The sequence below is a fragment of the Zootoca vivipara genome, chromosome 4, assembly GCF_965207765.1.
Source record: "Zootoca vivipara chromosome 4, rZooViv2.hap1.1, whole genome shotgun sequence".
NCBI classification, from domain to species: Eukaryota; Metazoa; Chordata; class Lepidosauria; order Squamata; family Lacertidae; genus Zootoca; species Zootoca vivipara.
The window spans coordinates 78,829,216-79,089,898 of record NC_142587.1 but is presented as its reverse complement, the minus strand read 5'-3'; the positions used below and the strand labels follow the sequence as shown (position 1 = coordinate 79,089,898).

Sequence of the window (260,683 nt, the reverse complement as noted above, 5' to 3'; positions counted from 1 at the left end):
GGAGAAAGTTAAAGCCTAGGAAATGGGGGCGTTAGGCTAGGAAAGACTCTCTCCATAGGTTCGAAACTACTCCCCCCCCTTTAAGTGTTCCCTTAACATTTTAAAGCCCGTTTACTCATTAATAACCAATTGCCAGGTTAATCCCGGATAAGGAGGCGGCAGGCACAAAACGCCAAAGCTGCGCACGACCCCAAAAGAGAATTCAGAATGTCAAAGGATTATCTTAATTTCTTTAGGGTTTTGTCGTGTGGCAAGAAAGCCCCCGATTCCCTTATCAAGGTGCGGACCTGAACACTTTAAGGAAAATCCCGGGTTACACTCACGGGAGAAAAACACACACATTGAGGCTCCTTAAGGACTATACGTTTTCATTTATTTCATTTTATTTGTTGGTTAAAAGTTACCGAGGGCTGGTCCTATATATTTTTCCTGGTACAAAGCTATTGAGATTATATTTGACCAGTCTGTTCCATAGGCTTCCCGCCTCTCTGAACCTGCCTATTACTGAGGATCATGAAAAGAGTGGCTTTTATTTATATATTTTTAAAGCATTCGATTCCAAGGCAAATTTTTTAAAGAGGATCAATTGAGTCTCGAGCCAGCTAGATCGAATGGGCAAAAGAAAAGAAAGAGGCAGAGAATCAATGTTCTTGGGGCGAAAAGGTAGGAGAGTCCATTGCTAGTCAATTTATTTCTATTTAAAACCCAAAGCTTTTTACTTTTAAACTAGGCTGATCTGACTGTATATGTTTCAGCACTATTCTATGGAGAGATGGATCTGTTGCTTGCTGCTGCTGCTGTTTTACAGAAGTCCCGAAGAATATAATTCTCTATCAAAGGACAGTCTGTCAATATACAGTGAAACCGGAGCAGTAATTGACCTTCTCAAGACACCAGAGAAGGAAAAAGACGAACTTTCAGTCCATCAATTTGCACACACCAAGGGGGGGAGGATTAAGAACGGAGCGTGGTACTTTAAATCTGCCCAATAAGAGAGAGAGAAATGTGGGTCATTGCGACTCCTGATTTATTTTGTTAACCCCATGAACTGATCCGGTTTCGGGCACCTTCTAAGCCCGATCCAGATCGCAAGAGCTTCTGCGGTGTAGATAGGACGAGGCCACTTTGATATGAGCATTCTGCCGCGCGTCGCGGCGCAGACACAAGTTGCCCTTTGAAGATGTGACAGGCGGCCCCCGCTTTCCCCGGCTCCCCCTCTAAATCCCAACAGATTCACTCATTGTTTTTAAGCTTTAACTTTTCACCTTGAGCCGGGGACAATGCGGGGAGGCTCAGGGTATATTTGCATCCCTTTAATACACACAGCAGCCAAATCTTTTGCTCAAACTGCCGGCGGTGGTGGAAACTTTCCTCCGTTCCCATCGCGGGTCGGCGGACTCGAGCGCCAGCCCCTTCGTCTCCTTCTCGACCCCGGCTAGAACAATCGTCTGCGGGGAACCAGCCGCAGCTGAGATCGCGGAGGTGAAGTCGCCTTAGGGGCAGGGAGGCGGCAAAAGCTGTGCAAAGGGCAGAATCCGGCCAAACCAAAGAGGGGGGGGAAAGGAGCTGTGGTATGCATGCTTGCTTAGAAGTGAGCCTCACTGTAACTGCAGGATCGCACTGTTACTGCGCCGCCAGCTTTCGTAGGCTCTCAGCCTCCAAAGCGTATGTCACAAAATAAACCTAATGCAACTCTCGATCCTATATGATGCGTGGGTTTATTGGGAATTCCCACTGTGATAATTGACGCCCCAGATGCATAGGATAGCAGCCTTGCAGCGCAACCTCACGCGTGTTTGCTCGGAAATAAGTTTGCGCACTAAGCTAATTCCCAGGTAGCGAGGTAAAAGATTGCAGCAAATAATCAAGTATCCCCAGTAATAAGTAGACATAGGATCGCGCGGTCAGTCTGGTAAGGTTTTGTATAGATACAGATGCACTCACATATTACACACACAAACACACACAATTACTATTACTATTTATTAAATTTGCATACCACCCTTCATCTGTAGATCTTAGGGCAGCTCACGGGGGGGGGTACAAGATGAAAGCACAAAATACATAATAAAAACAAGAACAAAACAAACCAATAACACCCCCACACACACCATTAAGTATAGTGGGGAAACGGGACTAACTCTGGTGGCACATCCAGGCAAAGTTAATCCAAATTAAAGTCTTGAGCCTCGGTGTATGTTTCGAATCGACATTATTTATTAGCAGCAGTAACGCAGCATCATCGACCCAGCTTCATTCAAGGCGTTGTTGTAACCCGCCTTGAGGTTTTGTGACTAAGGAAATAATTTCAAGTTTCAGAAATGAAATAAAAGAGCCTCGTTGATTTGAACGGGGCTTCCTTGAAAGCCAGCAATGTGCAGGGCCGTGTTTGTACGCTTAAGACCCCCAGCCAAACCATTAAGATTTAAAAGCTATATTTAAAAAACAAACAAACTGTGTATGCGCATATACAGTTACCGATCATTATAGCTGCCTATCTACACGCGCTGCGCTATCAAGCGATCAACTTTACTAACCTCTCAACTGTCTCTCTTTCCTCCCTTTCATCAAATGCAGCTAACCAGCTGAAACAAATGCTCAGTTCAATTTCAAAACAAACAAACACAAACAAACGAATATTGAATGAAGATAATAGAAGGCCACAGACCACCTCCACTGATTTTTTTTACAGAGCTGCTGAGGAATAAATGAATGGAGAGTTGCAAATAGATTTCCTGAATGAAGAGCGCGAACTACATTTAATTCATTGGAGGGATCAAGAGGTGTGAATAAATGGCCCGATATTCTCAAGATGGCAGCTAGAACCTCCGAGGAACTCTGGATTTGAATTTCCACTTGTAAAGTGATTTGTTACTTGACGCTCACTTAGATCTCGGTTCGTGTTTATCTGCCTTAGGTACAGAGGAAAGTCCATCTTGCTTGGCAGAAGGTCCCAGGTTCATTCTCCGATGTCTCCAGGTAAGGCTATACAAAGGATTTCGTGCTGAAACCTTGGAGAGCTGCTGCCAGTTGATGTGGGCACTTCTGGGCTAAATGGAGGGTATAAGGCAGATTCTCTTGTTCATCGAAGTGATTGCAGCAGCTGGGATGAGCTAACAAGATTTCAAGGAAGGAAAGTCCAATCCCCATTTATTTATTGCATTTCACAGAATCACAGAATTGTAGAGTTGGAAGGGACCCCGAGGGGCATCCAGTCCAACCCCCTGCAATGCAGGAATCTCAGCTAAAGCATCCAGGACAGCTGGTCATCCAACTTCTGCTTTAAAACCTCCCAGCAAGGAGAGTTCACAACCTCTGGAGGGAGACCGCTCCACCTTGGAGCAGCTCTTACTGTCAGAAAGTTATTCCTGAGGTCTATATCCCACCTTTCTTTCCAAGGAGCTCAAGGCGGTGTACAGCGTCCTCCCCATTTTATTCTCACAACAACCCTGTGAAGTAGGTTGGGCTGAGAGATGGTGACTGAGTCAAAGTCAATCGCTGCGGATCCTGGCCCAGTGGGGATTTGAATTCTAACCACTGCTCTGCACTGGCTTTCTGCAATCTCCTCTTATTCCCATCAATAAGAGGAGTCGAGTGTTAAGCAGAGATGAGAGACAGGAATTCGGCTTAATAATGGAAATCACGGGGCTGAGACCACCTTGACAGGCACATCTACACGATGCGTGTCTACCAAGTGAAGCTGGTTTAACTTGCATGGCTTCTCTTTAAGAAAATTTTACTGTTTGCAGAGACACGGAAGGCATATCAAACACTGCCTCTGAAAACGGGTTTAATAAGCATTTGCCACTTTTATGGAGAATTCTTGTCCTGTGTGGCCAGGGGACAGAGCATGTTCAGCACAGCTCAGAAAACTACAGTTCCCAGGGTTCGTGGAGGAGAGGAGAGACTACAACAGCTAAAACATGTCTAACAACAGGGATGGGGAACTTGTGAGTCTCCCAAGGTTGTTGGACTGCATTCCCTATGAACTCTGACTATTAGCCACACTGACTAAGGCTGATGGGAGTCGGAGTCCAACAACCTCTGGAGGGCCACAGGTTCTCTAGCCCTGTGGTACAGAATCATAGAATCACAGTTGGAAGGGGCCACAAAGACAATCTAGTCCAACCCCCCTACAATGCAGGAATCTTTTGCCCAATGTGGGTCTCAAACCCATGACCCAGAAATTAATAGACTTGTATTCTTCCGACTGAGCTATCCCAGCATACATATATAAAATGCATATAAGCCAGCAGTGGAAAGATGAGTCCTCCGAGTCCTCAGCTACCATACCTGTTCTTAACCACAGGAACTTGCATGGTGCACTGAAACCACTGCTTGGAGGAGCACGCTGTAACCTTGATGGAAACACACTGAGACTCTGAGTACGGGGGGGGGGGGAGGCAAAGTTCATTACAGGAAACACAAGTTAGTTAGAAAAGACCCTGATTCTAGCCAAGGTGGAGATGCAAAATTAATGCATGTGGAAAGTGGAGGAGGGGAGAAGAGATGGAACTGCCAGTTTCTAAATCTTTTTAATACAGTATTAGTTTGATCTGCAACAATAAGCAGGTGGTAGCTTTAGAATCAAAGAGCTGCAAGGTACCTTCAATGGTCATCCATCTCAACCCCTCCAGCATCCAGCCTCTACTTAAGACCCTTCAGGAGCAGAGCCCACCATCTTCTGAGCTAACTTTTTCTACTGTGGAACAGCTTCAACTGTCTGGAAGTTCTTCCTGAAGTTTAGTCTAAATTGATTCCTATGTAATTTGAACCCATTGGTTTGGGTCCTACCTTCTGGCGCAACAGAAAAACAAATGTGCTCCTTCATCTTTGCACAGCCCTTCAAATATTTGAAGTTGGCTATCGTATCGTCTTTTAATCCTCTCTTCTTCTCCAAGCCAAACATAACCCAGCTTCTTCAACCTTTCATCACAGGACTTGGTCTATGGGACCAGATTATTTGAAAGACGGCCTGCCTCAGCATGAACCTGCCTCAGCCTTGAGATCCATCTCAGGGGCCTGCCATCCTGATTTATTATTGAGAGCCATTGTAGTGTTGTTGGAGTGCTGATCTAGGACCTGGGAGAGAAGTGTTCAAATCCCCACTCAGCGATGAAGTTCACTGGGTGATCTTGGGCCAGTCGCTCTCTCTCTCAGTCTAGTCAACCTCACAGGGTTGTTGTAAGGACAACATGGAGGGTGGGGGGAGAAGTATGAAGCCACATAGAAGGAAATGCGAACTATACATGTAATAAATAAATAAGAAAATAAATATATTAGATTGGCAGGAATCAGAGAGTCAGGGCCTTTTCTATAGTGGCCCCGTGCTGGTGGGATTCCCTCCTGGAAACATTGGCTTCATTTACAAACTGTTTTTATTATTTGGTATTGTTTTAACTGCTAGTGTTTCAGTGTCTTCATCTTCTGGATTGTGGGATCCGATGAATTATGGTTTCCATGCAAACAGCTGTGGCAAGGTTCGATCCTGAAAGGCACCCTCCTTCGCTGTTTTTGCACGGCTGGAAGGTATCCTTGAACTCTGGCTTTGCTTCTTGTTTGCCTGGATGGGAGGACAGAGAGGTGTGTGTGGAAACTAGCCTGCTGTACAAAGGTGAAAAATTTTACAACCATCGTTCTGCCCACTTTCTCCTTCGGCTCCACCCACCCCTGGCATGTGGCTCCTGGAAGGTTACCCAGGAGGGGGTGCAGAAAAAGGTTGCCTGCTCCCCAACTGGGCACTGTGACAACCAGAATGCTGAGCTACCCAACCTTAGATCTCAAACCAGCAAAGCAGTCATACTTCTCTTGCTTAGGAGTGGTGCCCTCAGGCAGGAGTAAAGGGCCCCACTCAAGAGGATGAGCAGCCCCCACAAGAATATTAAGAGGGGTCCCCAAACACAGTAGGATTGAGAGCCTGTGTGGTGCAATGGTTAGCATGTTGGACTAGTACCTGGGAGAGCAGTTCGACTAGGAGCTGGGAGACCAGGGTTAAAATCTCAACTAGGCCATGAAGCTCACTGGGCAACCTTGGGCCAGTCACTTCCCCTCAGCTTAACCTAGCCTCAGGGGTTGTTGGGCCGATTAAATGAAGATCTAGATATAAATGCAATAAGCAATAAGTGTAATGTAAGGTTAACGCCATCCCCGGTTCTTAATATTAGATCCACGCCGGAGTCCTTATCTGCCCTAGCCCAAGTCGTGCCTGCAAAAGGCATGGCGCCACCATAACTCAGTCAGCTTTACTCGCGAGGAATTCCTGTTTATTTCAGCTCAGGGAATTTATAACGTAAATCTTTGGCCCTTGGGAGAAGCAAGAAGTTAGCATGCCTAGGATCTGGCTGTAGCTAAAGTCCGTGGAAGAAATAATCTCACTTTTTTTTAAAAAAAAAAAAAACACCCTGCGATAACAGGACTTGATCCTCTGGAATTAGCCAGCCTAGACAGAAAAAAAAATTACAGGAAGGCCCCCGTTTCTCAACAAAAGCGCCGAGTTGTTTTTCCTTGCTGAAAGTGGGGGGGGCTTTAGAGCTTTCTTTTTAAAGTCCCCCCAATCAACACTTACCCCCCCTCTCCACCTCTCCCAGGACTAAAGGCTTACAGCAGACCCACGAAAGCCGTGTCATGCAATCGGCTCTGCCGATAAGCACGAACAAAGCAGATCTATTGGTATGTGTGCATTGGATGAAGCAGCAATAAACTGGAAAACAAGCCCATTAAACTGACAAGAGATCGGGTCGCAGCGTATTAAAAGGGGACAACTGCATGCAGGCTTTAGAGCAACTGCAGGTGGGGGTCTCCTTTCACTTGTATTTAATAATGCTGCTGCTGATGTCACCATCCTCCTTGTGAATCAAAGATAACTTGGGGGAGAGGAAGAGAGAGGATCCTGCGACTAATGGAGGGGTGAGAAGATTCGCTTTGGACAATCTGGTGTTCAGTCTCTTGCGCGCGTCTACAACAGGGGGATTGTTTTCCGGCTCTGTTTGCACAGGCCTGGTCTGCACGAGGCTGAAACAATGAAACACACACAGTCAAAACCTCTGTCCTAGTATAAAAGCGGAAACGAGGAAACGCACTCTGTTCATGTTCAGTGATAATTTGTTCTTCCTGGAATTCTGGGTTTGCATACAGATTCCGTCTCGCTGAGCTCTGGTCTATCATCTCAGCCTGAATGTGACCCGACGCTCGCCTGCATCCGAGCCGTTTAAACGGAACTAGTAGGATGATCAGAAAGCGAAGTGAAAGGCACTTTTACCTTCAGGTACCGTGTTTCCCCTTTTTTAAGACACCGTCTTATAACTTTTTTCCCTCAAAAAAACACACAGTGGCTTATTTTCAGGGGGTGTCTTTTTTTTTTTAAAAAAGTGCTGGTACAACTGGGACCCACTGGCTCAGGATGCTCGGTGCTCTCTTCTGCACATTGCTGGGCGCGTTGTTGGCGCTGCCAGTTCCGAGCGCCTGCAGGGTGGGGTGGGGGTGGCAGTGCTTTAAACCCCCAACCCTGTAGAAAGCAATGGAAGTTATGGACCGTAACAATCCTTAAGAGGCGCAGGTCTTAAAAAACCCCTGGTATCACCCTTGAAGCACAGCCTTCCAAAGTCAGGGGGGAAGAGGTCTGTTTAGACAAAGGAAAGGATCGGGGTGATTCTGTGCCCTGGGACCCACAGAACTACTTTAAAAATCCCAACCTGGGGTGGGGGGTCAAATAGTGAAGCCCCATAGCCCTGTAGCAACAGAAGGCACATTCTGAAGCACCCGAGCTGTTCGGTTCCATAAAAAATCCAGGAATTGTAAAATTAACAACAATAATGGGGGGGGCACTCTATCCAAAGAGTTAAGAAGGAATGGGAAAGTGTTGAGTTATATATGGAAAAATATGGAAAGGAAAGTTAGTTAAAGATAAAAAATAAATAATTATCGCAAGGGGAAAAATAACATCATAAAGGGTAATAATATTAAATATAAAATAGACAACACAACAGAAAAAGCAAGTATATGACTAAATGAGATCGCACAGGAGTGAGGGAAGTGGGGAGAGAGGGAGGGGGGTAAGGAATGGAAGGAGACAATGGTTGGAGGAGGGTATAGGGGGATGAATTAAAGGAAAATTAAGACTGAGAAGCGCATGGTTTTTGTTTTTTAAAGATGCAAAGGCTTGCAATCAGCCAAAGTATAGAGCCCAACTTCCAAGAGACTGCGATCTACTTGCGGATTTATAAACTGGAGGTGATCTACCCCCGTTTTATTGGTGTTCAGGTCAGAGTTGTTTTTAGAGAGAGGAAATATCCCATTTTTGAGGTTAAAGTAAAAGTTCCTGACCTTTTTTTTATAATGAGGAAATGCTGCTAAAACTCTGTTCTTCATTCCACGAAGGGGAGAGGGGGCGGGGCCGGGTGCTCAAAGACAAAAGAAATGGAAAAGGAGATAGCGATCAACTCCAGCCTCGCATTCATGCAGCCGTCGGGAGAGGCAGGGGCTGCAGCCGAGTGCTGCTTCACAAACAAACGGGGGAAAGTGCTTAGAACCCAGAGAATCCAGCTGAAAAACACGAAGCAGCAACAGCAATTGCACACACACCATCCCAAGCCAGCACAGTAACCAAGTCCCAAAAGCAAGAAAGGACTCAGCAAACACTGCTGCGGCCGGCGTTGCTGCTGCTGACTCGGGGAGCTCAGTGATCTCTTCCGCACAGCGCCTATCACTATGGCTTATTTTCGGGGTACGGTTTATATTTCTCAAATGCTTAGAAATGCTGCTATGGCTTATTTTATGACTACGCCTTAAAAAGGGGGAAACACGGTATGTAACTTCGGGAAATGGGTGTAAGGAGGAGGGTTTGCTTCGCTGAACCTTTGGAGTGTTTTCTCATTGGTTTCTGCAGGAGTTGGTGACTTCACCTTAGGGCTGCAGACCTACCTACTCACACTTACCTCAACGGGGCTTTACCTCTAAGGAGGCGTGTAAAGGAACGCACTCTAAGACTATGTCCTACCAAGCAAATCTTACTCAAATCAAAGTAGTTCCCTTGCCCCAATAAATGTTTAGTTGAGTCTATTAATTCCATCATCAACAGGCGCACACTCTGGAACTCCCTTCCACTGGATACTTGCTCGAGCTCAAGCTTGGTCGTGGAAGCGTTAAAAGCCCAGACAGGCAAATGGCAAAGAAATGGATGTAGTTCATTCTTCGCCAACGTCTTGGTCTAGACGTTTTTTGTTACATGCAGGGAATGTTATCCAAAAACATCCGGAGGGGTGGCGAAGGCTGGTGTGCTTTACAAATTTATATGCGGCTTCTTTACTGCCTTCGGCTGAATCAGGAAAAGAGACGAAGAGGTTTGGTAGAAAACAGTCTGGTTCTGTGCGTGCTTACTCCGGAGCAAAGCCCATTTGAGGGTTAAGTAATGCCAAGTGCGCGCCTGCTGACTTGGGATATACGCTGCCACAAGTATACACATTTATCTGCTGAGAATAAGTTCCACTGAACTCGGTGAGACTGAGTAAAAATGTGCATAGGATTGCTCCGTAAATCTCTCAGAGGAGCTGTCCAGCTCCGGAATAAACAAGCAGAGGATCGAGCTGCGCACTTGTTTAGGATTGGGTGCCAAACCTATGAGGGTTTCGGTTCTGCGCTTCTGTTGACATTCATGGACTGCCTGGCAAACGTTATTTGTGTAGATCGCTGCTGTCCTCGCCAGGACATTTTGTTAACCCTGCTTCTCCACAAAAATTGCGCCCGGTGCGTAGAAATCGAAGGACAACAGCTCCAATGAAAGGCACAACGCAGATCAAGGCGCAAATAAACACCAGCATTTCAATAAACATGTCAACATTGTATACTGTGGCTGCATGAGTTGTGCTGGGGGAGCGAGTAGAAACACACGCAAGTAGGTTTAGGGTCAGGATTAGGTGTGTGTTTGTTGTTGTTTAGTCGTTTAGTCGTGTCCGACTCTTCGTGACCCCATGGACCAGAGCACGCCAGGCACTCCTGTCTTCCACTGCCTCCCGCAGTTTGGTCAGACTCACGTTGGTAGCTTCGAGAACACTGTCCGACCATCTCGTCCTCTGTCGTCCCCTTCTCTTTGTGCCCTCAATCTTTCCCAATATCAGGGTCTTTTCCAGGGAGTCTTCACCTCTCATGAGGTGGCCAAAGTATTGGAGCCTCAGCTTCAGGATCTGTCCTTCCAGTGAGCACACAGGGCTGATTTCCTTCAGAATGGATAGGTTTGATCTTCTTGCAGTCCATGGGACTCTCAAGAGTCTCCTCCAGCACCATAATTCAAAAGCAGGTGTGTGTTTAGGTGTGTTTTATTAGGTGTGGCAACGCACGCCCAGTATATTGGGGTGTGAGATTGCACCATTTTGATATTGTGTCTAGTACCCTAACAGCTATAAACAAGTCTCAGGGGGTTTGGTACATAGGTGCCAACTCCTAGGGACAGAGAGGTCTTCAGTCCCCCAATAAAATATTTGAGGGGTCCGCCCCCTCCCAGTTGATGGGCATTGCCATTCAAATAGTGTCCACGCACCGTGTCATGTGATCGATCATTAGATCATTATATTGTAAAGTTGGAAGGGACCTCGAGGGCATCTAGTCCCTCGAGGGATTTTTTTTTTACCCAACACGGGACTCAAACCCACAACCTGAGATTAAGAGTCTCATGCTATACCAACTCCCCCCCCCTTCCCAATACGTTATTCAAGTTGGCCCCGCTGCTCTGTTGTATACTTTTTGTTGTTCCCGGGGTTGTTGTTGGTGATTGGGTTTCGTTTCGTTTTTAATCCAGGGAGTGCTTTGTTCACACACAGCGCCACACGTATATCTGGGCCCTCCTTGCCTTTACAGATGGCGAGAGGACCTTTGGAGCTGCTCAACGCCTGCCGTTGCCTGGGAGCTAGTTGGAAATAAAGGGATATATTCCTCCAGGTAGAAAGACAGAGATCCAGTGCCGCAGAGAGAATATTGATCCAAAATAACGGTGATTCCCAAGGGGTGTGTGTGTGTGTGTGTGTGTCTGCGCGCGCGCTATATATTAAGACCCCCAAGCCAGGTGCAATTGTTACACACACACACGCGAAATTAGAGTTTCTATAGACACCCAGGGTACCACAGGAAAAGAAGAAGGGACCGTTTGTTTACTACATACAGTATTTATGAAATGCTTTTATCCAGCCTTGTTTTCCAGGGACAGCAGGACAGCAGGCATGGTTTCCACACACACACACATTTAAAGCACATGGCTCCCCTCAAAATATCATGGGAACTGTAGTTTACCCACAGAGCTGCCTCCTCAAATATTTTATGAGGGGGGTGGGTGGGCAAAGACCCCTCGTCCGCTAGGGATTGGCTCCCATGCCCATAATATATCCATCCGCCTTTCATATATTTTGATATATTTCTGCAAGGGAGCTGGAAGAAGAGGAGTCATGATCTGGTGCCTATCCAATGGTACAAAGGGAAGCACTTTTAAATCTCTTCGATCACACGGGAAGGGCTAGGTAGGGGCTTGCCTACTCAGAAGTAAACCACACTGCTTTCAATGGGGCTTATCCCCAAATAAGCAGATAGCGGATTGCAGGCTAATAGCTCAATCCTGAGTCCTGACCATGTATTATGAGAAGTAAATCCTATGATTTACTTGCAGACACCTCGGGCCTGACCATGGCTACTCAGAAATAAATGCTATATAATTCAATGGGGTTTACTCCTGGATAAGTGGAGTTAATATCACAGTGTTGTCTCTCCCGTCAAAAATCAAAGGCGCGTTGTTATTATTATTTATTGAATTTCTATACAGCCCTATACCCGGAGGTCTCAGGGCGGTTCTGTTGTCTAGATCGTGTCTAAGAACTTTTGCATAAACGTCCTTTGACTTTATTCTTCTGTTCTCGGTTCGTAGTAACCAAATCAAATACAACTTAGAACAACCTCCACTGAAGAGGAATACCTAGTCAAGTCGCATTTAACTGAACTGTTTCAGTCTCCAAACAATTGTGGCACTACGATTCAATTATCCTCGTTTTATCTGAGGCTAGCTTCGCTTTCCGGCGAAATGTACAGTAGTAGGGTTTAAGACTAAAGATTACACATTTGTCTCCAAAGGTACCAAAATCGCATTAAGAAGTAGTCAAGCGTCGCTTTAAACCGATTGCGGAAAGTGAGATTTTCTGCGCTGGGAATAAGATTAACACGGTAGGATAAGATTAACACGGTAGAGGTCAAAACACCTTTCAGATCCGTTCCGGAGACTACCGTAAAGTTTGCAAATGCCTTGACCCCGGCCGTAGCTCTCGCAGTTGGTTACTGACTTTCTTGTCTGCTGTGAAGCTGCTGAATGAGGAAAATCTATTCACTGAGAAGACCTTTCAGGCAGACGCGATCCACAAGCCTCAAGTCCAATGTTTTTGAATTTTAAACTGCCTCTCCCTCATCCAGCGCTGGCTGCCAACGGGCCAAAATCGCCTCCTCGAGTCCTGTTGATCTCCGCAGGATTCTCGATCCGGCTCAAAGGCTTAAAACTTGCCATCTGTCGTGGATCCTTTAGCTGAGATTCCTGTATTGCAGGGGGTTGCTCTAGATGACCCTTGGGGTTCCTTCCAACTCTACAAATGGATGATTCTGTGCCACGGAAACTGATCAGGCTTTACGCGTAGACATTTCCTTACTTATTTAAAGCTTTCATAAACCTGCCACCGTTCGGAAACACGGTGACCCTGTGCAAAGGGAAATATAAACAAAATTCGATATGCAAAGTTAAAACAGGCCAAAAAATAAATAAAATAAAAAAACCCTTTAAAGCCCCCCCCCCCGACCAACATAGTCGGAGTCGTCTGTTTCTTTGCCTGGATTTTGCGCTTTTGCTCCAGTTGGTCACGGCGAAGCTAGCATGCAGGCAAGAAACTTATACCAGGAAGGAAGCTAATATCTGGCTCCTTCCAGATGTTGCGCACTGCAATTTCCCAGCCAGTGACACCAATGGTAAAGGTGATGGGAAGTGTAACCCAAAACGTCTGGAGCGCACCCCACATTGGCTACGAAGTTTCTACACATTACTTGGAAGTATGTTGCGTTTATGGCACAGGATCGCCCCTTCCTTTCTGCTGAGCAACGAGGTATTTTTATTGTTGAAATACCAGTTAGCCTTGGGAGAGAAAATATTGCTTATTTATCAAACAGCAGCATAGCGCAACAGCTGAGTACAAGGATAAATCTCTCCCGGAATCAAACCTGCACTTAAAAAAAATATCTAGGCCTAAAATAAAATAAAGCGTTTAACATGAATTTCCCACCATTTCACTTTCGTACATTTCTCTCCGCCCCCACCCTCCAGATAAACTGGGGCATCGTATCTGGCAAGGAAAGGTGATGCTGTTTGGGTTTTTCTTTCCAGCGAAGCTCTGGGCTTGGTGTGGTGGATTGAACAAGTATGATTCATTCCACAAAGGACAGCAAAGCCATTCTGCTGCGAAGTGTCTGTGTTCTGCATCGGGGTTATATTCGATAAGGTTGGGGTATGCGCCTGTTTCACTAGGTTTCCGGTGGGATTTGTGGCGAGTGAGGGGCAGAGCACGACTCTTGTAGTGCCTTGGAGAGATCTAGGATTATTCTGCGACTGGCTGGAGGTCTTTCCTCCGTCCCGAAAGGTTGAGCTTTCAAATGGCACGTGCGCAGGATCCAGCCTCCCGAGGCAAATCTCTCCGTACAGCTTTTTGCGCACCCCGATCCAAGCATGTTTCCTCGGGAGTAAGCGCTACTAAAGACAAATTGTATTCAATAAACCAGCTTGGGTTTACCGGGAGCTTTTGCTGACTGAAATTCTGCTCTCGAAATTCCCTTGAATTTCGAAATTCCAATACTGTATAGCCTTCCTCAAACTTAAATCATCCTCGGTCAGCATTGCTAACACTTCCATTGTGCTTGCTTTGCATTTATATTCCTCTTTCGCCAAGGAATTCAAGGTGGCACACATGGTTCCCCCTCCTCATTTAATCCCCACAAACAGCCCTGTGAGGTAGGCTAGGCTGAGAGGCAGTGATGACTCACTGGTCTAAAGTCACCCCGTGAGCTTCGTGACCCAGTGGGGATTTGAACCCTCACCTCCTAGGTCCTAGTCCTCCACTCTAACCACTGTGCCATACAGGCTGGTTGCAGTCCCTGCAATTAGGACATTTGGGGACAGGAGGCTGGAGAAGGCGCAGTAAGTGGGGTGGGAGGTGTGGAGTAGAGAGGCTCCTTCTTCATTCCAAAGCAGGCAGCTACCTGGATACCAAAGGTCTGGACAAAGCAAGGGTGGCACAGAACTCTTCTTCAGGCTTTGCCGCAAGAACAGCTCTGTGTAACTCCAAGGCTTGCTACTCCCGCAGCACATGAGAAAGTGCTACCCAAGAGTTGTTTTAGGCGTCCTGCAAATAGAAGGTCAATTAAACTGGGGAATCTGAATTTCTAGAGCTATTTACTGGAACTTCATGGCTATTAATATTAGGCAGGTGCCTTTGCCTCATTGTTTTTGGCAACAGCTAAAAACGTTTTTGGTTGGGCAAGCATATTACAAAAATTTTATTACGTTTATCTGTTGTTTATATTTTAATGCTTGCTTACTTACTTATCAAACCTTTATTAGGCATTTTACAAGTAGCAGTCCTTCAAGGAGCAGGTTAACAGGGAAAACTCCAGATTCTATATCTATATCTATATCAGTCTATATAGCCAACTGCTGCCTTTTAAATATATATTTCAAGGCTCTTATATGAGATTTTCTCTTTTATGGTTTTACTTGTAAATATTTTAATGGATTTTAAGTCCATTTGTTTTAACATTTTTCCGTATGTTTGCTAAATATTTTATATTGTCTCATAGAAACTTCCTAGTTTTCCCCCATTGAGCAGGATATAAATCTTGTCAAATAAATATTATTTTTAAAGAAAAAACCCCAAAACTTGCAAATGCCATTGAACTCAGAGAAGTTTACATCTGATGAAACGTGTTTGGGGAACTGTACGAAACCAGTAACTAATTCCCACGTGCAGCCGGATACTATGGAACTTGTAGCCCCAATTGACTTCAGCAATTCAGCAAGTAAGTGTGCTCGGCATGGCGGCTGTGGAGCTAGACAGACCCTACCCGTGTCTGCAGTCTTCCACACATAGGTGCCAACTTCCTGGGGCCCTGGGTGTCCAAGCACCCACAAACACATTCCCCATGAAGGGGCCAGGCACCCACAAACTTCGGCGCCAGGGGCCAGGCACGCTGCATGGCACCCATGGCCCCGGGCACCCACGGTCGCGGGGGCAAGCAGGCGCTCCTGCTTCCACAGATTATAACGAGGCTTGCACACAAGTCTTGCTATGAGCCACAATGGCTACTATGCTTTGCCTGGCAGGTCGGAGAGGCAGCAATGCTTCTGATCACCAGTTTCTGGAAACCGCAGGAGGGAGGAAAGCTCCTGTTCTGGGCCCCTGCTTGCGGGTTTCCCACGGGCTTGACCACTGTGAGAACGGGATATTGGACTAGATGGGCCATTGGCCTGATCCAGCAGGTTCCTGCTGTATAAATCCCTGTGAATAGGGCTTCAGCTGGTAGCTAAGGGTGTGAGCTGCAAGAAGGAGAACCTCCCGTTTCAGCTCTCACCTCCTGCTGCGAATTTGTGGGGCAGGAGGAATAATGCTGGTCGAACTTGCAGGGCTGTTGCAAGAGGCGAGGCATGCGGCATGCTCTGAGCCCTTGAAATGGACTTTGTGACCCACTAAATCCCCCCTCTTCCAAATAAGAGCCTTTTGCACACGCCCTCTTTTGCCACCCTGCCATTCCACCTTCTGCTTATAGGCCTGTTGTCCTCTCACCCAACTCCAGGAGACCAGGGTTCAAATCCCCACTCCGGCAGGAAGCTCACTGGGTGACCTTGGGCCAGTCACTCACTGTCAGCATTACCTACCTCGCAGTGAGACTAGAACGGAGAGGAAGAGGAACCACGTGCGCCACCTGGAGCTCCTTGGAGGAAAGGTGGGCTATAAAGACCATAAATAAAAATAAGCCGAAGATGCCACTTCACTCCTCTGACCTAGTGAATATCGAAGTCTTTATTCTAACCTGGGGCTCTTGCTAAATTTTATTCGGCCTCCCACATTAACACGGCTGTATCTCTGGAATTCAAAGTAAGGTAGTGCTTAGCAGGGAGCGGAAGCTCTTGGGGGGTGGGGAATGCATGAACTGAACGGAGCTGTGGATCTTCGTCCCTCCCCGCTCTAATTGTGTATCTCCGTTGAGGACCAGGCACTTGCGAACAACAGCAGGAATGTTTATGGCCTTTTGGCTTCCGGAGCCCCCTGGGTTATGGTTGTCGGGACAACATGGGCCTCACCATTTAATCTAACATGGGGCCAGCTCGAGCTTTGCAAATGAACCTAGGCCAGTGCAGAGCAGAAACCCAGGAGAGCTGGAGATGATGGGAGTTGCAATGTTAATTACACCTTAACGCACTTTCTGTAACCACCTTTCTCTTTGCAAAAGCTAAATGGGAGAGAAAAGGAGGAATTGCTCCATGGTGGTTAAATCACTAGCAGAGCCACACATTCCTTGGGGGACGGGACGGTAATTTACTCTCTTGCTTGGGCTCTGGTAGGGTTGAGCAATGTGCCAGGGGAGGTTCGCCAGAGTCCTGGCCTGAGCATAAAATGCAATCAGGGTCATCCAGTGAAACTGAATGTCGGGCAGATTCAGAACAGAGAAAAGGAAGGGCTTCTTTGCACACTGCAAAGCTAAGAATTCCAAGCATGTTCATATTCCTGTCTCAGCGACGTCTCTGCCGCCTTGGTCATGGCCACAGAATGGAAGAGATGGCGGGATCCCCAAGGATGTACTCTATGGGGGGCTGGCTTCAGGCACCAGGCCCATTGGCAGACCAGCTCTGCACTACAAAGATGTCTGCAAACAGCTGGAAACTTCTACCCCACTACAGTATGTGGAAATCTCTTACAGATGACCACAGTGCCTGGAGACAGGCAGACAGGTTGAGCATCCACAGCAGCGACCAGAGGAGGAATGACCACTGGGAGGAGCGCAGAGAGAAGAAACGATCATTTATTTCATTTCATTTTATTTTCAATATTCATAGATTATTTATCCATCCATATTGCCTCTGATATAAATTATTTACAAAACATGCTCACCGTTTTAAAATTCAGTAAATAAAATCTCGATAGGAAAAAAAGACAGAGCAGAAAATAAAATCTAAAAGCAGAATAAAGCCAGCAGCAGATAACAGTATCTGTGTAGCAGATCTAAAGAGTACTTTAAAAAAAAAAGGACTGTGAAGCCTGGAGGAACTTTAAAGCATTCCCAGCATTGAAATCACCATTTTGCAGGTGCCAGGTGAGCCAGGGTGGGTGTTGCATAATCAGAGTGCCAGCACTGATTAGACCCTTCGCTCTAGTATATGGTTACCAGATTTTTTTCAATGAATCCAGGGACACTTAAAAAAAAAATTACATGCTTTATAATCCCTAATTATACTGGAGAGCCAGTGTGGTGTGGTGGTTAAGAGTGGTAGACTTGTAATCTGGTGAACCAGGTTCGCGTCTTCGCTCTTCCACATGCAGCTGCTGGGTGACCTTGGGCTAGTCACACTTCTCTGAAGTCTCTCAGCCCCACCCACCTCACAGAGTGTTTGTTGTGGGAGAGGAAGGGAAAGGAGAATGTTAGTGGCTTTGAGACTCCTTCGGGTAGTGATAAAGCGGGATATCAAATCCAAACTCCTCCTCCTCCTCCTCCTCTTCTTACATCTATACATCAGCTGTTTTGTTGTCTTGAGAAGTCCAGAGGAGGAGAGGAAGCTGGGGGTGGAGTTGGAGGCAGAGTTTGAGAATAGGACTGTGGGATGATCACAGAACCACAGATTTGGAAAGGACCTCTGAGGGGCATATAGGCCAACCCCCTGCAATGGATGTATCTCAACTCAAGCAGCCTCAACTTAAAAGAACAGAAGGCTTCCCTGCTCCAATTTGACTTCTGCAGTTCCTGGCCGTCGGGGACACGCTCTCGTTCATGCTTTCTCTCACGCTTAGCTGCCTAGCTCCATGCCAGCTCCACCGCTGTTCCAGTTGGCCGAGGGGATCGAAGTCATCTCACCCCTCCGAGCCTTGCCCAGCAGAGAAACTGCGTACCTTGCGCCCCTCCTGGACAATGGCGCGCTGTCCCCCTGTGGCTCCCGAGCCTCCCCCCGATCTCCTGCCCCCTTCCTTTTGACAGATCGGGGGAGGCTTGGGAGTCACGGGCAGGCGGTGTGCCGTTGCCCAGGAGGGGCGCAAGGTGAGCGGTTTCTCTGCCGGGCAAGGTGCAAAGCCCTTATTTCACACTCTTTGACACCCCCCCCAGCTCTGCCTGCACAAAAACTATCTTCCCACCCCTCCAGCTGCATATCACTCTAGGAGAGCAGGGTGTCACATTTCCCAGGGACATTTAATGAAATCCGGGGACATTCCGGGGATAGAATTTTTCCGGGGACAGATTTGCAAATCCGGGGACTGTCCCTGGGAAATGGGGACGTCTGGTAACCCTACTCTAGTAGCCACTTGCCAAAACAGGCTGGAAGCTGGTGCAGATGACCAAGTATGTCTGGTGTTGTACCATTGCATCAGCCAGTCCCTGCTTGGCTGCCCTATTCTGGGCTAGCTGCAGTTTCCAGATCATCTTCAAATGTATGTACGGCATTTTTCAGGAATCCCACAGAGCGTGGGTAACTGTTGCAAGGCTATCTGTGTTGAGATAGGGTTGTGATTGGCATATCAGCCTAAGCTGATAGAAGGTGCTCTGAGCTATGGAGGCCACCTGCATGCCTCCAGCACACTACTGGATCCAAGAACTTTCTCCCCCCACCCCCATTATGAATGTGATCCTTCAGGGAAGGGGTGGGAAAACCTCTTCAGCCACCTTCCCTTCTGGGTCACCTTCAGGGGGTGGGGGGACAACCGTCAGTAGTGGGTGGGGCCTGAAGCAAAGTGGGTGGAGCAGCAAATGCCATTTTTAACGTTGTACAATAAATTAGTTTCTATCCCTACTCCTCTCTTGGCTCCATCTTGTCAAAGAAGAAGCGTAATGTGAGATCAAGGATGTTTGCCAGGCATACAAAAACCAACCAGCCAACCAACAAAATCCCAAGGAGGCTGCTAAGGGTTGGTGAGGACGTCCTAGCTTGCAGAATGTCCCATGGGCCCAGGAAGGGTACGTTTGAGCCCCACTCCTTTAGGGAAAGGGCACCCCCTCCAAAAAAACCCAGGTTGATTATCACTGAGCGGAGCAGACAAACTGCTCACTCGTAATTCCTTTGGTCAGAAGTCTAGTTCATATACTTATTCAGAACAGCCATTGCCTCACTTGAATTAGAGGGAAAGAAGAGATAGAGCTTTGCATATTGGTGACACCTCACTCCGCACATGCCAGATGTTGCTCTTCTGCGGATGGTAAAGAACATGTGGATAACACAGAGCTCTCTGGTACCCCATTGCATAACAGCCAATGGAAAGAGCAATAATTCCCCAACATCACCTTCTAGAACAATATGATGATGATGATGATGATGATGATGATAATTTATGGCTGGGTTTCCCCAGCCACTCTGGGCACCTCCCAACAGAATATTAGAAACACGAGAAAACATCAAACATTAAAAACTTTCCTAAACAGAGCTGCCTCCGGATGTCTTTCTAAAAGCCAGATAGTTCTTTATTTCCTTGACATCTGGTGGGAGGGCGTTCCACAGGGCGGGTGCCACTACCGAGAAGGCCCTCTGTCTGGTTCCCTGTAACCTCACTTCTTGCAGTGAGGGAACCGCCAGAAGGCCCTTGGCGCTGGACCTCCCTGTTCGGGCTGAATGATGGGGGTGGAGATGCTCCTTCAGGTATACTGGGCCAAAGGACTAGCCACCCTAGCAGCTGCAGCACTGCTGAGATGTAGTACCTCCAAAAGCCAGCCCAAGCAGCCTATCCAGAAAGATACCAAGGTACACTTGGAGGTCTAAGAGAATCAACAGGGCTGTAACTCCCCTGGTTCCTCTCTCAGCAAAGCCCACCCCCAAAGGCCAGCCAAAGCAGTTTCTGCCTGGAAACCAAGCCTGAAACCGGTTTGAAACACACAGTGGCCAACTAAAGGCCTCTGGGAAGCCCCCAAGCAGAAGCGCTTCATCCGAGAGTGTCTGGAGTACAAGGAGGGGCATTTCACCCCAGCAACACTGTGAGGGAGGGGTGGGGTGGGTTTAAGTCTTTCCCTACCAGGATTCTTTGCTGTCAAAATCGACGGCTTCCCCACCCATTGAGGGAGGAAATATGGAGGCCTGCAGAAGATTTGGGGGGGGGGGGCCCGACAACAAAAAAACCACCTTAAATTTTGCACTGGAGATAAACCCAAGGCCCAATACCGTATCTGCAATTAGGCTTGTCTCTGTTGTTTAGCTACTATTTATATACATCTTTGTGAGAGAGGATGCACTTTCTAGGTTAAGAATTGCACAAAAAACACCTCTCCAGGCAAACTGAAGATGGCTTCTCCTTTATCGTAGCAAATATTTTCGCCTTCAGGGAATCTCACTCAGAAGCGTACGGATGAACACGCACACACAAGTGATTGTGAAATCTATGTAGCCTAACCAGGAGAAGAGATAATAAGAGTGACCCATATATGTCTTATTAGAGATGCGCCGGCTAGATCCTTCCTGTTGACAATAGAAATTCTCAATCATACAAGTTCTAATCAAACCAAGAGGAAGTTTGCTAGTTTTTAAAGCCTGGTGAGTAATATCCAACAAAGACTATAGTCCTAATACTTGTTATTTTGGAATAAGTCCCATTGAATTCAATGGAACTAATTTTTGAGTAGAAATATTTCAGGTGGCATACTTACAATGCAAGTCCATTGATTTCAGTGGGTCTACTCTGATCATGGCTAATGTTAGATTTCACCCCATATAGTTTTCAACCTCGTGAGCAAAAAATAAATAAAAATGATTTGAATTAAAAATAGATGCTACTATTGGTGCTCTCAGAGTTTCCTTCTCAAACCCAAGCCTACAGACACCTTCACACATGATATACTCACAATCCAAGCAAATTGAGTTTCTAAACTCCTCAACTGGTGGGTGGGGAGTTTGCATCTGGAATAGCTCCCCCTCTGCACCGTGGCCTCCTGACATGCATACAATTTATGAGTTATGTGCCTTCTTCATCAAATTAGAATCCCTTTTCAATTTCCAGCACACACAACTATAGCAAAATGTGTTTTCAATTTAATGGACTTGAAAACGAAGTTACGTTGTAAAAACTTAACAACCTTGTGTCAAGAACGTAAGTCTGTAGTCCTCAAGTTGTTGAATAAAAGCAAATGAAGTTAGCCTTTGCCTTCTTTTTTTAAAAAATATTTTTTTGTGAAAGATTTTCTTGGTTTACGAAAATACATGCCTTGTCTCTTTTTTTCAGGTTGTACAGTATTTCTTGTAAATCAGTTACATTTGTTGTGAGACATTAGTGTTGAGTGCAGGTTGAGGAAGGTTGAGGAAGAAGATGGGGGAGAGGAGGGGTGGTGTGGTGAGGCTTGTATTCTTCTATATAGTGTATGTGTGGGGGTTTTTCTATTTGTTTATCACATTTCCGTGGTAGTGAGAGGTATTGGGGGCAGGGTGTGGTTGGTTGTCTGTGGTTGTCTGCAGTGGGGTTTGTTTGTATTGGGGGGGGGGATGAAGACGACTTTGTGGGTCAGATAAGCCAGATTGATTTGTATGCTATGGGTGGATTCTTGTTGCTGTCTTGTTGGGCTGTGTATGTCATAAAGGGGAGCCGTAGTGGGGTGAAGGCAGGCATCAGTTAGCCTATGCCTTCTTGCATAAAATGCAAGATTCTCGGCAACACTTCAAGTCCTACTGTTGAATATGAAGATGAAATCGCAAAAAGCACATCAGACCACTGGTGTATTTTAAGAGCATTTTTGGTCTTTTTAAATATCTCAGAATAACTAAGGTTATCCATGCAAGGCAGTTAGACTACCCCTCCTGCTTTTTAAAGGAAAGGCTTTTGTGTTTCTGGCATGCATTTTTTTTTTAAAAAAAGTAATTTATTGGGCACCTTCTGTGCCAACACCTGCTAAAAACGTTCCCATTCTGCCAGGCCAATGCAGGCAATTAAGAGCCCCCCCCCAAAAAAATGGGTTACTGATCTCTGTCTTTAACTTTTTTGTTTTTAACTTTGTTTTCTTTCTATGGTTTTAACATATTTTTTTGCTATTGTAAGCCGCTTTGATATATTTTTGTGCCAAAGCGGTATATAAATATTTTTTATAAGTAAATAAGTAGCAAGACTGAAGAATGACAACAGAACATGGCCTGTCACACAGAGGAGGGAAGCTGCCTTATTCCCATCTTCCCTGTTCTGCACACTCTAGACGTTGGCTTAGAATATCCTAAGAAAAGTTAACTTCAGGAGATACGGAGAGCAACCGTGTCTCATTCTGCCCACCAGTCAATGGGACCTCCCTGTTTGCACAGAATATTGTGAAGGATGCCCTGCTTAGGTATAGGGGTGGGGACATTTATTTAGGGAAGGAGAGTATTTGCATCCCAGGCTCCAAGTTACCCTGGCTATTCCGTTTTACTTTTTCACGTGCTGATGCCCAGCAGTGGCAGCAAGCTCAGGGGAGCTCGCTGGGGCTGTCTTCCCCTCCCTCTCTCTCTTCCTCCCCCCACTTCCCTTGGGGGGGTTTGTTTGCAAGTTCTATGTTTGAACCACTCCCTCAATGCCTTTGGTGGCCTAGGAAGAGGAGAAGAAAAGGAGGGAGCTTGTGGGAAGAGGAGCCTGTGGAATTTATGGCTCCCCCTAAGCACAGGCCAGATAAGAAGTTAAAAAGCATCTTGGGCCTTTTCAAGACGGCTACCCCCAGGGCTTTGATGTAGATTATGTTGCAGAATAAGCCAATACTTTTATCCTGGGGGACGATATTAGGCTTGTTGAAATACACGCCTCTGGGATCGCAGGGCCTGCTCATCCAGGAGGAGAAGCAAATTGGTTATGGAGCTGGCACAGCTGGACATAAATTAGCGAGCTCAACAAACCTACACTAAAAGAGAAGGAGAGAGAGAGCATATTTAATTTATTTGGCCCAGAAGAAGGCATATAAGTCAGAAGACAGTGAAGGTGTCTCTTAGTACCTCACCTCCCCGCAAGTTTTTGGCTTCTGAAGCCGAATTTATTTATTGCCTATATCCCACATTCTTAATCCAAGGAGCTCAAGGCAGTGTACATGGTTATCTCCCTCCTCATTAAATCTGCACAACAACCCTGTGAGATAGGTTAGGCTGAGAGGCAGGGACTGGCCCAAGGTCACTCAGTGAGCTTCATTGTTGAGTGGGGATTGGAACCCTGGTCTCCCAGGTCCTAGTCCAACACTCTGACCACTATGCCAAACTCACCTTCGATACACATATCTGTTTCTTTAACCACAAAAAAATAATCTACTATAAAGTTCATAATGACCCACTCTCCAGGGAGTATTATGTCAGTATGACTTGGGGAAAGGGAACCTTTTTCAAACCAAGGTCCACATTCCCTACTGGACAACTTTCCAGGGGCCACACACTTTTTATGGGCGGGGCTAGGGGCAAAGGTGGGTGGAGCAATGTATATGACTCTTATCTTTCTTTCTTTTTACAACAGGCTATCCTTGCAAAGCATCTTAAAAAGCAGAGACATCACCTTGCCGACAAAGGTCTGTATAGTTAAATATGGTTTTCCCAGTTGTGATGTACGGAAGTGAGAGCTGGACCATAAAGAAGGCTGATCGCCGAAGAATTGATGCTTTTGAATTATGGTGCTGGAGGAGACTCTTGAGAGTCCCATGGACTGCAAGAAGATCAAACCTATCCATTCTGAAGGAAATCAGCCCTGAGTGCTCACTGGAAGGACAGATCCTGAAGCTGAGGCTCCAATACCGTACTTTGGCCACCTCATGAGAAGAGAAGACTCCCTGGAAAAGACCCTGATGTTGGGAAAGATTGAGGGCACTAGGAGAAGGGGACGACAGAGGACAAGATGGTTGGACAGTGTTCTCGGAGCTACGAACATGAGTTTGACCAAACTGCAGGAGGCAGTGCAAGACAGGAGTGGCTGATGTGCTCTGGTCCATGGGGTCACAAAGAGTCGGACACGACTAAACAACTAAACAACAACATCCTTGCAAAAGTCAGAGGTTTCTCCATACAGAGGTTTCCACGTGCTCAGTGCAAATTGCCTTCTCCCAGAAAAACGCAGCTCTCCCCAAACTGAATTTAGCAAGGGAGCAGATGATAAACAAGTTGGATAGCTAACCAACTTGAAGGAGAAACTTTTTGGATGATCATCAGTGTAACAGTTCAACTCCACCCAATCTTCAGTCTTCTGTCAAAGAGCTTTAACCAAAAAGGAAAAGAGAGAGAGAGAGAGAACGAGCAAGCCCCTTCCCCCAGGGTAGATCCCTCCCTCCCAGAAAGAAGTTCCAGGTTGTTTTCTGCAGTTTATGACACCCTCGGCCTAAGCTCATTTCCCAGGAAGTGAAGCCCCCTGGATTTCAATTGAACTTCCTTTGAAGGATGTTCCACACAAAAGGAGAGCTCACAGCTTGACAGCCAAGCCTGATAAACTCCTCAGGCAACAACTGAGGCCTGGTTTCCAGATGCAGCAGAGTGAGGTGGTATTACAGGGCTCCCCAAACTTTTCTTGGGCCCAGAGGCACATCTGGAAATCTAATAAAATACCCATTTCACAGAAGGAAACCTGTTGATGCTCAGAACCAACTCTCCTGCAAGCAACAGGTAAAAAATGCCTGCCACCCCCGAAAAAATAAATAAAACACAGACCAGAAAAACAACCACCACTAGACAACTCTCCCCTCAACATGCAATACCCCACAAACCAACAACAGGAACAACAAACCACTTTATATATATATATATATATATAAAAGGAGACAGTCTTGGAGGGGCGTGAATGAGACTTTCAGGGACATTACAGCTGTGTCTCACTCCCATAATGATAGCTCCCCTGCTCTCAGGGAGAATGAGGGTCTGGGGGAGGAGAGCGTCGCTCTGAGGATGGGCACCACAGTTACTTTGGAAGGGACCTGCTCCTTTGGGGACAAGGAGCTGTATCATTTTGTGCTGAGGATACTTCAAGGGGTGGAAGGATCCTGGTAGTTAATCAGTAAGGACATCGGTAGTTGGGGGTGTGTGGTGGGCATACAGACCACAGGGTGAATTGTCTGCCTGGTACGAAGGTTAAGGATGTTGTGCCTCATCTAGATAGCCTGGTAGATGGTGCTGCTGAGGAGCTGTCAGTGCCCATGGTGTATGCTGGCACCAATGACCTGGAGCAACATAGTCTTGAGGGCCTGGAAACCAAGTTTAGGTTGCTAGATAGGTAGAATGGTGAAAGCCAGGACCTCCAATTAAGGTAGCTTCCCCCCCTGAAATGCTACCAGTTCAGCACTCAGAGACAGCTAGGCAGGAGCAGCTTGGTAGTCTCTATGCATGGACGAGGCAATAATGTCAGGAGGAGGGGGCTGTAAGGCACTGGGGAACAAGATTTCTGCATTCTGCTGGTACGGGCGACTAATAATTGTGGTTCATGCATGGCTATAATCTGGAAAATGGTGTGCTGTTCCAAGTCTCCTATGACTTATTGAACCTAGCAGCAGATAGTTCCTTTTGAACAGCTAAACACAGATCTTGGAAAAGTCACAGTCCCTGTCCAAGACATAGACAGGCTCTCAGTACGTTGGCTCCCAGTACGTTTCCGAGCACAATTCAAAGTGTTGGTGCTGACCTTTAAAGCCCTAAATGGCCTCGGTCCAGTATGCCTGAAGGTGCGTCTCCACCTCCATCATTCTGCCCGGACACTGAGGTCCAGCACCGAGGGCCTTCTGGCGGTTCCCTCGTTGCGAGAAGCCAAGTTGCAGGGAACTAGGCAGAGGGCCTTCTCGGTGGTGGCGCCTGCCCTGTGGAATGCCCTCCCACCAGATGTCAAAGAGATAAACAACTACCTGACATTTAGAAAACATCTGAAGGCAGGTTTTTAATGTGTGACATTTCAATGTATTTTAATCTTTGTTGGAAGCCACCCAGAGTGTCTGGGGAAACCCAGCCGGATGGGCGGGGTACAAACAATAAATTATTATTATTATTATTATTATTATTATTATTATTATTATTATTATTATAGAGGTGTTCATACTGGTTGCAGAGGCATCAACATGTTTATGGGGGTGGTACTTGCAGCCACATTCCCTACACTCTTCTAGACATACTGACTGTATACATCAGGGATGGGGGAACTGCTGCTCATCTCCAGTCTCTATAAACCTCAGTCAGCATCATCAGTGGTCCTTGACTCCCACTGTGTACCATAGGATGTACTTTGCTGCATTGCAGGTGGTGGCTACTGTAAATGGCCCTTAGGGTTCCTTCCAACTCTACAGTTCTATGATTCTTAGAAGACACACATACAATTGTGCTAAAGGAAACAGTACCTTGCCCAGGTGAATCCAATGCTATGCTGGGATTTGAACCCAGGTCATAATCTGCCATGCCGCCCAGCTCAGCACATAACCTCCATTTACTGCTCAGCATTAACTACAGCTTTGTAATTTCACCAATTCATTTCACCATTTCACATTAACTCCAGATAGTCCTCTAGGAGTTGAAATATCCCTTTGTCTCTTTTCTTCATTGGTGTTCCGTTGTTTCCGTTGTTTCCGAAAACATAACCCAGTGTTTTACTACTAAGCACTAGGCAATAAGCAGAATGGTAAATATAGGTGGAGTGACTAAACCTGAGCATTGAAATCTATGGCCAAAAACACAGACACAACTCATTGGGCGAGATCGGACAAGACGTGTCTGCCTGTACTTTAAATGTGCCTTTAGTGTGCTTTAGACGTGTGGTGTAAATGCGACACTTATCATAAGGTGCTCCTCTAGAACCTTCAAGCTGGTCTCTAAACCGAAGATATTTGAGGATTTTTCATTAGAGCTATTCAGAGCGGGAGAGGTGGCAGAGTCTCTATGCACAATTTCACCCTCTGTGTAAACCCCTTTCTCCAAATCTCCAGCAAGCTTTTAGAATTTGGAGGGATTTAAAGAGGAGTTTAGGAGCACCTTTTAAAAATAAAAACTTTAAAGGATGAGGTTTAAAAAAACCCAGTCTTTAGTAAGAACATAACCAGTCTCCCCACCCTGCTTTTCATGTTCCACCTACTTTTATACAAATAAGGCGTTTTATCCCTTACAGTATCTGAGGGATCTGCAAGTAAGAGTAACTTCCCCAGAATATGTGCATGTTATGTGAAGCCAAAGATCTCTCTCTCTCTCTCTCTCTCTCTCTCACACACACACACACACACACTTTTCCTTTAGTACAGCTGCATAATAGCTAATTTTTAAAGTAAATTGCATGGCGCTGTGGTTAAACCACTGAGCCTAGGGCTTGCTGATCAGAAGGTCGGCGGTTCGAATCCCTGTGACGGGGTGAGCTCCCATTGCTTGGTCCCAGCTCCTGCCAACCTAGCAGTTCGAAAGCACGTCAAAATGCAAGTAGATAAATAGGAACCGCTACAGCGGGAAGGTAAACGGCGTTTCCATGTGCTGCTCTGGTTTGCCAGAAGCAGCTTTGTCATGCTGGCCACATGACCTGGAAGCTATACGCCGGCTCCCTCGGCCAATAATGCGAGATGAGCGCGCAACCCCAGAGTCGGTCACGACTGGACCTAATGGTCAGGGGTCCCTTTACCTTTACCTGGCTCTTGTAGACAGGGCTCCACAAGCAGGCTAATAAAGGTTATAGTCTTAGGGTCTTGTATCTTTTAGACCAGCAGTTTCCCAGCTCAACCACAAAGTTCACTGGGTGAACCTTACCTTGTTGTGAGGATAGCATACATGAGGCCTCTTGAGTTCCTTGGAGGAATTATAACATTCATGACTTTGCCGCATCCCAAGCTAGGATTTTTTTTTAAAAAAAACAAATTAGCATAGCACATGATTTATGTTTTCTTTTTTAAAAAATTAAGACCGGAATACATTTGTTAATTTCAGAATTTTTATTTTATTTTATTTAGTTAAACAATTTATATTTAGCTTAACTACAATAGCCTCTAAGTAGTCCCACGGACTGCAAGAAGATCAAACCTCTCCATTCTGAAGGAAATCAGCCCTGAGTGCTCACTGGAAGGACAGATCGTGAAGCTGAGGCTCCAATACTTTGGCCACCTCATGGGAAGAGAAGACTCCCTGGAAAAGACCCTGATGTTGGGAAAGATGGAGGGCACAAGGAGAAGGGGACGACAGAGGACGAGATGGTTGGACAGTGTTCTCGAAGCTACGAACATGAGTCTGACCAAACTGCGGGAGGCAGTGGAAGACAGGAGTGCCTGGCGTGCTATGGTCCATGGGGTCACGAAGAGTCGGACACGGCTAAACGACTAAACAACAACAACAGCAACAAGCTTATAAAGGTACAACAATATGTTTGGGGTTTGTGTGTGTGTGAGACTATATGGTACATACTACTTAGAGGCAGTGTGATGTGGCAGTTAGAGTGCAGGATTAGGACATCTGTGGGATGTCCCTGGGCTGACATTTTCCTTACCACTTGGAATGAGGACTGAAAGAAAATTTCGCACACCAAATGTCAGTTTGGCAAGGTCTCCTGCTGTGTCTCTCTGGTAGCATCCGGAGTTGAAAAGAATGAAAACAATTGAATCAAGAAAATACAAAAATACGCATTTCTGAGAGCAAATTCTACTTAGGAGATTCTGCTTCAGAATATCTCACTTCTACCCAAATTGGTTCTGCTCTCATTGGAAAGCAAACAAGACACGTTTATTTTTCCAGCGTTCTGCAAAAATACCCAGCTACAAAAAAATGAGCTTACAGCTCCACCTCGTGTTTGTAATTGGAAAACCAAACGCAGAGTACCCTAGTGGCAGTGGTTTACTAATTGGATGGCACCTTATCACCAGAGGTGTGATTCAGCCAGCCCTGATGCTTTAGAGGTGAGTTGTGCTTGAGTCTCTGCTGCTGCTGCCCCAACTTGGAGAAGAAGATGGGTTAAAGCAGGGCTGGGGAACCTTAGTGGCTAAAATTGCCACCACCCTTAATCATTGGCCATGCTGGACCAATGGGGGGGAAGTCCTTCTTTGTGCACTGCAGTGTTAAACTATGGAACTCACTCCCACAGGATAAATGGATGGCCACAGAGCTGGATGGCTTTACAAAAGGATTAGACAAATTCAATGAGAGGGCTATCAATAGTTACTAGCCATGTTGGCTGTAGTAACAATTCTGAATACCATTTATTGGAAACCACATGAGTGGAGAGGGCTCTTGTGCTCTGATCTTGCATGCTGGTTTCCCACAGGCCACTGTGAGAACAGGAGGCTGGACTAGATGCACATTGGCCTGATCCAGCATGTTCTTAATGCAGTCGGTCCCCAATCCTTGGGCTAAGGAGACCTTTTGAAATGATGGAGTTTGCCATCTCTAGGACCATCTCTGGACTTAGTACATGCACAGGTAAAGGTAAAGGGACCCCTGACCATTAGGTCCAGTTGCGGATGACTCTGGGGTTGCAACGCTCATCTCAGTTTATTGGCCGAGGGAGCCAGCATACAGCTTCCAGGTCATGTGGCCAGCATGACAAAGCCGCTTCTGGCGAACCAGAGCAGCGCATGAAATGCCGTTTACCTTTCCGCTGGAGCGGTACCTATTTATCTACTTGCACTTTGATGTGCTTTCACGTCAAACTAGGTTGGCAGGAGCTGGGACCGAGCAATGGGAGGTCACCCCGTCGCGGGGATTCGAACTGTCGACCTTCTGATCGGCAAGCCCTAGGCTTTGTGGTTTAACCCACAGCGCCACCCACGTCCCACAGTACATGCACAAGCAAGCCACAAATGTCTCGATCTCTTCCAGTGAGCCCTAGGGTTTTCCATTCCTCCATTTCCCCAAAGAAGTGAATTGCATTGAGAAATAACACAGCACACTGGGAAAAAAACCTGCATCTCTTTTTTTGGAAATTATTTTTATTTGATTTTACAAGTATAAAATAATAATACAACCATCCACATCCACATTTACAGATTCCTCCAAATCTCTGGACTTCCCACCTCCTCTCCATGGGTCCTATTATTAGACCTTTTCAACTGCATCCTTTCCCGCAATCTATATTTCATATTACTCCATTGTCTCCATAGTACTTGGTACATTACAAGTGTTATTGTAATCCTGCTAATGTTTTCATCTGCTTACAGTGGTCTCCAAGATAAATTATATAAAAATTCCCATTCTTTGTTGCTGAAATGGCAAAACTGACAGAAAGCTCAGGAACCAAGAAGACCAAAACAAAACAAAAAGACGACATCTTTATTTCAAATATATATCAAGTATCTATATCAATATTTCAGCAGACATTTCATTCAGTAGCGGCAAGCATGGCTATCTGATGATTAAACAGCACATTTTAAAGGACATTTCTCTATTAAAAACTGGATACTGCCTTTCCAGACAAGGTGTGCAATAAAACAAGACAATGCACAAAATAGAAAAATGAAATAATAATTAATAGTCAGGGCAGTGCTAGCATGAAGCAGCAGGAGCATATCTAGAATCATAGAATCATAGAGTTGGAAGAGACCACAAGGGTCATCCAGTCCAACCCCCTGCCAAGCAGGAAACACCATCAAAGCATTCTTGACATATGCCTGTCAAGCCTCTGCTTAAAGACCTCCAAAGAAGGAGACTCCACCACACTCCTTGGTAGCAAATTCCACTGCCGAACAGCTCTTACTGTCAGGAAGTTCTTCCTAATGTTTAGGTGGAATCTTCTTTCTTGTAGTTTGAATCCATTGCTCCGTGTCCACTTCTCTGGAGCAGCAGAAAATAACCTTTCTCCCTCCTCCATATGACATCCTTTCATATATTTGAACATGGCTATCATATCACCCCTTAACCTTCTCTTCTCCAGGCTAAACATACCCAGCTCCCTAAGCCGTTCCTAATAAGGCATCGTTTCCAGGCCTTTGGCCATTTTGGTTGCCCTCCTCTGGACACGTTCCAGTTTGTCAGTATCCTTCTTGAACTGTGGTGCCCAGAACTGGACACAGTACTCCAGGTGAGGTCTGACCAGAGCAGAATACAGTGGTACTATTACTTCCCTTGATCTAGATGCTATATATCTAAAAACCGAATATTATCTACAAAGCTACAGAATGTCAAAAAATTAAAACACATCAAAATAAAATTACTAAGTCAAAATAAGGATAGAAAAATCCTGAAGAGCTTTTAAAGTCAGATATTGGGAACCAGCAGCCCTCCATATGTTGCTGGACTACAACTCCCATCATCCTAGCTGTGCTTTAAGGTTTGCAGGGGTCAGCAAACTTTTTCAGCAGGGGGCCGGTCCACTGTCCCTCAGACCTTGTGGGGGCCCGGACTATATTTTTTTGGGGGGGGGGAATGAACTAATTCCTATGCCCCACAAATAACCCAGAGGCACTTTAAATAAAAGCACACATTCTACTCATGTAAAAACACCAGGCAGGCCCCACAAATAACTCAGAGGTGCATTTTAAATAAAAGAACACATTCTACTCATGTAAAAACACGCTGATTCCCGGACCATGCGCGGGCCGGATTTAGAAGGCAATTGGGCCAGATCCGGCCCCCAGGCCTTAGTTTGCCTACCCATGATTTTAAATCTCTGAGAGGATATCTCAGAGGGGAAAGAGGCGGGGCTGGCCCAATACATTTTGGCATGTGAGGTGGACCCCAAAATGATGCGTCCTCCCCACCAGGGAAGAAGGAGAAAGGGAAGCTGTACATCAGGAACAAGGGGGGAAGTTCAACAACAGGACCTGCTGTCCCTGTGGATTCTGCCGCCTGAGGCAGTGACCTCAGCTTGCCACGTGGGTGGGCCAGCCCTAGCAATAGGATACAGCTAATCTCCCTCTCCATGGGTAAGAGAGGGAGCCCACCTTCCTCTGCTGGTGCTTTGATGACACAGTTGAGGAAGCATGCTGGGGGCAGAGCTTGGGCAGCTTGGGACCCACTGGATTCAGAGTCCCCTCGTTCTCCTGGCATGGCCTCAGAATGGCAACGAAACCATACCAGTGCTGGCTTGGAGAATTTCCGTCTGATGAGAACCAGAACTACCCAGGGGGAAACTGTCAACCCACCGTCCCAGCTTCCGCCGTGGTTTGCACAATCTTGGCCGGGCTTAGATATGGCAGCTCCTCTGTCCTAGATTTTCCATTTCCTAAGATGGTATCAAGGGCGTACCCACCACGGGGCAAGTTAGGGCAGCTGCCCTACTCTAGAAGCCAGCTGCCCCCCCACAAGGGCGTACCCACCGCGGGGCAAGTGGGGGCCGCAGGCTGCCCCTCCCTAGAAGCAGGGCTGGTGGGCAGAGGCAGAGCACAGCCCGGCGGAGCGCGAGTTCGCCATTCCCGCCGCGCCGCACCCTCCCTCCAGCTCCCCGGCGCGCCCTCAGGCAAGGCCAAGCACGGCAGGGAACCAGGGAGCGTGGCGCGGTGGGCGGGAATGCCGAACTCGCGCTCCGCTGGGCTCCGCCTCCGCCCACCAGCCCTGCTTCTAGGGAGGGGCACAGCCCGGCGGAGCGCGAGTTCGCCGTTCCCGCCACGCTGCGCCCTCCCTCCAGCTCCCCGTCGCGCCCTCAGGCAAGGCCAAGCGCGGCGGGTGGGAACGCCAAACTCGCGCTCCGCTGGGCTGGGCTGGGCTGGGTTCTGTCTCCGCCCACCAGCCCGGCGCCTCTGAGTGCACTTTCCCCGCCCACTTTGTGGCCCCTCCCCTTCCGTGCCTTGGCCCCTCCCCTTGCCCCCCCTAGTTTTGATCCTGGGTACGCCCATGGATGGTATAATTGTTCTGACCTTGTAACCTGGGTGTAAGCAACACTGATGAGAATTGAATTTCATTTTCTCTTTCCTTCATCCTGCCAAGCCACACAAAGTCTATGAAGAAAGCCTTCGCCTCATCTTGATCACATGAAATTCAAAAGCCCCAACGATGGTAATAAGGTGAAGACCTTACAGAGGAAGCCCCTGCTCACAAAAAGGGGGTGGAGAGCCCGTGGCACTCACCCCAAAATCCAAATAACTTCCAACTCTCTACTTCTGCTTTAAGCACAACCAAAAATACAATGGGAATGTTTGACTTCAGTTACATTTGTGAAAGGAAAGAGTTTCATTTCCTAACCACAGCCCCTGGAGGCTGCAGACACACCAGGTTCAAAACAATGCTTGTGAAAAGTGTGCTCTCACTTTTGACCCAGATTCCTGAAAAGGGAGGAAAATTTCATTTCAAAAGGAAAAGTTGGATCATGGAAATGAGCACGAGAAATTCAGGGGCAAGGAGCAGCAAATCTGGCCTCTTTAGCGAAGGCAACAAACAAACAAACCTCTCTTTCAATACATTCAGCTTATATGGCTTTTTATATAAAATAATGCATCAGTCTTATTTCTCCCTTGCAGCATCTGTATCCAGAGTAGGGATGGTGAATTGAAGTGGTTCAGCTTCTCTTTTCCCATGTGAACTGGGATATGTGGCTTTGGACTCGATACGTGTTCAGAAATCTCACTCTTCCCAGTTGGACATGCCTATAATTTAGGACGGGAACATAAGAGGTAGCAAATAATGAATTGCCATTATTATTATTATTAGCAGTAGACAGTAACAGAAATAGTAGCTGTAATTACAAATCCACAATACTTTCTGGTATGCATGGTGGTTTACAAATCCCATTTAGTTTACTGAGATGTAGGTAAAATAGTACAAGCAACAAAGAGGAGTTAATCTCATGCCTGAAGAGAATGCTGGTCTGCTCAGGCTGGCTCCACCCCCAATATCTCTGTCCCTTCCGGGTCCTCCCTTGAACTTCCTGTGTGGGATTCCAGTTGTGTTTGGCTGAAGAGGGCTGGTACAAGGATGGCAAACCCTTTTCAGCCTGAGAGCCACGTTCCCTCCTAGACCGCCTTCTGGGGGGCCACATACCAGTGGTGGTTGGAGCCAGAGGTAAAAAGTGGGCGGAGCAACAAATGTGACTCTTACCATTGTTCTATGTCAGGCACCCCCAAACTAGGCCCTCCAGCTCTTTTGGGACTACAATTCCCATCATCCCTGACCACTGGTCCTGTTAGCTAGGGATGATGGGAGTTGTAGTCCCAAAACAGCTGGAGGGCCGAGTTTGGGGATGCCTGTTCTATAGGCTATGTTCCCATCACAGAAAAGCCAGCAGTTTCTAGACCCTCCATGGTGGAAGCAGATCCGTGCGGGCGTATGTGAAAACCTCATCCTGCCCTCAGCCAAACCCCATCGGCCTTTCTCACCAGTCGGTGGGTGAGACTCCACCACTGGCTCAGACTCCACCTGCTCCTGGTCTCTCTGCTTCCGTACCTCCAGTGCCACTGGATAGCAGCAGTGGAGGACTCTGGACTCCCACATTTCAGTGGCGCCCTGTGAGACACTAAAATTTGCCGCCGCCCCCCTCTCACGCTCCATTCTACAGCAGTGTTGTGGTGCTTTCTGCAGCACAGCACCCAGTGTAGCTGAACTGGTCGCACTACCTTAGAACCACCTCTGACACCAGACACCACAGACCCTCCGTCTCTGTAAGCAGACAAGCGAGAGGCACAACCATAGGCAGAAACACTCAAAAGTAGGGCGTTGAGCAGTTGGGTGAGTGAGGTGGAGGCATGGCCAAAGAGAGGCCTGGAGGCCAAACAAGGATGTGAGGTTTCACTGGAGTCTCACATTTCTGCAGTGCTCTCCTGAAAACACTCAATAATATATTTTCCAAAAATGCTGCACTCTCTCTCTCTCTCTCAACAGCTGAGAAGAACGCCAGAATCATGATGACATTCTGGAGATCTCCCTGGGGGAAAACAAAAGACGGTTCTTTCTGAAGATTAGAGCGAGCAGCTGGGGACATCATTCACAGTCCTTTGCCATGGGTGCTATTAATAGGTTTTAAACCACCACCCCCTTAAAAAAATGCAAAAGGGGAAAAAAAGAGAAGAAAAATGTTCTTGTTTGCAAATCTTACTTACTGCTCCTTCTGCCTCAGCCAGCTGGCAGGCCAGGAGGGAAAGCAGCTGTGAAAAGGATGGTCTTTTTTTGGAGTCCAGAGCCCAGCAGGAACACAGCATTAAATATCTGCAAAGACAACAACAAAACCAGAGGGGGGGTGGTGGTGGTATGAAATGTTTTCCCAAAGCATTTTTTATGGGAAAGCCAGGCAATTGGGATATGAATGTGTCCCATAATACAAGTACGCCTGGGCTTTTAAAAGATCCTAGGATCAAAAGAACTTCACCTGCAGCCCAGACTCAAGGCACTTCGTTAAGACAACACCCCAAAGCATGAAAACTGTTAAGTTAATGTGCCTGCTTTAACATCTCCACCATGTTATCAATTAACTTGTTTGGCCATCTCATATACAGTATTTGAGAATCTCATGGCACCCATCGGAAGCAATGTTCTCAAGTAGATCTTGCAAACATTTATGTGGTTTCAGTCCCACACCCATTATCCAAAACACTCCCAAACTGGATATGTTGGTTTAAGTTCTAAGCAGCTCTCCACCATGGCTGGGGACAGGAGCAAGGGGCAATTCACAAGGGGCAATTCAATAAGGTGAAATGATGTCTGCACAGCATTATCAGTGCATGTATACCAATGGTACAAACAGGGAAAGCAGATTGGTGTGTGTGTGTGTCCCAGAATGTGTAACACAGGTCAGTTTTTATTATTATTCTTCTGTTCCCTTAACTTGCATATCCAGCACTTATGCCTACTTAATAGTTTCTAACAGTAGCCAGTATGTAGAACTAGTGAGATGATCATAGATACTGGTAGTCCTGAAGAACAATAAATTGGAAGCACGGGGAAGGTAGGAAGGGGGAAATGTACCATGGCATCCCTAAATAGTGCCTGGGCAGAATCCTGCCCCTTCCCAGCCCTCATTATTCATACCCCATGCTTACATTTCTTCTGTAGCATAAAACGGACAGTCCATTTTAAATCCACTTTGAATTAGCTTGTAGAAGTTTGCATCCACTTGTATTCCAGGGTAAGGATTGACACCTAAAACAGAAAGATGCGAGAAGTGAAGAGTGATAAAGTGGATGTTGAAAAACAGGCTTGTCACACCCTTCTTCGCACAATTCATGACTGCATATACACAGTACATTTATCATCATCAAACCTTTTATTGGCATTACATACAAACATGCATACAACAGGGGGCGACAGAGGACGAGATGGTTGGACAGTGTTCTCGAAGCTATGAACATGAGTTTGACCAAACTGCGGGAGGCAGTGCAAGACAGGAGTGCCTGGCAGGCTCTGGTCCATGGGGTCACGAAGAGTCGGACACGACTAAACGACTAAACAACAACAACAAACATCCATAACAAATCAATACAGAATTCTGGGGTTTGCCCCTCCTAGAGCTATAATTCCTAATGCCCCAACAAACTATAGTTCCCAGTATTATTTGGAGGAAAGTCATGTGCTTTAAATTATGGTGTAATAATAATAATAATAATAATAATAATAATAATAATCCCCAGCCAGGATGTAACCTAATGCACCCACATCACTGAGTTCATTTCTCCATATTTCCACATCAGTTTTGTTATTTACGTTTCCAGTATGTTTCCGAGCACAATTCAAAGTGTTGGTGCTGACCTTTAAAGCCCTAAACAGCCTCGGTCCAGTATACCTGAAGGAGCGTCTCCACCCCCATTGTTCTGCTCGGACACTGAGGTCCAGCACCGAGGGCCTTCTGGCGGTTCCCTCACTGCGAGAACTGAGGTTACAGGGAACCAGGCAGAGGGCCTTCTCGGTAGTGGCACCCGCCCTGTGGAACGCCCTCCCACCAGATGTTAAAGAGATAAACAACTACCAGACTTTTAGGAGACAAAAAGGGAAGCTTTTAATGTTTAATAGATTATTGTATTTTATTGTCTGTTGGAAACCACCCAGAGTGGCTGGGGAAACCCAGCTAGATGGGCAAGGTATAAATAAAAAAAATATTATTATCATTATCATCATCATCATCATTATTATTTAAAAACAACAACTCAAGAAGATTAATCAACATATTAGTGTCAATTTCTCCCAATGTACACATTTTTGTATCCAATTTCCCCTAACACACACATTTTTGGAAAGCATACTTCCCCTAATATAACGTGTTCTGTAAGTTATTTTCCTCCACACTTTAACCTAGTAGAGTGATTCCCAAACCTCCCCACCCTCCGACGACCACTTGAACACTGCTGAGGCTTGGGGGGGGGGACTTAATGATTTTTCTGCCTATTATAACAATTGTAATGCATGGTGCTGGATGCTATACAATTTTTAATTGGAGTTTTCTTGCTTTTACTTCATATGTTGTATTTTATTGAATTCCAATTCAAATTGTAATACAATAAAATGCAACGTAAGAAATAAGAGAAGCAATAAAAATACAATTAAAATTCCACACGCACCGTTAATACAGTGGATGTTCCATTTCCAGTCTTCAACCCCAAACTCACAGATGTGCTGTGGACGGCTTGAATGAAGCTTGTGGACCACTGTCTGTAAACCCCCACCTTAATATATGCATTTCTGAAAACACTACCTGGCTAGGAAATTTCAGAGAATTTTGAAGGATGGCTGTTTTTGCATATTGTTTTGGAATGCGCCCACGAGGCAAGTCCACATTTATGGTAATGCAAACTGAACCAAATTTTTATGCCACCCCTTGTTTCTGGGCCCTCCTTAATGCTGAAATAGGCAACATAATCCAGAACATACCAAGAGAGAATATTTCCCACAGTAAGATTCCGTAAGACCAGACATCACTCTTAATAGTATAAATCCCTTGAAACAAGCTTTCAGGAGACATCCACTTCACAGGTAAACAAGCCTGTAGGAAGAGGAAAGGGGAAAAATCATTTCTGCACTAAAACTTCCACACATCAGAGGAAAAAGAAGAAGAAATACTGTGCAAAGTGTAGCAATTCGTATGCATGGACTTCATTTTCAGAGGAATATCTGCTTGGGAACAGGGTAGTTGTGGCCTTTGAGGCAGAACATGCAAAGCATAATGGAACTAGAGTAGGAACTAGGATTTTCACATGATGCTGCTGAAGCTGCTCTTGTTTGCGTGTTCAGACCTTTAAACCTCCCCCTTAAATAAATTCAGACAAGACTCAAATTTTGGTTTGGTTTTTGGCAGAATTTAGGCCACAACTTTATTGATTACAGGAAGTGAGTGGTTGCATAGGCTCTGGTTAGAATAGCTCCCTGCACCGTTGCAGGTAGCGCTGACCCAGGGTTCCAGCATAGGTCAGCCTAGGGTGAACACCCAGATAGGCGGAAAGCCAGGAACAGGATATGTCCACCACCCGGATGTCCCCCTGACTCAGGCATGGGCACAACCCCCTCACAAGGTTGACCAAACCATTGAGTCCCTGGATTCCTTTAATGGAATACCCTTCACATAGGGATGACTAGAGCGTTCCCCCATCCCTATCACCTGAACCAGAGCCTATCCGCAACCTTACAAGTTGTGACGATTTGCTACGCGGCAGGCAAAACCCAAATGGCACCAGCCAATCAGCCAAGTGGGGGAAAGTCCTACCGTGCCCCTGTTCCAACGACAGATGACACACGACGGCATAGCAAGGTCAATCACAAAAACCCTCAAAATAGGGAGAGGTGGGCGCACCAAAAGAGGAAGTTCCGGGTCACGTGCATGGGCATATATATGCATGGGCATATATAGGTCCCTTGATACGTTTAGCCTGCGTCCCATTGGCCCGATTAAACCCTGCATCAAGGGACCTACCAACTGGGTGTTGTGGTTATCCAATCTTACCCACCCACAACACAGGGTCTGGTTGCCAGGTCTCACCACAACACGTGCCCTCTATAAGGGAGGACCCGATTTGTAACACCTAAAAAACAGATAACCAGGGCTGCTTCAGACTTGATCAGTTCCCTATATGAAAAGTTTCTCAAGCATGTCTTCCCACTGTGTGTGAACACACAGAGAAATATCTTTGGGGTGTGTGTGTGTGGGTGTGTGACGAGCTACACTGAGGATTTCCTGCAAGGAAGCACTTTCTGTGTGAAGGTGCCCTCAGACAGATGGCTTTATGCAGCCTCCAGGTTCAAAGACATCATGCTACTCTACTGAATATAAGCTGCTGTTGGACAAGGACAGGAGAAGAAGGCAATTGCCTTCCTGTCCTGCTTGCAGGCTTTCTGGAAGCATCTGCAGCAAACAGGAAATGGGATTTATAGGCAATTAGTGTAATCCAGCAGGGGTCCCTTTCATGAGGAAGTTAGGAAGAAAGCAGACATGTGTGTTCTAGCAAACCCAGCAAGGGAATCTGTACCTACAAAGAGGCTTTGGCGCACAGAACACCATTAGCATAAAGCTATGAAAAGAGTCTGCCAAAAGCATCTACTTACGTTCCCTCGGACCACATAGTTTGAATCATTCTCTATGTCCCTCGCAAGTCCAAAGTCGCAGATTTTTGCCACTTTCCCGTGAGTGACTAGAATATTCCTGGCAGCGAGATCCCTGTGAACACACTGTCAAGGGAGAATGGTGTGAGTTTGCTTCACGCCCTGTTTCACAACAGCCGAAGAACAACACTTAAGTCCCTGATTGTTTCCAAGCCAACACCTTTCGCAGCTAAAATAATATGCCAAAAAAGGGACACTTGGAGGGTTTGTAAGCATGTGCTTATTTTGCTTAATGGTTTGTCCAGCCCTGCCCATGGCCTAGGATGATGGGATGTAGAATCAGATAACACCTGGAGGGCCCTATCCCCGGTGTAGACTACATTGAACTAGATAGACCAATGGTCTGGCTTGGTGCAAAGGAGCTTTTTCTGCTCCAATGTTCTCATCTGGAGGGCCCCCATTTCCCTGTTCATGGTCTATGCGGTGCTTCCCCTCTCCAGCACTTGGAGGGCACACATCCTCTTTTTTAAAGCAACAACAACCAAAAGTGGGTGAGCCTACAAGCAATAAATCTTAGAAAGAAGGAACTGAAAGATAATGCCAATCAGTTCACTGAAAGTTTTATGTGCTGGAGGGAAACTGTACGAAATACAGTAATACCAATAGTCACATTTCACTTGATGGAAGTTCACAAGGTTTGCACGAGTATTTTCAAAGGGAGATTGCTGGCTGACCCTCCAAAAAGATGAGCAATGCACCATTTATCTCCCACATGCTCTTTTGAGGGTGACGCTGTCCGGGCAAGCACACCTGCCACACTCTGCTCATCCTGGAGGGCATTATCCCCCTTGTTTTGCATAAGACTTACATATGCAAAAGGAAGAGTACCTTGACCTGATCCCATGTTAAAGGCAGAAATTAATTTTCCATCCCAATGATATATAAACACTGGGCACCAAAATTCAGAACACAGTCCAAATGGTTTCCATATATAGCATTGCATCATTACTGCAGAATCAAAGATAGCCTTTAATGACTGCCAAATAGATACAACTCCAGCAGAATAATTATTTGTTGCTCCCCTGTTGGGGGCTACAGCTACTGAGCTACAGGAAGGGCCACATAGCTCAGTAGCAGAGCACATATTCTGCATCTCTAGCTACTCCCGCCTGAAACCTTGGAGAGCTGCTGCCAGTTAGTGTACAACAGCACTGAGTTAGACGCATTCCAAGCGATTTCAAGTTTGATTAACTCTTGGAAATTCCACCGAAAGACATCCGTCTTTGCACCCCATAATCCCACAGTCCTTGTGGAGCAAAACCTCTGTGATGGCCAGGAAAGGCTTGCTCTTCTTCCCTTCCTTTTGGAATTACTTTGCCCTTGAGGATTTTTGCTCCCCGATTCTTTGACATGTTTTAGGCAGACAATAACAGAAGGACAGGTAAACACCTCCATCTTTCTTCTCTCTCATTCCATCAACATTCCAACTTTCAACGCTTCCCCCCCTTTCCCTACAAACACTGGGGCATCATCACACAGCTGTTCTTAGTTCACTGGCATCTCACCTCTCCATCTAGACTTCCTGTCCTCCTGTCTCCTTCCGAGACAAGCCTTCAGTTTACAATTTGCCTTTTGTTTTACCTCATTTAGAAAGAAGAGCGCTGGCTTTGGCATTCTTAGTCCCTCTTGGGGAGCTTACTGGGGCATTCTGCTACCTAGACCAAATGTTAGTTAGTCACACTGTGTTCTTGTGTATTTGGTCAAATATGCTAGTTTCTGAGCCAGCTCTGCTGAACTGGCAGCAGCGTTCCTCTGGCAGAGAAGAGCCACAGCAGCAGAGAGAAGAGGTTCCTCTCAATTCCCCTCTAGCCATTTTTGTTCCAGAGAGATACATCATAAGCAAGTGTGGTAACAACAAGAACTAACCCAAAACATTCTGATGCCTGAAGCAAAGGGCAAGAAAGCACCCTTATTCCACGTGAAGAAGCTGATTAGACAGGTGATGGGACAGTAACCTCCTGAGGGCACCAGTCTTCCTTAGACGACATAAGGCAGGCTTTGTGAACTACATGGAACTGTCCTCCAACATCTCGCCAGCATTCCCTGCTTCACAGCATCTGCCACCTGAGGCAAACATCTCATTCTGCCTAATGTTGGGGCTAATCCTAGTATTTACACCCACCCACCAGAAAAACATATTTCTCTCATAAAAGTCAATTTCTAATTAAGTATGGTTTGTTTGTTTTTGTAGTTCTGAGCTGGAACCTCCAGCTGGAGAGGAGAAGAGGATTTGGACCCCTGGGTGCATTTTTGTTCTCTTTATCATCTGAACAACTTTTCACACATCATGCTTACTGATTTTGATTCCAGAAACTCCATTCCTTTGGCAACTTGATATGCGAAGGAGAGAAGGTCTTCAAAAGTCAGCACATTGAGGTCCTCTTCATCATCTATTCCCCTGTTCACATATTTCATTCCTTCTACAAGTGAAAAACAATGGCAAGGGCTTTATTTCTCTAGGGCTTGAGTTTCTGTTACTAGCAGTGTTCACCAAATGACTACATTACTTCAGACCATTTTTTTTTAAAGCCCACAATTACAACCCAAAAGGAGACTTTGATTTCTCACCTTCCTCAGCAAGCAGGGCAATTCTGCACAGTTTAGAGGCCAAATCGAAGTCTTTTTTTACAGATGTGTTTCCAAAGTCATCCTTTGGAATATATGATCCATTTCTTAGTATATTTTCATTTCTGAAAAAGATTTTTTTTAAAAGAAAAAGGGATTGCTATAGTAAAAATGACATCCATAAGAATAAACACAAATAAATAAAATGAACACCAAAAAAATAGAAATTAAAATCTGCGTAAACACATTATTATTTTTTACAAATAAACATTTGGATGGTGGTGTACTTAGAATTTTTCACTTGCAGAATTCATCAGTATAGCATGCGTTCAATTTAAACAGCAGAGTCTTTGAAAGAGGATTTGAGACACTTTCAATTTGATCAGGTGCAATACACAGCAGAAATGAAAGCAGCCAATCTCTTTGTGGCTTTTCCATGCAGATGTGGTTCTCAAACTATATCGTATTAAGTCGCGAATGGAGCTGCAGTGGTCGGGATGAGAAAGCTGCCTTGGCAGCTTCCTTGCATGCCACAGCCCCGCCAAGGAGAGCAGGCGGCACTATTCCCTCCCCCTTTGCTTGGCACACAAGGGCCTCTAACGCATCGCTTTGCCCAAGTCACAACTGACTCAGTGCTCCTTACCTTGAGTTTGTGTACTGTGGGAAATTGTGGTAAAAGCTGAAATTGTGCTGTCGGAAGACGTCAGTCAAGGTCTTGTGGAATCTGTCTCGTTTGCTCCGCAAGTAGTTCAAAAGGTCTCCATAGCAACAGTATTCAAAAATCAAGTAAACTGGTCCTGGAAACAGTTTTTAAAAGCAAGCAAGCAAGCAAGCAAGCAAGCAAACAAACAAACAAACAAACAAACAAGCAAACAAACAAACATCTGTTACTCAGATACCAGATAGCAAACAGTGAAAAAGGAAGTGACTGGGAACAGCCTCTGGAACCACATAACACCAGTCCCACAAAAATCTACATTGGCTCCCAGTAGATTTTCGAGCACCATTCATAGTGCTGGTGTTGAGCTTTCAAGCCCTAAACAGCCTTGGCCCAGTATACCCGAAGGTGCGTCTCCACCCCCCATCGTTCTGCCCGGACACTGAGATCCAGCCCCAAGGGCCTTTTGGCAGTTCCCTCATTGCGAGAAGTTAAGTTACAGGGAACCAGGCAGAGGGCCTTCTCAGTAGTGGCACCCACCCTGTGGATTGCGCTCCCATTAGATGTCAAAGAGCTAAACAACTATATCATTTTTCATAGACTTCTGAAGGCCAACCTGTTAGGGAAGCTATTAATGTTTGATGTTGTTGTTGTTGCTGGTGGTGGTGGTGTTTTTTTTCTGCATTTTGTTGGAAGCTGCCCAGAGTGGCTGGGGCAACCCAGTCAGATGGGTGGGGTATAAGAAATTAATAACTACTACTACTACTCCTCTTGGTAGTTACAGCAGAAAGGCCATTTGGGACATAGGAAGCTGCTGTCTACTAGATCAGACTAAAGGTCTATATAGCCATCTAGCCCAGCAGTGTCTACTCTGACTGGCAGTGGCTCTCCAGGGTCTCAGACAGAGAGAAGTTTATCCCAACACCTGTTGCCTGATCCTCTTAACTGGACATGCCAGAAGTGGAACCTGAAACCTTCTGCAAGCAAAGCAGGTGCTCTGCCACTGAGCTATGGTCTCCCGAGTTCCATCAAAGACTCAGCAGATCCCCTAAATGTGAATTTTCATTCCATTGGACAGGAGCTACAAGCACAACAGGCCAATGCTAATTCTACATTTGGGAACTCAACCCAGGCAAAAAGAGGTCACATTGGAGGGTCTAGCATAAGTAGATGGCTTTGACCACTGGCTGTCCAGCTCCTTACCTGATATGGTACAAGCTCCAAGTAGATTCACAATGTTTTCATGACTGCCAATGCGAGTCATCATCTTGAGTTCAGTCATTAGAGCGTCTTTTTCGGAAGAGCTGTATTTGTCTGTAAATGCGACAGCACCAGAAGTGTAGTTATTATTTGCCTATACTGGGAAGGGCGGTTGAGTCCATGCTTTAGGCTTTAGGATCAGCCTCCTCCAACCTTCAGAGATTTGGACTACAACTCTCATCACCCATCACCACTGACCTTGCTGACTTAAGGTCTGATGGGAGCTGTAGTCCAGCAATGCCTGGAAAGCACCAGGTTGAGGGAAACGGCTTTAGATTCTCAATGTACAATGCTAAATCCTAAACTTAAGACCACTGCGTAGGTCGACTTTAGCTGTAGCAGCAGAGGCAGTAATTTTGTGTGGTAGCAGGTGGAGATCGATCCAATGCATGGAAAGCAGAATGGGCTTCCATTTCCTCCAAGAGCTCAGCCCTATGAGTGGTTACTTGAAAGTGAAGTTAGTGGGGCCAGGGGAGGCTGGTGCCCCCTGGGATTGGTGGAGCAGAAGACCAGAGCAGCCAACAGGAAATGAAGCCAGAACCAATGGCTGGTGAAGTCAGAGGCAACAATAGGCAGAGGCAACCGGAATCTCCTCGCTGATGAGTTCTACAAAGGCAACACTGAGGCTAACGAGGAGGAGTTGACAGCCAGCCAGTGACATTCCCTTGAATGAGACTTTCTTGCTGTTCATAGGAATAAATATAAGGAACATTTCCCAGGAAACGTACTTTAACTGTGTGTACTTTAACTGTGATTTAAATGCATGTGTGTGTGTATGCGTGGGTGTGTATGTATGTGTAGGTGTGGCTGTAATTGTGTTTTTGTTTTGTTTTTATAGGATGGCATTCAGTTCCGTTGTACTATGTACAATGACAATAAAGTATCTATCTATCTATCTATCTATCTATCTATCTATCTATCTATCTATCTATCTATCTATCTATATCATCTATCTATGTTGTGTATGCAGCCTTAATGGTCAGCATAGGTCTGAAAAAACATCCCTGGCTTCTGTGGGACGTGAAGTCAGAGATCCAGGGACTTTTGCCTGATGTTCCACAAATCAAAGCAAAAAACATAATTCACATTTTAATGGTTTCTTTGCTTCAGTGCTGATGTCATCCTCAGAATCAACACCATGTTCTGAAAACAACAAGCAATTTAAACTTTGGACTAGGCAACTCTTCAGATAGAGGACTGTTCTCTGACACATGACAACCTACTCACAACTGTGACACAGCTGCATCACATATAATAGTCCTACAGCAAGGAGAGCGCTAACCAGAAGGGAAGACATGCCACCAGAAACCTTGGATTGCGATAGATCTCTCTCTCAAACAACAAAATGAGTGCGTACAAACTCGTAGGAGAAAAATCAGAGTCTGCAGACTCTGCAGACTTAAAATGCTAATCGCTAGCTATGGATCTACCTCCACTGTCAGAGGCATTTTGCCTCTAGAATACCAGTTGCAGGGAATCATAAAAGGGGAGAGCATTGTTGTGCTTGGGTCTTGCTTTTGGTCTTCTCAGATGCATCTGGTTGACCACTATGAGAACAGGATGCTGCCTTTGGCTGGATCCAGTCTGGCTCTTCCTATGTTCTTAAGCACAGTTAAGCACTCATGCAAGGGCTCACTGCAAGGCAACAGGGTTGGGCATCTTTCAGAGTCCGACTCAAGTGCTTTTCTCTCTGTGCCACCACAGCAAGTTGTCAGAAGAGGGAGCTGTTTGCCAGGGATCTGCTCCGCTTGGGTGTCGCCAATGCAGCTGGGTCAGAAGCAGATCCTGCGGCTTGCTGACTCAGCAGTTGCCAGGCAATGCAAGGCAGGGCACCAACAGGATTTTCACTTGACGTTTCTAAATCCCTAGATTCTGTTTCCTCAGCCTGAGCAATTTGTCTCTGCAGAGTAGATGAAGCTGATGTCAGACCATGTGACCTAATGACCCTTGTCACCTTGCCTCACCTCTTCACTGTTGGGTTGGCCTGGTCTGCCTCGATTGTGCTTCCAGACAAGCACCCCAGACACCGAATTGAAGATAGGCTCCCCCCAAAATCAAGAACAGGTTACAGTCTTTATAGCCAGAGCGTGAAACTTGTGGGCCTCCAGATGAGAGCCAGTGTGGTGTAGTGGTTAGAGTGCTAGGCCAGGACCCGGGAGAGCAGAGTTCAAACCCCCACTCAGCCAGAAAACTCACTGGGTAACCTTGGGCCCGTCACAAACTCTGGGTTGTCGTGACATGGAGGAGGGAACAAGCTTGTTTTCTCCTGCTCTGGAGGCTTGAACCAATGGCTTCAAGTTACAAGAAAGGAGATTCCAACTAAACATACAGAAAAACATTCTGACAGTGAAAATTGTTAGAACAAATTCCCTAGCGAGGTTGTGGACTCTCCTTCCTTGGAGGCTTTTAAGCAGAGGTTGGATGGCAATCTGTCCTGAATGCTTTAGTTGAGATTCCTGCATTGCAGGGGGTTGGACAAGAAGACCCTTGGGGTCCCTTCCAACACTAAAATTCTATGATTCTATGACTCCAGCTCCCATCCTCCCCAGCAAACACAGCCAATAGTCAGTTATAAAGGAGTCCACAGATTCCTCATCCCTGTATTACAATATACATGGATAGGCTACCTTTTAGCATCTTGACTGCAACTTGGACAGACACTCCTGTTTCACTAATTCCATATGCCGTGGCATTCACCACTTTCCCAAAAGCACCGGAACCAAGTTCTTGCCCTACAAGAAAAAGGGAAATGAACATGCCCTCCTCATCTTGCAGTTGGGTGATGTGCTTGCTAATCTTACGATGAGTGCCGCCAAGCTCACCAAATTCCAGATTTTCTCTGGGAAACTCCCACTTGAGCTCATACTCGACCTCGCTGAAATCCACGTAGATGTATTCGTTAGAAGAAGGTCCAACCATCTGTATCATCTGCAGCTGGCTTTTGTATCTCGACTGCTACAGGGGAATGGGAAAAGAGGATCAGTGAAAAGGACATTCAAGGTAACAGAGCAAAGTGGAAAAGACAGACGTCGGTGGTCAGCTGTTACCTTTTTGTAGTTTTGGCAAATTAAGACGCACAACACAGCAATGACCGAAAAGCAGAATCCAGCTGTTGCATATAATGCAACGTTATCGGACAGGGGATGTTCTCCTGCAGTTTGAAGAGAGGTGGGTTGTTAAGCACTCCATTGTATTGTTAAAGATAAAATGACTTTGCACATGTGATGAAACATGGTCTTATCTACAAAAGCTCATGCCACAATAGATGTGTTGGTCTTCAGGGTGCCATAGGACTCATTTCTGAAGTTACAAACTTTTAATATATTTTTACATACCATGGAATTTAGCATGGAACCCATGCTTTGCATTATAACGTGGCTCCCACAGAGCAAATAGAAGGATGTTGGAGTCATTCATAGAAACAAGCTAATAACAACATTAAAACAAACCACCACACAATACCCATAAATGAGACAGATTAAAACCTGTTGTGCTTCCTTTTTTTTGGTGAGCACAGTATTATTCTTTAGAGGTCAGTGTGTTTCCAACTGAACAGTCATTTATATTTAAATTTGAGAGATCCAGCTTTAAGTGAGTCCCACCCACTGCTTCCATGGTATCACTGTGAAGCCTTGGTCTAACCACTATCTTCTAGCCTCAGTTTCCCACTTGTAAAATGCAAACTGTGACTTGTCTTAGTGTTTACCATGAAGGCATAGCACAAAAAGAAGATGGTAGGGAGACAAGATACAACTCAGCAACCCAAAGGTGGTGTTCCCATGGTTCCAGCACTTCATGGAATCAGAGGCAAAGGACTGGGCTCTCGAAATTCAAAGTCAGGTTAGGAAAAATGCAGCTTGTTCAAAGTTCCATGTGGGCAGTTCTCTTTGAGACTCTAAAATCCAGCTGGTGCATATAAGCAATTCTTGCCAATTGCCTGAGAAAGTGCAAACCTCTCCCCTTTTCCACAACATGTCACAGATGTTATTAGACTACAGTTCCCATCATCCATTCACCATTCTGGCTGAAGCTAATGGGAGCTGCAATTTAAAAACATCTGGAGGGCACAACATTGGCTATTCCTCCTTACACAGACTGCCAAAACCATCTTTACTGGCACCTCCGTACAATACCTTTTTCAATTAAGCTTGTTTCACAGTCAAAGCCCACTGAATTGTTGGCACAACACTCTACGTAAAATCTGTCTTCTACTTCCGAGAGATCTAAAGTGCTGTTGACAATCTGGAAACCAAAAGTATTTCCATCATACGTGTTGTTTGATATTCCACCTGTGATTTCTGTGCAACTGTGGGAAGAAGAGAGCCATTTACATTTTTCATTGTTTACCCAAACATCTAGAAAGTCAAGGGCATCATCAGAAGTGTGTGCTGCATGTATCTTAATATTCCTTCAGTAGCTGTGTAGGAATGGAGAAGTTGATCACTTAGCTTTTTCAGCTCACAGATCATTTGTATTTAACAGATGTGTTTAGATAAACATACTATGGTCTGGAACAAGAGTGGGAAACCATATACAATGTCAGGTGTAGCACAGGTAAAGGGGGAACTTGGATGAAAGGGATCTTTGCTGGTGCCGCAAACAGAACTTCTTGCAGAATCTTAAACCACACCACAGCATCTCAGCTGCTTTTAAAAATGCAGCCTCTAACATTCATGGAAAGGGCCATCAACATCTTTATTTACTTTGTTTTCTTGTCAGAACACTGTCTCCAGACCCAAGATGCTGCTGGCCTGCTCTCAGCGGCGCACGAAATCTGAGTTGATGTCTTGTACATTTTTAAAACAGGTTTCCCTGCAAAAGATACAGCAAAACAGCACAGAGCACTTTAGAACAAGAATTCCTGAACTTCATCAGAACAAGACTTCCTATACTTTGAGCCTCCCCATAAATACATGACTTGCAGGACACAGGTGGCGCTGTGGTCTAAACCACCAAGCTTCTTGGGCTTGCCGATCGTAAGGTTGGCAGTTTGAATCTGCACGATGGGGTGAGCTCCCGTTGCTCTGACCCAGCTGGGGGAACCCGGCCAGATGGGCGGGGTATAAATAATAAATTATTATTATTATTATTATTATTATTACTTCTGCCAACCTAGCAGTTCAAAAGCATACCAGCGCAAGTAGATAAATAGGTACCACTGCAGCAGGAAGGTAAACAGCATTTCCATGTGCTCTGGCACTCGTCACCGTGTTCTGTGCACCAGAAGCGGTTTAGTCATGCTGACCACATGACCCAGAAAAGCTGTCTGCGGACAAACGCCGGCTCTCAGCCTGAAAGTGGAGATGAACTCCACACCCCATAGTCGCATTTGACTGGACTTAACCGCCCAGGAGTCCGTTACCTCCCCCCCCAAATAGGTAACTAATATTGACTTTAAATGCACACTTCCTCAAGGCGCTTCCAGGTGCCCTGTTGCTCAGCATTCAGCCTGATCTGCTTGCAGGGAGATTAGATGAAACCGGCTATTTAATAAGCATTTATTCTGATTTGTTAGTGGGAAGGTTAGATTACATTGTGCCACAGTAAGTCTCATCCCACATTTTCCAGTGCATTTCCTCCATCATTTTCCTTAGAGCAAAAAGTCTGACTGGGGATGGAAAATGGGAGTGTCGCACAAAACCTCACAAATCCATTTGAACTGTGTGACTTTAATCCGCTGGCATGGGATTGAATCCCACCCAGAAACAGTGGCAGCCTGGATTTGGCCTCAGAAACAAGCTATGTTTGTTAGAAAGGAGCAGGCTTCTAGGTGTTCTATTCTAGGAGAGGAAATACAAACAAGAAATAAAAATCGGGAGATGGTATTTGTTCTTGTCTCAGTCTTGGGTGCAAACACAGGGCAGAATATTAGGACAAGCGGATTATACCTTCAGTATACCTGAAGGAGCGTCTCCACCTCCATCGCTCTGCCCAGACACTGAGGTCCAGTGCTGAGGGCCTTCTGGTGGTTCCCTCACTGCGAGAAGTCAAGTTACAGGGAACCAGGCATAGGGCCTTCTCGGTAGTGGCACCCGCCCTGTGGAACGCCCTCCCACCAGATGTCAAAGAGAAAAACAACTACCAGACTTTTAGAGGACATCTGAAGGCAGCCCTGTTTAGGGAAGCTTTTAATCTTTAAGAAATTAGTGTATTTTAATGTTTCTGTTGGAAACCGCCCAGAGTGGCTGGGGAAACCCAGCCAGATGGGTGGGGTATAAATAATAAATTGTTGTTGTTGTTGTTGTTGTTGTTGTTGTTGTTGTTAAACACAAATTGGTCCATCAAACTCATGATTTGTCAATCTGGATTAGCAGTTGTTTACCCAGGTTCCAAGCATTTGTCTTTCACAACCTAGCAATGTGAGATCCTTTAATTGGACATGGCATATGCTGCAAGTGTCCTGGAAAAACCAGAACATCCTGGTTTTTATCATGAGAGAAAGGCAGATGTTTTAGGTGCTGTGATCTTGTGTGAATTTGTGGTGCAATTCCCCCCCTGAAAAAGGTGCTTTTGGGGACAATGATCTCACATTGTGCCGTAAAAAGCACGTTTTGGGGTGCTGTGCCCCCAAAAGTGTTTTTTTGGGGGGGGGCAGCAGCATGGAATTGCATGAGATCATGGCAACCAAAATGGCCACCATGCTCTCATGATTAAAAAATGGGAAGATTTTGTGTCCCAGATTTTGGCTTCAAAGTGTTGGAGGGTACTCGATGCAAGGCTACGGATGAGGGTATCTCTATCCTTGAGCCAGGCCTCTCTTGGGCTGCATACACAATGTACATTTAAAGCACAAGGCTTCCACTGAAAAATCTTGGGAACTGTAGTTGGTTAAGTATTCACATTTTTGCAGAGCAATTTCCCATAACACAATGCACTCCCCCCCCCTTCTTATTTTCACACTTTAACCTGCATAATGCATTTATGTATGCACTACGTAGTTGGAGAATGGCATTGCAAAATTCAGAGAAAGTGCAAATTTCAGAGGACGGCTGTGTTTTTGCTTTCAGGAAGTGAGAATAAGGTGGGTTTAGCTTTAAATGCAAACTGAATTGCGTTTGTCTCCCAGCCCTTGCATGAAGAACAAACAAGCAACAACAGCATGGAGGCAAGCATTTCCAAACTGTTCTCTCCCTCCCTCTCTCTTTTAAACTCACTTTTCACGTAGAGTTTTAATGTCCTGCTCACAGACAAATCGTCATTTTCTGCGTAGAACACATATTCCCCTGGTCGGTCCTTATGGTCACAGAATTTTGAAGAGATGCTGTTTCACAAAGGAAGGAAGGAAGAGTCACTCAAGAATGTATCCACATGCATTTGCAATTTAAAAGGTGGTTGTTTTTTTAAACCAAACCAGGCAGCTATCAAAGAATAAGAACCCAATATGGCATCATGGCCAAGCTACATAGTTCTTCCATGAATAGGAACGGTGCCCTCATCTTGAAGGCACTAGTTCTGGAAAGAGGTTCATCAACTCAGTAGCAGACAGCATGGTAGGGCAGAGACGTTTACCTGACCTCCAAGCAGGTGAGTCACTGCTGCTTATCGGAAGGAGAAGGAGGGGGCGCAGTGAATATGCACGAGTAGGAGCAATAGATTGGCTCTGTAGTACATTTGCACTATGCTGCACTCCCCACAACATTGTCCTTTCCTCTCTCCTCCCTGTAAGCAGCAACAACTCTTCTGCCAGGAGGTCAGGTAAGTGACTCCACTCCACCAGGGCCACCAGCTGCTGCCTTAACTAACGGAATAAATTCCTTTGGAATCAGTGCCCATTCTACTAAGGTTATGGGTTTTCTAGTCCAGTAAGAACAACCACACAAAGATTGGGGCAAGGATAGGGCAGGGGATCCTGCGATCCTCAATATATTGGTGGAGTCCAGCTCTCACCAGTCCCAGCCATACAAAGAAGGAGGGACAGGTCAATGATGAAACGAAGCTTAAGCTTCAGGGCCCCTAATCCCAGAGAAGCCCCAGAGGTGACTTTAGTCTACATTGCTTAAAAATGTTGGGTCTAGTAGACCCAATTTGCGTTGCCCGACTCAAATTGATTAATTTTTAACAACCCCAAAGTTTGAGAGTCAGTAGCACAGATGTTGTTAAGATGTGGTGATCTGCCATGGAGGAAGATAACAGTGGTTACCCTGACCTTGTTGCTGGCTGTGAAGGGGCCCCCCATGACTGTCCAAGCTTCAGGACCCCAAAAATGTATGTCCGTCACTTCAAGGAGCCCTGTAGGATCAGGCCCAAGGCCCACCTGGTCCAGCCTCTTGTTCTTAGAGGGTGGTCCAATGGTCAGGGTTCCAACAACATATAGGGAGCTCTGTGTTCCTCAGCAACTGCAGCGGCAATGTCACATATTGAAAGCCCTTTGAAAGTGCCCTTACCAGGTGCCTTTCTCTGCCATGGAGCGAGATCTGAAAAGCTGGTTCTGCAACCTTCCAGCATGATTCCATTTGAAGCAAGGGAAAGCTGGGCTATGGAAGGCGCCTGCCATAGATCACTTCCCTATCACAGCCATGATTCCCAGGGAAGAATGGCTGTACACATAATTGTATACCTGCCACTTCAAAAATAGTGTTTAAGCACACAACAGTACCAGAGGAATCTGTTCCTCTCAACTCTGAAGAAGAGATCTGGCTGTGGAAGGGCTGTCTTGGACAGATGGGCAAAAATAAGACTGCAAAGCATCCTTTAGAACAGCAACATTTGAAAAACATCCTGCACAAATAACATTTAGGAGCTCAGTGATGGGGAAACCCCTCCTTTAGCTACTCAGTGTATCCTGCAACAGCAATTTTCAGAGACATTATTCATTTCTGCAATGGACCAGAAATAAATCTAAGTATGTTACAGACATCCTTGAAAACAACAACAAACAGGGAGAAACATCCTTCTGTTGCTGGTGGTGAGTGATGCTCAAGTACCGATGTGCCAGTGTTTATGTTTTCTTATCCGGCAACTTTGGGCACCGCTACAGAATCTCACCCTGCGTCATATTTTATAAATAGCTGTTTTGTACTTTACAGAGGAAGAGAAAGAAGACATATAATACTACTCGGTTTCAATGCAGAACAGACAGAACCCAAATACAAAATACCGCAACATGTTAATTAATTGTATTAAATATTTCAAAAATTGTACTTAACAAATGTTGCCAGTGATTTAGGAACATAGGAAGCTGCCTTGTACCAAGTCAGATCACTGCTCCAATTAGCTCAGTACTGTCTACACGAACTGGCAGCAGCTCTGCAGGGTTTCAAGCAGGGAGTCTTGGGGAAACGGATCTCAGTGACTCATGATTTTCATCTTACATAAGACGCCACTATTGCAACCTCCAAATTCCTCTCCCCTCTCACCCACTCACCCACTGGTCTCAAAACTCTCCCACCCACCCTCTTCCCTTGCAGTTCAAAATAAAAGAGGCCGATTGAAGTAAGCTCCTTTTTAAAAATAGAAAAGTGTGACTGACGGAAGGCAGCCTTACCCACCCCTGTGCCCTGCAGATGTTTCAGACTACAAAACTCCTCATCCCCAGCCAGTATAGGATGGTGGCAGTTGTAGTCCAACATCTGGAGGTTGGGGAAGGCTGATGTGACATATAATCGGGCTCCGATGTAACAAATGGCTAGTATACGTAAAAGGGTAATAAAATGTAGGGACTCAAGTAGCATTTATACATGAATTTCAGTTTCATGAGACCGATTCAGTGCAGGAATTTCAGCCAGCCTGCTTGAAAATAAAGGAAGGCTTGCAATAGACATCGATACGTTTTTGGTTTAATCCTGGGGAAGTGAAAGTGAGCGGAGAGATACCTTCTATTTTACAAAGAGGGAACAGAAAAAACCAAAGGGCACTCAGAACATTCTCTGGAAAAGCTGAGAGGAAGTTGTAGGTGGATTGGAGCCATTGTGGTGTGGCTCGAAATCAAAAGCCCAAACAGAGAGTGTTGTGTGGAAATTTACTTTCCATTTGGCTTCAGGCAGAGCAGAGAACTGGATAGGGAGAGCAACTATTGATCTGCTTGGCGTATCCCCTCCCATCCTAGCCACTTTTCTCCCTTGCAGGGAAAAGATATAGGTCCTCTTTTATCCATTGGGAAGAAATGCAGCTGGGGCAGTGGGCAACTCTGAGCAGGGAAATGGCTTCTCTCCCCCATCCCAGAAGATCTGTGCTCGGAGGGCTCAGAAAATTTGCTTTGCATAGGTTCAATCCTTGGCATCTCCAGGGAGGGCTGGGAGAAGACCCCCTTCCTGAAACCCTATAGGGATTCGGCCAATCAGTGTAGACCAGTGCTCCCCAACCTTTTTATCGTCGTGGACCAGTCAACGTTTGGTAATTTTACTGCGGCCCGCTGAGGGGGGGGGACGTTGATTGTTTATATTTTATTTAGATTGTTTTGATTTAATAATTTTAATTTAATTGTATTTAATGTTCCTTGGGCACCCGGTACCAATTGATCCACGGACCGGTACCGGTCCATGGCCCAGGGGTTGATGACCACTGGTGTAGACCATGGGCTCTCAAACTGTGGTCCGTGAACCACCAGTAGTTTGCGAGCTTCACTCAGGTGGTCTGTGCTGTGCCTATGGATTTATAGTTGAAGATGGGAGACAGCGCAACCATCACAGTGAATATTCATATTGTTCTTTGAATAGTATTTAGGAAGCTGCCCTGTACTGAATCAGACCACTGGTCCACTGAGCTCAGCAATGTCTGCACTGCCTTTCAGCAGCTCTCCAGGGTTTCAGACAGGGCCCTCCAGGAAGCCCTACCTGGAGATGCTGGGGATTGGACCAGGACCTTTCTGCATCCAAAAAAAGATGCTCTACCATGGATTTACGCACGTTAGTCACAGCTTTGGATCCAGTACAGAGCAAGCACAGCCTTTGTTACAAATCTTTAGGTGCCAGGCAAAAGCGTTTCTCTATAACCTTTGGCTGGTTAACATTCTACAGTGTTTGTGGGATGGGTTTTGTGTTTTATTATGTATTTTGTGTTCTCATTTTGAATTTTTATGTTGTGAACTGGCCTGTGATCTTTGGAAGAAGGGTGGTATACATAATAATAATAATAATAATAATAATAATAATAATAATAATTAGTGTCTCCTTGTGGTTGCCTCAAAGTAGCAATCAATGGATGTGTGTTCTTGCAAGTACACAAAATGGGTCAATTGATTTTTGGACGGGTGGGATGCATAGCTGCCAAGTTTTCCCTTTTCTCGCGAGGAAGCCTATTCAGCATAAGGGAAAATCCCTTTAAAAAAGGGATAACTTGGCAGCTATGGTGGGATGGGGGTACTAAAGCAAGATATATACAGCTTCAGACTATAATAATGAAAAGATCCTCTCATCCCTTATACAGTGGTACCTCTACTTACGAATTTAATGTGTTCCGAACGCACATTTGTAAGTCGGGAAAAAAAATGTAAGTCGAATCCCATAGGAATGCATTGGGAGAAAAAATTCGTAAGTCGAAGCAACCCTATCTAAAAATTCGTAAGGAGAAAAAATCCTATCTAAACCGCATCCAAGATGGCGGACGTAGCTCTATTCGTAAGTAGAAACATTTGTAAGTAGAGTTATTCGTAAGTAGAGGTACCACTGTATGGCCAATTGATCACTGCAAGACTGAAGGCCTCCTGCAGACACCATTGATGGTGGTTTATATATGTCCTGAGTTTTCTGCTGCATTGACTCTGAAGAAATACAATGTGCAACATGAGATGGTGAGCAGAGCATGGGGTGATTGCAGTGCATTTTTGTCTAAAATGAGAACCATTAAGGGTCTTTTCAATCGCCTTTTTATCTAATTGGGGCAACCAGAGATTGTGGCAATGCAGGTACAAAACACGGGAAACAAATATGCAGAACGATTCTAAACCTGTTGACTCAGAAGGGTGCAGAAAACAGTGGCTGCAAGTCATTACACACAACAGAAGCACATTCAAAGAAAGTTAATTACCTGTAAGCATCTGTGTAAGTCTGATTACAAGGAAATGACATCTGGGAAAACATCCATATACATCTAATTGATGGATATGCTATTAGTGTGACTTCAAGGCACTTTCCCGCCACATCAACTTCAAAATCTTCCTTTGCATCGGTGAAATTGATAAAACCCTTATCTGTTGAAAGATATATCAAACTGATGTTGTGATATTTTTTTATTTAAAATGAAAATGTTTTCAGAAATAATTTATACCCTGCATTTCCCTTCCACAAAGGGGTTGCTCAAAGCAGCTTACAAATAAAAAAGGAAGCTAAAAGCAACAATAATCCGATCCTCAAAATACAAATTAACAAAGCAAAAAACTCTAGACAAAAAAGCCAAAACCCAAACACTGACAGTAGCAATCAATGCATGCAGCAGGAACGGAATCAGAAGCTTGTTTTAAAAGGATGGTTTTCAATTACCAACAGAAAAGGAGCAAAGAGGAAGATAACCTGAATTATTGGGGCATATGCAGGGCCCCACCACAGAAGCCACATCTACACCATACATTTAAAGCATATTTAAAGCACCTTACTACCACCAAAGAATCCTGGGAACCATAGTTTGTTGTGGGTGCTGGGAATTGTAGCACTGTTGGGGGTAACATACACTTCCCAGGGTTCTTTGGGGCAAGCCATGTGCGTTAAGTGTATGGCATGGATGTGGTCAGAAAAAAGCCCTCTCACGTTTAGCCACCAATCTTGCTTCAAAATGAAAAGGCAATGTCATCAGATGCGCAGATTCACATAAGAGGAGATGGTTCTTCATGCAGCCTGACCCTTGACATTGCTTTAAATGTCAAAATCCACTTTTTTAGGGGGGGAGGGGGGAGGGACCTGTCAATTTCCCTTCCTGACAGTTTCAGTTCTTCACATATCCTTATCTGTTTGTAATTTATTTAATGAATTTCTCCTAACATGTACATTTGAATGCATTTTCGCAAAGCCTATCCCCACCCCCACCCCCAGGATAATGCATTTTGGTCCGTCATTGTCCAGATTACATGCTTTTTAAGGCACACTTTGCCCCAGTGTATGCATTTTTGTACATATTACTTGGCTAGAGAACTGGATCGCAAGATTTGGAGAAGTGTGGTTTTCGAAGGGTGCCTGGGTTTTTGGTTCTCATTTTGTTTCAGAAAGTGAGAATTGGGTAGATTCACTTTTAAATGTGAACTGTATCAAATTCTCCCCCCCCCCCGCATCCTTAGCCTTTATGCACAACAATTTTCACCCTAAACTGAGAAGCAACCAACACTTGATAGGTCGCAAGATAGGTGCTTAATTCCTCAACAGAATATTAATTCAGTGCCAAGCACACTTGCTCTGTCAGAGCAACACAGTTCCTTCTTCGAGGGCTTGAAATCAGACAAGGATTTCTAAGGCAATAAAAGATTCTCAGCCAATCTGAGCCAGCAAATATTTATTCATTGATGCTATTTAACTCTCTGTGGCTGAAATGTTTGTGCTGATTTTTTAATGCTGGGATTTTTATATGATAAAAAAAATTAATATTGTATTATTTGCACGCTAGCCAGAAAACACTCTTATTGGGTGACATATAAATGCCATTAACACATAAAAACAAAAACAAAATATCCTGGACTATACATCATTCTCATGTTGTAAATTCCATCATAGGAAATGCAATGAAACAGGCACACGTGAAACAGGCATGAAGGGTGTGGAAGGTGCTATTTGTGTATCCGTGCATTTATTTTATTAGCCATCTAAGGCTGCAATAGTAACCTCACCCAGGAGTAAGCCCCGTTAAATTCAATGGGATGTAGACATGGTTCAACATGTAGCAGCATTCTATGTTCCTATGCAAACATTTTATATGACAGACTAGTGTCATTCAGCCTGTTTACTAAACGGGCGCTAGAACATTCGGCCTATTTCGGCGGCGGCGCGTGGGGGGGCCAGCTGGCCCCTCCCACGGCCGCCGCTTCATTGGGGCGCTCCGCTGAGCCCAGCTGGCCAGTGGGCACCCAGGAGAAGGCCGCGATTCGGCCTTTTTCTGCAGCGGCAGTGCGTGGGGGGGGCAACTGGCCCCTCTCACAGCTGCCGCTTCGTCGGGGCGCTCCGCTGAACTCAGCTGGCCAGCGGGCGCCCAGGAGAAGGCCGCGATTCGGCCTCTTTGTGCGGCGGCAGCGCGTGGGGGGGGGCCAGTTGGCCCCTCTCACAGCCGCCGCTTCGTCGGGGCGCTCCGCTGAGCTCAGCTGGCCAGCGGGCGCCCAGGAGAAGGCCACGATTCTTCTGAGGACTGTGAGGGAAACGGTAGGCAGAGGGGTGGGGGTGGGGAGAGCGTGTGTGTGTATGCTTCAAGTCTCTGTGTCCAATCCCTGTGTCTGTGGGGCACATGCGCAGTAGTGCAAACCCAGGGACACAGGGAATACTGGATGCAGAGACACTTGCACTTTATTATATAGGATGACTTACCTAAAACTGTAACCAAAGCACTCTTATTTGCAGCAAGTTCTTTGGATGAGCAGTTAAAATGTCTGCGACTCTGTTTTTCCATTGTGGGAACAAATGCATATTGCGTCTTAACCCTCTTGGAGTTCAAATTCTTCCTTCCTTCGAGTGATATGCCCTATTTTTTTTTTGAAAAAAAAAGAACCAAAAACATAAAAGTTAGTATTTAAGAGATGGTGACATTCATTTGTGGTGTGGAGCTGTGCAAAGCTTCAGAACTACTGGAATCCATAGGAATTTAGCGAATCACGGCTAATGGAGGTCTCATCAGCTTTTCAGTGGGTCGAATCAAAAGTCTGGGTCCAACTCAGTATTTTAAAATAATTATTATGACGTTAATATGGTGCTTATTTCAGAACCAGGGTTAGGCAAGAGTCTTGAAAATACCATTAGCAAGCAGGTATTTTGGCAAGCGGCACCGGGAAGTGTTAGAAATGTGGGAATTCTCCCTGACTGTGGTCCTGAAGCTTTGAGACACTAGGAAAGCAGTGAGATTTCTCACCGCTTTCTGAACAGCTGTACAGGTACAAGAGATACACAGGGGTTTTTTTTAAGTTAGTATTTTTAATATAAGGCTACAGTAAGTGCTGACAGGAAAATGGGTTCCTCTTGGTACCTGAGTCAATTGTTTGCTTTCAGAATACCACTTCATTCCAAAGTTATAATCACCAGATATACCAAGACATCTTAAAAGCAATGGCTCTCCTGTTTTAAGAAAGAATTCCTGCATAGGGCTTCCTGGTACACTTAGATCTGAAATATAAAAATAATACCGGCAAATAAAACAACAATACAGTGGAACCTCGGTTTATTAACACCTCGGTTTACGGATTTTCGGTTTACGAACGCCGCGGACTCATCTGGAATGCATTAATTCACTTTCCATTATTTTCAATGGGAAAGTTCGCTTCAGTTTATGAACGCTTCAGTTTATGAACAGACTTCCGGAACCAATTGCACCCATGCTTTGGGTTAAGTACGCTTCAGGTTGAGTACTCCGCGGACCCGTCTGGAACGGAATAATCCACTTTCCACTACTTTCAATGGGAAAGTTCACTTCAGTTTATGAACGCTTCAGTTTATGAACAGACTTCCGGAACCAATTGTGCTCATAAACCGAGGTACCACTGTACCAGCAAATAAAATGTATTTATTTATTTATTTTTAAAAACCAATACCAGCAAATAATAATAATAGTTACTGCTACTACTGCTACTACTACTATCCCTTTCTACTTACCAAACTACTGCTTAGAAGCTAACATAATTCAAAATGCAATAAAATGATCAACAATTAAATGCTAATGTGAAGCAGCAACAGAGCAGATAATTAAAACAGAGTCAGCTTAGAATGCCAAAATCAACAGAAAACGCACCTGAATAAAATGATCTGGCCCTAGTAAAACACCAATAGAATTTTGAATGAACACAAATACAACCTCAGAACTAAACACAGCAGGCCTTAAACACACACCTACATCAACTAGTTTCCAAATCCCAAAGTCATCCTAAGTGGACACTTACACACAGACTTGGACCCAAGCTGAAGGCAAAGCATCAGGCTGCTTTTGCTGAAGGTATAGGCAGTGGAAAGTTGAACAGGTTCTAGTGCTCTGCCTTGGTCTGGTGTACATGCCTAGTTGGTAGAGCCATGAGGCTCTTAAGCTCAGGGTCGTGGGTTAGAGCCCCATGTTGGGCAACAGATTCCAGCATTGCAGGCGGTTGGACTACATGACCCTCAGGGTCCCTTCCAACTCTACAATTCTGTAATTCCATGAAAATAAAATCTGCACTTCCCAGGGAGGGGCAGAAAAAGGTCTTCATGAGAGTAAGGAGGGCTGGTTGATGATGTTTTTTTTAATCAGTCATCATGTAAATAATACATTATAGGAAGGAAGGAAGGAAGGAAGGAAGGAAGGAAGGAAGGAAGGAAGGAAGGAAGGAAAGAAACCAATTCTAGAGTGCTTAGCGTCAATACTTAGACTATAAGTGACTTGGAGCAGGAGGAACCATTTTAAATTGTTGCAAATATCAGGGCTCCTTTCCCCTCCAACTCATAGTGTCATGAAGAAGTGTGCCAAAACATTTAAATAAATAAATTCTTTTTCTTGAACACTTTAAATAAAAGAGATCTTGCACATGTTTTATTGGCACAGAACGTAAACACAAACCATTTCAACAACAAAAAATGACATTGTTTTCACAGTTCACATAGAAATATGGGCTGGATGCCAGGGACTGAACCAGGAACCCTTCCCATGCAAAGAGTCTTCTCTTCTTGCCCTTCCCCAATTGAAGAGAAACAATGCCAGGCAATGCTTTGCACCAGTAAGGCTGCAATTTCACCCTTTCAATTGGAGCTCCATGTTTTATGCCCGTCAAAATCCGTAACTGGAATGGAAGTATAAAAGCTGATTTGGGTGGTGCATTGGCTATGCATCGCAAAACCAAGAACTGAGGATCTTACGGGACATGAGAGATCAAATCGATTTAACAAGAAAGGATCGCAGTTGAACCACAATGATCCTTAGACTGCCCAAACTTGTACTTGATTATATTTCTGCAGGCATTTTTCTTCCACTGACAGATAGCAAAAAGAGAAACCCTGTGGAGCAGGGATGGCAAACCTGTGGCCTTCTAGGTGTTGCTGGTCTGCAGCACCCCAGCATTCTTGATCCCTGATCACACTGAATGGGGTTGAGGGGAGTCAGGGTTCAACAGCAGGTTTCCCATCCCTTCTGTTCATAGGGAAATATTGATGGCAAACGCTCCACAAACCTGTCTAATGAAACATTCCCTGTGCTATGCAAGCGTATGGAAGACCACACTGGGTCTTCTTAAAGCGGTGGTGCTGTTAGCATGAATAAAGGGGCTAAAGAGTCCAAACGGATAAACACATTAGTATCTTTACCTATTGTATAGAGTTTGGTGCAGACTTTTCCAAACTCGTTAACTGCACAACACCACACATGTTGTCGAAAGAGCAATTCGTTGTCTCGTAATTTCAGCTGGACCTGTTGTATCCCATCCCTGTCTTCACTTTGGGCGGCATTAGAACTTCTGCAGCTATAAAACAGAACATCAAAAGGCCACGTGTTCAAAGCCGATAACACTGCTGCCGTTGCGACTCGAGTATGAATCAAGGGGACTCCAAAAACGGGCTCCTGCTGGCCCAAACTGCAAAAGCCCCCTGTGAAATCTGGAGCAGGTCTTTTGGCATTTTGGTGCAGAATGAGATTCTAAGAGAAGGGTGGTTCAAAACAGGATTCTGAATTTTTCTTTGATCTGTATGCTGCTCACATTTTAGAAGTAGCGAGGCACTGGCTAAAACATTGGTTCCTCTCACTACATATACATATTTGATTTCCGAATGGGGGCTTTTGGGGGGAAAGGGGGCAAGAAGCTTGCAACTTCAGTGGCTGGACATGAAATTCTACAAAACAAAAGGAGAATCAGATTACTGTATTTTCCCTTTTATACAGCCTATCAATCTTGCATGTTTGTGGTGCATATGCAGTCTTATCTCAGTAGGAAGATGTCCAATCTGAATGTAAAGTTGAAAGGAAAAGAAAAGAAACCATGACAGGGTTGGTAGCAAAACAGGTGACCTACCTTTCATCAGGGATCTTGCAAGAAAACCATTCAAAATTTAGTTTAGGATATCCTTCTGATAGGCAGCTTACAGTAACTTCTGGCTGCTTATTTAGTATAAAATGTGGCTTTCTTGGGCTTTCTATTGAAAACAATGCAAGAATTCCTTATTATTTATTTATTCATGGAAGTATTTTACTTTTATTATTTATAATCAACCAACCAATCAATCAATCAATCAATCAATTGTTCATTTATCAGAGCACTAGCAGCCTTGTAGCCAGTGTTGGTCAGGAACTCTAAGAAGCCCCCCCCCCCAAAAAAAGAACCCAGTGCAGTTTTTATATCAATGGCTGAAATCAATGCAGTTTTGAACAGTTCAGTCCACCATCTTGTTTCAAAATGGCACCTAGTTATATACAAACTTAGAAGGTGATCTCAAGAACCGTCATGGAAAATTTGGTCTTGATGCCTTAAGATTCATCCAAACGCAAAACAAACAAACACATTTCACAAGAGAGAGAGAGCATTGTTTGTCAATATTTACAAAGCTCTATCAACCAAATTTACACGAATAACGTTTCTGCATCGGCTGAAGTTCTTTAGCTGTTTTCACAAAAAGGCTAGACATTTTGTTCACGTCGAGGGTTCTATTTTGTCTCTCTCTAGTCAGATCCTCCTCTTCCTCCTCCTCCTCTCCACAGCCAGCAAGGCACCCTTTTTCGCAGGGAGGGGCTCGGACTCAGAGGCAGAGAGGCTGTGCCTCCGCATCCAAGCCCCCCCCTCACTCGCTGGCTGCAGAAGGTAGAGCTGAACTGCTTTTCTCTCAGAGGCAGTGCTGCCATACCTGCCAAGTTGCTGTCAGAGAAATAAGGGACCGGGCCGGAAATAGCAGACCGGAAGTAGCGCTGCCGCCATTTTGGAACTGGGCGGAGCATGCTCAGAAGTGACTTTTGATGCTGCTTTGCCCAGTTCCAAAATGGCCACCGCGCCAGAAGTCGCACTGCAGCCATTTTGGAACTGGGCAGAGCAGCATCAAAAGTCGCTTCTGAGCATGCTCCGCCCAGTTCCAAAATGGCCGCTGCGCCAGAATAAACCGGGGGGAAACAAAAAAATCAGTTTTTTCAGCTAGGAACAGCTGGAAAAACGGGGATATCCCGGGGAAAACGGGAGACTTGGCAGCTATGAGTGCTGCTGCCTGCTAGCTTTTCTCACTGACTTTGCGGGTGCCCGGCCCACACAATTTTAATGTTGCGGGTTCTCAAGCACACATGGCCCCCAAGAGTTGGCTCCTATGATTCCCAGCAACCCTTAACAAACTACCATTCCCAGAATTCTTGGGGGGGGGAAGCCATGGCTATTAAAGTGGTATAAGAGTGTTTTAAATGCATGTTGTATATGTGACCCCCCCTCTCATTTTTTACTCCCTTCCCCAACAAAGAGACAAACATCTCTTTATATAAGGAATTATAGAGAGGATTGTAGTAGCTTCACAGTTCCCTATAGTTTTGAACCATTTTCCCTTTAAAAGCTGTTGGAAATTCCGAAGAAAAATTTCACATGAGAGAGAGAGAGAGAGAGAGAGAGAGAGAGAGAGAGAGAGAGAATGGAATCAACATACAAGCAACGATTCCTTACACATAGTTTCAATCCCACTTCAACCCCACCCTCAGCAAAACAGGGAATTGTCTTTCCTGCATTTTTAAAAAATATATAATGTTGATAAATACTCTTAAACTTCCCATCTGCATAGCTGCCAAGTTATCCCTTTTTTAAGGGATTTTCCCTTATGCTGAATAGGCTTCCTCGCGAGAAAAGGGAAAACTTGGCAGCTATGCATCTGGCTCAAAGCAGGAAGCTTAGAGGAGTCACAACAATGACCCATTAGGTTGATACGTAAGGGGGGGGGATATTAATCCAGCCACCATTGAAAAATGCAATTGACCCTGAGTAGCTCAGAGCTTTTTCCTGAGAGGGATGATGTACCCATGCTTGAAATGAAATGAGTGACGTGGGAAAAATAGCACACAATACCAGAACTGAAAGAGGGAGGGGGAAATATTCAAATAAGGAAAGGGAAAAATCCCTGCAGGGGGAAGAATCAAACAGGTTTTGCTGTTTCAGAGTTAGGCATACATCATACATGGACCCGTTTCTGCCCTATCCCCCTTCATCAAGTTGTGATCAAGCCATTCCTTTGTCTCCATGTCATACTTACTTTTTATATAAATTGTAAATGTCACCCTGTAATTATTGGTTTCGGTTTTAATGGACAGCGTGTGATTTCCAGCCTGTGTTTCTCTAATTTTTGGAAACTTCTTTGAAACAACATGCCTACACAATAGGGAAAAAGCATCCATTAAAAAAAACAAAACACCAACTTCGTGTGAAAGTAAAAGGAAGCAGAACAAAATTGACAACTAAGACAACACCAAGTAAGCAGGCAAGCAAAACCTGTGGTTGAGACTACTCATCATACTAATCATTCTGTGGAGAAATTGGAAAAGGGGCATAGCTCAATGGTAGAAAGCCTGCTTTGCATGCAGAAGGTCCCAGGTTCAATGCTTCTTCGGAAGTTTATCAATGTACAGTACTGGGATCCTTTTAAATTCCCCTGCAGCTCAAATATGTGATGGCTGTTGTCTCATCACAAGAGAGACCGTATGTCTAGATTCAGTAACTGTTGTGGAATATTGCAAACTGGACAGGTTGATGTGGCAGCTTCGCTCTGAATGTGTGGTTGCAGGTGCCCGCCCCACCTGTTGTTTCTGACTTCTAGCAAATAAGTGAAGAGTGCTAAACCACCCTTTCCTAAGAAAGAACCTCTGTCCACAATGTTAGAAGTGAACCTCTTTCAGTGGAATCTAAAGTGAGTGGGTGGCATTCAAATAAATTCTACTCAGAATTGAAATTTTTGAACATGGCTAAGCTACATCCATTCAGTTCAATGGGTATGCCCCGAGTAAAGCTTTGTATTTAATTGAGGTGAATTTAATTGGTAGGTTTAAAGATTAAATCTGTGTGTCAAAGTAGGGACATATAAGTATATAAGAAAAATACGCTCCGTGTACTTGTGACTTTTGATCCAGCTATTCCTTCTGCTGAAGAGGCAAGTCACTGTGAATTGCCTCTTCAGTAGTGAGAACAGTTAAGGCAAAAACTACAAGTAAAGCTCCGGCTGCTCGTATAATCTTCCCCTAGGTGTTTAGCACTTTTCTGAACCAGAGCAAATAATAGGAAATTTTATCATAATCATCACCCAATGTATCTCTTTACTTACCTGTTCTCCAAATCCAGAGAGGAATTACAGTCAGTCTGGTTCTCTTTAAAAAACCAAAGACAGGTGATGTTCTCTGAAATATTTACTATTGCTTTAATTTCAACATTTTCAAGCACACCAACTTCGAAATCTGTTGCTGCTTCATAGATATTCCTGCTGCTTTGATAATACAGGGAACACATGCAGTCTTCTTGAGTCTGTATTGCATGAGATGGAAACACATATTTTACCACACTGGTCTTTTTTAACATCTCTGCTTCATTTATTATATTTAAGGATTTATTCACCACTTTCCAACAAATGTTTCTGAAGCAATATACACCATCACACACTCTCTCTCTCTCTCTCTCTCTCTCTCTCTCTCTCTCTCTCTCTCTCTCACACACACACACACACACACTGTATATAATGTATACATAGCAGTATAAAAACTAATCTTAAAAGCATTTAACATAATGTATACATAGCAGTCTAGAAACTGGTCTTAAAAGCATTTAACTATAATATTTCAAATATAGAAGAGCCACTCTTCAGGGAAAGTTACAGGTAGGTAGCCGTGTTGGTCTGACGGAGTTGAAACAAAATATAAAAAATCCTTCCAGCAGCACCTTAGTTTGTCATTGGTATGAGCTTTCGTGTGCATGCACACTTCATCATATAGTATCTGAAGCTTGAAGGAGTTTTTTAAATTTTGTTTCTTCAGGGAAAGTCCTATTAGAAACATACATTAGGAAAAGAGCAAATTGCTAGGCCTTTATCTAAGTTCATTGAGAAGCTGATTCCATAGAGCTGGTTCTTCAGATACTGGTGGGCTCATAGATGCTAAGGATCTCTTGGCTTGCTTATCTATCTATCTATCATCTGTCTATCATCTATCTATCTATCTATCTGACATTTCATTGACATTTCATTCCTAGCTCCTACACAGAATGCCTCCCTGAGTTTCACCTGCCTAAGTGTAAAGAACAAACACAGGTGAACATTCTTCTCTAATAATATCATTAGATATTAAGAGCAACCCACCTAAGTGGGTAAGAGCCAATGAGAGAGTACACACTTTGCATGCAGGTTGCAGGTTCTGTCCTGGCATTTTCAGTTAAAACTGGGATGGGGAACATGTGGCCCTCCAGATGTTGGACGGCAGCTCCCAACATCCTGGACCATTGGGCCATGTTGACTGGGGCTGATGGGACTAGGGAGTCTAGCAACATATATCCAGATATGTAGACATGACTATGTGTTTTATTCTGTTTTTAGGTTACTGCTGGTCTTATGTAGCTTTGAATATTTAAAATGCCTGCTTTGATGTGCCTTTGGTAATTACAATGGTTTTAGTTACAGGTAGGTAGCCGTGTTGGTCTGAGTCGAAGCAAAATAAAAAAAATTCCTTCAGTAGCACCTTAACTTAGTTGGTCTTTAAGGTGCTACTGAAGGAATTTTTTTATTTTACAATGGTTTTGTTTTATTTTTGTAAACCATGATGGTGTGTGTGTGTGTGTGTGTGTGTGTGTAAAATAAAATAATGAAATCTGAAGGGCCAGATTCCTCAATCCTAAACCAGAAGAATCTTGAAGTTGGTGGGACGAAGAGGAAGATCATTGATGCTGGTCTTCACTGACCACACAGGTTCATATCCTTTTTACCTCATGAGAAGGTGAAGATTCCAGCGATCCTGACATTATATTGTTTCGCTTGATTAAAAGGCATGTAATCTCTGGTGCACCCAAGCCAATCACAGCACTGGATACCAGTGTAAGAATCAGAGCTGAAAGTTAAAAAAAAAAAAGGAAAATGGAGGCCATTGTTATGAGCAGGAAATTGAGGATAATAGTACAAGTACAATATGATCAATAAAAGAACATCATAAAATGCAGAACCAGCACAAAGCATTAGCCAAAAGCATAAACACAATCCAGCATAAAATTAATAGAAAAAGCAACCTTAAAATAGCAAAGATACAGCTATTAGCTCTGCTAATCCTGTTGCCCTCCATAAAGCAGGGGTGTCAAACTCAAATTCATCGGGGGCCGCATCAGCAGTTTGGTCACCCTCAAAGGGCCGGTTGTGTCTGTAGGACTATGTGTCCACTCTTTATTATCATAAATTATTGTCACTGCATTCAATTATTACTGTTTTTTGTAATAATGCAAGCTCATTCCCGCCCCCACGCGGATCACATTCCTGCGTCGTGGCGCGTGTGTGGGAGGGGATGTAAACGAGGGAAATTTGAACAAAAGGTGGGGATCAACTAAACCTTCGGCAGGAAGGAGAAAGCCACTGCTGGGATTAAAAACCTGCAGATGGAAAGAGGGCTTCCCTCTCCCGCCCTGCGCACACCCAAACCCCGCTAGGCAGGATGCCACACACTGCAACCCATGCCATGCTTTGGAGAGGGGCAGGAACATGCGGTGCAGCGCCAACTCCCTGCTTTGCTTTTGCATCCTCCCTCCTCAGCGCCAGAGTCCCTTCCCCTCGCGCTGAGGGAGGGCAGCGGATTTCCCGAGGAGGAAGGCGGCGGCAGCCCCAGCGGATGTGCATCTTTGCCTCAGAGCTGCTCTTCCCCCACCCGCGCTGTTGTCGTCTTCGCCGCCGCCTCTCCCTACCCGGACTTCAGGCAGAGGAGGCTTGAAAACCTCCCCCCCCCCCGAAAAAAATTCCCCTCCCACCTACTCAAACCGCTAGGCGACTCCATCTGGAGCCCTACATCACGAGGGGCTGAGAGGAGGCGGCGGCAGAGCGGGAAGAGCAGGAACCCGTGCCGCCGCCTCCCTCCCGGCCGCCCCCCGGGGAGCAGCTCCGCCGGAACTGAGAAGCCAAAGGGCGGCTCGGGGTGGGGGGCAGAGCAAAAGCCAGGCACCCTCCCGAGTGTCTATGAGGAGAAAATGGGGGAAGAGGGAAGAGAAACCCGGCTCCATCAAGAGAGCGGCTGTTGCGCTTCGCCTGCTTCCCCCTCAGGCTCACTCCACGTCCCTTTCGCCCGCTCACTCGCCCACCTCCCGGATGCAGCCGAGGAGAGGAAGGGAAGCGGCGGGCGGCGGCTCCCCAGTGCCGCCTCACTCGCTCTCGGAGACAACAGCAAAGCCCGCCAAAAAAAAATCCAGCGCTGCTCCGTCCTGGCACCAACTTTGCCGGCGGCGCCTGTAGGGCTTCCCTACCTCCTTGGCGGGCTTCCTCCTCCTCCTCCTGCATCTCACTTCCCCGTCTGGCCGCTGTGCCACCGCCTCCCTCAGCCTCATTCGAAATTGAAATTCCCTGGCCAAGGCCGTCAGCACGGCTCCAGCGCCCCGGCCTCCGCCTGCAGCCCCGCCCCCGGTTTTGACCCTCGGCCAATCGCAGGCTCCAGAACTACTGTCGGCGGCTACGCGGGCCACATGACGAGGTCTGGCGGGCCGGATTAGGCCCCCGGGCCTTGTGTTTAACACCCGTGAATTAGAGGGATGGTGAATGCCTGGAACAGGGAGCCTTTCCACTTGTCGAGTTCTCAGTACAATTTGGAACCCTGACCTTTCAGGTATCTAAATTGTCCCCTCTTCTAAGGTGAATTGGAACAGTCACTGCCTTATTCTACTGACTCCCTTGGAAGGTGGTGGGAGGTTTGAAAAGTTGGATGCCCATCTGTCAGGGATTCTTCAGTTGGAATTCCCGCCTTGAAGGGGGTTGAAGCAGATGATCCTTGGAGTCCCTTCCAGCAATTCCACGGTTCTATTATTAATTTAGGTGCCATTAATTAAATGCCAAGGGACGCAGGTGGTGCTGTGGGTTAAACCACAGAGCCTAGGACTTGCTGATTAGAAGGTTGGCGGTTTGAATCCCCGCGACGGGGTGAGCTCCCGTTGCTCGGTCCAAGCTCCTGCCCACCTAGCAGTTCAAAAGCACGTCAAAGTGCAAGTACTGTATATTCCTGCGTATAACACTACTTTTTAACCCAGGAAAATCTTCTCAAAAGTCGGGGGTCGTCTTATACGCCGGGTCGTATTTCTTATATGGCGAGTATATCCCAAACTCTATATTTTAACTGGAAAAGTTGGGGGTCGTCTTATACGCCCAGTTGTCTTATACGCCGGAATATACGGGTAGATAAATAGGTACCGCTACAGCGGGAAGGTAAACGGTGTTTCCATACACTGCTCTGGTTTGCCAGAAGCAGCTTTGTCATGCTGGCCACGTGACCCGGAAGCTGTCTGCGGACAAACGCCGGCTCCCTCGGCCAATAAAGTGAGATGAGCATGCAACCCCAGAGTCGGTCACGACTGGACCTAATGGTCAGGAGTCCCTTTACCTTTACCTAATTAAATGCCATTAATATATCCTGCCATTCTACAATGAGAATCTCTCTCTCTCTGTCTGTCTGTCTCTGTCTCTGTCTCTCTCTCTCACACACACACTTAAATCAACATAAACAATCTTGTTTAAAATGCTTAAAAGAGTAAAAGGTGGGGAAAGCGTAAAACAATTCAAGAGACGGTGTTCTGTAAAGGTTCGCTGCCTGTCCCAATGTAACCTGCAATGGCATTGAGTCGCTGGTACAAGATCAATGCAATATGACCTGATTAGTGTTGTGAACCGCCCTGTGATCTTTGGGTGTATACAAATTTAAATAATAATAATAAGTAGTAGTATAGGCTTGAAGGTGGTGTACTGGTTGGACGAGGACCGGAAATACCAGGATTCAATCTTCCACTCAGTCATGAAACTCATTTAGTGACCTTACGGCAGTCACTACCTCTAACCTACCTCACAGGGTTGGTTTGAGTTAAAAGGGGGGGGAAGCATGTACACCACATTGAACTCCTGAGACTGAAAGGGGGGTATAGATGTAATAAATAAATAGTTAATGTTTCCTGGAAAATGAAAATAAAGTCGTGCCTGTGTAGCACTGATTTTAGATTGATGTCGGCAAACCGCATCAGATAAAAAGCTAGCTATCAAAACCCTCAGCTGTCAAACACAACGTACAGTGCTGGCAAACCTTCCTGTACGTCAGTATGCACAAACACGCATCCACAAGTTGGGTCAGGGGGACATTAGAGGGCAGCAGGTCACTACTGGACTGGCCAGAGTTGGGAGGATCCTGATGGAACCGGTTAGAGCAGGTTAGAACAGGGGAGGCTAGTCCAAACCTGAAGGGTCAGACCCAGGTGAGGAGAAAGACAATGAGAAAATGGCAGAGTGGTGGAAAAACCCCAAGGATCACAGGATTGAGAGGAGGGGGATGTTTAAGGAGTAGGCATGTGACAGGGAGAGGTCTGGGGAGTATGTGAGGACCAGGCACTTCCTCTATGGTGGAGTTTTGGGGTGTTGGCAGGATGTGACCTATGCAAGGACACCACCTCTTTTGGATACAGGTAGGTAGCCGTGTTGGTCTGAGTCGAAGCAAAATAAAAAAAATTCCTTCAGTAGCACCTTAAAGACCAACTAAGTTTATATTTTGGTATGAGCTTTCGTGTGCATGCACACTTCTTCAGATACACAGTTGGTCTTTTGCACACGAAAGCTCATACCAAAATATAAACTTAGTTGGTCTTTAAGGTGCTACTGAAGGAATTTTTTTATTTTTTTTATTTCACCTCTTTTGGAGTTGACCACTTGTCATTGGATGAAGGATGCACCTCTAGTTAATCATTGACAGTTCTGAAACTTTACAATAAAAGGGGGTGCCTGCTTTCATTCTGGGCCACCTTCCGATCCACATTCTGTCTCCCGCTGTGTTCTTTATTTGCGCTTCCCACATGCCTGCTTTGTACTCAGTTTGAGGTATATTTATTTACCCGCACTACACTTACCTGTGGTTTAAAGCCACATCCTAATCCAAAGGATAAAAATGACACATAAGGAACATGGAAAAGTGAAGTAAAAACAAGGAACTAACCACAGAAAAGGGCTCTGCGTTTGGTTTTGACCTATTCAAACGGGCTTACAGTTAGTAGATTTGAACCTAAAGCGTTTTTCTTCTAATGTCAGTCCTGCTCAGAGTAGACTGAAATTAATAGACACGACCGATATTCCTATACCATTAAAGCATATCAAAGCAATTTACAACTTTAAAAGGATAAAAACTATACAATAAAAGCATTCTAAAAAAAAACGGTTTAAAAGCAAGCAAGTTTGTTGTTGTCATTGTCGTTTTAAGAACCAACAAACCATTGTGGGAAGATGCACTCTTCATTGCCTGCACAGGCCTGGCAGAATAAAAAGAAGAAGTTTTCAGCAGTTGTTTAAAAGTTGGCACAGAAAACATTAATTTGGGTCCATTAATCTTCTAATGTCAGTCCTGCTCAGAGTAGACTGAAATTAATAGACACGACTGATATTCCTATACCATTAAAGCATATCAAAGCAATTTACAACTTTAAAAGGATAAAAACTATACAATAAAAGCATTCTTAGTATGATTTAGGTGACTACAACCCCAATAAAAGCTCATTCAAACAACCTGGACCATTTTAAATACTCTGCATTCTTGTCAGACCTTCTTGAGATAGCTGGGCAAGGCATAAGGACCCAAACTGAAGCAACAACACAACAACAAAATAGTAATCAAATATAATGGAATGCTTTAAGAGACAGTTCAATTGCCGGACCAGCCCTATCATTAGGTTAAGTGAGCCGTCTACCTCAGGCGGTGGATGCTAAGCTATCATATATTCAGTAGCTTGTAGTCCTGGGCTGGAGGTCCAAGCGGCAATGCCTTCCTTTTCCACAGCATTAATGCTTCCGTCAACCTTTCTGAGTGGTGGTGGGAAATTCATTTTTTAAATGAATACATTCTGCACACAACCGCATCTTGCCCATATCTTCGCCCCCTTTTGTGAAACTCAAATTTTGGTTCTGCCTCGCTGTGAAACTCAACTCCTTCTGTTCTCATTTATTCATGGAGATATTCTTCCTTTGCATCTGTTTGGGCAGCTTTCCACACAAGCCCTGCCTGCCTCCGACATCTTCTCCATGCTTTTAGGTGCCTGCTGTTTATAGTCGCCTCCACTTCCCCCAATGGCCCACCAATGAGGCAAATTATGCCGGAAAACACAATGCCCATTGACCTCACGGTCGGTGTTGCAAATGCCATTTCCATTGTGCGCCAGTGCTATTGGGGAAAGCAGGCTCTGTCTCTTTGGAAATGCCCCTTTAGCTGGCAGAAAGCCAGAGGGCCGGGAAGAGTTGTACACTGGAGGAGTGCAAGTGTGGATGTATGATTTGTGCGTGGCTGAATCGGCGCCAGTGTTGGATCTTAGTAGGAGAGAGTAGACTGATTAAAAGAAGAACGGCTGGGGATTAGGAATAATAAGAACACATAATCCAGAGGGAGGAAGACAGCACAAACACAGAGGAAGGAAAACACAGCAACATCTCTGTTTTAGCTCTCCAGCTTCCTTTTCCTATCTGTATTTTTATTTTTATTATTTAATTATCTATACAATGATAACAAGCCACCAGTAAAATGAAACAAAAGACTTACAATGAAAATTAGGTTTTTTTAAATGGTTTTCTTGGGGTGGAGGGGGAGTCCCAAGTAGGGTTGGGAGAGAAATTTGATTTAGTTAGCATATAAAACTGGATTTATCCAATCTACACTTTCTGAGTGCTTCAGACTGCGAAGCTGATGCTAATTTTGACCTCACCAAAAATGCAAAATATGCTGTTCAACCTATAATCAAAATTGCTTTACATGGTTTCATCATGGAATTTGCTGCAGACATGAGAAGTGAAACACAGCAATCCTTCGAAATTTGCACTTACGTGAATTTTGCAATGCTGTTCTCCAGCCAACCAATGTTTCCAAAAATACATATATCAGAGGAAAGTATGCATAAAAAGGAACATAAATGTGTACATTAGTCAAAACTGCATAAATGTGTTTATTGGGTAAAAGTCGCACTAAGGTGCTAATGTTCATGATTATTTTTCATACACACATATATACACACACACACATTTGCAAGTTGCTGAAAAATGTAGAGAACCAAATTGGAAACTGGAAACATGAGAAATTGAGAGAACCAAAACTGAAAAATCCTTCCATCCGTAGACCCAAAACAAAACTACTCGGAAGACAGCATCTAAGGCAGGGATGGGGAAACCTGTAGTCCTCCAGGTGTTGGACTTCAACTCCCAGCAGCCTCCACAAGCTGCTGGTTAGGGCTGATGGGAGTTGCAGTTCAGCAATGCCTCTGAAGGGCTACCAGTTCCCCACACCCAGGCTTAAGTTCATGGGAAGACATCTGGTTAGAAATAACAAAACAAAAAAAGCAGAAATCTTAAAAAAGAGAAGATGAACACGAACCAAGAGAAGGAGTGTGCAGCTGCAAGTGGATGGTATGGAAATGATCGCAGACAAAACAAATAATAGCACTAAGAGGAATGAGATAAAGAGAGAAGATGACTCAGGACAGATCCTTGAGGAGCTTCATATGGAAAGTGGCGGACTGCGGGGAGAAGGATTACCACTGACAGATAAAGAAAGTAGACAGTAAGGAAGACAAGAAACTAAGAAAGCATGTTGTCAGTCAACACCCAAGAACAGAATGATAAATGGTATTGAAAGACGTCACAGAAAAGGCTACCGGAAAATTGGTTCTGTGATCTACGAATGAAAACTACGCCACATTCCCAGCACTGAGTCTCTGTTTCCAGTATGCAGGCTGCAGGTGTTATCCTGCCCTGGACAGAAATAAGGACTCATTTGGCAGAAAGATATATACAGCAACATGTGCATTTTTCATTTTTGGTATGGCACACAATGATATTTCAAACCGTGATTGCATGTTGGGGTGGAGTCGGGGAGGTATTGATAAAGTTGCTATGAAGTTATTCTAGCAGCAAGAGGCAAGAAATTTTTTTAAAAGAAGGCCCTGCCTTAGGTTATGAAGTGGCTGCAAAGTTTCCAGACTTTGATGCATGATTTCATTAATTTAATTCTTCCAGTTTCAGGTCATGGGCACTCCTTCTTTGGTCTTGCTGTTGTGACCTGCAGCTAAGCCATAGTTTGCCTTAGGATTAAGTCCAAACTTGATCTCCAAACTACTAACAATGACAAATAGGCAAGGTTTGCTCTTGGCTGACTGCTTTTGGTTTGTTTGGGGGAGACAAACCATAAGCCTGGGTTCAGACACAAGGCTAAGCCAAATCATGGCTTACTTATGGGTAGAGAAGTGGGAGCAAGGGGACGAGTAAAACCCCCATGCCTTTTGCTCTGAGCAACCAAATTTTTGCTCGTTTATTTTTAGTCATGGTTTGGCTTAGCATTCTGTGCAAAATGGCCAGCAAAATAGAATCTTGCAAGGGCAAACAGGTGTTTATTGTTGCCTCAACAACAGACCAAGAGATTTTCAATTGACCATAGCTCCTGATCTAATCATATTTCCTATCTTATATTGACTGTCTACTCTGAATGTGGAATAGTGCTGAACATAGCACTGTCCAATCCCTAGATAAATAAATCTAGGTCAAAGGTTATTCTGAAATTGTTAAGTAAGGTACCTGATGGTGATGTTCAAGCAAAAATTAGTACATATTTGTGGTTTGATTCTGACAAATTCCTGACAGAGTTATGAGATTTGCAGTGCCAACCAAAAAGCTGAGGAGAAATGTTATTGAGGCTAATATGGTAAATTGCAATGATATAACACAAAAAACTGGATGCTTTTAAATGTATTAGCCCTCTTAACCATTTGTATTTTAATATATATCTTTTGTAGATTGCATTTATGAAAGAAAGAGAGAGAGAGAGAGAGAGAGAGAGAGAGAGAGAGAGAGAGAGAGAGAGAGAGAGAGATTCTGGTAAACACTGTTCTTCAATATTGTATCAATGTATATTATTATATATTATATTATATTATATTATATTATATTATATTATATTATATATTATATTATATTATATTATATTATATTATATTATATTATATTATATTATATTATATTATATATTATAATTATGTGGTTGATATGACTATGATGGTTAAAATAACCACAATAAATGGAATAATAGTGCAATAGATCTCAAGTGCATCATGCTAACACAGGAAAGGAAGCAGGACATAAATAGTTTAAAATCAAACACACAATCTAAGCAGCACAAGTTGCAAGCTTGAGTTATGGATATGGGTAATGGAAAAAACCAGTTTAAGCCCTCTATGTGCAGCAAGCCCAATACTTTCGTATATATTATGTGCTAAATTCGATCTGAAGTCTAGACTAAGCAAGTATGGCATTGTAATCATGGAGTGCTTCAGACTGCGAAGCTTATGCAATCCCCATGCTAATTCTGACCTCTTTGAATCAAGACTCTTTCACAAAATATGCAAAATATGCTGTTCAACCCATAATAAAACTCGCTTTGCATGGTTTCATCATGGAATTTGCTGCAGACATGACAGTCTGAAGCCTTTGATCCTCTCCGCTGAACTTAACATAGCTCTCCAGGTCGGCATCAGCTACACTGTTTTGTTTCTTCCTCAAATGCAAATGAAACGTTGGAATCCAGTTTTCTAATGAAAGGGTAGAATTTCAACAAAAGCTATCTCATGCTTCCAGAAGGACTTCATGTACAGCATAAAGACTTCTTATTTTTAACGTTCAATGACAAGTTATGCAAGCTTCGAAGGCTCAATCCACTGTGAAGTTCGCATACACGCAAACAGAAGCCACAGTACTACTCTTGAGTACTCATTCACTTCAATGGGACTTATGCAGCAGAACTTTCCACTGGTACCCGGTACTGCACCTTTCATTTGTTTATTACAAAAAATGCATTCAAACACAGTGTCACCTAGCTCTGAACTTTCAAGACACAAACCAAACTGTTTGCAGACTCGATCTGGACACCAAGCTCTAGATTGAGAGAAGAAAATTGCCACCCCCTCCTCTTTTTAAAATATAAAAAAACACTTCATTGTGCATATGAGCACCTCGTAATGCTTGCTTACAAAAGACAAATGCCACCACAATTCTCTGAGAAACAATGGGTGGCAATTTGTAGATAGGGTCCAAAACAGTCTATTTTCAATACAGACTGGTATTTAATACAGGAGTGCTAACTGAAATATACTGCTAACTGAAATAATTCTCAATAACCTTCTCAAATTTTGGATTTCCTTGTCACAATACTTCTAATTTATATTCTTCCCCTATAATTTTATTCTCAGCATTCCAGTCATGAGCACTGCTGGATATAGACACCTCATCTGTGTGTAAGAGAAGAGATAACAGCATTAAATCTGGGAGATCGACACATTTATGTTATTTATATTCCACCTCTTCTCTTTCAAGAAGCTCTGGGTTGTATACTTGATATTGCCAGCTGGGTATGCTTCGCTTCAGCAAAAAATGCCATAGTTACATTTTTAAAGCCTTTATATCCTGTTTTTTTCAAATGCCTTAACAAGACTTATTTTAAAAAACCACTAACAATTATTACTATTTATTAAATTCGTATACTGCCTTTCATCCATAGATCTCATAGCATAAAAATGCAAGATAAAAGCATAAAATGCATAATAAAAGCAAGAGAAAAACTGAACCAATAACACCCTCCCCTCCCACGCATTTAGAAGGGGATAGGATATTTGATGTAGTTTTTCTTAAAGTAGCCTGCAAAGTTAAATTGAAGTAAAGCAAAATCTGAAAATGTTCAACTATGGTTGTTGTTGTTTTTTTAATAAAAAGGTCAGACGTTAATTCTGAAATATTTGCAAATGTTGACTGTTAGGTATGAGATCTAATTTTAAATTATCGTAATATCCTCTAAGTTTTAAGGCATTTGATATGGTCTTAGTCACCAACAAGTATCCCCGGCTTAGTCATCACCAGAAGAAAGAATCTACTAGGGCTGTATGGCTCCCACCCATCCTGCCCGACGCCTGCCTCTCTTTCCTGCCCAAGCCCTCCACCCCACCCCATCAACAACTCCAGATAGCTCTGGATGACCTTACCCATGGCCTTACTCCACCCATCTCAGGTAAAGCCTTTGTTGTTTAGTCGTTTAGTCATGTCCGACTCCTCGTGACCCCATGGACCAGAGCTCGCCAGGCACTCCTGTCTTCCACTGCCTCCCGCAGTTTGGTCAGACTCATGTTGGTGGCTTCGAGAACACTGTCCATCCATCTTGTCCTCTGTCGTCCCCTTCTCCTTGTGCCCTCAATCTTTCCCAGCATCAGGATCTTTTCCAGGGAGTCTTCTCTTCTCATAAGGTGGCCAAAGTATTGTAGCCTCAGCTTCACAATCTGTCCTTCCAGTGAGCACTCAGGGCTGATTTCTTTCAGAATGGATAGGTTTGATCTTCTTGCAGTCCATGGGACTCTCAAGAGTCTCCTCCAGCACCATAGTTCAAAAGCATCAATTCTTCGGTGATCAGCCTTCCTTATGGTCCAGCTCTCACTTCCATACATCACTACTAGGAAAACCATAGCTTTAACTATACGGACCTTTGTTGGCAAGGTGATGTCTCTCTACTTTTTAAGATGCTGTCTAGGTTTGAGGTAAAGCCTTAGACCCCCCAAATCAGCCCAATTTGGCTTGGGCTTTTGCCAAATCTGGTGCATAACCTTAGAAGCTGCCACTACAGAATGGAACTACGCCTCCTGCATTTATTGCATGAAGAGGTTGTCCTTCTCTATCGATCAATTCTCCCCAGAGATGGGGGCACATTACAAGTGCCTTACGATATAGCAGCAGGTTTTTCCGGAAGTGCCTAGGTTTGCGCCCTGGGGAGGTCACTTTGGTGCTGCTGCTGCCAACAACAATTCCAGCAGTAAAATATTTGATCTTAGTAGGTGCAGATGCACTAAAGCAGGAATGGGAAATGGAATCCTGGTAGCAGGCTGGATCCTAATCTCTCCCACCCCCATGGGCCAAGCTTGGCAGGTTCGCAGAGCTGCTCACCTGTCAATCACCTGATATCACAATAGTGTCAGGTAATCCATTTCCCCAGGCAGATGTGAGTGCTAACAATCAGATGATACACAGTGTTTGCAAACCCTCTTTTGGCACTTTACCTGCCCTACATTTGCCATCATATATGACATCAGGTGGACGGCAGGTTGATGTGGTTTGGCTGAAGTGGCCTCATGGGTCAAAGAGGAAGATCTGGTGGACCGAAATAGGCCCACAGGCTGGAGGTTCCCCACCACTGCACTAAAGTGGAAAAGGAATTGTTTTCAGTCAATAGTGTGGACGGTACAGAACTGCAGTACAGTACTTTATTCCGGAGGTTACTGCTGTTGTTTAAGAGGGTAGATGCAGATGTCCCATAAAATATTGAAGGAAGGTTTAACATCTTTTAATCAACATGGATATAAGCAATGGTGTCTTGGTACCCCTGCACAATGCTTTCAGGATATTAGGCCACTACCCTAGCCAATGATGCTGCACCATAGCCTACAATACGTTACCAGCCAGGAAAGTGTGTAGGCGGTGGCAGGACACTCACACAATGGAGAAATGAAAATGCAACTCTAAGAAGGTCCCAACAACAACTGAAGAAATGATACTATTTGTCATTTTAGTCACCTACGGACTTCCTCTTTGAAAGGAAAGAATCGCTTCTGACCTACGACTAACCAGTCCTTCCCATACGTCAAGCTAGAACATTCAAGACGACAACGTGAGAATGGGAAGCATCTGATTGTTGGACCAGGAGTCCATTTCTTCCAATGTTCTGTCTCACAGTGTCCTAATCATGTGTTGTTGTTGTTGTTGTTGTTTAGTCGTTTAGTCATGTTCGACTCTTCGTGACCCCATGGACCAGAGCACGCTAGGCACTCCTGTCTTCCACTGCCTCCCGCAGTTTGGTCAATCTTGTGTTCGTAGCTTCGAGAACACTGTCCAACTAATCATGTATACAGTACTTGGAAGTAAATCCTATTGAATTCAACAGGGCTTACAACAGTTTTCAACTGGCAAGTCTCCTTGCAGTGCAATGCTAACCACATCAGAATGAATTCGGCGAGCCTTACTTCCATGCAAATGGGATTCAGGTTGCAGCTTTAGTATGGGAGTGAATGATGGATTAGAGCAATGAGCCGCTGCCACCTCCCAACTTTCTGACAGCATTCTCATGGTTTACAGAACAGAAGGGTGGGTGGGGCATTAGAAGAGTGGAGACCTACCACAACCTCCTGCTCCCAACTTTGCAAAAGCCATTTGCAACTGATGAAGAGGGCTCTAACCCAGAGTGAGCTCCCCCATTGACCACTTAGACAAGTGAGTGCGGCCACCTACATCACCTGACACCATCACGCCACCAGATGAGTAATTTTTCCTTTGCAGCCTAGCCTGAACTGTAAAAATAAATAAAATGTTCCTTGGTAAGCCCAGGTTGGTTTTGAACTCTGCCTTAAGAGGAACTCAGTGGGGCTTGACATCACCACTGCACGGACCAGCTTATTGGCAATCTTGCCCATGGAAGCACACTTGTAATTTTATGCATCTGTTTCTTAAAACCTTCCTGCTGAAGGACAATTCAAATTCAAAACATGCTGGGAATCTTGGCTTGAACAAATGAATATTTATACATTCACCATCATAATTTTGTCCAGCATGGGGATTCCCTGTGGTTGTACCCTCTCCAGAGATGCACATGCGCCACAGACTGCTTGCTATATATAAGTATCTCCAGGTGCAGAAATGGCAGGCCAGAGATCACAAAGAGGAAAAAGTGGTTAGTCATTTATGAGGAAGTAATTAATTATTGCTTGGGCACTCAGAGGCAGAGTCATGGGTCCACCCTCACTATCCCTGCTGAGACACGTTATTTTCTGTGTGCACAAGGTTCCACATCACGCTGCGTGCACAATGCTGGGACATCAGTGGATCTGCCCCTTTCTTCTGCCAAGGCTATTAGCTACCATGGGTAACTTCTACTTCCAGTGCTGGAGGCAGTATGCTTCTGACTAAATGCCAATAGCTGGGGACCACAAGCAGGTCCTGCTTTCAGGCTTCCCAAGGCAACTGGTTGGCCACTGTGAGAATCGGATGCTGGAGTAGATGGGCCTGATCCAGCACCTCTTCTTACAGTGCCAAAGAAGCTTTGCACATGTGTAACAGGAATTATGCATGTATTTATTTTATTTTTTTAAGTATTTGCTAATACTGCAAATATAGTCTGGGTTTGTGGGACCCACTTCTTTTGACTCTGTGCTGCTCTGTTGCAAATAAATATTGTAAATAAATGAATAGTGCAGAATTCAGTAGCCAGGTTGCTCACCGGAGCAAGACAGTTTGAGCATATTACAGTGATCCTGGTCCAACTGCACTGGTTACCAATTAGTTTCCGGGCCCAATTCAAAGTGCTGGTTTTGACCTATAAAGCCTTAAATTGCTCAGGACCGCAATACCTCAAGGACCGCCTCTTCCCATATGAACCTACCCAGACCTTGAGATCATCTTCCGAGGCCCTCCTTTGTGTGCCACCTCCTTGAGAGGTCCAGAGGGTGGCAACACGAGAACAGGCCTTCTCTGCAGTGGCTCCCTGTCTATGGAATGCTCTCCCCAGGGAAGTTTGCCTGGCACCTTCATTATACAGCTTTAGGCGCCAGGCAAAACCGTTCCTTTTTAACCAGGCCTTTTGTTGATCTTATTGATATCCAACACCCTTTTAGAATGTGGTTCTTTTTTGGGGGGGAGGGTATTGTTTTTGGTTTGATTTTATATGTTGTGGTCTTGTTTGTAAACCGCCCTGAAACCTCTAGGTATATAAAATAAATAAATAAATAAATAAATAAATAAATAAATAATAGAATAAAAAAGATGTGTTATAGTCATAACCAGTTTCTAAATATTGACCATGAAATTCCTAACCTAGCCAAGTATTCAAGTAGCAATGGTTAAAAAAGAAATTTAACATTTAAAATACATTCCATCCATTACAGCTCCAAAAGACCTATCGCCCTAAACAAGACTTTGCTTTCCTTCCAATAACATTGCCAGCTTCATATTTAACTGCCGTATATTCCAGCGTATAAGACGACTGGGCATATAAGACGACCCCCAACTTTTCCAGTTAAAATATAGTGTTTGGGATATACCCACCGTATAAGAAATATGACCCGGCGTATGACAACCCCCAACTTTTGAGAAGATTTTCCTGGGTTAAAAAGTAGTCTTATACGCAGGAATATACAGAAGGGGACGACAGAGGACAAGATGGTTGGACAGTGTTCTCGAAGCTACGAACATGAGTTTGACCAAACTGCGGGAGGCAGTGGAAGACAGGAGTGCCTGGTGTGCTATGGTCCATGGGGTCACGAAGAGTCGGACACGACTAAACGACTAAACAACAACAACATACAGTACTTATAATAACACCCAGCAGAGACTGACATGCTAATCCTATCTTTTAAAGAGATATATTATGGATATTACATCAAACGTTCCATTATTGCAATATACCTACACAACATATACTACTACCCTTTTAGAATAATACAAGACCTCCATCCTAAATATAAATATCATGCAACGTGGTGGGTGTGCATTTAACATTGGCTCCATGTTATATCGCACTGGGAATGGAAATCCCCATGCTGTATCAAGGAATTATCTCTGTATGTACTGTACCAGGTTAATCTCAGTGGGAATTAACTTCACAGAACCATGCTGTTTGTTTTGCAAAAGTGTGTGTGTTGGTGGTGATAATAGTCAGGATCAAACTTGTCTCTGCCTCTGGATGTTTTCTAATTTAGCACTGTTGGCAGCTCTTCAATGCCTAAGCATGCTCAGGTATGCTTTTGAGAGTGCAATCGTTCTGCTGAATGGGACAGGCAAATTCATGAAGCAAGATGTTGAGTTAAAAGGAAAAATAATTATCAACTCAGTCTCAGACATTTCAGTGACAGTAACAAGTTATATCTTAAATGAATCTTGTCTTGTTGACCTACATGAGCGGCTCCCATTTCCCCCTCAGTCCTTCACACTGAATGTTGCCACCAGTTAGGGAGAGATCTCACTGTGTTGGCCAAGTGAGGACGCATCCACATTCACAGCACACCCACTCACACACCCATGTACATGTGAGAGGACAACACGGTAGTAACTAACGTTTGCACGTGATGCTTAGAGCACATGTGCACACAAGACAACAGCTCATTATACCGCAATAACTGCAAAACCTGCTTGGTTTTATTGCTGTCTGGCTCTGAAACCTTCAACTTTGACAACATGCCAAGAAGGTGATTCAGTACTTTTTTATGAAGACTCTTAAGATTGGTAAACCAATTTTGTTACTCTTTAGCACCTATATTTCAGCAGCACCAGAGAGAATGGGATGGCTAAACTAGGGGACCGGAGATTGTCTGCTTTCTCCCTTGTAACAAAATACATGTGATATTTTAACTCTGCACTAGAGTTCCACTGGAGTCCATTGGAATTTCACATGGGTTCCCCCTCCAAAACCCAGTAATAAGGTTAATAGCAATACACATTAGGTCTTACATCACCCTTCAACAACTGTGTACACACCACACATTTAAAACACATTTCCCGCCCCTTCAAGGAACCATGGAAATTGTAGCTTACCCCTCACAATTCCCAGCACCCTTAACAAACTATAGTTCCTAGGTTTCTTTGGGGTAAGTCATGTGTTTTAAATGTATGGTGTGGATCTGATCTCTATGGTGGCAGCTTGCATGTGGCACTCCATGCCCTAAGAATTCTGATTATCTCCCAATTCCAATGAATTCAAATTGTAATACAATTAAAGTAAACAGAAGAAATAAAGGAGTAAAAATACAATTGAGAATCACTATGAATATTTAATGTGGACATGCCATGGACCACCTAAATGAAGCTCAGGGACCAGTTTGGGAAACACTGCTATAGATTGAAAAATCATGTTTCTGATAATGCTCCAAGGCTTGGTTTGGGAACCTGTGTCCCTCTTGATGTTGATGGACTACAACTCCCATCCTCTACGATTATTGGTCATGCTGGCTAGGGCTGATGGAAGCTGGAATCCAACAAAATCGGGAGGCCCAAATCTAATCTGAGAGCAGAGGTGCACGACCAGTTTGCCTGCACTGGGTGCTGCAGGGGGCACCACAACAAGGACTCAGAATGGAGTGCAAGAAGTGCTGAATTTCGGCATTGCTGCTGAAATTCGAAAGCCCCAAGTTGGCCACTGCTGATAATGAATCACCACTTCCATTCTTCCTTACGAAAACATTGGTCCCATTGCCTTTTGACAGGTTTCCACTGCAACTGTGCCAGGAGAAGCTTTTCTAGTACCGGTACCTCTTTCGTAAGCAATCAGTAGCCTTTACGCATCCATTGTGTTGGCAAAACCTTTCTCTCTAGTTAGGGGAAACTGAGAGAAGTGAAAGGTAAAGGTGCAGCAAGGAGAATGGAAGGGGAGGAGGGAAAGGAGACAGGAGGGAAAGGAAGTAGAAAAACAGGGAATGGGGGAAAGAAGAGTTTGGAGAGGCAGGGAATGAATGCAGGAGGCCATAACATTCATCCTGGTTCCACTGAAGTCAGTGGTTATGCTTACCAAGCAGCTGAAGTTGGCTTCTGCTGGCCCAGGTGCCTGCCTGATGCATGCTCATAGCTGTGGTGTGTTTCTGTTAGAGCTCAGGGTCTGAAACTGCAGCCTGTGTACCGTAAACCACTTCTTCAAAAAAAGCGGGGGGGGGGGGGAGCCATGAACCAAACAGGTTTTTTTTTAGTTTTTGTTTTAGGAAGAGCCCTGAAGAGGCCTCATACAGTGAGGGGGGAAAGTATTTGATCCCCTGCTAAATTTGCCCATTTGCCCCCTGAAGAAGAAATGACCAGTCCTATTTTAATGGTAGGTTTCTTGTAGCTGTGAGAGACATAACAACAACAGGAAAAACCACCCCAGAAACCCAGAAGACAAAAGTCAGAGATGGATGCGCTTTATAATGAGTGAAATAAGTGTTTGATCCCTTTGCAAAAGATGACTTAGCACTTGGTGGCAAAATCCTTGTTGGCAATTACAGAGGTCAGATGTTTCTTGTAGGTGGCCACCATATTTGCACACATATCAGGAAGTATTTTGTCCCACTCCTCTTTGCAGATCCTCTTGCAGATTTTGAGGCTGATGTATAGCTACTCGAACCTTCAGCTCCCTCCAGAGATTTTCGATGGGATTAAGGTCTGGAGACTGGCTAGGCCACTCCAGGACAAGTGGGGAAATTTAGCAGGGGATCAAATACTCCCCCCCACTGTAGCTAAATTTGGGCTAAAGTCCAAAACCCCACTTAAATCAGGACCCTTGAACTGAAACTAACTTTCTCTCATTGACCAAGCACATTTAAATCCAGGTATCCTAGTTGAATGGGATGCTGGACAAGGCTGTAAGAGAGGAGTGGAGAACTTCCAAAAATTGCTGGACTAAAACACAATCTGACTATTCACCATGTTGGCTGAAGGTGATGGCGTCCAACAAGAGGAGACCTCTTGGTAGTTCCACCTCCCTCAGAAGTTTGAGGAATCATGGGCCAGGAGAGGGCATTCTCTGTGACAGCCCCCGAGTTGATGCGTCTGGCTTCTTCACTCTAGAGCTGCCAGCAAATGCAGAAGACACCCCTCTTTTCCCTGGTCTTTGATATCTGAGACATGTTTTTTCGGGGTCCACCATATCCCTGTTATTGCAATCTGTTTTAACTGCTTTGAATTTTAAGTTGTTGTAACGCTCCTTGGGACCTGCTGGTGAAGCGCAAGTAACAAATTTAACCACAACAAAATATGGAGAGTAACAGGTCCTTCCTCCCGTAAGATGTCAGTCGTCAACTGCTTAGGGTGGATTTATTTTACACATCCAAACTCTGCAGTTTTGCTATCTCCATACCATAGATCTGTTAACACAGGAACACACCTACAGACTCACACACATACGTATATAAAAGAGTTGCCTACAGCTGCTTCTCATTGATGTGGTATATCTATGTAAGCTTCCAGAAATTGCTCACTGACACTTGTGGTTGTATGAGTTATTGTGGATAACTCACAAAGTATTCTGATAAGGGAAATGAAAGTGTGAATCCACCTGAGATGTCATTAATTTCTACAGCCCTATTCTGGAGGGGAAATGGTTTGAGGACCACAACCTTTGATTGCGCTTATCTGCTGAGCAGAAGTCGATAGTGAAAGGCATTTAACATCCAACCAAAGTAGGTTTCTCGTCTTTTGTTTTTTTGGCACGAACAATATTTTCAATGAACATGGTGCTTGAGTGGAAGTAGCACGCCACTCTGTGGTATGCGTGGATAGGTTTTAAAAGCAGTTTGGTTTGCAGAAATATTTTCGCTGTGAAAATTTGTAGCCCATCTAGCACATTGAACTTCTCTTCCAACAGAATTTCTCCTTGCTAGGGATTGAAGGCCAAATTACGACAAAGTGCTTGCCACATTGTTCGCAATTCTCTGAATGGCTTTCAGAAAGTAAATGAGCATGTCCTGCAACAAAATCTTGAGGTGTGGAGTGCTCCTATTCGCTGTTCAATCAGTCAGTCATGTCTTCTTCTAGGCATACTCCATACCATTTGCCCTCCCACCTGGTTTGTCCTCCCTCCCCAGAGTCACACAGCATTCCAGGGTCACTGAGAATGCTCAGTTCTCATTCCGCTTGCCTTAAGGAAACATTTTTATATTTCTAAAAAATTTCAGGTTTCCCCAAACCTGCTGATAACTCTCTCTTGTCTGTATAGATGGTGTCATTTTGGCTAGATGAGGACTATTGCTTGGAGAAGTGAGATAGTTATTAGTGCATATCAGGGATGTGATTGACCAGCACCTGAAAACAGTGGCAGTCCGGAAGCGCTCGCCTGCCAAGCACTGATTTGGATTGGATCCCCAATGCCTGATAGTCACCTAGCTGGTCCTAAGTCACAGGCTATCCTAGGGCGCTTCAAAACTGCCACTAATTCTGAGTGGGATTCAATCACACCCTGGCAAATTCAGGCTCCATAATTAAAGCTGATTTGTAGCTCTTGCAGAACAAACATGATTTCCCAAAAGATCAGACTTCTGATGAGGAAAAAAAAACTTGAAACTGTAGGATGGCACTTGTGTGACATGACAGTGCAAGCCTTCCTGAGAAACCTGGGAACTACATTTGGTTAAGGATAAGGGGAATTGTAGCTCTGAGAGGTAAACTATAGTTTGCAGGATTCTTTGGGGGGGGGGGGAAGAAATGTGCTTTAAAGGCCTGGTGTGGCTGTGACCTGATTCTAACCTACAGTATCTACAAATTGGGACGAATGCTCATTACATAGCCACCGTCTCTAATCTCTGCAAACAAATCAGGCTGAAAGTTCAAGAAACCCTAGTTGTTCACTCCAACTTCTATCCTTATCAACATTTTTGCAGGCACCTTTTCCCTTTCTCTGTTTGTATTGCCAAATAACCCCAGGGGATGAAACTGTAGAGAGCTCAAAAGGGCCAAGCAACCAACAAGAAATCTCAATGGCAATTTGAGCAGGCATGTGAAGAGTATAATGGTTGCTACAGAGCAGTGGGAATCCAGGATCCTCACCCCACTGAAAGGCAAGCAGGAGATGAAGCAACCTAAGGAGGAACAGCTGTTAAGAGCAGTAACAAGGGCTTAATAAGCTCAACAAGCCATTAAACTACCTGATAGGCCAGAGGACTATCAGGTGCACAAACTACACCTGTGTGGTGTAGTTTTGTGTGGTGACAAAAAAAAAGGAACCAATTGTGTGATGTCGTACCCAAGTTGCCAAAATGCTAAATAACATCCCCACCACTTAACAGACGCCAGAACCTGTGAAAAGATGAGAGGACAACAGATGGAGCAAAGTAACTTGGAATTACAATACCGTGTTTCTCATATTATAAGACATGTCTTATATTTATTTTTTCCTCAAAAAAACACACTATGGCTTATTTTCAAGGGATGTCTTATTTTTTTCCTCCTCCTCCTGCCGCGGCCAGCATTGCTGCTGCGCCTATCACTATGTCTTATTTTCGGGGTATGGCTTATATTCCTTGAATGCTTAAAAATCCTGCTATGTCTTATTTTATGGGTATGTCTTAAAATATGAGAAACAGGGTAGTTAGGAATAGTTTCATGAAGGGAACGCTGTGGATGTAGCCTATCTTGATTTCAGCAAGGCCTTTGACAAGGTGCCCCATGATATTCTTGTAAAGAAGCTGGTAAAATGTGGGCTAGACAATGCTACCATTCAGTGGATTTGTAACTGGCTTACTGACCGAACCCAAAGGGTGCTCATCAATGGCTCCTCCTCATCCTGGAGAGTAGTGACTAGTGGGGTGCCACAGGGTTCTGTCTTGGGCCCAGTCTTGTTCAACATCTTTATCAATGACTTGGATGATGGGCTTGAGGGCATCCTGAGCAAGTTTGCAGATGACACCAAATTGGGAGGGGTGGCTAACACCCCAGAGGACAGGATCACACTTCAGAATGACCTTAACAGATTAGACAACTGGGCCAAAGCAAACAAGATGAATTTTAACAAGGAGAAATGTAAAGTACTACACTTGGGCAAAAAAAAAATGAAAGGCACAAATACAGGATGGGAGACACCTGGCTTGAGAGCAGTACATGTGAAAAGGATCTAGGAGTCTTGGTAGACCACAAACTTGACATGAGTCAGCAGTGTGATGCAGCAGCTAAAAAAGCCAATGCAATTCTGGGCTGCATCAATAGGAGTATAGCATCTAGATCAAGGGAAGTAATAGTACCACTGTATTCTGCTCTGGTCAGACCTCACCTGGAGTACTGTGTCCAGTTCTGGGCACCACAGTTCAAGAAGGATACTGATAAGCTGGAACGTGTCCAGAAGAGGGCAACCAAAATGGTCAAAGGCCTGGAAACGATGCCTTATGAGGAACGGCTTAGGGAGCTGGGTATGTTTAGCCTGGAGAAGAGAAGGTTAAGGGGTGATATGATAACCATGTTCAAATATATAAAAGGATGTCATATAGAGGAGGGAGAAAGGTTGTTTTCTGCTGCTCCAGAGAAGCGGACACGGAGCAACGGATTCAAACTACAAGAAAGAAAATTCCACCTAAACATTAGGAAGAACTTCCTGACAGTAAGAGCTGTTCGGCAGTGGAATTTGCTGCCAAGGAGTGTGGTGGAGTCTCCTTTTTTGGAGGTCTTTAAGCAGAGGCTTGACAGCCATCTGTCAGGAATGCTTTGATGGTGTTTCCTGCTTGGCAGGGGGTTGGACTGGATGGCCCTTGTGGTCTCTTCCAACTCTATGATTCTATGATTCATCAGCTATTTGTAATATTCTTATAATCAAGTACTGTAATTGATTTAGGCAACTGGCTTGATTGTTGCCATGCCTATATTTTGATGAACTTATTGAATGGACAATTCTTTCCCTTATTATTATGAATGTGTTTATTGTATTGAGATACTGTGGGTTGTTATATTTTTATCAGTTCTGTGGAAAAAGGCCCTGAGCATAATATATAAACGTAAAATGTGGTATATAAATAAAAGCAACACTGATCTCAGCCATACATACCTTGTATTTTTAGGTGTGCACCCAGTATGTTTTAAAGCTTGTAGAATATATTACTGAAATATTATACAGCTACACTAATAATGTTTTAGGGAAAATTGCGTACAACTCCATTAGGATAAATTCGCATTAAAATGCCAATTAACTGTGAGAACTTTTAACTGCATGTATACACACGTACATCACAAACTGATGTGGCCATGCGGAGAACAAAGAAGGTGAAAATAAGAAAATGAGAGCAACCAAAGTCGACGCATTTGCCTAGCCCTAATTGTGGCTGCTGCAAAACCGGGGGCCACACGTGCTCACGGATTAAAGCCGGGGTGCGGAACGTGTGGACCCATAGCTCCCACCACCAGCCGCAGCCAGCAAGCCCAACAGTTAGGGAGAAGGAGACCAGCAGCCCGACAACAGCTGGGAGGCCGCCACTTCCCTATCCTCGGACTAAAGCCCAGCTCAGCACGAAGAGCTTGTCCCGAGGCGGCGAAGTGTTTGGCTATCCTGGGCGAAGGAAACGGCAGAAGAGGACTTCGGCGGACCCTAACGAGAGTACTGCCCGTGAGAAATCGCAAAAAGCGGGCTTCGAAGGCCGTGAAATGGGAGCAGCGCCGTTTGTGACGGTAGAAACCTGCTCTGCCTCTCTCTCTCTCCCCGCCTCCTCCTCCTCCCTCGCAAGGGCTGGGCCTCCGCCTGCTCCAGGCCCGGATTACCCAGCGGGCGCCTGTGCGGCGCAGGCGCACCGAGGAGGCGGCTCAGGAAGAGGAAAATGGAATAAACAACGCCGCCGCCGCCGCCGGACCATCAATCAGCCTGGCCGAGGGCCCAGCTTCCCGCGTCCGCCGCGGGCCCATCCCTCGCCTCGGACTCCTCGGCGGGCTCGTCCGACCCACTTGAGAGAAGCGCCCGCGGCCCTCTCCGCGCGCCCTTGCCCCCCGCCGACGCCGGAACTCGGGGCTGTGACAGCGGCGACCGTACCCGGGCTCCTGCCGCCGCCCGCCCGCCCGCCTCTCCCCCAATGGTGCTGCGGCCGGCAGCGGCGGTGCCTCCGGAGGCGGCCTCGGCCCTGCCCGTGCTGCTGTAGCGGCCGCCATGAACAGCGGCGGGATCCCTTGCTCCTCCCCGGTGGTGGCGGCTGCTGCCGCGGTGGCGGCTGCGGCGGTCGGGCCGCCCCCTGGGCCGGCGGCCGCGGCGGCTCCTGTCGGGGTGAAGCTGAAGTTCTGCCGCTACTACGCGAAAGACAAGACGTGCTTCTACGGCGAGGAGTGCCAGTTCCTGCACGAGGAGCCCGGCGGAGCTTCGGCCGCCTGCCCTGGGCCTCCGCCCCCTGTGGCCCTCGGCGGGCTCCCGCTCGGGCTCCCTCCGGGCCCCACTGCCCCGGCCGTGGCCGCCTCGCCCGGGCACGTCGGCGGTTACTCTGGGCATGGGGCAGCGGCGCCCGTGGCGGGGCCTAAGAAACCCCCCGAGCTGTTGGGAGGAGGCGCAGGATGCGGCCACGGCGGAGCAGGCGGCGGAGCGGGGCTGGACGGGCCCCGGCTGGCCAGTGAGTGCGGGGCTACGGGGAGCATCGAGGCGGGGAGGGAGGGAGGGACCGGGAAAGGCTCCAGGTGAGTCTCTGGCCCCAGGCCCAGGCTCCACGGCCTTCCCACGGAGGAGCCCGGGCTGTGTCAGGCAAGATGCTCGGGAAGAGGGTGGGCGTTAGGAGGGTGGCTCAAGGAGGCCGTTTTCCTGCTTCCCATGAGGAACTGGAAACCACCTACATGTGAGGTAAAATGTGTTGAAAACGGGAGAGGGCGAAGCTATTTAATGCTGCTCCCTCGCCCGCATGGCAGGTAGAGTAAGGGGGTGTCGCGTGAATCCTGATAGGAAATAGATGTGCACAAACACACACAGAGATTCTTGGGGGAAAGTGACAAAAAGGGGTGTGGTGAGAGATATACTGTATATAATGGTAAGGAGACTGGAACTAAGTATGTTGGTGGGGAGTGTATGATAGAGAACGACTTAAAAATAAAACCAGCTGCTAAGGAGGATAAACAGTAAAGCAGTTGTGGGAGACACAATTTCTTGCCGGTTCAGAAAATCCAGACAGAATTGATAGCTTAGTGCAGCACCCATATGCTCGGAATCCACCAAATGTATCCTGGGTTTGGGTTCGTAATGCTGGTCTGTCAGCTTTTGCCCACTTCTATAATGTGGTTTTTTTGTGCTCCAATGGAGTGGAGTACTGCTTGAGAATATAAGTTGTGAGAACTTGACCTGGCTCCCCTGCCACTCTCAAAAGCACCACTAGCTCCTTCTGCAAGTGTTCCAGATGTGATGAAACAAACACTGTTGTAACACCTCGAGTTATTTGATGGGAAGATGCTGCTAATCAGTCAGCACTATGTAAAAATGAATCAACAAAGCTTGTTGGGAGATATTTTGAAGTGTGGCTTGACGACTTGTCATGCACTTCCTGTCAACAAAGCTGTAGGTTTCTCTGCTCTCTTCGTGTCAACTTGTGCTTACAGCTCTAGATTTGATCAAATGTTTTAATGTGAAATCTCAATCACCTGCAGACTGTTAGAAGAAATGAATAAAAGGTAAATAAAAATGTTCTGGTTCAAATTTTCAGAGGAATAAATAAAAACAAGAGTTCTTTAGTACCTATTTTCTCATGCACACATTACACAAAAAGTGACTGGTACAAATTTCCTTTTTTGGTAGAATGTTCAAGATGAAACATTCCTAAGGAAAGAATCTCTGCAAATAATTGACTGTCACTAGCAGTGTACCTGTCTAATTCAAGCAGGGTAGACTGCAGGTATGACCTGCAGTTTCCTACAATTGCTAGAATGGTTGCTTATTTTTAAAAAGGGTAGTTTTACGTGGTTGTTTTTCCCACTGAAAAGTGGCTTTGTGTATTCATCTTGCAATGGAAGCCCACATCGAACTTAGGTTTGTGAATCAGTCCAGTGCTTGTATGATCTAGAGCAGGCTTCCTCAACCTCGGCCTTCCAGCTGTTTTGGGACTACAACTCCCATGATCCCTAGCTAGCAGGACCAGTGGTCAGGGATGATGGGAATTTTAGTCTCAAAACATCTTGAGGGCCAAGGTTGAGGAACCGTGATCTAGAGAGCTGGTGTAGAGACTGAGCTATGAAGTTCATGGTTTGAATGTTACCTTTGCCATTGAACTCACTAGGTGGCCATAAGCAAGCCACTCTCCCTCAGTTGTCTCACCAGCAATATGTATGGTAATACTGATCTACCTTACAAAGTTGTAGTAAGGATAACAATTAAGATAATGCAATTGACTAAGTTTGAACATTTTAAAAATTATTATTTTTCTTGGGTTGCTGGAAATGGGATAGTAGTGTGGCTGCTAAACTGACTTTGAACTCCCTTTTAAGGGTTTGAATACTGATTGATTGCTGCCTTGAGGGGAATTGCACCATTCATGCGTTCTAGTCTGCTGCCCCATTTTATCCCATACTTACATATTGGATTCTGCTGACTTGTTTGTGTTACTTCATCAAAATAATAAAGTTTCTAGTTTGCAATCATCGGGTGTCTTCATGGTGATACTCTGCAAATTGGATGCAAAAGTGTTTATCTTAATTGGACATAAGCCACACAGTAAGAGAGTTACAATTTAAGAAAAATTAGTTGCATTTTATTGTATTGGTTTTTAGTAAGCTAAAGCCAGAGGTTTCCAATAATAGACAGATCTGCTGTCCTGGAGGAAGTTTGGATTGGGCAGAGATATCTTGACTTTGGTGACCTCCTCCAGCAATTAATACTCTGTTGCACCCACCCAAATGGAGGTAGTCAGTAGAAACTCCTGAAATCTGGTATTTGGGGGGATAGGCAGGGCTGAGCCACCACAGGATCTACTGGATCCTAAGCCAGACCTGCTGCTGTCATCTGATGACAATGGGCTTGATCCAAGCTTCTTCACTGTAGCAGCCTGGAAGCTGCACAACAAAGAGGCATTGCCCTTTCCACCATTAAGCCATGCTAATGTCAGCCGGGGGTCTGGATTGCAGCCTTAGGTAGGCCACATGAGACTAGAAACAAGAACGCTTGCCATCTTTTTGCCTTGCATAGATGAAGCACATGACAGCAATTGGCCATGTGTTGTGTGCTGTTGCAAACAAGCCTCTGACCACTAAAGAGAAGCTATTGCTTTCTATATGTTGTAGCCTATGCCATGAGATTCAAATGCTCTGTGCAGATTACATTTCACATCCGTAATTGTGTGCTGAATTCCTACAAAATTTGCAGCAGCAGTTGTTACTGTATTACGCTGTCTTTTCAGAGATGCTGAGTTGTCCTTTCCTCAAAAGAGGTCTTGTCATGATAGCTGCATGATACCCTCTCGGTTATAAAGAGACATATTTTACAGGACTACTTTCAAGGTGTCAGCAACTCAAAAGAACATCTTTGAAATGTGCCAATCAGTTTTTTAGAACAACAAAAAAAAGCAGTGCTTGAACTTTGGAGCTGAATTAAGAAAATATTAATATTAAACAGTGCTCTGATGCACCTAAAAACATAGTACAATACCTGGATCTGGAATGAAATTAATTCTAGCTTTTTATGTTTATATTATTCAGTACAATTATTCAACTTATCAAATGGATGATTTCAGAAGACTCATCTGTGTATTTATAGACCAACACCTATTAAAATAGTTGCCAAGGGAGAAATAATTTGATTATTTATTTATTTTTGCATACCACCTAAAAAGCAGCTGTTCTATATCATACTATTTTGTTTATGGTTTAGTGTCTTTAAGGTTAGTTTTAATGTATATAACATTTTTTTAAAAAATCAACATGGTTAATGCTGAAATAATAAAAGTTTGTTGCTCAAGTGCAGACAGGACATTAATATCTGTTTAATGAGGTTCACTGAGACCTAATCTTATGTAGCATGTTTGAAGTAATTTTTTGGAAGGTGTAATAATTTGAAACTGAGTGCTTTTAATTACTGAATCTAATATAATGCTTATATATTACACTAGATTGGTACAAAAGAAAAACAAGGAAGCAGGACACATTCATTAAAAGTAATTTTAAAATGGACTATTTTTTGTTGCTTTATGAAAACAAGTTTTATCGCAGCTGCAAGGTATTGAATCATTTTGATTACTCTGGTGCAGTTTGAGAATGTACAGTACAGTGGTACCTCGGTTTGCAACCGCAAGCCGTTCCGCGGAGCCAGTCGCTCCCCGAATCGGTCGCTCGCCGAAGGCACGCTTCTGCGCGTCCGCAAAATGCCGATAGAGCGCTTCTACACGCACGCTGTGCAGATCACTTCTGCGCATCCGAGCACCGTGGAATCCGGATGCAAACACTTCCAGGTCTGCGGTGGTCGGAAACTGAAGCGGTCACAAACGAAGGTGGTCACAAACCGAGGTTTGACTGTATATGTTCAAGGTTGCAACCGTATGTGCAGTTACACTGGAGTCACATTGAAAGTTTGGGTCTTCTGTATAAACAGACATATGATTGTACAGTTTTTGTACTTGTGATAGAGGTACCATACCAAGTATGTGTGACTGTTCAAGTGTGATTACTTTAGTAGTTTTGATGTATAGTTTCTGTATGTTTAAGTACAGAATGCTACATTTTTCGTCACTTGGCCTAAATACAAGAAAATCTTGAATAGTAGTAAGTTGTGAACCACTCTTGATCTTCAGATGAATGGCAGTATACAAATGTAATAAATAATACAAAGATGAATGAAAAAGATGATAATTTAAATTACTCTAAATGCTGTATTATTTATTTAATGGATAGCAATGCTAGTGACTATAGATTGTAGGTACCACTGAGTTTTCAGAGTAGGAGGTCTTATAATTTGAATGTATATGAATATTTGCATTTAGAGAAAATCAGTATTGATGTAGAGAAATAAATAGAAGCTGCCTGGTTTTGTTGGGGAAATGGGGATGAGCAGAAGAAGGGATGATAGAATTAAAACTGGTAGGCAGATGGTAGTGTTTTCAGCTGTATTAACTACTAGAGTAGATGAGTAGACTTCTTCTGTGAAGACTAATAATACTTTAGACAGGTTAGTTCAAACTTAACATGGGACTGACTAAGATATCTGATTGCAAAAGATAATGGGAGACTTTTAAGGTTTCTGGGAACAGGAGATGATTTAAATTGGCTAGAGAGGTAAATGTTGTGTTTTTACTTCAGTACCAGTAAGAGACAGATAGAGCATACCTGTTAAAATACTAGGGCATTGACTGGAATGGATAAAGCACTGCAAGAAGTAGAGTACTTATTACTCATCCTGCATGGATGAGTATTTGGGTCAGTCCAGCTTATGTGTTTCACTTTCTACTAAAATGGGTAAGGAGTTAACAGCCACATCATTTATACTCATTTATATGCAGTTAATTTAAAGCATCCTTTAGCTCTCTTTGTACAGATGTGAGAATAATACAGTAAATTGATCTAACTGCTTTTATGTTTCTGGCATTTTCCAGCTGGAATTCTTGAGAACTACTGTGACCTAGTTGCTGCTAAGTGGGTCCCCCCCCCAATGAACTGAACAGAAGCAAATAGATATGGAACTTATCTCCTGTGTATGGTGCAGAATGACTGCTGCAGCACCATATCATTTAGTTTACCTATCCATAAAAAAAATACATAATATATTTATGTGTTATATAGAATCAACTTTATCTGTACAGTAGAACCTCAACTTACCACCGCCCCTTGTTGTTGTTGTTCTTTAGTCGTTTAGTCATGTCCGACTCTTCGTGACCACCGCCCCTACTCGCTAACAATTCAACTCGCGACCGTGGCAAACCCGGAAGTAAATACCGGGTTTGCCGTGATTCATGCATGCGCAGAAGTGGCTTCTGCCATCTGCGCACATGCAGAAGCGGCTTCTGCCATCTACACATGCACAGAAGTGGCTGCCGCTGTCTGCACATGCACAGAATGGTGCTGCCGCCAAATGCGCACTTGCAGAACGGCGCTTCTACCAGCGACCCGGATTGACTCACGAACGGACCTCCGGAATGGATTCCGTACGTGAGTAGAGGTTCCACTGTATTATATTTGAATCTTCACTGTTAGCTCCCTACAGCAGTGGTTCCCAAACCCCTGACACCCCAACCACTTAAACATTGCCAAGGGTGGTCTTGTACTGCTTTTTCTGCTTGTTATTTAGCAATTGTAATGTGCTGTGCTAGAAGCTGAAGTTGCTGCCCTGGACCACCTGAATGAAGCTCACTGACTGCTCATCTGAGTGCCATAGTTTAGAAAATACCCTACAGTTAATAAGTAATGTTGGTATTGGGAGAGGCTCACACTGCAGTTGCGTAATACTTCCAAGTATATGTGCATTGGATTGAACACTTTACGTCTTTAGATGAATTCCTTGCAATGCCTTGTCTATGTTTTACTGGCAAGTAGGCCTTCCATGGGACTTTCAGATATAAGCGGACCAATAATTGCTGTTACAGATATTTAGCCCTGATGCATATATACAGCCAATCCTCCCTCACTTAAGTGGGGGTTAGGTTCCAAGCCCCCACACGCAAAAGGGAAAATTGTGTAAATGGGGAGCACCCTCTGAGAAGACTATAAGCACCAGTTTTTTCCCCTACTGTACAGCTCTCTCCAATCCAGACCAAAATATCTAGAGTTGAAGCCCGGGGGGGGGGGGGGAGGCTGGAGGATGTGCAAAAAAGTGGCTGTGTATGTTGTTGCGCTACTCGTGCATCAGCTGTTAGGCAGGGAGGCTCAGCAGCCTAAATAAAGCCCCACTGCGCCTCTCATCTCTTTGGGACTGCCTCCAACCTCACTGATGTCCTCTTTGGACGTCCTCATGAGCCAAGAGGCCTCTCCAGCTCTTTCCTGGTACTACTCTATTTATTTTCCAGTGCCGTGCATATAAGCAGTTGCGTGCGAGTGATCGTGCCTAAGTGTGGGGATGCCTGTATTTCAACTCATGACGCTGCTTGAGAAAGTTGCTTATTTGTATCCCTTTGTATTCTTTGCCTTCAGTATAATTTTATTTAGCCTGAAACCTTCCCAGTACCTTTCAAAGCACTTCTTAGTGTGTTAAAGAGGAAAAATGAAAGATTTCTTCTGTACAGTTCGTGGGTTACTGTGACACAGAATCTGGTTATGGAGTAAGTAAAAATTGGTGATGTAAGGGAAGGCCATGCAGCTCTGGTGCTCTTCTCAGAACAGGAATACAGTAATGATGTCATCTGCTGGAGTGCCAGAGACATTAAGGGGCGTTCCTTGCTTTGGCAAGTGAATGAGATTGTAATGGGTCTAGGAATTTTGTGACATTTGTCTGGAGGTAGTTTGAGAATGAGGGAAATAATCAGAGACAGCTTACTACTTTCTTTTTCTTTGATAGGGTTCATACTTCACACCAGTAATTTAAATGACAATGCTTCTTTGCAAGATAGTCTCATTTCTAATTAAAAATTAAAGGTTGCATTTCAGCTAGTAGAATCTGTTATGTTTGGGGCTAGGCATAATGAGCTCCTGAACTTCAAAATTTACCCTTGCTCTGCTGTCTGAGATAGATATTTTGATGAATGCATACTTGTCTGAGAGACAGAGTAAGATATAAAAAGCAGAAAAGGTGTGTGTATGTAACGTACATACATTATTGTAAAATTTTAAAAATGAATTCTATATTACATTTGTCCCAAGACTGAAATAGCTCAAGACTGCTGGCTTAAGCCCTGTTGGTGTGGGCTTTTGACTACCAAAATATGAGAATTCTCGGCATTTGGAGATTTACTAGCTTTCTTTTAGATAAATTCATTTTCCAGGTTACTGGTTGTATAGATTGATCTTGTTTAATATATAGCACTTACCACTCTTGCCCATTTAACATTTCCATATGTTAACCATGTTTTAATGGAAAGGACACATAGAGGACTTGCTCAGTGGCTGCCCACAATGATGAAACTGTTTCCCTGGCATTTCACCAAAGCCAATGTCTGTAGATTTTTTAAACAGCAGAATATATTTTCTAGTGGGCTGGAACTAAGGAAATAGGAAGCTATGTACTTAAAATTACTGCCTGTTTTGTTTTATGTGTTCAGCTGCCTATCTGTATAAGCATATTAGTTGTCTTGTGCTTTTAGGATTTGGGTGACATACACAATCGTTTAGCATTTAGGAGAAAATGCTTCCCCATTGTTTATCTTTTTTCAAAAGGCTATAACTGATATATGCCTTATGCTGTTGAAGTGATTTTAATTTAAGGCATCTAAAAGCAATAATTGTCAACTGTCCTCTAACACAGGCTCTGGTTATTTGTAAAATAAGATATATTGAAGAGCTTTGTTTTCACAGTCCTATTGGTGGGGTAAAGAACATAAGATGCATCATTCTTGCTCAATGTAGTAAGTTAGCACAGTGCTGAGGAACATAAATAATGCTCTTGATACAAACATATGGTTGAGGTTTCTAGCAGAAATAGGTCAGCCGTAAGCTCCACATAACCAACACTGTCCCTGCTAAACGAAAAACAATTTCCTCTAGTTATATATGCCCTCCTATTTATTAATGCAGATTTTGAGCGCGGATTGCAAGTAACAAGATTTTAATTTTTTTCATGCTCTACTCAGCTTGAAAACTCTAATGTGCTGAAAATGTTAAGTTGTTGTTAAAAACCCCCTGAAAATTGTGTCTGGTGAACTTTCACTAGATTTCACAGCTCTACCCGTTCAGTTTTTTTTTTTTAAGTGTGATGTAACCTTTCTACAGAACTGAACATTAATTTTTTTTCAATCTAGACGGTTATAGACTTCACTTGCGCTAAAAGTGATGGAGCCAACAATTTCATTAACTAAAGATTCAAGTAGGGCTTCTTAATAAGAACATACCATCTGTTGTTTAAGCCCTGTTTGGGCATGTTAGGTTGTTCTTCCATCTTTGTCATGAGATTAGGAGTAGGTTATGGGTTCAAATGGTCCTCACCATAACTCCTCCCCCACTTCCAGAAACTGGTATCCCAACTGGCAGAGCCTATGGGTATTTTAACACATGTTCTCCTTATCCAGGATAATGAATCTTGGTGATGAGTGAGACTGGGATAACACCTGAACAGGCTCTTTGTTTCCTTCTCCTGCTGTTGCCTTTTGCTGTACTACTCCAAAACAAGCTCCATTGTCTCATCTGTCTCCCTTTCTTTCTTTAAAACCTATTTCTTCAACAGCACTTCAGCAGGTACCTTCAGTAGCAGGTATTTCCTGAACATTATCTCTTCTATACCTCCTGCCATTAGCTCTCTCACTTTAATTTGCTGTGCTTAGTAGTTAAAATTAACATTTCTACTTTTTCAATATGTGGTAAAAAAGTGCATTTCTACTTGAGCCCCTTAAACACATTTCTGACCCTTTACTTAATTTCATATGCACCACCAGTTACATGGTGCATGGTTTTCCAGCCCTTGTTTCGCTTATTCATTTCTATTCGTCCCTGCTGCCATAGGGACAAGTAGGCCTGGATTAAACATAGGGCTGAAATATGGAGGCAGCAGGTTTGCACATGTGTTGCTTTCCTTCACCTGGTTAAAGCAATATTGATGCTGAGGGGTGTGTGTGTGTGTGAGAGAGAGAGAGAGAAGCATATGTTCAGGCTGCACATTGTGCTAAACAAAATGCAGCACATATAACTATTGTTGTGGTAGGGCATTTTGTCATTCGTATCTTGCCCAGCACAGCTGCTTTTCACTCCCAAGTTGGTAGGAAATTGCAAAATAGTCATTTAGTGACCCACCACAGCAGCTTCTTCCTGTTTCACAGAAGAGTGTGTGTGTGTATTTAGGCAGGCAGAAGTAAAAACTTTACATTACACATGTAAAAGATCACATAGAGATCATTACAAAAAAAAAAAGCTTCACAGCACTATTAGAGGCACTTTTAAAAGGAAAGGGCTGATTCTGAGAAGTAAAACCTTTTTGCTTCTTACATTACTGGGGTCAGGGAAGGGTCTGCAAAGCTGATATTTTTAAATTATTATTCTTTTTCTTAGTTGCAGGCATGGATGGAGGTGCCCTGGCTGAAGCTAGTCTTACAGACTCCTACTTCAGCACCAGCTTCATCGGAGTTAATGGGTTTGGAAGTCCTGCTGAAGCAAAGTATCCTATGATGCAGGTAATATTTCATTTGGTAAGCAGCTAGGTTAAAATGTACCAAGGATTAAAAATATTTCTACAGGAAATAAGTTTACTTCTAGCAGTTTTCTGCTAATTTTAGATTACTCTGGGTTGCTGTATTTTATTACTTCACATAGAGCAGCAGTAAATCAACTCTTCCAACCAATCTAGGAATCAACAGTGTTTTTAGGAGCCCATTGCAGATGTTGAGTTCACAGAATATCTTCCCTCCTATCCCTTACTGCAGGTAAGAGGCAGTGGCTCCAATAGGAGATCCTATGTGAATTTCATCATGGAATCTCCTTCATTTAGGAAATGGGAGACGTACAGAGTCCAATGAGGAATTCTCAAGCCAGATACTGGTTTATGATCGCTCTGTATGCAGAGGGTTGGGAAAGGACACATAGTAATTGAAAAAGGCATTGGTAGGTTGGTTACTTTTGGGGACTTTTTTATTTGTTTCCCAGAGTGCAAATGATGATGCACCACCTGTATACACACACTTTCCATCTGGTTCAGTCTGGGCTTTTTTCTGCCCTTCAGCAGCTCTGCAAAAGTGCTAGTTCTGTAACTTAGTAGTACATCCCTCTCACAAAGACATCGTCTTGTTGTCTGGTGGTACATAGGGATAATAAGTGCTGTAAGTTTGACAGTCTGCTGTATAGTGGTTAGAGATAAGTTTCTGGAAGAATTTTTTGTGTAATCATATAGGCACCATCTGGTTTGAGTCCTTACAGCTTTGGATAGTTTTGTTTTTTTGAAGGGAGTTGGCACTTAACTTGGCTCCCACTGCTTCTAGCTATACCCATCCATTCTAACATATTGCAAACACTGGAGAGGCAGCAAGAGATGGAGTGCAAGGGTTTATCCAGATCAACAGTTTTAAATTTCAATTTGCTACTTATTTGTGGTGGGGGAAGGCACAGTTCATGTTGCATCTCAGAATCTATCAGTATTCAAATTCTTGCTTTTATAAATGTGTGAGCATGTGCATAATCTTGTAAGGAATTAAACAGTGGGGAGCTTGGGTGTGTTTGGTCTGGACCAGGGGTCCCCAAACTATGGCCCGGGGGCCGGATGCGGCCCAATTGGCCTCCCAATCCGGCCCGCGACGACCCCCACCACTCGTCGCCACCGCCCGCTCTTACGGCACGCAGCGTGGCGGCGCTCTTCCAGGTCGGAAAAAAGCGCCGAAAATCCTTTGTGCGCATGCGTATGGGCCTCTCCCGACCCAGAAGAGGTCATTTCTGGTGCACTTCCGGGTTGGGGGAGGCCCATACGCATGCGCACAAATGATTTCCGGCGCTTTTCCCGACCTGGAAGTGCGCTGCCGCGCCAGTAAGCGCCCGTGCGCATGCGCATGGGTGCGCACTCCCCCGTCCGCTGGCCCGCACGGGCGCGCACTCCCCCGCCCTCCGGCCCGCCGCGCGATCGGCGCGGTGGGAACCGGCCCAAAGCCCGGTAAGTCTGGGGACCCCTGGTCTGGACTAAAGCCCTTTGTTGTCTCATTTTCTGTATATTCTCCTTTTCTTGTATATAACACCCACCCACCCCACACACTCCAACTAAGAATTTATGGCATTGCACCCATCCTTCAGGCAGCTTGTTAACCTTACCTTTTTAAAATAATAATAATAATAAATTTATACCCCGCCCATCTGGCCGGGTTCCCCTAGCCACTCTGGGCGGCTTCCAACAAAATATTAAAATACAGAAATCCATCAAACATTAAAATCTTCCCTAAAAATATTAAATCTGGCTTTTAGTTCTCCCGGTTCCTATCATAGAATTGTAAAGGAACCCTGAGGGTCATCTAGTCCATCCCACAACAATGCAGGCATCAACATCCAGGACAGATGACCATCCAACCTCTGCTTAAAAACCTCTAAGGAAGGAGAGTCTACAATCTCTCGAGAGAGCCCCTTCCACTGTTGAACAGCTCTTACTGTCTGAAACTTCTTCCTGACGTTTAGTCGGAATCTCCTTTCTTGTAACTTGAATCCATTGGTTCAGATCCTACCCTCCAGTGCAGGAGAAAAGAAGCTTGCTCCATCATCCACATGACAGCCCTTTATATTTGAAGATAGCTATCATATCTCCTCTCAGCCTCCTCTTTTCCAGGCTAAATATACCCAGCTCCCTCAAAAATTCTTCATAAGGATTGGTTTCCAGACCTTTGATCATCTGGATTGCCCTCCTGCGCACCCGTTCCTGCTTGTCAATATTCTTCTTAAATTGAAGTGCCCAGAATTGGACGCAGTATTCCAGGTGTGGTCTGATCAAGGCAGAATAGAGTGGTACTATTACTTCCCTTGACTTGGACACTATACTTCTGTTTTTTGCAGCCTAGAATAGCATTAGTTTTCCATCCACACATCCTATTTTCAGCAAATAAGATCATGTGGGTTTGAAGGTGCAATTGTGCATTTCCAGTGTTTATCCCTGAAAACTTGTAAAAAAAACAAACACACACACACACCCCGGGCAAAAAGCCTTCAGTTCCAGAGGCAGGATGCACATGTGTTCAGGAAACGCAGAAAGACTTGTTAAAGGACAGTGACAGTTAAAAATGAAAAGAAAAATGATGACTGCCAGTGCGGACATACCCTAAAGAAGAGGACATGAAATCCTCTGAAAGAGAGGTAAATACAGTTGCATTGAGGATTTAGAATAGGGAGTCAGTTGAAAAAAAGGACACAGAAGGATATACTGCATCAAGTAAAAACACCACGAGGTGGAATTTGATGTTACAAAACTGGTACCCTACTACATCCCGAGGCTAAGCTAAATCATCTTGGATCATCCATTTAACTAAAGCCATGTTTCTTCCTCTCATCACATCACTGCTTCCCTCTGCTAATATAAGGAGAAAAGTAGGTTGTTAAGTTGCTGACACAAAGATTCCCAATATGACTTTGGTTTATCCATATAGCTTTTTGCCTTGTTATTCAGACAGATTTGTCCTTTACCAGCAGAGACTCACAGCTTTTTAACAGACCTGTGATAAAGTCTCTAGGGTGTACTATGTCACTAGCTCTGACGTTGGTTCATAGATCTACCCAGTAACATCAGTGAGGTTGCAGATTCACCATTGGTCTGATCTCTAAGACAAATTTATGCTGATTGGCTAATTACTTCATGCTTTCTTGCTTGTTGCTACTTAGTAGATCTGCTTTGCATTAAGGGCAAATGTTTTGTGTTTTGTGTACTTTTGTCTTAATTTCATGTTTCTGTGCAGACTGAACTTTCAGAATAATTTTATTTAGATTTGAATGCTTAATAATACTGAATAGGAGAAATTATTACTTTTTCCTCTACGAAAGAGTAAATACCAGAAAGGTTTTCATCCTTGAAATAATTTGATCTTTCATATGACATCTCATTTTCACATGACATATCTCATGTCTCTAGTGTGGCCTGTTCTGTAACATGCCTTTTTCTATGGTCACCTAATGACTGCTGATGGTGTCTGCATTTCAAATAATATTCTGATTTTATGGAATAGCAGCCTGGCCCTATTGCATAAGAAGGCACTTTCAGACTCTTGAGTCTGCATGCAAGGTGGGGTGGGCAGGATGAGGAAGCATCGTGTAGTAGTAGTAGTTGTAACATCATCATCATCATTATCACTCACCCTGTATCCTAAGGTACCAGGGCAGATGTCAAGAAATGTTTGATATTTTGGAATGTGTGTAAACTTCTGCAAGAAAAGTAGTTGGTTAAACATATATTTGCTGAAACCACCCTGATTCTTTTTCACAAGGATTGTTCTTCTCTATGAGTAATAATTCTACTTTAATGCTTTCTATCAATTTACCTAGAATTTAAGCTCACTGTCCTGAAATGTGTTGGCTTCTTCTGTCTGTTTTTTTAGCCGCTTTATGATGGCCATTTCCCAGTCCTCCAGTTAAGAAGGTTGATTTTCCTGCCACATTGTGAACTTTTCTTAGGATATCAGCAATGTTCACATAGATGAGTCCTTGAGCAGTAGGGTGTATGAACATTAGAAGAGTGAGCTGGATCAGGCCCAGCAGCCCATCTAGTCCAGCATCCTGTTCTCACAGGGGCCAAGTGGATGCCTGTGGAAAGTCTGAAAGCTGGACCTGAGGAGAACAACACTCCCCCACTTGTGATTTTCAGCAACTGACATTCAGAGGCATAATGCCTCCAACAGTGGAGATTGAACCTAGTCATCGGCTAGAAACTGTTGATATCCTTATGCTTCATGAATGCTGTCTGGTGATGCATTTAGTATTTGTCAGTTAGCTGTAGAACTTCACCTCTGTTTGATTCAATTCTTCAGAGGTCAGCCCTGAAAAGGCATGGGTATCAGTCAAGCATTTTCAGCAGTGAAGGCTGATGCAAAGAATTAAGCTTTTCTGCAGTCTCCCTGTTCTCCCTTAGCTTCTGTTTTGTCATCTAACAATCCAACTAGCTCCCTGGCTGTCTTAAATGTTACAGCAAGCCTTCCAAAGTAAAGGAAGAATTGTTTGGGTCTTCCTTTATTTACATTGCCTGCAAGGATAATCTATATTGTAATCTATAAACTGTGTGAATTAACTGATTTTCACTTGCTGGTTATTTTGAATGTTTTTAGGTAATTGGGGAGGGGGAAACACATGTATATTGAAGTCCCATTGACCACTGAAACTCTGATTCAACACTGCACCTGTGGATTATACCAGTCATTTTCTACATATTTTTAAGCCTTTTAGAGCCAAAGAAACAACTTGCTTTTTCTTAAAAAGAGCTGCATTGCTTTATCAACATAGAATTGCAGAATAAACATACCTCTGTTCAAGGAGAAATTGAACTTGAGAAATTGCTAATTGTTACTTTTCTGGTTCTGTGTTGATTGGATAAAACTGTTAAACTTAATGAGAGCTATATTTGTAGAAAGCTGTTTTAGAGAAAATAGGTAAAGGTAAAGGGACCCCTGACCATTAGGTCCAGTCGTGACCAACTCTGGGGTTGCGGCGCTCATCTCGCTTTATTGGCCGAGGGAGCCGGCGTTACAGCTTCCAGGTCATGTGGCCAGCATGACAAGGCCGCTTCTGGCAAAGCAGCGCAGCGCACAGAAACGGCGTTTACCTTCCTGCCAGAGCAGTACATATTTATCTACTTGCACTTGACATGCTTTCGAACTGCTAGGTTGGCAGGAGCTGGGACCGAGCAACGGGAACTCACCCCATCGTGGGGATTCAAACCGCTGACCTTCCGATCGTCAAGCCCTAGGCTCAGTGGTTTAATCCACAGTGCCACCCGCGTCCCCTTAATAATAATACCCCTTAAATGTTGGATCTTACATTTTGCCTATAACGTCTGAATGATACGCATTTTTTGAAGTTTTATTGTCTTTAGCCTGAAATTTAAATAGGCCATTGTGACCTATTTGGAGCCATAGCAACAGTGTGTTGCATCCTGAATCATACAAATTCAGAAGGATCAACATGGAACTGAGCGGTGTCTGTATGGAAGTTAAGAAAAGGGTTTGTGGTTTAGTTTTTTGATCCAGATTTTTTTTACAGTATATGCTGACTAGTGGTGAACACTCTTGTCTTTTTCTCTGTTAGTCCCAAATAGTTCTAACTCTCTTAAAGTCAAGATCTGCTTTCATTAGGATTCTAGGCCCCATTTTTCAACTCTGTTTTGATAAGGGAGTGCCCTTGGCTCAACTTGGCTTAATAGAAAGTAGCACATACCACTAACACAATTTTAGGAATCTCACTTAGCCTTCTGTTGAACCTGTCTTCTTTTTATCTGGGTACAAGCAACCCCTGATTTTTGTGGGGGTTGCATTCTGAGTCATCACGCCCGACTGTGTAGCCCGCATAAGCCTGCTCGGCCTCTTCCACCCCCACCTCCACTTCACCCCCTTTCCCAGCCACTTCCAGGTTACTGTGATGCTTGCATGTGTGGTCGCGCACATATTGAACACTTGTATATCAGTCGTTGCCTGTACTTGTAATGGATTCAGGGAAGTTTAGGATACATATTTGTCTACTGATACATGGGATTTGTTTAGGCCAGTGGTTTAGATCCCTTCATAAAATGTTTCATTTCCCCCCTCCTATTATAAAATAATGCAGTAAATTGAGTCCTGATAAATGGTAGAAAACTTTCATGTTTACTCTGTAGTCTTCTTGGCCTTATTTACATGTAAATAAGCGACTAATGAGGCTTAGATAATTTTCTGGCTTTATGATAGTAGATTCTCTAAATCTCATTAAATTCTGTAAAGGTGCATGGGGCTAGGGGAGCCATTTACTACTTTTGGAATTGCAGGTTTTTTAAAAATACATGTCTGTTCAAAAAGTTATGCGGTGCTTTAAATAGGGAGTCTTCACATTTTGAGGGCACCTTTAGTTCTTGAAATACAGGTATACTGAAAATGGATGTGGTGAATTCTGACAAGTTTTGTCTTTGATATGTTAACAAATTTAAATGCTTGGACTGAAATCTTTATCTCACTTGTGTTAAACCGGGTTGTGCTGATAAACCTGTAAAATGCATGTTTGATAAAAAAACATGGATCTTTACCTGGCATGGGGACAAAATTCTGTGACTATTGAAAAACTTATATCCCAACACCTTCAGGTTTTTTATATTAAGAAAATTAGATAGATAGGCCTGCTAATGACAAGTTTATCAGGCAGCTTTCACCAATAAGCATTTTGTGTGTGTGTGTGTGTGTGTGAGAGAGAGAGAGAGAGAGGAAGAGGAAGAGGAAGAGGAAGAGGAAGCAATTTTCACTGATTCCTCCTTCTCCCTGTGACCCCTGAAAAATCTCTTCAGTAAATTAGGGGATCCTCCAGAATCGGAAGCAAGAATTAGCAAAACTCTCCCCTGCTCCAACACGACCTTCTCTTAGTTTAGAGTCACATCTGTGGAACGGAAACTCTGGATCCAACTCGATGTTTACATAATGTTCTTGGCTAAATGAAAATCAGTGTTTACTTGGTATGACTTTATATTAAATGTTTTAACCAGTAATTAAATGCTTCCTATAGCTTTTTATTTGGACACACCAATTTGTGGAGTCACAGAAAGCTAACACTTTGATTAGCATTATATTGTAACCATATATTTATTCATCCATTTTCAGTGTATGGGCTAAAACTGCACATGATCCCTACTGTTGCATTCACCATGCAATTTTTCTTTTTCTTTTTCTGCAGAGGATGACAAATAGCAGCAGTTCCCCTAGCCTTCTTAATGACAGTGCCAAGCCCTATGCAGGCCACGGTAAGAAGTTGACTTTCTTAACAAAAAATTTCGGATTTAACAATATGTTTATGTTAATAGTTAACAATATTTATTTTAAGCTATTTTTATGGGGGCAAAGCTTTCAATCTTTAATGTGGTTGCAATATCTTTAGTTGTACTTCTTTTCCATATGGGAGTCACTTATAAGTAAACAAGGAAGATTTTAATGGATGTGCACATTTATTTTGGGAGCTTAAGATTGCAGAGGACATAACCATAATTTATTATTTATACCCCGCCCATCTGGCTGGGTTTCCCCAGCCACTCTGGGCAGCTTCCAGCCGAATATTAAAAACAATACAGCATCAAACATTAAAAACTTCCCTAAACAGGGCCACCTTCAGCTGTCTTTTAATAGTAAAATAGTTGCTTTTTGCCTTGACATCTGCTGGGAGGGCCTTCCACAGGGCAGGCGCCAGTACCGAGAAGGCCCTCTGCCCAGTTCCCTGTAACCTCACTTCTTGCAGCAGTATCTGGTAGTTGATAAACTTCAACTTAAAGCACACACAACTGTGAATCAATTAACATATGCCAATGCTAAGTTAACTTCTGATTTCAATAGGACTTAAATGCTGATATTGATAAAACATAGCCTCTATACAAGTAATCTACTAAACTAGCTCTCTTATTTCAAAGTCCAAAGAAATTGATAAGCATCACAGTTTTACAGGGCATAGTGATTGGTTGTTAACAGAGGGGGAAAGTTAATTCCACTGAACATGCACAATTCCTTAGGCACATGCCAAAATATTTTCTGATACTAACAATGTTGTTATATGTATTTTTGAATATACTATTATTTTACATCTCTGTGCGTTTTGTAACCTTTTCCCCCCAGATTCTCTTACTTCACCTGGTTCATCCTTGTTCAACGACTTTGCTGCCCTCAGCTTATCTCAGAGGAGAAAAGTAGGTATTGCCAGAGTTTCTAGATAACAAAAGAACCACTTGCTTTATTACATACAGCCACTGATAGCTTACAGAGTAGTATTGAATATATATACAGAATGGCCATATGTAATGCTCATTTCTGGGCATGCATTTCAGTTCATTTACACAATTGCTTGTAATTGTTCAGATCAGTGCACTCTAACTTGATCCTCTGCCCCTCACAATACAAGCAATGTCTTTCCACAATGTTCTATTCAGTGCAGTTTTTTCTAGAAAAAGAGGTGTTGGAACCTTGTTCTCTTATAATGGCAATGGCACGATCCTAAGAAGTACCGGAACTGAGTTCCGGCTGACTAAAAGTCTTGGTTCTGTTGCAACTTGTGGTAAAGGTATCTAGCAACTTTTATTCTAAACAACTCTTGATAAATCCACTGTTTAAGGAGAAAACTTCCTTCAGTAGTCACATTGCATAGAGCCATGAAAAATCTGTAAGCCATAGGAGTAGCTTTTACTCTACCCCTGCAGAAAATTGTGATCATTAAACACCCCCCAAATTATCAGAAAGGGAAAGCAGTCACTTTCCCTTTCTTGAACATTCTGGGGGTTTCTGTTGTAAAAGTTTTCAAGATTAGTTAGCTTTTCCTTGCTTGTGAAAATTGCAATAAGAAACCAACATTTACAATTTAATATTATGCCATGTCCTTTTTATTGCTTTCCCAAGTTAACAAACTTTTATGTGCCACTTCGTTAAATGAATGCTGTTCTTTGTTGATATCAAAGACTTCTGATCTCAAGACTTCACACTACAAAAAAAATAAAAATGAGTTAAGACATTTTTGTCTTCCCTAGGCAAGGTTTGACAAAGTCTGGGCCAACGGTCAAAACTGATTGGTCCCCAAGCACCGTTTCCCTGACTCTTTTCGGCAGTAAAAACAAAAAAGGTTCATTCTCAAGGGAACCAAAGTTTAACAGTAAAATTAGCAGAAGATTGTTATTGGTTAAAAAAAGAATAACAAAAAATTTGACTGATGCCACAAACTGAAGTGACCTTTGGGCTTCTTGTTCTTTGGGTTGATACAGACAGTAGTTTGTTTTAATGCCCCACTGTCTTATCTGTGTATATCTGTGTATATATAATTTTGCAGGTTTTTGAAGCATTGCAAAACGAGCTTGATTTTTAGCAAAAGCATGTAGAGAGAAAATGCAAGTGTGTCTGTGCAGATCATGATTGCTTTATTATAACTTCAGGGAACACACAAGTCCACTAACTGGGTTTTCATCCCATCTAAAAGTATGTGAAGGCATAGTTTGCATAAATAAATCCTTCTCAAAGAGAAATATACATGTGCTTGGATAATGGTAATTGCTCAAATAAAAGTCACTGTGATGTGCAAGTCATGATGACTGTGTGTACAACCCTAGGTAGGAGTGCTGAGTCATACAAATGAGGTTTTGACTCCTGGCCTTATTGCAAGCCCATCAACAGCCTCACGCGCTCAAGGAGGTGGTTGGATAATTGCCACTGAATGTACAAAGCCAGTTAGGGGACCCTGAACAATATACTCCTGCACAAGCATTGCACCATTCACTTCATTCGCAAAACAGCTTCTGGGTAATACATTTTAAGATTAGGGTGTTAGGTTGTCAGCGGTTTTAAATAACAGGGATTTATGAACAGTTAACTGTCAGAATGTTATACTAAGATCTGCTGCCACTGAAACAACGGGGATAATTAGCAGGGGTGGACTTTGGTAATATGGCACCATAAGCGAGGACATAATTTGGCGCCCTTCCCCATCTCGGTTTCCGTTCTGCACATCCTCTAAGGTGCAGTACGTCATAGTTTTGCTTCCTCCTGGCTCGGCTTTCCTGTGTAGGAGAGCTACACGTACCACCCTAAATCTGACGCTGTAATTAGCTGCCTGTTAATGTTGTGTACTTACATTTAAGCCAGTAGAATATAGGAAGTTTTGAGTGTTAAGCCCCTCTATGGTGCATATGGCAGACTCAAGTGTTAAGTGCATTGCAGTTTTTGTTCTGTTACACTCTTGTTTTAATTTTGTAGGAGAAATTTGCTGTTCTGAGCAATTAGGGTGAACTGTTGTGGTTGGGAAGGCCTGAAATTTTTTTAAGATCTGAGGAGCTTTTCTGTAAAAACCGTCTTGTGGAAACATTTTGGATGGATGATTTTGCTCTTGTGTCCTAAAAGCTGGGCAAATAAAGCCCTACAGTGATGGAATTAGCATTCTTTATAGTAGGAGTAGTGGTGGGTCTTGGTGCTATAAAAGAGGCAAAAAGACATTTTTGTTTTAAAAGGGATATTTGAGATTTAAAACATCACTGCAATAACATTCTGCTTTTCTGGTTATCTTTGTAGTTTGAGACTACCATGTACAAGTTTCAAGCAGAAGGAATATTGAAGTTACTTTAAGTTGTCTTTCTGGCCTGTGGTTTCACAACAACCAAAGTTTTTGTGGAAGGATGGCATTCAAGTTTCTTAGTTAATGGCTTCAGCTGCCTGTGGGATTGGGTCACAGGATTGCGCTATTTGTCTGCTAGTCCCTTCTGTCTCGCTCATGTACACTCAGATTAGTAGTAAGCATGCTTAGTTTTGGTACAAAAGTAGCTACAAATTGTGCTTAAGTGTGTGACATGCGGGATACACACACAAGAAGAAAGGACACTATATTGTAGCTATTCCCATCTTTTTAATTATTGCTAATAACTGGTATGCATTATAGCTTCATTGAGTTTTCTGGTTGCAGCATAACAAAAGCCAGTATTTTGGTTGTTCAACCTGTTATGTCTTCAGTCACATTGCAGATGGAGGAAATACTGATCACTAAGGATGTGTTGTGAAATTGAATTTGCATTTTTGACTTTGCAATTTGTGTCTCAACATTTTTAAAATGTGGTCTTTAAAGAATGTTGAGAGAGGCAACTTTAATCTATTGTTCCATCAGTTAAAATGAAATATGTGGCATAGCCTAAGAGTTAAAATTTAACTCTATACTTAAAAATCCACCAGAATTTAACTCTTTTCTCTGACTTCTAATATTTATCTTCACATTTTCAATTATTCTCAAACATTGGGGCCATAGCTGTATAAGACATAAGGCAGTGATAGCTAAAACCGTTCCAGGTTTTGCAACTCCTGAGTGAATCGGCCCCACTCCAGTGTCTTCTATTGCCAAATGCTGAGCAGCATAACACCATAGCATGGATTAGTAACTAATCAAGAGTTTATCAGGATGTTTCCCCTTTTTCACGTTGGTGTTTTACTGCTTCCTCTTTTCAATTTTATATATGCCGATTGTATGAGAAGGCTCTATCATGTACCCTAGATTATAGGTACTACAAGCACATTAGAGTTCTATCCCCCCCATGACATACATTTAGGACTGTTTTTGGAAATGTGTTCAGTCATGTCAACCCCTCACATGCAGTCTGAAGTGGCAAGACCAGGCACATGTTACCCCATCACCTATTTCTTGTGAGAACAAGGTCACAATATTAGCACTACTTATCCATTGCTGTTGTTGGTTGTTTAAAATAGTCATTAACTACGAACGTTGCTAAATTGGGCCATGTTATCACTTTCTCCAGTTTAAGTTGAGTATTGTTTTTTTCTACAGTATTTGGGCTTCCAGCTTAATCATAGCCAATGAGGTTAATCCAAGGCATAATTATTGCTAGTTGAAAATTGCACCCTCTTGCATTGATACATACTTGTTACTAAGACTTCAAACTGAATGAATATGGACTCTGCTGAAATTGCCAAACCCAAGGCAAATCCAGTTTCTCATTTTATCTGACTGTTTCTAAAACCATTAGTCGCTGTTGGGACAAAACCAAGAAACAGGTGACCGTAATGTGAAGAGATCCATGCAACTGAACACTTAGTTCCCAGTCTCAATCTTGCCAAATCTACATTTAATCAGGTTAGGCTATTGTTCCTGGTTGAGTAATAAATGTATCCAGATAACTGCAAGGGGGAGGAATGAGCTACCACATCCACTCATTTTCCTGTTTTTCAGATCAAAATTGCCCTCTCAGGGTGTGTTTCCCTTTTCAGATGGATATGCAGCTCTGGATGCAGTGATTTTGAGCTGAGAAATAAGTAGCAGGGAAAGAGTTAGGCAGTTCTTCTCCAGCCACTACTGACTAAAAATTGATTGAGCCTTGGAAGAGACATATACAATTGAGTCCTTGCTTTGAACAGTGTTGCCTTTATGAAAAAAATTCTTCAAGAGATCTGAACTGCTGCTTAAATGCTTGCATAGCTGGTAATTAAACTCTCATCAAAATCTGCATAAAACTAGTTGGACACAAACACTAGGTATTGTTAATGTAGAAAGGCATGGTTTCTTGTCCAATTTAGTCATGTTCTTTAAGCCTGAAGTTTAGCTTGACAAATGTAGATACGATTTCTTTTGGCGTTCATGTGTTTTATTTGCACAAAAGTGTGTATATATATATTTAAAAATCTTATCTTCTCTTTATTGAAAATGGACTGTTGCAGTCAACATACTTCATATGCCCACGTTTGTCATATAAGCAATGGTGATTAAATGTTCCGGGAAAAACCCCATTTAGAACAGGTTGAATTAAATTTTATTATTAGTTTAATATTCCTGTGGATGTTGTCTTCTGACCTTATTTGAATATTCAGAAAACAATTACACATCTTTTTGCTCTGGGAAATGTTCTTACCTCTTGATGGTTCTTTGATTATCTTTGTAGATACTGAACTTTGTGCAGCACACTTCTGAGATTTTACAATGGGTTGTTCATGCAGAGGTTGGATGGCCATCTACCATGGATGCTTTAGTTGAGTTTGCTGCATTACAGGGCGTTGGACTAGATGACCCTTGGCGTCCTTTCCAACTCTACAATTCTATGATTCTCTGTGTGAACTAAACAAGTAGATCAAGCAACCATGAAATCTCTGTTTTGGAATTAATATGTATTCAATGAGGAGCGTAAGCTGAGGTCTGCTTCCAATCCATTCCTGGGGGAAATGATGAGGAGTAATTTTTATCATGGGTGCATCCTAAGATAACTACATTGAAAGTATTTTGTATGGGTAGTTGTACTCCAGCTTCATTGGAGCATGTGGGGAAGACACCCCTGGTTTAGAATAATTGTGAGACAAGTATTTTCCATGGGTATTTTTGAATGGAATATATACTGGAGGAGCAAGCAGTACATCTATATTCAGCTAATTCTCTTGATGAGCCACTTAACTGAGCAATAGACAGTAAACCAGCTGTTCAGCTTCAATTTCTTAAATGTTATCTGCTAGAAAACTTGATTGCTGCATTTAGTAGTAGGCAGTGCACCTTAGGGCTAGCTTTAACCCAATGTCTGACTTCTGCTGTAGCTTACTGAATACTTATTTTGATGAGCAGGAGGCTTCTCTAGTGACATGAGTTCATGGGTCATTAAGTGCTTGCTTATTATATACAGCTCAGAGTTGATAATTTTATACTGTCTGAAAACTCAGCAGGGCTTTCTTCACTGTCAGCAAGGATACAGCTTGTAAATAAGGATAGTTGCATTTCATAGTAAACCTTTAAGAGCGTATTGTGTGGTTTTTTTCTGAATTGCTGAGTAATTACTGTTCTTGGAATTACTTTTATTACTTCCTATTTACTTTGATAGGCAAGATGATACCTTAATTTTATAAACACGTCTGGGGTTGATTTTATAAACACATCTGGGTTTGAATGTACACCTTCAAAGCTTAAAATTACAAGTATTTCATTATCACCTGTGTGCACCAGTAAAAACAGTTGTAATAAGAGATTATATGCCTTCCTTTGTGACCAACTCTTTGTGACTAAATATGTTAACTTGACATGAACAACATTTCAAGGAAAAATTCTCTATATCCTTTTGAGAAATTTATGCCAGAACTTCCAAAGTTTCTCTTTTGAGCAGTTGGATTGTATTTAATGAAGTCTTACTCAGAGTAGACCCACTGAAATCACTAGGCTTAAGTTAGTCAAGTCTACTGATTTCAGTAGGCTTACTCTGCCTATATTCAGGTGCCAGAATTTAGTATCCTGGTTGGAGGTATATTTGTTCCTTTACAACCCATTATTTCCAAGCCCAGTCCTTTCTGTCCTCTGGAATCTGGTTATAAATTCAGGTGCCAGAATTTAGTATCCTGGTTGGAGGTATGTAGTAGGCAAAGCTTTTAGTTTGACCTGACACTACATATTTCAAACAAGTCTTAGTTTATTTGAAGTGATATAGATCTGACTTTTCTAATGAAATGTCAGAAATATCAGGACCAAACTGTACAGGTCAGCTTGTTCTGCAATCCTATTGGATTTTCCTGGGAGTGAGGCCTATTAAATTCTGTGGGACTTATTTCTGAGTAAATATGCACAGGATTGCACTGCAAATCAAGGTGGAATCTAATTGGTGTCCCCAACATTGGGAAGTGGAGGGAAAGTGATATTGTCTTCCTACTGCTCCCCATGCCACCCTGTTGAACTGGAGTGTCCCCCCAGCTCTCTGGCACTGATGTTTTATGGGTGCTGCGGGAGGGGAATGGAAAAAAAATGCCTCCCTTTCTTTTACATTAGTAGGGGTATCTATCTGCAGGATCAAAAGTTCCTCAGTTAAGTGCAAGGGCACCAACTGGAATCCACTCCAAACCATTTTTGCTTGTTGACTCCTCTCAACTTCCTTTTCCAAGCCACGGCAACTCAAATGACCAGAGTCAGAAATTTTACTTGCAAATTGTTTCCTATTCCACCAATCAAACCAAATATATGTTCTCATCTAGTTCTAGTTTGAGTTTCAGACTAAGGCATGTTGGGAGTGCCCTGGTTTTTTTTCCTTCTTTTCCATAGCCAAGGAAGTATCGACTGGGGATGCTGGAGGAGAGAATAGTTCCGGTGGGATCAAAGGCAAGAAAATCAAAGAACACTATTGGCTGCTTGGCTGACAGGTGTAAAACAGGAGTACCCATCAATATGGTTTGGTGGAACAGAGTCACAGAAAACAATTTACAGGTAAAATTACTTTTTTCTAGTCACTTTAATTAATTTTGGCTACTATTTTTATTTTTTCAAAAATGCTGAAGTTAGATACATATGACGGGCAGAAATTTGGCCAAAATCTTCACAGGTAAAATGTACAAATGACAACAAAAGTGACTATCTGATAAACTACAAACTTCTCAACTAATGTTCTGTATCATCTAGTTTGGGTGGCAAGAGTAATATATTTTAAGAAAACACCTTAGAAGTTGAAACTTATTTTCTTTGAAATAGCTGAAATAATTTGAACAGTATTTAGACCCTCCAGATGTTACTAGACTGCAGCTCCTGTTATCGCTAAACATAGGCTGTGCTGGCTGGGGCTGTGAAAAGTTGAGAGTCCATCAACATCTGGAGAACCGCAGGTGTTTCAGAGAGCAATCGTAGTGCAAAACTCTGTTATCTTATTTGTACTCCTTATCCTAGCCTAGAGAAGAAACTCACTCAGCATCTAGTGACTTAAATCGCCTTTGGTTACCTTTGGCTACTATGAGTAGGAACAGATCTCTGGCACTTTCTGCCCTGTGATTAGCACCCTAGGGACTTTCAAAGGGCATTATTGCTGTGTTGTGTTGAGGCTCTAGATCAGGGGTTCCCAACAAAATTTTCTCGAGGACCCCTCATTGAGCCGCTATTGTGACAAGGACCCCCATTAATTCCTAATCCTAAAATTAAAAAGTGAGAGCCAAATTAAGAGTCTTTTTATAAGAGTCCAGGGAGGAGGGAGGGGAATGGAGAAGACAGGGTACCTGCACAGTAGCGCACAAATGAAGCCGACGCGCGCAAAGTATCTTGGGGAGGTGAGCGTTAGTAGAATGCGCGCGTTGCCTCTTCGCAAAACAGTAGTGTTTGTAAAGCGCCACCTAACGGCATACAGCAGAACTACTGCCTCTATCTAATTCTAGTTTTGCGCTAGACTCTGCTCATGCAGGAAGCGGCCAAAACAAAAAATCTGTTATCATACGAAATATATTTAATATATTTTTTATTCTAATAGCATCTTGCGGACCCCTCTGGCATAGCTCGCGGACCCCTGGGGGTCCCCGGACCACCTGTTGGGAACCACTGCTCTAGATGGATACTTGTTCCAGTGGAATAGGCACACTCAACCTCTAAGATAAAAACAGACTGAGACAAGAGTAGTTCACAAAATTAGCATGAGAATGGGAAGAATAGTCACCCAGTGAATTACCCCCCCCCCCCATTTCTTACTACGGTACTTTTGTTTGCTTCTACTGTACATGAGAACAATAGCATTTTTACTGTTCTTCGTATAAATCATACTAATAGTTTTCTTGTGTAGTGCCAGGTAGTTAATGTAGCTTGTAGGCTATATTGTTGCACAAGTCTGAGCCGTTTCAAGAGGATATTTTCCCCTTTAGGACTTGACTTAACTCAGTGTTTGCTTTGGCTGATCTTAGGGTTAGAATGACCTGATTTCAGTTAAACTGTGATTTGAAGTTAAGTGTGTCTTTGGTTTCACATCAGAAAAGTCATACAAAGAGAGAGTGAATGGACTCAAGCTGATTAATTTAGTGTTGTGGTGGCGGTGGCATTGTTTGTCAGTAGTTGAACTTAAGTATTCAAGAAGGAAGAATGGTTTGCAGCATTCCATATTGTACATTATATAGAGATGTCACAATGCATGTGCAAGGGATACATGCTAAGTAGGTTGCAGAACTTAAAGGTTTTGTAGAAAAATGTGGCCTGTTCAAGTTTGCATGCCCCCCCCCCCCGGTCTAGCAGCTTGTGTTTCTCACTTATTGTGTGTGTGTGCAACCTTGGTTATTTTAATATATGAATACCGTGTTATCTGCTGATTTTATGGAAATCATGGAAATTTTACTTTCCTATTCCACCGAAGAGCTCAACGTTGTGCACTCCCCCCCAAAAAAGAGTAAGTTTGCCTGAGAGAATGTCACAACTGTTTTCAGTTGCTAAGTTTATGAATATTGAAAAGAGCCATATTGATGTACATAAACTAAGCAAGTTTGCCATTGTTTGTATGATGTTGCAGTTCAGTTCTTGGACATCGTGTATGATTTAATGGAATTTGCAGCATTAAATCACTGTGTTGTGGTATAATACACCACTTGCATCAACATCTGCAGTAATTGTAGATTTGCCCTGTACATTCTGCAAACCTCTGTTTTATATATGTTGGTCCCTTAACATGTTTCCATTGAAGCTTGTAAAACAAAGATGTAGGGTCTCATTGTTAGAATCCAGAGCCATTGCCAAAGGACCAGGCTTCAGCATCAGCACAGCAGCAGTGCTGTTTCAGTACAGAAATGGGGATAAAAGGCCCCCCATGCAAGAATGATTTGACTTAGCAGAATCTCAAGCTGATGTGGCTCTTCCAGCCATTTAGACTACACTAGGTGGCCTAGCTTGCCCACCCTCTCCCTCATGTTCACCCCCATGCTCCTTATCTGCAGCACAAATGAGCCAGGAAGGGGTGTGTGCACATTGTGTGGATTGCAAGATTTGCAGCCAGTGGATGAGAATGTCTCATGCTACTAAGCTCTTTTAATTGTCATACTTCTAATTAATTTCACTATATTGTAGAGGTGGTTGATTTGTGGCCAGTCTGTAACCTTCTGTGGATTCTGATACTGGAATTAGCCTCATACTGGGATTCTGAGAATCCTAGTAAGGTGGCAAAGCTGATGTTTATGATGTTTGTTATGATACATTTTGGTCTTATTTTGTAAACGAGACATAAAAGTCATGATCTGAGGCATAATGGGGTCACATTGTGACCATTGTGTTTTGAGTCTTTTTATCTATCCGTGGTGATCTCTTCTCAATATAAACTATTCTAGAAAGGACCATAACTTGGTGTTTTATAAGGTCAGTTAAAAAGGTCATGCACGTGCCATTAACTTGGTTTTGATCAAGCAGAGTTTGTAATAAGACACATGGTTTCTTGCTGCTCTGTAAATTTAAATAATTTGTTAGTATAAACCTAACATGTACTAAAGTTAAAAAGGACCAAGCAAATTCCAGAAGTGTAGTTGTGTTAGTCTGTTATGATGCCACAATCTCTTGGCCTTCAAGGCACCGTAACACTCTTTGTTGAATCTTGAGAAATTCAGAAAAACGCTTACAGGAAAAAACTGAAATATCCTGGATTTTAGAGTCTCATTTCAACTAAGCATTCAGATGTGTACATGATGACAGATTTGGCCCTTGTTTGGTAAATTGTTTACTCTTCCATCTAAAGAAGTATGTTGTGACCCTTAGTTGGAATTTGTGAATGTACTAGTTTGTTCCTGAACAGTTACAGCTTTGAGTTTTTCCCTTTTGCTGCTTCCTTAAACAGTAATGCAATTCTAGAAAAGCAATTTGAATTCATCCTTCTAGACCATGAATGAAGAACCCAAGGTCTGTGGACAGAAAAAGACGCTTCCACATCATTTCTGTGTAACCACTTGCAACCAGCTACAACATGTTATGTTAATTTGGTATCTCTCCCTCCTCCCTGGTCCAGCTGCAGCCCATCTTCATTGAGGATGAGGATGTTGTACCTTAAGAAGATACGGAAGGTGCTTGCCTTAAGGTTGTGTGTTGTGGGAGGAGCATGCTAGTAATAGACCTGGCAATAGAAGCAGAGCCTGAGGATCATAGTGCTTGTCTGAGAAAACCTACATTGTGGGAAAAGGTTTTGTACCTGAGATCTGGCAGAAAGGGGAGAAACAATGTTTGTCTGCTTTGAAGAAAATGTGTACATGTCTGTTTTAAGGAAGAGGGAGAATGTTTATTGCTGTGATAGGTGCATACATTGATTTATGTAGAATATATTCAGGTATTTGTTGAGATTCCCTTCCAACTCTGCAATTTTATGATTCAATGTGGAAAAAAGAAATGGGAGTAGTGTAATTTTTAATGTGTGTGAATACAGTTGGCTAATTTTTATACTATGTGAACTACTTAGGTTTAGATTTTTCATTAAGTTCCATATACATTCTGCTAAATAAGTAAAAATAAAATTGGCAATTTGGACTTTAAAGGCTTGTGTTATCTGTCCTATTTATATCCTGTACTTGAAGATTTTATTAATGTTATAAAGATGTAAAATGAGGACCTATGTATTCATTTGAATCAAAGAGATAGTGAACAAAATATTTGTTCTTGATTGAATCAATAGCCAACTAGCCGATTTTTTTAATTTATAAAAAAACCCAGAGAACATATTCACTAATTATAATCATCCTGATCAAACTCAAATGAAATCTTGTTTATGAACGAAACCCTTGTTTATGAATACTGCTTTTGTCTTAGAAGCCAAGCCTCCTGCCTAGAACTTTTTTTTCTCCTTTGGAAAATTGCCTTGGAAGTGGAGGCTGACCTTAACATTGGCTGTAATACAACCACCTTGAATTTCCTCTCGCCACTTTCATATGTATCTTTGGCAGACTATCTGGTATCCCAGCAGGGTTAACCCTCCCCCTTTATTGAAGAATTATCACACCAATCTAAAAACCATATATAAAAATATCAAAAAGAAAAATTGTGATAACACTCATTTATCATGAATGGAAAGAATAAATACTAAATGACATAAGTACATTGGGTAAGACAGATCCATGAGCACAATCATCAGATTTAAAATATACTCAAGCACAAGTAGGGGTGAACTGAATTTTAAACTTTATTATTCTGCTAATGAATAAAAATGCTCAATTTAGCTATATCTTGGTCATTTTACTGTTTCCCCTCTCTAACCTAATTATGCTAAGCTTTTTTTTCGCTAACTAATGGCTAACTATACTGTGATTAATACATTTCTCTGGCATCTGGTAGTATTGTATCTTTTACATAGCCCAGTAGAACAATGAGTGGCCCATCAATAATTTTTGACAGTTTAATGTTGGAAGTGTGGTGCTTAGTCTGTTGATAGGGTCAAAGGGTACCCTCAATTTATCAGTCAACAGGTTTTTTAAAGTAGTCATTCTCAGTACAAGAATGTACAAAAGCTGTGGTCCGCAGGTGCCATATTCACTGGAAGCCATGAAGGTCTTCTCAGTAGTGGTGAGTCACTGGTACCCAGTGAGGGAACTGAAGATTCCAGACAATCTTCAAAGACAGCCCCATGTACGTACAATGCATTGCATAGTTAATCCTAGATATTACCATCACATAAATAACTCTGTCTAGGCCATCTTAGGCGCTGACGGAAGGCACTCTTTACCACAGACAAAGCTGAACCCAGGAGTACTCACAGACCAGTTACATAATCCTTTAGGGGGAGTGCAGCCAATCCAGAACAGGTCTCTCTGCTCAGGTGAACCACCTAAACCTAGAACTTTTGTTTATTGGCCCACATCTGTCATGTGATTATTTATTTTGCTTTACTAATTCCAGGCACTGGATAGAAGAGGCACTGCCGCTTTCTGCTTTCACGGGAGGAAGTGCCTGTTCTGAAATGATGCTTGCTCTGAAATGTATACGCATCATTTAAAAATCGTGTGATTTCTTCAGAATTATTTTTTGACAACAAAAATATATGCAGCTTTTATTTCTACATGCCTTAAGGGTTTCTCCCTGTGGCTTAAGCAAGTTAGTGTTGTTGTGATGGATTTATTGTGGTTTTTCTCTTTTGTAAGCAGACCTGTTTGTCATATTTAACAGAAAGGCAGCATCTACATGTTCTGAATACTGAATTAATTTAATAGGTGTATGATCAACCAAGATGTCTTTAATTGGATGATAGCACTAATTAATATCAATGCAGAGTTTATCTCTCAACTCCAAAAACATGAGGGCAAAGTCAAAAATGTAAGTGAAGAATTTGCCACTTGGCGCTGTGGGTTAAACCACAGAGTCTAGGGCTTGCTGATCAGAGGGTCGGCAGTTCGAATCCCTGCAACGGGGTGAGCTCCCATTGCTCGGTCCCAGCTCCTGCCCACCTAGCAGTTTGAAAGCACATCAAAGTGCAAGTAGATAAATAGGGACTGCTCCGATGGGAAGGTAAATGGCGTTTCCATGCACTGCTCTGGTTCGCCAGAAGCAGCTTTGTCATGCTGGCCACATGACCCAGAAGCTGTCTGCGGACAAGCGCTGGCTCCCTTGGCCAATAGAGCGAGATGAGCGCCGCAACCCCAGAGTCGGACACGACTGGACCTGATGGTCAGGGGCCCCTTTACCTTTACCTAATATAGGAGAGGGGAATTGGTTCTGGCCAGTGGGCTGGATCCAGAATTCCCCCACTCTTTGTGGGCTACTTTGACGGGTGGGTAGGGCTGCCTACCTGTCAGTCACCTGGTGTCTTCAGGTGAGTCAGCTTCAAAGGAAGAACCAGAGGTGATTCTAAATGCGTTCCTTGCCTTGAATTGAAGCTGCAGAAGCAAAGGAAGAATCAGGAGCACCATCTAAGTGTGCTCTGGATTCTTCCTTTCTGGTTGTAATTTGGTGTTTTTTGAATATGATGTCAGGTGATGGACAGGTGGGTGTGGGCCAAATTGGGAGGCCTGGCAGGTACACTTAGGGGGCTTAAGGTCCCCCACCATTGTGATAATGTTCTACATTTAGTTTGGTTGTTGTCATGCCTTTGGCACGGGCAAAGTTCATAAATGTATTTAGTTTGTATTTGTATTCTGCCTTTGGTCCAAGTTGCCCAGAGCAGTATTTAAGTTCTCAACAACCTTGCAAGGATCGTTCTACTGAGAAATTGTCATTTGTCCCATTTAGCTTTCTGACAGCATCAGGTTTTGAATTATAATTTCCCAAACACAACATCAGCTTGTTTAAAAGTATGTAATGTAGAAAATCCTTAGAATTAAGGGGAAATGAACATCTTTAAAAACAAACATGTGGAACAAAGATTAAAATGACTTTGCCAATAAAGTAGTTTTTGTAACTTAAAATAGGAAGCTTTCCTGAGAGCTGCTTACAATCTAGTTCTCTTAAGCATAATTGATTGCTTTAAGAGCTGGCCATTATTAGCATAATTGATACTTCTGATTCCACTTATCAACTCATAGTATTCCCAGTTTCCTTGCCTCAAAATATAGTTGAGCAGTGTGTAATGGAAATTTGTAGGTTATGAAGGAAGTTGTATGGAAACAGAATTTCAAGTAGGTTTCCTATGACCAGGATTCAAGGAACTGCATATCTCCAGTCAAGGGAGCTGTACCTAGCTCATAGAATGTACGACTCTTTTCTTTGGGCCACAGAAAGCCATGTCTTATTACAAACTCAATTTGGTTTTGAAAGGTTTGCCATGCAGTATGCTGAGAATTAGTGGGGGGACGGGACACAATTCTAAAGCCCCCATTCAACTTTTGGAATTACCGGTAGTTGTAGTTCTTTGGATCCTGACCTATGTCTGTTAGTTTTTAATAACCTACTAAAACTGTTTGCGTTCTTAACTTTAAACCCACTAATTTATTCAGTAAACAAATCTATTTTCACACTTAACACGTACTCTGTTTTAATTTTTTTTAAACAGACACCAAATCCCACGGCAAGCGAGTTTATTCCTAAAGGAGGATCAACCTCCCGACTCAGTAATATGTCACAGTCAAATATATCTGCCTTCTCTCAAGCCTTGTTCTCTCATCCTTCCATGGGAGGTCCTGCAAATGCTGGGCTAGCTCCAGGTAAGCTTAGAGTAATTTATTTACACTAGCTTATGAATCACAGTAGCACTAGGGAAGCTTATTACACCTAGGAACGACTCTTCCTAAGCTCTATTTATTTAAAGTCTTACATAGCAGCCGTGTCATCTTCAGGTGTTTGTTATCAGTTTTGTACCTGCACTTTACACATTTCAGCACCTTAAGTGTAATTCTTGCAACCGTCAAAGTTTCCTGTAGCATCTTAGCATTACCAAGTTTTAGAAGGAGCTTGTAAGCTTTGTTTGCAACCATTATTTAAGGGATCTCGCTTAACTGAATTTATTTTCAGTATATTTAGAACTATCATTAGCATTTTATCTGAAAAACTGAAGTACAAGATTATCTTGGAGGTATAAAAACTACAACCTGCCGGGCAAAGGACATCTCACCTCCGAAGCCTATGAATAGTTCCCAGCAAAGATAATATGTGAACATGTTTAAAGCCTATAAACCAGAAAAAGTAGATCAGGGGTAGTCAACATTTTTATGCCAGGTTGACAACCCCTGGCCTAGATTATATGCATTCTGGGCTGTTGGAAGGAAGGAAGAAACTTCTAAGTAAAAACGATGGAGAAGAGCAGTGAACCACGTGTGCGGGAAGCAGGAATCCGCCCTCTATAAAAGATTGTCAAATGAAACATCGCACATTGTTAAAGCAATAATGTGAAGAGAATAGTAAGTCAGCAAGAAGAATCTAAGGTTACCGGACCACCTGTTAACATGGAATAACCTGGCTTTGGGGGCAGAGTTGCTTTCAAAGTAGTACTAGGTACATTAATTTTCTAATTGTCAGTTTCATCTGCTATATCTTGTTGGATAATATCATTGGGCATGATTAGTGGAAGACCTCCACAATCACTTGCTCTTGCACAACAGGACTTTTGCAACTCGTCCTTTGCTCCCCTTCCCCAACCCCCCCCCCAAAAAAATAATGGTTGGGTGGTGGTGGTTGGAAAAACTTAAGGGGGAGGGGAGATTGTTTCCATCGGACAAGCTGAGATGCTTGCACAGATATTAATGCTGGCCATAGCGTGACTTTGAATTCCACCCTTTGTTATCTTGTGAACCGCCCTGAGATCTTTTGATGAAGGGCTGTATGTAAATCTAATAAATAAATTAAATAATTTGTTTCCTTATGGTCGTGGCTTGTAGGTCACATACATGACTGTAGAAACTTTAGCCGCTTCAGAGTTTTCAGTTCCCAGGTTTGGGGAAGTGGGTGGAGGTGGCTAAACAGGTTTATATTTGCAATGTGCAGTATGCAAACAAGTTCTCTAGATAGCATTGCTCTTAACTCCATGTACCATGGAAATAGCACCTCCGTTTTTCATGCTGCAAAGCAGCTGCCTTATTCTGAAGTGTAGACAAAAACTAGCTTTACTTTCAAGTTTGGGGCAACCAGTGACATTTATTTTAAAAAGAGGTCTACTGTCAGACCCATCTTAGGGAAGCAGCCTTAGCCTGTCTTGCGTGATGGGAAATAATTGAGGGTTGAGGAGGAAAATTAAGCGTCAGTTTTATCATAAGTAATGGCTTTTCTTGTGTGCCCCCTCCTTTCTGGGGCAGCTCCTCATGCCTCATATTGCTTTAAGGAGGGGGCTGAGAAGCTTCTATGAATAGCACACATGGTGCTTTGAATCCTGATCTTTATGGTAAAACCACAACTACAGTTTGTTTTTATTTAAGTTTGGAAAAAACGCTTAACATCCATAATCATTGTAGTTTTATAGTATGTATGTATGTATGTATGTACGTACGTACGTACGTACGTACAGTGGTACCTCGACTTACGAACGACTCAACAACCAAATTTTTCGACTTGTGAATGGGGCTAATGGCCACACGCTTACAAATGTCTCGACATCCGAAAGGAAACCGTGGCGGTTTTAGATAGGGATTTTTTGACTTACGAATTTTTAGATAGGGTTGCTTCGACTTAGAATTTTTTCCGTTTCCAATGCATTCCTATGGGAAATCGCGTTTCCAATGGCGTTTTTCGACTTACGAATTTTTCGGCCTACGAAGGTGCCTTTGGAATGGATTAAATCCGTAAGTCGAGGCACCACTTGTATGTATGTATGTATGTATGTATGTATGTATGTATGTATGTATGTATGTATAAATAAATAATAGGTTGCACAACATATTTTGTCTCAGTGCTGAGTAACTAGTTAATAAATTTGTCTTGACACTGAGTATAGTGTGGTTAGTTTGCGTAATCGTTGCAACCTGGTGGTGGTTTCCCCCCCCCCCCCGATGATTCTTGTTTGGTTTAAATAAGGTGTGGGGAATGTTTTTAGCTCCATGGGCCAGATTCTTACAAGGATCTGCCTTGCAGGGCAAATTTGACAGGTGTCACTCAACTGATACAGGGAATTTGGTGCTCTGAAGTCCCAGGATTTCAAAGCAGGCAACAGGGCTGTGAAAGTGAAGCCTTCTTCCTTCCCTTTGCAGGAAAAATCTTTCTTTTAGCAGCGCCTTGCTGTCTGCTACATGCACAGTTAAAATGACCAGGTTAGGGAGCATGATGGTTCCCTGCAGGTAAACCTCATGCACCCAGACCAAGCAGCATCCCCCCTCAATACATCAGTCAATGCATCATTGGGTGGAGGGGTTCATGCTTAGCAAAGGGGGGGGGTTGCATAAGAGAGCTCCTGCATGTTGCTCTCTTGCATGCCTGGACCAAGCAGAATTGCCCTCCTGTCACATCAGGGTGGTTTAAGCAAGCGGGCAGGTGGTTGCAGTGGAGAAGTAGAGCAGACTCTTCTCCCTTACCCTTCTGCCACTGGTTCTTCTTAAAGACAAAGTGAAAGTTACTCAAAATAGTGCTTTTACAAAGGGCTTTTATCACTGCTCATCAACTGATGAGCAGGGATTAAATCCTGCTGCTATGCCTGCATGATCCTGTTCCTTGCTTGGGAATAGGCCATGCAGCTAATGTAGGAGGAATAAACCATGTCCTCTCATCCATCAGCTGTCTGGTGGGTGGACGTGGTTTGGAGTAATTGGCCTGACAAGCCAATCTTGGCCCACCAATCAGAAGTTCCCCATCCTTGGTTTAAAGAGAACTGTGGCAGTACCTGACGCTTTTTGTCTGCCATAGCAAAGTGGCACAATTAGATGGAGTTGTAATTGAATAGCTTGAAAATGTTGCAAATATTTGCTGTTGCTTTTCTCACCCTTTGGGCAAAAGTTGATATCTTTGTGGCTAACCATTTCATTTGAATCTTACATGTAAACTCTGAAGTTTTAAAACACCTTGTCCAGCTGCCCCAAGTCTGTTTTTATCTGCAAGGAAATATACCCCCACCCCAAGCCTTGGAGTTTGTTATGGCTGCAAATGCCTTTTCACTGCAAGTCTTCTTTTTTCCTTTTATTTTCATAAGGAATGTCATTGTCAGCAGGATCTTCTCCCCTTCATTCCCCTAAAATTACTCCTCACACGTCTCCTGCTCCTAGACGAAGAAGTCATACACCAAACCCAGCAAATTATATGGTGCCTACTAGTGCCTCTACGCCAGTTACTAATGCTGTCTCCCAGCCACCAGCTGCTGGCCAGGTGATTCAGAAGGAAACTGTGGGTGGCACAACCTATTTCTATACTGACACAACTCCAGCACCTGTAACTGGAATGGTGAGAATTCCGTTTTATTTATGAAGGTATTTGTTATAATCCATGAATTAATGCTGGTATTCCATATAGTAATTACCACATTTCTAAGTTTGATTTGCCTCTTGGCTGTTACTGCTGACTGCCACTGTGGCTTCCTTTTCTGTCTTGCAAAGCTTTCCTATTTGCACACAGTTGGAGAAATAATTTATATACTGCCCTTTATCTCAGAATATTATATTTATTAACAAATAAATAATAAAACCACAGGGCCATTTACAGTATAAACACACAGAAATACATAACATAACAACAAACCAAACAACCTGCACCCAATAGTTCATGAGGCCATAACCCATTTAATTAGCCAAAGGCATGTCAGCAGAGGAATATTTTGGCCTGGCACCTAAATATTTTATTGAAGGTATCAGATTAGCCTCCCTGGAGAGAGCATGCCACAAAGAAGGGCTCGGATGATGATCTCAGGGTCCAGGTCAGTTTATATGAAGAGAGGTGGTCAGAATAAACCATGGTTTATCGTGTTGGGAATGAGCCTAGGACTTAAGTCCTCTCCTCTCCTCTTCATTTATAGCTGCAAGTAAGAGTGGAAGCTTCCTATTTCAATTAACTTGCATTTAGCATTCTATCCAAACCCTAAACTGGTCAATAATTATGGTTTGAAATGGGCTTTTTTCATACAAAGCATAGTTTGCATTATATGACAAACTCCAGAAACAGAAGTGAAAGCTTCCAAACTCTTTCATCTCTGTAGTGGAGGAGTGCATGAGTCTGAGGCTTGCTGAGTCTCCTTCCTTTCATGATAAACATGATAAAAGAGCAGCATGGGGAGAGGCCATAGGTCTGCTGTTGATCACATGCTTTTGCATACGCAGTGTTCTAGGTTCTGTTCCTTACATCTTCATTTAAACTCTTTCTGGTAGCCAGGGAAAGATCTCTGACCGAGACCTTGTTGCCTGCCGGAGTAGGCACTACTAGACCAGAAAGACCAATGATCAGATTCTGTAGAAGGCAGTTCCATGTTCTCAGAAGAATTACACAGGCGACTGATGTATGAGTAAGCCCTTTATTCATGCGATGGATGGCATAGAAATCTAGGAGCCTAGACAAGGTGGCATCAGAGATTCCCTCTATGTGAGATTGTATCTACAGCTTTGTTGGCTTTTTATTTTAAGGCCATTGCCCCCTAAGATCATGGCAGAATCTGTTGTATCTTGAGCCCTTAGGGCAAGTAACAGCAGCATTTGGCAAACTTTGTGCATGACTTGGGTAGTTTGCCACCATGATGCTTTCATTGGAATGTTAGATACTTTCTTAAGTATAAGATAAATACAACCTATTCTGCCACCCACTCTGTTAATCTTTATAGTCTATCTATCTATCTGTCTATATGTTACCCCACTGTTCAGCTCTGAGAATCAAGGCTAGTGACACTTAAGAGAATTAATGAACAATAACAGCATCAGCTTAAAAAAATTAATTTCAAAAAACACAACAAAAAAGTTGAGTAAGTAGCAGTTTAAACTAAAATTCAATGAAGGATTAAAGCCTGGGCGAATAGAAGTCTTATCTTGGTACCTGCTCCATGAATGGGGTGGTGCTATCACTGAAAAGACTCCCAAGCTGCCACCTGACTTATCTCCCTAAGCCAGGGGCACTCTGAGAAAGGCTTTTGAGGATGGTTAAAGGACATGTGCAGGCTTGGGGTGTGCATTTTATGTAGCCCTTATGACCTAACCAGATTCATTCTCATTGTGTTTCCTCCTGCTGACCCTGTGCCAATATTTTGCACACTTTCCATGCAAAGTTATTTTTCTCCCAGAATTTCAAGTTTGGATTTTGAAAGTAATTAATTCAGATGCTGATGACTTTGCAGCCGCAACCATAAGTATGCACTCATAAGTATGCTCATCCTTTATTTTTATTTTTATATGGCTTCTGTGGAACCACTTCAGAGGGCTTTTAAAAGATCTGATAACTTTTCAACTCCTAAAAACTGTCTGTTCCAAATTTTATCTTCAATAGGTGTTCCCAAATTACCACATTTATCCTCCAACTGCGCCTCATGTTGCTTACATGCAGCCAAAAGCAAATGCACCTTCCTTCTTCATGGCAGATGAACTCAGACAGGTAAGTTTTTTCTAGTAGTATTCTAACAGATTTCCTCCCACCACAAAATGTCTCTGCCACCTTCCACTTGCCTAAAGTTATCTGCAATGCTGTATCATAAAAAAAAAGAACTTTGTTTCTGGGAAAATTAATGAGATTTAAGTAAGCAGGTGAAATAGGTATATAAAAGCAAAATTGATGGTGTTTGGGATATGTGTCTTCTTTGGCTGCAATCTTATGCACACTTGCTTGGGAGTAAAAATCCCTCTTACACCTTACCTTTGCCAACCCATGGCAGAAGTCTGTGCGAAAGCTATTGTTAGCAGCAGGCCTAACTTTTTAAAGATTTAAAGACACACACAGTATTGGCAGAACAGATGATGAATCAATTTGAAACAGGGTTTGGGTTACTGTTTCCTCTCAGATATTGTTGGAATACAACCCCTATCATCCCTGTCTGTTGGTCATGCTGGCTGGGGCTGATGGTATCTTTGCTACAAGGTGACTTTTTCAAAGCCATCCATGCCATGGAAAATGCCTTATTAAAGAAACTTAACCCACTGCCTCTTCACCTTTTCCATATCTGTTTTTTGAAGTGCGAGTTCTTGCTGTGATAGTTTGAAACATTGGGGCTCTTCCTGCAGCATTGCAATTTGTCTTCCCTACCTCACTCCGCAAATTTAAAGCACTTTCTGTCATATCAGACTCCATCTGGGGAGACTGAGTTAGAACTCAAAATTATCTCAGTAAATTGGAAACATTGTCAGCAAAAAGTAGAAACTTAATAAGGACAAATGCAAGCCTCTTCTTTACTAGAAACAGATGGCTGCCAAAGAAATGTGGGTCAGTCAAGTAACAACATGGAAAAGGGCCTTAACCTTAGTTTAAAACAAACTAAGTGTGCCTAAGCATCACTACAAGGCCTTGCAAAATAATCATGAGGGGATATAAAAGGCGACTTCTGTACTCTGTGCTGTATTCTGATTTTATTACCATGTTCAGTACATAGTTTACTAGCCTGCTTTTTACTCATTAGAAGTCTGGTGGAGGAGAGGTCAGCCTGGTCTCCTTTGGGAGGAAGGTCAAAACAGAACGAGTTCTGTCCTTCTCCCAGCAGCACACTCACTTTCCTGGATGCAATTCTTCATCATTTATCATGAATTCAAAGCCACTCCCGATTGCAGTGTGATGGAAGATGGGAGTTGTTATGTCTGCCATTGAGCAGAGAAGATTGGGAGTAGCTTCATTAGTGTTCAGATGAAATGATGGTTGCCCTGAGTAGACTAGAGACTGGCAATGTATATATGGGGGACAAGAAATAAAACTTGAACTGCAGTCTTGGGTAGGCTTTAGAAATACCATTCTAAAATGAGAGAATAGTTTGGTTCAGATTCTCCAGGATGCAGAGGTCTGCAGTGGAGTTAACTGAAGATTAGGTTTGACAAACCATTTGATAGGGCTGGTTCAGGCAGGTTCAGTAGATGAACTGACTGAGTGACTATAGGGTCTCTTAAAAGTTTCTTCCAGCCATGTCCTTAGACAAGGGTAGCTTTAGTTAGGGATTCTGCTTCTATAAGGGGGTTCTGATAGTCCAAGTCCTTTTTCAGGTCTGTTTCTATGGTTTTGTGATTAACCGAAGCAGCATATAAGAAACAGCAAACTAGAATTTCATGTCCTTATTGGTAAGACTGCCAAAATGTATTCCTATAGGAGCTGATCAACAGACACTTAATTACAATGGCTCAGATAGATCAAGCAGATATGCCTGGTAAGTAACTAAAGATCCTGAATTTAAATTGCATTTTTAAGCCGGTCTTTTGCTTGCTGTGTTTGTTACCGCTGTTAGATATATGAATAATCAATTTGCATGTTAAAGCAAAGCCATTCTGAATGCAGGATTGACTACAATCCAGTGGAATCTCTGTTTTGGGTTCTTTCAAGCTCCTTTTCGATGTATTTATTCAGTAGTGCACAATCCAAACTTTCTTTCTTTATTTCTTTCTTTAAATAATTTGTATAATGCAACCCTGAGGAAATGTTTGTTACATGTATGACACAATCTGTGAAAATAAGTACTGCACAAAATCTCCTGTGCTTCAGTGGATCTCTTCTGTCTTTTGTTTCTTTGTTTTTCTTCTTCAAAAACAAAATGTATCATATTTGAAATTCAAAGTGATATATAACAAAAAGTTTTGCAAAATCACATAATAATAACATATGAAACTAGGTCTGCTGCAGACATGGCTGGGATCACTCCTTTGGGGTGGCCTGTCTGAATAAAAACGTCTTCAGCTGTTATTGAGTGCCAGTTACTGCACTTGATTTAGATGTGAACTGCTCTACTGAATCTTATCAGGGTGCTCCCAAGACAAATTTAACAACGTCTCTGTGCATAAGGCTCTCTCAGGTCTCCGGTTTTTCCATTCAGTGCATCAAAGTGTACAATGTGTTCAACAAGGCAGAAAGAAAAGCTTGCCCTAAAATGGTAATGTAAAATTAAAACTCCCATAGGTATCTTCTAGTAGAGTTTACCCTTAGGGTTTACACACTCAGGTTTTAGATTTTTGGTTCTTGTCGTACTGTACTTCCATTATGACCAACCGGCACCAATCACACTCTTTCCTACCCCATCTATAAAATAAGTGAATCAGGATCTTAGTGCAAATACTGAACACGCTTTTCTTCAGTATTGGAGTTTTCTGAATTTTCCAAAGCAAACCTGCGTGTTGTGGTAAAAGTTGTATAGGATTTGCAGCAAGGTTTATTGTCAGAGCTTTGTTACAGTCTTCTAAACCTCTCTCTCTGTGTTTGTGTGTGTGTGTGTGTTGTCTTGTCATTGAATTGCTTTGTCTATAATAACTTTTCTTCATAATTTTAAGTAGTGTCTAATGTATTTCCATAAACTGGTTTAGCTGTACCAACAGAAGTTGACAGCTACCACAGCCTTTTCCCTTTGGAGCCACTGCCACCACCCAATCGGATACAGAAAACAAGCAACTTTGGGTATATAACATCATGCTACAAAGCTGTAAATAGCAAAGATGATCTGCCATATTGCCTTCGGAGGATACATGGTGAGGGAAATTACAAGTTCTCATATTTTAAAATTCAGTTCTACCAGTACTTAAGCCTTAAAACATTTGTGTTTCTTTGTTGATAAACCTCAAACGGGATTTAAAATCAAATTGTTCCTTTAAAATAATGAAATAGAATTGGGTATGGCCTAGGGCTTGCTGATCAGAAGGTCGGCGGTTCGAATCCCTGCAACGGGGTGAGCTCCCGTTGCTCGGTCCCAGCTCCTGCCAACCTAGCAGTTCGAAAGCACGTCAAAGTGCAAGTAGATAAGTAGGTAAACGGCGTTTGTCATGCTGGCCACATGACCTGGAAGCTGTACGCCGGCTCCCTCGGCCAATACACGAGATGAGCGCCCGCAACCCCAGAGTCACTTATAACTGGACCTAATGGTCAGGGGTCGGTCCTTTTGCCTTTACCTTTAATAAGCCATAAAGCAGGCTATGATCAGATGTGTGTTTTTTGGGTTGTGTCTTTTGCTAGCACTCTAGTACTTTAGAATAAATGTGAAAGCGACCTTAAAATAGCTAAAAATCTTTGAAATGTGAAAGATTTTCTTTCTCAGGTTTTCGTCTTGTTAACACAAAGTGCATGGTGCTGGTTGACATGTGGAAAAAAATCCAACACTCAAACATTGTCACATTGCGAGAAGTATTCACCACTAAAGCATTTGGAGAACATTGTAAGTTTCTTATTTTTAAGATGTTAGCCAGTCATATTGGAAAACTTGCATCAATTGCATACCTAATTCTCGCCTCGGACTTTTTTTGAAAAGCTCTTGTGTTTGCCTATGACTTCCACGCTGGAGGAGAGACTATGATGAGCAGACACTTCAATGATCCTAGTGCTGATGCCTATTTCACAAAAAGGAAGTGGGGTAAGGCCAGCAAATGAGATCTATGTTTTTGTTTTTCCAGTGGACAAAAATTAGGGAGCAACAGTTGAAGTATTGTAACTTTGCATTGTACATAGCTTTGCTGCAATTTAGGCTTCTTGAAGTGTTCAGAACATATCGTATACATGGCAGTTGTGCTGGTTATTGCAAACTGGTTTTGATGCTGCATTCACATTGGGCTCTCAGTGTAATACTTTATTACTATAGGTAATATAGTTTGCTGGATCAGACTGGAGGACATTCCTCTCTTAGGGTATGGCACCCCCATCTAGTGATGACAAGCAGGGTCCTAGAAAGCCTTTTGCCTCCAAATGGGAGTCACCTCTTTTCCTTTACAGCAAAAAATCTAAAGGAAAGGGGAGAGAAAACAAAGAACCCGAAGGGGAAAGCCTGCACTGACAAAAAGGCGGGGGAGGGGGGTATCTTGCACTAAAAACCCCACATTGCTTGGGAGCAAGAGGAAACAAAGGGGAATGAGAGGCAGTTCAGACATGCTAATAGAAGATTCCCAGATTTAAGACAAAAAGAAGACTAGGAAACAAGCCAGGAAGACAAGCCTCTGAGGAAAGCAAGCCAGACCCAGTCATTCCCAACCATAGACTGGGTTGGTCTGATGAGTGGGGTGGCCCTCCCACCAGATAGGAGGCAGAATACTTTCTAGGACCCCACCTGTCATCACCAGAGGGAGCTGTCATTCCCTATCAGAGGAACATCCTCCATCCCAATCCACAAACTAGAATTCACAGTAAAAATTCCCATGAAGACTAAGGTATTCAATGAATTAGTTTTTTTCACCCTAAGGACTTTTGACTGTACAGTGAAAGTTCTCTTCCCTCTTCTTTCTTCATTCACCCCATAAATCTGATCTGAGTTTCTCCCAACCCTTTGGAGCTTGGTGGGTTGAGTTCAGTTGATTGCAGCGTGGCTTAGGTTTTTTGGGGGGGGGTAGGTTAGCCATTTGTAATGGTGGTGTGTGTGTGTTTTTAAAAGAGGCATTTGTACAAAGGGCAAAACGTATGGAACATAATTCTCTCTCTCTCTCTCTCTCTCTGTGTGTGTGTGTGTGTGTGCGTGCGTGTAGAAACAGGGTTTTGTTGTAATTTTCTCTTTTCCTTTAACTTGTATTTGGCAGCACAAGGCTTCATATTAAGATAGGGTCTCTTAGTACAATGTGCTTTAAACACCTTCATCACTTGTTAGTACAACTGGTATTTGACAGTTAAAGGAAGAGAATTGTGGTTACATGGTGGTTTTTCCACATTGTATGTGGTTAAGACTTTTTTTTTTGCCTTGTCATTTGTTAACACCATCCAGAATTTTACTGTCTAGGATGTGGTATAATAAAGTTTTCTGACAGATGAATGAAGGCATAACAGGTTCAGTTTATTTCTGCACTGAACACCTGTGAACCAGGGGTGCCCCGGTTAACATCCCTTGAATGTGGCAGCCCCTGTTGGTTTGAGCAGGAAGTTGCTTATCTTCAAACCGGAACAAAAACCCAAACCACTAGAGTGAAGGCAGGGGGGAGATGCAGAATTGAAAGCAAACATTTAATGTGATCTGGCTTACTGAAAGAAGCAAAATCCATTTTTTTAACGAATCTCTAGATGTACTATTGATTTCACACAACAGACTGAACAGTTTTCCACAAATCCACAGCAGATTGAAGGCAGCAGTGTGTGTTTCCTAAATTGCTGTGTTTTGTACTTACTAAAAGTATTTCCTCATTCAGTATTGCTTGTGTAAAGATCTTCACTTTTGTGAGGCTAAAAGTAGAAAGCTTATTCCGGAAATGCTTTTATTTCTGAATGCACTCAAGAGGCATTTGTATGTACATCTGTGTGATGCACTTTAAGGGGGTTGTTGCAGGAGAAAGGTCATGGCGCATAGTATGTTTGCACTGCAAAGTAGCTAAACTGCTCTGGTACCAAACACCAAAGCTGCTCTTCAAACCTGGGGTACTAAAGAGCTATTTGTGGGAAGTGATCCTTGAGTGGAATTCCTCTTGAGGGCAATGTGCATGATATATGCCTCTGAATCACAACTCAGATCTACATTGTATTTGGGCTTCATTATCCACAGTTCTGGCGTTAACAAACACACCCAAACACCATTCCTTTTCTTCAGAACTCACGTCGTGTTAACCTGCTTGACTATCTTTGAAAAACATGGGGAGTTTTTGAAAGATAATAGCTGTAGTATATTGCCAGAAGCACATTATTTCCTCAAGTGCTTGATTCATTGAAAGGTTCTTAAAGGGTTACTGTCAACCGTCAGTCATGAAGCAAAACCCTAGGATGAAAAATGTGAAGCATTCCAAATCTAATGAGTCATAGTATTTGTTGCTTGTGTATTTGAGCATATGTTTTGAAACATGCGATGGGATTTGGGTTCATTAACTTGGATACCTTTTTTTTGTTTTTATATGGAAATACAGAAACAACATTGCTTCTGATGTAGTATGAATAAGGGCTTTGGCAGTATATGGTGGCTTCTTTTGCTGCTTGCTTGGTACATTTGAAGAGCCCTGCTCGCTGCCAGGCCAGTAGCCCACCTAATCCAGTCTGACATAATATATAACTAGAAATGCTTGTGATAAGGTCACAAGCAGGGCATGATGCCAGTAATGCTGCCCCTTTGCTGCCATCCATCAACTGGTGCTCAGTGGCACACTGCCTCAAACATTAATATTCTGCTAAGCCATCTTTGCTAATAGCAATTTATGGGTAAACTAATGTATAATCCACCTTTAAAGCTGCTTAAGCTGGTGGATGGTGCCACATCTTGTGGCAGCCAGTACCAAAAATTATGATACACTAAGGGATTGTAGCTGCTCAATAAAATTCCATCTTTATACAGTCTGTCTTACTTTTAGTACACTTAAAAGTAAAACAAAGCAGCAGTTGTAATTGGTTTGGGTGGGTTGTTCTTACAACTGCCAGTTGCTTTGAAATAAAGCAGATAATGGTTTTAATTAACTAGCATTTTGAAAGAATTTTTGTATTCATTATCCAAGGACTTACACAGCTGAGAGTTGTAGATTTCATTCATTTTCTCCTATTCTTCTGATAGGTCAGCATGATGGACCTTTGCCTCGGCAACATGCAGGGTTGTTGCCAGAATCCCTGATTTGGGCCTACATTGTACAGCTCAGCTCTGCATTGCGGACCATTCATACAGCAGGATTGGCCTGTCGGGTAATGGACCCCACCAAGATTCTGGTAACTGGAAAAACAAGGTAACATGAAACATGTTTCAACATTGCATTGTTGATTACAAGTGTAGCCTGTGCATACAGAGGTGACTAGTATTGTTTCTGAATTAGACTGAGGACTGATAGAGACAAAATGTTCGCTAGGGTTGCTGGATAGTGAGGGAGATTGATTGATCCCTTCTCAAGCTCCTCTCCTTCATGTGTGAAGTTTGTCTTCAGAATGATAATCTAAGGTGGTGAAGCCAGCTAAATTTCAGGAACATGGATGCAGAGCTTCTCCCCAAGGGCAAGCTCGTTTTGGATCGAGAAAATAGAAATGGCGCTATTCTCCTAGTTTGTGAAAACTGTAGTCATGAAACCTGCCAAAGTTCAATTGAACAGAGCCAGAGGCTATCATGCTAGGTGATTTTACATTCATTTTAAAATACTGAAGAAGTCTTGGTTGTAGCTGGGTTTTATTTCTCGCTGTCCTTGCCCCTTCCTGAAAGTATGTTCTGGGGGGGAGGGGGGAATGATTTGGAAAGAAGGCCGCCCAGATAGTCCAACTCTGCCACTTGCATGCTTATTCTCACAGTCAAAACACTGAGAATGACAGTCCATGTTTACTTCCACATCCCTCCCGCTTATCACTCTGATTGGAGGGCCCCCAGAAAATAAATCCCCATGATTCAAAGCTAGACCTGTTCATCAGAATGAAAGGTCCCCCACAGACACATTCAGAAACTTAAGGAGTCTCTTATCTGACTCAAGACACCTTGGCAATGCTCTTGAGAGCCTTTCCTGCATCATCTCAATTTTCCTCATAATTTGGGGGGGGTGCCCAGAGTCAGTGCACCCTCCTTCTACTCTCGCAGATTGATAAACCATTGGCTTTAATACCAGTTTGTTAGCAAAACTTTGCTGATGTAACTAAAGAAGTCGCAGAGGAAGTCTAACAAGCAGACTAAGGAGTTTTATAATTCTCTTCTCCTATATAATCCTTCTCCTGTCAAGGTTGCGAGTGAATTGCGTTGGAGTCTTTGATGTGTTAACATTTGATAACAGCCAAAACAATCCCCTGGCCCTCATGGCCCAGTATCAGGTAAGATCACAATATTGTCCCTTTTACTTCATGTTATTTGGTTAGTGAATATTCATCGATGATTGCATTGTTTTTATCTTGCTTTCCCCCTTCCTTAAGAACATTTGGTGTTGACATGCTTTTCTTTATTCTGTACATTTGCTTTCTTTGAGAAGTGCAACTGGATGAGCTTTATTAAAGCAGCCTCCTCTGCTGGTAGGATTAAAACATAAAAGATTTGCCTTTGCATATAGGCAAGGACTGCTTTTCATTAGTTGCCATTACAATTCATGCAGCACTAGCAGTGCTTTGCAAAGTTTTGGAAGCAAAATGCAGGCAAGTCCCTGCCTCTATAACAAACTTACAATTTAAGATAGAGAGTGTGTTAAAAACAGATTAGAGCAAAGGGTAGTGAGGGATACATTTGAATCAGTGATATCAAACTTGGGTATATTGTGTATAAATTAAAATAAATGTCTCATCCTTTCTAAAAACCCTCTTCAACAACAACCAATAATGGGAGATGGGAAGAAGTCTCGCTGAGTTTCAGAACTAAAGAAACACCTTAGCTTTGTCAGCAACAATCATACTAACTTCTTCCAGATGGAATGGAGAGCATGCAAGTTTGCCATAAAACCAAGTTGTTTTTTCTTCTTTGTTCTTAACTTTCCACTAAAGGAAAAACACCTCAGTCCAGCCGGTGAAGCACAATATATATTGTTAAGTTTACAACTGTTTTACATGTTCACCTCTTTGTTTGGAAAGGATTCTCTTCACTTGTTGGCAGAAAAATGAGAGGGCTGTGTAGGTAGGCATACGTACTTTTGACATCGACTTTAGGAAAATAGGGCCAGTTTTTCCTGTGAAGTACTGCATTCAGAAAGCCAATTAATTGTTTTAAGACTTGAAACTTGAAGACACAGTGCCGCTATATGCTTTTGCAATGCATATATTTGTAAATTTAATTTTAAAAAAAGATCTGAGAAGAATATGCAGCTTTCCAAGATATGTATAGTTGCTTGAAGTGTAAGTTAAGGGAGAGGGAGGGAGCTAGGAAACTGGATGTTGAGATTGGTGGAGAATAGTGAATTGACCTGTTCACAGCCCTAGTAGTTTATAGTAAGTGTTCTAAAGGGGGAATAACGTTTGTGGGGAGGGACACATGTCCTGAGGTTAATGTGCTCCCCACCTTGCACTGTACACTTTCAGGTGGAAAGAAAGATAAAACGCCATGGTTCTCACTCTCCAAAGGCCTCCTCCCCTTAAACAACTATTTAAATGCTCAGATTCAGGGTTGGCTGTCGGCACCAAACAAAGCCCTCTAGCTTTGCATAGCACAGCAAAGAAAAGTATCAGAACAGAAAAAAAGAATTTTCTTCTTCTCTCCCCTCCCCCTTCATAGTGATGCAAATTGGGTAAAGGAGAGAGTTGTAAGTGGAACTGAACTTGACTATATGGCATCATATTTATTAAACATATGTGATGAAGTGGTTTGTGATAATTTTTTCAGTTTTGAGCATTATGTTAAAATAGATCTATCTAAGGTATTCTTATCTCTCTCTTTTTAAGTGCTAGGAAAGCTAATGATATTCTACTGACCCTGGTTAGACTTATTTGTTCACTTTTCTTTAGCAAGCAGACTTGATCTCCCTTGGGAAGGTGGTGTTGTCTTTGGCTTGCAATTCTCTGGCAGGAATTCAGAGGGAGAATTTGCAGAAAGCAATGGAACTGGTGACAATCAACTATTCCTCTGATTTGAAGAATCTTATTTTGTAAGTTACTTTGAAATCAACTTATTTTTAAACTAGATTAAAACATGCCAGTGACAATTTGCTTACGGTTTGTTCATGCACACATTGTTAAATTGGGAGTGGCGGTTCATGGGATGTTCCTACATTGAATGTGTGTGCACAAGATCTTCTCCAGCATGATTAGTTTGCCCTTGGAACAGCACCTATGTGGAAGGATTTCTGTATGACTGTTCAGATATAGAGGGATGGCGGTGAGTGGGGAAGGTATCGGAACAAAATTAATTTACCCTCCTAATTAGAAACGTTGTGTAGCTGAATCTCTTGAGTTACTGTTGACTTGTACTGAAATTAGCATGAACTTAAAAAAATTATTGTCCTTAACCTCAAACTTAAGCATTTTTCAGATCCTGACATATTTGTTTTTAGCTCCTTATGCATTATACTTGTATAGTAAAAGTTGCATTATATCAGAGTTCAAATTCCCATTCTGCCATGAAGCAGTCACAACCTAATCTGCCTTACAATATTGTTGTGAGGATAAAACATGGGAACCAGGTGTGTTGCCTGAAGTTCTTGGAGGAAGAGCAGGATAAAAGGAAAAATGGAAAACAACTTTGCACTACATCATCAGCCAGTCAAATAAATATAGCCTCGAATGCCACCTCCTAATGTTGCTACTGTCTTTCACATAGCTGCAGTGGTGTTAAATGTTCTGTATGTGAAGTAGAGCTTTGTGCCATATTTTCGCTTTTATAGATTAATAAAATTACTTTTCACAGATGGAACCTCTTTTAAAAGAAACTTATTTCTTTAGCCCCGTTTTTAAAGTAACTTTTAAAAACTGCCTTGTTAGGTATTTGCTGACTGACCAAAACAGGCTTCGAAGTGTAAATGATATCATGCCTATGATTGGTGCAAGATTCTATACTCAGTTGGATGCTGCCCAAATGAGAAATGATGTAATAGAAGAAGACCTTGCAAAGGTAAATGCAAAGATAGTGCACATTTATCTCTCTTTTCTTAGGGAAGCTGGTATTGCCAACAGGTTCCCAAAGTCTGTAAATGTAGTACGATTGAGATCTGCCATCTTGCCATAGGGTGATGTACCCATCTGTCCCCCATTGCTGTTTAAACGATAATACAGTTTGGAAGATACTCTTGTTACAGAGCAATGGTTTTCCAGCCTCAGGGTCCCCACAAATTTCACTTTGATCCATACATATTCACGTACCTCATTGGTTAATAATCCTATTTAGTGGGATGGTAAAGCTGTTAACTTCTGCCCATTTTAGAAAGGCAATGGTGAGATGCAAGGTATCTCAGCTAAGATGCTAACCTGCTGACAGTGTTTGAAACTCCCATTTTTCTAGACACATTTTGAGATATGGAATTTCATTAGCACAAGCAGTTTCTGAGCTTTGGATGCAGTACTGTGCCTAAGATTTCAGGTTCAAACTACAGTGGAAGGACAGGAGGACCCTTTTCTGCTTCCCCACTTCCAGCTACTCTCTGAAGACTGGAGAAGAGACCCTTTTAAGAATATTAGGGGAGGCAGGGGAAGGACTAGACCATGTGAAAAATGAACATAATATCTTAGCTGCAGTTCATTCACTTTCAGCTTTGTATTGTTGTCATGAAAAAGCGCACCTAGACATTCCATTGTTGTGCCCGTAACCTAGGTTTAAGGTGCCATTTAGCTCCTAGCTTTCACATCTCAGTTTCTAACATTGCCTGCTGAAGGGCACCTTGCCCTGTAGTGGTCTTCAAATAACAGCACTGATTGGAGCTCAAAATGGATCTGGGAAGCATGATGGAAATTGCTGCCCAGTGCTATGATACAGCCTGCTGAAAAATGAAGGCAAATCTACTACTTAGATCAGGGGTCAGCAAACTTTTTCAGCAGGGGTCCGGTCCACTGTCCCTCAGACCTTGTGGGGGGCCGGACTATATTTTTGGGGGGGGAATGAACAAATTTCTATGCCCCACAAATAACCCAGAGATGCATTTTAAATAAAAGGACACATTCTACTCATGTAAAAACACCGGCCAGGCCCCACAAATAACCCAGAGATGCATTTTAAATAATAGGACACATTCTACTCATGTAAAAACATGCTGATTCCCGGACCGTCCGCGGGCCGGATTTAGAAGGCAATTGGGCTGCATCCGGCCCCCGGGCCTTAGTTTGGGGACCCCTGACTTAGATCATAAAGATGTGGAAGTATAAGAAAGTATACTAGTTCTCCTCTGTTCTCCTGTGATTATCAAGCAAGGTGTGATTTCCTGAAAAGTCTTTTTTAAGATTAAAAAGTAGATAAGGAGGTCTGTCCATTTTGTATGGAGTGTAAAGACTTAAGTTGAACCAAGTTCTCATTAAAAGCAACATGACAGACATTTAAGTCCCATCCCTTTCAGTGAAATGTAAGTTTAATCCCCACCCCCGGATCTAACTATATGGTTATTTGATTATAATTCATACTAGAGCAAAATATAAATAGCACCTGTCAAGCTTTTATTTTTCTCTTGTCATTTAGGAAGTTCAGAATGGAAGATTATTTCGGCTTCTTGCAAAATTGGGAACAATCAATGAGAGGCCAGAGTAAGGAATTCAGCATTTTCTGCATCAGTGTGTTTTAAAGAGGCACCAACAAAGAGTCTTGAATGTTCACGTATGATGATGGACTTCCAAAGTATAGAAGCCTCTGAAAGATGGGCTAGGTTACTTTGGTCAGTTGGTAGCACACTGTCCAGAACTTCCTTGTATGTGAATATGTGTTTTACCCCTCACTTTTCAGTTGGGTAATAGATCCTGGTTTGAGGCTTGCCTGAAGATAGAGAATTATTAGTGCAAGGTGATGTTTCATGAGTTGCAAGATTTCAAACGATTTTAAAACTCCAAACTATTGGTGCATTCTTGGGAAGGTATTTCAGTTTTTTCTCCCAACAGCAGCAAATACTCTCCATGTGCATACAGTTGCTACAGTGCCAACTCTGGAGACTGGGAGCAGTAATTGATAATTGTAGAGATTGCATTCTCCTGGACACTGTAAGTCTGACCTCAATGACTAATGGTGCCAAATGTAACCTTAAGCAATAGATTGTTTGATTCATCCAGAGTGTTAGGGAACTAGTAGGGATTCCCCCCCCCCCCCACTTAAAAACCTTATTAACATGGTTTTCAAAATCAGCTAAATTATGATATCAGGAAAGAGGTGTGCAGCATAGTTGCTTAAGATGCTTTTAGCCCCATGAAGAGTTTGTTTTTTAATTTTAAACTCTGGACTGAAGGGTGTATCGCACATTCCTCCTCCTTAAATTGTGGGGGGAATAACTTGCTACAAAGTAGAAACTTCTTCAGAGAACACTTAGTCTGAGATGTTTATGAACTTGTACTTGTACTAAGAAACACAAAACACTCTGTTTTACAATAGATTTCAGAAGGACCCAACATGGTCAGAAACTGGAGACAGATACCTCCTGAAGCTGTTTAGGGATCATCTTTTTCATCAGGTGACAGAAACGGGCACTCCTTGGATAGACCTCAGTCACATTATCTCTTGTCTTAACAAGGTAAATGAGTGACTGTATTTTACGTTTATTGCAGATAAACTGTGTAACTAGTCTGTCTTTCCTCCTCCTGTTATTTTTAATTGGGCTGCAAGCAAGTTGTCTTAAAGCAGATATGGTTCTCAAATTGGCCTTCAGCTGTGTGTGCAGGTGAGTTCACACGGTGTGCATGGTGGCACTGTTAAAATGCCCTACGTGTCGGTGGTGCAAATGAGTGCTTCATTGGCTGCATCAGAAGCAATGTGTGCATGTGAGACACACTGGCCTGGCTCAGATATGACACTAAACCCTAGCTTTGTGCTATTGTGATGCATTGCAGGGAGTTTTGGACTTGCCTGCTCCCCTCTTCATCTGTGTTTTAAAACTAACTGGCTCTACATCTGTCAAGGACAAATTGTTTGTAGTTTAAACTGTGGTTTATGCAAGGATCAAACCGTAGTTTCTGACCATGAATTGTTCCCATAAAAAAAAGGTAGTTTAAACCTACCGGTTTGTTTTTGTCAGATGTGACAAACTTTGCTTAGCTTAAAAAGCAAATTCTTCCAGTTTCGTGGCTGCACTGGAGGAGGAGGAGGAGGAAGGAGGAAGGGGAAGCATGAGCTCAAAGGTAAACCAGGCTTTCCCCCGTTGTGCTAAACCAGGCATCCCCAAACTTGGCCTTCCAGATGTTTGGGGGCTACAATTCCCATCATCCCTGACCACTGGTCCTGTTAGCTAGGGATGATGGGAGTTGTAGTCCCAAAACAACTGGAGGCCCGAGTTTGGAGGTGCCTGTGCTAAATTGTGGTTTAGCTTTACATCTGAACCCTGGGCTCTCTTGTACATTATATTCAGTGAAAATTCTATTGTTGTGTCTAGTTCAAAGCGCTTGACCTCTTAACATTAAATTCAGAAGCTGATAGGGATCTCTTCGTTCAGTTTAGACTTTAAGGAACAAAATGCCTAATGCTCTAATACTAGAGACCAATCCCTATCTTTCTCCAGTACTCTTGCCCTAAGGCTATTTGTTGTGTTGTGTGGTGTGGTTTATGAATGATTGCCTGTTTGACTATTCCCACTTGTCATGTAATCCCTGCATATGGAAAGCTACTACATGCTGAACGATTTTGAGGGTCCTTTCAGCGAATTCTGTAGTTTTAACTCTGCACTGTGTGATGAAGTACTTTTGTCCTGAATCTTTCATTGGATGGCCCTGGGATCTAGTATTATGAGGGGGAGAAAAAACATCTCCATCCATTCCCCTCCCCTCCCCCCCCCACATAATTTTATACAGCTCTATCATAAACCCTCCTTACTCCCACCAATAAAAAGCTCCAAATGTTGCAACCTTTCCTCATAGGGGGAGTTGCTCCAGCCCCCTTGATGGTTTTGGTTGCCCTTTTCTGCACCTTTCCCAGGTCCACAGTAGACTTTGAGGTGTGGTGACCATTATTACACAACATTGAAATTGCAGGTATGCCATAGATCTGGATAATGGCCATTATGACATGGGCAGCTTTATTTTCAATCCTTTCCCTAGCAATCCCTAATTTACCCTTTTCACAGCTGTCGCATCCTGCGTCGTTATTGTTATTTAGCTGCCCCCCTGCCCCCCCCCGCACTTCCTTCTCGTGCTGCCTCAGAGGGGTTCCCGACCTCCTGGAACAGATTTTCAGCAGGCACCCAAGGCTGCAAGGAGATGTTGATCGGAGTTGCAGGCAGAACGCTGTATTCGGGATGCTCCCACCACATGAACAAACCCAAGATCCCCCAGTCAAAACCATTAGTTTTATGAATATGGTATCGGGTCCCACTATGTGAATATAAATGGAAGTTTTTCTGCACTTTGATTTCAGCTAGATGCTGGTGTGCCAGAAAAGATAAGCCTCATTTCCAGAGATGAGAAGAGTGTACTTGTGGTGACGTATAGTGACCTAAAACGCTGCTTTGAAAACACTTTTCAAGAACTGATTGCAGCCGCGAACGGCCAGTTGTAGTACTTGCTGAAAGCATGCAGGACGTTGCTGAAGAACATAACTAATAGCAAATTGCACTACAGCTGATTGTCGTCATCTCATTTCACACTTTTGGGAAACAAAACAGCAGGAGATGTTGCACTTCAGTCAGGTACACTGTTACTTGAAGGGAAGAATGTTTTTGCTTACCCTTGAGCTCTGGCTGCCATTGGAGGCTTTATCTGTGAAGAATTTATTTTAAAATAAGGAACGCATCGGGAGAGTATGATGTTCCTGCTTTTATTTTTTCCACTCGTATATGCACTAATTTTAATTTTTTAAAGACTTTTCTGATCTCCGGTGTTTTGCCACATTGGATACTTACTAAGGGAATCTCTTTGCAAGGACATTTCTGGGATTTTTATTTTTATTTTGCCACTGAATATACTGCGGAACTTATTTGTTTTGATATTATTTGCACCCCAGAATACTATAAAGGACCAGGTGAATAATTTCATAGAAATTGTGTTCTGTAAATTTACAGTGTAGCTTGTAACCTCTGTAAAACCGTGTCTTATGCCACCCACTGTTAGGTTCACCAATCAAAACCAGAAGATGCATATTTTTAAAAAAAGGAAGGGGAAAAATCAAGTTGGGTATTATAGAAATGTCACATGTAAAATCCCCTTTTATTTGGCTGAAGCTTTGTCTAAGCAAAACAGCACCATTTTGAGATCCGTAACTTTGAGAGCATATCCCAATTGCTCTAAACACAACCAGCGCCTTTTAAATAAAATACCTGTTTGTATATTTTCCTGCTATTCAGATGCATCCACATTTATGCAATTTTTAATAGAATTTTTAAAAGGAATTGTGTTACAGACCTGAGGATTCGGGCGTTTATTCATTTAATTTACTTATGGTATCCTTTTTTGTATAAAGTTTTGTTCTTTGAACCACAGCTTTATTATGGTACTTTACACTGGATACAGATACAAAGACACTGTTTGGAAGATTAACTACACACAGCAGTTGTCTGGCATCAAGAGCTTTTGAAGTTTTATAGCCTGATTCTGGAAGAATGGTGGTCTGCTGTGCCTTTGCAGTCACTGCTTAGCCCAAAGTAATATTACTTTTGATAATACTCAACACATGAATATTCAGTCTTCAAGCCTGGGATTTCTCCCCCCCCCCCCAATTAACTTTCTGATACTGGACCTGCATTTGTCCTCAAGCTTGGGTATTCAAGGGAATTTGTAGTGGATCACCTACGCTTTGATACTGAAGACTGCCAAATACGTATAATTTCCCCCCCTTTCTTAAAGCAGTAGTGAAGACTGTATATCTGCATCCTTTCCCCAGCACTGAATGTTTTAATAGCACTGGGTGCTCACCATGAAGACGATGTGGAAACTCTCTCCAAAAGGTGTCAGGACAGACTCCAAGCACTTGCAACTGATGTTACTGGCACCCATTTTATTAATTCTCAATATTTGTAATTTCAGGTGAATTTTTAATAATTCTGTCCAGTTTTATAAGCTTTAATGATGACACTCCTTTAGATTTGCCTCAAGGAAAGCAGTGCTCTTCAGAAGGAAGGCTGTGGAAGACTAGGGACACCTGTTGCGCCTCTAAATGAGAAATTGCAGAGCCTGTGGTTTGGTAGCATAAATAAAATCAGTTGTTTTATCTGGGGGAAAAATTAAACGGAGCATAATGTTTAATAATGAGAAGATAACAGTTGCCACACTGTTGTCCTTTTTTTAATCTCCAAAGGAACAGGGACTTTGAGATACGAACCTGGCAACCAGTCTTTTATCATTCGCTCATGTATATGAGGAAGAGCAGCTGTCTTTTTATATGTTTTTGAAAAATCATATTGTGATTCTTTTGTACAAAAAGTAGTACTTGTATTCTAGAAGAAATATTGAATGCTTAATTTGTATGCGGGCTGAGGCTTTTTCTTTTCTTTTCCCCACTGTTGTTTTCTTTGAAAATGAAAGGGATCATCTCTTCAGTTGCGGGAATTAGGAACCTTTTGACAGATTATTTTGTGGACCAATATTTTGGGAAAAGCAAAAGCAAGGGGGGTGGGGTGTAATGCAAGGCCTCCAGTCTCATCCTTGCTGTACCAACAAGCCCACCTCTGAAACGGCAAGTTGCATTTTGCTAATTTGTCTCATTCTGTTAGTGTACATTGCTTTAGCCCCAGTAATCTCAGGACTTGGTTTAAGGTTAAAAAAATAATTTTTGAAAGAGAGCAGAGAGCCAATAAGTTTCCATAAGTAAACTCCATCCAAGAAATATCTGCTGTTGGGTAATGCATAGAACAATGTGGAGAATTGTTTGTTTTTATTTGGTCTGTGTTTTGGAATTTTCTGCTTTGGTGTTTTTTTGGGGAGAGCCCTTCTACTCCAATATAATTCCATTTAGAAGGCTGTCTGTCCAGAAACTAGCATGTTCCATTCATTGGAAGAGTTATGTATGTAATCCCTAAAACAGCGCAGCAATGTTTTTCTTAAACAAGGCATACTTTTTTCATGCGGGGAAATGATTCTGACCTTCCTATCTTTACAGCTAAAAGCACAGAAAGGACAACCTTTTGAAATCATGTGATGTTAGTCCATTTAAATTTTCTTACCTGTTCTTAGGTTGCTTGTTTGGGTTTTTGTTTTTGCTACACTGTAAATACTTTATTCGGGGTACATAATGTCTTTCTTTTCCTTCTAATTTTCCCTTGTTCCAGTAAAGTTTTAGACGTGAACAGCTTCCCCTAAAAAGCACCAGTGTTACATTCTGATGTCATGATCCCACTCTGTGTTACCTTTTAATCTTGTTTTTCATTCTTTTCATGTGTACAGCAGTATTTTTAATAAAGAATACCAGAAATAACATAGCCTTCTTTTGAGCATGCAAAGGTGTGGGTATTGTGTGCCACTTCTTGTGTAGTTGACTTAAGCTCTTTTATGGAGTTGTTTTCTTCATATTTCACTCTACCCCCCACTCTACTGCAGGGTTTGTGGAACAGTGTTTGGCTTGCAAGCATTGTTTATCTGGTGTTCAGATATAGTATACAGTCTGGAGAGAACAGTGATGTGCATTTCTTGCTGATAGGCAAATGGTAGAGCTCGTCTGTTTGTTATCAAACTGACTCCAGATGCTGAAGTAATCCGAACCCTCTGAAAAAATGCTTTTAAAATAACTTCCACTTTTGTTTGAGCTCCCATATCAAATTAAGATACATTTTGCAATTTACTTCTTGGAAAATTACGCATGAGTTTTATGTAGTTTTCCATTTTTTATTGATTTGAACTATTAACTGAAAATATATATAGTAAGGCATGGTCAAGGCCTTTGTACCCTCAAACCTCCCTGTGATATGTTTTATATAAAGTGTAAAAAGTCCTAGAACTTTGTACAATTGCATAAAATTGCCAGTATGCCTTTTTCTTTGCATAAATTAATCTGGAACCACCTGTTGCTTGAAATGAATTTTGCTTAGAAAGTTTATTTTGCAAGTAGACTAAAATGAAAGCTGCAGCAAGTTTTGCTTCGTACTCTTTTTCTCTGGCAGTCAGAGGGCAGAAAAACTTTAGGATCCTGCCAGCTATTTTTTTAAACCTGCAAAAAGTCTGCAAGACCAGTTTTCATATTTACACCTTCTAAACGTGCATGCATGACCTTGCTGTTCATTGTCCCTGGGTTTTTTCCCTCAAGCTGGAGTGTGCTTAACAGGAGAAGCTCTAAGGGCTTCACCTTGTGTAATATTTTGTAAGCATGTGGGTTGCAAAAGCATGCTTTCACATCATACTGGCCCATGTGCCAGAGGATAAGGCTTGTCTTCAATTCCTTTCTGCAGCTACCCGTGTTTCCCCTTTTTAAAGACACCGTCATAACTTTTTTTCCTCAAAAAAAAAAAACACAGGGTGGCTTACTTTCGGTGGGATGTCATTATTATTATTATTATTACCAGTCGGTTTTTATGGCTCAGGGCACTGGCTCAGGGCGCTGCTGGGCTCTCTTGAGTGCTCGGCGCTGCAGCAGCCACCGGTTCCGGGTGGCGGGGCAGCAGGCGTCCTTGGCCAGGCCAGGCGGAGGCCGCTGGCTCAGGCGCTCCAAGCTCCTTGGCCGCAAGCATGGAAGCGGCAAGGACGGCGGTGGACAAGAAGGCGGAGCGCGGGGATGCAGCCAGCAAGGCGGGAACGTGATCAGCTGTTAAGCGGAGCTCTTGGAGCGCCGCTTCACAGCTGATCGCGCTCCTGCAGTGCCGGCCGCATGGAGTGACTCTGTGAGTGGAGGTGTGGGGTTTGGTTTCCGCGGCACGGAAATATGGCTTATTTTGGGGGTATATCTTATATTTCTCAAATGCCTAAAAACCCTGCCATGGCTTACTTTATGACTACATATTAAAAAAGGGGAAACAGGGTACACACGATGGCAAGCACACCTTTCCTGCTGACCGCTTTGAATTCAAACAATGCCTTGGGCAAGTACAGAATTCTATGTATGCAGCTGCATATAGACCATGGAGAAAAAACTCACCTTTAGAAGGGCCCAATGATCCACAGAATGAAGAAGCTTCTCTTTATCACACTACCAGTGACTTAGCTTGAATTCATCCCCCCAAAATAAGGTTGATCTTCTGAGAGGCCTTGACAAATACAGTACTTTGGCTATTTGAAATTGCTGCTTTAAGGCAAAACTGACCAATTCAATGAGACACTTCTGCAACATTATGGAATTATTATGAACACAAGCAAAACAATCTCTCAAATGGAGCTTTGAAATAAATTTTATTGTGAAACTTTAGGAAGCATATGTAAAAATAGATGGTAAAAGTTAAGGCACAAGTAGGAGATATTTACATCCAGTTATCCTTACCAAAGTTCATTTTAAAGAATGCTTTTTAAATTCCAGTTTTTTTAAAAGGTTTCTTAAAAGCATTAGATTTGAAGATAAAAAAATATTTGTTTTTACAACAACTAATGCCCTACATGAAAATAAACCCAGGAGTTTCACTCCTCAGCTCTTTATAGATCCATTGGCTTTAATAATAGAATCATGGCTGAATAGTTGGCTGATGAAAGAGCACAAAGGTTACAGACTTATGGCTTTAGAAACTGAGTGTTCTAAAATTCTCCAGCACCCAAACACTATTCATGCTATTGGCCTAGATCCAGCTAAGGTTAATTGTGACAAATTGTCATCGAAACAAATGAATCAAGTTTAGGCATAACCAACTTGGAACAGCAAGGCCGACATCAGCTGCTATTTACAGAACAGCCATCGTGGTAGCTTACTGGTCAACCAAGGCAATGGTTCACTACCATAACTACCTGCCCCTTGGCAAAATGAACCTAGCAGCACACTCTTGGGACTAAATAAATTCAATAGTTGCAATAGCAGCAGCACAGGATTCAACAGGTATTTCAGACAGTGCAAAGCTGCAGCTGGATGCAAGTTTTGTTGCTGATTAGCTACATCAGGTTGGCCTGATGCTTTCTGCCTCTGCTGTCACTTGCAGTTGGGAGTATAAAAGCAGGCTATAATATAATAGATACGTAGAGAACTGTGTGTTCTCTCATGGAAAATACTAAGATGCTGTGCCAGGGAGTCCCCAGTATTGCCTCAAGAAAACCTGAATCCTACCTGTGTTTATTGTGCATATTTTCTTCGTGCAGTGTATATGTTGCTTCAGTAAGCTACAAGGTAAAGAGGTATGCAGGGAGCTGAGGCCCCAACACCCTCTGTATGGTTTTGAAATGTTTAATAAGGTGTTGCAGAGCTACCCTTGCCCCTGATGCATTCATTGATTGTGTCCCGTTACATCTGCTTGAACTGTTTCTACTGAACACATTCCTTCAAAAGCTGAAACAATTCCACAGCAGCACGAGAGCAAAAATGGGTATGTATCTACAAAACACTGCGGGTAAAATAAAAGTGCAATCTCCCTTAAGCGTATAACTAAGTAGACCAGAAGCAGCTTCTCGCCTGGTCAGTTTCACCATCCGCCCATCACATTGCCTGAGACCAGTGTAAGGATCTGTATTTAGGAAGTGAGAGAGATACAGTGCACAGTGCTGTCCCCCTCTCACATTTGAATAGTTATTGGGTTCCTGCTGTTGGGTGGAAGCTAGTGCTACAGCGCAGACATAACCTGTACTCTACAGGGGTGCTGTTGGGTCAGTGAGTAGCAGGAAGGAGTGTTCCGTATTTTAAATGGTGATAGTGGAGAGATGCAGCTCAGTGGAGGAGCAAGCTGCTTTGAGTAGTTCAAAGTCCTCCCTTGCTACACTGGAGGAGTGGAATAGCGAACCACCGAATTATAGCTGGGAGGAGAGAAGCCCTGCATCTGCTTCCCTTCCCAGCTGGTGCTGCCATGGGTAAATGGCAGAGTCACATCGCTGATGTGGCCGCAGCTGGAACTGTAAACCTTTGGCTTTGCGGTGTCACAAAGGACAGACTCCTTGCTTCGGCTGCCGGAGAGGAGGCTGTAAGCAAAAGTAGACGTGTTAGAATAAAATTATGTATCATTAATATGTTTCCACTATCCTCACCACTGCCATAGCGCATGAACTTGTTTGGGAACTGCATTTAGGATTTCTCATGCCCAAAACAAGACTCAATCTTCTTTTCTTTTTCTTTTTTAAAGCAAGCCTGACCAACTTCCTTACTGTCCATTCACTGCTTAGAACAGGCATCCCCAACCATCAGCCATCCAGATGTTTTGGACAACAACCCCCAGCATCCCTGACCACTGGTCCTGTTAGCTAGGGATCATGGGAGTTGTAGGCCAAATCATCTGGAGGGCCGCAGTTTGGGGATGCCTGGCTTAGAATAATTCCTGTTAATACAGCCTTTCATGGGCAAGTCCTTATTCCCTAGAGAGGAGCTAGGCAGAGGAAGGTGGCTAACGCAACCATAGCTGCCAAGTTATCCCTTTTTTAAAGGGATTTTCCCTTATGCTGAATAGGCTTCCTCGTGAGAAAAGGGAAAACTTGGCAGCTATGAACGCAACACGCGTCTCAAAGCGGCTAACATCTTGCATCCCTCCATTGTCGTGTTGCCATTTTAGTATCCTGATTATATTGCGCTGAAGCATGCACCCTTCTTGCTGTGTGTCTGCTCCAGCGCAGCTTTGAGCACTAAGAACAAAATCCACACCCCGCCCCCAGCTCTATAATGTGGTCATTTTTGTATATTGCTAACTCAAACACAAGGCAGGGACCAAATTGAACTATGCAGTGCTGTGGGAGGAGAAGTGTAAATCTTCCCCCTTTTGCAATCTTCCACTGCCCATAAAAGCCACTCCATAGAACAAGATATACCCATATGATACCCGATACCCATGGGGCAAACAGCAGATGAATGGAGAGTGGTCTTTCTAGGAAAATGGCTCACAGGAATAGGGGTAAGTGACAGATAGATTCCTAGCAAATGTCCCCACTTTGTGTTTCGTTGCATCCACAAACTGAATAGTGTCGTTGAAATCACATACCCAAAGAAAGTTTGCTTTTGTTTGCTGCCTGTCCATGTAAAACGCTTCAGTTCTTCTGAAGGCAGCACCATCCCACTGTCAGCCTGGTAATCCTGAAAGAGAACACACCTTCGGTAATGCAATTTTGTTCCTTGCGTGTTCAAGTTTACTAAGGTTACACACTTACTCTGAGTAACTCATCATCTACATGGCCCTAGATTGACTTTTTAGTAGAAGTGCAACCACGTAGGGTGTTCAACGTAGGGTGTGTACCTGTGTATGCAAAGAGTTGAGTTCGTACACCAATATTTACATGTAACATTCAACGGCCATTAAGTCTGTGTACACAATAGCTTAGCTGTACAAATCAATAAGGGTACACTCACAAATACTCATATATGTTTAGAGACAGCTTGTACCTGTATTTTGGGTAATACGTGAAGAAGTCTTATGTTAGCTGCAAGAAAAGTGGTGTATGTGCAGTGGTAAAAAAGTATTTTTGTTCCAAAAAAGTGAAAAATTATCAAATTGATAACTACTTCTTGGCTGACACTCTTCATCTACTGAGACTAAGTAGGACTGCACTTTTTAGTGTTGTGGTTTAGCATATCTTTACATATCGGAGATGTTCTTGGAGTTCTCTGAGTGTAGAGTCAGTTACAAGCTTCAGGGGCACAAAAAGGAGACCAGGCTCACAGAAGCAAGTTTTACATACTCCCAATTCTTCTCTGGCTCAGATTAAAATTCCTAGTTTACCTATCCAACCACCTCACTGATAAAGTTTCTCACCCCCCAAACGTTCTGGGTGTGTGTGTACATGTCCCCTTCTAGTGTTGCAGAATATACCTGCGAAAAGCACCAGTTTGGAAAAGTCCTGCCATTGGCACAATAATAGCGCATTAGTGGTGGATTTACACTGGACGGCCCCCTCCGCTGCATTGGTTATTATGTGCTGCTTTTGCCACGTTGTTGCATTATTGCTATCTGGAGGGGGCACTCTTGCTCAACTAAATTGGGCAAGAGGGTGGGGAAACAACCCAGAACCTTTGTGGGACAAAAAGTTACAGGATTTCAGCAGGAAGCTATGAGACATGCACTGGTTGGGAATGAAGTGGTATGTCCAAAACTGAACCTTTTGCAGGCACTGATCGTTTTTGTAAAGAACTATGCAGAAATTCTGGTTTTAGTATGCTGGCTGTTTTTGCCGTAATAATAAACATTCATTCAATACCATCATGAGCACAAATCACCGTGTATGCACAATAAAAATGACACCGGGTGCCCTCCATGTTGTGATGGGAGCAGATGGGGCAGTGCCCCAGCTACAATTAAAAAAATTAAAGAACCATTTTTGGTTCAGTGGTAATACAGCAGTAGAGAAGGTAGGTGAGTGATTGATTTCAAAAAGTCAGAATAGCGAAGTAATTCTTTAAAAATCAGGTTATATATTCCCAACTTTTTCCTAAGTCAGTTTGTGGTTTGGGGACCTTGCCCATCAACTGCCCTGAGGTTCAGGTGGAAGGACTGGATAGAGATCAAATGAATGAGTAATTAGACTAGTTCCACTGTCACACTCTACTGTGACGAACGGAGAAAAGGCCAGCCATGGTGGGGAGTGTGCACTGCATCCCTCCTAGAGGTCCCTGCAATATACAAACACACTCTCCACACAGATATATCACACCCAGCACATTATTTTCCATTTGGCTAATTAACAGTATGAAAAAAATAAGCAATGCTACTTTTAAACATGTTACTCTCGCCGTGTGCATCAACAGGACAATACCAACTTGCACAGCAAAACGAGTCGCTCTTCCCACAACATCAGCCCATCTTGGAGGAAGAGGACCACAAAGGATCTGTTGTATTCCTCTTTAGCTCAGCAACACAAGGCTGAATCTAAAACGGCAAACACCACACATTTTAGTAGGTTGATTGTGACTTACATCACATCCAAGTTTGCTTTTGGGTGAAAGTTCCTCAAAGGTCTTGACTTTCATTCTGAAGGCATTAACATATCTCCTTGAAAAGCAAGCAGAAGAAAAAGCTTGTTAGATGATTTCAAAACAAACCCTATACAGTATGTACATTGAGCTGCTCTGTTTTATATTCTTCCTATCTGTGAACATCTGAACAAGGGTGAGAAGAAACACACTCCATGGGCAGGATTTAACTAAGTTGTTGCATGAGCAGAATGAGATCCAGTTGTGCAACAGGACTTTGCCCCCTCTTTCCCCTCACACCCCCTAAATCTGTTCTGTATGGTTGGGGAAACTCCAGAAAAACTTTAGGGGGCATGCACAAAATCCATGCTGCTAGTCATTACTTTGCTATAGACGTAAAATATCTTGGTATTCCATCATACCCAGTGTTTTCGACGCTTGTGTAATTCAAGGCTGGTACTGAATTATTTCCTCTCTCGTGAGGATTAGGGGACGTTGGAGAGGAATGGTCAAATTCAGGATCCACTGATAATATAGTATTCAGAGGGATATAGTCTTTGCCATCCTACATAAACAGAAGTATAAACAAACAGAAATAGTGTAAAAACAATGCCAAGCATTGGAGTCCCCAAGCTCCCTAGGGAGTCCACCAGGACCTCCCTGAAACACCATAAACGTGGTGCACCCTGCGTTTTGCTGCTTGCCTGCTTTACGTTTGCTTGAAGTAGATCTCCCAATCTCTCCACCAGCTCTGAGAATCTTGGCCTTTCCTTTGGATCACCTTGCCAGCAATCCAGCATGATCTGATATCTGCCCAAAGCAAAAGACAGCGTGTCGTGGGTGCTGCTTCTTCTATGGCTCGCATTTGAACAGCAGACTTCAGATCTGGGAGCCACCCTGGACCCAAACTTGCAACCTGGGATCCATTTTCAAATTATTTTCTATACGTGTCCCCCTCCCTCCTCTCTCTCCTACTTTCTAACTTAAACTCTCTCTGATTTTATGTACTTCAAACCAAATACTGAAACGGTGAAAGTTCAGAGTTCAGAGCATTTGTGGGCCTTGAAGATCCACCAGTGCCGTAGAGAATACATCAAACCTCTTGGAGTATTCCAGGCATTTCTACAGAGTTAAGCTACATAGAAAATAAATAATAAAAATCCTTCCAGTAGCACCTTAGAGACCAACTAAGTTTGTCATAGGTATGAGCGTTCACGTGCATGCACACTTCTTCAGATACACTTCTTCAGATATCTGAAGAAGTGTGCATGCACACGAAAGTTCATACCTATGACAAACTTAGTTGGTCTCTAAGGTGCTACTGGAAGGAATTTTTTAAAAAAAATATTATTATTTTTGTTTCGATTACGTCAGACCAACAACTACCTGTAACTAAGCTACATAGATTTAACTGTAGCAGTTTTAATTATTTTTCATAGGATTTAGGTTCTGAGGATAGTGAGGAAGAAGTCAGTACAGTGATGATGAAACTCCTGCTTTTTCATTCTTCCTCTTTCTACATGTGAATGATGAACAAATACTTAAACTCCTCGCAAGGCTCCATAGCTTGGTTGCTCGTTTGCCAGACTAATCTCGGGGCTAGAGAAATCTCTGTTGCATTGAAATCTTAAAGCTTCTCTACTGCAGTGTAAGCCCATTATCTCTTGCCCTCCAAGCACCAGTTACGCCATTGCTCACATCAGCCTTTCATGTGTTTGAAAGGTTATCAAGCTGCTGCATCGACCTTCTCTGGCATAAGCCAAACATCAGGAGCCCCCGGGAGCCTGCATCACAGACCTCTGCCCCCAATCTCTGATAACCCTTGCTGCTCTTCACTGATTCCTCTCTCACTTGTTATCCACACACACACCCCAAAAAGCACACAGGCCTCACAATAGCCAAACCAGAAAGTTTCATTCTGTAGTTTTGCCATTATAGGACTATTGGTAAATGGTGGCTGAACAGAGTGACCGTGGAGCATAAAGGGGGAACAGGATGTCACACATCTCATGTGGTATCTCTTGAGAATCCTTGCTTTTATTTGCCAACCTCCCCATCCCGCTTAAGATAGGATTAATAGTGTGTGGGCCATGTCTGGTAGATCCTCAGATGCTGGGCTTAGGGATTTGTATGTGTAACAAAGGTGGGTTCAGTTGGCTTCAGATGGGAATTTTAACCCTCGCACAACTTTTGGCCTCAGAATTGAGGGCTATTGTTGCACTTATGGCATTTATGAAGTGACACCTGACCCAGGGTTTGTGTACAAAAATGCAGAAAAAGAAATAAGAGGGAGGGCCCATACTTTAGGAGGTAGTCATGCATGTGCTATGCATCTGAGATGCTGGGGGAGTTCTTCAAGCTCAGACTAGAAACCTAACTTGGGAGGCCTGTAAAAATCCCTTGCAAAAGAAGAGGTGAGTTTTACAAGCCCCAGATGTCTTCTACGTACATGAAAACCCCAGCAGGAGAAGGCATCCTGGCTCCACCCAACTTCACACAGGTATGTTTCTGTCATTTGCCTCACCTGTCCCTGCTGCCTTCCCCATAACCAAAGGTTTTCCCCATTTTTCCTACCACAAAACACATTCCCCTGTCCCACCAGTAGGGAGCAGCAACAGTAGGGAAAAATGGTAGGTCTTTCCCCCCCATCCTCTAGTCCAGGGGTGGCCAACTCTGAAGAGACTGTGATCTACTCACAGAGTTAAAAACTGGCAGTGATCTATCCCCCTTTGGGGTGTTCTGGTCAAAGTTCTTAAGCTTTTTTTTAGGGAGGAGGAAAGTCTCGTTTTTTAGGAGTTCAGGTCAAAGTTGTTGAGATTTTTTTAGGAAGGAGGAAGCCCCCATTTGTTAGGGGTTCAGGTCAGAGTTGCTGAGCTTTTCTGAGGCGGGAAAGCCCTGTTTTGGGGGGGGTGAAGGGCTAAAATGTTGAGCATTTTTTAGGGGAGCCAAAGTTGTTGAGCTTCTTTGAGGGGAGCCAGTGATCTACCAGTGATCTACCACAGACATCCAGTGATCTACCAGTAGATCATGATCTACCTGTTGGACCTGAAGAAGTGTGCATGCACACGAAAGCTCATACCAAAATATAAACTTAGTTGGTCTTTAAGGTGCTACTGAAGGAATTTTTTTATTTTGCTTCGACTCAGACCAACACGGCTACCTACCTGTAACTACCTGTTGGACGTGCCTGCTCTAGTCTAACAGCATGGCAGGCAAGGAAGATTATTAGAGTTGTGGTTCTTCCAAGGGCTCCTGCAAATGCACCTGGATTTAAATTAATTTGGAGCCTGTATTCACTGGGATCCCTAACACCACTGATCCTAATAGGCTTTTGGTGTCATCAAATTGTATTGCCATCCATTTAGATTTTTCTGGGAATATCCTGCATACAGGAGTCTGGTTGCGTCAGTGGTTGGGAACTTCTAGTCCTTGGGCTTCAAGATCAGCCCAACAAGTCATTTTGGGGGCACCACACCTATCTTTCTTAGCCTGACGTCATATATGACACCAAGCATGGGAAAGTTCAGGAGGTAGCTGCTGCAGGGGAAGGCAAAATGTAGCATTTCTCAAATTTGTTGCTTTTTTCTTTCCCTCTGAACAGAAAAATGAAAAAAGCACAGAATTTTGCCTGCAAAAGAAGAAGGGGCAGTGCACTCCCAATTCTTCCTTTACAGCCACTGCTTGAATTCAAGCTGATGATGCAAAGGAACGAACCATCCTTTGCAGCCATGGCTTGAATTCAATCCAGTTGCAAAGGAAGAATTGGGAATGCAACTGCAGATTGGGGCCACAATCACCTGATGTTATTTCATATCAGGTGAATGAGAGGATGTGTGGCCTCACCGGTCAAAGTAGTCTGTGTGGGGCTGGCCACTTCCAGACCTGGCCCTCTAGCTGACTCCAACTTCCCAGCCCTGACTTACAGAATCATCACCCCAAAATCGTTTTGATGTCCCTTTCTGATATCATGTTCTCCATGAATGTGTCTCCATAGGAATTACACAGAATCATTCTGATTGTGAGATGTGCATAGGAACTAGTATACATTCATCCTAAATTGTGTGTGTGTGGCCCTCCATGCTGTCTGGAGCTTAGGGGAGCTGAAGTCCAAAACATATGGAAGACCACAGCTTAGGCACCCCTGCCTTAAATCCCAAAGCCAGAGAGCAGATCTTAAGGATAAGTTCATTTAAGGAAAAAGCTGGCTGAAGCCAAAGCCAAATTATGTTTTTAAGGAAAGAGAGGGAAAATGATTCAGGAAGGGGTGACTTAGAGTAGAGAATGTGGTGCTTAACCTTTTCACCACCTACAATTTCTCTGTTCCGGTCCCGTCCCCTGCCTAAAACTAGGTTAACTATCTGCCTACAGCAGGGGTGGCTAAGCGGTGGCTCTCTAGATATTGTTGGACTACAACTCCCATCACCCCTGACCATTGGTCATGATGGCTGGGGATCATGGGAGCTGGAATTCAACATCTGGATGGCCACAGATTAGCCACCCCCAAATGAGTATTTGTGAGGGTATGAACACATTTGAAACCTGGGAAGGTTTGCGCACCTCTTTCCCAAATCCTATTGTTCTAAATTCCCAAAGCACTTTTATCCTAATGAAGGTTGATGGCATTTTGTTACATGTGCACACTGTTTGGCTTGTCCCAAAGTAATGCATGCCCAAAATGATACTGTCCAAAGCACTCGTACATCTCTGGGGTTGCAAAATCTGGGGCTTTCATTCTTATGCCTTCTTTTAACTTGTTGAAAAAGTCTTCATCTATCTGAACACCTGGATAAGGAGATGCACCTAAAAGAGAAGAATTAAAAAAAAAACCACTCGGAAATTGGAACAGAGAGAATAACAAAGGAAACCACAGACACTTCTGACATGTGAACCTTTACAACATTTGCATCCTGTTAGAGACTAAGCATTTTCTAAATCGAGTTGCCAACCTGTGCGGCCTTCCAGAAATTTTGGACTCCAGCTCCCATCAGCCCCGTCAGCATGGGACCTGGTAGCCCATCAACATCAAGAGGCCACAGGCCAGCCATCTTCCTGCTCTAAAGCCTGAGATCTATTTTGCTTCCCACCACGCTTCTGTTCTGTTTGGGTGATGGGCAATGAGTTCTGATGTAACGTAGGGGCATACTATTTTCTATATTCTTTTCTTTTAGCTTAGCTTTTCAATTGCTCATCCTTTCTCAGGGTAGTAAGAGTTAATTATGAGGCAAGAGAGCAATCCCAGCAACAAGTACTAAACAACCAAAAGACTGTTTGTCTAAGGAACTGCATGCATGGACCAATTTCCTCTGCTGTTGTGTCTGTCTCTTCTACCATTCTTCTTTGATGAATGAAATTGCTGCTTCCTTTGCAGGACAGATTTTGTATCCTGCATTTTTTAAAAAGATTATTATTATTATTATTATTGTCTTGCTCAGCATTTCCATCCTAGATGGCATGCTCACCCAAAGATGATAATTTCGGTGTTTGTTTGCCTGTGAGCCCCATGGATTAGTATGAGGAGGAAGCAGCTGTGAATGGCAATGGCCTGGCACTGTGAGATCCAAGGGCTGATTGTGGTTGTGCTGCTGGAGGCTGCTTGTTTGTTTATTATTAAATTTGTATCTCACCCTTCCTCCCAAAGGAGTCCTGGGTGGCAAAAACAACAAGTGATAAAACAATAAAAACATCTTAGAACATTAAAAAAACAAAACAACAATTCCAGTACAGGTGCAGACTGGGAAAGATCTCACAGACTTTATTGCTATTATGGCCTGCAGAGAAAAGTGCAGGAACGGGTAAGGTCTATCTAAAGAAATATTACACAGATAGATAGGTAGATTATCTGACAACAATTTTTAAACCTCTCCTTTCATGTGTCCTACTCTGTCGCCGTCATTGTAGACACACATGGTTCATAGTTTATTTGCTATTTATAAATAATTGTCATATTTTGTGTAGCATAATAAATGCTGATTAACAGACTACAGGTGGCTCTGTGGGTTAAACCACTGAGCCTAGGGCTTGCTGATCAGAAGGTCAGCGGTTCGAATCCCTGTGGCGGGGTGAGCTTCCGTTGCTCGGTCCCAGCTCCTGCCAACCTAGCAGTTTGAAAGCACATCAAAATGCAAGTAGATAAATAGGAACCGCTACAGCGGGAAGGCAAACGGCGTTTCCGTGTGCTGCTCTGGTTCGCCAGAAGTGGCTTTGTCATGTTGGCCACATGACCCGGAAACTATACGCCGGCTCCCTCGGCCAATAATGCGAGATGAGCACGCAACCGCAGAGTCGGTCACGACTGGACCTAATGGTCAGGGGTCCCTTTACCTTTACCTAACAGACTAATACAATACCATGGTTCTGATGTGAACAACAGTGAAGTCACTAGATCCTCAAAAGCACCAAGACCTCCTCCTGCCCACCCATGCATTGAACAAAGTGGTGTTTTTCTCCCCTACGGTTGCCAGACTCAATAGAGGACAGGACTTCTGTGCCTTTAATTGCCCTGCTCTCTTTTGAGTCTGGAAACCTTAAAGAGAAACCAGCAGACCCTTTGTTTAATTTCCAAGCAAAGGGTCTGCTGGTTTCTCTTTAAGGTTTCCAGACTCAAAAGAGAGCAGGGCAATTGAAGGCACAGAAGTCCTGTCCTCTATTGAGTCTGGCAATCCTATTCTCCCCTTTTCCAGCCAATACCCCAGTACTGCATCATAACCCGCCTTAGAATCTTCCATGCTGAAAGAGAAGCCTGCAGTGTGGCAAGGGAGGAGGCAAGCTGCCTCTTAGAAGCCACACAGATAACAAGGGCCTACTGCATCATTGCCATTCCAGGGCCTCCTAGCCTCTGCCTTTCTGGGTTCTGTAAAATGAGGTTAAGCATACAGCATGTGATTTTAGATTGCACAATACAGAAAAGCAGGGGCTGGGAGAGAAGGTAGGGCAGGGTCCACCAGACAATTTTTGATGGGCCCCTTTACTGCCTGCTAGTTGCTGCCATTCAGGTAAAGAACATATTCTGAGGTCTTGAGCTTTTGCTTCCTATATTCAAAACACATTGGTTTAACTTCTACTAAAACGTAAGCAGATCATTGCAAGCCCGTTTCTGATATATAATATTTAAGCTGCAATCCTTAACAAACTTAGGTAGGAGTAGGTCACATTGAACTTGTTGAAGATTACTTCTGAGTAGCGTGTGCAGGATTGCACTAACAATGAATTGGGTACTGTATCCAATTGATTTTGATTTCAGAGATCTTAGGATAGAATCAATTCACTTTTTCTTTAAAGAACAACTTACCTAGAGAAAATATTTCCCACAACAGTACTCCGTAGGACCAAACATCACTTTTGGTACTATAGATTTTATCAAATATAGATTCTGGTGCCATCCATTTGAGGGGGAGACGTGCCTGTAACAAAATCAAAGGGCCTTACTTTTCAAGCAAAATGAAATTAGCTGTAGATAGCAATGTAAGTGTTTTACAGAGCTAGAATTGTTGTTTTAGGCTGCACGTGGAAGTTGCCTTTCTGCTCACAGGGCCAGAGTGTTGTGCTAGAAAAAATGATATTAAATCCAGAGATGCAGTTTGTCTTGTACATACAGTACTCCACTTTGACTTTAGAGATTTGGCCAGTTTCAAGCCAGCCATCACAAATATAAGGACTAGAAACTTGGTTTTCAAAAGCTGAGAGTCTCAGGAAGCTCGGTTGGGTGCCTGGTGCCAATTACGTTCTTTTTTCCTGCACTTCTACAAAAGCTAAATACAGACAGCCCTGGATGCAAATACCGTGAGTAGGTATGCTGTGATTTCCACTGTATTAAAGAAATGTGCTTTGCATGTGCCTAAAGTTCCTTAATGCTGCGCAATGCATATATTATTCCAGAACATCAATATCTTTTTTCAAAGGGGAAGAAAAGTTGTTGGTTTTTTAAATTGGGTTTTATAAACAAGAATAATGTTATACAAATAAGTATACCAAGTTTTCTCATGTCATTTGTATATCACAAAAATAGCATAATAAATGTTGAAAAATATCTACAACATGTGTTTCATTATCAGTGGGTCAATGTATAAATTCTTGGTTTATGGATTGGTTTAAACAATGAAGAAGAAGAAGAAGAAGAAGAAGAAGAAGAAGAAGAAGAAGAAGAAGAAGAAGAAGAAGAAGAAGAAGAAGAAGAAGAAGAAGAAGGAAGGAGGAGGAGGAGGAGGAGGAGGAGGAGGAGGAGGAGGAGGAGGAGGGGGGGGGAGGAAGAGGGGGGAGGAAGAGGTGAAGGAGGGAGTGGCGGGTGGGGTGGGGGTGGTTATGCTTCTATTATTCTACTTAGCATGTGTGAAGGGTTGTGTCAGTGTTACTTGTATGGGTTCTCTTGTTGTATTTCCTTGGTGGTGAGAGAGGTTGGGGGATGGCTTAGGGTGTGGTTGGTTGTCTTTGGTCGGCTGTACTGAGAATTGTTTTTGTGTGCAAGCGGGGTGTGAGTGTGTATTTTTGAATCAGGTTAGCCAGATTGATTCGTATACTGTCGGCAGATTCTTGTCGTTGTCTTGTTGGGCTGTGTATGTGATAAAGGGGAACCAAACTGGGGTGAAGGAGTCTTCTATTCGTCCCCGTGCCTGTTTCAGTTTGTTGGTTAGTTTTTCTAATAAGGCTGTTTCCCATACTATTTGGGAAGAAAAGTTATTTCACACATTCCAGGGCTGTGTCCTAACAGTGCCAACAAATTCTTGAGCTAAATTACGTAAATTACGATGAGCCATAGCTCAAATTAAGCCCCACTCCACCCCCAGTGAAGAAACACAAACTTCTATTTCTTTTGCAAACAAAGTTTAAGCCTTTTTTACTGGTTGGCCTAGCAAGGTTAGCCAAGAAACAAATATCAACATGTAAACTGTTCAAAAAACAGAGCTGGCGAACATTTCCGAGCATTGTTGTGGAAGATGCAAACTGTCACAGTGCATACAACTCATCTGGATCGCTCATCTTCACATAAAAAATGTACAATCACTTTCAGGGGCCTTTTAGAGCACAGAGAATGTAAACATTTAGAAAACTTCTCCGTGAGCTGTTCAAAATGATGAACAATGGGGCAAATAAGAAGCATGCTGACTTACATCGCCTTTTCTCACATAATCAGGATTCTTATAAATATCTCTTGCAAGGCCAAAATCACAGATCTTCACAACATTGTTTTCAGACAAAAGGACATTTCTGGCTGCTAAGTCACGATGGATGCACTACAAGAAAACATTAAACAGTCTCATTGCTGATCCCGATATGATTCCAGAACACAAAGCTGAATCTTTTCCATGTCCTTTTAAAAAGCATTAATATACATGTTCATGTTTTTAATGGCTCGGTTTACATTTTCTTCTGGAAGTTGCCTAAAGTTTACATAGAACTGCCATAATGAAATGCAAAGGTGCTTTCCAAGAATCACTTCAGAATCTAAACATGTGTACCTTTAATCTGTTGAGTTCTACCAAGGGATAAGTCAGACTGCTTTAGGCTTTGTAGGTAATGCATTTGGAAATACATAATAAAATACAAAATCAATTAGGACTTTGTATAGATTTAGATAAGCAGCTATTTTTCCTACCACATGGGAATTTGTAGTGAAGTCTACAACAACCAGGCCTGTTTTCAGAGAGCCAAACTGAACTGAACAGAAATCTGGACCAAATCTTTAATTTCCCCCAAACCAGAAACTTGTATTTCTAGAAACACATTTATTTTCAAATGGAGAGCTGAGATTTGAAGATGCTGTGAACATTAAATCATGTTTCTAGAGATGTACTATGACCGCTGGGTTGGGGTATTATTTGGGGGGGGGGGGTTGTTGGTGGGGGGGTTGCTGTTCATGATATGAATTGTTTGTATATTTTTAGAACTTTTTATTATTTATGTCAAAATGGTACAGTTTGGTTGTGTACTTTTTGATGTGTTTTAGTCAGTTATGACTACTTTTATTATGTTTGTGATTATGCAGATATTTTTGTTGTAAGCCCCCTTGAGCATGGTTTTTCCTATGGAAAGGCGGAATACAAATAAAATGCTGATGACGACATGCAACAGTCACTGAAGAATGTCCCACGCGGTGACCCTAACCACATGGAAAGGTGGTCATCTGTAGCCTCTGACTACACCATTACTCCCAGCAGTGACATCGATGGAAATCCAAAGGAGAGTGGCCATGTGCCCTGCTTTACAGAAAACCAGTTGTCTAGCTGAAGGGCTACCCAGTTCACATCCCATTTAAAGATGAAGAACTGTGAGCAGCCGGTGCCTGGGCAGCAAACTAAGAAGGGGTGTGCACACCTGTCTGGTAAGAGGAACTACATCTGGTTAGAGGAACTAATTCTTTGCAACTGGACACTCTCATCTGCCCCAGCTGCAACAAAACATGTCTCTCTCATATTGAACTCTACAACCACAGCAGGCACTGCAACCTTCCAATAGTTTGACTTCACTCCCAAAGGCACACTCCTCCATTGTCTCCCGAGACAGACGGATGCCAACAACAGTTTCCATCTATGCTGATAAACTGGCATTTGCACATTTCTCGCGAAGGCATATCCTCTTTTCTCTCCCTCTCTTTATTTGGTGATGTGGTAAGTGGCCACACAAGGCATACTTCAGCATGTTGTCAGAGGCTGCAGATGACCATATTCCTGCGTGTTTATCAGTGGCTATTTATGTGGTTCCAGATCACCTGGATCTAACCCCAGGCAGAGGAATAACTGCAATGGATGAACAAGCCTTTTGTTTCTAGTCCGTTGTGTACGCTATGAAGACATGAATAAACATGCATTTATTTATAGAGAGAGCCTCAAAAAGAAAACTTCCTTCCTTTAGGAGTTCTAGGGGAACAAAATTGCCATTGAATCACAGAAACCAGTTTGTCTTCACCATGATGCAATTTCCCTGATGCAGTTAGTTGCAAGGAAGATGAGGAGCCGCTGGTTACTTCAGCAGCCTTGCCCTATGCTTCCTATGTGCAGCGAGTTTCCTGGGGTGCAGGGAAAACCCCTCTTTCTCAATATAGTTTCAGGGAGTAACACCAACATTTTGTATTTAACAAAACAGAAACATGATTCTTCGAGGCGTCGTTACATCACAAACCTAAACTGGTATAAGAACTACCTTGGTTAGTGCTGGGAATGGGGTTTGGAAGCTATGTATTCATTTATGCCAGGTGGCTAGGGCATGCTGTATGCTAGGTGGCTAACAACCAGCAGTTAAAATTGTGTAAACCACTTAATTTTTTTTTAAAAAATGTAAGTGGTGGATAATATGCTTCTAATGTACATATGCCTTTAGGGTCACTGGCTCTCCACATCCCCCCCCCCCAAATAAGGACTCTGTCTTAACAAGCAGGCAACAATTTTAAAGATGCATTTTACAAAGGTGACAGAAAAGCTGCACCTGTTGAATTTCTGTCTGTCATGCAGCTATTAAGGGCATAGCTCCTCTGCCAGGAAAAAGACTAGAGGGCAATATGGGGATAACATTCCCAGCCTATTATGCAGTAGGCTGTTGGAAGCATAATGCATACAAAACATTACCCCATTATTGTTAATTTTCCAGAGGGAAAATGCACAGGAGGAAAACTAACCTTTTGACATGACAAGAACTCCATGCCTCTGGCCACCTGAAAACTGTAAGAAATTAGATCTTCCATGGTGAGGGGCCACTTGTAGAATTCATCCAAATCTGAAATCAATTCAGCGCATACGAGGTTAACATGACTTTGTGCTGCCCACAGTACAATGGAGTGCCTGAAACTTAGCTTACTAGTGAGAACAAAAAACAATTATTGGGAAGTGCTGAGCACTTCCCCAAGGTTAAGGAAGAGACCACAGAAACAGTCACACATCTTCCTGTCCGATTGAGTAACGTCGTAAATAAGCTTATTTTAAACCATCTTTTCTTGGATCCGAGTATCTCCCAAGGATGTTTATGAGGGTGATAAATGGGGAAAGAAAATGTCAAAGATGCAGATCGCGCGGTAAAAATATCCACAGGCTGCATAGAAAGAGGAAGGAATTAATACATACCCTCCTCTTCCTCTTCCACATCACTTAAACTTTTATCTTCCTGAAATCCAGAGCTTGCTAAGCTCTCTCGACTTGGGACGCTCTCCAGTCTTTTTTTCTTACCACCAATGGGCTCCACATCCTTCTCTGTCACCAGCTCTCCTTGAATGGAGGCATCCTTTAGACAAAAAAAAAAAGGGGGGGGGGAGAAAATTGGCAGAAGATGGAACAGAAGATACTACTCTAGCCAAAGTTAAGCACTTTTGAGCCCAACAGATTTCAGCAGGAAAGTTAAGCATGTGCTTTTATCCCTCCCGTTAAATCAATGTATTCGAAAAGATTGTACCCCATGTGGTGTGGTCTTTCCATTCAATTACTTTGTAAATGTGCTGGTGAGGTCCTGGGACACCACCACTGGAAAACACTGTCCCTTAGAAAATGATTAAAGCAAGGGAGTGGAACGACACATCAAGTAGCCAGTTTCTCCTGCTAGAAATATCTCTTAAATTTTACCTTTTGCAATAGGCTATTTTCTGCACACACCTCACTGTCCTTCATCCAGGCAAACCAAAGGCACTATCAGAGTTCAAGGACACATTCCAGCCAGACAGAAACTCTCAAGGGGAGTGTGAAGTAGGGGGGTGGGAGGTGGAGCTTGGAGAAAGGAGAGTCCCATCTTTCCCTCTCACATTTTTCACTTTGATTTAAATTTAGTGGAGCCAGGAGCAGATGGATAGAATTGCTTTGGCGGCCAGATCCAGCCCATGGGCAAAGGGCCAATGTGCATCTGGAGCAGGCCCGGCTCTAGGGGTAGTCCCGGTGGCGCAGGGCGCCAGGGTGCCGGGCTGGCAGGGGGGCGCTGCGTGGCAAAGCCGTGCAGAAGCTGTGCTGCACGCTGCGCCCGCCCACCAGGGCGGGGGCGCCGGAGTGATCGCTGCACCACGGCACCAGGGCGCCCGACCTGCTTGAGATGGCCCTGGTCTGGAGCTGTATTCCTGCTCCACATTTTTGAGTTAATGGTCTTGTCCTATGGCTTCAACACCGCACCTGTGCAAGCTGGGAAGTCCCAGGGTCATTTGCATAGAATTGCACTTAGGCTGACCCAGAGGTTACATATCCTTCCTTCCATATCCAAAATACATCGCTGCCGAACCCTGCAATGAAGTCTTGCACTGGGGAAGGTACAACCTTGTAAAATTCTTTACAACAACCTGGTTATTTTTCTATATCTGTACATTAAAGCAACTCATATTTGCACTGGCCAAAGGGCATTTGAACACCTGTTCCTATATGTACTGTGCAGCAAAATAAAATTATTGTGATTATTTCAGTGGACGGTGAACTGAAGAAATAAAATACGACATTTGGGACATTACCTTGTTGGAAGAAAAGAAATTCCTTTTGCTCTTAAGGTAGCTTGATAAATTTCCATATTTGCAATATTCAACTATAACCATTAGTGGCCCTGTGAACAAGATGATAAACATTTTGGTGGGGAAATGTGACAATTTATAACATCTGTGCCTTTTGTGTCATTGTTCAAGTGCCTGTCTCAGCAGTACAGCAGAATTACTTAAATCAGAATGCATTTGAAAGAAATCCGTAATATTTCCCCTGAAGTCCCTACTCTCATCTTTGTTTCACACTGATTGCTAGAAAAGTTTGATCTGTGTGTGATTTAATTCAGACCAGCATCTCAAAAATGTATTTTCCCACAGTTTTATCAAGTCATGGTTTAACTCTTGAAGTTAAAACAAGGAAAAAGCCCAGCAGATCTTAGCATTTAGAACAATCTTTCCAGCCTGTGATAAATACAAAAAAGTAAAGCTATATTTTACATAAAAATAAATAAAATAGCAAACCAGAACACCATTTTTTTTGTCATAGTTGTCCGTACCTCCGTTTTTTGTGCAAGCGCCCAGCAGATTCACAACATTCAGATGATGACCAATATGTGTCAAGATCTTCAGCTCAGTCATCAGAGCTTTATACTCGCTGGCGGTGGCTCCTTCTGCAAGGCCAAGCAAAATGGTTTACTTATTACTTAGGGCACTTCTTACCTGGAGATTTCTTGCCCCGGCTCCTGTCACCACTTCTTGTTGAGCACCAGCTGCATTCTGTTGGTTGTGAGGACGCTTTCAGCAAACCTGAACCCTAGGCAGGAACAGCACTATAAGTTCAGAAACCTGTAACTGCACCATTTGGACTGTGGGCTGCCGTACTTCAGTCCAGCTCAGAGTATTGATTCCTTTAGCTCATTGTTGTCTACATGAACCTTCCGCAAACTGGTATCCTGCAGATGTTCTGGGTGACAACCCCAGTTTCCCCTGACCGCTGATTGTGCTAGTTGGAACTGATGGGGGCTGTATTCCAAAATGTGGAGCTTCCGCCTGCAAATATGGCTCTCTACCATTGGGCTATAGTCCCTGACTCAAATGGCAACAGGATTTCAGATATACTACAGAGGCAAGACAGCTGAAAATGGGTGCCCACACAGTCTGGACACCACAAAGTGAAAGTGGAATTCTTCTACACCATACGTACCTTTCAGCATTTTTACAGCAACTACTTTGTACGTGGGTGATTTTTTAATTCCAAAAGCGGCTGCTTGTACTACTTTCCCATAAGCACCTCGCCCAAGGGTCTTTCCTGCAGCAAAAAACAAATCACAGTTGCTGCTTAGAGAGACATCATCAGATAAACTCATAGTATTAAACTTTTCATTATGTTTAAAGTTCTGACTGTGTGAGAATACATGGAGAGCTCCTGAATTTATATGCAACAAATTATACCACTTCCGCAGACCTATGCTCAAAGCAATTCACAATATAAATGAAACCCTAAGTAGTCAAACAAATGATGAAAGTGTGAGCACAGATGGGGAAACAAGCACAACTGCAAAAGGGGGAGATTATCACACCTGGCTGCTTCTGATCCAGAGCCCTTCAATAATAATTGTGTTTTGGGCTGTGTACACATCATCAGATTGAAGGCACAAGGAGAAGGGGACGACAGAGGACGAGATGGTTGGGCAGTGTTCTCGAAGCTATGAACATGAGTTTGACCAAACTGCGGGAGGCAGTAGAAGACAGGAGTGCCTGGCGTGCTCTGGTCCATGGGGTCACGAAGAGTCGGACACGACTAAACGACTAAACAACACACATCATATATTTAAAGTACATTTTCCCCTCCCAAAGAATCCTGGGAACATTGTAGTGATGGCTATGCTGCCTCAAGGCAGCGGCTGTATTAACAATCCAAATGTTGCAAAACTGCTGCAAAGTGCTGGCATGAAGCACTCTGCTGTTGCCGAAAAATGCCACAAGGCACAACAGTAACCACCAGTGCTGTTGTTTCATTCATTCATTTATTCTGCAAGGATTGGAATGGCCAGAGATGGCCTAAGATATTTTGCTGGATAGGGCAAGAAATTGAAATGGTTGTAAAAGTACAGTGCCAAGCCAAATAATGGAACATTTGCTGCCCTTTAAGCATCTACCATTCCCATTGATATTTGCAAGTATTGGGATGGGGGGGGGGCAATTCCAGCTGGGATTTCAGCAAGAGCAAAGGAGTAAAGCTACATCCCTTCATTCTATGATTCCAATTCCCTTCTTTTCCCTAATTAGACAGGGTTGCTCGGGTTTTACCACATATCAGGTAAAGACGTGTGGTAAAATGTGTGTTCATCTGATCATCTGTCCACCTGGACTCACAGAATCACGAGGACATCAGTAAAGTGAAGGGGATAGAGGGCAATGAAACCTGTTGCTTGCGTTGCAGGAGCCTGAGTCTGTCATGGAGCCCTTAGGACCCCCATGCAGACCAGGCATCCATCTGTTGTAAACATAACTCCTGGAAGCTCATTGTTTTCTGAGAATTTGGCATGTGTTTTGATCAATAATAGTCCATTTACTCAGGACATTGGAATAAGCAACTTGTAAACTCTCTCTGTACTCAGTAAAACACCACAGGGGTATTGTTGTATTCGGACACTGGCATATTTTCCAGATATCTTTTCCATCTGAACAATCTCTGTTTCGTGGAAAACTAATAAAACTCTCCCCACCCCCCACTTTAAAAATCCTCTAATATTCTGGTTTCAGTTACATTATGTTTTAGTGCCAAACATTGGCTCCTAAGAACTTGTACAGAGTATTTGGATATTTGAATTCTTGGACCAAATTCTCCTCACTTTACAAGCCACAGAAAATCCCTCCAGCAGCTTCAGAAGATAATGGCACACAGAGCAGTGTTATTAGGAATGTAAGGTGCAATTTACGTCCCACTGAAATCTATTTCCCCTATCCCCCGCTTTTCACCTGGCACAGCAGTATTGGAAGCGGGATCATGTATATCTGCCCCAATACCAGCATGAATACAATTTGTCATGAATACTCAATAAAGAGAACATCTGGAAGAGCCATTGAAAAGCAGAGTAAGGGAAAAGCAAAGGCATAAGGTCTTACCTTAGCCTATAATAGATAATCCTAATATTTAACTCAGTCTCTTAGGGGTCATGTTACTACTACACAGGCTGGTTTTTCCCCACCCTACACCCCCAGGTTCATTTAGGGTGATTGAGATCATGAAAAAGCCACTCTGAGTCAGAGGAAATGCTGCATGAGCAGACTTTTGGACTCCCAACAACTACACTCTTGGAGGGAGCCACAAACAAACAAACAAACAAACAAACAGAATTGCTCTTTTTTCTTAAAACAACCTGTCGTTCTTTCAAGGCAGACAGTGCTTGTTATGCCACAATTAAAGATCCAACTAAAAGAAAAATCCTAGGTGGGTGGTACACTCAATGATTCCATCCTGGCTACAGGGCTGTGCAATTTTAGGGAGTCTGCTTTCTGCTTGACGCAAAGCTGTTTCCTGATTGAATAACTGAATGGTTAGAGCGCACTGACATTTTTTAAAAGGCCTAAGTGGGGGTGTGATCTGCCATACTGTTTGCAGCTTAATGGGTATCATATGGTATGCTTACAGCCACCATAAGCAAGAGTAGCATAGAACCCTTTGCCTATGTTTCTTCATACAGAGACGGTAACAACAGTAATTTGTTTTCTAAACATTTGCAATTTGATATCTGTTGCAGAGAGCCAAATTCTGATACAGTATATACAGTATACTCACACTAGGCTAATGGCCAGCTCACATCCTGAAGCTCCTCACACCTTGTGTAGAGATCAGCATGTGTAATTCTAGCTACCATTAAAATCTACTTTACATCTGAATGGATGCCATCAAGATAATGGGGGAAAACCTTTGAGACAGGAGGCAGACAAGGATGGCCAGTTTTAGTCATTGCCCACTAGGACTGTATTCCTTCAACTTTTGTTAAGCAAATAAGCAAAGTGGGAAACGTGTAGGAAACTCTGAAATAAATTCAATGGAACAATAAAACCACTGGAATTATAGGAATTGCTCATCTCAAAGCCCCCCTCCCTTCTCCATTAGATGACATTGGATTAAAAGCCTTAGATTCTCAATGTTTAGTCAGCTCTCCTAGCTCCAACAAAAAATTTATTCAGAACTCTCAAGGCTCCAATGAAAATTCTACTCAGTGCCCTCAAGGAATCCAAAAATCATTCTGCCTGAAGGACAAGTATACCTTTCTTTCCCCTTCTCCATTTCTTAACTTGCTTTCACTGTGGTTTCTATGACAAAATTGCCATACTTACTTTCCTGTAGGCTTATGGGGATACAGTAAATAGATTTTTCACTCTGTAGATCAAGGTGTGTATGCATTGTAGGATTTGCGACCTGCTTTATTTTTGCTGTCTGAAGCAGCCTTTATATATATTCTGTCACTTTCATTTCATATAATAAAAGTAAAGGTAAAGGTAAAGGAACCACTGACCATTAGGTCCAGGCGTGACCGACTCTGGGGTTGCGCGCTCATCTCGCATTATTGGCCGAGGGAGCCAGTGTATAGCTTCCAGGTCATGTGGCCAGCATGACAAAGCCGCTTCTGGCAAACCAGAGCAGCACATGGAAACGCCATTTACTTTCCCGCTGTAGCGGTTCCTATTTATCTACTTGCATTTTGACGTGCTTTCGAACTGCTAGGTGGGCAGGAGCTGGGACCGAGCAACGGGAGCTCACCCCGTCACAGGGATTCGAACCACCAACCTTCTGATCAGCAAGCCCTGGGCTCAGTGGTTTAACCACAGCGCCACCTGGGTCCCATCATATAATAAACCAAGCTTTATTTATTCCTTTTGTGTGATAACTTCTTGTGGGCATAAGGTTACTAGATACTTTGTGAATAAAATGATAAAAAAAATGAAAAATAATTTAAAAAATGAAAATGCATGAGATTTTACAGAGCTAATGGGCAAGTTGGAGAATGAATGACTCATTAAAATTCATCACTAATCACCTAGCAAAAGGAAGATGGCCAGCCCTGTTAACACTTACTCCCAATATTGCCATCAATCCTTATGACTTTCCTTGCAATCCAAGACTGTTTCCAGATGGGAGAACTTCTCCTATATAATAAAACTGCAGATGGCTAACATTATGCTAGTGCTAGTTATGTATATTTCTCATCCAATGAAAATGATTGGCAGATGATCCAGGACAGACAGAAAGAAGTTACTTCTTCATGCAACATCTAATTAGTTTATGAAATTCACCACCACAGGATGTGGGGATGGGATGGCCAGTAGCTTTAAACAGGGATTCGACAAATTCACAGACTATAAGTAACAATGGACACTTTAAAAGCCAAAGCTACTATGTTGATCCTTAAGCAGGGGTGGTGGTGGGGAAGAGTCAACACTCACAATTGGGCAATACCTTTATTAGGACCAACAGAAATGCCACTAAAACATAAGCAAATGTTCAAATGCTCCAAAATGCTTCATCAGGCCAGGTGCTACAAAGAGCCAGGAGTGGGGTGGGGTGGGGTAACAGGGAAAATAGTAATGGGGGGAGGGAGTACAATAAATAGGTCGGATGTCCTAGCAATGAGGTCTGCATTTAGACTCGTTTCCAAGATGGAGACTGGAGGTTGAATTAGACTTTTCTAGGTGCTGCAGGTGGAGGAAGAAATTCAATTCAGTTCACATTTAAAGGTGACCCACCCAATTTGCATTTTCCAAAACAATATGCAAGTAGGGTTGCCAGACTCAATAGAGGACAGGATTTCTGTGCCTTTAATTGCCCTGCTCTCTTTTGAGTCTGGAAACCTTAAAGAGAAACCAGCAGACCCTTGGTTTAATTTCCAAGGAAAGGGTCTGCTGGTTTCTCTTTAAGGTTTCCAGACTCAAAAGAGAGCAGGGCAATTAAAGGCACAGAAGTCCTGTCCTCTACCGAGTCTGGCAACCCTATATGCAAGCCAAACACAGCCATCCTTCAAAATTTGCATTTCTCCAAATTTAGCAGTTCAGTTTTCCAGCCAAGCTTTGTGTACAAAAATGCATACATGAGGGTAAAGTGTGCATAAAAAGCATACATTCATGGCAACAAGGCATTGCAAAATGCTTTGCAAAAATATGCATACTTGGCAAACTTGCATATTAGGAGAAATTGGTACTCAAATGCTGAATTTTCACAGAACATTTTTTAAATTGCAAACTGATGTGGAAATGTAGAGAACTGAATGTAAGATGGGAAAGATGAGAAATGAGAGAAACTAAAATTGACATATTCACACCTATTCCTAGGAATTCCGACAGGTTTTACCTGCCGGTATCAGGTTACATAACTAACTTTTTAGGATAAAGGAACAATAGCTGATCCAATTTTTTGAAAACATACTATAGCCTGGCTGTTTCCCAGATCCATCTCATGCCTTAAGCAAAAAACATACATGCTCTTCATTAGGCGAAAGGCAGAAATAAGAAGAAACAAGGCAGTCTTTAGATTAGCAAATAGATATGAGGAAAATTCAGATTAAAAATTAGAGACAGTATGCCATTAAATATTGGGGACCCAGGTGGCGCTGTGGTTAAACCACTGAGCCTAGGGCTTGCTGACCAGAAGGTCGGCGGTTCGAATCCCTGTGACGGGGTGAGCTCCCGTTGCTCGGTCCCAGCTCCTGCCAACCTAGCAGTTCGAAAGCACGTCAAAATGCAAGTAGATAAATAGGGACCGCTACAGCCGGAAGGTAAACGGCGTTTCCATGTGCTGCTCTGGTTTGCCAGAAGCGGCTTTGTCATGCTGGCCACATGACCTGGAAGCTATACGCCGGCTCCCTCGGCCAATAATGCGAGATGAGCGCGCAACCCCAGAGTCGGTCACGACTGGACCTAATGGTCAGGGGTCCCTTTACCTTTACCTTATGCCATTAAATAGCAGCTGCTAGAGAGAGCTGTTGCCTTCAGTTCTGCTTCTTGGTTTCTGAGAGGCATCTGGTTGGCCACTGTGAGAAAAAGCATACTGTACTGGAATAGTTGAAATATTAATCCAATCCAGCAGGACTCTACTTGTGTTTTTATCCCCATCTCCACTTGATAGGAAGAGCCCAGGCCAGCCTTGCAACCAGTAAGCAGCTTTTCGAGCTATGGGAGTTTGTTGAAGAGACATGAATTCAAGTTTAAGCTTTGGTATCTGAAGAAAAAAGGAATGTTTAATGCATCCTGAGTAGTACAAGTGGGTAGGGGATGTGATTATTTGAGAAGCTTTTGGTGAACTGAATGTATTAGCGAAGGCCCTTGCTTTGGCTACTCTAGGCTCAAATCATTTAGGACTTTGACGGTTAAGGCTGCCACCATTGGAGTGCTTGCTGGGGCCACATTGTCTGGCTGGTTCTGTTGTGGCACTGCAGAGCTTCTGTTGCCATAATCAGGAAGAAACTGTCAAGGAAGAAGATGGGAGTTGTAACAAGGAGGAAATTGCACAGAAAAAAATAGGATCAGAATTTTGAAGCACAGAATTCTGAATCACTTTTATTATCTGTCCAATGAGAGTGGTACTCAGGATATACCAGATGGGAAAGGAAGACTCTCAGGCCCTTCAAGGACAGAGATGATTCAGCCACTGACTGCAGGAAGGAGGAGGACAAGGGTGGTGGTGCTTGGGGACTTCCTACTGAGAGGTACAGAGGCAGCTGTGTGCCAACTGGACCTTTTTGTTCATGAAGCACGCTGTCTGCCTGGCACACAGATCCAGGATATGAAGGACAGGTCACCAAGACTTTTCAGGCTCACTGATTATTATCCCTTCTTACTAATCCACAAGGAGACAAATGGCGCCACAAGACACAACTATGAACATATCACCTCTGACTCTGAAGCTCTGGGGTGGAAGGTGAAGTACCCTGTGGCTCAGGTGGTGTTCTCGCCAACTATTCCTATAAAAGACAGAGGACTAAAAAGAAAGAGACTAGTATTTCATCTGTGGATAGTGTTGACAGGAGAGGGTTGGTTCTGGGAACAGTACAAACTTCCTTAACAAAGTACTACAGGCAGGAAATGGGCTGCACCTCACGAGGACTGGAGAAAAATGTGTTTGGCAGAAGCAGGACAAACTACTATAGATCAAGAGGGCTTTAAACTATGGCAAATCCGTGGGGAATGGAGACAATAGCCCAAAGGTAAATTCAAAGATAAGCACTAAAGATAGAGACTTGGGAGCTACAGGAGAGGCTGGGGAAGCTGTTGCTGGTGCCAGGCAAACTCCACAGGAGAAACATTGAAGTAAAATATCCATGGGTTTCAGTGTGCAGAGGATGGGAAATAAACAAAATGAACTTGAACTCCTAGTACAGGAAGGTGAATACAGCTTGATAGATAAAACTGATCCTTGGTGGGATAACTCCCAAAACTGGAATGAAGCAACTGAAGGCTCTGAAACAGAAAGGGAACGCCAACAAAGTGTACCCCTGCACATAAATTAAAAACAGTGGTCATGGTAGCACTGCGAAAAGAACACAGATAAAAAGAAATGAAGAAATTAAAATAATGTTGTGATTGGAGTCTATGGTATAATGTTGAACCAAGGGGAGGCTGTGGATCACACTTTCCTGAAACAAATTGTAGAAGTTTCCAACCGGTCCCCTTGTGACAGAGAGGGGGGTGGCCTCTCAGCAGCTTTCAGTACCATTGACCATGATATACTACAGCAATGACTGTGTGGAATGATAGTTGGAGGCACAGTAATTTGGTTATTCCTCTCTTATTTCTACTTCTGTGAACAGGTTGGATGCTGGAGAATAAACTGAGAGTGAATCCCTACCCATCCAAGGCACTGTGGATTGGTGGTTCATGAGTCCAGGAATTGGGGAAACCGCCTGCTCTAGAAGGGGGCTGCCCTCCCATTGAAGGAGTTGATTCATAACTTTGGGTCCAGACTTGTCACTGGAGACCCTGTTGTCTTTCGTGGCTGATGGTGTCTTTGGCCAACTTCAGTTGCCTCACGAGCCGTATTCATCCCTGGATACAAATAACTTGGCCATGCTAACATGCCATATCTGAAGGTGTCCTGGAAGATAACTTCAAAACTGCAGCTGCTAAACTCTTAAGTGGAGCACTGAACTGGAGCCATAGGACACTGGTTCTTAAGGAACCGCACAGGCTTCCAGTAAGTTTCTGAACTGCATTCAAGATGTTGAATGCATTCTGAACTGCATTCAAGTACTTCTTTTAGTGTCCTGTCTGATCACAAAGATCTTCTGGAGAGGTCTTCCTCAGCATCCCATCTTTGGATGTTCCACACTATGGGGGTATGTAAGAGGGGTCCTTCTCTGTAATACTGTACCACTTGGGGAATGCCTTCCACTCTCAGATCTCAGATTTAAATCCTGTTTAAATTTCAGTGCCAGGTTAATATCTGGTCATTTAATCAAGCTTTGAGTAATAATTAATCCCACTACTTAAATTGTAGTGACTGTCACTTCTATTTTAAGATTATTTATTGCTTTATTGTTTATCCACTCCTGATCTCCTATTCACAAACTGCCATAGTTTTAGAACCATAGTATAAGAAACTGTTCTAGGGTATTCGTTCTAGGGTATTAATACCCTGATAATCCCAGAAACTGTAGTTCTGTGAATAATTCTTGTTCTTATTTATAGGATTTATACCTCACTCTTCCTCCAAAGGAGGGTTAGGAATCTCTATTAAAGAATTCTCAGTATCCTTGCCAAATTATAATTCCTCGTGTTCTTTGAGAGAAGCTATGACCATTAAAAGGGTATAAAAATCCAACCTTTCATTCAAGGCATTTACATACCTCACTTAATCATTAGCATTTCTACAACCACCAGTATAAAAAGTTGTAAATATAGGCCCTAAGGACATTTCATCAGTCATGTGAATCAACGGATGAGAGGAGCACAATATGATTTAGAACTCTATGCAGACTTTTAGGATCCATGGTTAATGAACACTGGGAGAAGGAAGGAGATCTTGCTCACTGACCCTGCTCCCAACTTCCATGTGTTCACCTCTGTAGGTCTGAGAATCTATGCTCATATGTAGACTCTGTTGGAAACTTCACATCAATGCATGGGGGGTGGGAATGGGGACAGTGGGCACAATCCACTGGCTACTTCACATGTTATTTCACATAGCTCAGTTGGTAGACTCTTAATCTTGAAGTTGTGAGTTCGAGCCCCATGTTGGGGCAAAAGATTCCTGCATTGCAGGGGGTTGGACTAGATCAGTGTTTCCCAACCTTGTGCCTCCAGCTGTTTTCGGACTACAATTCCCATCATTCCTGACCACTGGTCTTGCTAGCTAGGGATGATGGGAATTGCAGTCTCAAAACATCTGGAGGCACAAGGTTGGGAAACACTGGACTAGACGACCCTCATGGTCCCTTCCAATGCTACAATTCTGAATCCATGCTTCTGTGATTCATCATCTGGGAATGAATGTCTGGAAGTCAGGCTCACCCCGCTCACCCTCAGCCCCAGGCAGTTACTGAACTAAGACTAGGCTGCAATCCTAAATACGCATTCCTGGGAGTATGTCCCAGTGAGCTCATCAGTGGAACTTAAATTTGAGTAAGGTGCTGTTAGCAGTGTTACAAATTAATACACTTGACTGGCTCACAATTTATAGCTATACATTACAATTAATAGGCCTGATAAAGAAAAGGTGGAAAGTGTAGAAAGAAAATGTGTGTGAGACTAAAAAAAACCCTTCCAACAACTAAACAAGAACATGTCGTATTTACAAGATAATAGCAATACGAGCTGCCAAGGTCAATGAGAGGTTGGACTGACTTCCATGTAACGATGATTTAGCAAACATGCTGCAGCCAGCCAACTTTTCAGAATCTGGTTTTCATTCATGATCACAACATTCTTTCCTTGTTTATGCCATTCCCCCCCCACACACACACACATTTACGCTGCTCCCACTCCAGATTTGTGCCTCAGCTCTTACATGCAAGATAGAACTTAAGGAACTGAATTAACTAGTTCCTGCCAGAGAGAGGAATTCCATATTGCATGCTCCAAGTACCTGGCTTGCCAACAAGTGTAGGTTGGACAGGGAGCTACAGTATAGTCAAGAACATTTCTCTGGTACACATGCATGTGTTAGAAAACACGTTTGCTTTCTTCACGCTTCGCATGGCTGAGATGTACCTTTTAAAAACATGTTGGGCTACAGTCAAACAGGCACATGCTTACTTACGAGCAAGACAAAGAGATCTGCCTTCACGGTCAGAGGAAGTATGCTTTTGAATATCAGCTGCTGCTGTAAACTGAAGGAGGAGAAAGTGCTCTTGTGCTCAGGTCCTGCTTGCAGGCTTCCTATAGGCATCGGGTTGGTCACTGTAAGAACAGGCTGCTGGATTTGATGGGCCTGGATGTTCTTATGTTAAGACCCATCAAAATGAATGGGACCTACTTCTTTATAAAGGTAAAGGGACCCCTGACCATTAGGTCCAGTCGTGACCGACTCTGGGGTTGCGGCGCTCATCTTGCGTTATTGGCCGAGGGAGCCGATGTACAGCTTCCAGGTTATGTGGCCAGCATGACAAAGCCGCTTCTGACGTACCAGAGCAGCACACAGAAACACAGTTTACCTTCCCGCCAGAGCGGAACCTATTTATCTACTTGCACTTTGACATGCTTTTGAATTGCTAGGTTGGCAGGAGCTGGGACCGAGCAATGGGAGCTCACCCCGTTGCGGGGATTTGAACCGCCGACCTCCTGATCGGCAAGCCCTAGGCTCTGTGGTTTAACCCACAGCACCACCCGCGTCCCTTACTTCTTTATATGGGGCACCAAATATGACAGGTGGGCAGGGCCACCCACTGTCTGGACTGATTCTCTTTTATGTTTGGAGCTTCCAGGGTTTTTCTCCATGGGTACCCAAGAGGAAACAGGTAATTCCTGTGACACAACAATTCTTCAACACTTGTGAATGCATCCCTTAGAGCAGGGGTCCCCAGACTTACCGCGCGGCGGGCCGGTGCCCGCCGCGCCGACCGCGCAGTGGGCCGGAGGGCAGGGGAGTGCGCGCGCAGCGGGCCGGAGGGCGGGGGAGTGTGCGCCCGTGCGCATGCGCACACGCACACGCGCGGGGAAAAAATCGCCGAAAATCGCTTGTGCGCATGCGTATGGGCCTCCCCCGACCCGGAAGTGCACCAGAAATGACCTCTTCCGGGTCGGGAGAGGCCCATACGCATGCGCACAAAGGATTTTCAGCGATTTTTTGCCGGTTTTTTAGATCGTCGCTGCGCCGCGCGCCGTGATAGCGGGCGGCGGCAGCGGGCGGCGGGGGTCGTCGCGGGCCGGATTGGAAGGCTGATTGGGCCGCATCCGGCCCGGGGGCCGTAGTTTGGGGACCCCTGCCTTAGAGGAAAACAGTTAATTAGTTATGAAACAGTGATGCTCAGTTTAGTTCTGCCCCCCAAAGGAATGAATTGTGCAGATGCTGTGATCCCTACATCTGGATTCTAAATACTTCTGCAAAGGCCAGATAGCAACAATTGAACTGAGAGTTATTTTTAAAGCAATTCCGTTTCAGAACAAGAGGGCAACAGTAACAATTAAGGGGCATAATCTTGTTTTCCGGAATGAAAACAGTACCCATTGATGGGGGAAAAAATAGTTGATAAATAAATGCCCTACAGCATGAGCAGTGGTCAGGATTGACTGGAGTTAATGCAAGGATATAGGAAGAGCCAGCTAGTTCATGCCAATGGCCCATCTACTCCAACATCCTATTCTCAGAGTTGCTAATCAGATGCTATGGAAAGCCCACAAGCAGGACTTGAGTGCCACAGAACTCTGCACACCTGCAGTTCTCAGCAACTGGTGATCAAAGACGTCTTGTCTCTGGCAGTGGAAAGAGAACATAGACATCATGGTTAGTAGCCACAAATAGCCTTATCCTCCATGAATTGCAGTCCAGCAACATTTGGAGGACACCAGGATGGGGAAGGCTGGTTGAAACCCACATTTTGTTATTACCAACCCAGAATCGCATGCAATAGTAGAGAAAGAAGGACATTATTACCCAGTTTGAGCCTTTCCCGGGCGAACTCCCATTTGCTGGCCTCATAAGGAAGTCGTTCACATTGTTCATCTAAGGGGACTTCTTCAGGATCCATTATGATAGATAAATAATCTGTCTTTATTTCGGAAGAATAAGGCTGGAAAATAATGTTAAAGTTCCCCAAGTCACTACAAAATGCACAGCCAGCCTGGGCAAGTTCTCCTGGCTTTGGTCAGGAAGGTGATTGGTTAATTGGATATGACTATTGCACCTCTTGCCATATGGATACACATTTCATGCTCCAATGTACAATCTGTTAAAGATGCTTCGTTTTAACATTGCCATGTATCCCCCCACCCCATTCTGGTGATATTTCCACCACCTTCTCTCATATATATACTTACTGTATTGCATGCTTGATTTCGTAAATTAAATCCATATGAAGACCTCCTCAAATAATTGCCATGTGATAGAGATTCCAGTCTGTACTTTCAGTTGAGTGTATTTTCAGAAAAAATGACTAACTACAACCTCTAAAAATAGCTTTGGCAGACAACTGTACAAAAAAAAAATACTGGCATATGCAGCAGATGAGTTCAGCTGTCAATGTTTGTTGCTTTAAAAAAGTCGCCAAATGTGGTTTGAAAGTTGTGCAAGACTGAGATGTAATCTGCAAAGTATTCACCAGTAACATTTTGTGTACACATTTTTTAAATGTTCAAGAATTCATATTTCCCTGTAGGCTCTTGCCTACGCAATATTATTTCCCCATAGTGATTCCCAGCAAGTAATTTAGACTCATTAGGCTGTTAGAAGGATTAAGGCTGCAATCCGATGCATACTTACATGGGAACAAGCCTTCTCAAATTTGGAGAGATTTACTTTGGAGTAAATGTGCACCGGGTCAGGCTGCCTATCTATGATTCATGGACAAAGGGAGCAGTATATTTCCTGTGTTAATGGGACGATTTGAATTGCCTTTCAAAACAGCTAAAATTACTGCATATAAGCTGTTATATCCTGCCAACCTAGCATGTCAAAGTGCAAGTAGATAAATAGGTATCGCTACAGAGGGAAGGTAAACGGCGTTTCCATGCGCTGCTCTGGTTCGCCAGAAGTGGCTTTGTCATGCTGGCCACATGACCTGCAAGCTGTACGGCGGCTCCTTTGGCTAATAAAGCGAGATGAGCACCACAACCCCAAAGTCAGTCACGACTGGACCTAATGGTCAGGGGTCCCTTTACCTTTTAAGCCAGGCATGTCAAACCTGCGGCCCTCCAGATGTTTTGGCCTACAACTCCCATGATCCCTAGCTAGCAGGACCAGTGGTTGGGGAAGATGGGAATTGTAGTCCAAAACATCTGGAGGGCCGCAGGTTTGGCATGCCTGTTTTAAGCTATTACCTAGCTAGGAATCTCCCTCAAGCCAACACAAATCAGCACTGAAGATTGATCTTACTTTCAGTAAAAATGAAGCACAATTTGAAATAACGTATTTATAACATGGATAGTTCTGAAATTATTTCACCCCCATAAGCCAGGCCTTGGATAAAGGGACACTGTCAGGTCCATCCACTGTCAGGTGGCTGCTTCCAGTGGAATGCTATGTCAGTCTGGATTTCTACCTGTGTTAAAGTATGAATTCAGCAAGCAAGCCTGGTGTGTGTTGACAGGAATATTTATGCTGTCATTCACAAGACAGGATGGTTACCTAATATCAGGCTGTCTCCTGCCCTCTTCTGTGATCACTGCTCTGCAAGGGTGGACATTTAGTGACAACCTCACTGCTTCACTCCTTGCCAGTGTGAACTGGCTGTCGCAATGGATATAGTGTGGGCATGCCATTCACCTACTACGACAACTGGCAGAAATTCACATCTTTTTTTTTTTAAAGGAAGAAGAGCAGTTGTGTGGCCACGGAAACAGTTAAGGGTATTGTTGCAGCTTAAGACAGGGGTCGGCAACCTTTTGGGAGCAGTGCGCACATTTAGAATTTTGAGAGAGTGCTGGGGGTGCCAGTCCCAAAATAGCTGTTATTGAGGGGGGGACATAACACAAAAAGGCATATCCCATTTGGAAAACCAGAAGAGGCTTCAGTGCCAGTGCCCTTGCCCTTGCCCTCACCTTTTTTAGCTTACGGATGAAGAGCGTTAACAGAAGCCAGAAGAGTGTTGCTGCCACGCAAGTGCATGTCAGTGTTATCAGCTCCAGGTTTGAGCTCTCTGAAATTCCTGAAAAAAAATAAAATCACAATTAAAATGTAACACTCCGATATGCCACAGTTGTTACTAACTCCGATCATGACATTTCTCTGAAACAGAGAAACAGCACAGTGGATTTTGCTGCACTTTTAGCTACTGTTGTATTGGGGAGAGTGATAGTTTGGGAAGACTTATTGAACCATATACACAACCAATTTCCATTGGGTATCAGGGCCGTCTCAAGCATGTCGGGCGCCATGGTGCGGAGATCGCTCGGGCGCCCCCACCCTGGTGGGCGGGCGCAGCGTGAAGCATGACTTCCGCGCGGTGCGCCCTGACGCCCCACACCACCCAGCCTACCCCTAGAGCCGGCCCTGTTGGGTATTATAACAACATGGCATGGGGCCTTTGAAATGTGACCTGAGCCATGTGAAATGTGACCTGAGCCATTCTGTGAGCAAATCCTGTGTCACTGGGATAACATTTAAAGGATCCAAACACAGGAGCTGATCACATAGTTTTTTCACTTGGCTTTCTCTTAACATTGCCTGCATATACATTATAACTATAAAGCACATTCAAAACACCCCCAAAGAATCCTGGGAACTGTACTTTACCCCATCAGAACTACCATTCCCAGCACACATAAGAAACTACAGTTCCCAAGATTTTGGGTGAGTGTGTGTTGTTAGGGTGTGTTTTAAAGATATAGGATACACAACCATAGTTTGTTTGTTTTACAAATTTATTGAAACTTTTAAAAACAGTTACCAAACATAAAGTGTTGTTTGTCTTCTAAGACAACTACATGCACAGACAAACTTGTCATTCACATGGCATCAAAACAAACTTGAAAACTCTTTTACATACATTGTAGATCATCCACAGGGTATACCTTGGATATACCAAAGGAATAGTTGAGGGATTGTAGATGCCCAGGGAGAAACACTCCCAGGACTGGTTCCCAGACTCTGACAATTCCTTTCTTTTACAAACCATTCTCTCCCTTTTGCAAGGCTCAGAGCAAACACAGAAAAGTAGGTGCCTATCACCTGTTCTAGCTATGCATCTCATTGTTATTAAAACAATGAATATTAATCATCAAATGGAGCTGTAATCACAGACTCCTGGCATATACAAGTATGTGCCTCTCACCTGTTCGAGTGTGCATCTAATCAGCAATTGATTACATTATACCTTAATATCACTCAAGATCCATTCTGATGATCACATCCACTCACAACCAATGCTCAAGGTCCATTTGCAAGACCATTTCACTGTACTTCCTGGGGCAAGGGTGGCTTAAGCTGGCCAGATTTCTAAGGCTGTGACAGCATAACCATACTACTGTAGTTTCCATTTTTGAAAGGGAAAAATGCTCCCCTTTTCTTTTTGCTGCAAGGCTTATGGTGCAGACTCCAATATGGAATCAGTGAGTGTCATTACACCACAACAGAAGCCTCCTTACTTCCCTCCCACTTCCTTCCCAGATGTAGCTGCTTGACAGCCTGAGTGGCCCGTAAACACTTGAAAGGAATTTCCTAATTCCTGTCAGGCTGCCCCATAGGGTGTGAAGCATCACTATATCTGTCCTCAGACTAATTAATCTTTCAACACTTGAGAGAGCTTAGTCCAAAAATTTCCCTTCCTTTGCATGAGGCTTAGAGAGGTCAGATTTTCTGATTGGCTGCTATAAAGCCTGGCATTGTCTAGCATGTTAGATACGGATCAGCCCAGTAGGGGTTTGGCCATCCCTTCTTCCTACCAGACTGCTCTGCTCTGTTAAAGGCAGGACCCCGGAAATTCAATAGAGCTCCCACTCCCATTTAGAACTGGCTGACCATGTTTCCTGTTTACTTCCTGCTTCTTTGTTCTTGGACTAATGTGCTCGGAGCAATGGATTTCAGGAGCAATGGATTTCAGCCATCTTCCACTCCTCTCTGAGCCCACCATTTAAATCCTTTGAAGTAACTTAAAAGAAAAAAGATTCTTGGAATAACATGAGATTCCTACCAGGTATCAAGCAGAGTAGAAATACATTTGAGTAACTGTCATGGAGCCAGCCAGCAATAAATCACACAAAGTAAGTGAAGTTAACTATTTATCAGAAGAAACAAGGTCTGCTCAGGAGTGCCAGGCCTAATGAGCACAGCAACTCTTCTTGGTAGGTCTCCCCCCCCCCCCGCTCCGAGGCACTTGTGGAGACTGAGGGTCCCTCTCTTCCCACAGCTGTCTAAGTCTCCTCCTCTCCTGGGTCCTTCCCAAGCAATCAGAGACTACAGCAGCATGCCTGTCCTTGCTTCTCCCACTTCATACCTCTCCTGGTCCTGGGAGACCGGAGGGAGAGAAGCTTGTCACAGCAGGATGAGGAGACATCCTGGCTTCTTCACCAGTCTGACTCATCTCTGCCTCTTGGCCTCCTTTCTCTCCTGCCTCCAATTCTGATTCTTATTCCGGACTTCTCTCTGCCGCTCACTCTTCAGCTTCCAACACTTCCTCCTCTGAGTATCCTCCCTCTTCCCCTTCTGACAACTCATCATTTTCCCACCACCAATCTCTGCGCTCTGAGTCTTCTTCCATTGGGGTTCCCCTGCTGGTGCCTCCCATCATTCCTCTGTGTCTAGCCAGTCCATGACTTTAATAAATCTTACCCTTTTTTGTTTTCATGCTTTTAAGACAGATTTTTAACTACCTTCTTTTCTCTGAATTTCTTTAAAATCAGTTCAATTTTCTCTCAATCTGCACTGCTATGTCTTTTGGTTTGACCTTGATATATTATCAGTTTGCTGCACTTGCATGACTGACACTCAGATGATTTGATAGTGGAATCATCCCTGGTGGCTTGGGGGCAGAAAACTGCCCAGACCCATGCATTCTAGGCACAGGACAAGTGGAAGTGTGGGTGAAATCTGCCCATCTCAAAAGCAACAGCAGCCCTTTCCTAAGTGGTTCTGCAAGGTTAAAGCCTGAAAACGTCTCAGGAAAACATATAGATCAATATATGAAGGAAATAAGGTGAAGGGGAATGGATCAGCTCAAACAACCAAAGGAGACTAAATCTGGAAAATATTAGAAGCCAATGAGCATGCTGCACCGGAATAATAGCATCAAAATATTCACTCCATGCAATTCCTGCAACCACCATAAATATTTCCGAAACAAAATTACAGCTTCAGTTCTTACAAGCAAAACACAGGCTTCAGCTTGTGTCCTAAAAATACTTCTGTAAAAACTGCTTCCATGCCTCTTACTCCAAGTTTCTCTTCAAATGTCATTCCAGTTTAGGACTTAATAAGAGCATGCAGCAAGGAAGAAAAGACTGGCAGAATTAGTTTGGAACATGATTTCCCAGGTTCTCTTCTTGCTGCTCAGGCATCCCAGCTCAGCATCAGTCTTGGCAGAGGAAAGAGGGATGATTAATGTCTTCCTTGTGGGGTCCTTGGCTAGCTCAAAGGCCTGTGATGCTTGTTTTTAAGCGAGTCTTCAAACCACTGCTCACATTCTGGATATCTTTCAGCTTTTAGTCACTACATCTCCAATACAGGATCTCGGCAAAGTGATAGCTTGAGCCTTATTTGTTGCCAGATATTTAAATTAAATCCCATTTCCCCCTCATAAAGAGCAGGAAAATAATAATTCCTGAGTGTTTATTAAGGGAGGTAGCAGCCGACATTAATTCCCAGTCATGTAAACAGATAGCCTTTTTCTGAGCCAGACTATTGTTCCATATAAATCACAGGCATCTAATAGGGAGGCTGTTAACACATCACCAAAAAGCATCACCAAGGAAAAGAAATACAAATTTGTATAACAATATACTATAATTTTAATAGAAATACAATACCCCTCACCATAGATGACCTGTGTGCCTGTTGGGTCTTCTATCCAGGTGCAAAGCCTTGATGGGCAACTTCAAGGCCCTTGCTCTCTCTCCCTTTTCATCATTCTTTACCTTTAAACCAGTTCTGGACTAGACTTGGGATGTAATATGATATTAACATGGCTGTTCATTCAGCTTTCGTGAAATCAAGATTGCAGCTGGGAGGTACTTCTTGACGTCTTCTATGCTTATGGTAAATTTTTTTTGTCTGCTTCTTAAGCTGTTTTTAATGTGCATTTTATATTGGACTTCCTTTAATAATGCTTTCTTTTGAAATGTTTAAGATTTTTTAAAACTTTGCTGTGTTAAATGTGCATTCGGTAGTTGACCTCTTTTGTAATTTTTTTAAAAGAAATCTTTAACATAATATTTAATTATCCTGTAAATTATGTTCCTTTGAACATATACTTGACTTTCTTCAGTAATGTGTTGTTCTGGATTGTTTTATTTGATGCTTTAATGTAGGTTGTAAGCCACTTTGAGATTTTTTTCTTAACAATGTAAAGCATGATAGAAATGAAGTGAAGAAGAATCATACAGTATTGAACACCACCCAGTTTGCTACAGTTTCCATTTCATAATATTGTTCTTTCGGTTTCCTGAGCTTCCTCTGCAGTGAGTTTCACAATACGTTTTGAAATGTTCAAGCAAATTTGTATAACAAGGTGCCAATTTATGAAATTGATTGGGTTGTGTAAGGTTACTTGGGTTGCACGGATGAGATTCTTACCTTTGTACAGTGAGCTACATTCCACCCACACAAAAGTCAGAGGCTTCTACACATGTACACACACATATATCGCCAACCTCTAGGCAAGTAAGAATAATAAAATCATAGAATTGTAGAGTTGGAAGGGATTACAGGGGTGATCTAGTCCAACACCCTGGAATTCAGGAATTTCAACTAAATCATACATGACAGATGGCCATCCAACCTCTGCTGAAAAATCTCCAAGGAAGGAGAGACTCTCACAGGAGTCTGTTCCACTCTCTAGCAGCTCTGAGCATCAGAAGGTTCTTCCTAAGGTTTAGTTGGAATCTCCTTTCTTGTAATTTGAACCCTTTGGTTCAGGCCCTATCCTGCAAAACAGAAGAAAACAAGCTTGCTCCATCTTCCATTTGACAACCCTTGAGATAGTTGAAGATGGCTATCATATCTCCTCTCAGTCGCCTCTTTTCCATGCTAAACATACCCAATTCCCACAACCGTTCCTCATAAGGCTTAGTTTCCAGGCCTGTTATCATCTTGATCACCCCCTCTGCACATGTTCCAGCTTGTCAATATCCTTCTTAAGCTGTGGTGTCCAGAGCCGGATACAGTACTCCAGGTTGGATCTGACCAAGGAAGAATAGTGTGGTACTATTACTTCCTTTGATTGGGACACTATACGTCTGTTGATGAAGTCTAGAATAGTATTAGCTTTTTGTTGCTGCATCACACTGTTGACTCATGTCAAGCTTGTGGTCTACTAAGAGCCCCAGTCTACTAAGAGTCCCAGATCCTTTTCACGTGTACTACAGGGACCTTACCTTGTCCCTGTTGAAATTCATTTTGTTAGCTTGCGCCCAATTTTCCAATCTGTTAAGGTCATTTTGAATTCTGATTCTGTCTTCTGCAACATTAGCTACCCCTCCCAGTTTAGTGCCATCTGCAAATTTTATGAGCATCCCCTCAATTCCTTTATCCAAGGCATTTATAAAGATGTTGAACAACAATGGGCCCAGGACAGAACCCTGTGTCACCCCAGTTGTCACTTTTTCCAGGATGAGGAGGAACCATTAATGAGTATTCTTTGAGTTCAGTCTGTCAACCAGCTACAAATCCACCTAACAGTTATCTTGTTTAACCCACATTTTACCAGCTTCCTTGTGAGAATATCATTGGGGACTTTGTCAAAAGCCTTATTGAAATCAAGATACACTACGTTCACAGCATTTTCCTGATCCACCAAGTTTGTAATTCCATCAAAAAAAGAAATCAGATTGGTCTGGCATGACTTACTTTGCGAAAGTTTATAAAGATGTTGAACAACAGTGAGCCCAGGAGAGAACCCTGAGGCACCCCACTTGTAAAAATTTTCCAGGATGACAAAGAACGGTTAGTACCGTAAGCTCTCTTTAGGTTCAGTCAGTCAACCAGCTACAAATCCACCTAACAGATATCTCGTCCAGTCTACATTTTACCAGCTTCTTTGCAAGAATATCACAGGGGACATCCTCTGGAATTCCCTGTCTCTGAAGATCCATTGAGCAATGTCTTGCTTCCTTTCCACTTCTGGATGAAAATATTGCTACACACAAGACCTTTGTGTGGCTGCTAAATGAACCATTTTGCTACTGTTCAGTTGTATAATTGTAATATTTTTGTAGTTATATCGTGTATGTTTTTTAAATCCTTCGTTTAAATTTATTTGAAAACTTACTTTAATGGGAAAGTGGTTAATAAATTTACAAAATATATTAACATGTGTAACAGCAATTATACTGCCTCCTAAGATAATTGCTAGAAAATTCACAGTGCAATTTTCTACTCAAATGTAAGCCCTATTGAATTCAACAAGGTCTATTTCCAGGTAAGTGAGGTTATAAAAAGTTCAACTGAGTCCTACTCTTCATTCATCTCTTCTTGATACTGTACAAAAATAGCACCTAGTTCTATCAGCAGAGAGACTAAATAATTTTTTAAGGAAATAAGGAGGGCAGACAGTTTCCTTCCTGCTTGAATCACCAACTGTTTTTCAAATCTGTCAAACATAGGGACAACCCACTGATGTAATTTCCCTGAAACTACTGGGATTACTGCTGTGTGAATTGTGCATGCACTGGTCTCACAGTCAAATACATTGTACTTTGTTGTACACTACTCTGCCATCTTCCAATGAAATGTGGACTGGAAATGTTGATGATTACCAATAATAACAAATAATAAACAGAACACTCCTGGAAGAAGTAAAACCTATGTACACTGACCTACATGGGCGTAGCCAGGATTTTTGTTGGGGGGGGGAGGCCTTTTGTTGGGGGGGGGGAACGAACCTCAGTTTGCTATGTATTTTTATTGATTTAGGGGGGCAGCTGCTCCTCCCTGCCCCCCCCTGGCCATCCCCAAGCTGACCCGTCCCCTCCATTCTCCTTCAGTCTTTTTTTGTTCTTTAGTTTGATTTTTTTGTTGATAGGGCTGTGCTGATATAACCTGATAACATTCAATTAAAAATATTAATAGAAAAGAAACTGGGGTGTTCCCAGGGCAGCGCTCTTATCAGGGGTTCAAACTGATGCCAAATTGAGTTGAAGGGCCTTTGCCCATCACTTTACAGGGCTGCCACCAACTCCTCCCCTTTGCATCTGCTATAACACATAGTAAAATGTACCCTGTCCTCCTGACACCACCACCTTTGCATTTCTCTATTCCTACACCATGGGTTGCTGTTGGCAGGGAAATGGAAATAGAAAATGGGATGTGGTAGGGAATAAGGTAAGTTTTACTATGTGTTTTAGAATGGTAAAATTATACATAGAATGGTAGTTTTTTCAGCAATGGCCTCATGTTTCCTAAAATGTGTACCGGTAATGTACCTTCCATAGAGGACGCGGGTGGCGCTGTGGGTTAAACCACAGAGTCTAGGGCTTGCTGATCAGAAGGTCGGCGGTTCGAATCCCTGCGACAGGGTGAGCTCCTGTTCCTGCCAACCTAGCAGTTTGAAAGCACATCAAAGTGCAAGTAGATAAATAGGTACCGCTACAGCTTCCGTGTGCTGCTCTGGTTCGCCAGAAGCAGCTTAGTCATGCTGGCCACATGACCTGGAAGTTGTACGCCGGCTCCCTCGGCCAATAACGCGAGATGAGCACCGCAACCCCAGAGTCGGTCACGACTGGACCTAATGGTCAGGGGTCCCTTTACCTTTACCTTCCATAGAATCCTAGAATTGTAGAGTTGGAAGGACCCCAAATCAACAATTCTATGATTCTATGAAAGGCCCATTACACATTTGTTTTGTTTTAATTTTATTCCATTTATGGATTGTTTCCCATAAAATAGCATGGTTAATATTGTAGATATTTAATTTTGCTGGAAGTACCTTCTGGACAGGGAATATCTACCTTTCATCAATGAGCATCACGTTAACTGCATCCTTAAAACAGGGATGAGAAACCTGTTTTGTCCACTCACTCCAATATTGTTAGTGTGCAACTCCCATAATCCCTGATAAGGCCATGCTGCCTGGGACTGATAAGATTGATAAGCCTCTGAGGGGAAGCGACACAGGTTCCCTATGCCTGAGTTAGAACCTTGGTGGAAATCCAAGGGACTATCTGGGTTTTTTAGCCACTGTTCCTCAATAGTGTAGCCCAAATCTTTTAAGGAAGAAAGAGATCTCACTGTAATTGGAGCACACAATTAGACTGTAAGATTTACTGACACGATATGTTATTGAAGATGAGAACTCAGCAGGATTTTTTTAAAAAAAGAGTTAAATACCATCAAGACAAAAGCAAAATAACTCTTAAATGTATTTACCACCAATTGGTCAAATCTTAAGCTGGATCAGGCAGCTCAGTCTACACTGAAATCAAAGACACAAAAATGACAAATATATCTCATCCTGGTCTCTAGCAGACTGGAACAGGAAATGAAGCAGATCAACGTCTTGAAGGAGGCTAAATATACTCACCCTCCTTCTACCCTGACCCTACATTTGTTGGGTTGCAGCAAAGCTTATTTTCAGGTCAGTATAAACACATTCTGATCTAGCATTTCCCTTTGGCTTCCTTTGTGACCTAGTGCATTTCCTTTAGTTAAGGCTTTGTTTGAAAAATAGCGCAGACAGTCAACAAGCCACTTTACCTGTTCCTCCAGGAAGAGCAAGATCTCCTCCATGAAAAGCAATGGAACTTCTGAGCAGATCAAGGAGGAAAACCAAATCAAATAGACACATGCAATGCTTTACCTTGTATGGTGACGTAAGCTGAACTCTCCACCGTTCCTTTTAGGTTGGTGGCAACACATTGGTAGTGCCCAGCATCATCCTCTTGCACTCTTTCAATTAGTAGACTCTGGCTTCCTGGCCCTAACATTATACCTGTGGAGTGAGGAGTATTTGAAATGAATTATAATGAATTATTTGATGAGCGCACAACCCCAGAGTCGGTCACGACTGGACCTAATGGTCAGGGGTCCCTTTACCTTATAATGAATTATAATGAATTATCTGTGTAACAGAATCATCTTCTGTAGGAAGCAACCCAAAAAAAGAGCATATTTTAAGCATTCTCTTGTGATCTTACCCGTTTTCTAGCCTTTTTCTATAGTTAGAGATGAAAGAGGTTTATTTCATGGGCAGTAATAACTTGGAAGTCAATGGCTTGAAAGCTTCTGGTGACTGGTGATACACTCACCTGCTTTGAGGCAGGGGTGGGGGGGAGGCAGAAGAAAAATGGAAGGTAGTTAACAAAGGAGACAGAAGTCTGAGGATGCTTCCAGACTGCACCAGGTTAGTGAGGACCACTTGCTTTGTAATATTCTCCCATATATACAGAACTCCCGGTGCACCTTTTGGACTGTATCTGTAGGTTTCCCCCTCTGTGTCCGATAACTGGGGTCAAATAAATGTTGTTTCCTTTTTATAATACATGGAAGATGGATCTTCCTCAGGAGGTTGTGGACTCTCCTTCCTTGGAGGTTTCTCAGCAGAGGTTGGGTGGCCATCTGTCATGGATGCTTTAGCTGAGTTACCTACGTTGCGGGGGGATGGACTAGAAAGATGGCCTTTCCACCAGTAAGACAGTGGGGCCACAGGAAGGAAACAAGGTCGGAAGGGGGCCATGGTCAAAAAAATGTGGTGAAACATTGGTCTGGATTGCACCCTGTGCCTTGTGGAGCTGGGTTGATGCTGCCTGATGCTGCCAAGGGGTCCTGGGCCGCTCAGCAGCACCAAACAGCCCCGCTCCACTAGGTGCTGAGATGGATTGCACCCCGCGCTTTGCGGAATCAGGCCCAGGCTGGGCCCAGCATTGACAGCAGCATTGGCAGCAGCAACAAGAAGCTCCAGCTCTCACAGCCCTACCCATTGTCACCCTGCCACTGCACTTACCTAAGCTGGGGGTTCTGGATCGTGGGCTCTAGTGGTCAAAATGGGAGCCTCAGTGATCGCCCTCTCCTGCCAGAAACAAACCAGGACTGCTCCAAGAAAACACATGTGGCAAAAAGGAGTGCTAGGCCCTGGTCAGCCACCCCTAACCTGCTTTTGATTGGCCAAGCAGATAGCCAGCCAATCAGGATTTTTTAATTCACTTTTCACTTCCCTCTGTGGTGCCCTAGTCTTCTGCCATGGCCGCCCATTTACACAATTTGCACCTGTGGCTCCCTTTGAATATCCTGGGGGCTCCCGGGGGCTATACGCCCCCCAGTTGGGAAATGTTGGTCTAGAGCAGCCCTGAGATTTTGCAACTGGAATCTCAGCCTATGTTGTTTCCTTTGAGCAAGCTACAGCTACTTTGCAACCAGCACACTCTCTGTATGGATGCGTCTGAGCCTGTCCCTTTCCTGCCCAACGTATTTAGTAAATAAATAGATTTCACACAAATGGCGCAAGACACTGAACTCTTTCCCCAACAAGGAAACTGACCTTGTAGTGGCTTCTCCCAGAGCTTCTCACTGCCTGGGAAAATGGGGTGGGAGAATGGTACAATTGTAAATGTTCTTGAATGAGGAGACTGACCTTAAGTAGTTGCTTACGCTATTAAATAGCTAAAAATAGGTGTGGGGGTGTGTGGCACTGGTCATCACGGAGGAAATATGCTATGAGAAGACTCTTCCAGATGTTGCTGCTTTCTCCTCTTTCCTCAACGTAGGCCATACTCATAATGTAATTGCAAGACCGACATAGCTGTCATTTATAGTATGAGGATGTTTTACAAAGCAGTAGCAAACACACTCCCCATAATACAGGTTGCTCTTAGTTTGTTTCCATAAATACACCCATATAACGCCCAATGCACATTGCTGATGTTCTACAAATAATGATGATATATTGTTGACATAAACCACAGCAGCCCCCTCTGTTAAGTATGTCACACTCTTGGACACCCTTGCAGCCTGATCCTTAGTAGTTTGCAATGCTGCTGATAAAGCATTCTAAGCTCGAGAAGTGAATATGGTATCATAGAGCTGGAAGGGACCTCAACGGTTATCTAATCCAACGCTCTGCCAATGCAGGAAATCTGTGTCCCTGGTAGTTGTCCATCTGTTTAAAAACCTCTATCCCCCTTGTTTGATGGTTGCTGTTTTACTGTATTAGCACTATAAAAAATAATAATTCTTATATTTATTGGATGACACGCAGTCTAGAAATATTTTAAATAAAATAAATGACTGGGATGCAGTCTTTGGTCATGCCCAGAAATCTTTGGACTGTACACTGCAGTGTTAAGCGGGGATTCCCCCCCCCCTCAGAAAAAACAAAACAAAAACCCCTGCCCATAGAAAACTTGCATCTGAGGGAAAATTCTGAAGGAAATCAGCCCTGAGTGCTCACTGGAAGGACAGATCCTGAAGCTGAGGCTCCAATACTTTGGCCACCTCATGAGAAGAGAAGACTCCCTGGAAAAGACCCTGATGTTGGGAAAGATTGAGGGCACTAGGAGAAGGGGACGACAGAGGACGAGATGGCTGGACAGTGTTCTCGAAGTTACCAACATGAGTCTGACCAAACTGCGGGAGGCAGTGGAAGACAGCAGTGCCTGGCGTGCTATGGTCCATGGGGTCACGAAGAGTCGGACACGACTAAACGACTAAACAACAACAATGCTTGTCACTGAGATACTAGTTCTCCATGAGGAGGGGTTTTCTGGCTGGGGAGGGTCAGCCTTCAATCTTGCAATACTCCACATTTTCCAATGTCAAATTATACTTTCCAGCGAGTATATTGGTCTCCAAACTCTGGCACAGTGTTATAGGCAGGAGGAGGCAATGCTTAAGGATAACTGTCAGACTTAAGGAGGCAGTCGAGTTTCTTTTATACGCTGGCGGTCAGGTTTCTTTTATTGGGAGGGTCTTTGGACACTTGCCTGCCAAGAACACATTAGATCTAAGCATTCTTGAAGTACATTGAAGGCACTTCCAGATGGCAGGTCTTCCAGTGATTGCAGGGTGCCAACACAGGAAGTGCAGGAGGAAGTTGCTCATAACTTGTTCTCTGCAAGCCACCCTGGAAAATGTTCTTTGAAGGGTGGGATTAAAAAAACCCTGCCCCTGCCATATAAAAACAAACAAGATGTATAGCATGGGGTTTGGAACAGTAATGGCTGGCTTGGTGCTATTGTCACTGCGTTGATCAAAGCTGGATCTGCCAGGAGGAAGAGGGAAGCAGATGATTCAGATGGCTTATTTTGGATGCAATCAAGGAGCATCAAATGGCCTGTACTCCAGTCTATTGTACTTTTAGCCTGGGCCTGTACGAGAGTGCAATTTGGATATTCTACATAAGCACCAAAATATTTTGACTGGCTCTGTTGCTGAAATGAACTACCAGTGGTCCAAACAGGAATAAGTGCAGCATCTGTCTGACCAGCGGTTATCACTCACAAAGGGACTCAGGTTGCTGTGAGGAGCAGCGGCCATCTAGTTCTAAGAGTGGGTGAGCCTAGAGATGTGAATTGCAAAGCAGGCACCATGTTACTGTGTCATCTAGAAATAAATTATGGCGAGTTCTGCACTCACCTGGCTCTTGTTGTAGCTGTGCGTTGTTTTTGAACCAGGATATCTGAGGTTCTGGCACACCATGAACAAGGCACTCCAGACTAACAGAGTGGCTGCTGTTGACAACCTGATCAGTGAGGTTCCGCAGCAGGTACGGTGCTTCCTGAGCTACAAAACACATTGACATATCAGTTAGCATGTTTCTATACCCGTGACCTCCTCTTTTTTAAAAAAACTAAAATAAAAATTGCTTGCCCTATACAAGCTATAGCTTTTTCAGCTGATTGATACTTATTTCTGTTTGATAATTGTGTGTGTGTGTGTGCAGTATGCATCTAAGCAGTTGCTGTAGTAGCTCAAGAGAATGAGAGTTTCAAAATAGATCAAGTGGTGCCTGTTGAATTTGTCCATGTTGTTTCCCTGGGTACATGGAAAATAATATACTGAATAGACCTTGGTTCTGTAGACAGTATCACTCCGTAATCAATCACTACTAACAAGAGGCAGCACAATACAAATCACCCAAGCTGGTTGGTGCTTTTATTCAAATTTTGAGGCAACGTCTCTACAAAGAAGAATGCAGGCGTTTCTTTCCAGTTTGAAATGTGTTACAATTCTGGGAATATTTGCTAGCATCATCAGCCCAAAGTGTTGCTCTACTAGAAGCACAATAAAGTACTTTCTGTCTGTATTGTGAATGTGGTTTGGATTATTATTATTTAGGCTGCATACACACCATACACTTAAAACATGTTTAAAGCACATTACTTCCTCTATAGAACCCCAGCAACTGTAGTTTACACTCTCAGAGTTATAATTTCAAGTACCCTTAACAAAACTACAGTTCCCAGGAGTCTTGTGGAGGGCAACATTTAAATAAATCATAAGTAATATAATAATATAATATAATATAATATAATATAATATAATATAATATAATATAATATAATACAATAATGACAGCCATCACTTGAAAACTAAACAGTACAAGCAGGCCTGGGGTGAGAGGACTTTGGTTAGTTCAACATCAAATAGTCAACAACAAAAAAGTGAACATCATAACATGGCAATAAGTCAATCTGAAGCCTTCAGTGGACTGGAGAGGTTGTTTATTCAGCTTTGTAAATTCTGCAGCTTGTGCACCTCTCAGAGTAGCTTTACCATTTTTCATCCCTTTTAGTAACATCTGGTTACTAAATGTGTTTTAATAATAGGCTGCCCAGCACATTTAGGCATATAATTCAAGTGCCTTAATTCCACACATGAAACAAGTATAGAATCAAATTGTTTTCAGTGTTATCTCTGCATAATATGGTTTTGTTCTCCACATGCAGATCACTCAGTCAGTCACCATGTGGGATGTTTTAAGGCAGCAACCTCATAAAATATAAATATGAAAAAGAGACTAATCTAATTAATTAGCTTTCTATCTTCCAGCCAGTCCTCTCATCCTTTGTGGTTTTCTTTCTTCTTAAGCAGTTTTGAACAGCCATCTAGCAAAGATATTTCTCTGTGATTGATATTTCTTGTGCCAATTGTGAAACAACCCATTTCCACTCAAATGTCCTGTTCGTGTTAATTGGTTTAAATACAGATCTCATGAAGATAACTTGCTGCACATGTGATCCTGAAAAATCCTAGAGGATCTTGGAGTTTTCTCTGCTCTAAGTTCCTTTAGTTCATTTTTCAGGTGCCCCTACCAGAAATCTTTTAGACAATGTTCACTGTGATAATAAAGAATGCTTATTGGTAGAATAAGATGTTGGTAAGATTCTTTTCATTTTGGCAATAATATGCTCCCGTGTGTTGTGATCAAGGTCAGAACTGCGCTCACTTGGCTACACAATGGCTTTTCCTCTCTTTGTAGGAGAGCTGGACTCCTACAAAGATCTGATGAGGCTTTCTATCATTAATTATGACAGACCAATTATTTGAAAGAATAACCATTTTTGTAAGCTTCCTTCTGCCCTTTTATATACAGCCTGCTAAAAACATAACATAAAAAATAGTTTCTAAAAATAATCCCAGTAACTGAACATAATTTCTGCCAAATATTGTGCCACATAATGTGGTACTGATCCTGTGTCCAGCTAGATTATAAACTGCTTGGTGTAGCATAACCAGGAGCTATTTCGTTCCAGAAACTAGTATGAAGTGTAGTTACAGAGCACTTCTTCACAAATGATCAAGACACCCTCCCATGCTTTCTCCTTATTACCGGTACTTTCTTTTTTGCAATGGATTGTGGAAGTTTATGTTCTGTTGCCCATTAATTTAATTTCTGTTTCTGCCAAAGTACTATCTATAAAGGCATGATAGTTGAAAATGTCTTTGCCAAGAGAAAAAGATGAATGAACCTAACCACATGTGCAAGTTTTGTGTTCCGTGGGTTTCTACAGAAAACAGCAGAACCAAGACACTTGAAACAGTAAAACCATAAAAAACAGGTCACAAAGTCTATGTTATTTCTGATTAATTTTAATTTGTTTATAGCCATACACATGTTTTCAATATTGAAAAACGCTTTCTTGCTTAAAGATAAGGTTGCATCACTTTTCACATACTTTCTATTAGGCTATTGCCATAATTAGCTGATTTGGAAATTCTTGATTAAGGTAAGAAATCATTCTTTCCCTTACTCCTACTTCTGTGTTTTATGAATGAAACAGATTTTCACAAGCACTTCTAACTAGCTTAGCCTCTTTTCATTTGACCTTAGGGTAGAAACCTCTCTTCGATTTCACTTGCAACCATTTAGCCAATTTTGCATACAATTGACAGGGAACTTCTGTATAAATTTCAGTACAGGAGAAGTTAATGGTGGCCTGTATCCTTTAACTACGGAAACATGAATGGAATTGCAGAGGGAGTAGAAATTCCTCTGCTACCGTCAAATTGGTGGACCTAGGCCTTCGGTAGCAAGAAGAAAATTAACCCTGAGACAGAAAAAAACACACCCTCACATAAATATGACCAACAAAGAAAACATTAAACATATCTTGGCTCCTTTTTGCACAGCTCATTTCATTTAACAATTGAATCTCTTTATGAGGCAACTTATATTATCAGTTGAATTACCGATTATAAGTCAGCAAATACACATCTGAACTTGTAATAAGCACTTAAAGAAATACAAATGTAATTTAAAATTATTCTCCACATCATATATGGGAATTATAAACCATCCAACAAAGAACAAAATCCATCCCTTTCCAGTGCAACTGCAGTAATCAGTATTAGCAGTGGTATCTATGCATCAGTTACAATGCAAAAAGGGACTCCTCTAAGCCCCTTTTCTTACACAATATTATTGAGGTTCTTTCATACATTCCAACATGGGTGGTGATGCAATAACAATCATTAAAACTATTGCAGCACATGGTTGTTGAAGTTTTGGCCAACTCCAAATTATGGAATTGCCAGGATTGCCTTTCCTTAGGATTTGCTATAAAGCTTTATTTATTTCCAGAGGTGAGTATTGTGGTCTAACCTTTCCATTATACTGTAAATCAGGCATATATGCTTGCTATTCCAATTCATTCTGTGGAGCTTGCCCAGAATCAGTGCTTGGTGGATTGAATCCAACGGCCAGCAGCTTCTTTCTCTTCTTCAAACTCCTAAACTATCGTTTTCAGGCTACTGCAAATTCATAAAGTCCTGTCATTGCAGCCTACTTCTTGCCATAAAATATTTTCTAACATTTAACTTCTATAGAGATGAGGCTCTCTCTTCCTGTTTTCCTCCAAGAATGCACAGTAAAATACACTTGCTGTCACTGGAATGCAGTTACCAATAATCGGATTGGCTTTGTAACCGTATTAAAAACAGCAGCAGAAAGTTGCTTTGCAAGAATGCATATTGTTTCTGGAAGCTATCATGGTAATATTGAAAAAAGATCTACTGTATACAAAAAGGCTATAGGTGAAATTTCAAGATAGGAACAATAATTCTTTTCTTTACCCTGACAACTTCCAGGTAGCTAATTGTTTTCAAATCATTTTAGGCTCCACATAACTGGCATGATGGGGAAATGCTATTGTTTACTAGTTCACACTTGACAAAAGCAATTCCCACGTGAACGACAAGCTTGGCTGGGGGACACGGTCCTGCTACCTTGAAGGAGGAAATGGGTGGGTGAGTTCTCAGGCACCAGAAATTGTCATGTTGTCACCCTCTGTTTTAATAGCAAAGCCACTTTTGTTCCCATTTTTGCTGTCGCTATTGTGATCCCCACATGCTTGGCTAAAAGAATTCTATATAATAATTAATCATAAATGAACGCCCCTCCAAATATAATAGATATGCATTGTAAAAAAATAAAATTATCAGATCTCTTAAAAATAGTAACTTCTTTCTTATACAGATTTTATAATACACAGAAACACCTTGAAATAAAATCACAAAATATAAAGACAAGGAATGCTTAAAAGTAACAAAAATTACTTTTAATTCTTCATCAGTAGTTTAGTCATTTTTAAATCCCCATGTTAAATCCTATTATCATTTGCATATGAAAAGCAATGGTGTGTGCATGTGTATAAATAATATATATCTCCTAAAAGCCTTAATTTTAAATTTAGATTTGGACAAATACATTAAACATTTTTCTGTGATGACTGAAATCTCATCAATAGGGGTAAATGTGGTGATTCTCCTTTATAAAGATAGCTACAACAACTATACCATAATGAATCAGGAAAGAGTTTTCCCACTGATGTCAACATACCTTTAACAGTAGCACTGTGATTTATTTGAAAGGGAACCAAAGGAGGGCACTGGGAAAGCTACCACAGTTTATTTGTTCAAAGAAAGAGGGTCCAACTCTAGTGGGTTTAAATATTCTAATTCATGCAAACAATACAAGAGGGCTGTGCCTTATTTCAACATTTTTATTTCTTATTCTGCATCCTCAGAGCCTTCCCTGAGAATTGTTGGTTTTCTTTTTTTAAAAAGATTAATATATTTAGTGTAGAAAAATGATTTCAAATAAATAAGCATTAAGAACTTGCTCAGCAGGCAATATTTATAAATCCACAAAGAGCAGATTAAAGTAAAAAATACTGTAGTCCAGTCAATCTCTCGAACTGAGCCGTGCTTATTCTGCACTTTAAAGTTAAGTTATAAAATGTCCAATGTTGACCCAAGCCAGCAGTTTTTCTATTTTTTAAAAAAGTGTTTTCAGTTTATGCAGCTTTGACACTTAGGAGGAGGTCGAATATCAAAGCCGAGGAGAAGAGAGTCCAAAGTTTTTCATTAGCACTTGGTGGGAGACTGCAAAGAACAATACAACATAACACACAAAATTCAGTGCAGGGGATGGGGAAGTCTTCCAAATCCCAACTTCCATATCTTTGTCAAAGCAGAACATATCTTACTGAGCCAAATGCAAGCCCAGGTTTGGGGGTTTGTTGTTTACTTTCTCTCTCTTTTTGGTTCATTTTTGCATGGCTACTCCTCCTATGTCCAAACCTCCCACTTTTTTGGAAGTGTACAGCAGTAATCAATCAAGATTATATGAGAGAACTTTCACTTTTTAGTGAGTCCTTTAATGGTTTATGTTGTGTTGTGTTGTACAATCATTCCTTGAGCTCTTAAATTTGCGGATCCGTGAGAAAACAGCCTTTTTGTTACAGTGCTCACCTCTGACTGTAACGTCTTTCTCTTGAAGCACTTCTTCTCCAGTGTATATGTTCCTTGCTCGGCAGGTGTACGTGCCTGAATGTTCAAGCGAAACATTCTTGATGCTGAGAGTGAGACCAAAGGAATACTCCTTAGTGGCTGCCTTTTTAATTCTTGTTTGGTTGTTAACTGTCCTTGGTAATAACCAGGCAATGTCTTTGTACAGAAATTTGTTGGCTAAACAGGACAACACCAAGGTTTCTCCTTCAATTGGTGCTTTCTTTAAGTTAATATGGAATCCATTTGGCACATCTGTCAAAAAAACACACATACTTTTTATTCATAGGGCACAGTCTACCTTCTCCCACACAAACTCATCTGAAGCTAACTCTTGCTCTTCCTACCAAGGAAACAATGAAAGAGGACCATTTTTTGAGCTTCTCAAAGGTATCTGGTTTGCTCTAGAAGGGGTCTTACATTCTTATAGTAATCTGACATCCGTTTAAGGAATGAATGTAGTTAATAAAAAGTCACCTATCGCTTTCAGGATTCACCCCATCCAGACGTGGAACCTGGGGACTCCTTGGAGGAGAAAACAAGAGGAGCAGGGACCTCAAGCGGATTTCACACCAGTCCAGTGACCAGCTACCCCAAGGAGCCATCAGATGCAGACATCGTTGCTCCATAACTACGGAGTCTCACACCACTTGGCCAGCTCTTGAACTCTCCTCTGTTAAAAATGTCTAATTTCTTAAGAATATCAGATTCCATTGTGGGTTCAAGGATCAAGTTGATGGTTAGCATTAGAATCATAGAATTGTAGAGTTGGAAGAGACCACAAGGGCCATCCAGTCCAACCCCCTGCCGAGCAGAAAACACCATCAAAGCATTCTTGACATATGCCTGTCAAGCCTCTGCTTAAAGACCTCCAAAGAAGGAGACTCCACCACACTCCTTGGTAGCAAATTCCACTGTCGAACAGCTCTTACTGTCAGGAAGTTCTTTCTAATGTTTAGGTGGAATCTTCTTTCTTGTAGTTTGAATCCATTGGGAGTGAGGGCCTTGTGACTCTGTGAGGATTTACAGAGTTCAAACTCATTTTCAGATTTCTCTTTTATAATAAAAACGCGTCTAATCATATACGCATAAAATTTCCTTTATAGCCTCTGTATAACTTTAGATTACCCCTTTCAGTTGCCTGATCAATATTTATGCCTGCATTTGATTAGGTGAGCATTTGAAATAAGATTCTAGATTACATTTGCTATGTTTACATTATTATATGGATCTTAGTATAAGTAGCAATTAGGTAAAGGGACCCCTGACCATTAGGTCCAGTCATGACCGACTCTGGGGTTGCGCGCTCATCTCACATTATTGGCCGAGGGAGCCAGCGTATAGCTTCCAGGTCATGTGGCCAGCATGACAAAGTCGCTTCTGGCAAACCAGAGCAGCACATGGAAACGCCGCTTACCTTCCCGCTGTAGCAGTTCCTATTTATCTACTTGCATTTTGACGTGCTTTCGAACTGCTAGGTTGGCAGGAGCTGGGACCAAGCAACGGGAGCTCACCCCGTCACAGGGATTCGAACTGCCGACCTTCTGATCAGCAAGCCCTAGGCTCAGTGGTTTAACCACAGCGCCACCTGGGTAAGTAGCAATTGCATTGAGCTAAATTCTGAGCTACACACAATATATGGCCTAATCCTAATGTGAAAGCTACATCTTCCTGCACAGGGATGGGGAACCTCCAGATATGCTGGACTACAACTCCCATCACCCCTGGCCATCAGCCATGCTGGTTGGGGCTGATGGGAACTGGAGTCCAACAACATTTGCTGGGTTACAGGTTCCCTTTCCCATATATATAATGTTACTTAGCTGATGAACAAACAAGGTTATTGCACACAAAGATCAAGCAAAAGCTAAGTGACATATCTATGTCTAATCCTGACACATTGTGCACTTTATTTATTATAATTATTTATTACATTTGTATCACCCTTCATCCAGAGATCACAGGACATACTTGATAAAGTAACTATCATAATGTTAAAAATACTGTCTGGTTTAAAGAGAGAATTTTGTATACAGGCTATTTTGAGACATAAGAAACAAAGTGATTTTGGAAGAAGACATTACACTAAGCTTCTTCTTTAAAAGACTCTCCTGATTCATAACCACCTCATAGCATTTGTTAAAGCCTGAGAAAAGCGGGATAGCGAGTGGCTGGAATGATGTAAAAGAGTTTTATTTACTGTAGTGATTTGAAACTTCCTGTGGAAATAGCTCCCAGGTTTCCTGATGGAAGATTTTGTTTATCTTTGCCAAGCACCATCAGGAATCTCAAAATAAAATGCCTTTAGTGACACTGGTCAGCCAGGAGATAAGGCTTTGCTGTTCCTGTCTCACCCTCAGTAATTGCAAACACACCCATGGCCCTGCTGTGTGCCAGCAAAACAACCAGAAAAAATAGGGGAAGGATCAGGCTTATATTGGATCTAGTGCTTCTACCCTGTGGTCAGAATGTACACATGTCCCAGGACATATTCATCTGGTCCATTTTACAGGCCCTAGAAGGCTTTTTTTTTTTTGCCCAGATATGTTCCTGTCCCCTTCCTGCCATTCTCTGGTGAAGCCAGTCTTCAAATGAGAACAAACTTGAAAGTTGTTGAAAAACTAACAACTTCTAGCAATCAGTCTAGCCCTGAAGTATCTATTTTGAATATACTGAAAGGAAATCCTTTTTAGCATCCTGGCCTTTTGTTCACAGCCATCAGCATTTTGTACTGGCATTAGTTTAAAGGTGGTGTTTTTTGTGGGGTTTTTTTCTCCCTCAGCAAGAGCAGTTGACTGGAAGGAGAAAAGGGTAAGCTTATAACATCCCCAGAGAACCGTGCCGTCTTTTAAGCAGATGACACAGAGCATGCCGCCATTCCCTCCGCAGCAGACCGGAAGTCCCCACCCAAGTGCTTTTCTCATGCTACAAAGTAATTTCTTAGTTCAGCCCATAATAGATCCACATGAGTATGTTCATGGATAGAGTCCAGCATGCATTTGGTTTCTTGCAGGGCATGTAAGACCAAGGCTCAGTTCCAAGGCCCACACTTTGCTGTGTATAGAACATACATGACAGAGTTGCAAGTGAACCAGCCATGTGAATGATGTAGGTAGAATGTTGAAGGTATTGTGTAATAATACCTTAAGGGGAAGAAGAAAATACCTCACAAGTTACAGGTGGAGGCTGGTAATGAACAGAATTTTTCCAGCCAGTAATAATTCCAGAATAAGGATTAATCTATTAGCACCCTATAATTTTTGTTATTTTCATTCACTATAGTTATTCCCTCCAAACAGAAATGGGTCAAAATGTAGTTGATCAATAGCTGTATGATTTAATATCACATTAATTGTACCTCACCTGTTACAAAATAACTAATGTTTCTTTCGTCACTTCCCACTTTATTGGAAGCTATGCAACTGTAGATTCCGGATGACCTAGATTCAGCCACAACCAATATGCTAGCAGTCTGTTAGGGGAAAAGAAAAGTTTTAGTTCTTATCCGTTTTTAATAATTATTTTTCAGTGATCCTCCTGACTACTGACACTGATGCAATTCAGTTGTTCCATTAATTCAGTGAAAAGCAGTGCAGCAACTAGGAGGTGCCACCATCATATAAAGCCATGGAAATAATGGAAACATAACAGGAAGGCAGCTTACCCAGGAGACCTTTATATTATCAGAGTCATTATATTCTGAACATTTAGGATTTAACATGGATTTATCTCATTCTCATGATGTACTGATGACAGGTTACAATAAATTAGGTGTGGCACTGTGAGCTGTACCCCACAGGATGCCCAGAGGTCACTCAGCCAGCCAAGGGAGTTGGCAAGAAAAATACTGGAAAATGTAGTGCAACAGAGCAGAAGTTAATTCTTAACTTTTTTTTAAAAAAAATACTATTTTGTATCATGGCTTTAATATATTAGATGCAATCATGGTCAGTAGCAAAAATCAGCCAAATCAGGCACTGGCCAAGGGCCAAGGAGCTCAGAAGACTCACAGACATAGGTCTGATCCTGATGAAGTGTACATTTGGTTCCACTCACCAGCCACCCTCCTCCCCACTGGTAGCCTGGGACCAACATGTTGGACATGAAGGCATCACTCATGCAGACTATAAATCACTTGTGTGGAGCCCCTAAGATGCTGTCACCCCCACCTCTCTGTTTCCTACAACAGCAGAGTTTGGAAGCAGCTTATTGCACTTGAGGCTGTGAGGGTTTATCCACACTTTATCTTGTCTCACTGCAGTGTGTATTAAGACTCCCACCCCTGTGCTACACACAGTTATATAGGTAATTCAGATGGTGTTTTGCTTTGTTGTTGTTGTTTTTTAAAAAAACAAAATGACATGCCAAGTATATAGAGCCCATCAAATTTTCTATAACGGATGGGGAACCTGTAACCCTCCAGATGGTGCTGGCTTGCAACTTCCACCATGTCAGACATGGCCATGATGCTGGCTGAGGCTAATAGGAATCAGAGTCAACAACATTACAGATTAGCCACCACTGTTCTATAACACTACCTAGAGGGTAGTGTAAGAAGGAGATTCTGAGGACAAATCTCATGTTGTTCGAAAACAGGAAGGGCATGGGAATGAGAACAGACACCGATTCTTAAATGAAGCTCTTGTATAACCTTTCTAACACTCAAATACTAAAATGTGGCATACTTCAAACTGGTATTCCGGCTATTTCCTCAAGGATAGATCTCATTCTTGCTCTGAAGGTTTGCTTACAAAGCAAATGTTTCCCTTGTTTGTGATTAGCCACAGATAAGATGAGCAAGTAGCTAACAATGGGAGCAATTATTTTGTAGCATAAAACTCTCAACATCACACCTAAATCACATCAATCTTTCATGTACTTGTATCTGGGCAAGTTTTTTAAATGCCAGTTGTTTGACATTTTAAAATACATTCTGGAATTCTGAATGCAGATTTCATTGTTAGCCATGCTAATATTTCCACTGGTCTGGGAATTCAGCTGTTCCCCTCTTGCCATCTCAGAAAATAACAGTACTTTTTGTGTAAAAAGAAACAGTTGTGGCTATAAGCAGTAGAACAGTGGAGGGTGTACACATGGGAGAGCATAGCTCCAGGATTTTTTTTCAGAGAGGTAGCAATGAAGGCATGTCCTGGGGTGAAGATAATTGGAAGACACTCCATATTTTGGCAAAATGAATGAGGTGACAATGAGACTTTTAATGTTATTTGTTAAAGATTAGCATATACCGGTAGGAAGTCAGAGAATGAGGAAAATAATTGAGCTACTTTACACTAGAAGTTCAAATGGCAACACTTATTTGCAAGATTGTTAGCATTTCTAATTGAAGCTAAACGAATAGTTTGACTACAGTTGCCCTTGCATTAGCAGCCTCAATGCTCTTAATGTGAGGTTGCTATAGAGGCTGCAGCTAATGCAGAACATGGCAATAAGGGTGGCTGTAAGAATAAACTATTACCAGTATATAACACCTTATCTGGGGGATCTACACTGGCTGATCTGCTACTAGTCCATATAAGATTTGATGCAACTTAGGGGCAGGTTACTTGAGAGACTGCCTTACCCCTTACCAGTTGGTCACTGTGTTTGTAGGAGGGTTACTCACCCAAGTCCCTAAAATATCAGAACCCTGATCCACAGTAACTTGGAGAAGGGTTTCCAGTGTGGCTATACCCATTTTGTGGAACAGCATCCCTGTTAAGGCACAACAGGTTTTCACCATTCTGGAAACAATTTTTTTTTGTTTCAATAGGTTTTCTAACTGGGTGAAATGATTTATACCTTAGGTGTTTATACTGCATTGTTTTAAATCAAGTATCTTTTTTGCACTGTTTTTAAAGCTATTTTTAGTTGTTTTCATGTATATAGTCTTGAGACTCATCTAGTAGTTGATTCATAAATACAATAAATGAATAATAAATACATTTCAGTTGGCTGAAGAACTTCTGTTAAATGTCATCATGTTTTTCCAATTGAACCTACACAGTAAGAAGTAAGCACCACTGAGGACTGCAGTCATAGTGACCCTGATAAATTGAGTATTATTTCCATAAAATGGATCAGCACAGGTGCCTGTATTTTTGTATTCTCCTTTGGGCATGGCTTTGGAGACTCTGTCACAATGATCTCCTGCATGTCAAAATTTACAATTACACCACTGGCTATAAACCTGATAGTTCAATATATCCCATCCCAATGGGATTTCACTGCCAGCATTGAAAGCACATTATTTTCCCCAAAAGAATTCTAGGAACTATAGTTTGTTAAGGGTGCTGAGCATTATAGCTCTGTGCTGGGAAATTACAGATGCCGTGATTATTTGGGGGAAATAATGTGCTTTGAATGTATGGTGTGTACACAGCCATAAAGGAGGAGCCATGTTAATTTATAACACAAAAAGACAAAACATACCCTGGCATGCTGGAATCATTCTGTACTGCTGTGATATAAACAAAGACTCTTGCCTACACAAGTTTCATTCCAAAATGGTAAGACACATACTGAAAAGCCAAACACCTGAGCAGTCATAGACATTTAGTTAGGTTTTATTGTCACCTTCTGACTTGTTTCTTGCATAGACTCACAGAGAAATTTGACCTGTGTTTTTACATGTCAGGATTAAATTGGATTTTGCTTAACTCTGTCTGCAACACTAAAGTCTAGCAACACTAAAGTCTAACAAACTTTGGTTAGAAGATGAATTTGATATCTCTTCTATCCCACATTAACAATAGTCAAACTTGACATAAATAGTCTCAAAGGAGAACCAAACTTGCCAAATCACTTCTGATCAAAGGGAAATTTCCATAGTAACACTCAGGCTGGTAAGCCACCCATCACTACCATTGCCAAAACATTTTAAATGTCAGAGCGAGTTCAAAACTATGAAAGCTTTTTGTTTGTTTGTTTCAATAGAATCACTCATGTCAGAAAAAAGCAGTTAGTCACTGCCATCTTTGTATCACCCATCCTCCAATTTTCAGATGTGCCAGTTGAATGAATCTCTACTGCTCTACATAAAAGTATGTTAACTTTATCAGAAATATGTTCAAGTATAGTTTTAAGAACTGATGAACCTGAAACAAAAGTAGAAAATCCCACTAGGGCTTGCAACAAATGTATGATTTGGCACCCGATTTGGGGAAAGTCCATTCTGTCATTTCTGCTTAATATAGAATTAGGTTCCCTGTTATCTGTAGTTTCTTCTCAGGGGTGGATCACTTGGGAGAGGACTTCCGCCTCCCCTTTTCCTTCCATGACTCCATCTGTTTCAGCTCCCTCTTCCACTTTCCACACTCTCTCTTCTGCTCTAGGCTTCCCTACCAACATGGAATTGGGCCACATGAGGAAAAGCAGAAGTCCACATGCAGATCTTTGGCAACAGATCCCCAGCCCTGCTTTAGACTATTGATTTATTGTTTCACCTGATGGGTAACTATTCTTCCCCAAAACAAAATTTAAAAAATCCTTCCAGTAGCACCTTAGAGACCAAGTTTGTCATAGGTATGAGCTTTGGTGTGCATGCACACTTCTTCAGATACACACTTCAGATGCACACTTCTTCAGATTTTGTGCATGCACACGAAAGCTCATACCTATGACAAATTTAGTTGGTCTCTAAGGTGCTACTGGAAGGATTTTGTTTTGTTTTGTTTTGTTTTGTTTTGACTACGTCAGACTAACACGGCTACCTGGGAGCGGCCGCCGAGACCACATAACACCGGTCTTGAAAGATCTACATTGGCTCCCAGTACGTTTCCGAGCACAATTCAAAGTGTTGGTGCTGACCTTTAAAGCCCTAAATGGCCTTGGTCCAGTATACCTGAAGAAGCGTCTCCACCTCCATCATTCTGCCCGGACACTGAGGTCCAGCACCAAGGGCCTTCTGGCGGTTCCCTCGTTGGGAGAAGCCAAGTTGCAGGGAACTAGGCAGAGGGCCTTCTCGGTGAAACCCAGCCAGATGGGCAGGGTATAAATATTATTATTATTATTATTATTATTATTATTATTATTATTATTATTATTATTATTACCTACCTGTAACTATTCTTCCCCAAAACACTATCATTTGCTCACAAAAGCACTTGATTTAGCTAAGTCAGATAAGTTTGAACATGCTTCTCCTCTTTTTAATTGTCCTCATAATATAATACACTACCAGGAAGCACCAAAAGAGGAAGCACAAGTGAATACAAAATGGACCATATGCAAATCACTGCCATGGATATTTCTGGAGCATGTGTCTTCTCCTGGCTGTCACTGTGGCTCTGTGTGAAAATACTCTGTAGTCTTTTCCAGAATTGCCTCACCCTGGATAAAATTTCCAAATTTTTGTGACTAACAAAGTAGCATCACAACTATTAACAAATTAACTTAATAGCCAGATATGTGGGAAGTGGTGCAGAATGGTGTGCCTTGGAATTCAAAGTTGTTTGGTAAGGTTTGCAGTACTGATGCAATTTGATATCATGTAATAGTTTGTTCAATTTGACACATGTTTATTCTGTCCAGTCCCAGACAGCATCAAAATGAGAATTTAAGCATCAAAAGAAGCTTCTTCTGCTAATTTTTAACAGCCCCTTATCGAGTCACCAAAGGCACTCGATGGGACCTTATGGGACCAATCTGCTATTTGCACAGATAGCATGGCCAATATCCACAAGAACTGTGAATAGAATATGTACTTCCATAATGTGACTACAACACTGCAACAGAAATAAGTTGGGATTTGATTTCTGAAACCTCTTCTCAGCTGTGAAGAGACTTCCAGCAACTAATCATCCAGCATTAAGAACAGCTTATAGTAAGAATACCCAAACTTGAAGTACTTTATCTTTAAAATTACCATACCTTATTATTTCCCTCTATTATTGCTGTTTTATGTGTGATGGTTTGGATTCTGTTTCCAGTAGTGCTCCCAGGTTTCAAGATGAAAGGTCTCTCTGGGCTGGAGCAAAATTCATACCTATGATGGGAGCAATGAGAGTGAAGTAAGAGTGAAGTAGGACATCAAATTGGTAAGTCATTTCAGACAATGGGTTGCAGTTGGGGCCCACTGCACAGGCTTAATTATGAGACATCCACAGCTAAACAACTTAAAACATTGGTTAGTTATACACTGTAGTATAGATTTTATGCTATAATCTGAATTTTATCCCTCGCACAAATCTGAGCATGTTTGAGGTAAAGTGTAATATGTGCATTATGTGCCTTATATAACCTAAAGACATGTGCAGTATGCACGCAGTATGCACACACACACACACACACACACTACACACTACACCACTAATAATAATAATAATTTATTATTTATACCCTGCCCAACTGGCTGGGTTTCCCCAGCCACTCTGGGCGGCTTCCAGAAGGCTATTAAAATAATCTATTAAACATTAAAAGCTTCCCTAAACAAGGCTGCCTTCAGATGTCTTCTAAAAGTCTGGTAGTTGTTTTTCTCTTTGACATCTGGTGGGAGGGCGTTCCACAGGGCGGGTGCCACTACCGAGAAGGTCCTCTGCCTGGTTTCCTGTAACTTGGCTTCTCGCAGCGAAGGAACCACTCATTAAGTTTTCCATGTACAAGTCATTAACATGTGAAACACATGGACAAGAGTTGGGTTTCATTTACCAAAGGAGGGTTTTGAAGCTCAAGTAAGAAATGTTTAAAATATAAAGTCTCCAGTTTCTTTATCTGATTTACACTTGCAATCGAAATTACGATATTCAACTTCCATCAGGTTTATTATCAAAATTTACAGATTTTCAGCTCTTTGCTATTGAAATATTAACACAATGGATGCTTCAAGTGGTTTCCCCAAATTCAGCTGAAATTGCAACTTATACTGGCTTCTCCAGTTTCACTTTTTTAACCCCTTCATTGCAAGCATCTTTAGTACTTAGTAGAAAAGCCTTTGTTGCTATGACCTGCTGCAAACAAGATGCATAGCCAGACAGCAGTTTCTGGCAGCATTCCTGAGGAATCTTAGCCCATTCCTCATGAGCAATGTCTCCAGTTCAATAATATTGGGTCTGCGTGCTGCAACCGCCTTCTTCAAATCCCACCAGAGATTTCCTATGGGGTTCAAGTCAGGTGACTGATGACAACTGTAGAACCTTCCAAGACTTCTTCTGCAACCAAGCCTTGGGGGAATTTGAGGTATGCTTGGGATCATTGTCGTGTTGGAAGGTCCAAGGATGCCCAAGCGTCAGCTTCCTCACAGACAACATGTTTCCTCCTAGGATTTCCTGATACTTCAATGAATCCATCCTGCCTTTCATAAACTTCAAGTTTCCAGTGCCAGAGGATGCAAAGCAGCCCCACAGCATCACCAAGCCACCACCATGCTTCACTGTAGGCAGAGTGTTCTTTTCAGCATATGCTTCATTCTTCCTCATCCAGATGCAACACTGATCCATGGGGCTGAAAAGTTCCAGGTTTGTTTCATTGCTCCACAAAACAGAACCCCAAAACTTCTGTGGCTTATTTGTATGATTTTGAGCATATTGGAGTCAACATTTTTTGTGCTTTTGGGTCAGTAGCGGTGTACATCTTAAGAGTTCTGGCATGGAAATCTGTGTTTAGTACGTGCCTTGATGTGCTCACTGAAACCTCAGTGCCTGCTGCCACCAAGTCTTGCTGCAGCTTTTTTGCAATCATTCGAGAATTTTTCCCAGCCTGCCTTCTCAGAAATCTGGTTGCTGCCGCAGATAACTTCCTTTTTTTTGCCCAGTCCAGGTAGTGTAACCAGTGTTACTTTATAATAATAATAATAATAATAATAATAATAATAATAATAATAATAATAATTTATTTATACCCCGCCCATCTGGCCGGGTTCCCTCAGCCACTCTGGGCGGCTTCCAACAAAACATTAAAATACAGAAATCCATCAAATCCATTAACTTTGAACTTGTGAAATATGCTTCCAATGGTGTCTCTAGGAACATTCAGTGCCTTCACTATCTTTTTGTATCCTGCTCCTTGTTTGTGAAGGGTGATGGTATCTTCTCTTACCTTTTTGAACCGTTCTCTTGACTTAGCCATATTTCTATCATGCAGCCAAATTTGACACTCAGCAAACCCAACTCAGGTATTTCATGCGTTCCAGCTCAAGCACACCTGGTGCAACTAATGAAGCCCTTGATTAGTTGCATCAGGTGTGCTTGAGACAACACCTCTTGCATTTGTGCGGTTGTGAGAGGTTGAATAATTTTGATTGCAATTGTATATCCCATTCTATTGCATAGGCTAATAGTGACATACAACAGCTTTTCTAAATGTTAATAGTTTGTCTCCAAGGGGGCTTACAATCTAAGAATCTATCCAAAACCTTATTTAAACTCTGTCATGATACAGAAGGCCTGTTTGATTTCTGGTCAAGTGTGAGACTGGGATCCAAATTGGCAGTACTGTATTGGGAACGGGACAAATGTGTAGAGTTAACAACCAGATCTTTCTGTATAACTGCCTATTCCTCAGAAAAATATCTGTTAGTATTAAGACAGATTCTCCCTTCCAATGCACTCTCTTTTTTTAACATGAAAAACTTGCTTATATTACTCTTTCTTTTGTTCCATGGTTTCAAAAACTAATTAACAATATGAGAATAGCCCTGTTCAGGCATTCATCATAGTCAGTTTTAAGTAAAGGTTAAAAAAAAAAGGTAAAGGACCCCTGGACGGTTAAGTCCAGTCAAAGGCGACTATAGGGTGCGGTGCTCATCTCGCTTTCAGGCCCAGGGAGCAAGCATTTGTCAACTGACATCTTTCTGGGTCATGTGGCCAGCATGACTAAACTGCTTCTAGTGCTGTGGAACCCCATGACAGAAACCAGAGCGCATGGAAACGCCGTTTATCTTCCCTCCACAGTGGTACCTTTTATCTACTCACACTGGCATGCTTTCAAACTGCTAGGTTGGCAGAAGCTGGGACAGAGCAACTGGAGCCCACCCCATCAAGTGGATTCGAGCTGCCAACCTTCTGATCGGCAAGCCCAAGAGGCTCGGTGGTTTAGATCACAGCACCACCCGCATCCCCAGTCTTAAGTAAACATACAAGGGAGGCCTGTGGGAATAAGCAAATAAGCTATGCCTGTCATCATTCTTGTCTTCTTAACACTGGATTTGAGCATCTGAAGATGGCTGATGTCTTCTATTTTTTATATATACTAAATTTGGAATAAAGCCTCACAAATTGTGAAAATATGGAAATATATGTCAAAACATTTTAAATGTCTTCAATCTTGTAGAGGGGAAGGAGAATGCCACAAAGTATTGTTGATTATGAAATTTCAAGAGTGGGCGGGAATGCTGGTTATGTTACATAATGTCCTGGCTCTTAATCAGCCTTGATGGAACTAATTTATTGTCTTAAACCTAATTTGATGCATATGGTAATAAGTCTATTGGAATGATTGTTACATTGTGTCATCTCTTTACATTCTTTTGGAGAGGGATTCTTGTTTTGTTTAAATCTAGGTGTTCACAGTTCCGCTTTGAATGGTACAGCTTTGACTTTTTTCACTTCTCAAGACCTGGGTGCAAGCTCCTTCAAAACAAATGAATCAAATTCCTGCATTAGTAAGTTACTTTCATATGTAAATCATTGCCTTCATAAAAGTAGGATTTAAAACCACAAGTTTGTGATCAAATAGCTGGCATTGATCAAAGAAGTACCCATCCTTTCCTAAGGCATTAATTTCCTCAGTCCTTTATGTCACTGAATGAAAACAGCACCTGATGGTTTCATGTAGCACATATCATAACCATTATATGCAATATCCATCTGGATAGTAGGGAATTCTACATAGAACCCAGCAAAACAAGTGAACAAGGTTACTACAGTAGCACTACTTGACCAAATGTGTTCTTGAACTGCTGAACTCTTAGCAAAACCTCCCAAATAACTTTAAAAATGACATTCTACCTTTTTTTCTAAAGTAATTTAATTATTTTGAAACCCTAATTCTTCAACTGCCCCCGTGTTTAATCAGGGTTTAAAGCCCTTATTAAACATCTGGTTGGGGAGTCAGGTGATGGGAACAAAGGCCTTCTGCTTCTCTCTCCTCACTGCCAGACCATCCAATTTTGGCAGCCCAGATAGCTCCAGGTGGACTTGATCTCATCTGGGGTGAACTGAGGCTGCTTCAACTCAATTCAAATCCCAAGTCAACCCAAATAAGCCTGATTTGGTTCAGGATCTGGAATTTGGCCAGATCCAGTGCACAGCCCTAATTTCAGTTACTACTAATGCAGTATATAAAATAGTCATTTTGACTCAGAATGTTATTTTAATGCTGTTTTAGTTCACTGTATATTACTGTTTTATGCTTTTATTTTGTAAATCATCTTGAGAAGGTTGTTACCTCTAAAGGGAATATAAAAGTACAAGCAATCCTTGTTTTGCACAGGGGTTACGTTCCATATTCCTGTGCATGTTGGCGTGGTCCACATAAAGTATTCCACCTTGCCCCACCCCCGTTTTGCCCGCTCCCATTCAATCCTTATGTTTTAGTGATGTTTTCGGGTCACTTCTGGGTTTGGCGCTGTGCGCACATGCACGATCGCACATCAATTGGGTTCAAGTAAATCAATCGTTGCCTATATTTTAATTTTTTTAATGGCATTTCTTTCCCCAGTTCTCCAAGATTATATGAAGATGGTACAATTTCCCTTATTTCTTTATTTCAGTGTTTTCCACTAAAACAAAGATGAGGAACTTGTGACTCTCCAGATATTGCTAACCAACAAGTTCCATGATTCCTGACATCTTGACTGGAAATAATGACTTGAAATAATGTCCACCCGCATCTGGTAACTATCTCATTATTACAGTCATTCATTGCATTTATAAGCCACAAGATAATCTACAGATTTCCCTGTGTTAGACTGATCCGGGGTCAGTGTGTGATACATAAAAGAGCACAAATTGTTTTTAAAAGCTTGTTTCACAAAGAATTACATCAGTTCAGTTACTGAAAACTGTGGCTTGAACTAATTAATTCACAATGATCTCTAAACAGAGGAAGAGCACACACTTTGCAAACATTAGATCTCCATGTCAATTGCAGTAATTATCTATCTGAGGAAAGTATACCCAGGAGACTGTACTAACCTAAATGGACCAAAGGTCTGACTCAGATATAAGACACCTTCATACCGGTATGTTCAAATTAGCAAAAATGCCTCAAAGAACATCTTTAATGCATTAGAAAATTCAGAGTATGTTGCTATCAAAGAAAAGGTGCTGATGTAATTGGGGAAAGCTCCCAGAACAGTTGCGCATGAATGCATGTACTTTCTAAATAGTATCCACTTAATGCAGAACTTCACCATTGAGTACAATACACTTCTGATAAAAACACATCCAAACAATTACAGTAAAAACAAACAGTGAAAAGCCTAAGTGCAATGATTTGAACCAAGCAAAGGCAAACAGATAATATAGGACCAAAATTAAACTGCTTTAAGCTCCTTTAATTTCATCAGGAGAGAGTTGAGCACGTTACCATCTATACAAATCTGTACTATCTGTACAAATCTATAATACAGTAATTCTACACACTGAGTGCATAGTTTTCAAATTATGGGGTTTTTTTTTTTAAAAAATGCCCATTTGTTCCTTATCCACAAGAAATCTCATAAAATCCCATAAAACAAATCTAATCATCTACAGTATATCAAAATACAAAATACTAATTAAAAAATACTAAAAATAGAAGATGGATCCAAACAGCTACTTTCAGTTACCCAGAGGGTTTGATCTGCCCAAGGCTGACCTTTCCGCCCCTTTTAAAATTCTGGTTGCGGGGAGTAGAACTGGATAACATACAATGAAGGGTTACAAAAATAGGTGCCGACAACAAGGAGACTGCTTACTGCAATGCATAACATAAGAAAACAATGAAATCTTAATAATATTAATATACCTTACACTTAAGAACAAAATAAAGATTTGACATAATAGGAATTTTGTTTTTTAAAAAATATTTTATTTTATTTTTGCGGGGGGGGGGCAAGTTTTCCTTTCCCATCACATTGCTGGGTTCACAAAAGGTCAAGACAGAACTACCAAAGGGTATTAAATGTAAAGGGATCCCTGACCATTAGGTCCATTCGTGACCGACTCTGGGGTTGCGGCACTCATCTCGTGTTATTGGCTGAGGAAGCTGGCGTACAGCTTCCAGGTCATGTGGCCAGCATGACAAAGCTGCTTCTGGTGAACCAGAGCAGCACACGGAAATGCCATTTACCTTCCCGCTGTAGCGGTACCTATTTATCTACTTGTACTTTGACATGCTTTCGAACTGCTAGGTTGGCAGGAGCTGGGACTGAGCAACGGGAGCTCACCCCGTCGCGGTGATTCGAACCACCGACCTTTTGATTAGCAAGCCCTAGGCTCTGTGGTTTAGATTACAGCGCCACCCGCGTCCACCAAAGGGTATTATTTTGCCTTAAAAAATGTAACATGCTTTAATGACAATCTGTGGTCTTTGATATATTAGAAATGGAACGGAAAGCTGATGGAAGCAGTGATTAACCAGGAGAGAATAAATAGCCAAGTGGGAGAGCATGGCAGGGACAGAAACACCTCATCTTCTTCAAGGGAACTCAAATGTGTAGGAGATGTGATCTAGGGTGGTCATTTATAAATTACAAAGAATGTGGAAATGCATCACCCCCAAAATGGTCAAAAAAAGGACAGCAATTTGCATACAAGGTTATATGTACAGTTGCAATCACAGAAGTAATTATTCTAATTTCAATAAAAATGCAATCCATCTCACCATAGTGAGGAAAACTGTGCCAAGGTAATCTGTGTATCTGTTCAGTCTGCTGTCCAGGTACTAATAACTAATAGGCAGCTTTGAGGCCCCTGCTCTCCCTTCTTATAGTTCTTTGCTTTTAAACTGCACTTTGACTGGCAGGTCTTAAAATAGAAAGATATATGATGACAGTGTGGATGGAGAACATGGATCTTTAGGTCTACAGTCAGTTATTCATAAACTAGCCAGGCTCTGTCCAAATAGGATCTGCCCCAGAACGTTCTGCTGGCACAGAGAAAGAGTTGGGGTCATAAAAGAACACTGGGAGCTTCCTCACATCCCAATCCCAATCTTCTCACAACTGAGAGCCAAGCTAAAGGCAAACAAGGTCTGCACTCCCTGTCAAATCATTGCAAAAAAGGGGGCGTGTGTATGAATTCCCTAAGTCTACTTATGGAGATCATAGACATTTTGGCACTCCAGGCAGACCACAAAATGGTGTCACCCCCTGACCAAGAAAAAAGGGGAGAATGAGGATCTGCATCAGGAACAAAGGGAGAGAATAAAAATCTACATAAGGGACAAATGGGTGAGTGACGCTCTAACCTGAGAATGAGTGGGGATGGGGGATCAAATCAACCATATCCAGGGGTGAAACAAGGCTTTATTTCCCCCGGGTCAAAGTCCCAGTTTGGCAACTCCACACACACATTAGCGTACACACACGCAGAGGCTGGGACCTTAATGGCACCCCTCTAGAGGCTTTACTCAGGGCAAAAAAATGTGGCAAGCCCCACACCATAGTTGCAGCACAGTTGAAGTGGGAATCAAAAGGTATGCGGGGGGTGGGTAGGTGGGCTTGCTCTGAATCACACTGGGCAAGTGCAGACCCTAGCAGACCCCAGATGGCAGCCCCTACCATTTCCTCCAGCGCCTCCTATTTGCCAAGAGGCCGCTCTCGAAGTGGCACTGGCAGGGTGGCTAAAGTCAATGAGGCGTCAGATCTAGCCTCCAAGGAGTATGCAGCAGTGGTGGCATCAGCAGGTGATGCATTCCTTGGAGGACGGATCTGCTGCCCCAGTGTATCCTGCTACCCGAGGCAGTCACCTCACCTTGCCTCATGAGTGAGCTGGCTCCAATTACAGCTAAGGCAATATTTGAACCAATGTCTTTCTTGTTCATAGCTCAGTAGCCTTGCCACTGCACTGCACCAGCTTTCATATTCACATGTTCAAATTTTAATATTGATATTTCCAATTCAGTCTTCTGAGGTTGTTCTGACCTTGCATAACTGGTTGGAGGTACAAAGTCCCTTGATTTTTAATATGTGGTGCTTTGGGGCAGAAAGCAAGCAAGCATTTGTGTCAAGGGCAGTTATGTGGGAGATGATAGAATTCTGTGAATGTATAAAATCCACCATGACTTGTTCTGGTTTCACTATGAGTCACCTGGAAATATTGGGAAAATGCATTCATTGTGCATTGTGATACTTAACATTGTCAATCATGGCAATTAATTATCCATGTATGATAAATGGGTCATCCTGTTTGCCAATCAGAAGCATGTATTAGCTCACAGGGATGCCCTGTAGCTGGAAAGTATCCAAGAAAAAAAGAGCCGTGCAACAAATGGTGAATATTCAAAAACATTTGAGGATTTTTAAAAAATCCATGCCAACAGCACTAATTGATCATATTATTACCCTACACAACCTGGAAATTGTGTACTGTAGACACAGTGGACACAACATATGCATATTAGTTCACAGAATTTAGTTAAAAATGTGAATCACAAATCTCACTCTTACTTTGCTGTGCACGCAAACTTGCAACTTTTGTGCACATGTGCATGCTTAGGGATCTGATGGCCAAAATTAGAGAAACAAGCTATCACTTTGGGAAACCAGAAGTCATTAATCCCAATTTAGATTTCCACAGATATTTCCAGAAAGGGGAAGGAACGGTCAGAGCTGTTAATCTGACACTCCGATTCCCGCCCCCCGCCCTCGGCACTTGCTGTGTAGTAGTTTTGGACATTTCCAAAGAAGGATCCAATATATGATGTACACATTTACTGTGTGTTGGTGTTATAAATCTGTTTATGCATTCCATATGTCGCTGAACCTTAAAAGTGCTTAGGACATAGATGAGCTATTGAGAATAACTGGAGGACAGAGGGAGGATGGGGGAAGAAAGACGGCAAGGCTCTAAAGGATACATCATACTCTTAAGGAAGTAGATTGTGCCATGTTTGAAGATGCAAAGATAATCACTGTGCTGGGAACCGTCTTATATACAGGAGGAAGCCAAACAACAAGAGGAAAGCAGTGTATGCTCCTAATTTCGCACAGGAAGCTCCCAGCACCTCCTGCTTAAGTTAGATAAGAAAACTCCCATGGCCTATTCTGGACAAGGCCACTGCTATCACCCTTAGCTTCACACTGTCCTCTCCCTACTCCACAGTTTGCTCCCTTAATGAGATCTTACCTCTACTTGCTTGCAGCTTGCCAAGCACAATAGCATGATATATTTATAACCATGGAGAGGGAAGTTTTCCAAGCTAAGAGTTTACTACATGTCACCTTGTCAATTCAAAATAAAAAACAGCTTCTTGATTGAAATGAGTAGCTTTATTACCGCTAAGTGATAGATTCAAATTACTGAATGGGTTTGGATCACAGAGAAATGTATAACTGCTGCTCCAATCTAGTCTCATTATATACCTCTTACTTTATCAGAACAAAATTTCAAAAAAAGGAACAGTCTCAGTCTCTTCTTCTTCTTTGACGATCACTCATATCCAAGTAAGATTGTCTTCCATAAACACGGTTTTAACAATGGGTCCGTAAGTGACTGTGGGGGCCAGTTCTCGATCCGCACATCCTTCCACAGTGGGGACATCGGTCTATACAGTGCTATGGGGGTAATTCCTTCTTGGGTAATCTGGCTGCATGTGCACACAATCCAAGGTATGTGCTTTGTAGAAACTATACCTCAAGGACCACCTCTTCCACCTGGACCCTGAGATCATCCTCTGAGGCCCTTCTTTGTGCGTCTCCTCCATGAGAGGTCTGGAGGGTGGCAACACAATAACGAACCTTTCCTGCAGTGGCTCCCTGTTTGTGGAGGTTCAGCTGGGCCTTCATTATACACCTTTAGGCACCAGGCAAAAATCTTCCTCTTCTCCCAGGTCCTAAGCTAATTGAAATCCAATGCCTTTTAATACATTTTTTGTTCTTATTTTTATTGTGTTATTTTGTAGCAAATAGAAGGGTAAGAAATGGAGGTAGTGAGAGATTTTACTTTCTTGGGTTCCATGATCACTGCAGATGGTGACAGCAGTCACGAAATTAAAAGACGCCTGCTTCTTGGGAGAGATGCAATGAAAAACCTAGACAGCATCTTAAAAAGCAGAGACATCACCTTGCCGACAAAGTTCTGTATAGATAAGCTATGGTTTTCCCAGTAGTGATGTATGGAAGTGAGAGCTGGACCATAAAGAAGGCTGATTGCCGAAGAATTGATGCTTTTGAATTATGGTGCTGGAGGAGACTCTTGAGAGTCCCATGGACTACAAGAAGATCAAACCTATCCATTCTTAAGGAAATCAGCCCTGAGTGCTCACTGGAAGGACAGATCATGAAGCTGAGGCTCCAATACTTTGGCCACCTCATGAGAAGAGAAGACTCCCTGGAAAACACCCTGATGTTGGGAAAGATTGAGGGCACAAGGAGAAGGGGATGACAGAGGATGAGATTGTTGGACAGTGTTCTCGATGCCACCAACATGAGTCTGACCAAACTGCGGGAGGCAGTGGAAGACAGGAGTGCCTGGCGTGCTCTGGTCCATGGGGTCACGAAGAGTTGGACACGACTAAACAACAACAACAATTTTGTGGTTTTTATATTGTGATTTTATGTTGTGAGCCTCCCTAAGATATATGGGTATAGGGCGATATACAGATTTAATTAATTACCTTAATAATATCAGACTGTGGGAGGTCAGACAACCTAAAATATGAAAATAAATATAAGATGTTCCCCACAATGAAGGGCACTTGATAAGTTTAGAAAAAAGCACAGCTATATATCAAACATGGAAAGAAAGCTAGAAGAGTTCCTTTCCACAGTGTTTTAGTCTGCCCCACTTGCAGACCTATTGCTTTACTTTTTTCATAACTTTTAATTTCAATTCAATTTGAATCATTCTACAAAAATTACAAGGACATAGTTGGCACTCCTGCCAGTGAATGACCTTGGAATGGCCCAAGTTGTCAGTTCACATGTGCCATGTCAGAGGACCTATTTTGCCAGAACTCTACAGTGAGTATTTCTGAGAGCAGACTGCTTTGGAAAACCACTTTTCACCAAAGTATCAGTGCAATTTTTCAGAGTACTCCCTCTGAAATTACAGTTTATGTGAGCAGAACTGCATATTCACACATAGTAGCCACCTGCACCAGCTTTAATACATTGGGGCACTGGCAATCAAACCAAGTCACCTTGGCAGTGTTCCAGTAAATGCCTGCTCCTTCTTTAACCCTACGCAAGACACTACAACCTCTCAAGGCTCATTGTAGCTGTTATGCTCCTTTGCTTCCTGAATCAATGAGCTAATGTTTCTAAATGCAATGAGATTACATGTCCTACTGATTACTCAGCACCCTGATGTCTGGTGCTTCAATGGACTCCACCATGCAGCTGAATACAGTCTCCTGCAGTTTCCCAGAAACTGCTATGTCGTTTATACGCTTTTGTGCATGGATGATCATTATATATAACCAGCTAAACATGGGCGTACCCAGGATCAAAACTAGGGGGGGCAAGGGGAGGGGCCAAGACACGGAAGGGGAGGGGCCACAAAGTGGGCGGGAACGGCGAACTCACGCTCCGCCGGGCTGTGCCCTTCCCTAGAAGCAGGGCTGGTGGGCGGAGGCGGAGCCCAGCCCAGCGGAGCGCGAGTTCAGCGTTCCGCCCGCCGCACCGCGCTCTCTGGTTCCCCGCCGCGCTTGGCCTTGCCAGAGGGTGCGACGGGGAGCTGGAGGGAGGGCGCAGCGCGGCGGGCGGGAACGGCGAACTCGCGCTCCGCCGGGCTGTGCCCCTCCCTAGAAGCAGGGCTGGTGGGCGGAGGCGGAGCCCAGCCCAGCGGAGCGCGAGTTCAGCGTTTCCGCCCACCGCGCCGCGCTCCCTGGTTCCCCGCCGCGCTTGGCCTTGCCTGAGGGCGCGCCGGGGAGCTGGAGGGAGGGTGCGGCGCGGCGGGAATGGCGAACTCGCGCTCCGCCGGGCTGTGCTCCGCCTCTGCCCACCAGCCCTGCTTCTAGAGTAGGGCAGCTGCCCTAACTTGCCCCGTGGTGGGTACGCCCTTGCAGCTAAATGCTAAAGTTTAATTGGTGGAGGATGAATGAAGAATTCTTGTCCTTTCTTCAACCACACTCACCTATGATTGCATTTTTGCACCCTTCTGCAAATGAGCTCACAATGGCTTACATGGTTCCCCATCCCCCTTTTTACGCTCCCCTTTTTATGCTCACAACAACCCTGTGGGATAGTTTAAGCTGGAAGATGCTCACAGGCCCAAGTCATTCAGTGTCTGAGTGGGGATTTGAGCATGAGTCTTCCTAATCCTATGCCCTCTTACACTCTGACCAAACTGTGATGCACTTCAATATATATATATATATATATATATATATATATATATATATAATGTGTATAAAATGCATACAAAAATGTGTATTATTTTTTTTAAAAAAAGTTTAAAATGACATGCATTTTCATGTTGCTAAAAAACAAACAAACCAAACCCTAGAAGTTACAGAAATTGGATGCAATACATATAACACAGACAAAACTGATACGAACCAGAAATAGACGGATCTATTCATCCCTAAGTCAAACACATCAGAACATATATCAAAAGGAGAGAAGTTGAAAGGGGGGAGATTCTGGCAGTGGTCCCAGAAGCAAACTGCCTGCTGTCACATGACGAGGAACAGTCCACACCATTGGCCCATGAAGTAAATGATGTAATATCTGTGCAAATGGTGGTCACCCTTTTTATGTAGTAAAATGCTGTATTGGGTTACTTTAGCTGCCAAAACTTAACCAGTATTTGTATGCAGTACAGACCCTCAGTCTACTCTCTCCACAGCAAGCAACTCTTTATATGAAATGCTTACTATACAAAAATGGGTTTGATACTGAGCTTCCCCATGCAAATCCATAAGGATGGGCTCATTGGGTAAGACCTGCTTTGAGAGAATTCTGTCCCCCTGTTGCTTTGTCTCTAGTCTTGTAGTTAAGATATGTATTCATTTTGAATACAAGTTACATTTAACTATAGTGTTTGTTATGAACTAGTATATTACTACCCATGGAACTAAGCCTCTTAAGGTAACGGCCATACGAGTAATAGCATATTGTGGCAATAAATCCCATACACTAATTCCCATACACTAATCTTGCACTACATGACTATCTCCTTTGTGTGTTTCGAACATACTACCAATCAATTTAATTGAACAATTCCACTATCTTGTTTTCTAAGAGGACAATGGCTCTATTTCCTCTTACTATATGATCCGTAAATAATTTTTCTGATGCCCAACCTTCTTAACATTTTCTTTAACCTGTAAGAAACTAGAAAGTTGAAATACAAACACAAAAAAGAATGATATTAAAACATAAAATTGAAAACAAGAGGTTTAAAAAAGCAAGCAAACATTTTACAGTTGAAGTGCTAGTTTTCCTTATCAGGTGCAAAAGCTGCATCCCTTGGAAAAAAATGTACAAGTGCTATTCAATTATGTGCTAGGAGAGGCTAGTATCTTCTCCATTCATAGGGTTCAGCCAAAATAACAGCCAAAACAACTCACTTAGAACCCAAGGCAAAACTCTGACATGCTATTCATCCATGGCATTTCCATGGTTGTTGTTTTTTATTATTTTTTGAAAAGTCCAAAGAAGGGAGAAATTACTCTGCCTTGAAACTGCTTTAAATATGTGTCCCATTCAAGGAAAAATGAAGAGTGAATATTGTTTTTAATATTAAGCACACAAATAATTTCAAGGTCCAGGGAGGGAAACTTAATTCCCCCCCCCCCAATTAACACATCTGCTGTGAAAACACCAGTGACCATTTGATGCTGCCCCAAGTTCTGCTTTTCTACAGAAAGCTCCCATATTATTCAGAGAGATTTCTCTAAAAATAATAATGAAAGTTTGGGTCCTAATCAAGCTGCAAAACTGCTTACAATGTGATTTGTGGGCTCCCTCTGACACTGTTTCCAGTTTTAAAAGGTAATTTGAGCCACCCAGAGAACCATCTATTGCACAGAACTCCTGGAGCTATGGAGATAACAAAGTGTTTTAATGTACAATCTCCCAGAGAGTGGCAGCATGACATCAAGTCCTATCCATGTCATAGAGAATTACAGCATTTACATTGTGCATGACAGCAGGACCCCACACACTAATCCACTCCTTTAGGTCATAGGAATTACCCTTTAAAAACTGAAAAAAGACTCAGAAGCAGGACTGCAGATTTCAAAGTGGACACTGGATCTGATCTGGTCATTGCTCTAAGTGGTGCAGATCAGAACCAGAGTTCACTGGATTCCATTTCCATTTCCATCCCTATCCCTAACCTGTCCTTTGTGCAGAGATTCTAAGCAGACTATTAAAACAACTTCTCCACAGCATTTACGGTAGCTCTCTTTGCTACATTTTCCCCATCCAAATTGAATCAACCCATCAGTGACTCTAGGAAAAAAACAGCAACATAATTTATCCTTCTATGCCTTTATGTTTTATGCTTCATCATCATTTATTAGACTTGGGAAACGATGATGATTTAAAGGACATAGTGATAGAACTTGGTTAATAAAGACCTTGGTTCAATGGAGACACATAAAGAAGCCTTTGACAAAAGTTTCAAGCATATTAGTTGGAAATAATTGGCTGCTGTATTAACTGTGACAAGAACAAGCAATGCAAATTATCATCACTATGTACACAGAGAGGTCAGTGCTAGTTCCAGTTCTCCAGAGTTATTATTAACAAGATGCAAATTGCAATCTGTTTGGAAAGGGCCACGGTCTCCTTGCTTCCTGTTTCATAGAATGAAAGTTGCTGTTCATTAGAAGCTACCAAAAATCTGATTCAGAATAAAAGGCCAGGGCATATAATTACTTGCTTTATCTTACCATTTGTTTAGTCTGAATAAATGGAAGAATATATTAGTTGAACTGTTTTACCTTTTCCTATTTGTCTGAATGGAGAGGGCAGAAATCTCCTTTCTTTTCTTTCCACAAACTTTTTTATTTTTTGCATACCCTAAACTTTGTCCCATCTCTATAAAACACAAGTTTCTTTTTAAGCTATATGTCAACTGTAGGACTTGGTTCGACCTTACATGATGCTTCTTTCACTGCACAATAAAGAAGTTTAAATCTGAATTACATGAATACCTAACTAAAAGACTCCTTTACACTACAAAAGTGGCATAAAGACCCTCTCACCTTGATCTACAGTGCATTCACTTGGAAGTACGGTAAATCTCATTTATTTCAAAATAACTTATTGCCTTGGGGTCCATGGCAGATGGGGCAGGAATGGCAGGATCCTTCAGGGGAAAATGAGGACCGTGGAATTGGAAGTGGGGAGAGTTCAGGCAGTGATGAGAAGGAGGGTTCTACCCTGCTGTTGAAAGATGTATCATGAGGAAAGAGAAGCTGGTGGAGTCAGTCCCAACCCACAGCTAGAGCAGCAGTGTGCCGCGAGACGCTGGCTGGTGTGCCGCGACGTGCGGCGACGAGAAGGGCGATTTGCATTGTCACGTGCCTGGCGGCCACCAATAGACAACACTGACCCGCCGGAAAGCAATATTTCTCCTCCTCTTTCCCAAAGCTCAGTGCAAACACAACACTGACCCGCCGGAAAGCAATATTTGGCAAGTGTTTCTTACAGTCATAATTATAATATAGGGCAGCACAGAGTTAAATTTTTTAACTTTTTTAATGGTGGTGTGCCTCGTGATTTTTTTCACGGAACAAGTGTGCCGTGGCCCAAAAAAGCTTGAGAAACACTGAGCTAGAGAACTGCCTCCAGAGAGTGAGCGCCACAAAGTAGCTGAAGAGGCAGTTGAAAGATCAGCAGAGCCGGCTGAGGTGGAGAATCAGAGGCTGGACTCCATTACCAAAGATGTGCAGTTATCTGCATGAACAGACCCTGTATCCTCTTCCCCACCCCCCAGAATCACCAACCTGCAAACTCAAGTCTTCTGTCTTATGATGGAAACCACACAGATGATCTTATAACTGCCTATGGATTTTTGAACTGTGTATCTTGTATTGTGAACTGATGTTGAGACCCTGCGCTGACTTCTTAAAGAAAGCTTTTTGGTTTTCTTGAGCCGAGAGTTTGAGTACTGTGTCCAAGAGTAGGAGCCAAGACACTTATGTCCTAGTAGCCTTGTGGGCAAATTGCACTTTTGCAAATTGCAAATTTGACTTTCAGCAAAAGTCACTGAAAGTCACTGATGTGGTGTACCATCATCCCAGACAACACTTTTCATTGTCCTTTACTATTGACCATGTAGGCTAGGATGGATGAGAGTTGAAATGTAGCAGCCAGAAGGCACCATGTAGAATATCCCTGTTATTCATGTTGGTAGAGCCATTGACTACATATAATAAAATCACAGAATTGTAGTTGGAAGGGACCCTGAGGATCACATAGTTCAACACCCTGCAGGGCTGGAATCTCAACTAAAGCATCTATGATAGATGGCCACCCAAACTCTACTTAAAAACCTCAAATGAATGAGAGCACACCACCTTCTGAGGGAGTCTGTTCCACTGTCAAACAACCCTTATTGTCAAAGTTTTTCTTGACGTTTAGTTGGAATCTCCTTTCTGGTCTTCCAGTGGAACACCCGTCCATCAGACATCAAACAGATAAACAACTATTTGACTTTTAGAAGACATCTGAAGGCAGCCTTGTATAGGGAAGTTTTTAATATTTGATGCTTCATTGTGTTTTTATATTTTGCTGCAAGCCAACCAGAGTGGCTGGGGCAACTCAGTCAGATAAGCAGCATAAAGATAATAAAATTATTATTATTTTTTATTATTATTCCTTTGGTTTGGGTCCACAGCAGGAGAAAACAAGCTTGTTCCATCTTCCATGTGACAGCCCTTAATATATGTGAAGATGGCTATATATCTCTGCTCGGTCTCCTCTTATCTAGGCTAAACATACCCAATCCCTCAACTTTCCTCATACAGCTTGTGACTAGGGAAAGGATGCCAAAGGTGTGTCCAGTGAGTGTGCTGGATTTTCAGGCACCAATAGGACCAGACTATTACCATTATTTCATATAAACATCTACATTCTTAGTGCACCAGATTTTCATATGCTCTTACCTTGAACTAAACCAAGATTTGGAACAATCACTCTACAGGGTTGGCATGGTGAAAGCAGAAACACACACACACACACACACACACACACACACACACTCTAATGATCTTCCATGTTTGCAGACACCCACAATTAAATTTGGGCAGGTCAATACATTTCTAAACACACACAATTAGCACTTGTTCTTGTAATTTTGCATGCTTCATTACTATTCTAAACTACATTGCCTCTCAACAACTACCCAAGCACATACTAATGATTCTGCCATTCAGTCTTTTCTTTAATGCCACTTTAAAATAAGTAGTAAAGATTTGTAATTAGACTGGCAGACTATGTTCATATTGAAGGTGATAGGAATTTGACCATTTAGTCCTAGCAAAGTAGAAATGCTGCTAAAACTTCAGCTCTATCTACATTTCTAATACTTTGCTAAATCAAATCCAAATGAAATCAATGACGCTCCACAAGTACATTTTCCAAAGCCTTTCCCAAAGATTTTTAGGAGCATTGGGGGGGGGGGGAAGGTCCTACTTGAACTAATTGGGAATTTTCCCCTAAGGCTCCTAGCTACACTGAAGAAGGGGTTATTATTTTGATTGCGCTGTGGAGGGAAGAGATAAGCCTGTCCACGCCATGTACTTCCTTCCTGATAACAGTTATCCTCCCTGTTCAAGTAGTCAAGTAAAGGGGGGGGGAGGCAAATGTGTGGCTGCATGCTATGCATTTAGTGAACATTTAGTTTGGCCCACTGTGGGAAAGTAGATGGAGGGATTGAAAGTTCTTTACTGATTTTGAACCTAGTTGGTATCTACATATATAAGATTTGAACTGATTTCGTATCTGTTTTGTTCCTGTTTAAATTTGGTTGTTTGTTTGTGTGTAGTTTTTCAAATTGTTTTTATAAAAGCAAAGGTTTTCACTGTTTTTATTTCTGCAATTGTTCTCTATATGATTTTATTGTATTGTAAACTGCTTCAGGATGCCTCACAGGAAGCAATTAATAAATTAAATAAATAACTCTTACAGAAAATTGATGTTGTGGATGACGAGTGGTCCCACATGACTGATATAACATCTGCACAGGATTCTCCTAATAGATTGATGCTTGCTTGAAGATATCACCAATCAATCTGGTGATAATATTGTAACTGCAAATCAACTTAATGAACACTTTGCATAGCTACTAAATTCTTCATTAGGAAGTTATAACAGATAGAAAAAAGTTGTTCTAGCATGAATCCCCCTACTAATCTATTTGCTTTTTGTAGGACATGCTTCCCAACAAGAACACTCAAAAATTGAGTTGATGCAAAACATTTTTTCTAAATCTTATGCGAGATAAACAAGTCAATGTTCAGATCAGTGGTAATCTCACATAGGCTGATATTATTAGTTTTACTGAGAATTCTAGTCCAGCTGGGCTCTGGCTAATGTCATTCAGGGCAAGAGAGTGACTTGGGGAAACAGAAAGCTCTTTCAAATACTTCTGCACAAGTGAAGACCACACCTTTATTATCTCAGGACAAACATGTGAGAAAAGTTCATCTGTTGTGAAAACATGAAACTACAGCAAGTGCCTTTGAGAACATGTCCTTCTGACCACAAAAAAAAAACTACAAGAAAATGTCACGGACGGGATAATAAGGACAGGCAAAAAGGAGGAAATGTTTCATCCTTTTGAACTTCATCCCACACCAAGGCTTTCAGCCTCAATGGATTTATCTCTGAGAACAGCTACCCCCTGAGATGAGCGCCACAACCCCAGAGTCGGTCACGAATGGACCTAATGGTCAGGGGTCCCTTTACCTTTACAATTCAAAGGATCATATGGGTTTGGCTGCTTCCCTGCCCTGCTCAACACCAATTTGCCCCTGGCAGTATGGTAAATGGTCTAGGGATGATTAGAGCTGTAGTTCAACATCTGGTTGGCCACAGGTTAGCCACCCGTGCTCTAAATGGAGGTGGTAAGCCATATTTAGTCCTCTGCCTCTCCAGAGAGTACAGAGTGGAAATGTGTTGGTTCCTTCACATCCCAGGAGTGTGTACACTTATGCATCATCAAAAAGAAGGAATTTGCATACAAAGTACTATAATCCAAATAAAAATACAATGCTTCCAATCATAGTGGAAAAGGCTGGAACCCATGTGCTTGCTCAGTCTGCTGACCAAGTCCTAACTGCTGATAGGCAACTTCAAGAACCCATACTTTAAACCAGACTTTGACTGGACAGCCCTTCAAATAGAGGACACCTTCAAACAGAGGACTGTCCTCTGTAAAGTATGAGACATTGCCACCCTCCAGTACAACAACAGCTTTACACAGGGCTGCTCAAGGGATAAATCTAACCTATCTATCATCAAGCCAACAGAGTACTAGGTTGTTGGAGCCAGCTTCCTCCAGCAGGCCTCCAAGCTACCCAGTGCAGTTGGGCTATATACCAGGGACTTCTCATCTCCCCCTTCTCTTCTGTCAGGGAACATCCTACACATGCATACCATAAATGCCAATGTCATTAATTCAAAGTATGATTTGTAGCTTTATAAACACAAATTGCATAACACGAGTTACAAATATTAAAGGAGACTTCAGACAACAACACAGAAGGCTAATGGCAGGGTATTACAAAAAAGAAACTGAAATGATCTACCTTGCTGAGGAATTTGTCTGTTGACAAGGTTGCCAGGTCCACTTTATTGTAGGTTGAGGATTACCATAAACTATGCAAGTTAGGATTTGCTTACTTCCCAGTTGATAAAGATTAGGGCCAGGAATTGATGACACTTTTTCATAGATCTGAGGTTTCACTGTAAAATAAAACCAGCAATACAAAGAAAATCAAATTGTTGAAACAACATGCACCTTATTATCTTTAAAGGTAAACAAGAAAGGCCTCCAGCTCTTAGGACAGGCATCCCCAAACTGCCGAAGTTTGGGGATGCCTGTCTAAGGAGCTAATGCCATTGCCAGGCTGAAGTTATTTCAACTAAGAATACAATCCTTATTATTGAGTTATTGGGTTGTCTTTGTTTTTGTTTTATTATGTATTGTCTGTCTTTTTTATTGTTATTTTATGTTGTGAACCGCCCTGAGATCTACAGGTATAGGGCAGTATGCAAATTTAATAAATAATAAAATAATAATAAATAAAGTCATTAATATAAATTGTGTTGTCAACTTACCATTTATTCTCAGAGTGACTGTCAAGTTTTTATGCAAGTTCCATTGCTGAGTGCTCAGCAATATAGTGTACTTTCCTGCATCTTCTTCAGCAACATGTTTTATGATTAGTGAATAACCTTTAATTATATACCGGGCACACATTTCAGCAGCAGGTAACCCATCCTTCAACCTATTAAAAGACAACCAGAATTCATAATTCTGCAACTATTTATGTATATTCCATAGGAAGTGTCAGTCAAATATAATCTGTGCTCAAGAAGCAAATTGGGTCCCAAAGCTTATAAATGTTTTAAAACAGTAACGTGAGGGGGTTAATTACACCTTACAAGGAAAAGGTGGCTGTTGATGATTAACATTCTTCCCACACACCTCCTTAGCAACATTAGGAAAAATATATGTGCAATGCAAAGTTGTTGCATGCTGTATTTCTCCAGTCTCTAGAGGACGGTTAATAAATTAAGAGCAGTGGCAGGGAAACAATCAAGGGAGGTAACAGGAATTCCTGTTGGTATCTTCTTCTTTTCAGGGCTCCAAAGCTAAGGTTTGCAATGAACACCAAAGCTGAATACATAATCAACCAACCAACCCTGCTTTAGTAACATAGTGCTTTCAGAGCATTTGAAATATCTGCATTGATCTCAAAGGTGTTTTTTAACACACACACCCCAAAAAACCTGTTGGTTTAATTCTCTGGTGCAACAGGATATCAAGATATGGCCCCAGAAAGGCTGTAAACATCCCTTCAAAAAATCCAATCCTCAGAATGGTTTCACACATTACTACCACTGGGTGCAGAGGAAACACAGATCTGAGAAAGGCTATTGTCTATGTGTCCCGCTGTAGGCTTCACAGAAGCACCTGGCTAGCAACTGTTGGAAATTAGATACTTCTAGATGGGTGCTTATTGTGGAAATGGTGCTCTGCATACTAGGTTTTTGCAGAGTCCACAGAATATCATTGGCATCAATGTGCCAGTCTGCATTTTTCTACCCATTTAATCCAGATTTACTCTTTCTGGGGGAAATCTTGTAAGACAAAAAGAAAATGTGTTGTCAACTACTCATTTGCAATATCTTAGTGATCTGTCTGTATTCTTATTTATCAAGACTTTCCTTAAATTCTTGCAGTTTGAGTGGGTTCATTGTGTTTCCTTGTAGTGTGACTCATAAGAGGGTATGACTAGGTATGCTTGATGAATTTGTTATTTGTGAATTCTAACAAAAACTGAACTGATCCACAGCTCCAGACTAACATGCAGATTGGAATGTAGTTTTCTTTCAGATTTTGCACTTCTCCAAATTTTGTATTGTAGTTCTTGTCTCAAAAACATGCCAAAATGCATACAAAATGTGTATTTTGGGCTAAAATACATTTAGAAATGCATTGTTTTTAAAGAAATATGTTTAAAACTGGAAGAAAATACATTCTTAAAAAAATGATGAATCTTTGTGTTGTTTTTTAAATAGAATAATGCAGAAATTGAATGAACTTGTAAATGGACACCTTATAAACTGACATGGCCCAGACATAGACTGATTCATCCTAGAGATAACCCATAGCATGCAAATAAATACACATTATTTTATCACATTTTTCCCTAGTAGGGAGCTGAGGCCATTAATTGCTCTCAAACTGTGAAAGAAGTTCATCTATACGCTTTGCATGTTCCAGAGAACACAACAAAACACACAGTGTAGATGAAATGCAAGTGTTAAAATATATGTGCAGCTATGCTAAAAAAAAAACCCCTCCAAAAATAAGTACAGTATTGTGAACTAGCACTCTACATGCATGTAAGGAATTGTCCTATTCAGCCTTGTAACACAGCATTTAACAGTAATGAATTCAACCACAGCCGCTGACATTTACAATTATTTAAACAAAAACAAAGACGAAAATAAGATCAAAATTGATAACATTGTTTTCTATTAAAATTATACCAAAGCACTCCTTGAAAGACTTCTTAAGATAGTGTGCAGAAGTTTAGAAAGAATGGGTCACCAAAAGGCCAAACTAAATGTGACATTAAATGTGTTGCCATCTGCCTGTCCCTTGCCCCCTCCACAATGAAATATCAGCCATTGTGGGGAGTGGGTTCCTGTGTGGGATTGTGACAACTTTTATTATGGAGACAAATGGCCTTGCAATTAAAATGCTAATGGCAGGTGAATACCTTCAAGGTTGCTTTTCAGGCTAAGATAGGTGAATCCAACACGTGTATGCCAGAGATTCATTTGAATTCAAGCTTGAACCTTAAACATTGCACGTGTTTGACTCATGCGCGACCGCATATACATGCAGCACCAGGAAATAATTAAATAAATTGGTTTAAATTGCAAAAAGGGCAAAAATGACCCCCAAAGAGTGGGGAAACTGCAAAAAAGGCGCAAAAAGAGTAGGAAAATAGCCAGCAAGCCCAGGAACCTTTGCAACTGCAATCCCATGAGCCTTTGCACCAAACTTTGAGGTCTGTGGATGGTTGGAGTTTGCTGTTTCCACATCATCCTCCAGCAATGAGGAAGACCGAGAGCCACCACTGCCGCCATTCATGCCAGTCTGGTAAATACAGTAACTGCAGTAACTTCCTGCCTTTGCCCCAAGACAAATATGCACTGAGGTTGCCATATTTTAAAAAGCTTAAATATGCTGAGCTTTTTTTTGGCCAAAGTTGTTGACATTCAGCAATTTCTATCCAGACATTGTTTCCGATGGCCGGCTGTGTCCAGGAAGTGGTTGCAACCCTAAGTGAAATAAACATGGCTACTTTGTAAGCTACTTTGAAAACATGCATATTAACAGTAACAAATAATTTATTCCAAGTCCATTTCAGGGCACGTTTATTCATCTTTTAAGGAGTGCCTGGTGTGCTATGGTCCATGGGGTCACAAAGAGTCGGACACGACTAAACGACTACACAACAACAAGCAATGTATAATCCTGAGCAAGCATGTTATACTTCCAAAGAAGTAGCTTCTTTCTCTATGCAGAAAAAGTGTAATCCTACCATATAACCTCTGGTGTAGGAAACGCTTTCACTTTCATAGAAAGTCGATAGGACTTCTTGCCAGATATAACGTCCAGTACATTTTTTCTTCTATATTTCAAACTGATGAATGGTTTATCTTAAAAAAATAAATCAAATAAAATATGTGTTTAAGATAGTGGTTCTGGACAAGTAAAAGTATAACTGAAGCCACTTGAATACATAGATAACACAAACTGGGACAGCAACCCTGGTCTTTTACACAAAAGTCATCCATCACTAAGGATTCTATTCATCACCCTGGAATATGAATATCATACATTCTGCACACACATAATGTTTCTTACCATAAATATGAACAGTTGTTTTAACTGATCTCACAGATAGGCCACTTGTCACATTGCAGGTATACTCTCCTTTATCAACATCACGGACTTTATCAACAACAATAATACTGTAGAATAGATTGGGTTCATCGTTCCTTGGTATAATGCTTTTAGTTATGGTCCCTCTGTTGCTTGCCTAGACAGGAGAAAAAGGTTTACATGGAAAAAAGCTATTAACACACAACTTCAACCTCACAGGGTTGTTGTGAGGATAACATGGTGAAAGAGAGAGTCATCTATGCCACCTTGTGCTGCTTGGAGTAAAGGTGGGATATAAATATGATAAATAAATATAAAATAAAATAAACTGCCATTTGTGGTTTATTCAAGTAATGCAAATTTAACACTTTACAAGGCCCCATGGTGTTGTGTATTTCACAATTTAAAACAGAGACTGTTTCGCTGCAGTTCAGAAGACCATGCAAATACCGTATTTTTCTGTGTATAAGACTAGAGTTTTTTCCTTTAAAATAATGTAAAAAATTAGGGAGCGTCTTATACACGGATTCATCTCTCCCCCCATTTTCTTTAATCTGAGTCCCCCAAAATAGGGGGAGTCTTATACATGGGGGTGTCTTATAGATGGAAAAATACGGTACTTCATATAGAAAATTAATTTCTGAAAGGTGCCCACATATCTATAAAAGAGAAAAATACTATATAGTATTTGTTATTGATGTCTAGCTATTAATTACACTAGCTATTAATTAACCTCATCTGATACACTAGCAACCACTTCCAAAATTTGTACATTTTAATAGCTGCTTCTCTCCGGGAATAACAGGAAACTGCAATGCTCACAAACAGCACAAAGAAGATGATGGACTCATAATCTGAGCATGGTGGTAAAGGATATACCAAAGAGTAGCAGTCACGGTGAGAGTTATTGGGAGACAGCAGCCAGTATATTGGGTTTGACTGTGGCTGTTCAGATCTTTGTGCAGCCATGAAGCTCAATAGTAAGGCTTGGCTATTCTCTCTCAATCTAAAAGGAGAGGATGGATAGAGAAATATAAAATGAGATTGTGATATTCTTGAAACATATGAATTGGCACCACACACAGAAGAACACATTCTTGTACTGTGGGCATCAGGTGCTTTTGGCATTAGAGGCAGAAACTACATATAGCTCCCTCCCTTCTGACTTCCATCTAATTAACTGGCAATCTTTTCTTATGCTAAATCAATATTGTGGTAGGGGTGGTCCCATTGGAAGTTAACTATAAACTACTACCTTCCTCTAGCATAGGGGTAGTCAATGTGGTATCCTCCAGATGTTGCTGGACTCACAATTCCCATCAACCCTAGCCAGCATCACCAATGGTTAGGGGTGATAGTTGTGCTCCAACAATATCTGTAGATTCAGTGGCTACTACAATAGCTATCATGACTTTAATATTCTTGCACAGAAATCAGATGGGTGAGCAGTTCCCACGTGTTGTTCACCAATGGCAAAGTTTAGCAAGGTTTACTTTGGATTCCTGACAAATACTTTTAAGTGGCAGCTGTTTGTGTGGATGCTCCTGAAATGATGAGGTGTTTAAGCTCACAACTGCTGTTTAAAAATAATTGTTCACATAAAAAGTGACATCTTGGACATATGAATTGTAATATTTTCTCTAAGGTTGAGTTGAAAAGCTGTCTGTTACTTTAAGAAAGATGGCAAAAATGATTTTTTCTTTAAAAAGAATGCTCTTCGCTGGTAATAAGTACCAACATCATGAAATCTAATAAGTTCCATTCATTTATTCATCGGTTGTTATGAAATCAACACAAATGCATTGTGTAAAGCTTGCTTGGTCACTCAAGCAGGAAACTGTAAAAAAAAAATCATTCAAGGCACTAAGATCACCCTAGTGCTATTTTTCTAGAAAAAGAGGTGCCAGAACTCCCCATGCACACCTCCTTCATTCTCTTAGAATAGCAATAGCACCCACACAAGAGCTGATGGAACTGAGTCCAGTGAGTTCCAGCTGAAAAAACCCCTGAACACCCCAATGGAATGTAAAATATGGGAAGTTCCTCTTTTTGTGGAATTCTATTTTTAGAAAAGAGCAAGAGTACCCACCTCACCAGGATAACTCCATGTGATCTGCACTCTTGTGTTCCAGGCGGTAGTGATTGTACAGTTGAGGACAAGCTTGTCTCCTTTTAATAACTTGACTGGTCTTGAGGCATTTAACTGGACACTACGGATTTCATTGTCTACACAATACATAAAGAAAGAAAAGTGAATCCGATAATTAATCAATTAAATAACTGAAACTACTGACTGGGAAAACCAAAAGATACTTACTCATCCTGAATGTCAGGTATTTTGTGCTGTATTCATGGCCATTAATACTTGTTTCACAGCTGAGAAGGCCTATGAATTTATATGTTGCATTTGGTATTATAAAGCCCTTTGTACTATCCCAGATTATTGTCTTTCCATCAGGAATGATGTTAACTCCTGGCATCTAAAAATGAAATGAACTCATTACTTCTTTTATTGTTAGGTGCTCCCCCCCCCCGAAACTAATGAATGGTTAATTTATAAAAGGAATTTTAAAAGTTCATGAACATAACTAAATACCTATATGAATATATTACTCAGAGGGCTTCCAATAGCACTTTTCTCTCATAACATGAAAAAGGTGTAGAATTTAACTATATCATATTTTTCCCCAAAATTTCATTATTCATAATTTTGTAATAGCAAAAGGGATTGCTCATGCTTTATTGCTATGCCATTGATTTCCTGTTGACCAATATGGTTCTATCAGAGGATGTTCTTCATCACATACCAGAACATTATTTTTGCCTCTAAATTGGAGTTGGGAGATTTTCTAATGCTGAGAGCAGGCCATTCCAGACAAGAAATAAACCTCGTAGCATGGGAATTTGCAAACACACACACACACACACACACACACAGAGAGAGAGAGAGAGAGAGAGAGAGAGAGAGAGAGAGAGAGAGAGAGAGAGAGTTTTGATATGAAAACATTTAAAGAAGGAAATACAGCCTATGATAAAATATGGTGGCATGTATATTTGTCAGGCATGTCTGTGACATCACAGCATGACTTCGAAGTCACAAATGAGCACGCGTGGCTTAGTATGCCCTTATGTTCCAAATTCCAGTGGCTTCTCTATGTAGAGCTAACTACAGAGGTCAGCAAGGCAGACACCTGCAAATGGCCTCAGAGACCAGCAATATCCACCACCTGCTCAACTGTCTGTAAACTGGGAGAAGCCAACACTGTGCCCTCAAGATATTGTGGACTACAACTCCCATCATCCTTAATGGTTGGTCAGCTGGGGCTGATGAAAGCTGTAGGCTGTAACACCTAGAGGGCAACACATTGGCTATCCCTGTTGTAAACTATCATCTCATGGCTTTGACTGAGCCAGAAATGAAAGCATCATAGAGTTGGAAGGCACCCCGAGGATCATCTAGTCCAACTCCCTGCAAATCAGGACTCTCAATGCATGGTTCCCTATCTAATCTGAAACCATACCGGACCCTGCTTGGCTTTGCAAATGTGCTAGCAGTTTTATTGCTGCACCACTGAGCATGCTCATGCAAGAACTTAACTTATCCAGGCATGGCAGAGCTCAAGACTGTACCTAAGCACAGGAGACCAAAATGAGGAAGCAAAAAGACACCATCAATTGTGCAGGAAGAATATGTTTTGTTCCACAAAACAAGTGAGGTGCTCGAGTGGGAGGGCATTGAGGTTGAGTGCCTTCTAGCTGCCCCTCTGCCCAAGTGAGCACCTGCTGTGTGCATACCAGCTATGTATTGAGTCATGCCACTCACATGAGGAAGCAAGACGGCAGCAGGAAAGGCTGTATGGCAGGCAGCAAACCACCTCTTGTGTAGTTTGTGCTGTAGAACCAAGGCAGCAGCAGAGGCTGCACACCAAGGCACCCACGGAGGTGAATCACTTCTGAATCTCCAGGGCTCACACCAAAAGAAATTTTATGCTCATAATGTTAATGAGGGGGGAAACTATGGTATTATTTTCAGCAACAGGAGAAGAAAGTGAGTTCAATATGCTTATGTCCAGAGTGCAAGGGGCAAGGAGGCTAAAGATCTTGTTTACACTCCTACCTCCCCTTTCACTGTAAATTTAAGAAATCTCTCATCATGTATGGAAACTAATGATTGCTGCTATACACAGTACAAGGGAACCTGTGACCCCCTTTTTAAAATCTAAAATCCATATACTATTGAAGTATAACAAAGATTTAAACAGATACCTTACAGGTCATCTATTTAGAAGGCACTGAGGTAATGGAACCTGTCTTTACACTGGCTCCCTTGACTATTGCTGTTTTAAAAGGCAGTAAAACATTATTTATTTTATTTGTTTTATTTTATTTATTTCATAAAATTTATACACCACTTGACCGTTAAAAAACCCTCAAAGTGCTTCACAAAAAGAATAAAACCATAACATTATCAGTAAAAACCATAAAAGAAACTATTTACTGTAAGTCATTCAAAACATAAAACCAACAATAAACTAACAACAGATTAAAGCATATAACCCCCATTCTACATGTCTGGGTAGACTTGTCTAAACTAGGATGTTCATGTCAATAGCCAGGGAGTTCCAGAATATAGGTGCTACCACACTAAAAAAACACCAATTATTTCAGGAGTGGAGGAGCAATTGGGCTATAATGAAGGGCAGTATACAAATTTAATAATTATAATAGTGCAGCATCCAGCACTTAATCTGGTTGGACAGCACCAGTTGTGGGTCAACTATGCTCTATGGTATGAAAAGAGGAGGATCTTAGCACCCATTGCTAAGGTAAAAATATATACACATAGGGATGCTGGGATTGGTCACTGAGCTTGGAGCTTTTGATTTAGACACTTCTGAATCAAAACCTAGAAATCTGCACTAACTGTGACAGTGGAGACTGCTAAGTATACTATTGCTACTTTCAAAAATTCAGTGATCATGGATCACAAAGCTCAGAGCTGCAAAGCAAATCACCTCCCCAGACAGAAAAAAAAGTTTTAATAGAATGAACAACAATCACAGCTAACACTAAAGTGACACAGTGGAATATACTTCCTTATCTTTACAGCATCTCTGCTAAGAAGCCATAATAACAATTTAAATGATGGGAGGAGTGTGTCCTGTACATACAAATAGTTTCTGCCACTTTACAGCCTGCTGACTGACTTTCTAAAGTGTCTTGAATTCTAGAGAGCCTATTGTGGTTACTACTGCCAGATATAAACATTTCCCTTTTGATCCTTCAACTGATTCATCATTGCAAATACAGACAATGACAATAAGAGGCATGCATGCACTGTTTCAGGATATTCTGTTGAAGATAAAAGTTTCCACCAAAGTCATGAATGTCTGCAGGAGGATTGGGAGGCATTCATTTTATAGCGCAAATGTTAATGCTGACTTAGCACTGGTGGTACAGTAGATGCATTGGGAGGAAAAGTTCCCTTTGATTTAATATGTACATCTTTAGGAATATTGGATCCATGAAGCACAGCATTCATTATCTACCCTGACTAGCAGCAGCTCTCCAGGGTTTCAGGCAGGGGAGATTCCAAGCCCTATCTAGGCCCTTCTGTATACAAGGCCTTTCTGAGCCTAGATCCTTCTCTATACAAGGCAGATTCTCTGCCATTGAGATACAGCCCTTTCCCTTTATTTATTTATCTAGCTAGGCTGGAGAACCTGTGGTGCTCCAGATTTTGTTATACTCCAAACACCCATGATCTCTGACCATTGGCAAGGCTGGCTGGGGTTGATGGAAATTTAACTGGGATGCAATCAGGATTTTAAGGATCCTGTACAATGTATGTGGTTTGGTCCTTCTCTCTACCTGCAAAGGAGGATACAAATTTGCATAAAGTTTGTATGTGCTTTGTGCCACAAGCAAATTTATGCAAATCTGCATTTTGAGGGGGCAGAAGTCACACACAAGTAAAAAGATCTTGAAAGACAGAAGGTAAACAGATGAAACATCAGCATAACTGCATTTCCATATTAGGAAAGGTTTAGCCTATTCAATTTCTGTCTGCCACATAACTGTTAAGATACACAGACCAAATTTCTCCTCCAATATCAGTCCCAAATCATGCAAAGTTATCAGGTTCCATGAGCTGCAAACCAGTTAGGTTACTGCAGGTCTTTCCACCATCAGTGTAAGAATAGGAATGATATTTCAGATTGGGGGGTGGGTGGAGAGATTTACAGCAACCAAGATTCAGAAAAGATGTCTGTGCTTGGTTAAATTCAATATTACATTGTTATATAGTACACAGCACATTCCTAATATCAGAGCATTTGTTGTGGTTATTTATTTATACAGTACTTCATAACTACAGTATATGGTAGCAATATTATCAGCATGGACCGTCTCCCTTTTCTTTTGTTTTCCTGAGCAAAAAGGATTTGAGTCTTTCACCCAAATATACCTACTTAAATGTTTATCTCAGCAGCAACAATCTACATCCCAAGTTGCTACCACAATCAACTTAACAGCCGTTACAGATATATTTCTCTAAAAAAAGAACCACACAAACTGGCTCACAACAATGGATTGCATTGCAGGGTTGTCATACGCTTTGCAGGGTTTAAATAATCCACACTCTTTCAACCACAGTGTTTACTTGCAACACAGATGGACTAATGAAGGACTTTATTTGCATTTTAAAAATTTTTAAATTTTTACATTTTCAGGAAAAAATATTACGAGTTGTAGCCAATGCTCACTATTAGACAGACAGAAATTAATAGGCAAGGCTAACTTAGACACAATAATTTCAGTGGGTTTACTTGGAGTTTGTATGTGCTTTGTTGGATACAACCCAACATTTTTAGCATGAAATGACTTATCTGCTAAGCAAAGGATTGTTGCTCAGACAACTAAGAGGAATTCATGCTCTTGGTAGCTGAGGTTTAGAGCTATCTTTGCTGCTACTTTTTGCTTCATGTAGACATCACAGTTACGCTAAAATCCTGCATTTCTCAATTGTTTTCTCTGGACAACAATAACTTCCTTACCAGAGCAAAGCAAAGAATGGCTTCAAAATAAACCAGGAAGTCCTTTTTCCATTGTCTAAATTGATAGAAAAGTAGCCACCTATGCACCAGAGAAATCCATGACTTCAGAATGGAAATTGTCTTAAGAAGGGACTTCCTGGTTTAGTATGAAGCCATTTTTTTATTATTTTTTGCCTTCCACAGTGCATGTGTCAGCCTAGTTTTGCCAAAGCATTCCATCAATCACAACTGTGATTTCATACATTGGCTAAAAATAGTGCAAGGTGGGAATAGGGTCATTTGTTATGAAGCAATCATTGTATATGTGCACATTTTGCTTCATAATTCTTGTTATATATTAAAGAATTAACTTTAAAAATAAAGTTCATTATCTAAGAAATTGGTTCCCAATTAGGGGTCCAGGGACCCCTGAGGGTTTGCAGAATGCACCCAGAAAGTCTGTGCCCCCATCCTTTGCCTCCTCCAACTATATTCTTTTCATTTTTGCATGCTAATATCACAAATTTTATGGTCGGTTTTGAAATCACAATGCGATAACAATTTTGACCTGGCAATGCGCAGTAATATATTGCTCCTCACGCGAGGGAGAGCATTGTGGTTTATGTTGAACATAATGATTTATGTTGAAAACCAGATATCACTCAACCCTAATCTGTTTTTTAGTATACCTAAAATCCTTTGCTTATTAGGGGTTACCTCACAATTTGTTCAAAAAATTGCTTTGTGGAGTTAACTACCACAGAGTTATCAAAATTTTCAAAAGTAGGGGGTCCATGGCTTGGCTTTTGAAAAACATAAAGGTCCAGTCGTGACAGACTCTGGGGTTGCGCGCTCATCTCGCATTATTGGCCGAGGGAGCCGACGTATAGCTTCCAGGTCATGTGGCCAGCATGACAAAGCCGCTTCTGGCAAACCAGAGCAGCACATGGAACGCCGTTTACCTTCCCGCTGTAGCGGTTCCTATTTATCTACTTGCATTTTGACGTGCTTTCGAACTGCTAGGTTGGCAGGAGCTGGGACCAAGCAACGGGAGCTCACCCCGTCACAGGGATTCGAACCGCCGACCTTCTGATCAGCAAGCCCTAGGCTCTGTGATTTAACCACAGCGCCACCTGGGTCCCACTTTGAAAAACATGGTCCTCAGTAATTAGCTAATTGGAAACCACTGATCTAAGACCCACCACCACTGAATCTGGATCCAATACAGCAGTACCATCTGTATAAACACACCCTTTTTGTTGGGGGTTGAGTCCCAAAACATCTCAAGGGCTACAGCTTCAAAAGGATGCATGCAGGCCAGCTGAAACTACTGGGTAAGCACTTCAGCACACTTAACATAATTTTAACAACTGAACCACATATCTGTAAACTAAACCTCAATATATTTCATTGGCTTTTTACTTAGTTTACTGAGTTGAAAAGCATTCAAACTTACTGTCCTTAATTTTTCTTAATTACCAAACAGCTATAAAAACCCCCCATATATATATTTCTGTGTGGTAAGGTGGGCAGTGCAATTTTTTGTGACAAACTGAGAAGAAAATTTTTGAGGGAGGGAGGGTGGGTTTAATGTGGGTATGTAAAATTAAAAAAAAGAAAGTTATTGGTTGAAAATTGTTAGCTAATGTGTCATGAGGCAAATACGCAACTGTAGTTGATCCGAAAGTGGTCAGAATAAAAGAAGCAAGCTTATCCTGTTATTCAAAACAAGTACACAAAGCTTAAAAAAAATATTTTGTCAAATAGCTTAAGAAACTCCCATTCTCTGTTCTGTGCATTCACAGTTTCACTTGCTGGACTGCAAACAACTTGCTAGACTACAAAGAACACTATGAGAAGTACTGGTATGTAATTTCTTAGGCATGTCTTCAGAAACATGGCAAACATAAAAATGGCTCTCAAATCTTGAGACTTGTGGTTGTGGGTAGTAGGTGTGATTGTATGTTATTCAACAGTGGATGTGTTTGGAAGAAAAATAAAATACACTTTTAAAAACTTTGTTATATATCCAGACTGATGGCTCCATTAGAAGTGAGGGACTGAAGTACAGACAGTGGGAGGATGGAGAAGTCATGGGTGCTAGAGAGCATTCAGTCATAGGATGAAGTGGAAGCAGATGGAGCTGTGTCATGCGTTTACTTCAGCAAAAGGCGGACAGGAAGATGAATGTTAAACCCAGACGACAAGATAACTTGCATTTGCTTAGTGTAAGAAGAGTTCAAATTGATTCCAGTGCATTTGCATTTGACTATTTTTTTCCAGTTCTTCTGTTAGAACTATATTCTGTAAACTGTTGCAGTTGGATTATTGTGAAACAAATGGACCCCTCCTCTGGCTGAATGGCTGTTGTTCATTTATATATCCTCCTCTAGAGGCGTGTGGCAATAAAAAACACCCCACGAAATATCACCACACAAATTGGTTCTTGCTTGCCTCTTTTTGATGCCTTAATACAACTTTCTGCTGTTTTTCTTGAGTCTGGCTACATTCTGCACAGCCAATTATTTTGCTTCAGTTTGACACTAGTTCTTTCAATGGATGTAGAAACATTCACTATACTTGTATACATAAAAACATTACTCAGCTGCATAAATTGGCCTTCCCCAGTCTAGTCCCCTCCTGATGTTTTGGCACTCAACACACGGGGATCAATGGAAGTTGTAGTCCAAAATATGTGGAGGGCACCAGGTTGGAGAATGTTAGCATAAACACTGTATAACAGATGTAGGAAGCAATCCAGTTTTACTTAGCAAAATCCAAATACCATTTTTAATGTAACAGGAATATCTGGTACTGTAACTCTGCATGGGATGATAAGTTCTTCTCCATAAAAAACGCGTATCATATCTGGCAGATCTCTGTTGAGCTTTACAAACGGACTGTGTGTGTCTGCAAAAAGAATAACAGAAAAATTAAGTCACAACAAATGACTTCAGTACACAAATGCAAACAAGACCATTATCCAATAGAGAGTCATGGACACTTACACCCATTGAATTGTGGTTCATGTTGTTAAATCAGTATGGGACATATCTGCCAGCCAGAAAAATGGGCTGGCTTGAGGAATTTAGGTCAGTGTGTGAAACTGTGTAGCTGGAGCTATGCATAGACCTGAACAAGCCACATATTCAGTGAGAAGCGTTTAATGGTTGCAAACTCTTCACCACTTAAGGTCACAATAATTTATTTTGCACAGAACATCTGAGCAACAATGTTCATAACTAGGACTCATTTCAATATACTGAAGCCAGAGCCCTTACAGCCAAAGGTTTTGAAATCCACCATATGCATCTCTACTTAATTTCTTTCATTGAGTTTATCTACTCTGGGAACTATATTTGCAAAACTATTTTTAATATAAAGTATCTCAGAATGCAATATTATACATGGGAAGCCTACCCAGTCATATAATTTTATTATGTCTTTGAGGTTTCAAGCTACTGGTTTTATTTCTATTTCAATAAAAACGTCCATTTGTTTCTAATGTTTTACTTTATCAGTATTTTTAATGAATATTTCCTATTGTTTTATGTAAATCACTTAGAAGTTTTGCTGACTTCAGTGGGGCTTACTCCCAGGTTAGTGGGTATAGTATTGCAGCCCTAGGTTGCTAATTGCTCTACAGCTATTGTGACTGCCAAGGACTTCTTTGTTTGTTTTAAGACGAAGGAGGACAAAAAAATTGCTTAAGTATCAAAACAGACTAACAACATTTCCTTTGCAATATGATCCAAGGAAAGACAAAAAGTTATCCTGCTTCTACAGTTGTAAAAGAAACAGTTTTTTTTCTTTGCAGGGGCTACAGTTATAAAGGGGGGTCACCAGCTCTTCATATCGCCAGTGAAATGCTACTTGTTACTACTCCCTTGAGACTCATTCATCCTTGTCACAAAATTTAAAGCTATTCTCCAAAACCAGCAAACTTTGCAGAGCAGTTTCCTGTATGTATAACCTGCAGGCCATTTTAAGTATGAGGAAGAGCTGCCCTAAAGATTGACCGTAGTGTCTGCAGACACAGTGTCACCACTGGCTGATGCCAGTAATGTACTAGTGGGGGGAGGGGAGTCATCTTGAGCCTTGCATCCCTTTTAAAGAGAGTGACAGGAAACCAGTACAATATGTAAAGAACATTCTAACTTTAATGGATACATTCATGTCACCAGTTCCACACTTGAGGTGACAGTCATGGGCCACTGAATGGCATTGTCTTTCTCCAACAATACTAACAACTGTATATATTCAAAAGTAATTTTTTCTTCGGCTTACAAATCACAGCCACACATTTAAACACAAACAACCTTCCAGATAATCCCATGTTAATATATCGCTAGCCTTCTTTATTACAAAAATACAGTAAAAATAAGAGTACTGTACTCAAAAACTTTGAGGGGAAGAAGAACAGAGGCAATTTTGAAGTAAGTTAGTATATGTTGTTTACTAAGTCAGAGGGGTAGGAGAAGGAGCAAAGAGGCAAGAAACTGAAGTGTAAGAAACTGGAGATAAAAAGAAAGTAAAATAGGGAGCATTTTGATGGATAATAGATCTTCTAATTAAGTAACTATTAGATTGTTCAGGCTCTAGGCAGAGGATTGTCATAATCACTATCATAAACCTTCAGGTATATCAGCCAATTCAGCACTCTTCTTGACATCATCAGGGAGTTCCACTCTTCTTGTGAGCCCAGGGCCCTGTTTGCAGCCTAAAGCTTTCCAAATGTTTTCCTACCTTTGATTAAAAGGAATATGCATCACATTTTCTAGGACAGCAGCTTTTAAATTTGTCTGGAGGCTTTTCATAACCTTTATTTGATTTCACTTTCCTTTCCATCTTAAAACATGGCTATAAGGGATATAAAATATTAAACCCAGGGGTAAATTATTTCATTTAGAAGGAGATAGAACTCAATCTTGTATAGAAAAGAAAGGAAATTCTCAATGTTCGAACTTGGATGATATTTTGACATAAATGCACTTAACCACATTCCTCCCTCTGTGATATTTTGAAAGGGAAGTGTGGTAAGTTGAACAAGTACAGATGAGTTTAGATAAGCATCCTTGGGCACTTTGAGGGTGATTAGCTTTCCTGAGCCTTGCCACTCAGGATGACTGTTGAACTTGTGTGCAGGATACAGTGCACCTAAAGGCTTTTCATAACCTTTATTTGATTTCACTTTCCTTTCCATCTTAAAACATGGCTATAAGGGATATAAAATATTAAACCCAGGGGTAAATTATTTCATTTAGAAGGAGATAGAACTCAATCTTGTATAGAAAAGAAAGGAAATTCTCAATGTTCGAACTTGGATGATATTTTGACATAAATGCACTTAACCACATTCCTCCCTCTGTGATATTTTGAAAGGGAAGTGTGGTAAGTTGAACAAGTACAGATGAGTTTAGATAAGCATCCTTGGGCACTTTGAGGGTGATTAGCTTTCCTGAGCCTTGCCACTCAGGATGACTGTTGAACTTGTGTGCAGGATACAGTGCACCTTTGAGGCTAACCTGCCTTAGCTTACCAGAGTTGTGGGACACCAGGAAGAGGTAGCTCAGGAAGGCCTACCTATTCACCTGAATGGGTGTGATTCAAGGAAAAGGGTAATGACAACTTATGCCCCTCCCACTGGGGAAAGGTGGCTCACTCAATTCAAGTCAAGTAATCCTTTAAAGTGAGTTAAGAGTTAGTTTCCTAAACCTAACCCTTAAAAGTTAGTTTCCAGCCACCGTAATGAAATGAAATGTGGCCCTAGTTGAAACCCATTTATCTGGAGTCTTGTCTCATTATTTCTAATTGTAAAACTGCTTGTAAAATATAGCTGTTTCCTTAGGCCATGCAAACTTTTGTTACAAAGGTTTCAAAGTGGATTTGGTTCACATGAAAGGTGCAAAATTTATATTCCCTTTTAAAGTCTTTATTAATCAGATGGGCATGCTGTAGGCACTCAAGAATCTTTATTTTATGTTACTTATTAATCAAATATTAATATTCCTTTTTATTAAGATGCTGGGGGAGAGGACACCCCAAAAATATGTATGAGAGACATATGCAAGTTAATTTAGGAAATGTAGCCAACATCCATTATTTTGAAATGGTACACTATCATCCACAGAATGCACCCTGTAAAAGATCACGTATTTTTCTTTCCCACTGGTGACAGTAGGAAAACCAAGCAGTCACAATATTCAGGATTGTAGCCAAGCACTATAACAGGTTAATGGATGTGACTCAAGCACTAACCTGATAGTAAAAAATTAATTTCCTAAAAGTCAATTACATTGTTCTTTGACATTCCAGTGCTTTTTCTGGCAATGAGGTGGCATTTCACACCTTTTGCTTAAAAATGCACACACCTAGCAACAATAAGGATATTACTCAATATATATATTTGATACTGTAAGATATGGTTCATGCCATTTTCTAATCATTTAATAGACACATTTCTGGTCCGCTTCCTTTCAGATAAAGCATGCAAAATTCCACATGCCCCAAGTCTTTCCTGTTCTTTGTTTTTTCTTAGGCTGGTAGATAAAATGTTAACTCTATTTTGCATTTTGAATTGCATTCCCATGGTAGCCAAACTACATTTGACATAGGAGATCTGTGACTGAATCTCCCAATACAATTTTCAAATCTGAAAACATCTGAAGGGGATCCAACTTGGTCTGGGGGCTGTGGCACTGTGGAAGATGATATAGAACATTTCCACCCACACATACAGTCGTACCTCGGGTTATGACCACCTCGGGTTGCGAACTTTTCGGGTTACGAACTGCGATCCGGAACGGATCGTGTTCGTAACCCGAGGTATTACTGTACACACACTGTTTTGTTGATATAGCTGAAGCTGTTAATAGACCTAGTGCAGGGGAAAGCAGGATGCCATTGCCCAAATTCATTTCAAGTCTGTTCTAGAGCAGGGGTGGGTAACCTTTTGCAGGCCAAGCACTGCACTGATCCATGGCTAACCCTTCAACAGTCAAATGTCAAAATGGATACAACCAAAATGTATAAGTGGGTGTGCTGAAGGTGTAAAGTAGCCATGGCAAAAAAAATTAAAAGGAGAAATCGGGGTGGGCAGAGGAGAATAAATATCACAGCATATCATAGGATCACACCACAGGGTCCATTGGAGTGGCCAATTCCTACCCCCCTTTATTTAAATTGGAAAAAATTGTGGAGTACACAAAAGGCTGAGCCATCAAGGCATGACAGTGAAGGACCCATTGGAGCAGTGAATATACATAGAGAGATAGAAAGAGTCTTTGTGGGTCACAAAAAAACTTTTTGTTGGGCAGCCCACAGGTCAACCACCTGTTCAAAAAGCAAATAAAACGAGAAAAGGCTGGAAATCTTACAAATCTCCTGGTTCATGTCTGTTTTGGCCCCACAACTTCAAACACATTGCAACACAACAACCCCAAGTGGTTTCAGTGGACCCAGATGTTCCATTGATGATAACATGCTCATTTAGATGTAGATCCCTTTGCTTAAGTAATAATGCAAATTTAGCATTTCAGAGAAGTATTTTTTTTAATAAGGAAATATAATTGGGATCTTACCATTAATAAATACATATATTGTTGATACTGTCTTCTTCCTCACAGCACTTGAAGATGTATACTTGCAGCTATAATATCCTGTGTCACTTGCTTGAGCTTTGTTCAAAGTCAGGCGACTACAGAACTGTTTGCTGTTCCTTCCACAACTATATGGAATTATATTCAGTCGTTCGCTGTCCTTGCTTAGACTTTCAGGCAGAGACCATGAATGAGCCACTTCCCCACTGCAAATGCAGATAAGAAAGCAGAAGCATAAACAAACAAAACAATTATAGAGACCACAAGGGTCATCCAGTCCAACCCCCTGCCAAACAGGAAACACCATCAAAGCATTCCTGACATATGCCTGTCAAGCCTCTGCTTAAAGACCTCCAAAGAAGGAGACTCCACCACACTCCTTGGTAGCAAATTCCACTGCCAAACAGCTCTTACTGTCAGGAAGTTCTTCCTAATGTTTAGGTGGAATCTTCTTTCTTGTAGTTTGAATCCATTGCTCCGTGTCCGCTTCTCTGGAGCAGCAGAAAACAATCTTTCTCCCTCCTCCATATGACATCCTTTCATATATTTGAACATGGCTATCATATCACCCCTTAACCTTCTCTTCTCCAGGCTAACCTTCTCTTCTCCAGGCTAACCTTCTCTTCTCCAATTATGTTTGGCTACCACTATATGACACCAATTCCCAAGCCTTAATCATATGGCATCTAGCAATTTCTGGTGCTCCCCTTAATATTGTTCTCTAAAAGCAACATTATAAATAAAAATAAAAACGAAGAACTATTAAATAGCTGCTTTCCATGCAGAAGGCTCCAGGTTCAATCCTCAACATCTCCAGCTAAGACTGGGAGAGGCCTCTGTTGGAAATCTTGGAATCATAGAATTGTACATTTGGAAAAGTCTCTGAGGGTCATTTAGTCCAAGTCCCTGCAATACAGGAATCTCAACACTCAGTCCCCCATTCAATTTGAAAAGAACCACTGAAAATCAGTGCAGAGCCAGGCATAGGCAAACTCAGCCCTCCAGATGTTTTGGGACTACAATTCCCATAATCTCTGACCACTGGTCCTGTTAGCTAGGGATCATGGGAATTGTAGTCCCAAAACATCTGGAGGGCTGAGTTTGCCTATGCCTGGCGCAGACAATACTGAGCTAAATAGACCAATGAGTCTGACTCAATATAAGGAAGCTTCCTATTTCTTCCAACAATAATTCCTTCTTGCAACCAACTAGAAAGAAAACCTATTAACCACAGACCAAATTCATACAAGGTGCACCCTGGATGATTACCTGCACATGATGCTTAAAGTATCTCCTTCTTGTATGACATGCTGTGTTCCTGTTATATTTAGCTTTGGACCTTTCCAACTGGACCCCGAGCTAGAGCCTAGAAAACAAGGAAAACCCAGATTATTAAAACTGGTGGAAAAGCTGATGGGCTTTGTATCTATTCAAATTAATATGTTTTTTATCTAAGAGGGCTTCAGTGTTTTCACACAGAGCCAAATTAACCTGGATGCCATACATGCAATTGCTTGAATGGCTTTGTAAAAGTACAGTAAACTGCAGGCACAGTGGACCTAGACCAGGAAATTAGTAGCAATCATCCACCTGATATTGTATATTCACCTGATACTCTATTGTTCTGATCAGTTGAAAGAATGTGACAAAATTTGCCTCACTATGTGGTCAAATGTTACAGATTACAGTTAACTGTAATCTATTGTTGTTTAGTCATTTAGTCGTGTCCGACTCTTCGTGACCCCATGGACCATAGCACGCCAGGCACTCCTGTCTTGCACTGCCCCCCGCAGTTTGGTCAAACTCATGTTCGTAGCTTCGAGAACACTGTCCTCTGTCTTGTCCTCTGTCGTCCCCTTCTCCTAGTACTGTAATCTATATATCAGTAAATTTACAATTTTTTGGCATGGTAATGACCATCTCTGTTCACCCAGAATTTATTTATTTCTTCATTACAAAAATATACCACCTTTATCGTCCAAGGATCTAAGGTAGTGTACGTGGTTCAAGAGATAATACTATGCAGATTAATGTCAAAACAAACATTCATTCAGGTACAACACCTCAAGCAGCCACATATGAGAACTAGGACCTACAGGTGAGAACTAAATGCAAGGTGGGGACAGGGGGACAAAGTACCCTAGAAGGAATATGTGTCCCGCACCAGAGGTTCTACCCTTCTCTAACACCCCATACATCTATATTTACTCTGGTAAATACAATGCCATTATTGACAATACTTTTAAGTGTTCTCTTAAGCAACTTTCTTTTTAAGAGGGCTTGTGGAGCAAACTTGTCAGCCATACTAACTCAACATTCACTATTTCATTACTGTATATTCTACATTCAGATTTATAAATCCACATGATAATCAAACTAATTTATTATGTATAGTAATTTGCAAAGTTACTCATTCAGGATGCAGCAGATATACATTTTTATTTTATGAGACATGAAAAAATTAAAGTCATGAAACTCTCAGATGTTAAGACAGCTTTGAAGAAGATGTCAGACTGAAATGCACATGGGACAAAATCCTTGTTATTCAGTGTAGGGCTTGATTTTTTAAGTCTACTACAATCAATACAGTGTTTAGATTCATTTTACACAGCTTCTAATCAGGCTTTTTATGGTTTAACCTGAATGTTTGCTTCAATAATGACAGCAGGAATTCACCCAAGAACAGCCTATCACTCTCAAACAATCTTCCTATGAAGGCAGAATCAGTGAGGTATCAAGAGAAGCAACAGAAGGGTTGGAATGGAGCAGGGTAGGGATGGGACATGGAAAAGAGAAAAGCAGTAAGATAACATGTTGAGTGCAAAAGATGCTCCCCTTCTGCTCACAAATCATTCTTAGACCTGGTTGGCAAGGAAAGCTAAACCATAGCTTAGTTATGTTCAAGCTACAGGATCAAGTTTTTCCTCTCTTCTCTCCTTCTTCAGCACGACCACAGGAAAATAGAAATATAATGCCATTGTTGACAAATAACTCTTAAGTGTTCTCTAAAGCATGCTATTTCCATTTAATTTATTCCTTAGCCACGTGTTCCAGGAGGGTAAAGGGTGGATTACAAGTTCCTCCACCCCTCTGGCTTCTAACGCAATACAGTTCACAAGAGGGAAAGCATCTAGCTGGCCAATATCAGGCTGGCAGCACCGGGTTTGAGACTACAGTATTACAAAGCTACTCTGGAGAAACCCCTTCACGGTTTCACAACAGCAACTAAGTCATAAGGCAAAATCAGAAGACTCAATCTGTGCCTTCTGCAAGTGATTCTCCTGGAATGGAACCGTGTGTGCTTTAGATAAATAGCAGATTTGGATTCCTGTGTAATGAAGGCAAAGCAGCTTCTAAAAAGTGTGTTTGTGAGCACGATCTTCCCAGGTATCTGAATGTGAGTTAATTATTCAGCCAAAGGCTAAATAGTTTCTCCTTGGCAGATCTCTTTTGCATGGAGCAGCACACACCATAAATACACCTCTGCTCAGGACTCTGCTAAGTGCCATTGATTTTCCCCATCCAATGGGTCAAGGAATTTTAAAGTTACTTTTACATCTTTGACTAACTAGAGCAAGATCCTTTGAAATTTGACATACACATTACTACCACCATGGTCACTTCCAGATAGCATCTTTATTGATCATTCATTCTGATTTGTTTGCCCAAGTTTGCAGGGAGGTTAGACAAGGGCAGTTGTTTGTTGAGCATTCACTTGGATTTGTTGGAGGAAAATTATACAATGTTGCAATTGTTATCCCACACATTCAAAGTTATTTCCCCATCACCTTCCTTATCACAAAAGGTCTAAGAAGTGAGTTTGTTGCACAAGAGAATCAAATCAACTTTAACTGCACAACCTGAATCAGTATGACTGAATCCCACCCCCCAAATACTGAAAGTCACCCATGTCCTTGAAAAACTGAGTCAAACACCTGTCACAGAAAGTTATAGCCACACATATTTACACCTGAATCCTGTGCATGTGTATTGAACTATGTTCAATAAAGCTTACTTCCATACAGTAGCAAGGGGCAGCTGTATGCACCTGACCTAGCAGTAGAGTTAGAATAATAGCTTGAATTCACAGATTTTAGTCTGAACATGGATGCTAAAATAAAACCTAATAAAATATTAAGTAGTTGCTTCCTTTTAGTTACTGTTCAGTAACAGCAACTAAAATGAAAATTTGGAAATAAATACACCTGCTGGCTGATTGTGATGAATTTTGCTACAATATATCAATTCAAGAAAGCCCTTAAAATGAGCTTTGATTCATTCTTAATCAATACAGAATTGACTTTAAACATATACAAGCGTTCTCAACACATTAGAGGTTGAATTCAGCCTGAAACACTTCAGAGAGCTATAGTTGCTTCCCCACCCCCCACACTTATAGAGTCAAGACTCAAATGTACTCTTTTATATCTGCATTAATTTGTGGTCATGATCTTTCACTGAAGCTATCAACTCATTAGGAAACTAGGGGGAGAGGCTTTGTAGCATTGATTTATTCTATCACAATTCACTTACATAGACAATAGGTGGGAAGGGACTAACAAGTACAGTATGATCAGAACTTAGAAACATAGAGCATGACAGTACCACCTAGAAGAAAAGGCTGTAGTAGATTGTAGTCTCCAACAATGTAGTAAACAAAGCATAGTAAACAAAGCACTACCATCCCATTCCCCCAGATTGGTAGACAGTTACCAAAGAATGAATAACTCCCAGCTTCTGTGGTGCTGTCAGAAAAAAACTTGGGGGCAGAGGTATAGGACCCTACTCAGGAGGGCTCCCAAATGCCATATGGGCTGGTTTACCACCTTTTGAAGTAAGTAAAGTGATACACATTGCCATATAAATAGGCCTCCTAAATGATATACAGAGTTTAAAATCGCACAACTGCACCACTGCTTAGCTTGCCTCATGGATGGACGTACAAAAAGACCAGTGTCTCGTGGCACCAAGGTTTCTTGGTGTGCTTAGAATTCACACCATAACCACACAACAAACAGTAACTCATTTCTACCTGGGAGGATTATCATATTTTGATTATTGATTAGTACCATAATCTGAAAAGATGGGTACATAACTATATGGTTGAAGCCACAGACTTCTGGCTCTTCACTTAATTGATGCACCATGTTACTGCCTCAGGCAACAATTCATCTCTCCATAGGGAAGCCCAGGTCAATTTTAAAAAAAACCATTTAGAACAGACACCCCATTAATACACTGAGTAACCTTTACTGAAGTCATTAATGAGAATAATGTATTTATCTTTTTGAATAGCAGTAGACACAGAGCTTAAAACCTAATGAATCTAACATTTCTTCAGTGGGAAATGAAGCTATCTATTACAAATCATTTCCATAAAGTTTTTAAGGCTCATTAAACATGCCTTACATTATTATTTTTTATGATTACCTGTTAGCCAAAGTGAGCAATTCAATCAAACCAGCACTACTGGAGTATATTATATACATTAAGAAATGCTTCTTACACAGGTAGGAGGGTTATCAACATCTCTTAATAGGAATCTCTATTTTCCACCATTCTAAGTTTTTTTCTCGCAACAAGGCTCATTTATTTTAAGTATCAGGATGAGAACTGGTATTCAGAAGTCAGTGGGAGTATACAGTAATGCTCAAAAGGTAATAAGCATCCCATTGAATGGCTTAATATTGTGCAGTTAGTTGCATTCTTAGCTGATATGATTTGCTCTTGCTGAATGGTAAGCTCACCCATTGAAGCTTGGAGAGAGAGGGGGGAGATGGATGGCAGGACTGCAACCTGGTTAAATAAAATGCAATCGATTAATCATATGAGGTTCTGTGGATGACTTGGGGGGGGGGAAATCTGTTGATTAAATCAGATCTAGCCTAATACACTTTGGCAACTTAGATGAGCCACAAAATGCCCCCCCCTTCCTCACTAGGGAAGAGTGAAGATTGATAACAGGAACAAAGGGGCAATAAAAATCTGCACTGGGATCTGCTGCTCCTGTGGATCCTGTCACCTCACCTTGCCTCATGAGTGTGCCAGCCCTGGATTAAATATAAAGCCTGCCTTTCAAGTGAGATTAGAATGCTGGGGAACTGTGTTTGTGGTGATGGTATGAATGCAGCTCATAAACACATATCTAAAGTGATCGTCAAGTATTTTGTCATTTTGCTATTTTACATTGTTTAAACTGGTTTATTTAACTGGTTTACTTTTATTGTTTACCAGCTGGCCCTGCACACGTTGCTGTGCGTTAGTCTGTCAAATGGAGGGTAATGGGCCCCCTTCAGATCCCCCTGAGCCTCAGAGTCCCCCTGTTTTACACGGGCCTACATAAAACAAAGGCCGTGCTGCGGCATGCAATCCGGGCACTCCCCCTCGCCCCCCCCAGGCCTAGTGGGGGCCTGGCGGCCTGGCAGGGGCCTACATAAAACAAAGGCCATGCTGCGACCTGCGATCCAGGCACTGGCCCTCTCGTTTCCCCCCCCCCGGGCCTAGTGGGGGCCTAGCAGCCAGGCAGGGGTCTGATAATGGCCGCCTTGGTGGTTTCAGTTGCTTGGTTGATGATGTCATTATTTGGTTTGTGGGTGTGGTGTAGATTTCACAGGAAGGGAGGGGGTGTACTGTGGGAGGAATTCCACTTGAGGGCGCTGTTTTACTTTGTGGAAAAGCAGGTTTATACCTGCCCATGTGTGAAATTTGAGGGGGGGTTAACAACGCTCGGGGTGTGGCCAGGATCGTTGTGTCAAAATTTCAGGACGATTGGTCAAGCGGTTACAGAGAAAAGTGGAACACGCACTTTCACAATTTGTACATTTTTATATATACAGATTTATTATTAATATGCTTACAGGCTGTATATAAATAGCAATAGAAATAATGCAGGCACAGTGCTTCCTTTCAGGGAGAAATCCAAAATTCAAAATCACTTGGAGGTTTGGAATAAGCAAATCTGCAGCTGAAGTCTTTTGTCCCGGCTCAGCCACAGATATACTGTGTAAGTCTTCCATCCCAACTCAGCTGAGGCCAGGGTAAATCCCATAAAAGGGATCTTCTAGGGGTGTGGTGGGGATGTGACAGGAGGAGATATACCCAATTCCAAACTCCTTTCATCTCAGTCATGCGATCTAACAACCCAGCAAAAGTTACATTGGCAAAATGGGAGTTTGGAATAGGGATAAATTGCACTGGCAGACTTACCCTGACGTAAATTACAGTATGCTGGCTTGCTATACTATGGATTGTTCTGTTAAGCTCATCTGAGTGCAGTTCAAGCAACAGCTGAGAAATGGCTCCATGAAGACATAGGGCATAACTACACTATAACCCTGTCAAATTTATATCACTTCAATTGGCATGGCTAGGAATTCTTAAAAATATAGGAAGCTTAAGGAGGCTGCTTTATTGGTACAAATAGCTCAGTACTGTCAGTGGTTCCCAAACTTTTAACTTTTTCTCTCTCCCATGGATCACTTGAACGTTTCTGATTTTTCAGCCGGTTGTAGCAATTGTAAGGCACTGTACAATGAATTGTTTTAAATTGTATTTTTACAGACATGAGGCAGACCGCTTGAATGAAGTTCATGGTCCACTGGTGCTCCACAGACTATGGCTTGGGAGCCCCTGATATACACTGACTGGCAGAAGTTTTCTAGATTTCTGAGAGCAGGCCCAGCTCTCTGTGGAGATGCTGGGAATTGGACATGGAACCTTCTACATGGAAAGCAAATGTTCTACCACTGAGCTGAAGCACTTGATTGACAAAGTAATGTGAATTCCCAAGTGACACAGAGATCCCTAGACACATGCACCCTCAAAGAAAGAAGGAGGAAGAGGAAATGACAGTCAACCCCATTGAATTATGTGGGGCAAATACAGTCATCATTGTCTGACTTTCTCTAGATGAAGTGACAAAACACCCACAATTCTTAAAAATATTTGTATGAATATTTCTGGTCTTCTCTATATTTCCTTAGTTTAAAGAAACAAACCTTTTCATTATACTCTGAAGATAAGGTCTTAGTTGTGCTTTTATATCCTCAGCTCCTTCAATCTCACTTATATCGTTTGCTACCATAGTCTGTCCATAAATACATTAAATCCATATGAGCAAATGTGTAGTATCCAGCACCTCACCCTTCCATTGTGTTAGGCAGATTTACTTTTCTATTTAGCAGCAAATGACAAAATCTCCATCTCTGATCTGCTTGCCTTGCACAGGAATCCACATTGGTTGCTGAACACAAACTTCCACTTGAGATGCCCTGACTAATGCTATGGAGAGGAGTTGCAACATAAACAAGAGTACTCAGACATTTGAAATACATAGAAAAAACAAACCTGGTACTTGAAAAAAGAAGTTTTTTCAAATAACACTTGATGACACTAAGACCAAGATTTGAAACACTCAATACATTGTCTTGAATATAAGTTCCATTGCTTTATTTTGATTGTTCTTAGAATCGTGCAACCCACAGAAAACCTTCTGAACTTCTATAAATCTGCTCCAATGTCTCTATGCAGTTTGGATCCAAGAAAGGAAACCCAATACAAGTTCTTATGGGCAATTTAGTGTGATGCCCACAAATATGCAACTATGCATGTTGTTATACATTGCCTCTAAACACAATGCCTGGCAGCAAGTTTGGATTGGCCACTAAATATATATTCAGTTCACAACCAATTGCATCTTCTTGATAAAACTGAATATCCATATTTCTAATGGGCACTAGTCACAATGATTATGTTCTGCCTCCTCCGTCGGAGGCAGTATGCCTTTGAATGCTCGGAATCCCAAGTGGGGTGAGTGCTATTGCACTCAGATCTTGCTTTCAGACTTTCCATAGGCAACTGTTTGCCCACTGTGTGAATGGAGTGCTGGACTAGACAGGTCATTGGCCTGATCCAGTAGGTTCATGTGTTCTTAAACACTTATTTATCACATATTAAGATTTTGCTTGGTAATAATAATCTCAACTATGCAGGACACTATAGACTCAAGTGTGGTGCCTGTTTTATGTTCCATCCACTCTTTGTTTCTATAAAACTGAATCATTTTGGCACATATATATATATATATATATATATATATATATATATATATGGATTTCAACAACTTTTGTCAATCACAGACATAGAATATCACACTCATTAACTGTCACAAGCATATTAAGGAGCCACAAGCTGCTTATTGGATAAAAATAAAGTAGAAGAAATGTTCGCAAAATACTGTATGAGATTAAGGAGAGTTTTCATAAGTGATGCTTATTTGTGTTTCCAATACCTCTAACTCATACATAAATCCTACATCCTGTTTAAAATGATCTGATTCCTTTCCCACATTAATAGTCTTCAGCAGCCACATGTTCCTAACTACAGCCATTTTCGTACATGACATTAAGTAGCATCTTTGAACTTTTCTTGCACTATTTATGCCATTGTGAATTCTGTCCATGCCAGATACAAATCAGAAGTGAGCAGTTTTTTTTCAATTCAATGCACATCCTAGTCAATGTAAGTTTTATTGAAGCAAAAGAACTGAAGAAACAATGTAATTGCGCGTGCACATGCACACACGTCACATGTGAAAACACCCTTACTATTGCACTGGCTCTCAGATAAGTGTGCACATGAATTTATCCCAGTTTCTTGGAAGCAAGTTCCATTTCAACCAGTGAAATTTGCTTCAGTTCAATACTTCTGTTGAACTGGGTTGCATATCTGAATACCGAAAAATACCATATAAATGCTACCACTCTCTTAATTGCTTTATTTGTAAGAAAACCCCTGTGATGTCAGTCCTCCCTGCTCCCAACAAAGCAGCCTGATTTCCAAGTTTAAACTTAAAAGGAAAGCGGAGCTGTCAGCAGCCTATTTCTAATCCGAACTGAATCAGTGATGATGAGATCCTGCAGGTCAGTTTCTCAGCCACATCCCCAATCTCCACATAATTGCAAAATGCAATAGTTAAGTACTTTAAAATGAAGATAGATTCAATGTATAGGTTAACCTCAAGTTAGTACTTTAGAGCACCCACGAACAGTTCCGCCCTTCAAGACACTAGGCTTAGAATTAAGAAAACACTTCGCTGGGTTGGCACAGAAAAGGGAAAAAGTCGTCACCCTTTTAATTCAGCATCAAGTCCCACGACAATCACATACATGCAGAAACTCCTGCGTGCATAAAATTCCAGCCCTGGTACTCCTTTTTATAGACAACAACCTATCAACAACCTATAGCTGGATCGCACCGACTCTTAGCTTCCAGCATCCCAGCCCAGCCCAGGAAAGAAAACGAGTGTCACTTTCTACGGGAAGAGCTTTGGATTCTCCAGTCTCCCAGCCAGTTCTGTTTTGTTCACCTGGCATTTTCCTACGGTACCAATAAAAAGCTCTCGTACTCGGAGCGACACCAGGCATATTAGCTCCGCGTCTTGAAAGGCGGGTGGTCAGAATGCGAATTCTTTTTCCCGCCGCAGTGCAAGGCTGAGACCATCAGAGCAGAAGTTACAGGCTGCTCCTACCGGTACTATATCCACATTAGGAGGGAGAGAAGGGAGGGGTAGGCATGCACTAGTGGAATACTGGAGAGGGCTATTAATTTCTTTAAGAAGGTAGCACCCTTCGAAAAATCCACGTGGAAAGCCCAGGCAGCTGGTTGCAGAGAGGGGTATGGAAGGGCCGCTCGCCCACTGGGAGGGGGTGGAAAGCGCATCCCCATACAAATGGTGCGATTGGGGAAAGCCCATAGGAACCTTCGTGGAGAAGCCTCAGTGCCGAGAGGCTGACCTAATCCCAGAAGACTGGAGCGTTCATTCCGCCCCCATTCCGCGTGGCCAATTTTGGAAGCGGTTACTTTTTCCAGATTATAACTTGGCGGCGGCGGCGGCGGGAATTGCGGAGCAGCCTGGCCTGGCAATCAAAATCCAAGAAGCTGGTTCTGGGAGAAAGCACTTATTCAGATGAGGAGGATGCCCTTCCTGACAGGTTTCCAACGCCCCGCTCTCGTTTCTGCGATGGCAATGACCCGTCGCTTAAAAACCGAGCGCATTTTAGAAAAGCAAGTGCAAGGTGTCGCAAGGTAAGCGCGCCCGCGCGCTGCGCTACAACAGCGTTGGAGGGAGCCGGAACAGGGACACGCTGGCTGGATCCTGGCAGACCCCGAGGGCACCTTTCTCTTGTGCGTTGTCCTAAAGCCCGATTCTTCTCAGATCCCCGTCCGCAGGATCCAGAAAGGCGCAAAGGATGGAGCGGCGCCCGTGCGCCCAGGGCAGGGAAGGGACTTGCCGGCCCGCCGCTAGCTGCAGCACTTACCTGCCAGAAGGAGCCAGCAGTTCAGCAGCCCGCCTAGCACGGCTCCAGAAAGCCCCCAACCAAACATGCCGCCCATCCGAAGCACGCCGATCGCTGCAAGGGGGAAACTAGCTGCTCCGAAGTGAGTCCTGCTCCCCAGCTAGCCCCGGCGCCGCGGAATAGGAACTCGCTCTCCCCTTCCCTCCTCCGCAGACGGAGCGGATCGAAAGCAAAAGGTAGTATCCGAAGGGCGCTCAGCTTGCCGGGCTCGGCCCTTTTATAACCTCCCCAGCCCACATCCTCCTTCCCAATCACGCCTCCACCCCCACGTCACTTGCCCCCCCGTCCGTCTTCTCCCCCCCCACCCCATTTACAGCAATACCTTCGACCGACCCCGCTTCCTGCCTGGGGTGAGATAGTTAAGATTGGCCGGCAGATTTCTGAAGGGGAACGAGGAGCACGACTTCTTGTCTCTGGCACGCTCCGCTCCTGATCGGATTACATTGCGCGGGGAGGGGGGGGGGAAGGTGTTAAACACCCCGGTTGTACTTGCTGTGCCAAACTGATCCCGCCGTGCGGGCGGGTCGATAGAAAATCGCACGGATTTATTGGCAGTTCCGCACAAGAACTGCGCCACTCTTAAGCAGAGGACTTCGCAGAAAGTGGATATGGCTTTTTGTACAATGCTTCTGGGAATCGCCTTTAAAGACTGTCCTTTTTCACAGTCTTCCCTGGATTTCCACAAAACTGGAAGTTTTTGTACGTAGGAATAATTGCGAGACGCACCACGCAGTGGGAGCCGGGGGGGGGGGTGAACCAGGTGAAAAAGCCCGTTTAAATTTGTTTGGGGAACTAGTTAAAAGCGTAAGAAAAGCCCTCTTGGAACTGGCCAAAAGTCAATCGACCCGAATAGCTTGCTTCTCACAGCGGCCATTCAGATGTCTCTAGGAGGATACCCCATCAGGAGGTCCTCCCTAACGACTGCTGTGTCTTGCTTTGAAAAGTGGAGGTTCTATGTAAGCAGCGTGGTAGATCTTTTGCAGTTCTAGGGGGCAGGAAAACGGAAAGCACGCAAACGACATAAAACTGGAAGGTATCTGTCCTATCTTATCAACCGTTCCTCTTGAACTGCAAAGAGGCTAACCATGTTCTACATGGATTGCCCAATCTGCGACCCAACTGAATCCGAGAAGACCAAAACTTCTATTTATCTATCTCAAAAGACGGAGGTTCCTCAACCCCCTAAGTGAGGCAACTATGTCAGCATTTGAGGAAACTTCCTCCTCCAGGATGTTTAATCCCGGAGATCAATATCGCTCTCTGACTTCGTACCTAGGGCATGTGGTTCCCAATCGCTTCTGAGGCTACGACAAGATCATCACGATCCTCTCTGTAGGCGGAGTTTGGGGTCCCCTCCTGCGAGCAGCTACCGCAGCCTTAGGTTTGTAACAACTCGTTCACGAACTCGGTCAGGTTGGGCGCTGCAACATGAGACGGGTCTGAAGAATCCCCGGGAGCAGCTAACACGACTAACAGCAACGCTTAGATTTAACTACCGGTAGCTAAATGTCGATCGTAGACGATGGGCAGCTTGCAATCATAGTTACAGCCTCTGCCCTGC

At 42.5% G+C, this 260,683-nt stretch overlaps 3 protein-coding genes and 1 pseudogene across 6 annotated transcripts; 2 read left to right on the top strand and 2 right to left on the bottom strand.

Moving 5' to 3' along the window:
* Positions 1 to 32,912: 32,912 nt before the first annotated feature.
* FLT3 (fms related receptor tyrosine kinase 3) lies at positions 32,913 to 83,991 on the bottom strand. Its single transcript, XM_035116308.3, is given in 25 exon segments — positions 32,913 to 33,619; positions 33,622 to 33,672; positions 35,122 to 35,227; positions 36,058 to 36,157; positions 37,880 to 37,991; positions 39,545 to 39,667; positions 41,897 to 42,021; positions 42,170 to 42,291; positions 42,810 to 42,963; positions 44,028 to 44,138; positions 46,712 to 46,816; positions 46,907 to 47,039; positions 47,132 to 47,235; positions 48,218 to 48,390; positions 48,788 to 48,896; positions 51,239 to 51,345; positions 56,049 to 56,211; positions 58,520 to 58,673; positions 59,172 to 59,308; positions 61,466 to 61,620; positions 62,167 to 62,287; positions 64,364 to 64,479; positions 65,426 to 65,622; positions 67,069 to 67,190; positions 83,907 to 83,991. Coding segments are annotated over 25 exon segments (3,045 nt in total). The 5' UTR covers positions 83,962 to 83,991; the 3' UTR covers positions 32,913 to 33,529.
* Positions 83,992 to 88,885: 4,894 nt separating this feature from the next.
* Positions 88,886 to 146,984, top strand: PAN3 (poly(A) specific ribonuclease subunit PAN3). Of its 3 annotated transcripts, none has more exons than XR_009557504.2 (19): positions 88,886 to 90,429; positions 99,905 to 100,026; positions 107,207 to 107,273; positions 108,133 to 108,203; positions 115,052 to 115,213; positions 122,694 to 122,844; positions 126,249 to 126,496; positions 128,516 to 128,620; positions 130,310 to 130,367; positions 131,512 to 131,673; positions 132,237 to 132,353; positions 132,447 to 132,548; positions 135,639 to 135,804; positions 136,774 to 136,861; positions 138,473 to 138,612; positions 139,445 to 139,574; positions 141,126 to 141,318; positions 142,023 to 142,161; positions 143,994 to 146,984. XR_009557504.2 is itself a non-coding variant. In XM_035114555.3 (19 exons), the coding sequence occupies exons 1-19, from the start codon at positions 89,979 to 89,981 to the stop codon at positions 144,132 to 144,134; spliced, it is 2,685 nt and encodes an 894-aa protein (XP_034970446.2). In that variant the 5' UTR covers positions 88,886 to 89,978; the 3' UTR covers positions 144,135 to 146,984. The 3 variants fall into 3 exon arrangements, 2 of the variants coding, with proteins under 2 accessions (XP_034970446.2, XP_034970447.2); XM_035114555.3 differs by having other exon boundaries at positions 141,126 to 141,190; XM_035114556.3 differs by lacking the exon at positions 115,052 to 115,213 and having other exon boundaries at positions 141,126 to 141,190.
* LOC148686009 (U4 spliceosomal RNA) lies at positions 111,820 to 111,976 on the top strand (annotated as a pseudogene).
* Positions 146,985 to 148,866: 1,882 nt separating the features above from the next.
* FLT1 (fms related receptor tyrosine kinase 1) lies at positions 148,867 to 259,314 on the bottom strand. Of its 2 annotated transcripts, XM_035114270.3 has the most exons (30): positions 259,084 to 259,314; positions 249,035 to 249,131; positions 247,748 to 247,971; positions 242,953 to 243,077; positions 235,451 to 235,613; positions 235,223 to 235,359; positions 233,116 to 233,290; positions 232,790 to 232,907; positions 229,785 to 229,954; positions 229,253 to 229,409; positions 209,273 to 209,387; positions 203,768 to 203,876; positions 200,369 to 200,659; positions 194,750 to 194,896; positions 190,980 to 191,111; positions 182,074 to 182,180; positions 179,972 to 180,107; positions 168,083 to 168,187; positions 167,436 to 167,549; positions 166,915 to 167,003; positions 165,560 to 165,716; positions 165,118 to 165,215; positions 162,617 to 162,739; positions 160,801 to 160,912; positions 158,213 to 158,312; positions 154,217 to 154,322; positions 153,935 to 154,077; positions 153,516 to 153,591; positions 151,591 to 151,682; positions 148,867 to 150,583 (listed from the first exon to the last, which is right to left on the bottom strand). In XM_035114270.3, the coding sequence occupies exons 1-30, from the start codon at positions 259,157 to 259,159 to the stop codon at positions 150,382 to 150,384; spliced, it is 3,996 nt and encodes a 1,331-aa protein (XP_034970161.2). In that variant the 5' UTR covers positions 259,160 to 259,314; the 3' UTR covers positions 148,867 to 150,381. The 2 variants fall into 2 exon arrangements, with proteins under 2 accessions (XP_034970161.2, XP_088524377.1); XM_088668251.1 differs by lacking the exons at positions 247,748 to 247,971; positions 249,035 to 249,131.
* Positions 259,315 to 260,683: the final 1,369 nt, after the last annotated feature.

Excerpts from the sequence above, each read along its gene's own strand:
- PAN3 (XM_035114555.3), top strand. The coding sequence starts at position 89,979 with ATGAACAGCGGCGGGATCCCTTGCTCCTCCCCGGTGGTGGCGGCTGCT. Across the intron at positions 100,027-107,206 it reads CAAAGTATCCTATGATGCAG|AGGATGACAAATAGCAGCAG; the intron begins GTAATATTTCAT and ends CTTTTTCTGCAG. Across the intron at positions 142,162-143,993 it reads TTATCTCTTGTCTTAACAAG|CTAGATGCTGGTGTGCCAGA; the intron begins GTAAATGAGTGA and ends CTTTGATTTCAG.
- FLT1 (XM_035114270.3), bottom strand. The coding sequence starts at position 259,159 with ATGGGCGGCATGTTTGGTTGGGGGCTTTCTGGAGCCGTGCTAGGCGGG. Across the intron at positions 247,972-249,034 it reads ACTTTAAGCATCATGTGCAG|TGGGGAAGTGGCTCATTCAT; the intron begins GTAATCATCCAG and ends CTGCATTTGCAG. Across the intron at positions 235,360-235,450 it reads ATACCTGACATTCAGGATGA|ACAATGAAATCCGTAGTGTC; the intron begins GTAAGTATCTTT and ends TGTATTGTGTAG.